Raw genomic sequence first — 263,540 nt, 5'->3', positions numbered from 1 at the left:
CTTCAGAGCGAAGTAGACGCCACAATGGAGTCCAACGCGTGCGCCATGGTATTGGTCCCAGCTAGATTGTCATTTATAGTATAAACTACGGCACTTCTCCACAACGTCGTTGTGTGTCAGAATTATTGCTGATTGTTCCGCATTGCTGAGAATAATGGATGTCCCAATTGCATACTACTTGTGACTTTTCTCTTACCATTTCTTAATATCTTGCAATGATTTTCATTCTTCTGGATGTTTTTGTATTCTTTCACTGTGTTCTTGTTGCTTTCCGCCTCTGAGCAATGTACGCATAGAGGGGGGAGGAGACATTTGTCAGACAGTCGCAACTGTTTTTGACCCTTTTATTTTAGACAATGTTTATCTAAATAAACGACCATACATCAATACAGAGAAATTGCCTTGAGGTAAAACGTTATCGCGTGCAAAGAATAGGCAGGAAGGTTAACAGCCACAGGCGCCACGACAAGGTGAATTCTAAAGAATGCTTCCGTAGCACAGTAAACTGCACAGAGAAGAGGGAAGAAGGATCAAGTTCTCAAAACAGATAGAGAGAATAAAGTACCTGAAAGAGAAACAGTTCACCCTGATCACACGCTTGGCAACTCTACACAGTGGGTAGCTAGGGTAGAAAAGGTAAGGGAAAAAAAGGGGATGACAAGAAAGGTTAATTCACCTTGGGTAACTGTTTCAGGATGACCGATCTATGTTTTGTAAGACATGAAGACTCCCGATGCCTTGAAGAGCAAAAAAAGATGAGGCCGGTGAGCCCACCACATGTATACATACTACTGAGTGTTGTCGGACAGGGAGACTCAAAAATATGCGAATCACACGTGATGTAAGAATCAATGTTATGCAAGACATTTAGCCGTTGGCTGGTTACTCAACCTCGCTTGCGGCTTTGCAAAGTGTTGCCAGACGTCCGAACATGCCCGCCTGATACCCCCTATTGTGCGAGTATGACGACCGCGGCAAGGCGATGGCACGATGACAGCAGCATGACGACATAATAGCAGTGAGGATAGAGTGACGACGACGACGACAACTACCGCACCAAGGCGACAAGGATCACATGGCAACGACGAATCAATATAGCGACACAACGTATTGGCATCGTTAAAACGAATTATGTATGAACCGCGTACTGTAGCGGGACTACTCTTTCGGACTTGCCTAAGAAAACTAGGCGCCATCAAGCGCCGCCGCCACGAAGCCTGTGCGTGGACTCACAGATGCATGCCGCGCTTGCGCATGCGAACATTGAGTTATTCCCTCGCTTCGCGCGCACTCAGTGCCAAACACTCAGTGACTCAAGTTGGCGAGGGGCTCATTGAAGAGCGACACATACCCAGTGCATTCATGGCGCAGCTCACTAGAGCGTTGGCGGTAGAGGCGTTCATTCAAAGCGGCACATACTCAGTGCATGTGTGGCACAGCGTGCTAATGCGTCGAGTTGCTGTCCTCGATGAACCGTTGTGACGTGGATTCATTTCCGCTCCGCATCGGACAAATTTAAGGGATCTTTTTAATCATACTATATTGGCACGTTCCCAGTTTTACATGCCTAGTTGCACAAGGTGCCGTCAAACGCACTCATTAAAGCGCGGCACACACCTACCGGCACATACACAGTGACTCAAGTTGGCAGCGAAGAGGTCCACTGAAGGCCAGCACGGACCGGGTGGCACACACCCAGTGCTCCAAGTCGGCGTCAGTGTCACTGAACAGCGGTAACCACCCAGTCCCGCGTCTACGCTGACCCATGTCTACCTGAAAGGTGTTCGTTGAACAGCGGCTTATATGTGCACATTGCCACTTCCTCAGTGACCTAAGTTGGTCCAATGGTTCCTTTCAAACTTTGTTACCTCAGCACAGCAGCCCAATGCGCTAACCCTTCCGCCACGGATTACCAAGTGACCCAGGTAGGCGAGGAAACGGTTACGTAGAAATATACAAATATTCAGAGATGTAGAGCTAGATAAGTAGCTCCGGGAAAGTGCTCGAATAATCAAAAGAGTGCTATTGCTTTAAGATTGCCGATATATAACCGAATTCAAGCGCTAATCATGTCAAGAGCGACCTGCCACTATGGAGGAGGGCAGCGGGGCTGTTGTTCACCTGGTCCTTGTAGGCGTCGTTGGACTAATGGGTAGATCATTTGACTATTTGGCTTCGGGACCCTTGTTGAATACTACCATTGGACGTATATAACTTTTTTTACGCACAGACGAGACCAGACAGACTACGGACCTCGGCGAAAATGTACGACGAGGATTGTCGTGATCCGCTTTGATGATAAACCGCCTAAGCGGAATAGGCGAATCGAGTGGCAGGAGGTTGCTGAAGAGAGAGACAGACAACTTTTACTGATGCCGGCAATCACGGGGGCGGACGCAGCCTCCCTCGGCCTAGCAGACAGCCGAGATCCCCTGGGTCTCAGCGGCGTCCTCGGCTACCTGGACGGCCCAGACCTGGTCTAGCTGAAGAGAAAACCTTATTTCAAGAGGAGCGCGTCATAGCGGAGGGAGAAATTATTCTCGTTAATGCTTGCTCATCTGGGACACTTAAGAGAAAAGAACGAAGCAAGTGAAACAGCGTCGACGACGACACACCGGGCCTCCGCCACCATAAAGGAAAAAAAACGAAACGCGGACGATAGCGAATCTATTACAACTCGTTTTACCTTCTGCTCTATCGACGTTTATTTTTCTAACCATAACGCTATTCAGGTTCATACACCATTCGCAAGACAAGGTCTTCTCACTTGCATTGTTCCTTGCCTACATTACTACATTTACTCGCCAGTGGACTGCATGACTGCTGTACGACTGTAGGTAAAACAAAATGAACATTATCAATAAAAATGGCTCTAATACAATACCAGCCACCACTCCTGCTCCTCCAGAGTAGACAAGCACTGAAACGCCTGCAACACGCTTTCCACACTATATAATTCACCAATGACTCCCTACACATTTCAGAATGTCCTTCCGCCACATAGGAAGCCGTAAAGTTTGAATACACGTGCCTGGTGCAACAGTGTACAGATGAGGAGGCTGATAAGTGTCGCAGGATTTACAGTCAGGCGAGTAGGCTAAGGATGACTGAACAAAGGCCGCATCAAGTGCACTCTCTCAGATGTTTTATTTGGGCAATCATGAATGTTCTAAATCGAAAGAAACAACAAAAACACGAGGTAGTCAAACATAAAACTACAAACTCACATCTGTTTTTAGAAGAACAAATGATCCCGCTCCGGGTGCCCGCACAGTTGGTCAAATCGGAGATTCACGTTAAGAATGAAAAAAAAAACAATTATCCGACTGCGCGTACAGCATAACAGCGTATGAAATCTCCATGTGGCATTTGTCCTGGTAGGTTTATGAGAAGGTGTAAAGATTAGCTCGTATTTACCAGCCCACAGCCATTGGTGGGCTTGGGTTTGTTTAGGCTATAGCGCCTCATCGCAACATAGCGAGCGCACGTGGCCACGCAGTAGACAGCAATATGTCTCCAAAATGCCCCTATTGTGACAAAACGGTGAATATAAAAACGATACATGAAATGAAAAAAAAACTGATTACTCTGGGAAGCTATTCTGACAAAGCTATACTGACTTGGTGACGCAAAGTTCTTAGGCGACGGCACTCGGCCAAAGATATTAAAGGCGGCTGCAATTCTTTCCAGAAAGCTGCACGCCACAAAACTTGCCCATGCCTTTGTTGCACTCATTTCATCGACATGATTCAGTGCATGCACTGAACAAAGAAGGGCAAGAATATTTTGTTGCTGGAGCAAGTTACTAATACCCGCACTTACAATGTCAGTGTAAGCGACTTAACAAATACATTCCGCCCTTGCATTTTCTCCGACTTCTCTCCACATGAGTACATAGCTATTAGTTACAATCCGTGAAGTTCAATAAAAACAACCATAGTGAATGTTGGTCCTTACCTGTGACGCGAAAACAGTGAAATCACGCGTGAAATGCCGAGGAGCAACGGAACATTAAGTTCTCGTTAAATATATGCTACTTCCATCGACATAACCCCTCCTTTATAGAAGTAGGTAGAGTACGTTCGCGTATAATCGTTTTATGACACGGGCATGCACAGCGTCGTGTGCTTCATATTCGAAGCTATTCCACACAAGGCTAACGAGAGAATACATGAGCAATGCGTCTTTTTCAAGCTTTGTATACTTAGGAGCTCACGCATCGGCGCAATTCATTTCGTGTAAAAAAAGAGCAAGAATGATCACATGTAACGTGAGGCGTTCAATAAGTAATCTGCAAATGCAGTTTTGGCACAGCGTTGCAGTTTTTGGCACACGCCGTATGTCTGGCGCATGATCATCACTTGGTAAAATTCATGTCCATTCATTCTTGTCAATGGCGGGTCCCGTAACTGGACATTGTAGAAACGCGCAGGCGCGTAGAACAGATGTCATGCAATAAGAAAATATCCAAATTTCACTGATAGAAAGCAAAAGTAAAATATTAGCGTAGCTATGACTAAAAAAAAATGAAGGCGCACACGTGTCAAAATCTTCAAGAATCACGTGTCGCAGGAGCTGCCGTTGTTGCGGCACATCTCAATCGCTGCGCGCTGCTTCCACAATTGGTTGTTTCCGACGAACATGCGGTCTCCCGCCTTGCAGCCGAAAACAACGTCGAAGTCCGGCAGCCTCGGCAGGAGCTGGTTGCAGTGCAACCGCTGGCGCATTCCGGGCTTGTAGTTGCACTGGCGGAAGCAGCTGACCAGGAAGAACAGCCGCTCTGCCGGGAAGTCCTCGAAGTACACGTGTTGGTCGTCGCTCTCCCATACGGTCGTTCCGGCTCTGCAGAAGATATGGTAGCTAATGGTAGCTAACGTGCCGGCAAAGCGCGTAAGCGACACTGCGTTGGCAGGCCGGTCCATCAAAATACATGCTAATTCCACTACTGAGAAACGTGACCTTAACGCTTTGACTTCAAGGATTTTATTGAGAATAGCGCTAGTAACCTGCTTCGGCGATTTTATGTGTATTAACCGTTTTATCGGCGAGGAGGAACGTAGCCTCGAACCGGCGCGCCGCACCGCTCTACTCCTCGTGCTTTTATATGCGGATCGTCGTTTCCTCCAGAGGCATCTGGGAGTGGTAGCAGTATCACTGCGAATAATTCCGATTCTAATGTGTTGCGTCCGTGAGTCCTGCGACGCCACGACCCAGACTCAATGGGCAACTGCAGCCTTATAACGTAAAACTATTCTAACCTGTTCTTATTCCAATTTCCTGATGTCAACTTTACGTAGCCCCTGACGCAAGCATCGGGCGGTAGCCCACAGCTTCTTTGAAAAACAGTCAAACGTGCTTCTCGTTTGTAGAATGTAACTTTTGCTTGCTTTCAAAGCGATTAGCATTGCCTACATTGAGAAGTTGTCCTTGTCTAATTAGCTGAGAAGAGGCGACGAGCACAGTCAAGTGGAGAAAGTTTCGATGAGGCTGAGCCAGCGCAATCAAAGTAGATAGCCAAATGAGGAGGGTGGTGCCGGCGCCTGCGATTGGTCCGTTTCCCCTTACTTAGCGTGCGGTGGCGGGTTGAAAACGTGGTGGCGTGCAACGGAAAGTTAAAAAAGCAGTTAAAAAACGGATCCTCAGCAAAGTAGAGTCGCCCGCGGGCGATGTCGCATACGTGCCGAAAAGTCTTGATAACCTTATATTTCCCGGAAAATTATTCAATATACGCAAATAAATGTATGCTCCCCGGCAGCTTCGAGTTGCCAGTGCCGCAGCGATCGGCGGGCAGCGATCGTCTATCTCTTTTGGAACAGGCCAGTCTCAGGCTATTCAGAAAAACTTTCAGTCTTGTTCGGCATAATAGTGCGTCATTAACACGTACACGTCATTTTGACGCGGTGAGTTTTTGTGGTTTTGCGATGTCCCATGACATACAGGTAAAGAAGCTGTAACCCGAAACCGTTTGATCAATAGCAATTCGTCAGACGACGCCCTTTTTTGCTAATAGTTGAAAAGGCGTCGAATTAGAAATTATTTTTCTTTCGTTCGGTATAATCATGCATAATCAGTGCGCACATATCAGTTTTTGCGGTTTTCGTGACATTGCGTGACAAACAGGCGCAGTGGTGGCTTGAAAATTTTTTGACCAATCGTGCAGGGCTGATGGCACAGGTGGAATAGAAAAGTTTGGAATAGCTTTGCGTTATAGCGCCCCTGCTGTCCTGTATTCGGTTGCCAAAGTAACCTTCGGAAGCAAATGTGAAGTGCGCATCTTCAAGAGCGGTGGCACCGTGGACTCCGTCGCTGTGGTTACAAACAAACGTTGGGTTTACTTTGCAACCACGCACAAAAAGGAACCGATGCCATAAGCCTCGTCGCATGAATGTACAAAACATTTTGTTTCCAGTGAGTGCGCAGCGATGAACACGGCACCCATGCTAAAACTGGGATATAAAATAAAGATGCGTACTTAAGTCTGTCAACTATATTGCGAAGGGACGAAGTCAACTATCTCTTCGTAAATGCACATTTTGTTGAAATGTGTACTATTATTGTGATGCTTGGCAGCCAACGTCCTGGTAGAAGTTCACGTGGACGAATTATGACAACAGTACGTCCCTATACGAAGTAACGTGATGCGTGTTCTTTTTTCTGCAACAAAAGCCATGCTTACTGTGGTGCCGGTCGCCCTTAGTTAGGAAGCGCAGGCCGCCCATGGGCTCTCCTGCGCTTCCGAATCTCGTCGGCAAGCTGCCTGGCCGACGCCGCTCATCACGAGCCTGTATTACTTTATAAAATAAAGTTGCTATTGCAGAAAGTGGTTCGTTTTTCAGCTCTCTCGAGTCGGTGAGGTGCCCTTGCGCAGGCACCGCTCAACACATAGGAGTCTGCATATTTCAACGCGTCGTGGGCCTCTGGTTGATGGCGGCCACTGCTATCGAGTCGCTTTATCCACGTTAAACGCCGTTCCGGTCAGGGTATATTGCAGTTCCTTCCTTATTTTGTAAAGCTTGATGATCAAGCGCCAGGCAAGCGAATGCTTAGAAAATCGTACCCTGTAAATTTAAGGAGCCCGAAAGCTAGCAAAACGCGTTTCCTCGGAGCTTCGCTAGTTACCTGGATTGGGATGTTACGCTGATGTGGGACACCGCATTGCAATCAGACAATCACCTGTGATTGTTTTAACCTCAGTGATACCTTAATATAGTCCGATAATGCTACGTTACATGCGTGTTACGTATCGACAATGCTCAGACTTGACCACCTCCTACATTGATCTGGGGCAGAGCTGTGGTAGCGTCTCTAGGCCTATCGCCGGTCGATATTGCGGCCATATCGAAGCTCACAGCGTATTAACGACACACTAATAAATTTCCCAGCTGCTTAAGCTGGTTGGTGCCTCTCAGGAAAGCGCAAAAACTTTCCGCTCGTCGTCACAGTGCCCCTCCAGCGCGATACCACATACGATACCGGACGATAGATGGCGCTATAATCACAAAATGGCGGCGCCCTCAATAAAACAGTTTTTGTGTGCACAAATGTGGCATTCGGCAATGATAATCAGGAAGGAAAACATTGTGTGATTCGAGAGCGAACACTAGATCTTGTTGTTGAACAAAGCCGGGCTCTACACTTCGAGCAATAACTCGGAGACTTCCATAAACTTGAATCGCTGCAACCTTCCATTGCTTTTTTGGCCCAGTTCAGCACGAGGAAAAGAGCGTCTGCCGATCTGTTAGTGTGAGACGAAAGGAAACAGTCGTTCCTGTTTGTAGAACAGAAGTAGGTTACACACATCGACTGGTAACTCAACTCGTCTTCCTTCTTGCAGTTTTTTTTGGGGGGCGGAAAGGGAAAACATAAAATCGCGCATGAAATTTGGAAGAGTGGCGTCTGCGCATAGCTGTCAGTTACGGCGGTTAAATCATCATGAGAATGAGGAATAGAAGAATTGACCATTAGTACGGCCGGTTCACCTTGAACCATACTTTGAGCATTCCTGCATTATTTCTAAAAACTAAAAGTTTATGGCAACAATTCGGTTCCGTCCCAGGAATTGGTCTCACTGATGACCTAGTTTCTAGAATTGTGCTGTTTTCGGAGCACTGCAAACAGCTTTAATATATATATATATATATATATATATATATATATATATATATATATATATATATATATATATATATATGTATATATATATATATATATATATATATTGTAGCGAAGAGATTGTAGAAGAGACGCTAGTGGGTTCAGCGCTACTGGCTCTAAACGCTAGTGGATCGAGCGCTCCTGCTCAGCAACGGCTCTCGTGCTTGGAAGCTGTGACTGCCCTGCCCGTCGACGTTGCGCTGCTCCCGAGCTCTGCCAAATAAACACCTTTAGAATTGGTGGAGGTGCTGGGTAACGTCAGACGATCATCCTGGAACTCCGGTCTCGTACCCTACCATCTACCATGCCCCAAGACGCCTCCCAGCAAACGCCTCCTCCTGCACCCACTGCGTGTCCCGGGGTGCCTCGTCATCGCGACCCTCCTATCTACACTGGAGCGGACGACACCGACGTGGACGAATGGCTCACGGCGTACGACAGGGTAGGCGACCATAACAAGTGGGATGAAGCAGCCAAATTGAGCCATGTTCTGTTCTACCTCGCTGGAGTGGCCAGCCTGTGGTATAACAACCATCAAGCAGAGTTCCAGACATGGGGTGCTATGCAGGATGCGCCGAGTTTGGCGAAACTCGGGATCTTCACGAGCTCTGGCGACACCCCAAGATGAAAGCACGAATGGTACCGAGACACAGTTTATCTTTCGACAAGCGTCCAGCTTCATTGGTTTATCTAGATTCACTCTGGCTGGCTATCGTTCCTTGGGCGTTGCCTTCTGGGCGGTCGACAAACTGGGGCTCACGTGATCATACCGTCGGTGCATGGTCGTGCCTTCTTTCACTTGTTTGTCGTTCCACCGAGTACATTACATGCACAAGCGAGTTATAAAACAAACGCATTTAGTACAATATTATTAGTTAGTTTATCGTGGTTTAGAAGCATTTTAAAGCTTACAACATGTACACTGAATGTGCATTAGACTAATTTGTAATTTAGTACGCTTCGCATTATACCGCGAGGGAACGCTGTGGTGGCGTCATCACATCCATTCACCGGGCGAGCATGGCGGCTAAACATCGAAGAGGCCCAGTGTAAACAAACTCGTACAACGAGCTTGCAGTGCGCGACTTAGTGATCAGGCTCGACGATGACCACTATTTCTTGGATAGTTCTGTTCCTCCGTCAGCAATCTTTCCGTGCACCCCGTAAGACTCCCAATAGCTTCGGCGATTTTACAGATCGCAACGCGCACCTACTGTTCACGACGCAGTGCTGAAGAAACAACTTGTCCGGTGTTGCTTCTGCGAGTGCGCCGAGCTCCTCCAATCTGCGTGACTGCGAGCGTCACGAATATTACATAGTGTGTGCAAAAGGAAGACAGCCTATATAGCTACGATGCGACAAGGAGGTGGTAGCGACGATAGATCTCGCTACCAACACAGTGAAGGAGACATCGACAAACTGCAGATAAGTATATTTCTACTGTTTCATATTTAGCATAATAAGAGTGCACGGATTAAGTCACTTTCGTAGTAACGAACTGAATGTCCAGCAGTTTAAAGAAGGCAGTGAGAACCAATGAGTGTTTGTGCTTTTACATGCAAGTGGGCCCGCGAAAATATGGAAAAGATGAAGGTAACCTTCACTAACTTGGTGAGAGAACAGAAATTCATGAGTAACATTAAGCCCGCAGAGTCTACGGAAGAGTATCTTTATGCAAGTGAAATATCAATAGCAGGTACTGATATAAAGCAGGAAACTTATGCAAAAATTTCATGGGTTGAACAACACACGGAAAGCATTACCGAATCGTGATCGCCAATTACCGATATCCTTGAAAAAAAGTTTAGAATCATTCCATTTTACCGGTTATGCAATATGGGACATAAACCTGGAGGTTAACAAAGGAACTTGAGAAGTCGAGGACTGTGGAGAAAGCGAAGTAACAAAAATTGTTAGGGATAGCATTAAGGCAGGAATACAGTGGCGTAGTAAACCGTGGGAACTGATATGCTAGCTGAGATTAAGAAAAAAAAATGGAATCGGCAGGCAGGCCATGCATGTCTTCAATCACTTGTTGCCAATTCATAACAGGTGATTACATAAGCATGACAGAATGGATGTCAAGGAGAGAGAACTACAGCCGAGGATGGCAAAAAATTGCGTAATGGGACAAAAATATGATGTTTGTAGGCATAGGATGCAATCAGCTCGTATAAGACGGGATTGTAGGGTGAGGCATTTGTTCTGCAGCGAACTAAAATAGGTTTGTGGTGCCGACAGCAGAGACTCGTGAAGGTGCGGGGCCACCTCAGCTGCTGGCACACTAATCAACATGACAATTGGCTCTGAAAAAAACCCCAGTGATGAAAAATAAAGCAACGTTGTCCCGACACATTGTTTTATTATGCATACTACATAAAGGTTTCCACAGTTAAGGGCACTTAGTACTAATAGTGCAACGAGCACTTTTCTTTGTAAATAATGGTTTGTATGCGGCTGATTCATTCCAATACACTTTTTTTGCAGCAAAACATTCTGCTGCTGGAGGCACTCAACTGCCTGGTGGCAGTAGGTGAGCGCCAGGCACGTGCTCTTGAGAGTGTGGCAGAGGTCCAAAGGGCTGCTCTGCAACAGTACTATTGGTGCCTTCACTGCTCTCCTGTTGAAACCACAAAAGGCACCTTATAAAGGAGCTGCAGTTTAATATTTTGTTTATTATTCAAGAACAAGAATAAAATTATTGCAGCAAACATTGTGCTGTGCATATTAGGAGACTTGTAACATGCACTTGGTGTCCCTTCAAAATAGGCAAAAACCTAAGACAACCTGTGCCACTCTTGGACCATGTAAATAAAAAATACACTAATGCAGCATACACATTGTGCTGTTTGTTCTTTCTATGTGCAAGAATACAGTGTGTGTTGATTAGCCACAAGATGAACGGTGTGTGTAATTCACAATGAAGACAGGAAACAGCAGGACCTTAATAATGCTATCACCTATAGACTGTGCATACGACTGCAACACTCCCCAATTCAAATGTGCCATTACATGCATGTTCGATACCACATATTCTTTAACATTGTCTTATAATTGCATGTACTATATTTCACACATCTTAAGCCCTTCCATAGCACACTTCTGATGTATCCATTTCATAGGCCAAATAATTGTACACTTTGTCCTTTTGTGTTGTATGAAAAGCAGCATCCTTTACAGTCGGATAAAACTTCAGAAGACAAGAGAGGCCCCGCCCAGATGACCAAAGCGCAGCAGCTGATGGCCTCCACATCTAAAGAAATAGTCCCTCTCCAACGAGCAGGTATTAGTCCGTCCGGCGGCACGATGTCAGTCTAGAGTGCGTGCCCATTGGTGCAAGCTTGTGTTCACCTGCCTTAAAGTGCAGATTCCGCAGCCTCCTAAAGTTGCATCCCGCTATAGAAACACGTAATGCCTTGCACCAGTTGCATAGACTTCTGCAACTTGATAGCACACAATGATCAGGAGCAGAAATCTATAAAGGCATCCCAGCAAAGCTGGCTGGCCACACTTCCATTATGAGGGGCTGTAAAAAGGTCTCGCCAAATATTCCCATGACGTTCTTGAAGAAGAGGTGGTGTTTGGCACTTTTTTAGAATCAAAAACAGATTACAGTGAATATTGTGTAGCACGTCAAAACAAACTGAGCTTGGTTATCTGCACAGCATGTAATGGGAGGTTGTGCTTCACATAGGATACAAACTGCTCTGTCCAGTACAATTTTGAGGCCGGTATGGCACCTATTATGTCAACAGCGTCAATATACAAATTACACTTTTCACAGGCCATTGATTTCACCATTATTTTTGTATGATGGTTCTTTCAATCAGTGCTTGTATTACATGAGCAGGTGGATTTGAAAGCAAAGCTTTGTTTGCAAACCTTCCGACTTCCATAATTGTGTGGCAAGGCACTGGCATGTCGAATAGCTCACACTTCCTCGGTCCTGCACTAAAGAAGCCGAATGCTATATTTGAAGTTGGATCGCACAATTCAACGGCACACAAAGAAGAGTAACACACACAGCAGAGCATTCTGCTGTGTATTTTTCTCCTTTGTGTCCCATCGAATTGTTGTGCAATTAAACTTCAAGCTTCCATACCAATACACCCAGTGTTCAACCTCACCAATGCTCTAGTTATTAGGCCACAATGGTGCACATCTTTGAAATTTCTTAACACAAATTAGCTCTCCAAAAAATCACAAGTGTTAAATTTTGCAGCGCAGGTGTATGTACGCACGTGCCATATTCTTTACCACTAAACTCACAGGAATCAAAGGGGCAAGCATTAACCAGCTTTGCTGCTGCCGTTACCATTATCATCATGACACCAATGGAAAGACAGTGCCACGTTTCAGCAAAGGGAGTGCCGAAGGGAAAGGTGAGACAGTGAGGGCTTACAATAAAAATAACGGTTACGAGACATGTTCAATGCCAATATATGCTGCATGTCGCTCATCCTACTTTGGCACTGCGGCGAGCATTTACTCGTTTGAGCATATCACGTTTTGTGTAATCATTGCTCTATAGCTGTACAAATGGTCTATTTGCTCGGCAATTTTGATTTTTATCATGGTGGGTTAAAGACCCACTTTTCATTGGCATCTGCACCACATTTCTCCCGATATGTAATTTTGCCTTGGTGGTTCATGACATCTTCAAGTACCGAGAGTACTGCAGAGCATTGGATGTGCGTTGCTCTACAGCTTAAGAATTAGAGCCCCGTTATGAGACGAAAATATACAATTTATCTATCCAGAATAACGCCGCCCCCCCCAAAAAAAGAAGATACACTGAACCTCTGGCACATGCATCGACAGTGAACAGAGCAAACAATCTGAAGTATTCTCTTCATGCAAGCCAACACACTAAGATTCTCAATGCATTTTCATTTCGCCACACGTGCATAGGCACAACCGGCTTGGTGCAACATCCACATCTCGCGCTGCAACAAATTGTGCAATGCCTCGCTGTTTCATAGTGCGGCCGATAGATTACGCATAACCAAAATTCAGCATTGTGCATACTAAGTAACTTCACCAATGAAGAACCCCAAGTTCTTTATGAGATTAGGATTCATAGGTTACTTCACACAATTTGTGATATCCATTTATCTATTTGTACTTAATTAACCTCTTTCCCAAGAAAATGAGCCGTTTGGAAGGCACCCTGACAGACAAGTAGTACAATCGGCAAAAAGTCATCAACCAGCGAAAAAGTTAGTATCATAAGCAGCCGCATGTGAGATGTCGCTAACATAAAATTTAAGTCGGCTACAGAGAAGTGACAAATTTGGCAATATGGCGTGTCTAAACATTGCTTCAATGTTAATCACAGTAACGCTGACACTGAAGGCGCCTTAATTCCTACGTACGTTCCGTCGACACACCCGACTACGTTCGTAATGTTCCCACGAAGTAGGAAGCATTCTTCTATATATGCCCGCTCAGCCGCAGTATTCTGGAAAGCTAGCCACCGCTTACGCACTGCCGCATCGATAAGCGCGTCAGACACATCTCTGACACAGTGGTTAACAGTAGTTTGATGGCGTCCAATGCAACGCTCGGCGCCGACGCTTCCCTGAAAACTCCCAGTCCCGTAGAAACGGAAGGCACAGATGACTTGCTCTACGACGGTGAGCGAATGAAGCCCGCCACGCTGTCTCCGCAGACGAGAGTCTTCGCCTTGCTCGTCACACAGCCAGCGCATTGATGTCTTCGACAGGCGAAAATGACGCTGAAACTCCCCGTCGGTCATGTAGGTGAACGGGTCCGGACGGTCATACTGCCGCTTGCTGCCGCTGGATGCAATGAAACAGGCTGCTGCTGCCGCCGCCATGTTCCCGAGTTGAACTCGGAGGGGGTTTCGCGATGTACGAGTTTAGCACGAGTTCGCCTGTCAATCAAAACCAGAGGTCACGCCCCCCGCGAGGCGTGTAACTCTTGTGCGCGCACCCACTACAGTTGGGCCACGCCCAACTTATCTTCCGGCAACAGCGACGCGGTGTCGAGCTGAGAGGCATCAACAATCTTGACCGCCGACATAAAACACGCACAACGCACTGTCATCGGTGATGTACTGAGCACCACTATCAAAAACAAAGCGTTGACTGACGCTGGCTTATGCATACATCTTCTCGGGCTGAGATGGCCCCACAACACGGTTTCATTGCCTGCATTGTGGCGCGTAGCGCACAGTAAATAATTATCGGCACGTCACTGTAGCTGCTTGCAAGGCGTCGATGCGCCGAGGGGGACGACGATGTTGAGGAGTGCGTATTGTAGCAGTCGTTTGAGATGGCTGCTCTGTCATCGGTGATGAAACGGAGCCACAGCGTCGTAAACAAGATCAGCGTCCGAGAATCACTCGCTCTCCTAGACCCAGTGCAATGGCATTTCTTCATCATAAGCACTGCGCACTCAACAGTTCCAACACCTTTCTCCGTTCGAAGTCTGATTTCATAACTGCACACAAGAGCCCTCACCTGCCAAAATGCGAGTGCTGCGGTGTCGTTACGATATCCATCTGCGATCGCTGCTGGCTCCAGCAGAGGTAATCCGCAAGCACCTTCGACTGCACAACACACTCATATACTGCGTACATGCGCTCAGAGGCACCTTCACTGGGCAAGCGATGACAAGCGATGAATTGTGTCGCTGGGAAGCACGCACTTTTCGCAAAGTATCGCAGAGGCTTCGCGCACAAAGATAAACTGGTACATTTTCACTGAACTGCGTCACTACGCACACTAAAATAACATACCGCCATTTTGCAACGACAGTCGTGTCGTTTTTAGTTGGTAAAGCGGGGGCCTTAATAGCCTAGTGAAGCGCCTGCGATGAACAGCCGTACCGCGGCGCTGCGTGTCTATTCCCCTAATAGAGAAAGAGTGGCCATGACCCTCCATGGAACATGACCGACTTTATTGAGAATAGCACTGCAGCGCCCCTAGGCGACTTATCACCGTATGAACGCCCTCGTGCGTGCCATAGAGTTTCCTGTACGTGCGACCCGCTTCAATGTACCGCTTCTAAGCTTTCGCCTCACTGTCGCCACTCGCGGCAAGAAGTGCAAAATTTAATAATTTGCTCGATCTCCGTTTGTCATCACAAATTTCTAGCATTGAAAACGAAAAACAGATACCTAAAGAAATGAAAATGTTCGTTATTTTATTTGTTGTATTTTAACGTATTCGTTTGAGTGGAAGTGTAGGTGCAAAAATGCACCGCATGTACCCTGTTCGCATTCGACGGAGGAAAGAAAGAGCACCAGAAAGAGGAGGCACGCCCTTGACGCGCCCGGGAAAGGCGTGGCAAGCGGCTCACGGCAAGTGTGCAGACAGACAGCGGGACAGTCACGGAATCGCTAGGTTGCGATAATCCGTTGATAACAATACGCGGCGCTGGCGCGTTTCGTTGTGCAGCCTTCTGCGCTTGAAACGTGGAAGCAGTGTGCCGCGCAGGGTGCGCTCATGTTGTCATACGCGGCTTTTTGTCCACATATTTTTTTGCCTGCAGCTTCGGCGCGTTTCACGCTATCTCCGTTCACTGACTGCCGTCGAGCAAACTCGGGTAAAACTCGGGTGAACGAGAAACTCGGCGCATCCTGCATAGCACCCATGGTCAGAATTTAAGACTTCCCTCGCCGATGTATTTGGTCGCCCTGCTGTTCGCAAGCTGCGTGCCGAGCAACGTTTGCGAGAACGAGCTCAACAGCCAGGCGAAACATTCACCAGTTATATCGAAGATGTCCTGGATCTATGCAGGAAAGTCGATTCGACCATTGCGGAGTCTGATCGAATCCGAAACATACTGAAGGGCATAGAAGACGACGCCTTTAACATGTTGCTGGCCAAAAGTCCACGCTCTGTGGCTGAAATTATCACACTGTGCCAGAGCTATGAGGAACTCCGCAGGCAGCGGTCACTGACCCGTCGATCTCTACCGCGTGACGAACACCTCGCTGGTTTGGCTGCCATGTCCACCCAGGCAGCGTTGCTCGCAGAAATGAAGGCGTTCGTCCGCGAGGAAGTTGCCCGGCAACTCTCGTTGATGGATTTTGCACAGCCGCAGTCGGTACACGCGCCTACGCAAAGTTTTGCGCCTCCGCTTCGCCGCGTCATAGCGCAAGAACAGCACGAGGTTTTGCCTGAGCACCACCAGCGTGTTCCTGCGGCTGCGCCTCACAGCTACGCCGAAGTCATGGCCAGGCCCCAACAGATCCCGACGGCTGTGCCACTCAGCTACGCGGAAGTCGTCACCCAGCCTCAACAACTCCCTCAACGGGGACCTCTCACGTACGCCGAAGTCCTCGCTATGCCCCGACAACAGCCTGCGCCAGGCGCCACGTCCAACGCGTCCTTCCACATGGATGGGACCTGCCGCAACGACTCGGTGGCGTACAGCGGACAATCGACCAATAAGTTTTGCGTGCGGCTATGCAGGCCACGTCGCACGCTACTGTAGTCGCGTGCAGTCACCTAGCGCTACACCTTATGGGCCAAGTTCTATGGCGGGTTCTCCGCGCCCTTATTACGACGACGAACCTCGGGCTGCGTCACCACCATTCCGCCGGTCCGCCAACATCCGCCGCTCAACTTCTCCACGCCGACGCTCCCCATCACCGATGCGGCCTCGTCCCGAAGCTCGCGATGAGGAAAACTAATTGTCGCAGTCCATGAGGCAAGGGCTGCGACGCCGTCGAAACGCGGAAGTCCTCAACGTAGCCCGACCAATGTGATAGACGTGTTAGTTGACGGTGTGCGCACATATGCCCTTGTGGATACCGGAGCCGCTGTATCGGTTATGGACGCAAAGCTTTGTCGCTTCCTTCGAAAGGTTACGACGCCCATTGCTGGATTCGCCCTCCGCACAGCAGGCTCACAGCGTATTCACCCGATTGCGGCGTGCACCGCTCATGTTCTCATCGAGGACGTTGTATACGCCGTCGAATTTATTGTGATTTCCTCGTGCTCCCACGAAGTTATCCTGGGGTGGGACTTTCTCGCCCGCCACGATGCCGTCATTCATTGCGCACGGGCCGAACTAGAACTGTCGCCGATCTCAGATATGACGTTTGCCGATAATGCTTCTTTTGCAAACAAACTACTCGTCAGGCACGACACCAATGTTCCTCCCAACTCGTCAGTGATTGTATCAATGCATTGCAGCAGCCTCTCTGACGCCATCGCACTACTTTCTCCATCAGGCCGCTTTTACACTCGAAAACGTCTGCTGCTGCCTTTTGCGACTGTGAACGTCAAACAGGGCTCCACAGCTATTTTTGTCTATAACCCCTTCTCATACCCTGTGATGCTGCTTCAAGGCGAATGTCTTGGCCACGTGGAAGTGATCGACGCAGTACAAATTACGGATGTTCCCGAAGACACGTCCTGCGCCAGTTACAACACGCTCGGTTCTCTCTCGACGTCCGACCCTTTGCTCACAGGTGTGTTCGATTCATCTATTGCCGATGGCCTCACCCCACCTCAGCGTTCGCAGCTTCTGCGCATCTTAGAAGAATTTCGTTCTTCTTTTGATGTCGAGCAACCTTCCTTGGGCCGGGCGTCTGCTGGCACGCACCATATTGACACTGGCTCCCAACCGCCATTGCGGCAACGACCATATCGCGTCTCTGCCACGGAACGTAGTGTGATTAATGAGCAAGTGGACGATATGCTTCGCCGCGAAGTGATCCGACCCTCGAATAGTCCATGGGCATCCCCTGTCGTCCTTGTTACGAAAAAAGACGGCTCGGTACGGTTCTGTGTAGACTATCGCCGCCTGAACAAGATCACTCGCAAAGATGTATACCCCCTGCCGCGAATTGATGACGCCATCGATAGCCTACAAGGAGCAGAATTCTTTTCATCTCTCGATTTACGCTCCGGCTATTGGCAAGTACCCATGGCTGACGTCGATAGGCCGAAGACAGCCTTTGTCACACCTGACGGCTTATACGAATTTAACGTCATGCCGTTTGGACTTTGTCATGCGCCAGCAACTTTTGAACGCATGATGGACACAGTCCTCCGCGGTTTGAATTGGCACACGTGCTTATGTTATCTCGACGACGTTGTTGTTTTTGCCTCTGACTTCACCACGCACCTTCAACGCCTACGGCATGTTTTGACTTGCTTAGCGAACGCTGGCCTTCAACTGAACCTAAAGAAGTGCCGATTTGCAGCGCGGCAGCTCATGATACTAGGTTATGTCGTCTCGAAGGATGGAATCCTCCCCGATCCAGCCAAACTTCGTGCAGTAGCTGAATTTCCTAAACCGACGTCCGTCAAAGAACTGCGCAGTTTTGTAGGTTTGTGTTCCTACTTCAGGCGCTTCATTCGCAATTTCGCCGCCGTCATATCACCCCTGACGAAGCTCCTTGGCAGCAACGGACCTCTCCATTCGTGGTCGTCCGAGTGCGACGAGGCGTTCACTAAGCTCCGTCGTTTGCTGACGTCTCCTCCCATTTTGCGCCACTACGATCCAACGGCACCTATTGAGGTACACACAGATGCCAGCGGTGTTGGCCGCGGCGCTGTCTTAGCACAGCGCAAAGAAGGGTTTCCTGAATATGTTGTGGCATATGCAAGCCGTATGCTTACTAAAGCCGAGACCAATTACACCATCACGGAAAAAGAATGTCTGGCGATCATCTGGCCGCTTACCAAGTTTTGGCCCTATTTGTATGGTTGCCAATTTGATGTCGCCACGGACCACCAAGCACTATGCTGGCTGTCGTCATTGAAGGATCCCTCAGGCCGTCTCGCCCGCTGGGCGCTTCGCTTACAGGATTACGATATCCGCGTACTGTACCGCGACGGACGCCAGCATGCTGATGCTGACGCCCTCTCACGTTCTCCCTTGCCAGACGACAATGCCTGCTGCGCAATATCCCAGCTTGACGTTTCTTCCGTCGACATTGGGACCATCGCTTCTGAGCAGCGCAAGGACCCCTGGATTGCATCCATCATGACTGCCTTGCTGATCCGTCATCGCAGCCAACCACTCGTGCACTGCGCCGTCAAGCTCGCCATTTCGCCATTCGCGACGACCTGCTTCATCGACGCAATTACACCTCTGACGGCCGCCAGTGGTTATTAGTTGTACCTCGAAGCCTGCGTTCTGAAATCTGCGCATCGTTCCACTCTGATCCACAGTGTGCGCATTCGGGACTTTTCAAAACCTACCTGCGCCTCGGACGACGCTACTACTGGCGAGGAATGTACAACTACATTCAAAAATTTGTTCGTTCATGCCCCGACTGCCAGCGCCGAAAATCTCCACCCCACCTCTCGCCAGCTGGCCTGCACTGCAGCCTCTACCCTGCCCTACCCAACCGTTCGGGCGCGTTGGCATCGATTTGTATGGACCACTTCCCGGCTGGTAACCGCTGGGCCATTGTGGCGGTAGATCACCTTACACGATACGCTGAAACCGCCGCTCTCCCAGCAGCTACAGCGCGCGATGTTGCATCATTCCTGCTTCGCCGATTCATCCTGAGGCATGGTCCACCCCCAGAATTGCTCAGCGATCGCGGACGCGTCTTCCTGTCGGAAGTAGTTGAAGCGATTCTCAAAGAGTGCCACGTTGTTCATCGTACGACTACGGCGTACCACCCTCAAACGAATGGCCTCACAGAACGCTTCAACCGTACGCTCGGCGACGTGCTTTCAATGTACGTTGCCTCCGACCACACGAACTGGGACGCCATTCTGCCATTCGTCACCTACGTGTATAATACCGCTACGCAGAGCAACACTGGATTTTCACCCTATTTCTTGCTGTATGGTCGACACCCTTCGCACACCATCGACACCTTTCTTCCGTAACGGCCGGATGCATCCGAGTACGTCCCTATTTCTGACACGGTCCGACATGCAAAAGAGTGCCGCGACCTCGCACGGGCCTTTACTTCCGATGATCAAGAGCGCCAGAGGAGCACTCGCGGTGACGCCACTGCCACGGTCACCTTCGATCCGGGAGCGCTCGTGTGGCTCTCAGTCCCTTTAACTGCCCCTGGCCTCTCATCAAAACTGGTCCCTAAGTATGAAGGCCCTTATCGTGTTCTCGAACGCGCATCTCCTGTAAACTATGTCATCGAACCAGTTGAGCCATCTGAAGACATGCGCCGCCGTGGACGAGACATTGTCCATGTCGACCGTTTAAAGCCTTACTACGACCCGCTCATCGTGACGACCTGTTAGGTCGCCGGACGGCTCCCTTCTCGCTCCCGGGTGGTGGTTGTAGCGAAGAGATTGTAGAAGAGGCGCTAGTGGGTTCAGCGCTACTGGCTCTAAACGCTAGTGGGTCGACCGCTCCTGCTCAGCAACGGCTCTCGTGCTTGGAAGCTGTGACTGCCCTGCCCGTCGACGTTGCGCTGCTCCCGAGCTCTGCCAAATAAACACCTTTAGAATATATATATTGTTACGAATAATGTTTATTTACAGGATGAAACGCGGTCCGAGATGGAAGCTACAGGCCAGGCCCAGCCGGCGCAGAGTACCCCGAGATCACGCGCGCCCCCTCTACTTCTTCTTTCTCTGCCTCAGTAGCGCAGTCATCATCATCATCATCACCAGCCTGGTTGCGCCCACTGCAGGACAAAGGCCTCTCCCATGCTTCTCCAACAACCTCGGTCATGTACTAATTGTGGCCATGCCGTCCCTGCAAACTTCTTAATCTCATCCGCCAACCTAACTTTCTGCCGCCCCCTGCTATGCTTCCCTTCCCTTGGGATCCAGTCCGTAACCCTTAATGACCATCGGTTATCTTCCCTCCTTATTACATGTCCTGCCCATGCCCATTTCTTTTTCTTGATTTCAACTAAGATGTCATTAACTCGCGTTTGTTCCCTCACCCAATCTGCTCTTTTCTTATCCCTTAACGTTACACCTATCATTCTTCTTTCCATAGCTCGTTGTGTCGTCCTCAATTTGAGTAGAACCCTTTTCGTAAGCCTCCAGGTTTCTGCCCCGTAGGTGAGTACTGGTAAGGCACAGCTATTATATACTTTTCTCTTGAGGGATAATGGCAACCTGCTGTTCATGATTTGGGAATGCCTGCCAAACGCACCCCAGCCCATTCTTATTCTTCTGATTATTTCCGTCTCATGATCCGGATCCGCCGTCACTACCTGCCCTAAGTAGATGTATTCCCTTACGACTTCCAGTGCCTCGCTGCCTATTGTAAATTGCTGTTCTCTACCGAGACTGTTAAGTAGCGCAGTACTGCGACATTTTCCCCGGGGGCAGACGAAGCTCGCTGAGCGAGTTAAAGGGACCTGTGATTGTACTGCTTTAGTCTGGCCACGTGAACAACTTGCGTCGCACGTGAATGCCGATTACTTGCCGTCACTTTGGCGACGACATAGTTCACATCACTCAAGCGGCTGAGTATAACGAATGGTCCGGTGTAAGTAGCGAGAAACTTGCGGTACAATCCCTTTTTGCGATCAGGTGTCCACAAACAAACATAATCACCGGGAGTAAAGCTGACGGGGATATGCCGCGCATCATAGCGAATCTTGCTGTTGCCTTGTGATGACAACGTGTGCTTCCTCAGCACGACACAGAGTTTGGGCGATGGAAGGATCTTCTTGGCACGATAAAGGTAGAATAGTGTCCAGAAAGCTCTGGGGAGCGCGTGCGTACAGCAAAAAGAACGGCGCATATCCAGTAACTTCGTGCTTGGCACTATTGTACGCGTACGTTACAAAAGGTAAGACGGCGTCCGAATTCTTGTGGTCAGCAGCCACATACATTGATAACATGTTGGTAAGGGTTCGATTCGTCCGCTCCGTGAGGCCATTGGTCTGCGGGTGGTAAGGAGTGGAATGCCGATATGCAGAACCACAAAGCCGTAAAAGTTCTTCAACGACGTCGGCGGTGAATTGCCGTCCACGGTCACTGATGACAACCCGGGGAGCGCCGTGACGAAGTATGACGTGATGCAACAAAAATGAAGAGACATCGGCTGTAGTGGCGGATGGTAGTGCCGCCGTTTCCGTGTAGCGAGTAAGATAATCTACGCATACTATATTCCAGCGGTAGCCAGCTGACGTCTTTGGGCGCGGGCCAAGCAAGTCGATGCCGACTTTTTCAAAGAGTTGCGTCGGTAGCCTAACTGGTTGTTAATAGCCTGCCGGAGCCATCGTCGTTTGCTTGTGGCGCTGGCAAACAGTACAGCTGGCGACATACTGTTTCGTTGTTTTCCAGAGCTTGGGCCAGAAGAATCTCTGCCTAAGTTGGTGTAGTGTGCGTGCAAAGCCAAGGTGCCCGGACGTGATATCGTCATGCATGGAACGAAGGACAGCAGGGCGCAGATTTTCGAGCACAACTAGAAGCAATGGGGACCATCCGCCGAGTAATTTTTTTGTACAGCAAACTATTACGAAAAGTAAATGGTGTTGTTCCTGCTGGCTCACGTGCAGCTGCCCGTAGGGATTTCAAGGTAGGGTTGCAACGTTGCTCGCTCTCGAAGGTACGCAGGTCTGGAAAGTCGGAAGAGATGGAAACTAGGTAGTCATCGAAGTCATCATCCTCAGCTTTAGTGTGAGGCGAAGGGAGACTGGATAGGCAATCAGCATCCGTGTGACAGCGCCCGCTCTTGTAGTTAACGGAAAAGCTGTACTCTTGAAGGCGCAAAGCCCAGCGGGCCAACCGACCAGACGGGTCACGCAGCCCAACCAGCCAACAGAGTGAATGATGGTCAGTCACTATCGTGAATGCGCGGCCATGTAGATACGGACGGAACTTCTGAATGGCGAATACGACTGCTAGGCACTCGAGTTCAGTAACGGTGTAGTTTGTCTCCGCTTTTGTAAATGTCCGACTAGCGTAGGCAATTACATGCTCACGGCCATCGCAGAGTTGAACAAGCACAGCGCCAACACCCGCACCGCTGGCGTCAGTGTGCAGCTCAGTTGACACCTCCGGATCAAAATGCCGCAGTACCGGTCCAGAAGTCAACAAAAATTTCAGCTGTTGAAACGCCGACTCGCATTCAGCACTCCACAAGTATGGGTGTCTTTGTGAAGGAGAGACGTGAGGGGAGAGGCAAGCTGTGCGAAATTCTTGATAAAGCGCCGGAAATATGAGCAAAGGCCCAAAAAGCTTCGCAGATCTCTCACCGGTTGTGGCTGTTGGAAGTCGCGAACCGCTGCTATCTTTTCAGGGTCTGGTCGTATGCCGTCTTTGTCGACCAGAAAGCCTAGTACGAGGGCTTGACGCTCACCGAAATGACATTTATTCGAGTTTAAAATAAGGCCAGCTTGCTGGATACACTCAAGAACGATCGACAGGCGCTGATTGTGCTCGTGAAATGTCCGGCCGTAGATAATGACGTCGTCTAAATAGCACATGCAAATTTCCCATTTGAGTCCGCGGAGCACGGTATCCATAAATCGCTCGAATGTCGCTGGAGCGTTGCATAAGCCAAAGGGCATAACGTTGAACTCAAAGAGACCGTCAGGTGTCACGAAGGCTGGCTTCTCCTTGTCTGAGGGGTGCATGGGGATTTGCCAATATCCTGACCGTAAATCAACAGAAGAGAAATGCGACGCGCAGTGGAGGCAGTCGACGGCGTCATCTATTCGTGGTAGGGGGTACACGTCTTTCTTTGTGACGGTGTTTAGGCGGCGATAGTCCACACAGAATCTCCATGAGTTGTCTTTTGTCTTCCCTAGGATCACAGGAGCAGCCCAAGGGCTACATGATTCCTGGATCACTCCTTTCTGTAACATTTCTTCGACCTGCTCGGCGATGACTTTTCTCTCTGAAGGTGAAACGCGGTCGGGCTTCTGACGAATTGGCGTTGCTTGCCCTGTATGGATGCGGTGTTGCATACGAGACGCCGGTGGTGTATGGGACGCTCGTTGGCCTTGAGCAAAATCAAACACTGTGGCGTAGCGAGCGAGCACAGCTTCCAGCAGACACTGCTCACCAGAAGACAGCGACTTGTTAATCATGCGCTTAAAGTCAGCAGAATTATCATGGTTGGAATTGGGGTTGAATTTCTTTTCAGCAGTTGACATTTCGACCGTTCCGACGCTGACAATGGCTTGTTCATCAAAACTTGCCAGTTTAAGTCCTAGCGGCAATGTTATGGATTGGGCTGAAACGTTCACTGTCCACGAACGAGTACAACCATCAATGGTGACAACGAGGGAGCGAGGGACTATCGCATTTTTCTTGAGCGCATTGTTATAGTCGGGCTCGGCTAAACCACAACAAGAACCTGTAAGAGGGCGAGAAGTATTCACAGGTACAAACATTGCAGTCTGAGGGGGCAAACACAGATCTTGTGACACTGAGAGAACGTCGGCGGCATCACTGGTGCTATCTGTCATTGAAGTTCGTGCGTCGCGGCAAAGAGAAATCGCGCCACTTCCTAAATCCAAAGTTGCCCCCAACTCACGCAAGAAATCAATTCTTAAAATAATGTCATGCGCTGTACGTGCAAGCACAGTAAATTCACTTCGAAATGTCTGGTCCCCTATCGTAACTGAAACAGAACAGACCCCAAGTGGGCGTAACATTCCCCACTAACTCCACGAAAGGTAGCGTTCCGATCCCAAGAAAACATAACTTTTTGTCCAAGACAATTTTTGAAGGACAGGCTCATAACAGAAACTGCCGCCCCGGTGTCAACTAAAGCAAAAGCACGCACATTGTCAACTAAAACGCACACTTTGTTTTTAAACAATTTTACACAAGGGGGTCTTGATGAAGATGAACATATTGCGGCCTCACCCCCGTCGGTCGTACCAGCTTGTTTCCCAGCGGCGGCGGTGATAACGAGCGACGACGAGGTGATGGAGAGCGTCGTTGTCGTGTCGGTGGTGGTGTCAGGCTGCGATCGGAAACGGGGGAGTCACTGCGATTCGCGCGTCCCTGCTGCAGCCGCTTGAAGGAACTGGGATACGGCCAGGGCTCGTCAGCGGGCACGCGGGGTGTGTAGGAATTAAACCGTGGAGCACGCTGCTGGCGGCGGTGGCAATACCTAGCAATGTGTCCAGGCACACCGCAGCTGTAGCAAACGCGGGAGTCGCGGCTTGTCGCGGGTGACACCGGTGACATGGGTGTTATGGGTGGAAACGTACTCTCAGGCTGGTTGTAGGAGGGACGAGCCCGCTGAACAAATCGTTGTGGTGCATCTTGTCGGCGTCCCAGACTTGTCGGTTGCGGTGGCAAGTTGCTGCTCTCCGTACGATCAGCATAGGTCCTGCGAGGTTCTCGGTAACTCTGAGGTGCCCAGGTGGCCGGTGGCACACGAGAGCGATGAACAAACGCACACTGATGGCACACATGAGCGTCGTCAACAACTTTAAGGCGTTCAAGCTCTTCTTTAACCATTTGCCGAATCACCGAGGAGATGTTGTCGTGGGTTGTGACGGACACACTTGCAATAGTAGTAACGTTGTCCAAGCGTCCAAATTTTGGCCCAATCCTTCTCATTTTCAGCGCTTCAAACGCCCGGCAGTGTTTCCTCAGATCAGACGGAGTACTAAGATCTTCCTTCGTTATAAGAAAAATTATAAACATCTTCAGCGATTCCTTTAAGCAGATGTCCTACTTTGTCTTCGTCTGTCATTGTAGCGCTGACGATTCCGCATAATTTCAGGACAGCGTCTATGTACGTTGTACACGTTTCACCAGGTAATTGAGCTCGTCGGGAAAGCGTCTGCTCAGCCTTCTTTTTCTTAGAGATCGGGTCCCCGAAGCACTTGGTGAATTCTTCTACAAAATTGTCCCAGCTGGTAAGAACGCTCTCGTGGTTTTCGTTCGCCTTCCCCGAAAAGGTGGGTGGCTCTCGCAGTGGTGTCCAGTAGCCAGCCTGACCTGCGTGATTACTGTCTGGTCCGCCACAGGTGGGGTCGTCATTGCCTTCTCTGGAATCGGCCATGTCCGCTGCTTGTGGTCGTAAACCGGCCAAGCGCCTACTCCGTCGGACAGTTGGTAGAGCTGGGTCGTCCAGAATCGTCCAAGATTTACCCCGCACCTCCACCAAAGAAGTTACGAATGATGTTTATTTACAGGGTGAAACGAGGTCCGAGACGGAAGCTACAGGCCAGGCCCAGCTGGCGCAGAGTACCCCGAGATCACGCGCGCCCCCTCTACTTCTTCTTTCTCTGCCTCAGTAGCGCAGTGCTGCGACAATATATATATATATATATATATATCAGCTCATTTAACATCCATATTTAAAGGCGTCTGGTCATAAAACGCGGTTGCTTAAGTTATTGGTGGTAATTAATTACATGATGCAGTCATCAGCAGCAGCACACCCGCTACTACCTACCAACTGCCTACCACCCGCAGACGAATGGCCTGCGGGTGGTAGGCAGTTGTCCTCCTGCGGCTTGTCTGGCTGTATAGCAGAATGGCTTGGGTTAGCTCTGCTGTAAAGGCCGTTCCCCTGCTGGTGATGAGGACTTCTGGGGCAGCAAGTCGCAGCAGGATGCTCTCGACGAAAAATTCTGCCACTTCGGCTTCTCTACCTGTCACCGGAGCTTTCGTTTCAGCGAAGCGGGTGAGGTAGTCCGTCGCCATGACGATGCACTTATTTCCCGATGCTGACGTCGAAAACGGTCCCAACAAGTCCATCCCGTTCTGCTGAAAAGGTCTCTCGGTAGTAATCTCGCTGGCCTTGTCAGCGGTGTCTTGAGTCGCTGACAGTCTCGGCATGTCTTGACGTAACGGGCGACGTCGGCGGTTAGGCGCGGCAAGTAATACCTCTCTTGTATCCTCGATAGTGTACGGGTGAAACCGAGGTGCCCAGCCGTCGGATCATCATGTAGGACGCAGCGCCGACGGAACAACAAGAAGGTAGTTGGCGCGGACTGGTGAGAAGTTCTTCACGCGTAGGCTGTTTCGAAACGTGAACGAAGACAATCCGCGCTTAAACGACGTAGGGACAAGGATATTCCCTTCGAAATTCGGTATTCCCTTCTAAATACTCGACGAGGCCTTTCAGCTCCGGGTCTGCTCGTTGTTGCTCAACGAAGTCTTCCGCGCTTACTGTTCCAAAGAAGGCGTCATCATCTTCGTCGTCTTGCAGCGGCGGGTCAAGGGGGCGCGTGATAGGCAATCAGCATCAGTGTTTTCGTCCGGACCTGTAGATTACAGTGAGGCCACATTCTTGCAGTCTAAAACTCCACCGCGCTAGCCATCCTGAAGGGTCCTTTAATTTAGCTAGCCAACACAACGCGGGATCGTCGCTGACGACTTTGAATAACCTGCCACATAGGTAATGGCGGAATTTCGCTGTAGCCCAAATGATGGCGAGGCATTCCTTTTCAGCCGTAGAATAATTGCTTTCCGCTTTCGACAGCGACCGGCTAGCGTAAGCTATCACCCGTTTAAGTTCGTCTTTCCTCTGGACTAGGACGGCATCGAGGCCTAAGGCTACTGGTGTCAGTGTGGATTTCGGTATCGGCGAATGATGATGTCGTCGCGCAGCATTTCGTCGACTTCTTGTCTTGAAGCTTCGCCTTCTCGCGTCCAAACTCGGTAAGGGCTTTGGCGGAGTGGTCGAGCGCACTCTTCGATTATTATGCGATGCTTTGCGGCTGGTGTTTGTCGAATCCTCGATGACGTCGAAAAGCAGTCTTTGTATCGTCGAAGCAGACTTCTGAGCTGTTGCCGCTTAATCACGGGGAGACTTGGATTTATGTCGAAGTCTGACTCGGTAACTACTGTCGTCGGGTAGATGCGACAGAATCCGAGAGGACAAACGCATTGCTGGTTTCCACAATTTCCTTGATGTACGCGATTGTCGTGCCCGTGTTGATATGCTTGAACTCCTGGCTGAAGTTGATTAGCATCACTTGCGCTTTGTCTCCGTGCAGTCGAGTGATCCGTCTTACGACGCAAATTTTACGGTCGAGCAGTAGACGTTGGTCGTCCTCGATGACACCTTCTACGTCAGCGGGTGTTTCGGTGCCGACGGAAATAATAATGCTGGTGCGCGGCGGCATGCTCACTGGATCTTCGACCACACTCAAGGCGTGGTGACTACGAGAGCTCTCCGGCGGTATCGCTTGATCTTCCGACAGCGTTACTGATTTCAACTTCAAGTCGATGATTGCGCCGTGCTGGTTCAGAAAGTATGCCGAGGATGACGTTTCGTGAACACTGTTGGAGGTTAATGAAGGTGGCAGGGTAAGTCAGGTCATGAACGGTAATTCTTGCCATGCAGATTCCAGTGGGCGCAATGAGGTGTGCTCCAGCAGTTAGAATTTGAGGGCCTTCCCATGCAGTCTTAACTTTCTTCAACTGGGCGGCGATGTGTCCGCTCATTATGGAGTAATCGGCCCCTGTCTCCACTAAGGCGGTGACTGCGTGGCCATCGAGAAGCATGTCGAGGACGGTGGTTCTTTGCCTTGGGTTACAGTTATGTCTTGGCGTCGGATCACGGTTGCGTCGCGTTGACCTGTGGCTGGTACGTGGCGTCGTCAGATTGTCTTTCGTCGGCGTATTCTTTGCTTCCAGACTTCGTCGGGACGGCGGCGTATGTCGTCGAGATAGTCGCTTCGCCGTCTTCGTCGGCGGCGGCAGATCTTCGTCAGTTCGACGAACAGCAGCCGCACCTCCATCGGTTCCTGCTTATAGTTTTCCTGATATGAGCTCGCAGAGCGGCTCCGGGCTGGGCCAGTGTATGGTCGGCGCTATTGTGACAGGCAGCGGCCTGGTGATGGCGAACGGGAGAGTCGTCGAGGACTCCACTGAGTAGCGGTGATGTATCGGCGATATCACGCGGCCGCTCTCCAAGCTGTGGAAGCGACGCGTTTATGGCGTGCCCTCTCAGTCCCAGGTCGCGGTGAGGACATCAGCCGTACACATGGCCCGCTTCTCCACAGTGATAGCAGAGCGGACGGAGGTCGGGGGCTCGCCAGATGTCCGTCTTCCTTGCGTAGCTGCGCTGGGCGACGGGTGAGCGTGCTGGCGGCGGCGGCGGTGGACGACGGAATTGCGGCGTTACAGGGCCCTGGCATGGTCGCGGAGGGTGACCTTGACGGCGGGCGACGGCGGCGTAGGTCATCGCTTCCGGCTGTGGTTGCGATGATTGTGGTTGCACCTCAGGAACTCCAAGCGATCGCCGGACCTCCTCTTTGACGATTTCGGCGATTGAATCCACTTGAGACTGCGACCTTGGGTAGAACTTCAGCAGCTTCTCCCGTACGACCATTCTGATGGTCTCACGTAGATCGTCGGTGGCACTCATTGAACTCCGGCGTAGTTTGCAGAGTTCGTGCGGCGGTTGAATTGCCGGTTTCGTATTTCAACTGTCTTGTCGATGCTGGTGGCCTCGCGAAGGAACTCGTCGACGGTTTTCGGTGGGCTTCGTGCCATCCTGGCGAAAAGCTCCTCCTTCACACCATGCAGGAGTAGGCGGACTTTCTTCTCTTCAGACATTTCCGGGTTGGCGTGGCTGAATAGGCGGCTCATTTGCCCCGTGAAGATCGCAGTGGTCTCATTAGGTAGCTGCACCCGGGTTTCTAATAGCGCTTGGGCTCGTTCTCGGCGTACGACGCTTCCGAATGTCTGCAGGAAGCCGCTTCGGAACAGGCCCCAGGTTGTTAAGGTGGCTTCTCGGTTCTCAAAGCACGTCCTGGCGGCGTCTTCCAATGCGAAAAAGACATGTCGCAGTTTGTCGTCGCTGTCCTAGCTGTTCAATGTAGCGACCCTCTCATACGTTTCAAGCCAGCTTTCCGAGTCCCCGAACGTTGAACCGCGGACGTCGGAGGCTCCCTGGGCTGCTGCAGCACGATGGGGGACGCTGGGGCTGCCATTTGGGTTGGCTTAGTAAGAATCTTCCTGCTCGTCTCCGGCAAAAGTCCGTGTTCCGGGGGCAGTCCTTGCAGCCTGCGGCTACCACGCTGGTTCTTGTTGACGTTGGTGTTGTCTTCCGCGTTCGGGCTTGGGTCACGGCTTTGTGGGGGAGTCCAGTACATGAACGCAAAGCACCTCCACCAGATGCCAAGTAGTAGTGACGGTGAGGAAAGCAGCAATACTGGGAATGACGAAACAAGCGCATTATTGGGCGAACTTGTGCCTTCAAAAAACACGCTGTACTCATAGAACGGCCACAGCGGCGGACACAGTCGGTGATCGTCGAAAATCTGATCAGCGGGTTAAGCGCGTCCCAGAAGCTCGACAGCTCGCCCGTCTACGGATCAAGAACCAGCAGCCTACATACAGCCGACACTACAACCTCCAACGACGCTACTTCGAGTACCAGCCGGGGGCCATGTTTGCGTTTGGACCCCTATACGGGGACGAGGACTCAGTGAGAAACTATTGCGTCACTTTTTCGGACCGTATAAGATCATCCGAAATTTTACCGCAATGAACTTTAGGACTACGCGTAACTGACCTTTGGACTGTTTCTTTTCGTTGTTTTGTTACTTTTGTTTAATAAGTGTCCTTTTGTGTTTCGCTCTCTTATATTTTTAGCATCGGGACGATGCTTTTTAAGAGGGGGTAATGACATGTGTGCTTTTTATCTTTATGGGGCGACCATGTTTCAATGTTTCAAGGGAACAAATGTTATCAATGGTTTCATCTGCTGTCTTTGACCGAACCTAGTGTAATCTCATTGCATGTATGCGCGACGCGAATAATGTAGAACTTTGTGGATGACACGCGGGTCTCAGTGACGACTGTGGAACGTTCGACGACTGATGTATAAAAGCCGATGCGCTTGACCCGCTGATCAAATTTTCGACGATCGCCGACTGTGTTCGCGGCTGCCGCCGTTCTTTGAGTATAGCGTGTTTTTGAGGGCACAAGTTCGCCCAATAAAATGGTAGTGTCGTCATTCTCAGTATTGCTGCTTTCCTCACCGTCACAACTACGTGACACTATTGTTATGTCGAGTGCAAGATAAAATCCTCTTTTTGCGTCTTCGAATTACCCCTGTCTTGCACTTGCTGATTCAAGTTGCGCCTGCAAATTTACTGGTTTTATCACCCCACCTACTTTTCTGCCATCCTCAACTGTGCTTCCCGTCCCTTCGCACAGATCCTGTAACTCTAATGGTCCACCGGTTATCTACCGTACGCATGACATGGCCTCCACACTTACATTTCTTTTCTCCTAATGTCAACTAGAATATCGGCTATCCCCGTTGTTGCATTCTCCATGGTAGCGTACCTTGCCGTTGCCGACCAGTTGTAGCGTCCCCTATTTAACGAAGCTCGACCGACGTTACTATTGGGTAGCGTGGCGTTGCCGGCGGGCTGCAGGCATCGGTTTGGCCATGGCGGCCAGGCAAGGATGAGACAATTTTTAGTGCAAATCTTGCACGGTTTATTCAATGGTCGGTGAAAGATGAGAAGATAATGAAGCAAAAAAGTACATTGCGGGGCCCTTTAAATAGGCCCGTTCAACTCGTAGGCGGGATCTTGCTCACGTCAACGTCACGTGATACACACTGAGTTCCACGGTGCTTGGCGGCGGCACCCACTCACTCGGCGACCTTTCACGAGCCCGCCACCACAGGTGGCAACCAGCAAGTCCGGGATCGTAGCCGCTTATCCTGTCTCCTAGGCGAGGTTTGTTCGCGGTTGTGGATAGGCGGCTGGTCAATTGTCCCATTTGACGTCTTCACGAGCGTGCCTCTGCTGGCAGCAGGCCGGGGCTCCTGTCTGGTTCGTGGAAAGGGTTTTCATGCACATGCAGAAAGGGGCCTGTGAACACTGCGGGGCGTCCGCCAGACCGGCATCCACTCCAGACAACCATGGCAGATCAGGAATCCATCCTTTGTTTCGATGAGGCATGGTGGTGGACCATACTTTTTGGCCGGGGTGTTACACGACGACCATAACACCATTTGCCGTTTGCTCTCAGATCCATACTGCGCTATTCCTGCCTTTTAATGTTACGCCTAACATTGTTCGTTCCATCGCTCCTTGCGCGGCTCTTAATTCGTTCTCAAGCATCTTTGTTCACCTCTCAGTTTCTGCCCCATATGTTAGCTCCGATAGAATGGAATAATTGTACACTTTTGTTTTCAACCATAGTGGTAAGCTCCCAGTCGGGATGTGGTAACGCCTGCCGTATGTTCACTCGAGCCTATATTTATTCTGTAAATTTGCTTCTAGTTATGAAAGAATCAGTTGGAAAAATGTTAAGAAGTTTTACAAAGCAAAACCGCAACACAATTAGAAACAACAGTATACAGCGTGACGATGTGATTCGGCTACGAAAATCAAAATAGAATATAGACGTACGTCGCATATACGGTGATCGCGTTTAATTTTGCGCGGGTAATCTCGGTAGGCTAAGAAACCTTCGCCTGAAAACACGCTGAAAATGTATCTGCATGGAACGCCCTTTCGCCCAAATGGCAAACTATCATGGCATTAGTGCGCGAAGGATACGCCTCAGTGGGGGAAAGAAACGGAATGTACAGAGTTCAATTTGCAATCGCCTTGCGACATATGTTTTCAGTCGTAGTTGCACAATATGGTACAACATTCGTCACATACATGTACAATAAAAAAATTGGAGGACGCTTAAGCTTCGACTTCAAGAGCGGAAAGCGACTGCGTGCCAGTTGACCCGCCAAGGGGTGTAAGACAATGCGCTACGGCGCAGCGATCACTTATGAGGCGCCCCGCATCTGACTTTGCACCCACCAATCACGCGGTGAGCGCCGAGCAACGCAGCGTTCGGCACGGCAACGAAACGTGCGCCTGAGCAAGGGAAATGAACCAAAGAATTCGGTGTCTCGGAGGGAGAAACGATCTACGCGAGCCAAACGCCGTGATCGGCACGGACAGCCGGGCCGCGACGCGCCATGAAGGCCGACGCGATTATGGGGCTGACGCCTCGATGGGATCGTCCTCTATCTCGATTGGGGGCACCACGCAGACGCATGACTCCTCGGAAGCAGCCAGGCACACATCGCAAGGGACGCTTTCCTACCAGACGCGCTACGGCGCGGCGATCACGTCAGAAGCGTCCCGCATCGGACGCTGCACTTCGGAAGCGCGCGGTGAGCGGAAAGAGGAGCCGCGTTGCCTAAACACGAGGGTTCGAGTGACGCACGCTGGTAGTTGAAAGGGGAGAGAGCGAGAAAACTTATTAAACTCAAGGGTAGTGGGGCATCCTCGCACCGGTCCTCGCACGGCCCGAAGGGCAGAAGCGGGCGAATGGCGCGCCACGTGTCGAGGCAGCGCCGCACATAGCGATGAGGGGGTCTTCTGTGTTTGCCGCAAGATGGCTCTGCGTGTGCGCAGAGCGCAGGAGAAATGCAGCGGAAACGTACTTCGCTACTTGTGTAACTGCGACTTCTGTAAGTTACATGCTCATAATTAGCGATATACACCGCAGTATAACTTTCTACGGCAACAACGTAATCACTAGAGGCGCTTTTGTAACGCTTTGAACCATCGAACTCGTGGCTGAGTGGTAGCGTCTCCGTCTCACATTCCGGAGACCCTGGTTCTATTCCCACCCAGCCCATCTTGCAAGTTGTTCTTTATTTATGAAGTGCCTCCCGAGATTTATCGCTCACGGCCAACGTCGACGACACCGGCTTTTCTGCGATACGCTGTCGCCTTAAAAGCTAGCTCGGTAGCTGTAAGCCAATGGCCATAGCGCTGCCTGCAAAATAAACGACATCTGCGAAATTACAGCTCATCCCAGCAGCACTGTCTATGCGATTGAGTGAATATATCAAGTAGGTATCTTTGAAGCCAAAAACTGCTGAATGCGAGCAGCAAAAAGTAATCAAATACCGTTTCATGCAAAATATAAACAATCCGCTTGCTCTGATATTTTATTTTACAACCAGGAAGCAGCGTTCAGTTTTTGCGCATGAGAAAAAAGCTGCTGTCGTGGCTACTGTCATGGCTACTGTCAGAGACATGACAGTAGCACATGTAGCCGTTACAGTAGTAGGCATGGCAGTAAACATGTGCTATTGATATTTTTTGTGACTGGTACAGAATGAAAACGGATGGTCGTGTCGTGCGAATCGGAGATAATGCACGGCCACCTCATATCGTGATGACGTGTACCGGGCATAAAAATAATCAAATGCACCGCTATGACGATTTGCTGCACAGTCGTAGTGGCGATATCCCTGCGAGAACGCTAGCGAAAGAAATTGTTGTGTAACTTGCAGTATCGATAGAATTTTATTGTCTTTACAGTATGAGGAATGGCTGGCCGACAACTTTCACTACCATGTCACTCCCAATTTGTGGCCTCCTAACTCTCGACATTTAAATCTCTTGTAATGCTGTCTTGAATGTCACTGAAATCGAGCCTTCCAAACTGCCAAATAACATGAAAAACTTACCCATGACCATGGTTGCGGAATCAATCGCCAACATCTCAAGGGCCCCCTGGTTCAAGCTTGCAGCCGAACGCCGAAGTGAAGCGGAGATTGTTGCGGAGGGTGGATCACTTAATTTTTTAGGTAAAAGTAACCAAAGCAGTTTTCAAGGTTTTGTGAAATTGTATCTATTTTTTATGGCCTGAGGCGTGGTTGCTGTACCTGAAGGCAGCATTGTGTTCTCAAGTATGACGCGTACCTGGTATAGTACTCTTCACATTCTGTATGCCCCCAAGGTGCGTCCTTTATTATTTGCCTATGTACGTCAGTGTTTCCCCTCGACCGAGGGACTCAATGCACTTCGATAACGTTCGACTTATGGCTGAAATGCCAGTTTGCTTGTCAACGTGATCACCGTTGCAGAACTTTAAGTAGAAATTGAGAACACCTAGGAATAAAAAAATTCCGGAACAAGCCATCTCACAATAACTGTCGACGAGATTCCTCCTCCGCGCTTGCCTAAAAACACTCGGTTCCATCTAGCACTGCCATTGCGAAGCCAGCGCTTGGCCTCCGAGATGCATGGGGCACCGATGTCTGCGAAAGCTGAGAAATGCGTCATACGGCAACCGGACTCCTCTCTCGCACGTCTATCTGGACAACTTTTGCCATCTAGTGGTGCTGCAGAGAAGTCCATGGGTGGGCTCTGAGACGAGGAGCATGGCGCGACTATACCCGAGAGCACTGAGAATGGTTCGCTCGCTTGCAACACACTCAGTAGCACATACTCTGCAACCCAAGTCGGCGAGGGGTTCGTTTATCTCCCCTACAAGGGAGATATTGGAAGCGCTTGAGATCAAGAATCGTGGTGATGCTTGTATCAATGAACCCTCCGTGTCTCTATCGGCAAAGGAACTGGCGTATCGTGAGAGCGGCGATTATAAGCTGTAATAAGCATGTGACACCCCCTCGGGCATAATCTTCGTTCGCCTGCTAGGCTCTGTGGCCTGCCAGGCTCGGTAGGCAACATTAGTCACCGCACCAATAAACACCGGCGAGCACAGCTGCCCGGCGGTCAGTCATCGTTCATCACCACGATGCTGCGGAGCGTCTGTCTAATGGAGAGGGCCGCGAACGCCGCCGCGAGCGGCGAAACACAGCCCACCGTTGCTGCCGCCATGCCGCTCTACGGAAGGCTCGAGCCGTTCGAGGGAGATGGGTCCACCCGGCCAGCTTACGAGGAGCAAGTCCACGTGTTCTTCCGGGCAAACGACACAGCCGAGGTCAAACAGCGGGACATTTTGCTGGCCAGCCGTGGGACCCGCGTCTTCAGTCTTCTGCTCCACCATCTCAAGCCAGCCACGCCACGTGTTAGGACGCTAGGTGGGCTGCTCGCAGTAATGCGCTCGTATTTCAACCCAGCACTATCCACGCTAATGGAGCGTTTCCGCTTCAACAACCGGAGCCGCAGGGAAGGAGAGACCCTCGGGGAGTTCGTTGCTGTGCTACGAGGGTTAGCGAGTGCCTGCGTTTTCGGGGACCAGCTGGAATCACTGCTCCTGGACCGTTTAGTCTGCTGCATCAACAACCCCGCCATGCAGGCGCGACTCCTGGAGCTTACCGACCCCTCGCTGGATGACGCCGTGAAGGTAGCGCTGGCAATGGAAGCTGCCGCCAAGGACGCCGGCGAGATTGACCGTGCGACAGGCAGTCAACAGTCAGTCAACAAGTTGGTGACAGTCAACTTGTTGGACAGTTGGTCGGCAGTCAACCAGTTGGCGACAAAGGGCAGTACCTGGGGTCGCTGGGGTGGTGCCCACTCCCCATCACAGTGCCAGTTCTCTCAAGCACAATTCTTCACGTGCGGGAAAACTGGGCACCTGGGGCGGGTATGCCGAAGGGGGAGGACGAGCAGCAAACAGATTACGATTTCCATGGAGCTGGACACAGGGGCCAGCGTGTCAGTAATGGCCGGGAAACTTTTTAAGCGTACTTTCCCCGGCGTGTCCGTCGAGGCTTCGGGCGTGATGCTGCGCAGCACTCCGGGCAGATCTCCTAGGTCCAGGGTCAGGCATAGGCTAGCGTTCGTTTTGGCGACAGAGAGGCAACCCTTCCTTTTTACTTACCCAAGGGGTCGTCGCCGACGCTACTGGGCCGAAAATGGATTCGTGCACTGGACCTTCGTCTGCCAGAGTACCAGGAAGCCAGCCTGCATGCGGTGAAAGACGTCAACAGCCTCCTAACCTAGTTCAAGTCCCTGTTCCAGCCGGGGGTGGGCACATTCGCGGGCACGACGGCTGGCATCTATGTGGCTGAGGGAGCCCGGCCTCGTTTTTTCAAGCCTCGCGCACTGCCGTTCGCCTTGAAGGACGGGGTCGCCTAGGACCTGCAACGGTTACAGCGTGAGGACATCCTGGTGCCGGTCAAGACGTCTGAATTTGCCGCTTCCATCGTACCAGTCCTCAAGCGAGACGGCAGTGTCAGGATCTGCGGGGATTTCAAGTTTACCATCAACCCCGTCGCTACCGCCGAGAAGTACCCGCTGCCCCGGATTGAGGATCTCTGGTAAGCATTGTCCGGTAGACGGAAGTTTACCAAGCTCGACCTCAGAGATGATTACCAGCAGCAGGTGCTCCAGGATGCCTCCCGGAAGTATGTCACAATATCGACAACTCTGGGGCTCCTTCAGTATACGCGCTTACCATATGGTGTGGCCTCAGCCCCAGCCATATTTCACAGGGAGATGGACAACCTCTTCAGGGTCATGCGGCACATGGCGGTATACTTGGATGACATCCTGGTTACTGGCAGCGACGACGGGTACCACCTGCAGAACCTGCACAACGTCCTGGCACGGATGCAGGATGTCGGCCTTAAGCTCAAGCTCGACAAGTGCATTTTCCTGGCCCCCAGTGTTGAGTACTTGGGACATGTCATTTCCCAGGCTGGCCTAGCCCCGGCTCCCCGCAAAGTTTATGCTGTGCTCAAGGCACCTAAGCCCAGAACAAGAAGGAGCTTCAGCGCTACCTCAGCCTCATTAACTTCTACAGGAGTCTCCTGCCTAACCTGTTGGAGCAACTAGAGTCGCTCCATCTGCTTCAAGATGGTCAGCAATGGGTCTGGAAGAAGGAGCAAGACCAGGCCTTCCATCGCAGCAAGGAGCTAATCACCAAGGCTCCAGTGCTGGTGCACTTCGATCCTGCCAAGCCCGTCGTCCTGACCGTAGATACGTCGCCTTACAACGCCGGAGCCGTTCTGGTGCACAGGGACAAAGATGGCCAGGAACGCCCTGTGTCGTTTGCTTGTCGCCGGCTTCATGCTGCAGAGCAACTCTACAGCCAGCTGGACAAGGAAGGCCTGGCCCTCATGTTCGGAGTCGAACGCTTCCACCAGTATCTGTGGGGCCGGAAGTTCGAGGCGGCCACAGACCACAAGCCGCTGTTGTGGCTGCTGGGGCCTGACAACGCAGTTCCCGTGCAGGCATCACCTCAAGTGGTTCGCTGGGCCTTGAGGCAGGAAGCTTACAGTTACCAGCTGGTTTACCGTCCGGGAAAGGACCTTGGACCTGCTGATGCCCTGAGCCGCCTGCCCCTGCCTGAGGTGTCTGATGCGTTCTAGAACCTGCTGAAGTGTTCATGCTGGAGCACGCGTACCCGGAGGTGCTCTCCAGATGTGCGGTATCGCAAGCGACCAACCAGGACCCAGTCCTGTCTCAGGTGGTCAAGGCGGTGTCCCGTGGGGAGAAATTGGTTCAGCTGGCGTATAACCACAAGGGCGCCGAGCAGAGCTTGCAGCAGGGCTGCCTCATGTGGGGTCCCAGCGTGGTGATCCCGCAAAATTCTCCGGTCCAGAGTCCTGCATTTACTCCACGGGGGTCATCCTGGCGTGGAAAAAACCAAGATTGTGGCCCGGTCCCATGTTCTGTCGCCTGGCCTGGACCAGGACATTGCTCACATGGTTCAGAGCTGCCAAATCTGCCAGGAGCATCAGTGAGCCTCACGTCATGTGGAAATCACCCCCTGGCTGTTCCCACAGTCCGCCTACATGTGGATTTTGAGGGGCCCTTCAAGGACCATTACTTCCTGGTTTGCGTTTTCGAAGTGAGTGGATGTTCTCCCTGTCACCACTCCATCAGCAGGTGCGCCCATTGCAGCTCTTCGCCGCCCAGGGGTTGCCGGTCTCCATCGCGTCCGACAATAGTCCTGCTTTCGCCAGCACAGAGTACCTGGTCTGGCTGACGAAGAATGGAATCCGCCGGATGATGGTTCCGCCCTACGACCCTGCTTCAAACGGTACACCCGAGCGCTTGGTGCAAACCATCAAGGACAAGCTCAAGGAGAGCCTGACTGGGGATTTCCAGACGCAGATTGCCCAAATACTCTTTCAGTACCGAACCACGCCACACAATGTCACTGGCCGTGCCCCCTGTGAGCTCCTGCTGCGTCTGATAGTCAAGACACCCTTGGAAGTCTTGCACCCGGACCTCCGACCCACAGTGCTCCTGAAGCAGCTGAAGCAGAAGCTGGCTGCTGACCGAGGGTGCCATCCCGGGTCTTTGCCGGAGTCGGGAGCTCCAGTTTTCGCCAGGAACTTCCGTCCTGGCCCACCCTGGTCCGCCGGACAGGTGGTGGCTTCTGCCAGCGCCTCATCGCTGCTCGTCCGCATGCCACACGGGGCCATGTGGCACAGACACGCCGACCATGTTAGGCCTCGCCTCGGGACCTGGCCAGCATTCTCGACTTTCACACAGAGTTCCAGCCCGTAGGAGGACTAGTGGCAACACAAGTCGCTTCCAGCGGAGCACCGGCCATCTAGGAAGCGGCAAGCGTTGTTAGTGGTGCGGCGCCCGTTGGTGCCAGTGTCAAGTCCGGCACCACTCACAAGGCGGACCGCTGCGGACCCTCCGGACGGAGCGAGGCTGGCTCAGGCAGCACCCGGTGTTGTCACACCCGGCCCGTCAACACCGCTGCCCAGGCGCAGTACTCGACGGCGGAGGCCACCAGACCGCTACTCGCCTTGGTAGCAGGCACCGTTGACCCGGCTAGGACGGAGGCAGAACCTCGTGCTTTGAACTTGGACGTTTGTTGTCGACAAACAAAGTGAGGGTAAGGGGGTGTAACAAGCATGTGACACCCCCTCGGGCATATTTTTCGTTGGCCTGCCAGGCTCGGTAGGCAACATTGGTCATCATTATCATCATCAGCAGCAGCCTGGTTACGCATACTGCAGGGCAAAGGCCTCTCCCATACTTCTCCAACTACCCCGGTCATGTACTAATTGTGGCCATGTTGTCCATGCAAACATCTTAATCTCATCCGCCCACGTAACTTTTTGCCGCCCTCTGCTATGCTTCCCTTCCCTTGGAATCCATTCCGTCACTCTTAATGACCATCGGTTATCTTCCCTCCTCATTACGTGTCCTGCCCATGCCCGCCCACCCCCCCCATTTCTTCTTGATTTCAACTAAGATGTCATTAACTTGCGTTTGTTCCTTCACCCAATCTGCTCTTTTCTTATCCCTTCACGTTACAACCATCATTCTTCTTTCCATAGCTCGTTGCGTCATCCTCAATTTCAGCAGAACTCTTTTCTTAAGCCTCCAGATTACTGCCCCGTAGGTGAGCGCTGGTAAGACACAGCTGTTATACACTGTTCTTTTGAGGGATAATGGCAACCTGCTGTTTATGATCTCAAAATGCCGGCCAAACGCACCCCAGCGCATTCTTATTCTTGTGCTTATCTGTCTCATGATCCGGATCCGCGGTCACTACCTGCCCTAAGTAGAAGTATTCCCTTACCACTTCCAGTGCCTCGCTACCTATCGTAAACTACTGTTCTCTTCTGAGACTGTTAAACATTACTTTAGTTTTCTGCAGATTAATTTTTAGACCCGCCCTTCGGCTCTGCCTCTCCAGGTCAGTGAGCATGCATTGCAGTTGGTCCCCTGAGTTACTAAGCAAGGCAATATCATCAGCCAATCGCAAGTTACTAAAGTATTCTCCATTAACTCTTATCCCCAATTCTTCCCAATCCAGGTATCTGAATACCTCCTGTAAACACGCTGTGAATAGCATTGGAGAGATCGCATCTTCCTGCCTGACGCCTTTCTTTATTGGGATTTTGTTGCTTTATTTATGGAGGACTACGGTGGCTGTGGAGTCGCTATAGATATCTTTCAGTATTTTTACATACGGCTTGTCTACACCCTGATTCCGCAATGCCTCCATGACTGCTGAGGTTTCGACTGAATCAAACGCTTCCTTGTAATCAATGAAAGCTATATATAAAGGTTGGTTATATTCCGCACATTTTTCTATCAACTGATTGATAGTGTGAATATGGTCTATTGTTGAGTAGCCTTTACGGAATCCTGCCTGTTCCTTTGGTTGGCGGAAGTCTAAGGTGTTCCTGATTCTATTTGCAATTACCTTAGTAAATACTTTGTAGGCAACGGACAGTAAGCTGATCGGTCTATAATTTTTCAAGCCTTCGGCGTCCCCTTTCTTATGGATTAGGATTATTTAGCGTTTTTCGAAGATTCCGGTACGCTCGAAGTCATGAGGCATTGCGTGTACAGGGTGGCCAGTTTTTCTAGAACAATATGCCCACCACCCTTCACCAAATCTGCTGTTACCTGACCCTCCCAGCTGTCTTCCCCTTTTGCATAGCTCCCAAGGCTTTCTTTACTTCTACCGACGTTACCTGTGGGATTTCGAATTGCTCTAGACTATTCTCTCTTCCATTATCGTCGTGGGTGCCACTGGTACTGTATAAATCTCTACAGAACTTCTCAGCCACTTGAACTAACTCATCCGTATTAGTAATGATATTGTCGGATTTGTCTCTTAACGCATACATCTGATTCTGGCCAATTCCTACATTGGTCACCGCACCAATAAACACCGGCGATCACAGCTGCTCGGCGGTCAGTCACCGTTCATCACCACCACGCTGCGGAGCGTCTGTCTAACGGAGGGTGCCTCGAGCCCTCCCTCGCTCACGAACCCGGGCGGATCGTGACAGAAGCTGTTCTGTATCGTGTTTTCGTTCCTAAATTCAGATGACGGCAGTGTTTTTTCTTGACTATTGACTCTTGGCAGCAGCTATATTTTCCTGCGTGAGAAAACAAAACGTTCAGTTGGCAGTGCGCCCACGTGGTTCTACCTTGTCGTCTTCGTTCGTCCGTCCTTTTATTTGGCGCCTTCGTTGTAAAAAAAAATAATGGATCTTCTTTCGTCATTGTATAACGGCAAATTCCAAATCCCAGTGGCAAATACCTCGTTCACGATGTTGGTATCAAAGGCTTCCTTGAAGAGTGGCACACACATGCTGGCGCTCACCCAATGGGTTAAATAGGTATCGTAGAGGTTCATTCAAGATGCGCCTAGACCGACTGGCACATACCCAGCGCTCCAAGTCGACGACAAAGAGTTCCTTCCAACAGCGGCACCTACCCAGTCGCGGATGTACTGCGAGCCATGCCGGCATGAAAGAGGTTCGTTGAAGAGCGGAAGTATGTAAACATTTCCACATGTCCCCAAGTTGGTTCGACGGTTGGTTTGAAACCCTGTTCCGTCAGCACAGCAGCCCAATGCTCTACTATGCGACCACGCAATACTCAGTGGTACAGGTAGGTGCTAAAACGGTTAGATACTAGGATGTGTAGATACAAGCATACAAACTTCTCCCTGCGTTAAGTACTCTCAGAATATAAACGCATTAAAATTTTGTATGTGAGCAGTTGCCGAGGATCCTAACAAATGCGCACAGTTTGCCCTAGTTGAGAAACACCGCCGTCTACATTCGAGATGTGCAGCCTCAAGAACAAGGTTAGAAAACGCGGAGTTTAGCGCCTTCCTCATTAATTCTTAGTTTACGCTCCTTCAGGTGACAGTGGCATCGGCCACTGTAGCACCGACGTCTAATTTATAGCAAACATCACCGAATTTTCCAGGTATGTCTCCGAAGCTTATCACGAACCTGTTTCGCTCGCCTTCTGGGTTCCTGTAGGTGCGATTCCTTAGCGGCCCCTTGGATGCCTTGTACGCGAGCAGGAGGGCTATGGCTTCAGTGGTCGCGCTGTCGAGTTCGGCATCCGGCAGCGTTGCGTTCTCGCTTCGCCGAATCGCCCCGCGCAGGTCTTCCTGGAATTGCGTGATGGCCAGCCTCAGCGGCGCCGGGAACGTGTTCTGCTCGCCTGCAATCTTCTTTAAGTTGCCGTCCTGCATAAATGTTAAAAGTCAGCTCCGTAAATTCGAGCCAAACAGGGAGTATTGCTTTTATGCAAACAGAGCACGTTTCAGATATGACACTGAACCTAGCAGCTACATATCTAAAGCTCCTGAGTAGAACGCAACAATAAATACAGGGAGTGAGGGTGGGGAGGGGGGCAACACGCGCAGAAATTGCGGCTATGAATAACCGCAGTCCCTTGCGGCCACGAGATGAAATCTCCTGCGTATATATTCTACAGGCAATGACATAGAATTTAGGCGCTGAAGTAAACTTCGCTAGCACAGTCACGGATTGCGCGTGCAGCGGTGTTAGTTGTAAGAGAATATTTTAGGCTATGGAGCACTGAACATATGGTTTTAGCATCGTGAGAAAATAGACTTCGACATGTACATCTTCATAATCGCGTATTAAAAAAATTAAGAATTTATCAGCAAAGTGACCCATAAGACGCGATACCCATGTGGCTGTACATAGTGTATCGGCTCTAATTTATTTCCTCCCTCTGTCTCGAAGGAACACACTCGTGTTACAAAAATACCACTTCGGGAACCTCGTAACAACACCGCATGAAACCGCGCCGAGCGTCGCCAGCGCAATCCATAGCCCAGCAGTGTCCCTAAAGCAAAATTATTGCTGTGAAATCCAGCCGAGCCGAATTGCCCCTGTGAGACACCATCACCCACCACGTTTAATATTTTTTGTCTTCTTTTTTCTGCCTACCACGTCAGTGATACAGCTGTTAGCATTGTTCGCAGGTGTTCAGTGACGTAACTATAAGAGGAGGGTACCGCAATCACTCAATCAATCAATGAAAAAATTTTATTCCATCCACAAATATGTTCTTTTGTGGAAGACGACGGCTCGAAAAAAAGTGCATCTATCCACTTGAGAAGCTTCGAGGCCCCGTTTACATGGCATACAGTGAGAGAGTGGAAATACAAAAATGTGTGTACACGTTGAACAATGATAATTCCCTCAGGCATTCATGACAATAAATTCATCGATGCTTTATACCATTGTAACACTCCAAAAAAATAACAATTCGGAAATCTGGAACAAAATTTTACATAATATGTAGCTTTCATACAAAAGAAATGGATCAATCTTTCGCAACAAAAAATGCCTTGATTGCACGGTTCCCAGTTGTTTCTAATTTTATTCCGTATTGATGAAGTTCGTTTAACAGCTTTGGAAGCGTGTGACGAAGCATTTGTTTTGTTAACATAAGGCGTGTAAAGGGTATTTTCCAGGTATCATCTCTGCGTGAATTATAAGACTTTGTGCGTGGTGTCAACCCTGAAAGTGTACGTAGAAAACCGTCTGAATTATATTTATATTTTCTGGCTAAATTTAGAGGGTACAATTTATGCACAGTTACAAGATTGTGTTTTAAAAATAGAGGTCTTGTGTGCGCAGTACTTTCAATGCATGCAATGTGACGAAGTGCTTTCTTTTGCAACATAAGCAACTGGTTCAGGTTCGTTAACGTGGCTGTGCCCCATACTAGACAGCAATAATTCAAATGTGAAAAAAGTAGTGCGTTATAAATATGAAGTTTGACAGCTGTTGGTAAGTGGAACTTCAATTTCGCCAGAATTCCTACTGCCTTTGCAATTTGCGTAGCAACGTGGTTAACATGGATGTCCCAAGACATATGCTTTTGGAAAACTACACCAAGTGACTCTACTGAGTCAACAATTTCTATACGTGAATTCCCTAAGATTAGATTCAAAGTGGGTGTTGCAGGGGACTGTCGAGGTGTGAAGATAATAGCTTTTGTTTTATCTATGTTAATTTCAAGCGAATTTAATATGCTCCACTTGTGTAAATCGCGGAGAGCTCCATTAATTTTACTTTCAAGAGTTTCATAATGATGACTGCAAAGAAAAATTGTTGTGTCATCTGCATAAATTATGTACTGTTCGCTGTGGTTACCTTGTGTAATGTCATAGATATAGAAATTAAATAGAAGCGGTCCAAGTATGCTCCCTTGGGGGACACCTGAGGTAACTGCATTGCATGTAGATAAATTTCCCTGAATGCAAACACATTGCATTCTATGTTGCAGGTAGGATGTTACAAGCGCGAGCGGTGTGCCTCTAATTCCGTATATTTCTAGTTTTTTAGTTAGTGTGAAGTGGTTTAGACTGTCGAACGCCTTTGAGAAATCTATATATATACCAGCTATCAGGCGTTTTTCATCGAGTGCTTTCAGAATGATTTCTTTTTGCATGACAAGGGCAAATTCTGTAGACCTGCCTTTTCTGAATCCGAATTGGGTGGGGCTAATCAAATTGTATTTGTTGGCAAACCCAATTATCCTAGCATACATTATTTTTTCTAAACCATTAGAGAACAAGGGTAGTATGGATATCAACCTGTAATTTGATAAGTTGTTTCTTTCTCCGCCCTTGAATATCGTAATAACTTTTGCTATTTGAACTTTCTTTGGAAAAACACCTGTCGAGAGAGCTAGATTATAAATATGCGTGAGCTGTGTCAATATGTTGTCAAGAACGTACTTTACTGGCCTGATTTGAATGTTGTCGATATCACATGTTAAGCTGTTCTTGAGAGATTTGTACACGTTATTTATTTCACTATCAGTTGTGGGATTCATATATATGCTGGTAGAATTTCTCGAGATCCCATTTACTGCCTCCGGAGAATGAAAGCTAGTGATTAGATTTGTGAAGTAGTGGTTAAATTCTTCTGCTAATTCAGCTCCTTCTTTAAGTTGATTGTTCAGCGTTATTTCACCAACCTCTGCATTTTCTGGCACCCGATTTAGCATCTCACTAATTTTCCTCCACATTAAATCCAATTTCAGTTTTTTTTCTCAATATCGAAGTAACTGTAGAGATATTTTCGCTTTGTATTCCGTAATAAGGCATTAGTTTTGTTTCTGTGTGTCCGAAATATGTCCCAATCATCAGTGTTACGCGTTCGGAGGAACCTGTTGAAAAGCTTATCTTTCTTTTTAATCATTTTAAGGCATTCCTTATTTATCCAAAGCTTCCGCGCTTTTTTACTTTTCTTGCGTACGATATATGGAAATGACTTCATGTACGCATCAAGAAATAGGCGCAAGAATTCGTCATATGCATCGTCAGATGTATGAGACATGTATACGGCATCCCATTTTATTTTGATAAGGTGATTGCGAAAGCTCTGCAATGTTTTTTCGCAAATATCTAGAATTTTCTTGGTTTGTGGAAGTGTCGTACGGTCTCTATTAAGCACTTTTGCCAACAAAAAAATAGGTAAGTGGTCGCTAATGTTTGATGCCAATACACGACCAATAACTTTGTGCGCTGGTAGGTTTGTTATAAATAGGCCAATTGATGCGTTCGTTGAGTTTGTCACTCGTGTAAAATCTCTAATTACATTAGTTGAACAGTATGAATATAGCATTGTCTGTAACTTGTTTTGAGCATTTGAGTAATTCAACATGTCGATGTTAAAATCCCCCCCCCAGTATTAGTACCAGGTCGTTTTCACTTGCATAATTCAATAAACCTTCCAAATACACAATGAATATATCCACAATTCCATCTGGAGGGCGGTACATTAAAGCTACAATGTATTTCTGTGATACAACAGCAACACACTCTGCATCACGTGTTATAAACGAAAATTCAGGAAGTAGGTCACAAGTAATGCACTTCTTGATATTCAGCAACACTCCTCCACCACGTTTATCTTGGCGGTTTAGACGAAAAGTCTGATAATTATCAATCTGTATGACATCGCAGTCCGAATTAAACCACGTTTCGGTCAGCATTATTATGTCGAATTTAAAGCAAAATTGGTCCAGGAAGACGTTTAGCAAGTCGTGTTTATGGTAGGCAGATCTGATGTTTCGGTGGAAGCATGTTAGTTCATTATCGTTTTCGGAAGCTGCAAGACTGTAACGTCTTCGGCTTGCAATGCCATGATGAATAGGAGTGATCTTCAATGCCTGACGCCATTCACCTAAACTATTTTTCCGATGTCAGTTTCAGAGCTTACGCGAATCACTGCGGACTGCTCATCATTTCGAGCAAAAATCTTACCATCCCTTGTCCATATGAATTTCCATTCGCATGCCGTTTTCTTACTGATTGCCATTCCAAGCAATTTCTTGAGACTAGGGCAGAGATGCTTATTAACAAATATTGGCTTATTGCTTGAGCGCCCAATGTCATTTGCCGAGAGCCTAGTTTTTCTTGCTTTAAGCAGAAAGGCGTCACGCTTTGAGCGGTTCTTAAATTGCACTATTATGTTTGAACAGGAATCATTCCTGGTTTTCACTCTGTGGTAAACATCAATGTCGCTCAGGGTTACTGGTTCATTCAGAGCTGTACCCACTTGATTCAGTATTTCATGCAGATTTTCATTCCTATCCTCCTCTATCCCCTTGATTTTCACATTGCGGTTCCTAGAGTATTGCTCGCTATTTGTGATTCTTGATTCATGATCTGCAAGCTTTTTCACAGTCGTATCACATTCTTCTTTGAGCGTTAGGTTCTCTTTATTCAAAGCTTCATTCTCTTTTTGCAGCATATCGTTTTTCACTTTGCTTTCTTCAAATTTTAGACTTAGGAACTCAAGACTACCTTTGACTTCCCTCAACTCCTTCCTCAGATCACGTTCCATTTTAGATTTGAATTCTTTCATTTCTTTCCTGATATCTTCTTCGAAACGAGTAGACATGGTTAGACAGGGTACCAAACGAACAGTGGACAATTATGGCAGCGGGAAGCAGAAAAAAAGGAAAAAAAGAAAAAGTAAAACAGCAAAAGAAAGTATATATGGGAGTGATATGCAACCTGCGGCGACAAGAAAGACGCTTCAGGCGTGCTCTTCGCTGCCCCCGCTGCTGCCATGTGGTCCGGCGCAAGATGATATCCGGTTTATATAGGCTTCTATGGCCCCTGGTGGCGGTACAGTGGCACAGATTCCAGAAGATACTGTTGCCACACACCCAACGTAGGCACGTGGATCCGAGGCAAGCAGCAGATGTGGCTTGTTTGATGGGCTTATCTGCGGCGACAAGAAAGACGTTTCAGGCGTGCTCTTCGCTGCCCCCGCTCTCCCTAGTCTGGACACAGTGTAAAAGGGCGGAAAGCTACCACCGGGCGCCTCTGAATGCCACCTGTGAGTGCCTGCGGTCTGTGTGGCAATATTGGAGTAGTGCTCGCGCTTGTCCGTGCTGAGACTGCATGCAGTGATGCGCCGGACGAAACAGGGCTCCATAAGGTACTAGAGAAGCTCTGACACCTCTGCTGCGAAGATCTCCACGTGGCGGTGAGGCTCCTAGAAGACTACACATACGAAGACGCCGTCATTCCGGTGGTGCCAAAGTTCAGAAGATCCGCCGAACAAGAGCACAGAGTCACGCGCACAGGTTCGTCATCAGTTCCGGACTACATACTCAAAGACAGGGCAGGCGTGGCTGCTTCGCTGTGCGGCAACCTCATCATAGTACACCCGCTACGGCCAAGGTGTGTCGTGGAACTTTTGTGCTGTACGTTGCCACCCAAACAGTGTCGATAGGACCATTGGAAATGTGGCGCTCCTTTTGTCTTTCGCTCAGTCACGCGCGTTCAAGACACTGGTAGGCTGACTAGTTGAGACGCAGCCTTCCTTACTCATTTCTCCTTCGAATCACTCATGTCCAGTGAAACCGAAATCTACGTAATTACTCTGCCATGTACCCTTCATTTAATCTAGCGACCTGAAAACAAAATTCGCTGTAACCGCTAAGCAGTATAAATATCCAGTTGTCATGGCCACCGGTGAATCAAAGACAATTGTGGATAGCCAATAACGGAATTGGCAATCATGGACATTAACGTGAACAAGCAGTGAAGTAGAAACTTGGACTACGCATGAATCAGATGTATGAGTTAAGAGACAAAGCCGGCAATAACATTACTAATATGAATGAGACAGTTCAAGTGGTAGATGAGTTCTATAGAGATTTAGACAGTACCAGTGGCACCCACGCCGATAATGGAAGAGAGAATAGTCTAGAAGAATTTTAAGTCCCACAAGTAACGCCGGAAGAAGTCAAGAAACCCTTCGGAGCTATGCAAAGGAGGAAGGCAGCTTGGGAGGATCAGGTTACAGCAGATTTGTTGAAGGATGGTGGGAAGATTGTTCTAGAAAAACTGGCAAACCTGTATACGCAATGCGAGCGTACCGGGATTTATACGAGCGTACCGGAATCTTGGAAGGACGCTCACATAATCCCAATCTATATGAAAGGGGACGCTAAAGACTTCAAAAATTACAGACCGATCAGCTAAACTGTCCGTTGCCTACAAAGTATATACTAAGCTAATGGCAAATAGAATCAAGAACACCTTAGACTTCTGTCAACCAAAGGACGAGGCAGGATTTCGTAAAGGCTACTCAACAATAGACCATAGTCACACTATCAATCAGGTGATAGACAAATGTGCGAGATATAACCAACCCTTATATATAGCCTTCATTGATTAAGAGGAAGTGTTTGATTCAGTCGAAACCCAGCAGTCATGCAGGCATTACGGAATCAGGGTGTAGACGAGCCGTAGGTAAAAATACTGAAAGATATCTATTACGGCTCCACAGCCACCGTAGTCCTCCATAAATAAAGCAACGAAATACCAGTAAAGAAAGGCGTCAGGCAGGGAGATACGATCTCTCCAATGCTATTCACAGCCTGTTTACAGGAGGTATTATGAGACCTGGATTGGGAAGAATTGGGGATAAAAGTTAATGGAGAATACCTTAGTAACTTGCGATTCGCAGATGATATTGCCTTGCTTAGTAACTCAGAGGACTAATTGCAATGCATGGTCACGGACCTGGAGAGGCAAAGCAAAAGGGTGGGTCTAAATATTAATCTGCAGGAAACTAAAGTAATGTTTAACAATCTCGGAAGAGAAAAGCAATTTACAATAGGTAGCGAGGCGCTGGAAGTGGTAAGGGACTACGTCTACTTAGGGCAGGTAGTGACGGCAGATCCGGATCATGAGACGGAAATAATCAGAAGAATAAGAATGGGCTGAGGTGCGTTTGGCAGGCATTCTCAGATCATGAACAGCAGGTTGCCATTATCCCTCAAGAGAAAAGTGTATAATAGCTGTGTCTTACCAGTACTCACCTACGGGGCAGAAACCTGGAGGATTACGAAAAGGGTTCTACTCAAATTGAGGACGACGCAACGAGCACTGGAAAGAAGAATGATGGGTGTAACAGTAAGGGATAAGAAAAGAGCAGATTGGGTGAGGGAACAAACACAAGTTAATGACATCTTAGTTGAAATCAAGAAAAAGAAATGGGCATGGGCAGGACATGTAATGAGGAGGGAAGATAACCGATGGTCATTAAGGGTTACGGACTGGATTCCAAGGGAAGGGAAGCGTAGCAGGGGGCAGCAGAAAGTTAAGTAGGCGGATGAGATTAAGAAGTTTGCAGGGACAACATGGTGAGAATTAGTACATGACCGAGGTAGTTGGAAAAGTATGGGAGAAGCCTTTGCCCTGCAGTGGGCGTAACCAGGCTGACGATGATGATGAGATTAACCTCCAGGCCGGCATTGCTACGGTGGCACAGATGAAAGTTTCCAATGAAACATTGCGCCTCGTATGCTCGATGCATTGACTGCACGAGCTATCCTGTCCGAACGTTCGTAGGGCTTAGCCAGGAAACATTCCGCACCGAACTCTAACGAAGGCCTTCTTTCGATACCAAATTTGACTCACTCGAGCACCGCTGCGGCAACTGAATGGCAAGAAAGTATATTGTTAGAGGCTCAAGCGATCTTTCCAGCACCACCATCATTCTTTCACAGCATATCCTTCCTCTGTATGCTATTTCTGCTATCCATCCTACCAAAACTTACGAAGCTTGCTCAAGGAACGAGCCACATTCACTAGATGCTGCCTGATTCTTGCCAGGGGTATCTGCCATTGATATTCTGCGCTATCGTGTCATCAAAAATGGTATCGCTCTCTTACCTGATAAATCCACATTCCAGCACCCACTGTCGACGCCTGTACGTGCCTGAGAGATATTTATCAATGAGGAAAATTCAAAAACCACCTACGCTACTCAAGCCTGTACTGTATCCTGCTAATGCATGCGATAAGCGAAGGCCTAGAAATCTCTGATGGCTGCGCGCGTACAGCGTAAACAGTTACAGCGTCATGCTCACATTTCTGTGACAACTACGTTACGAGCCACACGTGGCGTTCCGGAGCCACAGTGCTCTTTTCTTGTTTTTCTTGTATTTCCTTTTTTATTTTTTTTCCTCGCCAAGTCATGGTTTGTAACCTGAGCGGCGTTTATCAGTAGCCTAAGAGCACCGAGCAAGGTTGCGTCTGGCTTTCCCCGCGCTGTAAACTGGTACTGACTGGACAGTAAACCTCAGCTACGCTTCACTAAAAAACTCCATTCAGCATGCAGTTAGTACTCTGAACAAGCGCTCTGTGGTGCTATAAGCAGCCAATAATACACATAATATAACCGAACCGTACTGAGTCCGAGACACTTTTCTTTTAAAATCACTGGCAAATTACATAGTAAACGCAAGAGAATGCGTCAGCATTACGTTGCATTTCTTTGACGTCCCGTATGCACAATGTAAAGCCCGTCACCACATTGAGAAGTGAGGTTCAGGAGCTCACTGTACGCTTGTTCTGCCTTTTCGAGCAGCGAAGTGCAACTGACGGCGGTCCAAAGCAAGCAGGGCACCGTCACCACAGCTAGTTGGCCGAGTTGATTCAACATTGCATGCGAGTAAATGCACCTAAGAAACGAAAGGAAACAATACGCCACACGTCCCTTGTACTTTCTTTCGTTCTCGTCTCTTAGGCGAATTTGCACGCCTCTAGGTCACCGTCAGTTGCGCTGCATATATAGAGGGTTTCCCAAATATCATGCACCGAGGCATGATTAAAAATGTACAAACGCAACGTAGCTGGACTGAACCAAAGTAACGCTGTTTGCCGTCACTTACAGATGCCGAGATAATTTCTTACACTCCGCTTAATTACATAATTAGTTTTAATTGAGCAGCTTCTCAATTATTATAAGATGAAAAGCGTCAATGCGAAAATTGCAGAGCAACATAAAAAATTCCCGATACAGCTTCCTGTTGCTCAATACGTCCTGCACAAAAGCTTTTCCGAGGGTGAAAGAAGCGCGCGAATACACGCGACTGGCCGGCACACACATTTTGCTCTTGAGTACTAGCTGTTTCTTTTTAGCCATCGTAAGCGCAAAATAACGCTCAGCATCATCGACCTCCCACGTGACCTCAGGCCTTCATTTGAATGCTTTACCGCTATGTTCACGTGCATGGCAGGCACGGATTCACTGGTTTGTACATTTACATTGGTTTCCTATTGTGTGCTAGAAATAATTTATATCGTTTCGACATTTCGCTTCGATATTCCGCTTCGATATCTCTTCACCCCAAACTATTTATCTTGGGGTGAAGTGACGTGTCGGCAAGTGGAGATGCAAGCCCGGAAGCTAGATTTCGGTCGTGAGCCATGTGGAACACGCCGAAGCAGGAGCCGGATTCTGCTGCGACTGAGGGCGGCAACACTGGTGAGTTACTTAACGTCGCTGGCTGAATCATCATGTAAGATTCGTTTCGTTAACTTAAAGGCGGAGACAAGCTAACGAACTAGATCCTGCATTACATATCGGCAGTTAGATCCCTCCGTTGCTGTTTCAGAAATAAACGTTTAGTTGCGAACCAGCGTTTCTCGTCTTCTAATTCTTGTGCTCCTTCTTCACGCTGTTTGTACCCAATTAAGGACACTCCGCACGATAGTGGGAGTGAGAAACGCCGCACACTCGCAACAGACCGTCGTTATACACACACAGTCATGAAAAAGAATGAGTGAAATCGGAACGCGCCTCCCACATCCCATTTTGTAGCCGCGCCCGTGGGCGACAGAGTAGCTTCATATTTGTTTTTTCGTGTCCGCCGACAGTTTCTTTCTCCCCCAAATCCGAATAGCCCTTTGGTAAATTGAAGTGAAAGTACCGAATTTATTGCATTAGACAGTTCCATGAATGGTATGCGACTAATTGGTGACGTTCTCGCCTGTCTTCTTCGGTCTTATTCGTTACTCTTTTGTCCCAACAGAACCTGCACCCAAGCACGTCTCCCAGGCTTTTTCTTCCGCCAGCTGTCGCTCAAGGTGAGTTCAGAGCTGGTGTACGGCCAATTGCACATCCTATTGTCTGTGTTCTTATTTCATCGGCAACTGTGTTGTCCTAGCAGAGTTTTCACCGAGCACGTCTTAGTCTTCATTTCAGGAGCCCCGTCAAGTCTAACAATAAGGGGCCGGAGCCGAATTCACGTGTCTATTACACCACGAACAAGGAAGCCGATGCGGAAGTATTTGTTTGATATTAAGCCTACAGAGAGCTAAAGAGCATCAATTTTTCCCCAACACTGATTACTGGCCGAGTCATCCGAGCACCTCAGCAAAGACTTCCTAGAAATTATTCGTGTTCACGTGCACCTGCAACCAAAGCACGGACGATGCTGGCCCAAAGGGTTCCGTCAGTTCACCCCTAACCACTATTTCGCTAGCCCAAACACCTGGGAAAAACGCTGAGCCTTCGAATAATAAAAGCGTTAAAAACCTGTGTATCGGCAATATCACTCAAACCTGGGTTGATGCTAGAGATCCTGGATTTCGTCGATGGAACCAACAAAGAAATCGGTATCTGATGGACAGGGCAACAGTCCTCATCGTTGTCGAAATTTCTCTAAAACGAAACCTGGAATAATGTTCAAAGCATGATGTTGGTCATGTCGACAGCAGCATTGAAAGGTCTGGTGAAGTAGCATACATAGCACTCTTTTTTTCTGGTGTCAGAAACAGCGAAGCGGGGGCTGCAGCCTGTAGCTTTTATGACAGGTGAAGGTATGGCTGATTCTACATCCGTTTTGAGTTTACTGACGGAGCTAGTAAGCCAGCGGAAAGACTATGGTCTCTATGGAAAGGCACTGATTTGCAACCAAACTAGCAACAATTCTGCAGTTGGGACAGCCCTCAGGATCCTTCTTTTTACATGCATCGGGCAAAAATATACTTTATTTTTTACCCGCTGTACTTGTTGCAATCTGCTATGGACTTGCGGAAATATGATCCCCACAGTGTCGAGGATGTTATCTCATCTTAACACATACTAGAAATGTACGAGTCTACCCATCTGCCAAAATATAGATATCTGCCAAAATTAGACAGCAATTTGTACAAAACTCCTTTCGGCAACATGGTGCTGAAATTTGCCTCGTAAGTATTACGTAACAGTGTGTATTTGGCATTTCAGGCCTTAATTCATTTCTTTTAACGTTTTACCTCCCACTGCGACAAAAAAGCGGAAAATGAGGCACGCCTGTGAGCCACATTGTGTTCACAGAACACATTGAATTTCGAAAGGCTTTAGATTAATTCCTGGAAGTTCAGTTGCCCTCTCCGACCTACAACTATATTTAGTTGGCCTATGAGCGCGAAAGCGAATCTTGTTGCTGCGGCAATACCTCCAGTAGCCTTGTTGACGCGGCGGCTGAATCAGGATCCCCTTGAGGATATATGTTCGGGCTCATCGGTGGCAGCACGTTTGCAAAACGAACTCCAAATCACCGTCAGTTTTCTGTGGCACTCAGGCGCATTGTTGTATCGAAGCTTTGAAATCTTTCTGGAAACAACAACTGCGAGATGGAAAGGCGTGTTCGAACGGAACTTCAGACCCTTCCTCTGCCTAACCTGAGCAGAGCGACAGTAAGGGCACCTAACACCACTAGTGATGCCTTTAGAAGGGCCGTCAGAAAGAAGTGAAGAAGCAAGCGATATGCTTGAATCCAACATATTTTACTAACTGTATGGGTATTTGACATAAACATTCCTAAAGAAGGGGCAGTGCAGCTCTTGCCACGACCTCCTTACGGAAATTAGCCAGAACCTCTACAGACCTAGCAAACTATTTATTATGTTTATAACAGTTTAAATAGGGGGAAATGGCCTCTGCCATTTATATGTGTCGATTAAGCCATCGTATCTGTATGACGTGAGGCTGGAGGACAAATTTACAAACGCAATGTATATTATTGCACACCATTAAGGCGTTACCAAGTGAATTGTTCTGTATTATGGCAGAGGAGACCGGCGACCTACCATTTCGCAGTGCAGACTACAAGCAGGAATTTCTGCAGCTCTACGCCTATATTCAGCTTCTTTGGCACCTGCGGTTTAAAAAACAAGATTTTAGCTTGGAAAAAGGCCTCAGTCTGCTGCCAGGAGCAAATTGAAAAAGCCCTGTAGGTAGCTGTCAGGGCTTCTCGCAAAAATAAGCGTAATACTTCTGTCTTTTCTGCTTCACCAACTTGTGGTTTTGGGTTTCCTTTCCTTAATCAGCATCCTAGATTTGTCAAATTATTCCATTGGTGTATTCAAGGACAAGACTTCTTTTATTTCAAAGCAAGCTTTTTCATTCCCCATTTTTGTTCAAGGTCATCCTTCGTCCTCGTCGAAACATAAGGTCAACCGATTCTTTGCTCATCCTTATTACGAGTCACTGTTTAGTAGCGCAGTAGCGCATCTGTAGCAGTATTTCCTAGTGTTGGCGGCCATGTGCAATTCCTCTCCTGAAATAGCTGAAATAGCATCGGATGTGTTTTCCATTCTTCTTTGCACCGTCTGCAACGTAGCATGTGACTTTTCTCAATGGTTTTGGCCTTCAACGATTGAAGAGTAAAGTGGCTTTTCTTTCTTCTACACGCGAGTTTTCTTATTCCTATATTTGATTCCCGATTCCTAGTCTTGTTGAGGGTCGCTCTTCCTGTTCGATAGCCTTGGCTTTTGCACGAGGTAGTGATTGATTGCAGAGTTTGGTTTCACTGCTGTCCGACATAGCAGTGGTCGCTGTGCTGTTTCTTGGATGTGGCGGTCTGGTCAGTTGCAATCTGAAACAGTCACTCAAGGTAAGCACCTGCTGCTGCAATGCGCGCAACGACATGACTGCCAATTTACACACCTTGTGTTCCCTGTTCTTCCTTTCCTGGTGAAGCCGTGGGAAAATTGTGCTTGTGGCCTTCCTCGACCGTGATTTGGCGCGAACGGAGACCAACATACGTGCTTACAAGGTCCGAAGTGTATGAAGTTGATAGCCACGTGCGTGAAAAGGCCCGCAAAAGCGGAAATAAAATTTCACGTCACCATTAACGTCGAATATCACGTCGCCGTCGCCGTGATGCGTCGTATAAAGCCCAGGGGTGATAACATAGTAGCTGCGTGCCGTATGCTGTATGTGCGAGTGAAAGCTTGCGAGAGTGAGCCGACGATGGCGGCTCAGTATCGTGCGCGCAACAGAGGAAAGCGGGGAGGAAGCGCATCGTGTTCCATTGCGTACATAGCACTAGGAGGAGGGGAGGGAGAGGAGGAACAGGGAGCATTCTACTGCAGCGGCGGCCGAGGGGCCCCATCTTGAACAGTATCTGCGATCAGCACATATCTAGATGTTCCAACAGATCATAGCTTCACGGAATGAAGGAAGAGGTCAAGAATGTTGGCAACCAGGTACACGGTAATTGAAAGTGTATATAGACAACCAGGAGTCATCAGAAAGAAAGTGAGCAAACAGAGACAGCCAATTAGATGCAAATAAAGAAAACAAAGAACACCATGGAGATTTACACGAATGCGAAACAAGAAATTATAAGGCAAAATCCGTAGGATAACACGAAGGGAAGTGCTTTGCTATCTGAGGGTCGAGCTGGTTGCCTAATGAGAAAAATTTATTGGACCACGAATAACCTGTGGACATCCCGATTAGATCCGAACGTCCAAGTCCCGGTTAGGACGTCCAGTGGATAACATGAGCACATTAATTTTGGGATGTCCTATTTAAAACATTTACGGACATCGACCCGATTGAACTGGGATCTAAACAAATCCACACAACTTTAATTCTATGGATGTCCAAACGATGTTTTGAACTATATGTCCCATAGCGGACATATGTGGGACCAACACACACTTCAACACGCAGTACGTAATCACATCGCGGGATGTTAGTCTCTTCCATGGCTGCCTTCAGCGCACGCTCTTCCGAAAAGACATGACATCCAGCAACATGAGGCTGTTGCACTCAGGATCAAGCTTCTAATGCCGACGATAAATGAAGAAGCTGTAATGAACGACCGAAACTGCACAAGCATATCGGGAGGAAACGTCACAAAGCGGCAGGCAGAGCGCCGGAAAAGCTGCGCATTACCGCGCATTACCACCTATAGCAAGGCGTAACCGAATGAATCGTGTTTTACGCTCCTAAGCTCTCCGAACATATCGAGAAAGCCGAGTACTGCAGTCATAGTTGTTCTGTGCTGCAACCTCTGCAACGGCTGCGACCATTGCCGTAGGACAGAGCAGTGACTGTCTTTACCCAGTCTAATCGCCACTGTCTGTTTCATGCACGCTTTGCGCTGACTTGCGCGTAGTCGATCACGACTTAACGCCGTTGTTTTATTGAATCTCTTCGTCCATCTCTGTAGGCTAGGTATGCATAAAGGTTGGTGCGCTCACGCTCATTCTGCGCGTTTTCTCTGAAAGTGGTAGTCATGTCATGTGCTCATGAGTTTCAGCGTGAACGTTTGCCAATTCCAGGAGAACGTGTTCGTCGTGCGCTTTGGAACTCCATCTCCGCGGCGCCTGTACATATTAGGCCCACAAGAAATAAGTGATAGTTCATGAAGTCAGTGCTTTTCTATTAGCCCTGCAATTTTTTTTTCAATTAAGGTTTCGTCGTGTCCGCATGTAATCTAATGACGGGCATTGTACGTTCCCATGGTTTGCGGCGACGATAACATCGATTGGTGATTGACCCTCCGTGGCGCTGAGTCTGGTCGCATCGTACTACTTTTCTGCCAACTTCGGAGCTTACTCTGTCCTATATTGTTTCTGCACAGCGCTGAGGTCCGCCAAAAAGAAATTTCTGAACGCGAAACTTTAGAACCATCAACTCCCATGTAGCCTACAGGATGGGTCCGCCAGAGTTATCGTTGTGTCTTTCCTGAGCAGTGGCCAATAATAAGAAATATACTAATAATAATATTAACTATTCTCTACGCGCACTTTCCGGCGTAGCCTTGCTTGAGCTTCATTTGCTTTTTGTTTGCGCAACCGCGATTCTGAGAGCAATCGTACAACTGGGTAATGTTGGAATAACTGATATTTTCTATGCATTTCTATCGCGGTCGGGGCACTTGCTGCACATTATGGTCGGCCGCGCTGCTGAATTTTAACACGCCTGCCTTTCGGGCTGCTATATTGTTCTTGGCAAACAGTGTCAGGCACGTTTCTTGGAATAACAAAGCTTTTGGGTGACTTGTTAGACGTATGCTTACTTGCACGTGGTCGGATGCTAGTATGGTGGTGACATCAAGTGGAGTTTACTCCTCAGCCGTCTGTGACGAATGAAATATTTGCGCCGACTTAATTGCTCGTTCGCAAGTGGTCGTATTTTTAGCACGTAACAGACAAACCTTTTTTTTTCAGCTGACTGTTTCTTTCACGCGCTCGTAGTGATAACCGTGTCGCTTAAACTCCGGTACATGTGCTGTTGGCCTTTTGTTTGCGTTACCGCGATTACCCACGTAATCGTAAAACTGCGTACGTTCGAAATAACAGAACTTTTGTTGGCTTTTGTATCGCGATCTGAGAATTTGCTGCCCGTGATGGCCAGTCTCGTTGCTGAATATAACCACGCGTGTATTTAAGGCTTTAGGGCATTTTTTTAATTATGAGAGTTTTTCAGAGTTGACACTGTCGCGCGCTCGTAGTGATTAACCATGTCGCTTAAGCTTGGCGTGCCACTGGCATTTTGTTTGCGTAACAATCGCGATAGCAATCGTAAAAACTGCGTAAGGATGAATTGACTGAATTTCTTTTATTTATTTATTTCAATACTCTGAATGTCACGTGGGGCGTTACAAAGAGGAGGGGGACTCCATACAAAAAGTGGAAATTGTGGTTTTGAAGGATGACGGAACAACTTCTCGCTTTCCTTGGGAAGCAAGGATAAGCCCGGAGGTTTGTACGTGAAGTTGAGACGTAGAATACATATGTAAGCATCTGTATCACGATCGGAGCGCTTGCTGCAAGTACGTGATGGCTAATTGGCTGGCCGCACTGCTGAACTTTACCACGCTTGTCCTTACGGCTGTAAAGACAAGGGTAGCAAAATTCAGCAGTGCGGCCGGCCAATTAACCACCACGCAAAGTACACACACACACACACACACACACACACACACACACACACACACACACACACACACACACACATATATATATATATATATATATATATATATATATATATATATATATATATATATATATATATATTGTAAGGAAGATAACCAACGTGCGGACAGAGTCAGCAGCATCAAGCGCACGGCAGCGGCTCGGGCTCGGGAACTGCTCGGTGCATGCTAGAGCCGCCGATCGCTACGAACCCCAATAAATCTCCCTTATAAGTGGTGGAGCCGTGCTGGGTAACGTTCCATTCTACCATCCTGGAACTCCGTTCTCGGACGCTACCCTCCGCCATGCCGGACGCCGACCAGCAGACTCTTCCATCGCCACCCGTCCCTTGCGCTGGCACCGTTGGCCAGCGTGAGCCTCCCATCTTCAGCGGAACCGACGACAACGACGTTGAAGAGTGGCTGTCGTCCTACGAACGGGTGAGCTTTCACAACAAATAGAATGACTCGGACAAATTGGCTTACGTATCGTTCTACCTCGCGGGCATGGCCAGTCTCTGGTTCAGAAATCACGAGAGGGATATCCGAACGTGGTCGGCGTTCAAGACGTGGATTATCGAAGTAATTGACCGACCCGCCGTCAGGAAACTCCTAGCCGAGCAGCGTTTGCGTACACGCACACAGGACACGGGTGAGACATTCACCAGCTATATAGAAGACGTTCTAGATTTGGGTACAGGCGCGTGAACGTTGCCATGACGGAAGCGGAAAAGATCAAGCGCGTCATGAAGGGAATCGATGATGACGCGTTCCCGATGCTTCTGGCCAAGGACCCGCGCACTGTTGGGGACGTCTTCAGCTTGTGCCAGAGCTACGACGAATTACGTAAGCAGCGAGATCTGACAAACAGACATCCCACACCAAATGCGGCGTCACCCTGCAGCCTGACCACCGGCCCAGAACAAGCCTCCTTGATAACCAAAATCAAGGATTTTGTCCGCGAAGGAGCACACGAAAGCTATCTCTGGTGTCCATCACTCAGGAGTCTGCCACCACTTTGGCGTCTCATCTCCGTAAGGTGATCCATGAAGAGGTCGCGGAAGCGCTGCCGGCTGTTCACTAGCAGGATGTCGTGACTACACTGGCCACTTATGCTACGGTTGCTGCAATGACCCCTTGCACTGTGCCCGTGCGTCGCTTCCAGCAGCCTGTGCACCGCCCTCCCCCTCCCATCCTCTGGACCACCACTGACGTCGCTAAACCGTGGCGCACGCCGGACAATCGCCCTATATGCTTCGCATGTAGGTATCCTGGTCATGTCGCAAGGTTCTGCTGCCGGCGATCGCACTCGTTCGATGATGATCGCCAAGCGCCCTATGTGCCGCCTGATTCAAATGCGCCTTACGGACCCTTCGACCCATCACAAGCTCGCTCCCAGACTGATCGCCGTCCTCGCTTCGAACGCCTCCGATCACCCTCTCCACGTCGCCGATCGCTTTCCCCTATGCGTCGACGACCCATCGCTAACGAAGAGGGACACTAGACGACGCAGTTCCTCAGGCAAGAACTGCGCAAGTGTCGACATGCCGAAGTCCTCCTCTACCTGCCAATGTCATTGATGTGTTTATTGAAAATGTCGCTACAGTCGCCCTCGTCGATACCGGTGCCCCTATTTCAGTTATGGATGCCAGGTTTTGCCGTTCGCTTCGCAAACTGACGACGTCTCTGTCTGGATTGTCGCTTCGAACAGCGAGTGCTCAACCCATCTGCCCTACCGCTGCTTGTACTGCCCGCGTGACCATACAGGACGTTTTGTACACGATTGAATTCATAGTTCTTTCATCGTGCTCCCACGCCGTTATTCTAGGATGGGATTTTCTCTCACGCCACAATGCCATCATCAACTGCGCTCGGGCTGAGATTGAACTTTTCCGCCTTGGTGACGTGGCCTCCGTCGATGCTCATCCTGCCACTAAAATTGTCGTGAAAGAAGACACCTGTATTCCGCCGTGCTCTTCAGCATTCGTACCAGTCTTCTGTAGTACCATATCCGACGGGACGGTCTTCTTCATGCCCTTTCACCACTCTGTTACCCGAAAAGCGCTTCCTTTGACATTTGCAGCTCTTGATTTTGCCGCCGGTGTTAACACGATGCCCATTTACAATCATCTTTCATCGCCGCTATCACTGCTCCGCCACGAATGCGCTGGTTATGTCGAGTCAGTCGATTCAACACGGATTGTCTCCGTCCTCGACGAAGTGCCTTCTACTGCCGTCCATGAACTGAGTGCCCTCTCCATACCCGACTCAACATGGACTGGTGTGTTCAGCCCGTTCATCGCCGAAGATCTGACGCATTCACAGCGATCTCAACTTTTCGCAGTCCTTCAGCACTTCCGCCGTTCTTTCGACGTTCGCAAACATCTCTTGGCCGTGCATCGACGGTCGAGCATTACATCGACACTGGCTCTCACTCACCGCTGCGATAAAGACCATATCGCGTGTCCGCTACGGAACGTCGCGTCATTGCAGACCAGGTCGATGACATGCTCCGTCGAGGCGTCATTCAACCTTCCCAAAGCCCATGGGCCTCCCCCGTGGTCCTCGTCACAAAAAAGGACGGTTCCATCCGCTTCTGTGTTGCTTTTCGACGGTTCAACAAGATCACGCTGAAGGACGTCTACCCATTACCACGCATCGATGATGCTCTAGATTATTTGCAGGGAGCCGCGTTCTTTATATATATATATTATATATATATATATATATATATATATATATATATATATATATATATATATATATATATATATATATATATATATATTCGTGCCAAACAGTGACATGCACCTTTTTCGAAGTAACGAAACTTTTGGGCGACATTTTGGACTGTTGCCCATTTCCATGTGGTCGGATGCACGTTATTGTGATGGTAATGAAATTACGCATAAGGTTCAGCTTCCTGTAACGATCGAAACATTTACGCTACTTAGGCTATAGCTTGTTCGCACGTGGTCGTATTGCTTAGAATTAGTAATGGGGAACGCTTGTCGATCATTGCTGACTGCTAAGTTTGTGTCACGCGCCCGCCCTCAGTGATTAACCATGTCTCTTGAGTTCCGTCTGCCGTTTGAGTTTTCTTTGCGTAACCGCAATTGCGAGAGCCATTATAAAACGGCATACAATTGAAATAACTAAACATTTGTGGACATTTCTATCGCTATCGCAGCACTTGTTGCACGTGATGGTTGGCCGGGGGCGCTGCTGAATTTTTCCGCGCGTTTCTGCCAAACAATGCAAGATGAGGCATGTGTCGCCTGCAGCAAAAATCCAAAGACCCCTTAGCACATCTTAATGGAACGCGAAGGTATTCACCGAGTGAGACCCGTAGGCAACGCGACACTTTCCAGAAGCGCTTGGGTTGAATGTCCACGGAAGCATCAGCCGGTCAGCAGTCGAGATAAGCAAGAGCCGTTTATTGGTGGAAGAGAAGCGGGCAAGGGAACGAAACGAAAGAGTTTGTTAGAGGGAAAGGTGGCTGTGCAAGGTACATAGGAAAAACTTGAGGAAGATAGAAAAAGGTTAAGGAGATGTATACCAGAATGCTAGAATGAAAAGCATGCATAGCATACGCCTCGAGCAAACTAGGTGACTATTTGTCGCCACCGTGTTTCAAAAGGAACGACAAGAAAACATCACCATCCGAACAGGGTAGCTCAATACCACGTCTCTACGTTCAGGGTGGAGACTCCACCACTGAGGCCGCGATCTTGGGTCGATCAAGGAAGGCTGCACCAAGGCACGTGTTCGGATTGTCTTTATTGTCCAAAATAAGCATTCTAATTTCAATGACTGCTGCTTGCCTGTACTTAGGCGTGCTGAAAACTCGCATTCTTGTTCCCATGACGGTCTGAACAATAGCACAAATAACTTCAAACGAATATACCTCAACAAAACATTACAGCGTGATACTATTACGGTAATTGAACGAGCTATGGTAACAACTGAATTTAAAGACAGAATTCAAGCCAGCCACTACTTGGAGCACATATTTATGCCTGCATCTCTGGCTCCAGATAAGTACGCAGCCAAAATTGCATTGGTTTTCACCACAGCTGTCCATCGTCGTGTTACGCGAAATACAAGCAGCTGGCACAGAAAAACAAAGGTCATCTGTTATTGAATATTTTGTCATTCTCGGTTTGTTAAGGCTGTACAAAGTCTTCAAGTTTCAGTGACAAAGAAAATAGGTCGGCGAAATGTATTACCTATTATTTCAATTTCTTTATTGAACGGAGCTATCGCAATTGTTATGGGTGGAGAGACACAAAAGGCAAAATTCTATTTATTTAGCAATTTGTTAAATCGCGCGGAAGTCTCATCCACATGCGCGTATACACACTATTCATTCTGGTGTGTCACAGGTTTTAGAAAAAAAATATTTCAAACTTTTTCACAGAACGACAAACGGACGGACGGACAAACGGACGGACGTACGGACAGAAGTCCGTCCGTCCGTCTGTCGGTCTGTGAAGATGGGCATCAGGCAGACGCAAGGGTCAATGCATCCTAGAGAAATGATAAGAGTCCCTAAGGTGATTGAGCGCAGAGCCTAGGGTGGGCTGCGGGCGCAGATGACGAGCTGAAGATTTGACGTGTTTATTAATGGGCGTGCACGAGTTCCTCTTGCTAGGAGTACATGTTGCTGAGCTAGTCGGATCATACTGCTGAGCAGACCATAAATGTGATCTCCAGAGAAGCCAAAGCGGTCACATTTATGGTCTACTCAGCAGTCCTCTTGATATTTGACAATCATACTATCGCACTTAAAAGTCTCTTATGTCGGCGCGTCTCGTTCGCACTACAAGCTTATTAGAATGGAACATTAGGCAAGTTATTAACAATTCATAGTGTAACAAGATGATATTATTACGATATTATTGAGCGATGCTCAAGGGACGAGCCACCGCGAGCAGGACGACGAAGTGGGTCTGTGCCCTTGACGCGAGTGATTGTCGGCCAGGCGCTCTGGCTGCAGTCCAGTGTAAATAGCCTGTAAATAGCCTCTTTCGTCTGTGTCTTTCTACACGTAACATTCTGGTGGAGATCAGTGATCCCCGTCCTCACCACGGAACTCCGGAGTGGTCGGTACATCGAGCTTGTGATCATGCCTCCCGGTGACGAGCCCGCCTCGGCAACGACTTCGGCTGGTTCGACTGCTCCAATCGTCACGGTTGCCCAACATCGCGACCCTGGTGTGTTCTCTGGCCTGGAGGGACAGGGCGTTGACGAATGGAGCATGCCAGCGCCAATAACAGGTGAGACCCAACAATTATGCTCGCCAATGTCATCTTTTATCTTGGCGGCACCCCACGCGTTTGGTACCAGACGCATGACGACGAGATAAGCAGCTGGGACACTTTCTAAGAAAAGCTACGGGAACTGTGCGGCGACCCCATTGGCTGCAAGGTTGCCGCGAGAAAGGCTCTTGCGTCTCGTGTTCAGACATCTGCAGAGCCGTACGTTTCATACATCTTCGACGTCTTGGCTCTATGCCGCAAAGCTGCCGATGCTATGTCTGAATCATATAAAGTGTGACATGTCATGTCCTAAAAGGCATCGCCGACGACGCTTTCGATTTGCTTGTTTTCGGCAACGTCTCGACAATCGACTCCATCATTAAAGAATGCCGTCGCCTTGAACAAGCCAAGAGCCGCCGTATCACACACCACATCACGCGGCTACCCAACGCCGCTGCTACGTCGACATGTGAGGGTCGACCGTGTCAGGCCACCACCTGTAACGACGTCACCTGTATTGTTCGCCGCGAGCTCGAGGCCGCCTGTTCGCCAGCTTTCTCCGCGACGCCTCCCGATCCACCAACAACCACGATTGCCATGATGCGGGCCGTAGTCAGACAGGAATTTGAGAACATGGGTCTGAACTCCGTGTGTTCAACATCTCAACCCAGCGTTCCCCAGTTCTCTACCGGCCCTCCTCGTCCCCGAGAGTCCTTTTCCGCCACATCTCGCTGCAACCCGTCCGACTGGCGTATCCCTGATGACAGATCAACCTGCTTCCACTGCTGTCGCATCGGCCACGTCGCTCGTCACTGCCGCAACCGATGGCCACCGCCTCCTCGGACATACGCCGCCACTTATTCCCGCACCTTTGGGCCTTCTGTTCCCTATGCCACCCGCCATGAACCCACTGCCGCTGATGCCCCTGCTCCGAACCTTCGCTACAGCCGCTCGCCCTCACCTCGACGCCGTCAGTCTCGTTCGCCCCAACCCCGCCGCTTCTCTTCGCCGCCTATCGCCTCCCAGGCCCAGCCGGAAAATTAGGCACTGCAGCTTCTGGAGGTGAAGCTGCGTTGTCGACACTGCCCTCAAATCCTCTGCTCACGTTAAACACGAACCAAAACCTTCTTGAAGTTGACGTTGATGGCTATCCTGTCACGGCACTCATCGATACAAGGGCACGTCTTTCTATTATTAGTGCTGCCTTCCGACGACGACTGAACAAGCTCCTCACCCCAGCGTCGACACGCGTCGTCCGCGTTGCGGATGGCGGTACTGTGCCTATCATCGGCATGTGTACGGCACGAGTCAGCATCGCTGGCCGCCACACTCCTGTCCTCTTCACCGTGATTGCTCATTGCCCCCACGACCTCATTCTCGGCCTCGATTTTTCCTCCGCGCATTCTCCTCTTATTGACTGCTCTGCCAGTGCCCTTCGCCTTGAGTTGCCGATTCTCGCAGAACCTTCTGACACACCCCAGTGCCGCCTACGCCCCGCCGGCTTTATTCGCCTGCCGCCAAAGTCAATAGCCTATATTGAACTCTTGTCTTCCCCACCAGTCCCTGATGGCGAGTACCTCGTCACTCCTCTGCCCGACATTCCACGACGGTATGACGTTACCGTGCCTCACAGTATACTTACTATTACTGGGAACCGCACTTTCATGCCTATCTTTAACTTTCGATTGGCAAAGCAAATTCTACCGCAAGGTATTTGCCTTGCCAACGTTGATTGTCTCGGCGACCATCACGTGGCAACATTATCGACCGATGCTTCTTGCGAGCTTAGCAGGCCCATCGTGCCAGCCTCGGCCGCCGATCCCAAGGTACATAAAATGGCTGCGGCGGAGCTGTCTTCTGCACAGGCTGAAGACCTTTACCAAGTATTATTGTCCTACAGAGATATTCTCGACTTCGACGATCGCCCTTTAGGCCAGACGCTCGCGGTCAAGCATAGTATTCTTCCTGGCGATGCTACTCCTATTCACCGACGACCGTATAGAGTTTCTGCGTCGGAACGCCAAGTAATTCAAAGCGAAGTGAACAAAATGCTAGACAAAAACGTCATTGAGCCTTCTTCGAGTTCCTGGGCGTCACCTGTAGTGTTGGTTAAGGAGAAGGATGGCACGTGGCGCTTCTGTGTAGTCTACCGCCATCTGAACAACATTACTAAGAAGGACGTCTACCCGCTCCCACGTATAGACGACGCCCTTGACTGCCTCCACGGTTCCATCTATTTCTCTCTAATGATGTTCGTTCTGGATACTGGCAGATTGCTGTTGACGATATTGAAACAGAAAAAACCGCGTTCATCACACCTGATGGCCTATACTAATTTAAAGTAATGCCGTTTGGATTATGCAACGCCCCTGCCACCTTTTAGTGTATGATGGACTCCCTGCTCCGAGGTTTCAAATGGTCCACATGTCTCTGTTACCTCGACGACGTCATCGTCTTCTCGCCCACGTTAGACACTCACCTTGAGCGTCTAACAGCTATACTTGATGTATTCCGAAAGGCGAATCTACAACTTAACTCGTCAAAATGTCCTTTCGGCCGCCGCGAAATTACTGTTCTGGGCCAGCTCGTTGACGCTTCCGGAGTACAGCCTGATCCCGGCGAAACTCGCGCTGTCCGAGACTTTCCGGTTCCGAAGACAGCCGCAGACGTTCGAAGTTTTCTACGGCTATGCTCGTACTTTCGTCGTTTTATTCAAGATTTTGCGGCACTTGCTAGACCCCTCACTAATCTTTTGAAGAAAGGCGTACAATTCTCGTGGGGTACTGCAGAAGCCGCCGCCTTCTCTCATCTCGCTACTCCTCTCTCCTCACCAACCATTCTCGCCCACTTCGACCCTGATGCCCCTACAGAATTACGTACAGATGCCAGTGGTCATGGCGTAGTTGCCGTCTTAGCCCAGTGTCAGCGTGGCCAGGATCGCGTTATTGCTTATGTGAGCCGCCTCCTCAACCATCGGAGCGCAACTATTCCATTACGGACGAGAACGCCTTGCTGTAGTCTGGACGGTTGCGGAATTCCGTCCTTATCCTTTACGGTCGCCCTTTTTTCGTAGTCACTGACCATCATGCTCTTCGCTGGCTCTCATCGCTAAGAGATCCTACAGGCCGGCTTGGTCGATGGGCTTTGAGGCTACAAGAACTTTCATATTCCGTGGTCTACAAGTTTGGCCGCCTGCACCAAGACGCTGACAGTTTCTCGCGTTACCCTGTTGACGACCCTGACTCCTCCAATATTACCAGTGCTGCTTGCTTATCCTCTGTGTCGCAGCTGCTTGATTTCGCCGACGAGCAACGTCGTCACGCTTACATCAGAGCACTCATCGACCGTTTTGAACACTTTCCAAACGACGCCACACTACGCCTCTTCGTCCTCCGCGACGGTACTCTGTACCGTCGTAACCTTCATCCGGGCGGCTTTGAGTTCCTACTTGTCATACCTAAACACCTCCGCTCAACCGTTCTAGAAGAGCTTCACGACGCACCAACGGCAAAACACCTCGGCGTATCGCGAACCTATGACCGTGTACGTCGCCGTTTTTTCTGGCCGGGTCTTGCCCGTTCCGTACGACGTTACGTCACCGCTTTTGAACTTTGCCAACGACGCAAGAAGCCTTCCCAGCTCCCCGCTGATTACCTGCAGCCGCTCGACATCCCTGCCGAGCCCTTCCATCGTGTCGGCTTAGACCTTCTCGGCCCATTTCCGGAATCTACATCAGGAAACAAGTGGGTTTGCTGTCGCGGCTGACTACACAACCCACTACGCCGTAACCCGCGCTCTTCCAACCAGTTGCGCAACTGATGTTGCGGACTTCCTCCTGCATGATATCATTTTGATTCATGGTGCTCCGCGTCAATTGCTAACAGAACGTGGCCCTACGTTCTTAGCTAAAGTCATTGACCACATCATGCGTGCCTGTTCAAAACAGCATAAATTTACGACCTCCTACCACCCTCAAACGAATGGCCTCACTGAGCGTTTGAACCGCACCCTTACAGACATGCTATCCAAATACGTTTCAGAAGACCACCGTGAGTGGGACCAGGCTCTACCTTATATCACCTTTGCGTACAACTCTTCCCGTCTCGACACTGCTGGCTTTTCTCCTTTTTACGTCTTGTATGGCCGTGAACTGACGCTACCACTGGACACTGTGCTTCCGTCCATCACATCATCAACTAGCGCTTATGCCCGTGATGCTACCACCCATGCTGACAATGCTCGCCAACTTGCGCGCGCTCGTCTACAAGTCTCTCAAGGCAAACCAAAGCAGCGCTAGGACCTCCGTCACCGTGATGTAAATTTTGTGCCTGGCACCCTCGTGTTGCTTTGGTCACCATCGCGTAAAGTTGGCCTTTGTGAAAAACTGCTTTCCTGCTACACGGGCCCATATCGCGTGCTTCGCCAAGTGACCGATGTCACCTACGAAATCGTTCTCGCCACGCCCTCTATGTCCTCTGCTGTGACAACCAGCGACATTTTGTCCACCCGTCACCCGGCTCAAACCCTACAACTCTCCATGCCCCTTGGATATTTAACAGCACCGTGACGGCGCTTTTGCCGCCGGGGGGTAGTATTGCGATATCATCGAGCGATGCTCAAGGGACGAGCCGCCGCGAGAACGACGACGAAGTGGGTCTGTGCCCTTGGCGCGAGTGAATGTCGGCCTGGCGCTCTGGCTCCAGTCCAGTGTAAATAGCCTGCAAATAGCCTCTTTCGTATGTGTCTTTCTGCATGTAACAATATTAAAACAGCGATGAGTCTGTTCCGTGTTTCATTCTTTTTTCATCTTTTTGCTCATCCCTGTTGCGTGTCGCTGTGTCGCAGTATGAAACGCGACCTCACATCCAGCGTTTCGTTTCTTGCTCATGAATTCAGAAGATAAACTGTGTGTTTGTCGCAATTATGAACGAAATTCAGCCGCGACTTTATTACACAGCGAATGTGAGCTTTCTTCTAAAATCAGACATTCCTACACAGGAACGTAGCACCTCAATTCAGATTCTTTCGTAAGATTGATGGGCGCCCGATTTTATTAAACGTTTGAGCATTTCAAAAAAATTGTCATTGTATAGCGTGTCTTAGAACGTCGGGCTTTCGATGACAGCGGAGAAAGATCACGCGCCGTATACAAATACTGTGAATCACAGTGCACACACATGAGTTGTTACATTGAAGCCTCATCACAGGCCGGATCATAGCGTACGTGCAAGGTGCCTTGTAGTTGTGTCCCATTATTATTTTTACGTTCCATAAGCCGGACGTTTTTGTTACTACCGCTTCGCATCGTCATGCAAATCGCGCCCACGTTCACGTGGAAGACGCTTCGCAACGTAATCGCGACAAAGTTGCCGAGCGACGCTTACCACGAAGTAGGTGTAGTAAATCATCTCGACGAGGCCGCGCGCAGCCTGCCATCCAAAGCTAGCCATGAGCACGGGCAGCGGGTACCTCACGTCGAAGAGCGGCCACAGCTGGTTCGTGATTGGCACGTATATCTCTCGAGCCGCGAGCAGTCGGTAGGGGCGCACCTCGAACAACTGCGGCACGTACACGTAGCTGCTGTTGGGCCTCCGAATGGATCGCCGCAGTAGGGCCGATTTGTACGTCTCCAGTGTTTTGTACATATCCATGAACATTCCATTCACGGCCGGCATGGGCCGGTAAATCCTCTCCAGCACGTCCCATCCGAGCGACATGTTGTAGACGTTCAACGAGAGGGTCTCGATGAAGTCGGACATGTGCTCGGCCACGGCATCGTCGTATTGGGCCACAAAGGTCTGCAAGATACTGCGCAGCGCCGTGTACGCCTCGAACGCGACCGTCTTCTCCAACCGATGTACCTTGTCCTGCCTGGCTTTCCAGAAGGCTAGCGTTAGCGTGTTCTGCACGAGGCTCGAGCAGCGTCGGCGAACGAAGTCCCATTCTTGCCCAGCCACACCCAGCTCTGCCATGAGCGAGTGTGTGAGATAGGGCGACGTGTACGGGGCCAGGTACCAGACCAGGTAGGCTCCGGCGTACGACTTGAAGGCGGCTGCCTTGCTTGCGTCGGCCAGGTGCCGCTGCCGGAAGCTGATGAACACGGCACGCTGCATGCACACCATTTCGTCGCCGGGCCACTGCTGCGATTCGTCCGGTAGGTGGCGGTTTACGGCCACTCGCAGGGTGACGTCGCTGAAGTTCATAAACTCCGGTTGGTTGATCTCGAAGTTGTACTTCAGGGCCCGCTCTATTTCCCTGCAATTTGTTCGACGTTGTCAGCCTTTAAGTAGATCATGGAACAATTTTTCACTGCCTTTTATGAAAATTTAGTAAATATATATCTGGACTAGTGACACCCAAGGTGTGCGTTAATTTTATCCATTTGGCAAGGATAGGAAAAAATTGGTGCATGAACGGTGCAGCATTTCCATTTTCTGCCGACTACGGTTTATTGTGTGGATTACGTACCTGCATCGTTCAACGATCTATTATTCTCTTTCGATTTTGGCACAGTAGCGTGTAAGCACGGCACGCGAAAGCAAAATCAACAAAACGAGCGTGGCTCATCGGCAGCCGAGGTACTCACGCATGCGTGACAAGCAGGTGGCGTATCATGCTGTCGTACGACTGGCCCTTGCCTCCAATGTTCTCGGCGCACCGTCGCAGGAAGTTGAATATCCTCTTCCTTTTGTACATGGCGCGTACGTGGCGGAACCAAATGCTGGTCGTACCGTCCAGTAGGACGTAGACGGCGTTCTGCCGGTTCTTGCGCGGGTGCCGGCCCACAGCAAAGGTCCACAGCAGGGGCAAGCTGTACTCGAGCGAGGCGCCCACCATAATGTCCAGCATCTCCAGCTCGGTGGACGGCGCCTTCGTGGGCCACGGCAGTCGCAGTTTCTCGAGGATCTTCGTCATCGATCTCTCGTCGCTTTCCTGTGCAATCGCGACCCACCGCTCTCGTTACTAGCTGTATCTAAGGTGCATTTTTCATAAAGCGCATACTTTCAATCCCCCTTTAAATGAACAGCTTGCAATACGCCCGTTGAACGTGTGATATTTGTTATCACCGCCTAAACGCTGGTGTACCGTCTTGTCGAACAAAGTTATACCGGGATTCCATTATCCCGAAATAAGTCTGCTTTGGGACCACTTGCCTGCATCTATTGCCACCGTTCAGGACAATGCAAGCTTGAAAGTGCTCAGCCGTGCACTACATAATATGTCAACTTTCACTGCTCCACGTTTGTTATTTGTCACTATAATACGTTCAGTCCTTTCGTTAATACCTAGCTTCAGGCCCAGATAGTACTTCAGCGAAGGTATTTCAATAAACAAACAAATACATAACACTACATCATTGTTTCTTTTTAATGAGCAGCCAGTACCCAGAACGTCCGGTTTACGCACGTTCTGCTTCTTCCCATGGCCATAGACGCTGCATTCGAATGCTGCACCCACCCTTCCCCTGCAACTTTTTACTGCATGCGCGCAGAGGAGAGGAGGCGTATAAAGGAGTGAGCAATTTTCTAATTTCACGCTACAAACATAGTGTGCCAAGGCTGTTTCAAGGTATTTGCTGAAGCGCCCATGACTTGTCGTACGCTGCACTGTGACTGCAAGCAAACCGTTTGCGAAGCACGGTGGCGCGTGTCACGGCTGCGCATTTGGTACCCGGATGTACCCACGTACGTAAGCCTGCTGCTAGGCTGGAGCGTGTAGAGGAAACTCCGCTTGTTTTTTTTTTTAGCACGGCTAGACTGTACTAGAATAACACGGCCGGACTGGACTGCGAAGGCGCTTTCCCCATGACGGTTTTGCGATCCCTAGGAGGGCAACAGGTTTTCTTTGATTTCCTTTTTTTTTTCTTTTTTACTGCGCGGGCCGTAGTTCAAGCGCCTACCACGTGAAGGCAAGACGCGCAAACTCCAGCTAGAGTTTCTGTGTATGGCTCGCGTAGTGCTCTGTAACTATAACCACTGCTGCCCCAGCTGTTCCAGAAGACCCTGCACGGTCAGCGGATAATCCAGCATGAGGACTTCATGAATGGCACGTGCCGGGCTGAATTTTCATGGAGAAATTTGAAAGCACGCATTTTGGACTATAGTGACGTCATGCCGGCTTATACACTGCGCGCAAATATCGCGCGGTGAGTTAGTAGTGCGCGGAGACGGCTCCTCCACACTGGGGGTGACTTGAGTCGATATTGTGCCAAGCCTCGGGTTAACAGGCGATCTCAAGGCCATGGTGTGTTGCTGCCTAGCCCTGTGTAAATCCCAATCAAGCAAGACGCCTGGCATCGTTTTCTGTAGACAAATCGTTGTGCTCTAAATGGCAAAAGAACATTTCAAGGGTCGCTATCGAAGACCTTTCGTTCAGAGTGATTATATTTATGGGTAGTCTTGTCCCGCCGTGTCTTTACAGTCGACCCGAAGCAAAGATAATGGCGACCTACTAGCCCCGTCGTTAACAGTTCATTCTGACAAGTGTACTTGTTTGTCTTTCTCTGGTGACCGCTTTCCACCGGCTACCAAATGTTCAACGTTATCGCTAGGATAAGAATAACACGCCTTTAAGTGGCGAACTACGCCAATGAGTGGTCGAGCGTCTCGCGCAAAACGAGCTCACTGCAAGCACCCTCAAACAGGAAGTTCAAATTTTCCAATACCAATCTTCATCTAAAAGGACATTTCAGTTTGATTGCTTCAGGTATGCGTTTGGCTGACTGACATAAGTACAAGACCGCAGCTCACTGCTTGCCCACCCATTCTTTTCCTGAATACCAGCGCCAGGTGTCACCACTAGCCGGCGAAGTACAAAACCTTTGCTCTGCATGCTTCGTGTTTCGTTTGCCACGTGTCGGCCGTGGCAAACACATTAGTCATCATACAGCAGCTACTGTATTTGCTACCACATTTCAAGTACGATACACTAATTGATGTTATCGCAGCTCATCACTTTTCTTCCTATTTATTTTGCTTTACGCGTTTTGCGACGAACAGCTAACAATCCTAATAAGTGTTCTAATCTAGTTCTTCGGCAGATGCCTGCCTGATTGCTTCGAATTCTCATGCAGTAAGGCGAAAATTAAGTTTCCCTTCTACGCGGGTATGTATACCTAGATGATTTTTTGAATTTAGTAAATTGAAATATTCACGCGAAAAAAAGCATTGCTAGCTCTCAAGCAGCCTAGGAACACGTAGCAATGAGTTTCGCATATTTGCTGCGTTCATTCAGCCCATGAAGTTCAGGAGTGAAGCCACGCGCCAATTTAGTACGCGGTGCAGCATCCTGCCCGCCAGTTGGCCTGACAGGGCCTCACCTGTGACCGACATTTCACCAGCAGCTTGGACATTTTGTATCGCACCCCGCTATGCTTGAGGTGAGAGAAGCGGCCTTTGTCTTCCAAGAAGATCGCTTCACGCAGGAACTCCGCGTCTTGGTACGAATCGTACTTCTGCCTGCGTGGTTCATTCAGTGACGTCATGGAAAGGCACTGTACGCAACACCCTCCACCAGCTTGTCTGCTTAGCCGGCCGGAGAGAACGACCTCGATAAACCGAGAAAGCGTTACTGCACACAATATTGCGCCATATATCTCGTCACTGCTGCGTATTATGGCTGAAACTGTTTTTTTTTTTTGTGTGTGTGACACCTTGATTTTGGAAACCAGGCGGAGACGCACGACAATGTATACTTGCAAGGACAGGAACGAGGGAGCGCGCGCTTTCCTGCTGGCAGAACACGCTCCTAGTCTGATGCGTACAGTCGCGCGTGACATGAAATGCGAGAAATCACCGACTCGGTAACTGCTCAGTAATAGGGCGTCCTAAACGTGATAGATTAGAGACTCGACGAGACTATCGTATCTTCGCTCCCTGCTTTGCAGTTCCTTCTGGCAGTGCCACTCCCGCTCAGATACACTTGCTTGTTGCTTCCTTTCTTCGTGTGCTCTTCCTTTTCTTCAAGTACATATCTTTTCACTAGTGCGATGAAGTGCAACAAAGCGTTGTCTTTACAGCGCTCAGTGGTTGCCTCTCGAGGGGTTGCAGTGGTTGCACCCCGATTATTCGCACACGCGAAAGCCAACGGTCGTCTTTCTTGTCAATTATTTCAAATAAAATAAACACATTGAGCTTCCTCTTGTGATAAGTATACAAACTTTTACAAATTTCCGTTTCGATGCCGTCACGATATCACACAAGACGAGAAATAGGTAGCTAAACTGACGGTTGATGAAAATACGGGCGAGAAAACAAGATTGCACGTTCATCTCAGCGCGAGCGCAAGCTACTGCAAGGCACAGAGGAAAGCCAGTCAGCAGCGGTTGACATCGAAAAAACAGAATGCACTCCGGGGTGTATTAGTGTACCATGCGATTAGTTATCCAGTGTTTTACCTTGTTTGTTGTTAGGGGGGGAATACAGGATTCCCAGAAAACCGCGTATTTCTTTATTCGACGTTAGTCGCACCCTGCTTATTGCCATCTTACTCTTACATAGAGTCTTTACTTACCCTTTACTTTTCTTGTCGTTCTTCCTTCCATTATACTGCACTTCCTTCAAAATCGACCACAATTTATTTTTTACTAAAACCACACATCCGTTTCCGGATTTAGGCGTGCACATTTTAAATGAGCACACTTCGGTTTCATTTCGACCTTTTTTTTTCTTAATTACTCAATGCTACTGCTCCGTACTTGACTCTGGGCTTAACTTTGTGCGGCGTTTTCATTCGAAGCTTCAATTTCGCGCATTTTTCGTAGTCCTACGTGCACTAGAACGCCTCAGGTTGTCTCATTTATGGGACGAAAGTGGTTAGGTACCCAGATCTCACGGACCTGAATTTCTTTTGAACTCGCCAAAGAAGAACATGCGTTCAAAAAACGGAGAGAAGAACTGATAGTCTTGTGTTCGCCGCGCAGAAAACGCCCTTCGATGGCACATTACTTGTAATTCGTTTCATACGTAGCAGGGAACTATGCGAAAGCGAGATAGACTTTTCGCGCCGCTCGCGCCCGCGACTAAAAAAATAGTGCGTCACATGTGAAAGCAAAATGCATATACGCACGTGATGCCTCACGCTTTCGATATAAAATGAAGTCTCATATATTTAGGTCGAAAAATATGAAGTATTTATCACGTGAAAGGCATCGATGGTCTAAACCTATTTGCGACCACACCAGCGGAGTGGCACGTTTATGCAACCAGCAGCCACGGTGCGTCATTTGCACTCGCGACCAAAACGTTGCACGCCACAAACAAGAAACACAAAGGTGCGCAATATATAATTTGACATAAGTTTGCGATTGCAAGTTAAAGCTTTAGTATATGTCGCAATTTATTCTTTTGAAACCATCGCGGATCTGCAGCAACTGAACTGCGAAACACGGGGAGTGATACATCTATGACTGCACTACTTGCTGTACTTTCCGCAGCGTTGTCTGCTCTGTATGAAACGTTGTACAGAATGGCCCACGGTAGCCCTTTAATCTTCACACAGCGCGTGACTGTACAATCGCGACAGTCTATTTATGCTGCAAATTTCACACTGGTTGCCTTAACGCCATTCCCGTCGTGGGGCAAATAAATAGAACTGGTGATGCGGGTTTCTTCGCAGTAAATGCCATCACCGTTGTGGCTTTGGTTAACCAGCGATCATTGAATAAGCATGCGTACAGGGGTCCTTCGAAAAAGTGCTCCGTCTGCGTCCATCGCCCGCAGACGTGCTGGTAGAAGTCGTGGCACGGGCTCGCCGCGGTGTTCAGGGCACGTTTGAGACCCGCCTCTAGGGAGAGGCATCGCACACCCTCGCAGCGAACCACAGCATGGCGCACCGCCACGGGGACGCCGATCCACAGGGCAGCCGAGACGAGGCCCAGGGCGCCAACGAACGCCGCGTGCCGTTTCCTGCGTCGTGTACGCGAGGCGCCGGGAAAGCGCGCGTTGCTTTTATTGGCGTGTGGACGTCTTTCGACCAGAACTGCACGATGCCTGCGGGGGCACCCTACATTGAGCAGTGTTGCGTACAGGCAAATACCACATATTTTTTTTTTTAGTTTCGGTAGTGAGTACGAAATGTCTTGCTAAATGACTTCGACCCACTCTATTAGACTGGCAGCAAGCGTCATTTCTTGGTGTTTAGAGCAGGAACGCACAAGTTCGGCACGCGAGTCACTTTCTTATGGAAGCACGGTCACGTGGTCATAGGCGAAATACCGATTAAAGATCTACAGCTGCACTGGTGTAACAGACATGACAAAGCAAATGAAACATAAATCTATGGTCCGCATATGACGAGAGAAGCCGTAGATGGTTTGGGGTGAAGCCCACTTCTAGTTTTAGGCCATTTGTTGTCCCCTTACTGCTGAAAAAGCTTCCGCAAAAGAAAAAGTTTTCATTTTTATTTTCGTTGATTATGCTTGTTCACTGTGTTTTTTTTTTCCATTGGGATAAATAATTTGAAAATTTCTGCGTATTTATACCTGCCGTCATGGAAGGGTTAAGAGATATCGAAAGGAGAATAAAATGGTGCCTGATGATACCTGTAGAAGATCGATAAGATAAGCTTCTCATGATATGGAGAAAATTTAGGTCACGCAAATTTCTGTACAGTAACCTGGTAGCTGTCGCCACTCTGGTACGAGTGTGGATGACTAGGCCTTCCGGCCTGCCGGCCCGCCCGCCTGCCGATTACGACGATGAAATGATGATGACCAATCAACGACGATGGTGTGATGACAAAGTGACGACGACCGACAGTATCTGATATCTGGTCTGCACTATGCCCCGACAACGAAGAAATGACGGCGATGACAACGAAAGTATGTTTGTGTTGTAGATTACGTCAGCGCTTGCTTACATAATCTGCCGCACCCAGCCGCTTCGCTTTGCACTATATCATGTGCTGGTCTGCACTATACCCAGGATGGGAATCGTGAAAGACGGCAACCAGCAGCTGGCAGGCAGCAGCTAGTAACCAGCACCAACCACACAGCTAGTGACATACAAGCTGCGGCCCAAACTGTATAATCGGCTAAATATCAGCAGCTAGCATTCGCAAAATGGGGAGAAGAGCAAAAGAAAGCTTCGCCATAAAACACGATCAGAGACGAACGCGTCATAAACCAGCACCGTGAGGGGCGCAGGGTAACGCATCTATAACCACGTTTATGTGAATCCCGACAGCGTACCGAATTCCGTAACGCATCGCGGTGATGCAGTGCGACAACGTTAACATCTGGAGCACCTCGCTTTGCCCGAAACAAGCCGCAATCTGTTTCTGGCGATCGCGCTTCGTTGGTGAGTGGAGGAGAGCCACACGCAGGTAGTAGTCTCACTTTTCCGCGCTGTCTCGACACGATCACGTGCACAGCGTGAGTCGACTTACCCGTTGAAATGTACCCTCTCCTGGCGCATTAATGCGGTTCGCCTTCCTAAAGCATTAGCGACATTTACATGGATGCGATGCGCTAGAAATGTGATGCGATGCGTCATTCTCGCAGTCACGTAAACGCGGCCTATATCTCTGGGATTACTAAACACATTTGCACGTCATTAAGGACGCCAACAGCTTGCTCACTCCTATTTGCGGACTTCAATAAAACATTTGTACAAAAAAACACGAAATGATATTTGGTTCATAACTAAATACTACTACAATACATAACTGATAACTGTTCGCAGAGCTATCCACTACTGAGAACTCTCTCCTGCGTACCAAAGCACTGCTTTAGGCTACACATTAAGCTTCCCGAGAATAAACCAAGATATTAAACTATTAAAGAAGCGCAGCACATATGATACGGTGGGCATTAGAAGGATATCGTTGCAACCGATGCGACTCTGGGGAGCGGTCATGCACGCGTCCTGTCACCTGATCGCTCCGGGTGGCGGCTCCTCGTCTGTGCCATGGGTACTCTGGCTAATCAGCTCACGAGGAACTGCCGCAGGGGCTGGTTCCGATGTGGACAATGCTACGGTTGCCTCCTGGGTGTGTTCCGGCCCCATGAACGCACAGGGCAGAGTGCTGCTCTGGGAAGTTGCACCTGATGACCAGTTCCTCCTGCACGAAACACAGAAAGACTGAAGGGTCGATGCAAGCCGTGACGCAGGACGCGAAGCATTCACGGGACGTCGCGCGATGGCGCTAGCTTCTTCTTTTTCTTCACCTCGAGACCCATGAGTGTGACTCCCGCGTGAATCTTCCAATTTTGATCAACGCTATTATTAGCTCACTTTCCTAAATATAGACTAGGGAAACACGAGAAACAAAGAAATTCTGGGTTTTTACGTGCCAAAACCACAATCTGATTATAAGGCACGCCGTAGTGGGAAACTCAAGATTTAATCTGACCAGCTGTTATTTTTAACGAGCACTTTAATCTAAATACACGAGAACTTATGAATTTCGACTCCGTGAAAATTAGGCCGCTATGCTTGTGATTGAAGGCGTGACCTCCAACTCAGCAGCGGTAGATATGCAACTCAATTTGAAATGTACTCGGTTAAGTGACGTTGACGCCCATAGCTTTGTTCACTGAAGTGCTGAGGCAGAACGGAAACAAACACTACAGTACACTTTTAAAAAACTGATGCCGTAACTCGACTGGAATTGCCTAAGTATGCGTAGTTATTGTGCCACTTGCTTATATCCACGAAGCTCGGTGTCATTATCAACCTTATGAAATTTCATACGAGCAGTACAACTCCTTATCAACGCTTATCGGTCCCTATAAACCTTGTCAGACTTGATCCGACCCTTATCAACCCTTAGCGTTACTGCAATCAATCCGATCCTTATGAAGCCCTATCTGTTCATAACAACCTTATCGGACATAATCACACCCTTATGAATTCTTTTCTTTTTCAAGCTTGTCAGTGTTGACCCGATCATTATCAACCCTTTTCGGTCCTTGTCAACCTTATCAGAATTCCTCCAACCATTACAAGGCATTATCGTTCTTTAACACTTTATACATCGGCGTCGAATCATTATTAACCGTGATGAGACCCATACAAACCCTCATCACTTGTTATCAACTCATTGATTTCTTATCTGTCTAAGGCACGTGACGTGAAGCGATATCGATATCGTTGACATTTATCGTCACCTCAGATATCGGTGACATTTCGGTCAGTGGAGGAACGCCCCAACGGAAGTCGCATCCAGCGACCACCGAAACGCATCGGCGATGTGGCTTATGTGGCATAAAATTTTCACAAAATCGTAATCTTTCTGATGTCTACAATGCTCCTAGTTGCCTCTACATGTGGTCATAGAGATGGCTTTCCATCCACGATCACCAAGTCTTTCAACAATTCCCTCATAAAAACTGTTCTTCTTTGCCATTTGTTATGTGCCACATGTACAACACATTCCCATCGTCACGTTGTTGTGACGTTAAACAACACAGTAGCGAAAATTGTGAATCAAGAAAATAACACTATTGCACAAACCGGTGCTCAGGAAAACGAGTAACAGTCAAGTACAACGATAGCGGTGAGCACAGTCAGCGACTGCTGAAAAACTGATCTGCGGGTCAAGCGCGTCGGCTTTTCTACGCCAGTCATCGAAGGTTATAGCGTAATTGCTGGTTCTCGTATACCCGGTATACTTTCCACAAAGCACAACGCTATTTGCGTCACGTATGAAATCTAATCACACAAGGTTTTGCAGAACATACGCAACAGATAACTTTCGAGTAAGTTCTTAATCATGCAAACTCGTCTTGCCCTGAGCGATAACATTAACGTGTGCGCAGGTTAAATGCGGTCCCCGAAAGAACGACAAGCAAGTCCACATGTCTATACCCCCCTCTTGAAGAAGAATCGTCCCGATGCTACAAACACGAGAGTAAAACAGAAAATAAAGCACACGTAGTAAATAAGAATAACAAAGAAACAAAGTCCCAGAGTTCGTTATTGCAGGTAGAAGGACTCAAAGCGCACGATATGGACTACATCAGGTGGCGAGGGGAGCCGCTGTGATCGCGTAATGCCGTGTGGCACGGCCTCATAGTCCAGTGCCCCAATACATCGGATGATCTTGTAGGGTGCGAAATAGCGCCGTAAATGTTTCTCACTAAGTCCTCGTCGGTGTGTTGGGGTCCAAACCCAAACACGGTCGCCAGGCTCGTATTCCACGTATCGTTGTCGAAGATTGTAGTGCCGGCTGTGCGTCCTCTGCTGCCTCTTGATGCGCAGGCGGGTGAGCTGTTGAGCATCTTCGGCAGAGATAAGTGGCGACATAGAGATTGCCTTCCTCATTGTCGTGCGGTAGCATGGCGTCGAGCGTCATCCCCGGAATCCTTCCGTAAATCAGCTTGAGCGGCGTCTTGCACCGCCATGTGGTAAGCGAAAGTTACGTATATAAGGATCGCATCTCAAGTCTTGTGTTTGACATCGACATATATTGTCAACATGCCAGCGAGGGTCTTGTTCAGCCTGTCTGTAAGACCTGTGGGTGGTATTCAGTATCCCTCTTGTGCCTTGCTCGGCTGTGTTGCAGAACCGCTTCGATAAGCTCCGCTGTAAATGCCGTTCCTCGGTCGGTGATCAGCGCTTCGGGGGTACCATATCATAGCAGGATATTCTCAACGAAGAATTTTGCCATTTTGGCCAAACTGCCTTCAGGCAGGGATTTTGTTCCGTAGTAGCAGATAAGGTACTCGGTAGCCACAAAGATCCACTTATTCCCAGGCGTTGACGTAGGAAAGTGTACCAATAATTTAATTCCGATTCGTTGGAAGGGTGGACAAGGAGGTTCGATTGGCTGTAGCAAGCCTGCTGGTCTTGTTGCTGACGTCTTGCGTCGCTGACAGTCTCGGCATGTCCTAACGTAGTGGGAAACATTGTCGGTCTGGCGCGGCAATTAATAGTTATCTTGTATTCTCGATAGCGTACGGGAGAATCAAGTGGTCGGATCGTCATGAAGGGCGCGCAGAGCCTCTGCATGCAGTTCAGAGGGCACGGTAGTTGGCAGGGAATGGTGAGCGGTTCTTCTGAATGAGGACGCTATTTTGTAGAAAAAAAACTAATGAAATAATCGCCTAAGTGCCCAAAGGACAACGTTGTTGACACTTTCCAAGTACTCGACCAGGTTTTCAAACGAAGCTGGTATCGCCTCACAAGTGGAGTTCTAGTGGCCACGCAAAAAACCCAGTTGATCCCAGAGCAGAGCAGCTGCGGGAAGGAGCGGTTTTATGAGCTGACAGCTGCGCCGGGTGCCGGAGCGTGTCATTGCGAAGGATTCGGGCTGCATATGCGCGCGCTCACACCATGCGCGTAACCAATGAGAACCGTTTCGCTTCAGGTGGGGAGGAAACGGGCAGGAAAGGGTTTCGCGCGCGCTGCACCGGCTTGGGGCCCTATGACGTAAAACTATACTAATATGTTTTTATTCCAATCTCCTGACGTCAAATTTGCGTAACCGCCGTCGCAAGCACCGGGTGGTGACCCGCAGGGTTATCTGAACAGATCAATCAAACGCTCTCCTCGTTCAAAGGAGGTCACTTTTGTTTGCTTGAAAAACGAATAACATCGCCTACACTGATGCGGCTAGTCTTATCTAATTGGCTGACAAGAGGCGAGGACCACGCTCAAGTCGAGAGGGATTCGATGGGGCCGAGCCAGTGCGCTGAAAATCAATGACCCGATAAAGAAGGTGGTGCCGGCGTCTGCGATTGGTCCGCTTTCCCTTACTTAGCTTGCGATGTCTGGTCGAAAATCGCGGCGGCATGCAACGGAAGCTTAAGAATGACGCTATTACGGATGAAGAGTTGGCAGAACGAGGTCGTAAACGTGCCGAAAGTGCTAGAAAACGTTGCACGGTCACGCATAAAGTTTTATTACACGCAAATAAACCCGTGCTCTCCGTCAGGTGCAAGTAGCCATTAACTGAGTGATCGGCGGCAGCCATCTTTTATTCCTTTCGGAACGGAACAGTCTGAGGCTATTCAGAAGAAAATTCAGTTTTGGTCGGCATAATAATGCATCTTGAACGCGTACGTATTACCTTGATGCGCTGAGTTTTCGCGGTTTTGTGACGTCGTGTGATAGGCAGGTGAAGTGGATGCAGTCCGAAAACTTTTGACCAGTAGACGAGAGCTGATGGCGAAAAGCGTCGAATAAGAAATAAGTATTTTTCTTTTCGTCAGTGAAATTATGCATAATCAGTGTGTACATGTCATATCAGATGGGGAGCTATCGCGGATTTCGTGACGTCGCGTGACAGACAGGCGAAGTGGGGGTAGTCCAAAAAGGTTTTTCACCAATCGCGGAGAGCTGATGCAGAACTGGAATACAAAAATTTGGAATAGCTTTACGTTATAGCGCCCTTGGTTTCCGTTCAGTTCAGTCTCGGAAAATGGATGGGCGGCCACGCGTTGTGCATTACCCCGAGGAACGGGCAGCGTTCGACGAGTGGCAGCGAGAACTCGCCCTTGAAAGGGCTCGCCGTCGGCGCGCCCGTCCAGCCTAGAGCCGACCGAGCCGAGACAATTCGACAGCAACGAGAAGATCCCTAGCTGAGGCAGCAGGAGGCCGAAGCAATCCGCCACCGTTACCTATGGGTTACTAAACCATGACGAAGGTCAGATGCACGCAGGGCAAGCTTCGCATAACGCCACATTCCCGTGGGGGGAGGGTCGCTCATCCTTTTAGCTTCGGGTCTGCTCTTTGCGGTTCAGTGAAATATTCCATGCTTATTGTCCCCAGAAAGGCGTCGTCATCCTTGTCGTTTTGCGGCGGCGGGTCAGTGGGGGGTGCGGGATATGCAGTCTGCATCAGTGTGTTTCCGTCCGCACTTGCAGACAAAGGCGATGTGAAATTCCTGAAGCCTGAGAATGTATTGTGCCAGGGGTCCTGAAGGGTTCTTTAAGTTTGCCAACCAACACGAATGTTGGTCACTCATGGCTATGAAGGGCCTGCCATATAAGTAAGGGGGGAATTTGGTGGTTGCCCAAATTATGGCAAGACATACTTTTTCCATCGTAGAATAGTTGCCTTCCGCTTTCGACAGAGACCGGCTAGTTTAAGGAATGACTCTTTCAAACCCGTCTTTCCTTTAGACTAGAACGACACTGCGGCCAAGGCTACTTGCGTCCGTAGGAGTTTCGATGTCGTCGTCTTCGAAACCGGCAACTACTGGTGGTGACTCCAGGCGTGGTTTAAGCTCTTCGAATGCTTCGAGTTGCAGCGTTTGCCACTTGAACTCCACATCGGATTTTGTGAGATATGTCAATGGCTCTGCGATACGTGAAAAGCATTTGACGAAGCGCCTGTAATAGTCTGTTCCCGCGATCCCTCCTCTCGACTTCTATTTCCCAACAGCCAGTCTTGAGATACATCCATGAGAAACACCTAGCGTTGCAGAGCCCGTGCAATGCGTCGTTTATTCGTGGGAGCGAGTATACGTCATTCTTCGGATCTTGTTCAGTCGACGATATTACAAGCATAAACGCAGAGTTTTGTCCTTTTTCTTCACCAAATAGAGAGAGATAAGATAATGCAGAGAAATACAGGGAGGTTAACCAGAAGTAGTTCCGGTTGGCTACCCTGCGCAGGGGGAAGGATTAAGGGGGATAAAAAGAGAAACAGAGTGGAAGGGGGAGATAGAAAGAAAGAAAGACAAGCACGAACAAAGCGGGTACACTACAGAGCAGTAGTGGGAAGCTTTCTTAGAGTCTGTCGTGAAGCCTCGTAGACTGCAGTAACCTTAATAACGCGAGTTCTTCTTCTTCTTCTAACGCGAGGCTTCAACGCGGATGGTCTTTCGGAGCATTGGCCTGAAGCTTTTAGTTCTGGTAGTGGAAGATTGTCCATCTGGTCCAGTACTCTGCACATCACTTGTCTCTGAGCACTATATCGCGGGCAGACATAGATAATATGTGCGAACGTCTCGTCGATGTTGCATGTGTAGCACGTGGAGCTGTTGACCATTCTAATGAGAAAAGCATATGAGTTCGTAAAGGCAACGCCTAGCCACAGATGTTAGAGCATGGTCTGTTCACGTCGTGGTAACCCAGGCGGGAGGTGCATCCTTATGTCCGGAGACATCGAAAGCAACCAACACATGGTGAAGACATTTGAGTCCCACTGGGGCAAAGAACAATCACGGGACATCAATCGCAGCTCCGCCGCAGCATCTGTTCGCGAAAGCGGAATGAAGACTCTGACCACTTTCATGTGCAAATCGGGTGGCTTCGTCAGCGTGGTCATTCCCGCTGATGATACAGTGTCCTAGAAGCCACTGAAAGATTGTATTGTGTCCCTTCTAATGGCTTTGATGATAATATATGTGCCGAATTTCTGAGGCCAATTGTTCATTGGGTCCGGTGCGCAGTGGGCTTCGTATGCACTGAAGGGCGGCCTTGAAGTCACTAAAGAGTGTCCATTGTTGCGGTGGCTTGCACCCGTCGATGTGGTCCGACATGAAGTTCTTAATTTGATTTCCTCAGATCTTGCCGGGATGATGACTGCAGCAGCACAGCTGTTGAGTTTTACCGAACCATCTGTGTATACATGTTGCCGGAATCTGTGCACTTTGTGAATGTGCTCCAAAGTTGCTTGTTTTAAAGCTTGCAATGGCGCTCCAGCTTTCTTTCTGATTCCTGGAATTGTCAGTTGCACTTCACGCCGGTGCAGACACCACAATGGATCTGATAATCATGTAGCGGGTGTAAATTCTGATGGCAAGTAGGACTGATGTCTTACAATAGTTTTAGCAAAAGTTGAAAGTGGCCTTTTTGCTGACAAGCAAGCAAGATGGTGGGAGGGAATCCGAGTCAGGTGTCGGATGTGTGCTCTCAAGGACATCAGTATCAATGTAGACGGTCAAAGGAGCGTCTCTGGCTATAGCTACTGTCGCAATGGATTACATAGTTTTAGGGAGACCGAGACAAGTCCTGAGTGCTTGGGCTTGCATTGCACGCTCTGGCGCTTGCAGATATTCGTAGTGCAAGCATTTCCTAGTACAGGTAAGCTGGTACCGCAGGAAGCCTAAAAAGAGTGCTTTATATAGTTGGAACATTGACGGTACTGTTGCGCCCCAGGACTTCCCACCAAGAAATGCAAGAAGGTCCACAATGGCGGCCAAACGCTTTGTCAAGTAAAAGATGTGAGGGCTCCAAGACAAGTCTCTATTAATGATGACACCAAGAAATCGGTGCGTTCGTCTATATTGTATAATTTGGTCATTAATTCGCAAAGCATACGGGGCCATCGCTTTACGAGTAAAAGCAACGATTGCACATTTCTCAGCGAAAAGCTCCAGGCCTTGTCTTCTTAGGTATGTTGACACAGTCGTTGAGGCTTTCTGAAGTCGTGCACGGACTTGTACACGTGTCACACCTGAAGCCCATATGCAAATGTCGTCTGCATATATGGAGAGCTGAACGGTTTGCGATAACGAATCAGCGAGACCAACGAGACCAACGAGCACCAGGTTAAAAAAGGGTAGGACTGAGTACTCCGCCTTGCGGTACACCACGACTGGTATAGCAAGGCGGCGTTGGTCCGTATTCAGTCAAAATAAAGAAAGATCTGCCATTCAATTAGTTGCCTATCCAGGGAAAGGTGTGTCCACCAATCCCTACAGCTTCTAAGGCGGCCAGGATTGCATGATGGTCTCCATTGTCGTACGCACCTTTAACACCAAGAAATAGGGCTGCAGTGATTGTTTCAAATGTTTCTGGTGTTGTACGTGTGTTACAAGGTCAATAACGCTATCTACTGACGAGCGGCCGCGTTGAAAACCAGCCATTGACTGTGGATAGACGTTGTAACATTCTAAGTACCACCCTAAGCGTGAAAATATCATTCTCTCAATTACCTTGCCGATACAGCTGGCCAGTGTTATTGGACGGTAAGATGACAATTCCAACGGGGATTTGCCAGCCTTGAGGGGTGGAAGAAGCCGACTGGATTTGCACGTTGTAGGGAACAGGCCGCCACGCCATAATGCGTCTGAAGAACGGCTGACGCAGTAGAGCCATTGTGCTTGTTACTCCAGGGTCGCAAGAACCTGATCCACGCCGTCCACTTGTAGTGCGCCTCGAGCCAATGGCATCTGCATATAATTTATCAACACGCGAATGACTTTCATTCGAGATTTTATTATGGCGATTACTTGCTTGTCTTGACCTCGCACGTGATCTGGGCCCTCATTGGTGCGTCGGTAGCCCATCGTCGATCTTTGTTGGGCTGGAGGTCTTCTTCACCAAGACTACAGGAGATCTCATGGGCTCAGTTCACCAAGACTGCAGTTCCTTGTCTCACGGGCTCTTCGACAGCTGTATGATGTCGTCGTGCAGTCTTTCGTTGACTTGTTGTCTTATAGCTTTGCGTTCTCATATAGAAACTACGTAAGGGCTCTGGCGGAGTGGTCAAGCGCATTCTTCGCTTACTCTGTGATGCTTAGCGACTGGTATTTGTCGAATCTTTGATGACGACGAGTCTTTGTATCGTCGTCGTAGATATTTGAGCTGTTTCTGCTTACCCATGGGATAATCGGATTGATGTCGAAGGCTCTTTGGGGAACTATTCCGTCGAGGTAGATGCGGTGTAATCCAAGACAACAAACGCATTGCTGGTTTCCAGAATTTCCTCGATGTATGCGATCGTCGTGTCCATGCTGAGGCGTTTGTACTTCTGGCTGAAATTTGCCAGCATTACTTTCGCTTTTCCTCCATGCAGTCGAACTTTTCCTCTTGCGATGCAAAGTTCGCGGTCTGTTGGTCGCCCTCGACGACGTCTTCTACATCTGCCGCTGTTTTCGTGCGGACGGTAATGATGATACTGAAGCGAGGCGGAATGCCGACTGGATCTTCAAGCACACTCAAACCATGAGGACTCAGAGAGTTCTCCGGCGATTTCACGTGGTCTTCGGATAGCGTCATCGACTTGGACTTCAGGTCAAAGATTGCGCCTTGTTATCTAAGGAAGTCCATGCTGAGAATTACGTCTCGGAAGCACTGTTGGAGCATAACGAATCTCACAGGGTAGGTCCGGTCTTGGACGGTAATTCTTGCCGTGGAGACTCCAGTTGGCATTATTAGGTATCCTCGAAGTGTCTGGATTTGGGGGCCTTGCCATATAGTCTTGATTTTCCTTAATTTCGCGGCGAAGGATCCACTCATGACGGAGTTGTCGGCCCCTGTGTCCACTAAAGCGGTCACTGCGTGGCCGTCGACAAGCACGCCGAGGTTGATAGTTCCTTGTCTTGCGTTACGGTTAGGTCACTGCATCGAATCACGGCTGCTTCGCATTGTGACGTTGTTGTTACCTATCATCGTCAGGTATTCTGTAGACGGCGTATTCTTCGCATCGACACTTCGTCTCGATGGCGGATTGTGGTTGCGACGTCCTTGAGTAGGATGTTGAAGCGTCGGTGGCGGAGTATCTTCGGGATCTCGACGTACAGAGACCGCATTTCTATCGGTTGATGCTTTTAGCTTTCCCGATATGGTCTAACTGACGGGCTCCGGAGTGGACCAGTTTACTGTCGGCACAGGCAAAAAGTAGCGGTTTGGTGAAGGCGAACGGGACAGTCATCGAGGGCTACACTGAATGGCGCCGGCGATGTAGTTGGCCATATCACGAGGCCGTTTACCTTGCCATGGGCGCGGGGCATTCATGGCAAGCCCTCGTAGTCCCACGTAGCGCTACGGACGTGGGCGGTAGACATGGCCGGCTTCTCCGCCGCGAAAGCAGAACGGCCGGTGACCTGGAGTGCGCCACACGTCTGTCTTCCTCGGGGAATTGCATGGGCTGACAAGTGGACAAGCTGGCGGCGGCGGTGGTGGCTTGCCATGGAACTGCGCATTGCTGGGCCCTGGAGCAGGCGCGGAGGAGACTTGACGGCTGCACCATTGCTTCAGATTGAGGCTGCGGCTATCCTGGTGCTCCTAGCGACTGCTGACGTTCTTCCCGAACAATATCAGTAGTCGATTCATCCTGGGTCTGTGATGGTAACATCTTTCGCAATTCTTCGGGCACAACTGTTCTTATAGCCTGCCGCATGTCGTTGGAGCAGGGTGCTTGAGCCTTCGGCGCACTCTCATGAGCGTGTCGTGGTTGTATTGTCTGTTTGAAATTGAGTGCGTTTTCTCGATTTCGGCGGCCTCACCTAGAAGCTTTTCGACGGTGTTCAGAGGGTTGCGCATCATTCCGGCCAAATGGTCTTGCCTCACTCTACGCATGAGTAGGCTGACTTTCTTCTCCTCCGACATTCCCCTATCGGTGTGGCAGAAAAGGCGAGTCACCTTTTCCGTACAGATCACAACGTTCTCGTTAGGTAGCTGTACTCGAGCTTTCAGTAGAACATCAGCCTTTTCTTTTCGGGTAGCGCACGTGAAGGTTCTATGGAAGTTGCTGCGGAACAGGTCGCACGTTGTAACTGTAGACACCCTGTTCTCGAACCATGTCTTCGCGGCATCCTCCAAGGAAAAGTACATATTGCGTAACTTGTCTTCAGAGTTCCAGTTGTTGAACGTTAAAACCCTCTCTGATATCTTGAGCCAGGCTTCTGAGTCATTGGGTGCAGCTCCAGGGAAGATACATGGTTCCTTGGGTTGTTGCAGTACAGCGGCTGCAGGCGATGCTCGGTCACTCATGGTGGTAATTGAATTCTCCGCAATCTTCTTGGTCGCTTAAGGTGGAAGTTCGTGGTCCGTGGGCCGCTTTTGAAGCCTGCGGCTTTCTGGGTGGTCTGGGGCGACGCTGGTGTCTTCACGGCGTGGGTTTGACCAGTGCTTCCGGTACATGGATGCAAAAGCACCTGCACAACATCTCACATTGTAGCGACGGTGAGAAACACAGCAGCCAAAATTGTGAATCACGAAAGTAACTGTCTACTGGGTGAACCTGTGCCCAAGGAAAACAAACAGTCAAGCACAACGATAGCGGCGAGCGCAGTCAGCGATCGTCACTGATCGGACGGTCGAGCGCGTCGGCTTTTCTACACGAGTCGTCGAAGGTTTAGCGTAATCGCTGGTGCTCGTATACCTTCCAGAATGATCAACGTTATTGGCGTCGCACATAAAATCTAATCACACATAATTCACGGAGAACACACACAACAGATAGAAACAACGACAACTTTCGAGTGAGTTCTTAAACATACAGCAGTTTCTTGCGCTACGGTTCGCAGTTACGGTTAACACGTCACGGTTATCGCTGAGCAATAGCTGTGACGTGTTAGCGCGTGAATTGCGGTCCCAGGAAAAACAATTAACAATAGACGTGTCAATATGATTAAGATACATTCACATTCTGCAAGCGTGGTTGTTTAGCCCCGAGGCTAAAACACTCGGTCGTTGTTTCGAAACTCACCACTGCCAACGTTTTAAGATGGAATACTTATAACTCCCGTTGTCCACGACCTTCAAGAGACCTTGAGCCAAAATCGTGAGCCCTTATCCAGGCACTCAAGACGAGAATGGAGCGAGAACGAAACAAGAACATCCAGGCGTCGTTACGAGAACAAAGCGAGATCCAACCGGCAACCAGTCAAGACTTTAAAAAATGCCGTCTCTGTTCCCCGAGCCCTTTGTAGAGGACCGAATTACATATGCTAGTTACTGCCCAAACAAATCACAAAAATATTGCTTCCGATTTTTTCCTCATGCTTGTTCACAATATCACTCAAGATGTAACTTCTAGTACGCTGTCGTGTGTCACCGATCTAGGGTCGTGCGGATTTTAGAAGAGATGGGGTTGGGTGACGCAGAGCAGCACAGCAAACAGACTTTAATTACACTCAAAACTCAAAAACTCGAAACTCAATTGACTCAAGACTAACTCAAGGGATGGTAACACCTATGTAATTTAAACATGTTCTGAACCCCGTCTACGATAGTCCGTTGCTGCCTTGGTGTTGGCCAGTCAACTTGTCCGTCCCTGATGCCGGTGTCCCGAGCTCCGTCGGTGACGGGGCCCTCCGGCCTCACTGGTTAGGCTTAACTCCTGGTTCCACCGCTACTTCTTCGAGTGCCGACGAGGGACCCCGGGAACTATCGCACGCGCTGCTCTGCCTCTAAAGCGGGATCCTTTTTGGATTGCCTAGCACTGCCGTGAGAGGCTGCAGCAGGTCCAAGGAGCCTCGCTCGAACGTCGCCGAGGTCGACGGCCAAACCCTGGCCCGCCAGCATCACAGACTTGACCGAACCTCCATACCTCCTGTCGTCAGTTCGATGGTGACGCTCCAACCTTCTTGGCCCAGAGCCACGTCGATAATGCCAGCTCAGCGCCGCTTCTTTCCCGGTCACAGCACAGGTCATGCACCTCGAGGCCTCGTGCCGTTCGGACTGATACGTGCACATCGTCCTCTTCTTCCTTTCTGCGCTTTATGCCTCGTACATATGACATATACGCTGAAGCCTGATTTGTCATTTCCGATAGCGACGTTTAATATTAATAATATTTGGGGTTTTACGTGCCAAAACCACTTTCTGATTATGAGGCACGCCGTAGTGGAGGACTCCGGAAATTTTGACCACCTGGGGTTCTTTAACGTGCACCTAAATCTAAGCACACGGGTGTTTTCGCATTTCGCCCCCATCGAAATGCGGCCGCCGTGGCCGGGATTCGATCCCGCGACCTCGTGCTCAGCAGCCCAACACCATAGCCACTGAGCAACCACGGCGGGTAATAGCGACGTTTAAACGGCAGATACAGGGCAGCATTCGCTTGATTGCCATCTTGTCGTGTTGGGACAAGGTTGCCTGTGCTCTTTTCAACGCCAGCGGTCCCTGAGTTCCACGGCGTGGGTTTCGCATTGCTTCAAGAGATGGCGCCACACTGTCTGGCCAAGCTGGCAGTGTCCAGTGCGCCACGGATGGTTGTTTGGCTGGTACGAGACCTCCAACGAGGTTCAGTTCAAAAAAGGTTCATTTCGGCTCAGTAAGCTTTCAGGCCTGCGTCGCGTCGTGGCTCCATGAGCTTCTGCATCGTTATTCATTTCAATGGGGTCGCCATCACAAGTGCTTAAACCGAGCAATGCACCCCAATGGAAACGTTTTCGCAGGAAACGTTTTCCGAAAGCCGATCGCTTAGCGAGTTATATGCCAGAGCAGAAGACTGCTCGACAGTTCTGACAACTACAAGATTATGCGCTGCTTCACGACGGCGACAACACCGACATAGACCGCGGCCATGGCGGTGTTGATAACGTCATTTTGATCACTGTACACACACACACACGCACACACGCGCACACACACACACACACACACACACACACACACACACACATATATATATATATATATATATATATATATATATATATATATATATATATATATATGTGTGTGTGTGTGTGTGTGTGTGTGTGTGTGTGTGTGTGTGTGTGTGTGTGTGTGTGTGTGTGTGTGTGTGTGCGTGTGTGTGTGTGTGTGTGTGTGTGTGTAATCTTTCACCTAATAAAATTCAGTTGTGAGAGTGCGCGCGTCCTCTCCAGTAACCCCATCTTTACAAGATGAACTTCTCTCAACTAGCCAAATTTGCCGCTCTAATGCATCTATCTAATGCCGCACATTTGCAGCCGACCACTTGGACGCGACAAGAAAAAAAAGTAGCGACAGAGGCTGAGTGTGCTGCAATGTTGGAAGTGGTCGAAGGTGGCGACACCACAGGCAGCGACAGACGCCATATGGACGCGATTGTTTCCTGTCACTGTCTACGACAGGAAACAATTGCGTCCATGGGAGTCAGTGCACAGTACGGTGTGGTGTGGTGCGGTGTGGTGTGCTGGGGTGTGCCGTTGCGAATATGCGCTTTACCGATTTTAACATTGTGGCTAGTATCTCCAACCAGTCTGCTTTGCCTGGAGCCATTTCATGCTTACATCTACTCTCAATTACCGGAGAGCTATTTTTTTTTGTTTTCGAAATAATTTTTTATACATGAATTTCTTTATAGCAATTCGTCTTACGTTCCAGACAGACCAACGGGTTTCCTCGTTGACTAGGCATAAAAATGGTTACGCATTTAAAATTATGTACATCGGTGGGATCTACGGAATCAGGGTGTAGAGGAGCCGTGTGTAAAAATACTGAAAGATATCTGTTACGGCTCCACAGCCACCGTAGTCCTCCATAAGTAAGGCAACAAAATACCAGTAAAGAAAGGCGTCAGGCAGGGATATACGATCTCTCCAATCCTATTCACAGCGTGTTTACAGGAGGTATACAGAGACCAGGATTGAGAAGAATTGGGGATAAGAGTTAATAGAGAATACCTTACTAGCTTGCGATTCACCGATGATATTGCCTTGCTTAGTAACTCAAGGGACCAATTGCAATGCATGGTCCCTCACCTGGAGAGGCAAAGCAGAAGGGTGGGTCTAAAATGAATCTGCAGAAAACTAATGTTTAACAGTCTCAGAAGAGAAAAGCAGGTTACGATAGGTAGCGAGGCACTGGAAGTGGTAAGGGAATACATCTACTTAGGGCACGTAGTGACCGAGGATCCGGATCATGAGACAGATAATCAGAAAAATACGAATGGGCTAGGATGCGTTTGGCAGGCACTCTCAGATCATGAACAGCAGATTGCCATTATCGCTCAAATCAAAAGTGTATGACAGCTGTGTCTTGCCAGTGCTCACCTACGGGGCAGAAACCTGGAGGCTTACGAAAAGAATTCTGCTGAAATCGAGAGGACGACGCAACGAGCTATGGAAAGAAGAATGATGGGTGTAACGTGAACGGATAAGAAAAGAGCAGATTGGGTGAAGGAACAAATGCTAGTTAATGACACCTTAGTTGAAATTAAGAAAAAGAAATAGGGATGGCCAGGACATGTAATGAGGAGGGAAGATAACCAATGGTCATTAAGGGTTACGGACTGGATTCCAAGAGAAGGGAAGCGTAGCAGGGGGCTGCAGAAAGTTAGGTGGGCCTATGAGATTAATAAGTTTGCAGGGACAACATGGCCACAATTAGCACACGACCGGGGTAGTTGGAGAAGTATGGGGGAGGCCTTTGCCCTGCAGTGGGCGTAGCCAGGCTGATGATAATGATGATGACATCTGTAGAAAGTAGAATGCGAAAGATTTTGAAAGTAGCTGATTATTCCCCATCATTTTCATTACGAGACGTTTCTGTAAGGCCGCATGTTTGTGTAAGGTGAGGAACTGTGTGCGTGACGCGAGAATGTGTGCAACTGGCAAATTCTCGCTTTCGCAAGCAACTTGTTGCTATACGACGTGACGCTGCTTAGGTACACTGGTTAGCTCAACAATGATTCGCGGGTTTCATTCATGCTTTGAGATTTTATCGGGAAATGCTTTCTACGCGACGTGGCGCAAGCGACAAGCGTTTCAAAGCATTTGTTGGCATCGACACGAGAGCAGTACGCATGTGTCTGTGCATGTGTCTGTTTGCTAATTGGTAGAGCACCGAACTTTTGTACTGGGGAAGCATGGTTCGATCTCATCACCGCAGCTCTAATTGTAATTATCAAGCAATAGCTGTCTCTAGCTACGTCACCGACTTCGGTTGCTTGGTGTTTCTCGCTCTATAGACGGAGAAAGTAACAGGATTCATGGCGGAAGAGAGGAGAATGCTACAAAAGCAAGGGCAGATGCAGAGGTAGTGAGAAAAATAACATTGATTACTTACGTAGAAATTGAGGCCCTGGTCTTGGCTTCCTTGATAGGCTCATGCCTCCTGGCACAGCGCGTTCTTGTCGTACAGCGCCATAAGCGACCGCTATATTTTTTTCGAGCGTTCGTTGTGCAATGGCCTACCCCTCCACGCTGCCGGAGGGCTTGCTCGGTGCTATCTTTTAAAGTACTGTGCTTCTGAAAGTGGAAGTGGTGGTGCACGTCTACAAGTTGCGCTTATTTGATGGATGGGCTTATCAACGTTTACAAATTGGGGAACCTAGGTCGCTGGTAATATAATGTGTAAAGTGTGCTGTTGGCAATGTTCGTGTTTGTGTTTTTTGCATGACTGCGGCATCCTATCTCGAATACCTGTAGTACGGCGCGCAGACAAAGTGTTTCGTAAGGACCATGAAAGCCGTAACTACCAAACAATTTCAGAAAGTTCACGCGCTATACGCTCATAACATCTCAGGTGAGCTTAGAAGAAGCGCAAGCTCATTTCAGCAGTTACTGGCAATCAACGATAGCGAGAACGTCGCCATCACGAGATTTCACGCCAAAGCGGGAACCGTGGGTGTCACCATGTCCGATAGCGCCGTTTCTTACCTTACATAGACACTACGTACGTTATTCAGGCCGCATGACGTACAGTCGCGGACAGATTAATATGGACCACGGCGAGGCCGGAGCGGCTGCGGCGCCGGCGCTGTTATCGCGCTCACGACGAGAGCACCTAGAGTGACGTCAAACTTCTCCTCCACAACCTCGCTTTCGCGCAGGTGCTTGTCATGTTCGATAAAATTATAGTGCGGCGTTCCGCTGCTGCGCTGCTGACGGTCGGGACGAAGGCGCGCGTGAATCGCCAGCAGTTCCCCACTCTGTGCTGTCGCGCAGTAGCGAGTAGCCGCAGGCCATCAAACCGCCGCACTGTGAAGGAACCAAATGCGATGTCATTTTTTTTGTCGGCGATTTGCAGTCGCGGACACACTAAAATGAAGTATGGCTTCGGTTAAAGAATGCGGACCAGTGCCAACTAGTGAAAAAGGCGCCTGGGGTCGAGACATCTGCTCTTGCATGCGCGTCGCTTTTAACTCGCAGCCTCTCCAACGCTTTAGCAATAGCTTAGCGCTATCTAATCGTAGGGAGCAGCGCGAGATGACGCCGCTATGGCCGCAACGCCTCATGCGCTGCCGGAATGGGTTTTCGGAGGTGCGATTGTTCGCTACGTCCAGCTCACGCTGCAGCTGACGGCTGCCTCCACAAAGCCGCAGGCCCTATGCATTTCTTTTTTTTTCTGTCGCGTCACCACGATACCGCGTACGCAAAGGATCGCTGCGGCGCCTCATCTGCTAGACTCGGAATGATCCGTGCGCGATTGGTTGTTGGAATGACGGTGCGCGACCCATTCTTGATATTTGTCCATGGTATATCGCACTGCTGGGCTTGTTCACAGTATAGATCAAGCGCTTTCGGTAGGCTTTCTCGGATAAGAACTGCCATCGTCGAATATTAGACGAACAAATTTTAGTACCATGCCCCAGAAACAAAGGTAATTCCATTCAACACGGTCGCCACCTTAACAAGGCCCCTTCAGTGCAACTGTCGCGTGGAACATGCTGGAGTCAAAAGTGCCGGGCGGCAAGCTTACGACACCTGCCAAGCAGTCTGTTAATAGGGAGCCGCCGGCACGGTTTGCATCAAGCCGCACGGTTTGCGTGGCGTCAACTGCTCCGCGTTCCAGCAAAAAGAAAAGAATCGAAGGCTCTATGCTGGCAGTCACTATAGGAGAAAGCCCACAGAAGCCGCTTCATCTACTGCGAATAAATCCAGCAGTGCGAGATAGCATGGGCAAATATAAAGAGTGGGTCGCGCGCCGTCATTCTAACGACCTGTCGCGCACGGATAATTCCGAGTCTAGCAGACGAGACGCCGCAGCGATCCTTTGCCTACGCGTTATCGCGGTCACGCGACAGAAAAAATAAAATAAAAATGTGTACGGTCGGCTGCGGCTTTAAGGTGGTAGCCGTCAATTGCAGCGTGAGCTGGGCGCAGAAAACAATCGCACTTCCTGAAACCCTTTCCGGCAGCGCATGAGACATTGCGGCTATGGCGACTTCATCTCGCGCTGCTCCCTACGATTAAATAGCGCTAAGTCGATGCCAAAGCGTTGGAGAGGCTGCGCGCCAAAAGAGACGCGCATGCAAGAGCAGACGTCTCGACACCAGGCGCCTTTTTCACTAGTTGGCACTGGTCCGCATTCTTTAACCGAAGCCATACTTCATTTTAGTGTGTCCGCGACTGCAAATCGCCGACATAAAAAAAGAACATCGACTTTTGGTTCCTTCACAAGCCATGGTTTGGTGGCCTGCGGCCGTCCGCTACAGCGCCACAGCGCAAAGTGGTGAACTTCTGGGGATTCACGCGCCCCTTCGCCCCGACCGTCAGCAGCAGAGCAGACGGACGCTGCACTAGAAATTTATCAAGCGTGACAAGCACCAGCGCGAGAGCGAGGGTGCGGAGGAGAAGTTTGACGTCACTCGGGGTAATCTCGTCATGAGCGCGCGAAGCGCGATAGCAGCGCCGGCCCCGCAGCCGCACCGGCCGCCTTCGCCGTGGTCCATTTTAATCTGTCCGCGACTGTACGTTCGCATAGTAAATAAACCACAGAAACTCAATAAGGTACCGAGCATGCGCAGTGAGGAGAACGCCGCTTCTCTACGGACGTAATGCGCTTACGTTTTGTTGCAAACGCTATTATACAGCTCTCTATTTTGTAAAGGTATGAGGATATTCGAAACTTTCGAATTAGGAATCATATAGCGCCCTATTCGATTCAGTCTTCGAAGAATCGCATAGCGACTGTTCGCAAATGCGAGTATTTTTGAATACCTTTAGATTAATATTGGACTCTGCTTTACGGTGTTTATTTGTTTAAGGGCGCGAGATACCACTGACAAGAGCGTATACTGTCTAAAGCCACGCCCATGCATGCCAGTCATAAGGGGAGCTACCTGTTTGTTGATATAAGCTGGAATTTTTAATGCGCTGATGTCAAACATGAGTATGAAGTCGACCACCGAGATAATGCGCAAGTATTGTTGACGAGGTAAAATGAGTGCTAGGGAAAGACCACAATACAATTCACTTCCCTTGAAGGGGGTCAATGGGTCAAATAACTAACCCTTTCATCTGAAACGTTAGGATGCAAATATCTGTATATTGGTTTAGCGTCTACAAATAAAAGGCAGAGAAACGACGACTACACACATATAGACTGTGACACACAGAGCGCCACTTCCAACAAGTTGATCGGGACTACTTTTTACATTTGCGTGACGCACAAAATTGTGTGTGTGTCAGTGTGTCGCTTGCATGTCGTCGTCCTTTTCACGACTATTACCTGAGGACATGAAAATATCAAAGCTGGGGCTGTCGTCTCGGGCCACGACGTACCTTCTGTTTCATTCTGCCAATAGAAGTCAGCGGGAAACCGAGCCAAAAATCGCTACCGTTGTATACGGGCAAACTGATGACACGGTACGATTACAAAACAGCCGGCGCCGCGACTGCCGCGGATGCATCGATAGATGTATTCACTGATGGGTGGATGCTATATGAGCGTCCGCTTGGGAACGGGGTGGTGGGATGCGCCACCAAACTCTTGTTATTAAACTGCCTAATGTTCTGCCTATGTTAAGAAATCAAAAAAAGAGAGAACCCAGGAGAATTTCTCATAACCAAACGTTCGGACAACCCTATAGTGAACTTTGTTTTTGCTCGCCTCGATTGTGTGTCGTTTCCCTACTTTTCTTCCACCAATCTTCCAATCACTGTTAATAGTCTCTTTTGCGGACATATTTACTTTCGTCCCATTCTCGCTGGACCCAAGGCCTTGAAGGAGGCCAGTGGTGCCTAAATCGACCGCTGCGCAGATATCTTCACATCCTAATAAAATATCCTCCATCGTTTCCCTTGCTTTACGCAGCAAGCATATGCTTCTTCTTCCTTCTTATATCTCGCTTAATAGGTGCATGTTCTAAGGCGTCCTGATCTCGCTTCGAAAAGTAATGAGCTTCCCTTTGAGTTATAAATTGTTTCTTTCCTGATTTTGTTTTTTTCCTCCGAAGTAGTTCCTCATGGCAGGTTTCTTTTCCATTGCCGCCACCGATGAGATTATTTGAGCCGCTCTAACATTTCCGCTTGAGGTTCTTTGTTGCTGTGTTGACCACCCAACAGGCCGCATACATGCTGCTAAGCTTCCTAGTTCTATACTCCACTGTGAATCAATGTTTTTTTTTTCTGTACAAATATCTCAACACTCTCCCAGCACATTTACTTTCTTTCATATTCCTTAGTCGTTCTTCATAATCAATTTTACTGTGCGCTTCGCTCACTTCAAAATTTGTACAGCCCGTATCACCCTGCACAGCCTCACTTGTAGTCTTCCCGTGAGCGCCCAATGCGAGGCGTCCCATTGACCTGTGGTTGCCATCGAGTCCTGATTGTAGCCCTTATTTCAAGCAAACAACTGATTTTCCAAAAGTAAGTACTGGAACCATTACACCTTTCTACATACCCTTGATCACCCCGTACCTATCGTATCCCCATAGCGCTCTGCGCTTCGTTATGGCTACATCTCTCTTCTTTACTGTTATTGTTTTTCCTGTATATTCATATATATATATATATATATATATATATATATATATATATATATATATATATATATATATATATATATATATATATATATATAGCCTTCGTTTACCCGTATACTACGGTATTTATAGTCTATTATACAATGTATTTTCTGACCCTGTATTGATACTGTCTGTTCACTGTTTTCATTGAATACCATAACACAACATTTTCTAACGCTGAATTTCAAACCTAAATTCTAGCCTTCTTGTCCACGGATATTACCCAGACGTTGCATATAACTATGCTTGTTAGCTAGCAACAAAATGTCGTGCGCATAAATTGAACCTGGCAGCTGCTGCTCAACTATTGCACCCGTCTGCTTGTATAAGAGATTAAACCTGATATTACTTCTTTCTAGCACTCTCTCCATCCTCACCATGTGCATCATAAACAGCAGTCGGGATAAAGGGCACCCCGATCTCAGTCCCTTGTTGATATTGTCACGTGGTAGTGATGGTGAAGAAAGCAGCCAAACTGGGAAAGACGAAACTAGCGTTTTATTGGGCGAACTTGTGCCCTCAAAAATAGGCTACACTCAAAGAACGGCGACAGCGGCGAACACAGTCGGCGATTGTCGAAAACCTGATCAGCAGATCAAGCGCTTCGGCTTTTATACATCAGTTCATCACATCAGATCATCACATCATACATCAGATCGTGCGCGGCGCCACTGTGAATGCGAAATGCCGTCTGGCACGACCTCATGGTCCAGTGAGCCAATACGTCGAATGACCTTGTAGGGACCGAAAAAGCGTCGTAATAGTTTCTCACTCAGTCCTCGTCGGCATATCGGGGTCCAAACCCAAACACGGTCGCCGACATGGTACTCGACGAAGCGTCGTCGGAGGTTGTAGTGCCGGCTGTCGGTACGCTGCTGGTTCTTAATCCGTAGGCGGGCGAGCTGTCGGGCTTCCTCGGAGCGCTGGAGATAGATAGCGACGTCAAGATTCTCTTCGTCGATCACGTGCGGCAGCTTGGCGCCGAGAGTCGCCGTCGGGTTCCTGCCGTAAACCAGCTTGAACGGCGTGATCTGTGTTGTTTCTTGCACCGCCGTGTTGTAAGCGAAGGTTACGTACGGCAGGGCGGCATCCCTGGTCTTTTGTTCGACGTTGACGTACATTGCAAGCATGTCGGCGAGGGTCTTATTCAGGCGCTCCGTAAGACCATTCGTCTGTGGGTGGTAGGCAGTTGTCCTCCTGTGCCTTGTCTGACTGTACTGCAGAATGGCTTGGGTGAGCTCCGCTGTAAAGGCCGTTGCTCTGTCGGTGATGAGGGCTTCTGGGGCGCCATGTCGCAGCAGGATGTTCTCGACAAATAATTTCGACACTTCGGCTACACTACCCTTCAGTGGTGCTTTCGATTCAGCGAAGCGGGTGAGGTAGTTCGTCGCCACGACGATCCACTTATTTCCGGTTGTTGACGTCGGAAAAGGTCCCAACAAGTCCATCCCGATCTGCTGGAATGGTCGGCAAGGAGGCTCGATTGGCTGTAGTAATCCCGCTGGCCTTGTCGGTGGTGTCTTGCGTCGCTGACAGTCGCGGCATGTTCTTACATAACGGGTGACTTCGGCGGTCGTTAATACCAGTAATACGCTTCCTGTATCTTCGATAGTGTCCGGGAGAATCCGAGGTGTCCAGCGGTCGGATCATCATGTAGGGCGTGCAATACTTCTGAACGCAGCCCTGAGGGAACAACAAGAAGGTAGTTGGCGCGGACTGGTGAGAAGTTCTTCTTTACGAGTAGGTTCTTTTGAAGCGAGAACGAAGGCAATCCTCGCCTAAATGCCTTAGGGGACAACGTCGGTGTGCCCTCCCAAATATTCGACGAGGTTTTTCACCTCCGGGTCTCCTCATTGCTGTTCAGCGAAGTCTTCCGCGCTTAATATTCTAAGGAAGGCGTCGTCATCCTCGTCATCTTGCGGCGGCGAAACAATGGGGGCGCGCGATAGGCAAGCGACATCAGAGTGTTTGCGTCCGGACTTGTAGGTTACAGTGATATCACTTCCTTGCTGTCTTGGGCACCACCGCGCCAACCGTCCTGAAGCGTCCTTCAAGTTCGCTAGCCAAAACAAGGCGTGATGGTCGCCGACTACCTTGAATGGCCTGTTATATAGGTAAGGGCGAAATTTCGCCGTAGCCCAAACGATGGCGACGCATTCCTTTTCGGCTGTAGAATAATTGCTTTCCGCTTTTGACAACGACCGGCTAGCGTAAGCTATGACGCGTTCAAGTCTGTCTTTTCTCTGGACTAGGACGGCACCGACGCCTAGGCTATTGGCGTCAGTGTGTATTTCGGTATCGGCGTCCTCGTCGAAGTGCGCAAATACTGGGGGCGACTGCATGTGTCTTTTGAGTTCTTCAAATGCGTCGGCCTGCGGCGTTTCCCACTTGAACTCGACATCACATATAGTTAGACGTGTCAGCGGCTCAGCAATGCGTGAAAAGTCCTTCACAAAGCACCTGTAGTAGGCACACATGCCAAGGAGTCGACGAACTGCCTTCTTGTCGATGGGCTGTGGGAACTTTGAGATGGCAGCAGTCTTCTACGGGTCAGGGCGGACTCCAGACTTGCTGATGACGTGGTCTAAGAACAGAAGCTCATGGTAAGCGAAGCGGCACTTTTCTGGCTTCAGAGTGAGCCCTGATGACTTGATGGCCTCTAGTACTCTCGCAAGCCGCCTAGGGTGATCGTCGAAATTTCAGGCGATGACGGCGACATCATCCATGTAAACAAGACAGGTCTCTCACTTCAATCCTGCTAACACCTTGTCCATGACGCGCTGGAACGTTGCAGGCGCTGAGCATAGTCCGAATGGCAAGACCGTAGAGGTCGTATCATATCATCATATCATATCATATCATATCATATCATATCATGATTCGTAGAGGCCGTCTGGTGTGATGAAGGCGGTCTCTTCGCGATCTCACTCGTCGACTTCTACTTGCCAGTAGCCAGACTTGAGATCCACGAACGAGATGTATTTTGCGTTGCAGAGCCGATCTAATGCGTCGTCTATCCGTGGACTTTGTCGGGACGGCAGTGTAAGGTCGCTCTGATTGTTCGTGTCCTTAAGTGTCACGAATCGGCCACGTGCTTTGTGTATAGAGAGGGGGTTGACTTCCCCCCCTGTCAGCCGGGAAACCGTTTCTGTGTTATGTGGGGTCACGGACCGCGCAGTGTAGGGTGACGCGTCGCGGCAGGCGCAAGGAGGGCGAGTGCCGATTCCGGGAAGTCGGTATTGTGCGCACGGTGTTGGCAGTCCACCGACGGTCAGACGAGTCCACACAGACCAGCCTTGAAAGGGACCGCTGTGCACGGTATTGTGGGTCTGGCGCCCGAGCACCTGACTAAGTGGAGGCGCCGCCGCGGTTAAGAAGGGCTTAGCAACCTTGACCCCGTGCCGCATATACGGAGCAGGGATCTATTCTTCTACGCGTCCGGAACGCAATCGCCCGCCTTGTTGTTGGGTGCGACTGCCGATGTGGTGTCGAAGGCCAGGTTACAGTGCACGCTGTAGGAATGCGGTGCACACGTAAAGAGTGCATTCGGACGACGGCATCTTGGAAACACGCACTCCGAGAACCTTGTCTTGTAGACAACAAGTTTGAAGGACAAGGAGGGCCATCAGTCTCCCACGCGGACAAACTTTGAGTACGGCCGCACTACGTGGTATCGATGCCCCTGCTTCCGAGACAGTTGCGGCCCAGAGACGCCCTTGGGATTCGAGGCGGCCTAGCGATAACTTGTTCGGGCCTGGCGTGTTTTGCTGAGCCCGTCACTAACTACGAAGAAATGAGAGGGTATCGGAGTTTTAGGGAAGAAGGAAAATAGCTTTGTTTTCCAATATGTTTATTTTGAAGAGTAAGCCCATCCCTGTGGGTTGTGGCTTAACAAACGGTTGACTCTGATTGGCAACTGAACCTGTGGGACGGGCCAACGGCCCTACCGCCTTTTTTTTCTTTGTGTAATTGGGCTATAAAAATCGGGACGACATGCTGTCCCTCAGACTTGGCTGAAATCAGGATTGCTGATAGATCAGTGAGCCTCCGTACTATGTACGTTAAAACGAGTCTGGGCTCTAACAGTCATTGAGACAGTCGAAGAGTGAGACTGTTTCTCAATTGTTCAAGTTTATAATGCATTTGTTTTACCTGCCATGTATATAGAAAAGTTTACCTATAAATATTTCTTGTATATCTGATCTCATCGCTTCCTGCCTGCGTTTGATCAACAACTGCCGATCATCGTCCGAGCAGTTTCAAGTTCCAGCGGTGAAGCGAGGACAGAGAACGAACGAAACTTTACTGGCAGCGTGTCGTTATGTCGTCGAGGTAGTTTCTTCGGCGTCTTCGTCGGTGGTGGAGGATCTTCGTCAGTTCGACGAACAGCAACCGCACCTCCATCGGTTGCTGCTTTTAGTTTTCCGGATATGGGCTCGCAGACCGGCCCCGGGCTGGGCCAGTGTATGGTCGGCGCAGAGGCGACAAGTAGCGGCCTGGTGACGGCGAACGGGACGGTCGTCGAGGGCTCCACTGAGTGGTGGCGAGGTAGTCGGCGACATCGCGAGGCCGTTCGCCAATCTGTGGTCGCGGCGCGTTAACGGCGAAGCCTCGCAGTCCCATCTCCCGGTATGGGCATCGGCTGTATACATGGCCGGCTTCTCCGCAGTGATAGCAGAACGGGCGGTGGTCGGGGGCTCGCCAAATGTCTGTCTTCCTCGCGTAGGTGCGCTGGGTGACGGGTGGGCATGCTGGCGGCGGCGGCGGCGGCGGACGACGGAATTACGGCGTTGCAGGGCCCTGGCGTGGTCTCGGAGGGGGACCTTGACGGCTGCGACGGCGGCTTGTCATCGCTTCTGGCTGGGGCTGCGGTAATTGTGGCTGCACCTCAGGAGCTCCAAGCGATCGCTGCACCTCTTCTTTCACGGTGTCGGCGATCGAGGCCACTTAAGGCTGCGACTAAGGCAAGACCTTGCGTAGTTCTTCGCACACAATGGCCCTGATGGTCTCGCGCAGATCGCCCGTGGCCAGTGATTGAATTACTGCGTACTTGGTACAGTTCATGCGGCGGTTGAAATGCCAGTTCCGCATTTCGAGTGTCTTCTCGATGCTGGTGGCCTCGCGAAGGAACTCTCCCACGGTCTTCGGTGGGCTTTATATGATTGCGCCGAAAAGTTCTTCCTTCACACCACGCATAAGAAGGCGGACTCTCTTCTGCTCGGGCATATCCGCGTCGGTGTGGCGGAACAGACGGCTCATTTCTTCCGTAAAGATGGCCACGTTCTCATTAGGTAGCTGCACTCGGACGTCCAGCATGGCTTCGGCCCTTTCCTTGCGCACGACGCTCGTAGAGGTGCGCAGGACACCAGTTCTCAAACCACGCCCTGGCGCCGTCATCTAAGGCAAGGTATACATGCCGCAGCTTGTCGTTGGAGTCCCAGTTGTTGAAAGTCGCGATTCGTTCGTAGGTCTCCAGCCAGGATTCCGGGTCTTCAGTAGCTGCTCTATGGAAGGTCGGTGGGTCCCGAGGCTGCTGCAGCATAACGGGGGACGCTGGGGAAGTCATTGGGGTTGTCTTGGCCACGATCTTCTTTGTCGTCTCAGGTAGAAGTCCGTGCTCTGGGGCCGTTCTTGCAGCCTGCGGCTAGCACGCTGGTCTTGGGCGATGCTAGTTTTGTCCTCGAGCTTCGCGCTGGGATCACGGCTTTGCGGGAGCGTTCGGTACATGAACGCACAAGCATCTCCACGTGTAGATGTCACGTGGTAGTGATGGTGAAGGAAGCAGCCAAACTGGGAAAGATGAAACTAGCGTTTTATTGGGCGAACTTGTGCCCTCGAAAACAGGCTACAGTCAAAGAACGGCGACAGCGGCGAACACAGTCGGTGATCGTCGAAAATATGATCAGTGGGTCAAGCGCGTCGGCTTTTATACATGAGTCGTCGAATGTCTCAGAGTAATCGCTGGGACCCGCGTGCCTTCCACAAAGTTCTACATTAGTCGCGTCGCGCACACATGTGATCAGATTACACAAGGTTCGGTCACAGACAGCGGATGGAAGCATCGTTAGCATTCTAGAAACTTTCGATACATGTAGGCGCGTCCGGCGCTATGCGATAACATTGTTAGGCGGTGAAACGTGTCGCCCTATAAAGACAAACAAGTACACGTGTCAATATTCACTTTCTCCTCGCTCTTTATTTCTTCCCATACAACGCCAACGGTATTTTCTGCCTAAATCTCTCTCAAAATCTGTAGACAATCGTCGCCTGAGCGTTCCCCTTTTAGAATATCCTACAACGTCTTGCGTTCTACGTTGTTATACGCTCCTGTAATGTCTAAAAAGTCCTCCTATGATAATCTCCTTTCTACTCTGGTTATTTCAAGGCACAAGAAATTTATCATCCCAGACGCCTACCTATACCGAAGCCATTCTGAAGTTCTCCCAAATGCCATTACTCTCTGCCCGTGCTTGCAGCTTTAATTTGATTACATGTCCTCCCTGCCTTTCTATGCATCCTTTTGTCTTGATTACATGCATTTCTAACTTGTGTATTACTGATCTAATGGTCAACGGTCTATATAAATTAATCCTATCTTTCTCCCCCTTACCTGTATAAATTAAGTTAATTCTACGTTCTCGCCAACTGTCCGGTATTCGACTATCTTTTAAAGTTTTTTTTTCGACTCTTTTCAACAAAGCTTCCTTCCTATTAATCTTAGCTCATTAATCAGCCTAACAAAAACCTCGTGTTGCGTTTTGCCAGTGCGCTTAGTAATTTTCTATTCGACTTTCTTCGAACTGAAATTTGTCAGCACCAGCTCCTTTTCCATCTGATCCTTTTTCATGCTACATTATTCCTCAAATTATACTTCGTCATTGCCTTGGAAAAATGCAGCTGTTATTTTTCGGATGTAGTTTAGTGCCGCGTTTCCAGTTCGTTTCCATCTTTGCAAAGGATATATTTTGTATTGTGCCAGACTTCCAGTTTATGTGGTTCCAAAATATTCCTGATGCGGCCTTCTTTTTCTGAGATATTTGTGGCAACCAAAGTTCACTTTCGCCTTTTATCTTTCCTTGCACCAGTATTTGAACCATAAGTTTTTTTTCTCCCGGTCTGTTTCCAATTTTCTGGCTACTTCATCATGCGGCAACTGCTCGTTCTTTACCTACCTGTGCTCTCGGGAGGCTTTTTGTCGTTCCGCGATCGATTCTCGTATCTCCGTGTTCCACCAGCTTTTCGATTTCTTCTTCCCTTTCCGACGAGCGCGTTGCTTGTCTTTCCGTATGTCTGTCGCTATTAAATTTAGAAACTCACTCTTCTCCCACTCTTTGCTTGGCCATTTGCCAGATTCTTCCTCGAATCTTGTGACTATATTTATTTGTTCAGCGTTCAAATTTGCACCGGGCATTTTACGCTCCTTGTTCTCTTTCCCAACTACATATCCCTTTTTGAAAATGGTGCGTTTATGGTCATTCCCTACTCTGCTATACCCTTCCTCGTCAATAACCATTTCTCTCAGCTTATTCTGAATTCCTTCTCTCATCAGACAGTAATCAAGGGTCGGTTGCCGATTCTCCACCTCCCTTCCGCGCACGCGTCCGCGGCGATGCGTGGAGGCGAGCGCCACCTGGTGGTGTTGCAAGGAACTTAGCGGCGCACGCGGGGTGCGCCTACCGCTGTGAATGGTTGAGCTTTTGACCAGGGACACGATAAATGCACTGGGGCTGCGGGGAGGGGGGGGGGGGAGTTAGTGGTATACCACTTCACTGTAAGAAATACTCACTGTTTATTGGCGCCTCTTCAGTGCTCTTACTAGCTCCCTTTTCCCCAGAACCTGGTCTTGGTGAAGTATCCTACAGCCTTCCGTTCCACGGAAACTACATCATCGCCCGACGCGACGGTACCAAGCCTGACCGTTTCAGGCCAGACAAACACACATTTCTGACCTACTAACCCTACTCCCAGAAAGGGGTTGGTGACCCAGGCTTAATGTAATCTCGGCAAAAAATTTTCTGGCATTTTCCCGGCGGTCTTATGGATACTAGTTCTCGATATCGGACATAAAGTCCTAGCTCTCGCAAGGTAAACGGTGGCAGCCATTGGCTTCGATTGTCGTCGCTTCCAGCGAATAGGGGGACGGAGTTGTAGGTACTGTTTCGCTTTCAAACAATCCCGGCGCAGAATCCTAATGAACGCCAAGTGTTGTTGGAAATCATAGTGCGGCGAATGAACGCAAAGGAAGGCGAAGATAGCGGCACACCCGTTCGGTTTGCGTGGATGAGACCGCGACGTCAGCCATGTTTGTGCGCTGTCACGCTACTCACCGATAAAGCCTGCAGAAGGACTGGGAACAAAGCATGGCACCAAGCGAACATGACTTCCAACAGTCATTATTGGAGAGCAATTGTAATTATGTTCACTTGCGACTGCGTCTTCAAGGGCACCACGAAACACAGGGACAAGTGAAAAAGAAGGCATGCTCTTACTACCAATTGAATTTATGACATCAAAACAGCAAGTTATATACCCCACCACCATCCCTCCTGCAACCCCCGCGTGCGCTCACACCGCCTATAACCAGATATTAGCTGCTAGGACAGATGTTTACCAACTTGCCAATTTTGCAATGCTACTAACATTAGCGACACCACGTTGTACATAATCGCACAAGAAACATTCAATCCATTTAGAGAACGTGGGAACCGATATTGTGCTTCGGAGTTTAAAGAGCAGTATACTATAGAACTATGATATATGATGTTAGAGTTGAAAGCGAAGAACAAACAGAAAATTTGCAACGTGGGCAAGGTTTTATTGCATGAAGTATGTGCAATCGCCATGCACATCAAATGCAAGTTACAGAACGTGCGAAGCCATACGACGCAGAAACGTCACCGCAATGCATATAATGTAAAGTCCAGGTAATAAATAAGGGAGGCGCATTTTCACTGTGCGCAAACAATGGCATGCACATCTTATTCAACCGCTAATACTCATTCATTCTAATGCACAGCAGCACACGCAAAATACATCAGACGGGTTTTGCGCGAAACACCCTTTGCTTTAAAAGCCACAACTTTACGAAGCTGCCCAAAAGCCCAAAGTAGTCCTCTGCAGCCCAAATTGTTCGTGATTCTCGGAAGGAGCAAAGCAGGTTACCAGAGAGTCCACACTGTACCTTGCGTCACTACGATTGCGTATACCATCTGCCATTCTTGTGCATTAACTTTCACCCGACACTGATACCGTTGTTTCAGCGCTGGAGGACAGCAATTAACAAGAATAAAAATTGCATGAAGAAGGCTGCACGTGTTGAAGGTATTGCTGCGAAGCATAAGTTTCCCTAGATCTAGTGACTTCAGGCCTTATTTAGCGACCAACGAGAAATTTATGCAAATTGGAAAAAAAATGCACTCGGACGAGAAGGAAATACAAAACTCAGAGACACGAGAAACCACGGCTGCGAAATCGCAATGACCGGTACGTGGAACTACTGACGTGACGGCGTGTTTCGAGTTCAGCCAGCGCTAATTAGCTTTGTATTAGCCTTCTAAGCATAACATATATGACCATATTGCATCGCAATGACCGCATCTTGCCAAGTGAACGACAATGTGTGGATGTCCTGGGCTCGTAAACTTCGCACAACTACTGCGCTATTGCCGTTTGCACCTCTAGAATTGTGCTGTCGATTTAGCCGCCCTTTGAGCAAAATATTAATACGTAACCGGCAAAAACAACCTCCGCTGCAGTACCAAACAAAGCAGCGCTGGCAAACATCGGCATAAGCGAGCATATATCCAAGCACGGCAAGGCTGTCGTGGCGCTGCGCGTCTCCACGAAAATTTACCCGAAACCGCCCCCAGGCAGAGCGACTACGGGCAGAGTCCCATTCTAGGAACTAAGGGGCCACGAGATTCTGTGAGTTTTCGCATGAAGCAACACATAAAAGTGGCCTCGTAGCAGCGTGCTGCGCTACAAATGACAAACAAGAGCGTAAGTGTGGTGGTTGTACGCCAGCACGCCGCGGCATGCAATAAAACATTTATTGCACATATTTTACATTACTGTCGTGAAATGGCCCACTGTTTTCACACTGCTATATTCTATAAAGTGATCCGCCGCCAACCTGTCTTACACTTCGAATAACATTCCATGTTAAAGATAGCTGTTTTTTTGTCCTAACTTCTTTTGCATATAAAGTAAAGTAAAAACATGTGATGTCTTCTGTGAATATTACTTCAACCGGCAGGCTGTGTTGTTATCAAAACTTGCACTGCGACATCATTTAAAATTTAGTGAAGCAATTTCATTATTGAAATATTTTAACAGGCGGTTAGAAATAAATTTAAACAATTAATTTTCAGTTATTTCCATTAAAGAATGAAATCATCGCAGGAACCATACTGACAAACTGAAGAGCTGTATCCGACAGCAATGCACGGAAATAAAGGGAATTTCTGTAACCGAGTTATAACTGACTTCGGAGGTTACCAGCACTGCTTGAAGGTGACTTCCAGGGTTGAACGACGCCTCGCCGCTTTTTTGGCTCGCGTACTACTAGTAGCTCAAGCAGCGGGGCAAAGTTCACCCTTGCCATCGTAGCGTGCGAGGAAACCTAGCAGTTCTTTGTGAAGGTATATTCCGTTGGTGGTCGACACGAGGAAGTGAACGTGCGTGTAGAAGGGGTCGTCGATGTAGTAGCTCTTCTTCACATGTCGCTGCAGCGACGCCAGCAGTTCGCGCACGTCTTCCGGGGGAACAAACTCGTCGCCAGCGCTCCAGAAGATGCCCAGGTCGGTCTGAACGTTAGACAGCTCGTACTCCGGAACACTCCGCTGGAAGCGAACGAAAAATTATCACAAGACAGAAAAACGTTAAACATATATTTAAGGCGAAAACCTTACACGGCTCATGGGTTCAATAATGCGATGTACGGTGTTATGGCACAGAAATTCATAGGGACTCGAGTCCTCGCCCCTTGGTGTCAATTAAGGCAAATTTAAATAATAACAACAATCTTTGGTGGGAGTCGAACCCAGGACCTTTGGTTAGAATTGAGCCCAGTCCTTTGGTGACTAATAGGGCGAAGTGGGACATCAATTTTCTTATGACATAAAATGAAGCCAAGGCGAAGAAGCGTCCGCATGACTTGTGGTGTTAATCATGGCACAGCTAATTAAAATAGAGTTAGTTCTGGCACTCGAACCCACGAAATTTGGTGGAGAGTCGAACCTTCGAAATTTGGTAGGAGAATCCCCTTGGAGATAACGGCGAACCGGCCTCTCAAAGTTGGATTCCGATCAAGGACGTTAGAGAAAACAAGTAACCTCCTTGATTCCGATTTACGTCGTGAAGGTCGAGAGCCTAACCCACTACATTTGGTGTCAATTAAGGCGAAGTGAATTCAGGCACAGTTAATTAAGACAGAGTTAAATAAGGCACTCGACCCCACGACCTTTGGTGGGAGCCGAACACACTTGTAGATGTCGGTGAACCGGCGCCAAGTTCGATTCCAATTGACACCGTGAAGGTCGAGAGTCTAACCCGCGACGTTTGGTGCGAGTCGAACGGACAATCTTTGGTGTTAATTAAGGCGAAGGTAACTGAGGGGCTTGAACCCACGACACAGCAAGGAGACATGCACGAGAAGGCAATATCTCCAAGTTGGATTCCAATTGACGTCGTCAAGGTCGAGAGTCGAACCCACTACATGTGGTGTTATTTAGGGCGAACTGAAATAAGGCTCCGGACAAGCCGCCATTGGAACATGAACCTGGCAACGTTTAACGCTACAACGTCATCTAGTGAGGCTAGCCTAGCACTGCTATTGGAGGAACTAGAGGGCAGTAAATGGGCTATAATAGGGCTCAGTGAAGTTAGAAGGCCAAAAGAAGCATATACAGTGCTAAAAAGCGGGCACGTCCTATGCTACCGGGGCTTAGCGGAGAGACGAGAACTAGGAGTCGGATTCCTGGTTAATAAGAATATAGCTGGTAACATACAGGAATTCAATAACATTAACGAGAGGGTGGCAGGTCTTCTTGTGAAACTCAATAACAGGTAGAAAATGAAGGTTGTACAGGTCTACGCCCCTACATCCAGTCACAATGACCAGGAAGTCGAAAGCCTCTATGAAGACGTGGAATCGGCGATGGGTAAAGTCAAAGCAAAATACGCTATACTGATGGGCGACTTCAACGCCAAGGTAGGCAAGAAGCAGGCTGGAGACAAGGCAGTGGGGGAATATGGCATAGGCACTAGGAATAGCAGGGGAGAGTTATTAGTAGAGTTTGCGGAACAGAATAATATGCGGATAATTAATACCTTATTCCGCAAGCGGGATAGCCGAAACTCAACGTGGAGGAGCCCGAACGGCGAGACTAGAAATGAAATAGACTTCATACTCTGCGCTAACCCTGGCATCATACTAGATGTGGACGTGCTCAGCAAGGTGCGCTGCAGTGATCATAGGATGGTAAGAACTCGAATTAGCCCCGACCTGAGGAAGGAACGGAAGAAACTGGTACATAAGAAGCCGATCAATGAGTTAGCGGTAAGAGGGAACATAGAGGAATTCCAGATCAAGCTACAGAACAGGTATTCGGCTTTAACTTAGGAAGAGGACCTTAGTGTCGAAGCAATGAACGACAATCTTGTGGGCATCATTAAGCAGTGCGCAATAGAAGTCGGTGGTAACTCCATTAGACAGGATACCAGTAAGCTATCGCAAGAGACGAAAGATCTGATCAACAAACGCCAATGTATGAAAGCCTCTAACCCTACAGCTAGAATTGAACTGGCATAACTTTCGAAGTTAATCAACGAGTGTAAGACAGCTGACATAAGGAACTATAATAGGGATAGAATTGAACATGCTCTCAGGAACGGAGGAAGCCTAAAAGCAGTGAAGAAGAAACTAGGAATTGGCGAGAATCAGATGTATGCGTTAGGAGACAAAGCCGGCAATATCATTACTGATATGGATGAGATAGTTGAAGTGGCTGAGGAGTTCTATAGAGATTTATACAGTACCATTGGCACCCACGACGATAATGGAAGAGAGAATAATCTAGAGAAATTCGAAATCCCACAGGTAACGTCGGAAGAATTAAAGAAAGCCTTGCGAGCTATGCAAAGGGGGAAGGCAGCTGGGAAGGATCAGGTAACAGCAGATTCGTTTAAGGATGGTGCGCAAATTGTTCTGGAGAAACTGGCCACCCTGTATACGCAATGCCTCATGATCTCGAGCGTACCGGAATCTTCGAAAAACGCTAACATAATCCTAATCCATAAGAAAGCGGACTCCAACGACTTCAAAAATTATAGACCGATCAGCTTATTGTCAGTTGCCTACAAACTCTTTACTAAGGTAATCGCAAACAGAATCAGGAACACCTTAGACTTCCGTCAACCAAAGGACCAGGCAGCATTCCGTAAAGGCTAATCAACAATATACCATATTCACACTATTCACGCATTCTCAGATCATGAACAGCAGGTTGCCATTATCCCTCAAAAGAAAAGTTTATAACAGCTGTGTCTTAGCAGTACTCACGTACGGGGCAGAAACCTGGAGGCTTACGAAAAAGGTTCTACTTAAATTGAGGACGACGCAACGAGCTATGGAAAGAAGAATGATAGGTGTAACGTTAAGGGATAAGAAAAGAGCTGATTGGGTGAGGGAACAAACGCGAGTTAATGATATCTTAGTTGAAATCAAGAAAAAGGAATGGGCATAGGCAGGACACGTAATGAGGAGGGAAGATAACCGATGGTCATTAAGAGTTACGGAATGGATTCCAAGGGAAGGGAAGCGTAGCAGAGGGCAAAGTTAGGTGGGCGGATGAGATTAAGAAGTTTGCAGGGACAACATGGCACAATTAGTACAAGACAGGGGTAGTTGGAGAGGTATGGGAGAGGCCTTTGCCCTGCAGTTGGCGTAACCAGGCTGATGATGATGATGATGATGAAGATGATGATAATTAAACAAGGCACTCGAACTTTCGACCTTTGGTAGGAGTCGCACCCCCTCCCCTTGGTGTTAATGAAGGCGAACTTACTTAAGGCACATTTGATTAAGGTACAGTTAATTAAGGCACTCGAAAGCCACGACCTTTGGTGGGAGAAAGCAATAGGAAGTAATACATTCGAATGAAAATTTCAAGTAATGTACTGAATGTCTCGTGATCACGCAGTCTTTTGCCTTCATCATCTCTAGCGTATGCTGAAGTGACAGTCAACTTTTCCCTCCTCGTTCTACTGTACGATGTACCATGAAGCCTACATAGTGCTAGGTACTACGAAATTTGAAACGCGCGGCACGACAACGTCAGATTTAAATATTTATGCATAACTGTATCTCAAAGCACGTAAGGCATTGTGCGCAGAACTTCGGTCACTTATACATGTAGCCTCTGTTCACAGGTAGCGGCCGTCCTGTCTTATGTTCGCAGGTGTGCTTTTTGCTCCTAAAAACAGTTTCTATGCTCCGATCGCCGTTTTCGTGTTTGTTTTGCAATAATAATCGCGCAGTGCCTGCACTTGCGAGACCTTCTGCCGTGACTTGTGCGCGTTCCGGCACCTCACCGAACGTTCGTTGCGCTGTTTGTATGAGTGGTCATTGCAATACACATACTGTGAAGCCGGTAGACAATGCCACTAATGTGGCGCAGGGAATCCCACACCGAAGGATTCACACTATTTCAACCGTCTCGTCAGGCAAGGCCATGCTAGTTAGCGCGTTGTGGATTACGTGATCCAAGTTCCACCAACATCAAGCAAGGTAGAGTTGCGTGCCTGTTTGGCACCTTTCGCGCCACCAGTCGTCGAGAGCTGTCACTTCGAACATGGAAAACACCACTTAGCAGCGGCACTGCCTACGCTGGAATGGTTTCAGCATTTATGTCAGTGCTGAGAGCACAAACATGTGTTGAACAGCCCTTTTCCTTGTATTCACTTATGTCATAGTGAGTGTTGCCTTAGAGCTCACTGTACTTTAGAGACAGGTTTGTCTTTGTTGTTGTGCAGCGTCAAACTGAAGATATCTGTTCGTTGTGTTTCCATCAGGGGCAAGCATATAAATGTTCAAATGTGTATGCAAAAAAAACTGCAACAATAACATAACAAACTGTCACGTTTTTTGAGTTAACACTGATATCATCATAGCAACCACGCTTTAATGCGAATGGCATTCTTGGCCTACTTCAGTAGTTTTGGGTGAGTGAGTGAGTGAGTGAGTGAGTGAGTGAGTGAGTGAGTGAGTGAGTGAGTGAGTGAGTGAGTGAGTGAGTGAGTGAGTGAGTGAGTGAGTGAGTGAGTGAGTGAGTCTGTATGTCTGTCCTCTTATGCCAGCCCAGCGACCCAAGTTGTCTACCTGCTTGAGCCACTAGGTACGTGCTCCTGGTCGTGATGTGTCGTGGTCGTTCCATTTAGGTGATTCAAGCTTCGTGATATCATACCCTCGTCATGCCTTCTTCATCACGCCTTCTGTCCCGACAGAGCGGTCCAAGTTGTCTAACAGCTTCGGCCACTAGGTACAAGTTCGTGGTCGTGATGCCTTCATGATCGTTGCATCGCCGTCATTGTAGCTTTGTGCCACGGCGGCCGCATTTCGATGGGGGCGAAATGCGAAAACGCCCGTGTGCTTAGATTTAGGTGCACGTTAAAGAACCCCAGGTGGTCAAAATTTCCGGAGTCCTCCACTACGGCGTGCCTCATAATCAGAAGGTGGTTTTGGCACGTAAAACCCCAAATATTATTATTGTAGCTTTGTCACCTACACTCGTCATATGCAGTCGTTGTTACGCATTGTGATCATACAGTCGTCATGCATTCGTTGTCATACCGAGATAGTGGTGCCGTCGTGGTCGTTCAATCGATGTCTTTCTGGCTGCGTGATCTGACTGTCATGACGCAGCCGTTGTCACTTCTACTCCGACCCAGTGGTCCAAATTGTCCAATAGTTTGGGTGACTACGTGTGTGTTCGGGGTCATGATGCTGTAGTCGTCATTCTAGCTTTGTCATGCCGTCGTCATAACGACATCGTCATCACACAGTCGTCATCACGTTGTCGTTTTATCATTGTCATCACGTAAGTAACGCCATCCAACTGCCGTCATCCAGACATCGTCATACCACTTTCTCCGTTTCATCGACGTGAATTTTTCTTCGCCATCCCTAAACCGTGATTATACTACCATTGCCATGCCTCAAAATCATAGAGTCGCTGTTATGCTTCCGTTGTCAGACCATCGTCGTAATGCGTCGTGGTCGGCCATCATTTTCACTCCAGCTTCGTCCTCTGACTCTCGTCGTGCCATCGTCTTCATACAACCATCGTCATACAAGTTTCGTGATACAGTCATCTACACGCTATTGTCCTTATACACTCATTAACATTCCATTGTCCTCATGCCATTGTCATGCTATCGTCGTCACTGCAGCGCCCACGTACAGTCGTCGTCATGCATTCGTTGTCATACCGTCGTCGGGGTGCCGTCGCGGTCGTTTCATCGTGATCATTGTAACTTCGACGTGCAATTCTCGTCACACAAATGTCGTTATGTCATCGAAGTCACGTTGCCGTTTCACCATTGTCGTCACTTCAGAATCATAATTTCACACTCGTCATGCCGTCGTCATCACACCACCTGCGTCGATCCATCGACGTAATTCCTTCGTCTTCATTCTGTCGCAATAACGCTGCCGTCATTCAATCGTGATTATGCCGTCATTCTCATGTCATCGTCGTCATTTCGTCGTCGTCACGCAGAGGTTAATTCGCTGTCATACGTCGCCGTCATGCCGTCTTGATCGTGAGAATGTCGTCATTCCCCCTTCTTCATCCGGTTGTCGTCATACCATCGTAGTCATACAGTCATCATCTCGTTGCCCTTATGTTATCGTAGTCACGTTGTCGCTATACCATCACCATAATTTAAATAACGACATCACATTGTCGTCATGCCATTCTGGTTATACGTCTTTGTCGTTCAATCGATATCATTCATTTTTCGCATTTACATTGTTAATGCATCGGCATTAACAATGTATCATTAATGTTAACAACAGTTCTTATGCCTCCATGCTCATGTGCCACCTTGGAAAGCGAGTGTCATAGCAAAGTGGAAGGATATCGGAGTACGTGGCGTGAAGCCACAGCAACGAAAGTCTCATAATTACCACTACCTGTGTTAAATAAACATGACTTCAGGAATACTATCTGTCGCCCCATTCCTTGATTGCTATTCGCATTACCATCGACAGTCATCGTAAGATAAGTTCTGCCTTATTTTTTTTATTTATTTTACGTCTGTTTACGGTGTTTCCATTTCTTTTCAAAATAAAATAAAGTAAGCCGAATACAACAGATAGGTATAACCGACAAAAACATAAGCCCGAAGTGTAGTCACGTTTGTCTCTGATCAGGTGAAGAAACCATTGCTGCAGAAACACTTATCTGTAAAGAACATGTGATGCATTACAATTTCGTAAAGCACTGCCTTCAAGGAAACGAATTTCACGTTTGTAATCAACAAATGTTATCTCAGTCTCATCATATTCGTGGCAACGAAGATTAAAGCACTGACATTTTTTACAGTGAAGCTGTCTGTCTACCCTCCAGCAAAATCGTGGCGGCGAACATAAACTGCCTCGCAGCAAAGCCAACTTTCTCTTGAATGCTCTGTTGCTCTCAATCTAATGTAGCTATCTCGGAAAAAAATCTAACTGAAATTGGGCGTAGGATGACTATCATTACGCCGTAATTTACTTGTCATAATTAGTCAGTTTACAGTGAAGTTGTAAACGTCACAGGATTCCCGTCTTCTTTCGATACATGGGCATCTACGGAGGGAGTATGGTTACAGAAAACGGCTGTAACTCTTGTCTTATCGAAACTATCCCGAAACAAATTATATGAAAATTAGCCGGTAAGACGACTCTAACGTTATGCCGAGCTTCATTTAGTTTTCGCAGATTACGAAGTTCACAGTGAAGTTGTAAATATTGTACAATTCCGGTATGCTTACGGTTTCTACGGGAGGGAAACGGACAGCTCCTTGTTTGTCCTCTAAAATAACGCTTTACTCATTCCAAGTTTCAATCAGCTAATTAATTAGGAAATGTGCGCAATCGCAACAAGCGTATTTTGTTTCGTGCACTCCTTTGGACTGCACTCCGAGGCGGTCAACGCATATTGACGCCTGTACTTGTTTATCTTTCTCAGGTGACCGCTCTCCTCCGTTTAACAAATGTTACTGCTCAGCGCAGGATGCGCCTGCATCTATCAGCAGTATCTCGAACATCATCGATGGTTCTGTCCGTTCTCTCTTGTCAGCGAACCTTGTGTAATCTTGTTGTATGAGCAACGCGAATTGCGTAGTGCTTTCTGGAATGGGTGTAAACAACTTTATTGAAAATCCGGCAAAGTTTAACGACCCAGGCTCAGGTCTCCTACGAGGGGACTTCGGGGTCTTGCCTCGTCGTCGCCGCCTCTCGGGCCTGCTGAGCTGCCCACTCTTGTGTCTTGAGGTTGCAGCTGCGCAGAGCGGCGGCCCACTTCGACACCAGAGCTTCCGGAAGAACTGCCATTTTAGTTGGTTGCTATAACAGGACACTCCCACAAAATGTGCGAGAGCGTAGCTCTAATTGCCTGACATTATTTGCAAAGAGCAGTCGGGTATTGCGCGGGAAAAATGTGTCGCAATAGCATCGGACTGGGGACTTTCTGGAAGACACGCGGGCACCAGCGATTATTCTGGAACCTTCGATGACTGATGTATCAAAGCCAACGCACTTGCCCCGCAGACGAGATTTCGACGATCGCGACTATGTTCGCCGCTATCGTTGTGCTTTGAGTGTAACTTGCGTTTGCAGGCACAGGTTCGCCCAACAAAAAGGGAATTTCGCCATTCATAGTTTTTCGACTGTTTTCTTCATCATCATCACAATGTGACGTCAGGCGGGGGCGCTTTTGCATCCATGTACAGGACGCCTCCGTCAACCCCACACACCAAAAACAACACCAGCGTCGCCCCCGGCCATTGAGCAAGCCGCAGGCTGCAAACCCTGCATGCGCCCGGAGCATGGACTTCTACCTGAGCTGACCGAAAGGATCGTGGCCAATTAAACAACCAGAATGACAGCCACACTGTCGCCCATCGTGCTGCAACAGCGCAGGGAGCCATCGACCTTCCGCGGATTATCGTTTGAAGACCCAGAAAACTGGCTGGAAACGTATGAAAGGGTCGCTACATTTAATAACTGAAACAGCAAAGACAAGGTGCGCCATGTCTTCTTCTCAATGGAAACCGCGCCAGGACGTGGTCCGAGAATCGAGAAACCACTTTAACAAGCTTAAGAACGTGGGATGTATTTCGCCACGACTCCCTACAGACATTCACGAGCGTCGGGTGCAAAGAGCGAGCGCAAGTTCTTCTGGAAACCCGAGGGCAACTGCCCAATGAGACCATCGCCATCTTCAAGAAGAGATGACCCGTCTCTTCCGACACGCGGACCAGGAAATGTCCGAGAAAAAAAATGCGCTTCGCGATACGGGGCGTAAAGCAAAAACTTTTTGCCGGACTTCTCAACAACACCCCGAAGACCGTAGCTGAGTTTTTCACAAACGCAACGACCATTGAGAAGACGCTGAAAACGCGCACCCGCCAATACAACCGTCAGGTGTTTTCACCGAAAAGTGAAATTCAAGCACTAGGCTCCGACGTGCTCCAAGAGACCATCAGAACCGTCGTACGCAAAGGACTGAGCAGGATATTCTCTTCGACGCCACATCAAGTAGCAATCATAGTTGACATTGTCCGAGAGGAGGTTCAGCAGTCGCTTGGACTGCCCGAATCACCGCGGCCTCAGCCGGAAGTGCCTACCTACGCCCTCGTAGCCCACCGTCACGCTCTCCCTCCGCGCCCTCGCTAGGGACCAGTAACGCCGCAGTTGCGTCGTCCACCTCCGCAGCCGCCAGCTCGCCCTCCCGTCGCCCAGCGCAGCTACCTAAGGAAGGCAGGTGTATGGCGCGCTCCAGACTACCGCCCGCTCTGCTATAACTGTGGAGAAGCGGGTCACGTCTACCGTCGCTGCCCACAACGCGACTTGGGACTGCGAGGCTTCGCCGTCAACGCGACGCGACCGCAGCTTGCCGAACGGTGTTCGGCCACCACAACGTCGCCCGCGTCGAGTCTCGGTTTCACGGCCATCTGCGTCTAAAGGGCACTTCGTCGCAGCTGCGTCGACAACACCTGAGTCTTTAGAGCGGAGTCATAAAAGAGCCTTGGGTGGTGCATCACAGCCACCACAAGGCCATCATCACTTACGTCACAAAATAAAGGTAAAATAAAGAGAAAACAGACAACAAATGATTATGCATTTCTTTGTATTTCGTATACATGACACATACATAACTATATGTGTAGTGACATACCAACTAATCTCTATACCAACATAATTTATACCACCATGGCAGCTTCGCTTGTCAACCACCTTCACAGGATCGAATGGCTCCTCAATTTTTAGAACGCAGCACCCAGACACCCCTTCCTGTGGCGAGCGTTGGCATCGGCGGCGGCCTAGCCAAGCGAACGAGCACAGTGAAGGATGAAAGAGCAAACGCAGAGCGGGATATGAAAGACGCAGCCGGGAAGGGCGGAGACCAGTAAGAGCTAAAATCCCTGAAACCTCGTAAAGTAGCGACACTCCCCTCCTCCGCCTTCACTCCTCGTTTCAGCTCTCTTTCGCGCTCCCTCCTCGACCGTGGCGCCGCCTACACCGCTCGAGCGTAGAGACGACCTTTCGCAGAGTGAATACACGCTATTACGAACGGCCTGCAGAGGTGCCGACATGCAAAGTTTTCTCAGCCAGCTGCAGCTGCGAGCGTGGCGAGCTTCCCCGAAGCTACCATGGAAGCTTTCACTAGCTGCCGCAGTGACTCGTGTCGTAAGGACGACGATGTGCCGCGTCAACATCCCCTCGGCGCCGCTATACAAAACGCGGTCGGCGGACCAAGCATTGTTAGTGGAGTCGCCGTGTCAGTTGTTTGAAGCAGGGGATCCCCTGGAAGATTTTTGCGCGGCCGTCTCACGGGGCTTAGAAGTCATGGGCGGACGCGGTGGCCATTGTCTGCGGTGTCAACACTGGGATGAAGAGGCGCCTGCCCGGGCCAAGCCCCGTCTCTCCAAGAACCCACTCACCTTGGCGTGGTCAGTAAAACATGTGTGGAAGTGTGTGTGACCCTCCTCCTAAAAAGCGGGTTGACTTCGATGACGTTGGACGCTACGAATCGGCGGTGAACAGCCGTTTTTCTCTCCCCTAGGGATCTAGGGAGGACAGAGTGTTTATAAGCAGCTGTTGTGCGGCTGCTGAGTGTCCTTTCTCTCGCAGTAATGCTAGACTGATGAACTGCACCGTCCTTATGTAGATACTGAAAATAAACCCATATTCCTCGTTCTCGATGAGAAACAGTCCTTCCCTTCAACCACGTCCTCAGCGTAGATGAGTTGGACGACGGCATGGGCCAGCTACCATCTATTTCATGCCCGACTCCAAACATTACAACTGGTAGCAGCGGTGGGATGGACTTTGCGACGTGGTGCCGTATCTGCGGCGAGTGCTGGGTTCCTGCTTCGACTCTCTAGGCTTCATTTTGCGGTTGTTCTATTTAGAACAGTAGGGAAGCTAGATTTTTTATTGTTAGCTAGGTCGTGTTTTCCTGGGTAGGTTTAGCGAGCAGGAGCAAGGCCGTAAAACAGCAATGATGGAGTTAAGGACACTGCTGAGAGACGAATTGTTGATTGTTGGTGAGGAACTGGGCCTGGAGGTACGCAGGAAATGCTAAAATCGGAATTATTGCAGCTAATTTCCGAACAGGCCAGTGAGGAAGAAATTCAAATGGGGTTGGAACTTCTGAAGAAAAGAGAGAAAGGAGACAGAGAGAGAGAGCAACGCGACAAAGATCGCGAGTTAAGAAAAATGCAACTTGAACTTGAAAGCAAACGTTTGGAGTTGTCTCAAGGAGGTGACGGGGCTCTGGGACGACCACGTGAGGCAGAATCATACCGCATGGACAGGCTGTTAAAGCCATTTGAGGTCGGGAATGACATAGGCTTGTTCCTAGTAAATCTTAAACGACTTGCGAGAAGATGAAGTTCGGTCCGAGTACTTGGCCACAGCGGTTGCTGCCTATGTTACCGTGTGAGGCTGCGGAAGTAATCGCCAGACTCAGTGCGCAGGATGCATATGATTATGCGAAAGTTAAGGCTAGCCTTTTGAAAAAGTATCGCCATTAAACCGAAGCTTTTTGGCAGAGGTTTAGAAGCACAGGCAAGAAGGATAGCGAGGGATATCCGGAGTTTATATATGGCTTAAAGGCAAACCTAGTAGAGTGGCTGAAAAGCGCAGAAGCGTACGACAGCAGAGACATGATCATTGAATGCATGTGTCTAGAGAAGTTTTACAAAAGCGTCCCCCAAGCTGTGAACCTGTGGGTTCAAGACAGAGGGAATGTAAACACTCTGGAAAGGGCGGCTAAATTAGCCGAAGAGTACGCAACGTGTAGAAAGCTGAACGCCGAGAACGGAAATTGGCACGGTCGAAATAGACCGCGAAAATAATTTCCGTTCAAAAAGGTACGCAGACTAAACGACCCAAACCTGTGGACGTGGAGGAAACGCCCTCAGAAAAGAGCGAGGAAAAATCAAACAGGGAAACAGTAGCAAAAAAGCAGAAAATAAAATTCGAATCTTTCAGACCAATCCGTTGCTATAAGTCCCACAAACTGGGACATATCGCTGTAAACTGTGGGAAGCCTAGCGTAGTTTTTTCCTACGCAGATGAAAAACACGAGAATATGGAACTTTTAAGCCCATATCTTCACGACCTATAAGTTAATGGCAAACGATGCCGGGTGCTGCGACTCAGTGCCGCCACTATGGACATTGTCCAGCCGTCTTACGTGACGGTAGATGACTTCACGGGAGAAGTAGCATGGATCAAACAGGTTGTAGAGGAGCGCAGTGTGTGTCTGCCCATGGCCAAAGTGAAAATCAGTGGATCGTTCGGGGAGCCAGTGACCGAGGCTGCAGTTTCCAAATTTTTGTCGGTGCAGTAGCCCTACATTTTTTCGAATCGTTCGGATCAGTTACTATGTGATAAAGGGCTTAAACTGGGAGAGTGCGTAGTACAGGCGTTGACGCAAAGACTAGCTCGTAAAATCGCGTAACTTTCGACTGAAAATGCACAAGCTGCACCAGCGGAAGTAGCAAAAGAGGTAACTTCAGTAACAGAATCCGAGCTAGGCTCGAGGGACGAAAAAACGGTTGAGGAAAGCCTGCCAGTTGACCAGCTGAATGAGAGCGTACCACTAGGGTGTCAAAGTTCACGCCTGCAGGAAGAGCCAGCTGACGCAATCGCAAGCGAGACAGAGTCGTTACTATCACCGGCCTCAAAGAACTTTGATCAGCTCTTACGTGTGGACAGAGAGTCACTGGCAGCCGAGCAAAAGAACGATGACCGCTTAGCTAAACTACATTACACAGCTAAAGAAGGCATTGCTAGGCGCAACGTGACGATACAAGAGAGAGGAGAATTGTTGCATCAGCACTACAGGGATCGAAAGGGTAGGATTCTAGGTCAGTTAGTCGTACCTACTAAGTACAGGGAGGACCTTCTGAGTCTCTGTCATGGAAATGGGTGGTCTGGGCACCTAGGCATAAACAAATCAAAGGAAAGATTGCTTATGGAATACTACTGGCCTGGCCGTTTCAAAGACGTAGAAAACTTTGTAAGATCATGCAACGCCTGCCAGCGCTTGGGTAAATTAGGAGAAACATGCGAAGCTCCACTAAAGGTAGTGCCCTTAATAACAGAACCTTTCAGACGACTTGTGATAGACACGGTAGGGCGTCTACCAAAAACAAAATCGGGTTACAGGTACTTGTTTACCATGCGTCCGGCTACAAAGTTTCCAAAAGCAATCCCTCTGAAACAGCTCAGCTCCACCGAAGTAGTAGACGCGTTTTTGACAGTATTTTCACGAGTTGGGTTTCCAGCCGAAATTCAGGCGGATAAAGGGTCAGTATTCACCAGCGCACTGACTTCCACATTCTTGCAAACGCGCGGGGTAAAGTTGATACGCAGTTCCGTCTATCACCCTCAATCAAATAGTGTAAAGAGGTGGCATTCAGTGCTTAAGCGAGGTTTGCGGGCGCTCCGTTACGAACACAAGGAGGACTAAGAAAATTGTCTTCCAGCCACTTTGTTTGCTTTGCGAACGGTTCCTCATGAGGCTACAGGGTTCTCGCCAGCAGCACTAGTGCATAGGAGGGCACTCCGTTTTCCACTGAGAATGTTAAGCGAGATGTGGGAGGAAAGAGGAGAGAGTCCAGCAGTGGTAGAATACATGGTAAATCTGCTGGAACGGCTAAACGCAACCCAAGAACTAGTCGAAAAGGACATGGGAGTAGCTCAAAAGAACGCCAAATTCTATTACTACAAGAATGCGAGGCTTCTTACGTTTAACGCCGGAGACCAGGTAATCCTCCAACCTTCAAGAAAGAACAAGCTTGAAGTTCACTGGGATGGGCCCGTTAAAGTGTTGCACAAACTTTCAGATACTAACTATGCTCTGAAAATGCCCGGTGGCAGGAAGGAGGTGAGGATATACCACTGCAATTTGATGAAGCCGTACGTAGAACGGAGCGGAGTCGTTTACTGTACCATCAAGGAGCAGGATGACACTAGTACCCCGTTTGAGGAGTATAAGGCGACCTCCAACTCTGAAATCAGCCTGGAAGAAGTAGTAAAACATTCGGTAAGCTCGCACTCTCGTAGACCCGAGCAGCTAGATGAGCTAAGAGGGCTGTTAGGGAAATATCTCGACAGATTCAGCGATCGGTCAGGTAAAACCGAGCTAATAACGCATGAAATAGCCCTGACCTCAACCGAACCCGTAAGATCGAAGCCTTACAGGGTGACTCCATGACAGAAAGAAATTATGGAGGCAGAGATACAGCGCATGCTAGAGTTGGGAGTTATTGAGCCCGCTGAGAACGACTATACGCCACCGCTAACGCTTGTAGAAACCCCTAAGAACCCTCGTCCGTGTGTTGATTACAGGAAGTTAAATGCCATCACTAGGGATCAGCCGCACCCGATACCCAACATTGAGGAACGAATTCAAAGAGTTAACGCTGCTAAATATATTTCAACTATAGATCTCGTGCGGGGATACTGGCAAGTTCCCCTTTCAGAAAGTGCCAGCTGCATTTATCTCACCTGGTGGCACTTTTCACCCTCTCGCCCTCAGCTTCGGGCTGAAGAACGCGCCGTTTCGCTTCTCTAAGTTAATGGATATTGTCCTCAAAGATTTGCAGGAGTTCGTCTTGCCATATCTGGATGTAGCAATTTTTTCGGACAGCTGGGAACAGCACGTATCGCACCTCAAACAGGTGTTCTCACGGTTGAGAGAAGCCGGCTTAACGATGAAAGCAGAAAAGTGTAGGTTTGGCTGCTCGCAAGTTACTTATCTGGGCCATGTTGTCGGTCAGGGCACGAGACGGCCGGCCGAGCTGAAAACAGCTACGATTGGAGAATTTTTACAGCCGCGCACGAAGACAGACATTCGTTCCCTTTTCGGACTTGTGGGGTACTATCAACGGCACATTCCGAATTACTTGCAAATAGCAAGTCCTTTAACGGACGCTCTCCGAAAGGGATCACCGAATAGCGTGCACTGGGATAAGGACAAAGAGAACGCTTTCCGAAGTTTGAAAACGCTATTGGTTTCTCGTCCAGTGCTTCGCGCGCCAGACTACACAATTCATAGTTCAGCGCGACGCAAGCGACAGAGATATGGGCGTGGTACTTAGTCAGGTCGGTGACGATAATGAGGAACATCCTATCCTCTATGCCAGCCGTAAACTAACTGTAAGAGAGGAAGCCTACAGCGCTTCAGAGAAGGAATACGCTTGTTTGGTTTGGGCAGCCCAGAAATTGTGTTACTTGTACGGAGCGAGGTTCATATTCGAGACCAACCACTGTCCTGTGACGTGACTCAATCAAATGTCACACAAAAATGGCCGCTTGCTCCGATGGAGCCTCCCTCTCCAAGAGTACAACTTCTCCGTTAGATAAAAGAAGGGAAAGTTGCATATCAATGCGGATGGTTTGAGCAGGCTGATTTGAATTCTGCGTTTAAGGGTCCCGCCTAAATTTTAGGGTTGTTATTGCTAATTTTGTTAAGCCAAGAAGATGCCCTCTCATTTATCAGGATTCCCTCCATGATTGTTCAATTTGTCAGCAGGAAATTGCTTCAAAAATTGGAGTAGCGAAATGCAGCATTTTTTGTTTCTGCACTTATGTTTTCTTTGAAGCCTAGCGGCTCTAAAGTGAGATCCAAGATACGTCATCTCGGCGCAGAGCCGTGTTGTAGGGTTCGTTTTGCAGTTGCCGGTCCTTGTTGGATGTTTTGGGGCGGTGACATCATTGCACAAGTGGTCGCTGCAAGCCAAGGCATCACCCCCTTGCCACTAGCCGTTCTCTTCCTGCCCAGCGGTTGTCAGCGCTAGACAATCGAGATTTTCCGGGCCATGGAGGAGCTGTTAGAAACGGCCTGCAGAGGTGCCGACATGCAAAGTTTTCTCAGCCAGCTGCAGCAACGAGCGTAGCAAGCTTCCCGGAAGCGACCATGAAGGCGGTGACTCGTTTCGTAGGGACGAAGACGTGCCGCGTCAACACCCCCTCGGCGCCGCTATGACTAAACGCGATCGGCGGACCAAGCATTGTTCGTGGATTCGCCGTGGCCACTGTTTGAAGCAGGGGAGCCCCTGGAAGATATTTTGCGCGGCCGTCTCCCGGGGCTTAGAAGTCGTGGGCGGACGCGGTGACCATTGTCTGCGGGGTCAACACTGGGATGAAGAGGCGCCTGCCCGGGCCAAGCCCAGTGTCTCCAAGAACCTACTCACCTCGGCGTGGTCAGTAAAACCTGTGTGGAAGTGCGTGTAACCTTCCCCTAAAAGTCGGGTCAACTACGCTGACGTTGAACGCTACGAATTGGCGGTGAACTGCCGTTTTTTCCTCACCTAGAGATCTAGTGAGGACAGAGTGTTTATAAGCAGCTGTCATGCGGCTGCTGATTGTGCTTTCTCTCGCAGTTATGCTAAACTGATGAACTGCATCATCCTTATGAATATACTGTAAATAAACCCATATTGCTCGTTCTCGATGAGAAGCAGTCCTTCGCTTCAACAACATCCTCAGCGTGAATAAGTTGGACGACGGCATGGGCCAGCTACCATCTATTTCATGCCCGATTCCAAGCATTACAACGCATAATAAGGCGGTGCGCTTTAGGCGTTCGTGTTGGCCTCCTAGCTCCGAGTAACTTCGTGTAGAGCGTAGAATTTCTATACAGAGGGTTAGGCAAATTTAGTGACGGCAGCTCTTTTTTGTTTTGATAATTATTCTTTAAATCTGTATCTGAACGAGCGCTAACGATGTGTCATGACGACTCCGAATGTATCGCGTCCGCCAGAATTAGGTACGCAACATTTGTCAAGTGAGTGTGGCAAGATGCTGTTGCGAATGTTTGTAAATAACATATTTACGATCGAATTCCAACATCCTAACATCCAGCAAGCCCTCAGTAGCCTAAATAATGCGCGCTGTCCTTACCATGTGAATTCGCGGCGCCTATCAGCCATGACGTACAAAGGCCGACAGAGGGCACGAAGTATCGCTGCTGTGGAGGTTCAAAAGAGCACGTTTTCTTTGCGAGTGCTCCACCGCCGCATCTTAAGCTACATACACATTAAAGCTGACGCGAATTAACACGTACGTCTCAAAGACGTGATGCTGTCGTACGGCGACGAACGCGGTTTCGGGAGAGCACGCACACTTTTCCTTTGTATCGCTAATCCACCGAGCGACCGCCAATGACAAACACGAAGAAAATAGGCAAACAAAGCTAGTTGCTCTAAAGAAGGCTAGTTAGTAACCAGAAAATGCGGAGAGTTGCTTTCCTAAGATGACTTTTCAGTCTCAAATTTTGTCAAAAGGAAGCGCTCAAACCTAAAGGCTTCGTAATCACGTTTTCGCGCGCAGCCTCGTGCGCCCGCGAATTCAAGCCTGTTGGCGTACAATAGGATTAAGCGCACCAAATACGACCGTACAATCTATATAAACAAAGTACAAGTATCATGGGACTATACTATGAGAGACTCTCAACTATACCTCGTATATTCCTCTGGAGAATGCTGGTCTGAAGTCCTCTATCCCAATTCGATCAATCCATGTCTTTCTTCCTAACCAGTAGCGCTTACCGGACGGTATCGAGAAGAGCTTCTTGTTTTTCTGAAACTATTTTGGCATACGAAGGCCCAGCAGGTTATGCTGATAGAAAATGCTCTGAAGCGACGTCACACTTGCCACAAAAGTTCAAGGCGTTTGCAAACAAAAAAACACAGAAGAGCAACGGCGCCAACATGTGCTCCTCGCCACTCCGTAGACGCCTCTCAAGTGAAAATGGCGCTGAGACGCGACTGTAAACAAGCAAAGCCGGAGCGAAGGCCCACGTGATGCCATTAGGCCAATGCCGACGCGGCGTCAGCCTCGACCAGAGCACCCGAGGAGGGAGCGGCATTCTTCAAAGCGTGGCGCTACTATACGAAGTGTAAGGGGTTTTAGTAATAGCGGCCCCTTCAGTAACGCGCGCGGGAAGCTGGCGCCATGCGGACCCGCCCAGCCGCTCGATGCGTACTCATAAGTTGTCTCAGCCGGACCGCTCGTTTCGTACTGTCGTCTGCTCGCGTCAGCTCTCAGTCGCGCTTGTATTATTTGCTTGGTTTGTCTCGCTCATGATTGTTTCGATTATCATATTTTGCGATTGTTTAGCAATCTGATTGTATGCGCAACGCCAATTGTGTAGTGCTCTCTGGCCACGCGGTACCAGTGATCACAGTGGAATCTTCGACGAGTCATGTATAAAAGCCGACGTGCTTAATCCGCAGATTATATTTTCGACGATCGCCGACTCCGCTACATTTTTCACTCTCATTCTTTGCCTCAATATATAGCGATCTGAAAACACGTATACAGCTGCGCTCAAATTTCGAATTAGGCAGTATCGTAATCGTCGGTGAATTTTTTTAACACTTGTTAACATGTTCGTACACGCTCGAAGAATCGCTTCCGTGCATGAGAATTGATCGCAATATATGGTCAACTTTTGTGCAACTATGCTTCCTACAAGACAATATTCAAGGACACTGCAGCAAGCCATTCATGCAATGCCGCCTTGTGTCGTGATGGGGGCTGCATGATTACCATTACTAACCTGCATTACGTAGTTATGCGCAACACTAAACTTCATAAAAGGACCCAACTACTTCACTCATTTTTCCCAGTACTATAGTGATTAATCGTCCTTTATGCAAGGGTATATGGTGCACCTGATTTATTTTCTTCGAAATCGCCAGCGTAATTCAGATTACACCGGTAACCTTAAGGTCGTCGAAGCCAAACAACTTTTTGAATGGTAAATTCTTGCAAAGGAGACCAGATGAGAACGCCGACTCCAGATCGCTCAACTGGGGCTACGTAATAGTTCAGGTGTCCGCCCTTGACATACATTTACGGTGTCGTCAGTAGGAAGTGACACCCATTCCCTTCCACCATGTATGACAAATAAAAAAAAGCACTGCAAGAGGGACAAGCACACAATGAAGCAGTAAAGACCATTGTTTGTTTCTTTTACTTCTATGCTTGTCAGTGTATTACTTCGAAAAATTCATTAAATCCAGAGATTTAATGCGACTACACCACTATTTGATTATTAATCACGCCGCAGTAGAAGACTATGGATTCATTTCACCCGCCTAGAATTCCTTGACGTGCACCCACGTGCACGGTACCCGGGCGTTTTTCTTCCATCCTGCCCCCCATCGAAACGCGGCTGCCACGGCCGGGATCGAACCGCCGGCTTCGTGCTCAGGATCGAAAGGCCATTGTCCTTGCGCTAACGTAACATGTTATTCATAAATTATCAAAAACAAATATCTTAAGTGCCACGTGAGCCTGACATGTCACACAAATGGCACCAACTCCAGAAACATGAAAAAGCACTAGGGACACATTTTTACACAATTACTTGCTAATCTTTAAAGAACGCTTGCTGAACGCGCTGCAGTTCCCTATAACTGATGTTAGACCGCGGGCCTAATGGGTCGGTATTTAAAACTCCTACTTGTAACCGCGTGGGGCATAAATATTTTTCATTCAGTGAGGTGCCACAACAGACCAAGGATGACAGACCAGTCAATATGCAATTACGAAACTTGGTTATATTTCGATAAATCCAAATCAATTATAAATGATTCCGATAAAGGAGAGGTCTGCAGCAAGAGTAACCAAAATCGCAGTACTTACTTTTCCATAGTAATCTTTGTTGTAGAACGCTCCATAGTCAAACTTTTGGAACTTCTTAGATATCACAAGCTGTAATTGAAAGACAACGGGGTGTGGGAAAGCAGTCGTTTTAATAAGCAAAGCATTTCACGTTTTCATTGACATGCACGGTAATGCTTCGTGCACAATAAACCTTTCCGCTGACCCGAAGTTTGTATTAATAAAGGTGGCGAGGCTGGCTTCAACAAGACAACAGAAACGGAAAAGGTGCCAGGACAAACACTGGCCTTACCTCCAGCATTTGCTACAGCTCTTGTGACGGTAATGAGGCTCCATTTGAATCCTAACGGCTGAGGGCGTAATTCTACACCCTCAGCTGTGATCCCGATTCATTAGTATAATTGGCGATTTTTTTTAATTGCACATAGGTAAACAGTTGTTCCAATGTTTGCAGCCATACGGAATTCGTTGCCTTATTTAAATGCATCACCAAGACAAGCTCAAGTCACATTAACATCAGTAAAACAAAGTTCAACAACTATCTCCGAACAGGATTATCTGTGTTGCCAATGAAATTACATTGTCAGTGTTATTTACATTCAGTAAAAATAATATATGCCCCAAAGCGCTATTTTGGGGCACGCCTGGTTCTGAGAGCGCGAGAAATGGCGCGAGCAAATGGGAACCCTGAACTAAAGGTTGTGAAAATTACGAGCAAGATACCCAGACAGAACACAAATAAAACTTCATCGCTCTCTCTATTACTTATTATATATACCTTACGGGACCCAGGGGGGAGGGGGGCACTGAGTAAGGGGTAGCAATGAAAAGAACTAGCACTAGCAACATGTTGCTTCGTAACCTTAATTTTTACTTAACACAATTTTCGTAGCGGGCCACATTAAGAGGAAGCTTTAGCTCGGGCCCAACTCCGACGCGGCCTATTCAAATACATGTAAAACGCAAAAACGTTTTTATGAGATAACCCCTGGACCGATTTTGATGAAATTTGTCGCATTTCAAAGAGAAAGTTAAATTCTAGTGACTGTTGGAAGCGGAATTTCGATTTAGGGCTTGAATTTTCTTAAAACGATTTTCAGATATTTGACCGTTTGAAAAATATAGAAGCACGAAGTTTATAAATTCATAGCTCTGCATCAAGAACCGATATCGCGGTTCTGTAAACGGCATCCATTAGGTCATTCAAAGCGGACAAATTCAATATGTCATTTTACATCTTACGTGAATTTGTTACGTTGGTTACAACGGTTTTGCAAAAGTTGTATTTCTCTATGATTAAATTTTTTTTATATTCATGTGTAACATATCAATTTTGTCCGCTTTAGATGTACTATTAGCTGCGATTCACAGAATTGTATTATCATTTTTAGTGGTTAAGTTACAGAGTTGTAAACTTGATAGTTTCGTTTTTTGAAAATTTTCGATTTTTGCCAAATTTTTATAAAAAATTGACGATATAACTCAAAAATTCGAAACCAACAGTCACTAGATTTTAAGTTTGTCATTTAGATGCAACAAACCTCGTCAAATTTGGTGCAGTGGTTGCCGAGAAAAACGAATTCTCCTTTTACATGTATTTAGATAAGAGCACTTGAGCTAAAGCTTCCTCTTAAAGCAATAAAAATATAAAATCCGTTTTGTGAATAAACTTAAGCCGGAAGAGCACTGCTGACTGAAAAAAAAATCGCAGTTCCGCCCGAAAGGCGAAGAAGCAGGATTTCGAAAGCAAATTAGTCGATAGATGTACGAAGTAAAGATAGTAGTCTTACCGGCCATATAAACTGGTAAACGTTCGCTTATTAACTAAATTAAAAATGATAGAATTTGTAAGCGTGACTCAACGAGGACGTAGAAAGAAAACAGACACATGGAGACAGCGCTGCCTTTGTGTGTCTGCTTCTTTGTACGTCCTTGTTCAGTCGCGCTTACACATTCTATGATGGATTCAAACGAACTAGCCCGCGATCGTGCTATCAGCACGGTGTCACGCGCACGCACGTAAACATGAACACATCTCGCTCGATGAGTGCAGAAATTTGCTGTCAAAATTCTCAAGTGAGGAATCGCGGCAGCAGCAAGCGAATTGACCTTCATGCACCTGCCTATTCAACGCGAACGAAACATCAAAAGCAGTGTGCATACAAAGCTACCGGCACTACGCGCACTCTGCAAACATCGCAGATCGCTTTGAAGATGAGGCCCGCGCAGGCGCTCACTTTGGCCACGTCGCAGATCGCTTTCAGTGAATGAAGGAATAACTTTATTTGACAGGATTAAAACCCTGCATGACCTGGGGGGGGGGGGGGCGAGAGACACATCTACTTGCGGTAGAGCTCCATCACTTCCACGGCGCCGCGCAGAACGACGTCCTGCAGGCTATAGGCTCGGAGCTGCCTAGGGCAGCCCCCCACAGCTCCACGCTCTTAAGGTGGGGGTAGGGGCATTCTAAAAGTATGTCGTTATAGTTAGCATAAGGGGCTGCCCAACGACAATAGCCGGGATCGAGAAATCGGTCGGGGTATAGTTTATTCAGGAAGGACGGAGTAGTGATGGTGTGCGTCTGCAGCTGTATCCATAGGGTTTCCAACTCCTTCGAGGGGGCACGAATCAGAAGGGTGAAGTGCGTCGAGATGACTTGTAGTGTTGGCAGATGTCGTGGTACATAATGAGCCTGTCACGCAAGGTGCCGGCCTCACCCTGCTCTTGTGTTGTCTGCGTCCGGTTCGTGAAACCTCGGGCACAGGCATGGACGGCTTCATTGCCTGGACGGCTTCGTGCGCGGGAACCCAAACAATTGTGACTTATCACTGAACTGCGGATTTGCGCGCCATGATTCCAGCCAGTCTGCCTATAAAGCCAGCTCCATAGTTGTACACGACTGACTTAGAATCGCTGATGATAGTGGTCGCTGAGGGAATAGTGAGAGACGGCACTATCGCCTTCTGCCTGCTCCGAGACGGGAATGCATATAGAGGCCGCAGCCACGAGCTGGCCTGTGGAGTTACTGCCATAAGAGCAAGTTTGTGATGGTGCGAGAGGTATTCCACGACGTATACGTATAGTGTGCCCGATAATTTATCGTGTATAGTGTGCCCGATAATTTATCGTAGCGGCGGTGCAGCGCTCGCACCCGAGCCACTCTCCGCATATGGTTATACTGTGGGTGCATGTTCTGGGAAAGCGGTGGTACATAGGATTTTGCTCGGAGCTCACTCCGCAGAGGAACCTTGCTTGTAAGCTGTAAGGGCGGCTTAATGTCAAGCCAGCCAAGCATGCATCTTCCTGCAGTAGATTTTGCGAGTCGGTAGCACTGTGCATTGAGGTGGGCTTCAATTAACTCTGAGACTGTGTTATGTGCTCCGGTGGCAAGAAATCGTTCCGGGGATGTTGTTATGGGTAGGCTGAGGGCGAATTTATGAACCTTGCGATTAAATGTATTGATCTCCTCCTCCTCCTTCCGTTTAGTGAGAGTGAGGTAGGGCACCGTATATGTAATGTGAGGGATGTAATGTGAGGCTTGAACGAGTTCGAGAAGTTCTCATTCTCGCGACCCCGTCTTGTGTGATACTCTGCCAATTAGCCGAATTGTCTGATCAATGGATTGTCTGAGCCTATGAATTGTAGTTGTGTTTTGCCTATTTTTCTGTATGGTGAGTCCTAAGATCCGAATGTTATCAACGATAGGAATGGAACTGATAGAGGAATGGGATAGGAATGGGAGAGAATAGGAATGATATGAATAGGAGTCATATGTTTTTCGGCTAATTTTTGTGCGAGGACAAGCAGGAGCTCTTGGTTGGAGTGCACATCAGGTTGAGCTACTGTGCGCATTCGTTGACCTGGTCCGTCTGCAGGAGTTCCTGCAGCTCTGCGTCACAACCGCCTCCCCCGGTCCATATGGTGACGTCGACCGCATATAGGGTGATATAGGGAGATCCTTGAGATGGCCTGAAGTTCGCGCGCGATGTTTAGCATCGCGACGTTAAAGAGAAAGGGGGATACCCGACCCTTCGCGTGTTCCAAAGCTGCCAAGGTTGAATTCCGAAAAGTGCTCCGTGCCCGTGTGAATGGTGGCCTTTCTATCTTTGAGAAAGTTGAAGATGTACTTCAAAGTACCCTCTCCAATGCCTAGTCTATTAGGTTCCCTCAATATGGCTACATGGCTAACGTTATTAAACGACCCACGAAGGTCAGGTCCGAGCACACCTTTGGTGTCGAGACCTGAGCTTTCATTAATTATATCCTTCTGAAGTTCGAGCATGACATCATGGGCAGATAAATGCTTACGAAAGCCAATCATTTTCTTTGGAAAGATCCCTGCCTCTTCCACGTATGTCGTTAGTTGGTTGAGAATGACGTGTTCTAGGAATTTGTCAAGGCATGATGTAGGGGAGAAGGGGCGTAAGTTATCGGGGTCAATGAGTTTGCCTGGTTTTGGTATAAAGATAACCCTGGGGCTCCAAGCATTCGTTGAATTATTTTGTGAGCGCTGAAACCGCTTGGCCTGTTTACGTTACGGACCATTTTATTAGATGCCTCATCCAGCCCTAATGTCGACGTTGCTTTGAGGTTGGCCATAGCGTGTGCACCCGCAGCCTCCGTAATTGGGGCGTCCAGGTCCAGGTTGCTAGATCCTGGGTAATTTACGTGGGGAGATTTTGTCTTTAAGGGGAGGCGCTTATCGCGTAGCTCCTGGAAAAAGCTTGCAAGATTATCTTTTCGTTCGTGCAATAATTTATTGATCTGGTGATCATACGCAGTTTTGGATTCAGTCGGATCAAGAAGGTGCCTAAATTGGATGTCACGTCCGCTTATTGCTCCGTTGCCCAGTTAGGCTTTCACACTTTTGTCCTCATTGCTGTTTAGCCAGTCGCTCAGCATAGTCCTGGATTCAGCTCCAGGTCCAGCTTCGCTATCTGGCGTCTCAGCTTCATATTATGGTGCTGTCATCTCTACCTTCGTGAGAACGAGGTCTTAGCCGTCCACATGTGGAGGAGTCTCGCGTCAATTTCCTGCATGTGTGCCTCCTCGGGTAAGGTAGTGGTATGTCTGAGTGCATCATCCTTTAACTGTTCCACAAATTGTTCTATGTCAAAAATGTCGCCTCACATCTGCCCTCCCCTGTATTCTACGAATTTAGCCCAGTCTGTAATACTGAGTTAAGTGTTAAGAAATGGTTTGTGTTGGAAGCTAAAGGAAGGTTGAATAATATAATTATCGCTACCTAGATTCTCGCCTAATCGGAGTCAATCTACATTTTTGGCGCGACGGGAGAGCGTAAGGTCAGGCGTCGTATCTATGGCGACACTGTTACCGAGTCTCCTCGGTGTATCTATGTTATTATGTACCGTAAGGTACGAGTCTCGAATGAGTTCCCATAGTTCCCTACCCATGGGAGAGCTCGTTGTGTGCCCCTAGGCTTGATGCGGTGCATTAATAGCATCCACAATAATTAAAGGGTGGCGGCCAGCTTCTTTGTGGGCGGAAAGAAATAGAGTGTCGGAGTTTATCCTTCGGTTTGATGTAAATAATGAGAATCAATACGGTAGGAATTTCGTGAGATTCTGGAATAATGTTAATAAAGTCGTGTTCTATGTCAACCTCAGCAAATTTGGCGTAATGTTACTGTGAGGTGTCGTTGTGTAAAGAATGCCGTGTAAGACCCTGCAGCGGAGCGTTACAACTGGTGAGTATCATATCCTCGTAGTTTTACTGCACAGTGCACTTCTTCTAATGTTATTACCGTCGGTGGTGTCGGGCAATTGGCTACATATAGTGGAAATTTCTTTTTGCACTCCCTGCAGTTCCTCTGCCAGATAACTAAATCTTTATTTTTATTTGTTTTGGACATTATTCTGTGTTGAAATGAGGGGGATGATCGTAGCAATCATGTTTTTGAGTTCCTCAATTTTGCTTTCCATATTGGTCGTGCGAGCCTCGAAGTGTGTAATGCAGGCATCTCAGGCACGGCAGCAGCAGACACGGCGACATGCTGAGCAATCCTTTTTGCTTTGCGCTGCAGGTTTTTCTCGGAGCTCTGCTGGTGCCGCATGATTTTCATCAAATGACACGTGGCGACCATTTTCAAGAATTTCATGCTGTATCAGTGACACTGCTCTACGACGGTGCCATCTCAGGACCGAATCATCCAAGGCTATCAGCGACTATACCTCTGACGACATCGGTGACGTCATGTCACATGGCACTTCCAACGACTATAAGAGTACCGCCGGAGCCGTTCTTCGCCAGTGGGCACGGCAGCAGCAGACACGGCGACATGCTGAGCAATCCTTTTTGCTTTGCGCTGCAGGTTTTTCTCGGAGCTCTGCTGGTGCCGCATGATTTTCATCAAATGACACGTGGCGACCATTTTCAAGAATTTCATGCTGTATCAGTGACACTGCTCTACGACGGTGCCATCTCAGGACCGAATCATCCAAGGCTATCAGCGACTATACCTCTGACGACATCGGTGACGTCATGTCACATGGCACTTCCAACGACTATAAGAGTACCGCCGGAGCCGTTCTTCGCCAGTGGGCACGGCAGCAGCAGACACGGCGACATGCTGAGCAATCCTTTTTGCTTTGCGCTGCAGGTTAGTGATTTTAAATGCGAACATTGTTACCGAAGTGACGACCGTTTTTTAGTGCTGCTGCCCTGCCCACTGGGTGTTCAGAGCTTTTTGTCTTCTGTTTTTTCATTATCGAAAGATCTGTTGTCTTGCGGCGATATTGAATCAAATCCCGGTCCGACAGAAAAAGAGATGCTAGTGGAAATACTATCTGGCCAGACCAAGATGAATTCAACTATGGAATGCCTGCAGGTATCCCAGAATGAGATACAGGACAAACTTTCCTCTTTAACTAAGCGGATTGATGGTATTGAGAGGCAGTTATCCAGCCTGAAGGTCTTAGCCACGAAGGTACAAGATATGGAAGCCGCAATATCAGAACTTCAGGGGCAGCTTACTTCAGTTAGTAACCAGATGGACGACTTGGAAAACAGAGGCAGAAGAAATAACCTGATCATTTATGGTATAGAGGAAGATAGCATGGAGTCTGGTCAGGAACTGGAAATGAAATTAACCCATGATGTTTTTCAGAAAAAAATTGGTTTAACGGTGAGTGGCGTCGAACGATGCCATAGACTGGGGAAAAAGCAAGCAGGCCGAGTGCGACCAGTTATTCTGAAACTTCTCGACTTTCGTGAAAAAATGTCAATATTACGATCATGCCATAAGCTTAAAGGCTCAGGTATATCGATAGCCGAGGACTATTCAAAGCGAGTTCGGGAGACACGTAAACAACTGTGGAAAAGTTGCGAGAAAGAGAAAGCAGACGGAGCCAAGGTAAAACTAATTTTCGACAAACTAAGCATTGATAACGTCTTATTTGGTTGGGACGAATCAAAGGGTTCTCGCTACAGGCTTAAAAAGAATTCGAACTGACTTTTGACTAAGACATCTCGAACCCTGAAAGTATTAAATGTCAATTGTAGGAGTATACTCAACAAGATCACTCAGTTGGAGGCTCTTCTGGTCTTGCACAACCCAGATGTAGTGGTCTTGACTGAGACTTGGCTTAATGACACCATCTTTGACAGTGAGTTCGTTCCCACTGGCTACAGTTCGTATCGAAAAGACCGTGATGGTAGAGGTGGGGGTGTTTGCATACTTTTTAAATCATCCTTGCGAATTTTTTTAATGCCTGGAATACCCAATGTAGAGTGTATTTTTTGTACAGCTTACCATGCAAATGTTAAATATGTTATTGCAGCAATATACCGATCCCCTAATTCTACCACTGCCGTATTTGACGAGCTTAGGGAATTTTTGTATGCGAATGTAAAACCCGGTAATCGTATTATATTAGCAGGAGATTTTAATTTGCCTAATGTCGACTGGCAAACATTCTCACTTAAAAAGCATGACCCTCTAGGGGAAGCTATGCTGGACATTGCTTTTTCTTTTGACTTATTGCAAATTGTGGAACAAAACACACGAATTCAAGGCAGTTCTCAGTCAATGCTTGACCTTTTTTTTGTCAGCGGATCCATTAGTGCCAAAACGAATTGTGAGATAGTACCTGGCATATCGGATCACGAGGCTGTACTACTCATCGTTAAAGACACCGTGTTAGATAAAAAATCTGAATGTTCATCTTACCGAAATTTCTCTCGAGCCGATGATGTATCAATTATCGATGTACTTTCGCTAAATTTTGACGACTTTTCAAGTAGTATGGAAGACGTAGTGTCGTTGTGGTGCAGGTTTAAAAAAATAGTTAAAGAGTGCATTGATCGCTTTGTGCCGTTGTCGACTAAAAAGAAAAATCGCAATAATCCCTGGATCTCCCGCGAGACATTGAGGCTCCAAAGGAAACTGAAACGTGTAAAGAAACAATTTAAAATCGAAAACAAGCAGTCTGTAAAACAAAAGATCGACGACATTTCTTCTCAGCTCAAAAGTCAAGTGTACGCCGATAAACAACGCTACTATGGTGAATCGCTACCAAGTTTCATAACCACGGCTCCAGAGAAATTTTGGCGTTCTATTTCTCCGACCTCCCAGGAATGTGATTTATTTCATGTTGATGGTAAGGCAGTTCACGAAAGCAAAGAAATAGCAAATGCGTTTAACAAACACTTTAAGTCCGTCTATACAAATGATAATGATGTAATACCACCTTTCGAAATGTGTGTGCCGCCTATACCCGATGTTCAAATAAGCGAACCAGGTATACTCAACATGCTTTTACAATTGAACACTAAAAAATCTTCTGGCCCGGACAACATTCCAAACACATTTTTAAAACGGTATGCAGAATGGACATCAAAGTACTTGCACATTCTGTTCACAAGGTCATTGTGCGAGGGACAAGTACCGAGTGACTGGAGGACAGCCAGAGTGAAGCCAATACATAAAACAGGAAAAAAGCACTGCATTCAAAACTACCGTCCAATTTCTTTAACATCTACAGTATGTAAACTTTTGGAACACATAATCCATAATCATATCTCAGAATTCTTGGAAAACAATAATGTACTAACAAAGCATCAACACGGATTCAGAAAAGGCTACTCTACAATTACTCAACTAGTTTTAACAGTGCACGACTTTGCGAAAGCAATTAACAATGGGAAACAAATAGATGCTATTTTCATGGACTTTTCGAAGGCTTTCGACAGGGTCTCTCACAAAAAACTACTTTACAAATTGAGCAAGATACTGAAAAACTCCAGACTAATTAATTGGCTTACAGCATACCTCGATAGCAGAGAACAATTTGTTGTTTTTAATAATCATGCTTCTGAACGACTTCCGGTAGGCTCTGGTGTTCCGCAGGGCTCGGTCCTTGGACCTCTCTTGTTCCTTTTGTTCATTAATGATATGCTGCATGGTATTCCTGTTATGGCTAAGCTTTATGCAGATGACTGTGTATTGTACTCGGAGATAGACAATGTTACTGACCAGGAGTTGCTGAATGATGCTTTTCGACAAATTGTCGACTGGTGCGCTGCCTGGCAAATGTCAATTAATTTCGAGAAAACAGTTTTTATGTCCATCTCACATAAGAAACATAAACTAACGTTTCCATATGGTATTACTAACATAAATATTTCCGAAGTAACACATTATAAGTATCTAGGACTCTGGATCACAAATGACCTCACTTGGGCTAAGCACCTTGAATATGTAGTATCTAATGCTAACCGCAAGCTTTATTTTTTAAGAAGGGCTTTGAAACTTTCTACTCCCACTGTACGCCTACTCGCATATAAAGCTGTAGTTTTACCGATGCTAGACTATGCATGTGTAATTTGGGACCCTTTTACTAAAACTGGCACTAACAAGATAGAAATGGTGCAAAGAAAAGCAGCTCGTTTCATTTATAACAACTTCGGACGCACTTCAGTGACATACCTCTTAACAAAAGCAAACCTGCCACCATTAATGCAAAGAAATCGTGTATCACGACTAAAATTTCTTTTTCAACTTATTAACGGTCATTATAAGACAGATCTCACGGGAATAATTACTTTTTCATCTGGTTATGCTACTAGACAGCGACATAGCCGAACAATAACCCCATTTAGTACACGTAATAATTGTTTTAAGTATTCCTTCTTTCCTCGAGCAATCGTTGAATGGAATCATCTAACCAATGACCAAGTTTTAAAATCATCCCTTTCGGCGTTTGTTTCAAGTATTGAGTAACAATTTGTTTTCTTGCTGTGCCACTGCTATGTTTAAGCTCCGTTAACCTGACTTGTATTGTTTTCATTGCCTATACTATAGTATTCTTACATATGTATTGTTTCCCACCCTGCTAAAATCCCCAATGGGGATTGCAGTATTGATAAATAAATAAATAAATAAATAAATAAGAAATTTCTGATCACTTTTGGTTTCAAGGGCTGTGATTCTGTCGTTCAGATCCGTCTAGGCGTGGGCGTCTAAGAGTATTTCGGACTCATAGGGGCTCCTGCGCTTGGCGGGCGGAGGTTCTCCCGTATTTCGAGTGGGAGGCGCCACCACCGCGCTCGTCTGCATGTTGTTCGAGATGTCTATGTCCTCTGGTGTATTGCACGTACTACATGTAGGCAAGTTAAGCGATTTGATTTGATCTTCGAGCTGGACTGCGTTGACTCTTCATCATCATCATCATCATCAGCCTGGTTACGCCCACTGCAGGGCAAAGGCCTCTCCCATACTTCTCCAACAACCCTGGTCATGTACTAATTGTGGCCATGCCGTCCCTGCAAACTTCTCAATCTCATCCACCCACCTAACTTTCTGCCGCCCCCTGCTACGCTTCCCTTCCCTTGGGATTCAGTCCGTAACCCTTAATGACCATCGGTTATCTTCCCTCCTCATTACATGTCCTGCCCATGCCCATTTCTTTTTCTTGATTTCAACTAAGATGTCATTAACTCGCGTTTGTTCCCTCACCCAATCTGCTCTTTTCTTATCCCTTAACGTTACACCTATCATTCTTCTTTCCATAGCTCGTTGTGTCGTCCTCAATTTGAGTAGAACCCTTTTCGTAAGCCTCCAGGTTTCTGCCCCGTAGGTGAGTACTGGTAAGACACAGCTATTATATAGTGTTCTCTTGAGGGATAACGGCAACCTGCTGTTCATGATTTGGGACTGCCTGCCAAACGCACTCCAGCCCATTCTTATTCTTCTGATTATTTCCGTCTCATGATCCGGATCCGCCGTCACTACCTGCCCTAAGTAGATGTATTCCCTTACGACTTCCAGGGCCTCGCTGCCTATTGTAAATTGCTGTTCTCTCCCGAGACTGTTAAGCATTACTTTAGTTTTCTGCATATTAATTTTTTAGACCCACTCTTCTGCTTTGCCTCTCCAGGTCAGTGAGCATGCATTGCAATTGGTCCCCTGAGTTACTAAGCAAGGCAATATCATCAGCGAATCGCAAGTTACTAAGGTATTCTCCATTAACTTTTATCCCCAATTGTTCCCAATCCAGGTCTCTGAATACCTCCTGTAAACACGCTGTGAATAGCATTGGAGATATCGTATCTCCCTGCCTGACGCCTTTCTTTATTGGGATTTTGTTGCTTGCTTTATGTTGACTCTTAACAGTGCGTTTTTCTTGAGCTAGGGAGAACGACTGATTGGTGTTTGTCAGGTTGGGAGGGGAGTTGGGAAGTGAGGAGCAGCGAGAAGCTACCCCAGCCCAGCTCACCTGGCAATGCTGTGCTCCTGATGGTGAGGTCGATGGTTTCGATAGTGCCGGCCAATGTTTTCTTTTTTTTTCCTTTCAGGAGTGGCGGCCGCTCCTTGCCTGATCGTCTGCTTTCAGATGTCTTTTTCTTTGAAAGAGGAGGGGCCGTAGCGCTTGGGCCGTAGCTTGGGCTTGTAGCGCTGTGGACACTGCGCAGAGCCCGTGACGTGGTCTCCCGCACATACCACACATTTAGGGTTGCAGATATGGTTCGCGTCGGCACTAACATCGACGCACTTCTCACAAGTTGGAATGCACACAACCGGGCCCACATCCGGCTGGTCTCCGATTTGCTTGCACTTGACACAGGTTTCCACCTTCTGTCGAAAAGGGGTGCAGCGGAGCCATCAGTGGGCTTAGTTGACGTAGAACGAAACCTTCTTCCCGAGGAAAATAACTAGTATTGTTTCGCTCTCCCCTATTTAGTGGACGTGGAGCACTGGTGGTTACGGGTTAGCTTGCCGAAGTAGAGGCAAGATTTCGGCTTCCTGAATGTCGACGGGTAAGGCGAAAATGCTTTTAGAGGAGTCTTACGGAGAGGTAGGGTGCACCACCATTTCATGGGTCTTTCCAGCGATGGTGCGGCTTTTGACGCGAAGGTAGGCGCCAATGCCATCCATACTGCTAGAGGTGGTCAATAAAGCGTTATTTAGGGTATTTACCCGGGCGCTGTCGATGTCTTCTGCAAGCCGGGCAGCCTGTTTCATCAGACTCTAGATGTACATCGGGTGGTATTTTGAGCAGTCTACGCCCCCGCGTACCGTACGACGGCGGTGTGGGAATCCTCCGGCGGCAGTAGCTGCCTGGGCCACGCCATCCTCCCAGGTCGTCTTCGCTGCGACGATAGTGCGATTGCGGAGGAGGGCTTGTCGGCGCGGAATATGTGTTGTTCGCGCCAGCGTACTATCTCCTCCCGCCGTGAGCTCTTCTCCTTCAATTCCAGCTGGCATCGCCGCCTTGGCGTCGCGCACTGTCACCGACGGGGCTTATGCTGGGCGACGGAGAAAGTTGTGAATAAAACAATTTAGATACTTACGAATGGTCGGATGTCTTGCTCAGCGGGTTTCGATCAGCGTTTGGAATGTCCTTGCCAAAAATGGAAGGTCTTGCACCACATCAACTAGGATAAGATGAAACTTTTGCAGAGCTCAAAAGAGACGCATCCGCTCCATGTGAACGTCGAGCAGCGTTCCAGATCGCTTTCAAGACACCCGAGCGCCGAGAACGCGTCGGTAAGGCGTCCGCCAAAGGCATCTAATACGGCGTCCGCGATTCGCGTGGCCAACGCCGTAGTCGACGCCGCGGTTCTCTACACTCTGTATGGAGCGGCGGGCGAGGAGGACATCGAGGCACCCTAGCCGACACCACACAGGCAAGAGAAGGCCTGAGCGCTCGGCCAGTGACGTCACGGAGAAGAGGCCAGCGGGGTGCTCGGAGATACGGGTTGAATGAAGGGATCGCGCCCTTATGGACAACGTTAACCAGAGCGCAGTTATTGTTTTTTAGGCATAATTGAGCAGATGGCCCGCAGAGAACAGAGGGTGTTCCAAGATTATTTTATTTATGCAAAACTATTTACGCGCTGCATTATTGAAAAGCCCGTCCGTAAGAAATGAAATGGTTCAACCTCAGGATTGAGAACGAATTTCGTATAAATGATGACAGGGAGCATGACTTATATTGAAAATTCACAGTGCTGCCCACTTCCTCAGAGTAGCTTTTTTGCCTTGATTTATCGTAGGCATCAAAGAATTTGCCATTCATGCGACTACAAAAGTTCTTCAACAAAATGTTAGCACTACACCATACACATATCTCGACAACTTCACTAATGTGCCCTTGGCATTCGGGACATATGTATTCATTCCAGCCTGGATTCGGCTCTAAACGAATAATTTCGCTTTCGAAACGTTATTACATATAGTACCACAGTCCACACATAACCAAGCACTAGTTTTGTAAGCATTAGTTCGATCGTATAACTGGCGTTGGCAGGAGATGCGAATTAGTGCATGAAATTGAATCGCCTTAGTACACTCATTGGCTCAGGGTTGTGGAGCTTGTGCGATGTCTTACTCATCCTCGTAGATAGCCAAATCAGACAGGAATGTCAGAAACACTGAAATCATTGGTGCTCCCAGAGTACCATCGCGAGAAGCCATACTTAATTTTGTAAATTACACTAAGCCTAAGGAGAGTATTTGTAACATTATTGTTTTAAAAAGTTTGAACACCAAGTATCTTACCTGGTCGTAGTGAATAATATTCTTCATAGATGTGCCGGCCGGCATGTGGCACAGGTACACTGGAATCCTGGACTGTTAAAAAAACAATCACCATGAAAAATTTATTTGAACTTAGAAGAGCTTTGATGTTAATCCGTAAGGTAAGAGACAGCGTTCACGATTCAGGGGCTCATTAGCTTGCTTCTGGCGTGGTACGAAGCACTCTCAGATGTATTCGAATGTAATCAGGACTACACTTGACATCGATCAATCCAGAGGAAACCTTGGCTTTAGAAAGTTATATTCATCAATGAATCCCATCCTTATCGTTCATTAGGTAGTTGAGAACTGTGCGGAATATAACATCTCTGCATGAACTACACATCGTACGAAAACGCGTTCACTTATATACAGACGCCCGCAGTCATGCGGGCATTGCGTTGTCAAGGAGTACAGCAAGCATACAATAATACCATATCAAAGTGATCGAGTTGGTTAAGATTCACCGTACATTTTGTTACAGCCGAAGAGCAGCACGTACAAAAGGGGTGCTGCCATGTTTTTCTTTTTTTTTTCTGTTGTCCGTGATGCTTTTGCTTCGTATCGTCTTACAATGATGTCTTTGAAAATGACAGGTACCACGATTAGCACGATTCTTTAGATAAAAGCGGGAAAATATACATAAAGGAGTGTATTTCACAAACAGGCACAGTATTTTAATGCTTTGTTAGAAAGGCAGTAATTAGGTGCGAGGATCAACGGGGAACATCCCAGCAACACTGGAATATTATTTTATTTGGCAATGCCGGAGATAGTACTTTGTATTTATGTGAGCTGCTTTAAGGCATTGTAAAAAATTCATAAAAATTTATTGCAACAAATGATTAAGGACTTCAGCCGAGAAACTTTAAGAGTAGGTTTGAGGAATAATACGTTGAAGGCATACATTAGGCAATACAGCACGAATTTCATATTGGTGGTCAGCCTCTAGGCGCTGCGCAAACGTACGTTTAACGAGACCAATTTGTAAACAGCGACCCCAAACACAGGAAGCAAATTTGCAGAATAACATAGGCTGCAGCGAATGTACCAAGGTCACACAAGTGATGACCGGCAGCTTACAGCTATCCCCGAAAAGTGTGTAAACATTGTATTCGACTGGTACTAATGTATGTGGCAGACTTGGAGAATAACTAAGAATTGGAGAAAAGATAATCATATAGACAGCTGGAGAAGCTAATACTCTCGAGATTAAAAAGAAGGAATATAGCTTAGCAGCCCGCGTAATCCTCAGGGCTGATAGATAACCTGTGCTCTGTCAGAGTGACAGAATGTATGCTAAGGTGGAAAAAAAACACGGTAGAGAGCGGCAGCGGATGCGGTGGTGTGAAGTCGTTTGGAAATTTGCAGGCCTAGGATGGAGTCAGGCGGCAGCAGTGAATGTTACCACGCGATGTTGACGCGTGTACATTCCGAGTTTCCTTGCTGAAATAAATTCTTTATGACCTTGCTACGTGTCGTGCGTAATGTGTCTCTACGGTTTGCGGCAAAGCCTTCTGCGTTGGTGGTTCAGAAATCATCCTGTCATGTTCACTGATATTTCGGATCACCATATGTTAGGCCTCGCACTGCAGCACAGTATTTGAAAAAGAACAGTCGATGTCAGTGCTGACATCACAGTGTGCAGTGGAGGTCTTATATATCCTGCCTACTTTTTGAATTTAGAATTCAACCAAATTTGCAAAAGCCCGTCTGTCGAGAAAGGAAAAACAGGCAGTCGGAAATTCCTGGTAGCGGCACAGCAGTAGCACACGTCAAGCTCCAAGCGATGCTTGGAAAGGTCGTACAAGATGTCAGAAAAAAGACAATGTAATGACCGTTAAGGCTGACGTACTTTGTAGTCCATGTTTATTTAAGTGTAATCGTACAAGCGATGAGACTAGACTGGGTGAGAGCGAAAATTTAGGGTCGAAGATGCTTCCTAGTTCGTTATTTGGCACACTCGACATGAACTAAAGTAACGTGACTAACCGGACAGCGTTCCACGTACCTCGTTAACGTACCTACTCCCGAAATTGGCGAAGTTGTCGGCCAAGAGGGAGCAGATTCCGCGCGTGGCGTAGCCGCAGAACTGACGCACGAATCCCGCTATCGGCATTCCCTGCGGCAGCAGCTCGTAGCCGCCCGCGGCGTGGACCAGTCGCTGTCAAGGTCAGAAGGGAACCGCGATATTTGGAGCCACTGGAAACTTTCATTGACTGCCCCGTGAAAAAGAAAATGCGCACCTTTCACTAAGATAATTCGCCTTGTAACTCGCTATAGTGACGTTCTACGACTTAAGGAAAACAATACATATTATTTAAAATTTCATGAGCGCTCGGAGGCTTCTTTTGGATTACTTATCGTTTTTGCTAACAGCTATTCGAGGGCCTCATTTCTGCAGATCAGTAAACGAGATACGAAAGCCATCACTATATCGAGCTAAAAGAAATTCAAGAACCAGAAGGCCAACTAGAAGGCGAATGTTCCTCCTCACGTGCGCCGTCGTCTACGACCCTGCACGAGATTCAGGGTGACTGTTTTAGGGCGAGAGCGCTCTTAGCGCGTGGCTGTTAGACGATTAAAAATCTCATTTTCAAATAATAAGGCGCAGGAGATGTTCTTCGTTATTTCTTCGTGTTCGTGATTCATTTCAGCGTTTCATTGCTCCATTCAATCCAATTCATATGTTTGCGGAAGCGCCTATAAACAGCTCTAAACCTTAGCAATATTGCAATTATCATTACGCAAAAAGCGTAAAAGAAGAAAACGAACCAGGAAACCACAACAAACTACGGTAAAAGATAGCGTAAACATGTAAAATGTATGTAAGCGCCACTACTATCGGCCGTAGCGCCCGAGGACGAGCGAGACGAAGACGGGCGCTCGCACAGAACGCGGTCTAGGCAGCGGCCAAGAACAAGCGCTTCCAGTGAGTACGTGCCCTATTGATTATTATTATCATTATCAACAAGCAGCACGCCGTGTAACTCCACCGCTTATGCTTCCCTAATAAATGTACAGAATTCAGTCAAAGGGCAAAAGTGAGTGTTTGAAATGTCGATATTATAACGCAAAGCATTGTATACATCTAAACGCGTGTTATAGCATTATTTATTTATTCAATTATCTCTTTTTATTTTTTATGCATACTGCAGCCCAAACGCACTATCGCAGGAGCGGGGCTTGTACTTTGGATATAACATCAAAACATTTTTCTGCGCACATCAACTTCAACACCTTAAAAATCATGATTGTTTCAAAATCAAAGTTAAAATACGTAATAGTAAACACAGCATGAATCAAGCTAACTTAAACGAAAATTCCCCTAAATGCAACGACCTAGGTTCACTAAGTAGTAAGTTCCATTTTTGAATTGTACGGGGAAGGAAGCCGTACTCAAATATGTTAGTAGGCGGTTAAATTGGTTCAAGGTTAAGTTTGTGGCTATTCCTAGTAGGTTCCAATTTATAAGAAACGGATAGTTATTTATTAATCAGCAGCGTGGGGGTGTTAATCAGATTAGGCGGCAATTTAAGGCACTCACGATATGGCACCCCTTGAGCGCTGTTTATAGGCCTAGTGCAACAAGGTGAGATGAGGGTGGGAAGTTCCGGTCAAGTCGGTGGTACATGAAGAGGATTGCTTTCTTTTGAACTGATTCGAGGGTGTTAATGTCAGACGACGTACACATTCTTCGATATTGTTAGCGAAAAGGTCCAAAAATTTTGAGCCTAAAATAGACCCTTGCGGAACACCCGAAATTAATGCAAAGGAAAAGAGTGCTTAGTGCCAACGTGGACCTAATTTAACGGAGACAGAGGTAGACATTTATAAGCATGCACAGGCTAGAATTAACACCCTAAGTCAAAATTTTATGGATTATAAGACCATGTACAACGTCACCAAATGCCTCTGAGTAGTCAAAGTACATTTTGTCTGACTCCGTTTCACAGCAGCGGGTCGCCCACCATGAAGAATAGAAACAAGGTCTGTTTCCATAGGCCTGTCATGAACCAACTCACGTTCGAAAGTGCTAATCTTGTGCTTAAGGAAAAACGACAGATGCTTAAACATAGCTTTTTTCAAAAACTTTAAGAAAAAGAGACAACGGGGACATGGAACGAATATTTCTGATGTCACTGATACGCCACTCGTATCAACGGACAGAACTATTGTTTTCTTTTAACTGGAAGAAAAGACACATCTACACAAAGCAAGAATAAAATTTTGGTAAGGAATGGTACAAAAAGCAGAACCTTTAATAACAAAACTTACCATTCGATCATAGGCAAGAAAATGCTTAGGCTCAAACTTATGTACTGCTCTCACGATATCATGTTCTGGAAAGCGTGATATGGTAAAGTCGTCGATGACACTGTAATGACTGTCACTAGGACTTGGAGCCTGAGCTGCCCTGTTTTAGAAAGCCGGAGAAAACAGCTATTGTAATGCATCGGCGATATTGTAGCAGCTTCTGAGAATGCCGCGTGAAGAATTATTTGTAGCATTGCTCTCCTTCAGCTTAGTGCTGTACTCTTTTAGCTATAGATTCAGAAACGTTTGAGATCACACTTAACGCCATATTCGACAAACTTAGTATATGCATCATTGTCTTGATGCGCTGCGCGTTTCGCATGATTGCGCAAGACACAAATTTTTCGTATCATCAAGATGATTCAGCAACAGTAAATTCAGTTCTCATTCCTTAACAAAATTTACTGGGATGATCTTTGAACGATTGGTTGCTACACTACGTATGCTTTTCGGTGTACAATAACGTTAGATTGGCCTTGACATCAGCTGCGAGAGTGGTCATACTGGTGGTTTTATAGTAAATTAGACCATCCGCACTTCCTTAGCCTCCGAGGAAACCTCAACGCACCCGTGTTTCTTCGTGCCGCTTCTCACCGAACTTATCTCATCCGGGCACGAGTAAAATCTACTACCTCATGCTTGACAAAGCAACAACACAGTCACTCATTCACCTATGATAAAACTGCGCCGTTGTATACAGACTTCACTCCGCCTTGAACGTGATATGAAGCAGTGCTACTAATTGTGGATTTATGACAGAATCGTTTCAACACAAACCGAAATATCATGAAAAACAAATTAACGGACATTGTACGTACCAGCGGTGCTTCAGCATAGGGCGAGAAGACAGCTAATGGCGGTACCTTAAGGTGTGCCAGCTTGAAAAACGGTGCCAACCCAGCGAAGGCTTTAATCTGAAAAGCGAAATCAAGTCCTCGGGTCGGCAAAAAATCTGAACTGAGCTTGCAGGGTAGCAAACCAGAGGTGCGTCTTGTTAAACTTCCTGCCTTTCCTGCATTCTATTTCTCTATCTTTCTCTCTCCCAAAACTCAACTACTCCATGTCCCGTTCTTCTAAGATGGTAACACTCGTTTTCATTACTTTTCAGCTATGACAGAAAATTCTCATATCGCTGCGATATGGCCCCGATATGAAGACAGTACCAAAGATACATCATCTTTATTAATGAATGCACCTTCAGCCCCGGGAGGTCGCTCCGCGCATTATGAATGCATGCATGCAGTGTGCGCGAACTGCTATTTCAACACAAGTGCACTCGTCCGAATCTCATAGAATGCTGTACGCCAGTGTCGAGAAGATTTCGAAGCAAAGTAACGAAATGCAAAAATAAAAACATGTCGAAACACAGGGTCGACACTGTAGTCCAGCACAAGTTTCCAGCTCTTGGTAAACGGTCAATTTATTTCTGAAAAAGGGTCTGTAGATAAAACAGGGGACAGAGATGACAACATAATAGGAAGTTCACCCGCTACGCAAGGAGATGACTTGCGGTATTTTGCATATCATTAAGGACAAACATATCAGCGGTTCATTATGCTCTCACATAGTTCCATATGTGGCATCAACTGAATGTGCTGGGTTATGCGTGCGATGATTTCCACTCGCTTGACCAGTGTAAGTATCATGCCTTTCTGAAATAAAATTCATTTGATAGCGCCCGTCCTGTCGTCTTTCTTGTCCGAGTCAATCCAGTGCTATGACTGCAATTAACCAGCCCAAAAATCTACACTCCTGAATTCCATATGCGGAGTGACGGTATTTCTCTCAAGTCAAATCAGTTGCCCGAAGATGTCGGTATGTCTGATTTTGAAAAGCAATGTAAAGTTTATCATTTGCCCCGCTTGCTTCAGTCTTTGTCAGGGTTTAGCCGTACATGCATGTCTGTAAACAAGAGAGCTAATTGGTGGCGTCGTTTTTTCCCTTGAATGGTTGGAAACCATTTTTGAGCAGGCTCGTAAATCTTATTTGGTATGAAAAAATCCAAGCACTCCTGTGTATTGAATTGCACACGACTGCAGCAGCCTATCATAAAGGTTACGCACCCTAATATTGGAAAGCTTGTGGCCATGACAACCTCAAACCTGACGTATATAGAGCTCCTGCTCTTGAAGTGATAATAGAAATGACGCTAAGAAGTTCACGAAGGATTTCAATTCAGCAACGAATGTATTCCTTCTGCGTGACTGCTATAAGGAACTGTGCGTCTTTGTTCTCTTTTAAGCAGTGTTTCATCACTGTGTTGCTCATATAGTACGACATCTGTATGCTCATAGATTGTGCATGTTAGCCGTTTTGGGCAGCTCACCCTGTCGTTGTACCAAGGCTTCTCCGATAACATGGTGAAAAAAATGAGGGTGCCTTGAGAAACGCCGATGTAGAGCAGGTCCTTGTGTTTAGTTTCCTTGAGAACGTAGTCGACTTGAGCTGGGACGTCAAATATGGCGTGCTCGTGAAATCTGTAGATGCAGTGTTATTAGTTCCGACGTAATTACAGTGATAAAAACGAGGTTTTCGAATATTTACTGTTGCTTTTTTAATCTACAAAAAGCACGATTTCTAACGTAGTGTCACGTTCTAGTGACGGTGGAAAACAAAGTAGCAAAACTCTTAGTCGCGAAACTCGCTCTTTCTTGGCCGAACCTGTGCCCCAAGAAAGTAAGTGACACTCAAAACACACCAATAGCGGCGAGCACAGTTGGCAGTCGTCGATATCTGATCTACGGGTCAAACACGTTTGTTTTTATGCTTGACTAATGGACGGTTCCAGCGTCATCACTGGTGCACGCTCAAGTTCTAGAATGTACAACACTATACGCGCCACGCCTACAATTTGATTACAGAAGATGCGACCAGAACACAGACAACAGATAGAACCGGCTACAAGAATCAAGAATTTTCTAACACATGCAGAGTTGTCCTACGCCGAGCGATGACGTTAGAAATTTCTTAGCCGGTGAAAAGCGGTCACTGTAAACATGTCAACAAGTACGCTTGTCACTATTACAATTCATCCTTTAAGAATACCATGGCTGAGAAATGAAAAAAGTACATCAATATTCTACGCAAACATAAAAATAATAAAATGCCACTAAAATAGGCTGCCTGTTTCTATATCTTATCGACAGCAACGTTGCGGGGCCGATATGCAATCCATCGAAAGCTGAAGCTAGACATATACATAACCGAAAAGCCACCAAAAATCCAGCGGTAGGCAGTCAAACTCGAACAGAAATTCTTTATGTCAAGCCGCGAGCCTCCTAAGTTTCAGTAGAAACGAAAAACAAGTTTCGCTCATCGTTCACTGAAGAAGCAAAATGAAAACATTTGATTTTTGGCAGAAGTGTTCAAAACATGCCCCATTTGCCCAAACTCTGAAATCCAGGCATTGTACCCAATTAATTCTGATTCGAATTTTTACTGGTCCGCAATTATGAATGACCTACCCTCACCAGAGCAATATATCCAACCAAACTAATGCAGCTCCAGTGCTAAACTCTGCATGGGCCGGTTTCTCAATCCCGGGTCTGGCCCCAGCCTGAAAGTAGCATGCGTTGGCCCGCCCGAGCCCGGCCCGGTGATTTTAAACCTGGCCTGTGTCCAGCCAGGTTCTGTTCGACTCATCAGAACTTGAGCCTATACGAAGCTCAGTCGAACTGTCGGTTATTGTGAACATATTGCCGTATGATCAACGCACAACAAGCTCCATCAAAGTAGGTTTTTGCCTTGCGTCCCCTCTTGCTGGCTACTTTGACTGTGCGAGAAGTAAACAATTAATTTCATTTTATTGCTAGCCGAAATCGCACAGATTATGATTCGAATATTCGGTATGAAAACACACATATGCAATGGATAGTTAGGAAAATAGGGAGGGATCATGCTGGCAAAAGCCACCGGGAGTGGCACAACACCTGCTTACATTTAGAGAGGGAGATACAGAAAAGTACATTCTTGGTCACCACCTTCTTGCTTTAAAATGTGATATGAACAGCCACGCCATATTTTCAGATAGACCCGGCGATATGCTATAGCGAAGGCATTGTTGAAGACGAGTCCCGTACACACCGCCTTTCATGTCACTTTTCAGTATCGCATAATCATTGGTATGTACAGCGATGGAACCAATATATTTGGCGCGAACGTAAATTCAAGTACTCTGATCTACTGACTTTCAGGGATTCCGTAATACACAGCCACTAGAAGCTCTTTTCATTAAACCGAAGTGGATTATCCGTAAGGCTAACGCTCATGTGCAATATATTCACATGGAGTATGTCATTTGCATTGCTTTATTTGGCTTCATTATAACGGTGTCAGTTTTTCAGACGACAATTTAGACATCCTTGCTTTGCAATATGTGCAGATTCTGGCTCTGTATACTTTTGTTTCGGTACAGTGCATTTACAAGGTAGGCAACGCAGTGTTTTTTTTATATCAGATTGGAATATGATCCGTTTGTTTGTTCACGTAGGTTCGCAGGGAACCCACCTAGTGCTTGAAAAACATATACAAGGCAGCAAACACGAAGGTTGGGCCCCTTAACGTGTGAAAATATAATTGAAAAGAAAAATTCACTCGCACAATAACATTTTATGCGTTCTGTTCTCTTTTTCACATCCCTCTCATCCAATGTTCTAGAAGTGTGCAGCATCCGCATAAGTTTCAAGCATTTATCTAAGGGTAATGAACATTTGAAAGTCTAAATTTAATTAGTTGGGCTAATTCTGCGATAAAGTACGGCAGCCTATTTAACTCGCTTGAACAAATAATGCAGAAAAATAATGGAAACCAGTAGCGAGTCGCACTATACCTTAAACAAAAATTGTGAACGTTCCAGAATTTGTTTGCGACCTCTTTATTTAAGTACTCTAAGAGCTTGTTGCAAATTTCTTTTTATTTTTCCATGAACACGTACACACACAGGTAGGACAAAGTGGCCCATCAGTTATCGCTATCGACAATCTACATATTTTTGTGCAGCAACAAAAGATTACAGAGGACTCTGCCTCTAGGCACGTCTTCTGCTTTTGAAAAATGCAACCAGCTGCGCCGAAACACCTCTCATTAATTCCTCTCGTGGTTGCTATACGAAGGATACCCTGCATACCTGAAGACAGTCCAGTGAATTTTTGCAGCGAGTCTTGCGCCAGTCAAATAGTTTCCACTCTCTTCAGCGCAATTGTCATGCCAATATAGTTCCAACTCTTCGTCATTTTGATTCGACTCTGTGATGCCTAATAACTCTTCAAGTTTGCCTTTCGCCGCCACTACCAATCGCCCCAATGCGCGTGCCCTTGCTGACAGGTGGGCCCGCTGTTAAACTCCCAGCGCTACGTCCATCGAACGTCGTGTCGTCCGTTCAGCGCCTGAGCGCGATCACCTGTACGAATTCGAGATTCTAATAACCTAGGAACAATGTTGACCAGAGTTTTTTTACTGTCGCGAAGACTAAATACTTCCAGCAGGACCCATCTTAAGATTACTATCGAAGACAATGCTCTTACCATTCGCGCAGTCTGCGACCACGTAGCGACACACCGTACTGACTAAGACAACGTTATTTAGATCTGTAGTGGTCGTCCTGAGATTTTAAGTGCTTCGCCGATATGCGACATACACTGTCTCCATGTTGTCCCACTTTGTTATGACCATCACTCGACAAGGTTATCTCACGACGGTTGGACGAAGACTACGCCAACGGCGCATGCAGTGACGGCGATGGAATTACGAAGAAAGAATGACGTCAATAGAACGAGAAGGCAATATGAGGACGACGGCATGACGATGATTCTGAAGTGATAAAGATAAATAACCACGATGCAACTACAAGGTCATTACTACGTTGGCAACGTCACGATTGATTGACGATAGCCCAATTATATAGAGATGAAGGAGAAATTATGTTCATGGAAGGACAAAGATGGTATGACGACGACGGCATGGCAACAAGTGGATGACATTTCTAAAATGATGGCAACGGGGCGACAACTGCGTGACGACGGTGGCCTGGTGACAATGTAAGGATGACAGCTGTACGACGATGATGGTGTGACGACGAATGTATGACGAAAATGGCGGGACTATGACAGTATAACGAGAATCAGATGACCAATACGGAATGCCGATGATGGGAACAACCATGAAGGTATCACGACCAAAGCATGACAACAAATGCATGATGATGACCATCTGTCGATTACGCAATGATGACCATGGCATGACAACCGCGACATGTCACGATTGAATGACGACTACATGATTGCGATGGAATGACGTCGATGGAACTCTGAAGGCGGTAGGACGATGAGGCTGTGACGACAATTTTAAGACGTTTCTGAAATGATGACGTTAGTACAACAGAGTTAGAGAACAACGTGACTAGAACGGGACTATCATGACTGAATGACGACGATTGAACTACCATTACTTCGACGACATACGTAGTGGCTCAAGTTAGCAGATAATTTAATTGGGTCACTTAACGTAAGATTAGATAGATAGATAGATAGATAGATAGATAGATAGATAGATAGATAGATAGATAGATAGATAGATAGATAGACAGACAGACAGACAGACAGACAGACAGACAGACAGACAGACAGACAGACAGACAGACAGACAGACAGACAGACAGACAGACAGACAGACAGACAGACAGACAGACAGACAGACAGACAGACAGACAGATAGATAGATAGATAGATAGATAGATAGATAGATAGATAGATAGATAGATAGATAGATAGATAGATAGATAGATAGATAGATAGATAGATAGATAGATAGATAGATAGATAGATAGATAGATAGATAGATAGATAGATCTTAAATTTGGCAAGGAATGCTGATTGCATTAAAAATCGGGGCGTACAGTAGGCGCGGTTGATCACTGGTACCGTTTTATCCGTGGCCGAAGGACCTCGCCAATGTACACTAATCTATGCCGCGTATAGATGCTCCATCGTGACTTGCCTGCCTCGAATTTCCATTAAACCGACTGACACCACTGACCTAGAATTTGCATAGGTCTGCAGTTTCTATTGTTTACAGCTTTGCGGAGTTGCAAATAACATATCCAGGCCTAATGAAGTCCCCACTAGACCACGGCATGACCCGACGCAGAAGCTCTTAGGCCTGACCCGAGCGTGGCTCGAGCGTGGCCAGAGCGTGGCCCGAGCCTGGCCCGCGGACCCACGCACTGCTCTAAGCTCCAGTGCGGCAGAGCCTGTGCAGTACACAGAACCTCATCAAAAATGCCTTTCTAGCTGCAGCAAATGCCGCATCATATATTTATAGCGAGTTCCCTTTATGGAAAGGTGGCACCTGTCACTATTCCAATACACATAGGCAGCCACGACCTGCCAATCGATCGATCTATTTGTTCATTTGTGGACTGATGAATTTTAATCTTCCAAAGTGGTAATGGCGCTTTGAAAGACGCCGTTGTGGCGATCTTCAGATTTAATCTTCACCAACTGGCGCGTTTTAATGAGCACCTTGAGTGAAGTACACGAGCGCATTACCATTCCGTCATAGCGGCATGCGGCCGTGGACGAGAAGCCACCGGCGGCGGCGGAGGCTCAGCTCGGAGACTATGATGGAGACCGTAGAAGGTACGGAGATCGATCCGGAAGAATTGAACGTGCCGGGGCAATGGTACGTTAGAAAGAAGAAAGGAAAAGCGGCCGCCCTAGTGAACAACGAGGCACGCCATATGGAACGGCAGCGAGCTGCCGAGAAGCTCGCAGGTAGGAAGATGGCGGCTAAGTCGGTTGAAAGACAATTTGCCCGACTTCTGGACGGCGCCAAGAAAGTAGTCTTGAGGCCGCACGGCGGTCTCGCACGTCTAATGAAATATGGAACTGCGTATTTGGCAGACGTAATTCTTAGGGCGGCTGGCGTCAGTCCAGACGCCGCCGGAGAGGACGTCATCTTGAAGAATGTGAAACAACATTCCATTCTCGTCGCTACCTTCACCGCGGAAAGGACGCGAAAATACGCCGACTTGAAGCTCCTCGTGTTCGAAGGGGAAAAAATTGAAATGACTACGTACGTCGCTATGCCGGAGGACTGCGGGAAAGGTGTCGTGCACCAAGTCCCTTTATCCTTCTCGGACGCAAATATCTTGAAAAGGCTGCAAATCTACGGGAATCCTCCGGTCCTGGGAGTACGACGACTCAGAAGAATGTCGAGGACAATTTTAATACTGTTCGAAGACAAAGAGGTGCCGCGGTGGGTGAGACTTACGCCCGTGGCGCAACGCTGCGTAATCTACCACAACAAGTGCGAAGTTTGTAACGCCTGCGGGCGGCTCCGACACCGCGAGGACGTCGGCCCGGACCCCGCGAATGTGAAGTGTCGTAGCTGTGGCATGGAGCAACCACCACAAGACCATTTATGTGAACCGAAGTGCCAAGTGTGCGGGAAAGGACACCCGCTCGGTGACAGAAAATGTAGAGAACTCTACCGTGTTCCTTACGAGGTGCAGATGAGGCAGTGGGAACGAAAGATCAGCATGCTACAGCAGCAACTTCAGAAGCAGCAGCAGCAAGCCGGAGCGACTGCCGAGATGAATTCCGGGGGTCGTTCCAAGGTCAGGCGCGGAAACGAGGACTTTCGCGTCAGAACCGACTCCTTTCCGAGGCTGGAGGAAAGGAGTCGTAGCCGTTCCGAGCGTGGCCTTTCGCAGTCCCGCACCAGGGGGCGCTCCGGACCCAGACAAAGGGGGAGATCGAGCTCCAGGGTCCCGGCGCACCCATGGACTAAGAAGCGGAAGCAGAGCAGGGAACAAAACAATGTAAGCTTTGGCAGTGGGGTTTCTAAGGCAAAAGATAAGAAAGATGAGGAGATCGATAAATTACGGAAAGAGGTTGGGGAGCTTAAAGAGGTCATTAATAAGCTCACTCAAGAGTGGCATAGACCAAAATTACAGGCGTGTACGGGGTCCCCCTCCACCCACAACGCGCAACTAAAATTGGTATCGAAACCAACCCGCGCGGTCCCTACGGCTGCGACTCCCATGCAGCCTGCGGCACCGGACGAGGAAAATATGATTATCGAATCGGCTAGACCACCTCCAATGAAACGCAAAGGAGAAGACGTTGATCCGTTGGTGGCACTAGAGAAAAGATTAGAAGCCAAAATGGAAGCAAATTTTGATTCTTTCATGGCCCAAATTATGGGAGCAATACAGCAGACTCAAAGCCAGATCCAAGCCCTTACGGGTGAAATACAAAAGCAAAGGGCAGAATTAGTAGTCATCGGAGAATGGCAACTAAAAGCGAAGGAACAACTCGACCAGCTTCAACATGGCCAGAGGCGCGCATAGTGAGTCTTTAATCTGGCAGTGGAACTGTCGCGGCTTCCAACGCAAGCGAGCGTTAGTACAACAGTACTTGACGCTGTTATATGAGAAACCGCTAGCTATAGCCCTGCAGGAGACGGGCAAAGCAGCACAACTCTCGGGATACCAAGCTTTTTCAAGTGACATGGGTGAGAAATCTCGCGGCACTAGTTGATTAAGAGGAATATTCAGATAGTCGTGCACGAAATCAGCTCGAGAGACATTGAGGCAGTGCTTCTGGAAATTATTACGGGACGAAAAGAGGAACCGAGCGTGTTCCTGTTAAACTTGTACAGTACTCCACAGCAGAGAAAGGTGCGATTCAGGGCCATCTTTCACAAAGCTATTCAGGCAGCCAGGACTAATCCCCTGCTAATAGTCGGTGACTTTAATGCAGCGCATTCGGAATGGGGTTACGCTAAACAAGATCCAAAAGGTAGGCAGGTATGGGAGGACACGAATGAGTTAAGACTAACCCTACACACGGACCCTAGCAGTCCGACCAGGGTGGATAACAGCGTGTGCGCAGACACCTCCCCTGACCTGACCTTCTCCAAAAATATGACAGATCTGAATTGGAAAAACTTGGAGCTCAATTTCGGAAGTGATCATTTCATCCTGGCCTCGAACCTTAAAGAAGGGGTGAGGACGCGTCGTGCGCGTCAACCGAGGATCAAGGAATGGGGATTATTTAGGGAGAAGCGAGAGAAAGCTGCCATAGGGAAAACCACAAACATAGAGAAATGGACGGAGGTCATCGCGCGTAACGTTGAAGAGGCAACCAAGATGCTTGAAGGGGACGATGCCCCGGAAATAGTCGATAGCAAACTGCTTCACATGTGGGAGGCAAAACGTGGTATGGAGCGCAGACTAAAGAAGCGAAAATGGAACCGTAATCTTAGAAGGCGGATTGGTAGACATAACAAAGAAATTTAAAATTACACGATCAAATTATGCGAACAGAATCGGTACAGCAGATGCGACGAGATGGAGAGGGGCATGAGCCTTTCCAAAACGTAGGGTCTGCTGAGACAACTATTAGAACCGACCAATTCGAAAACCCTATCGGGAATTAGATTATCAAAAGCCAGGCACGCGTATGAGGGTACAGACGCAGAGTTTATGGACAAACTAATCACCATGTACATTGGCGATACGCATAGCACCCCCCTCCCGGAGTACGACGTAGCTCCCAATGAGGAGCTCGACGCACCCATCACGGAGGCGGAGGTCAGGTCATTAATATTGGGACTAAAAACCAAATCAGCCCCGGGCCCTGACGGGATAACTAAAAAAATTCTAAGAAATCTGGACGATGCCTCTATCAGCGCTCTGACGGAGTACATGCAATAAATTTGGACTAAAAGCCACCTGCCACGCCAGTGGAAGATGGAAAACGTGATCCTAATTCCAAAGCCGGGCAAACCCCCTAAACTAGAAAATCTAAGACCCATTTCCCTAACCTCATACGTGGGGAAATTGATGGAGCGCGTAATCCAGACCAGACTGACGCACTTTATGGAGCAGAACGACCTGTGGCCGCACGAGATCATCGGTTTCCGACCGGGCTTGTGCACTCAGGACGTGATGCTCCGACTAAAACATGACATAATCGACTCACGTTCTAGAGACGCCAAGGTAATCCTCGGCCTGGACTTGACAAAGGCTTTTGATAATGTTAAACACGAAGCGATATTCCACGGTCTCCAAGAAATCGGTGTAGGCGCGCGAACATTCGACTATATCAAGGCCTTTTTGTCCGACAGAACTGCTTGCATGAAGTTCCAAGATATTGAATCCCCAACACTGAAATTAGGAAGCAGGGCCACGCAGCAGGGCTCGGTTCTTTCCCCGTTCCTCTTCAACGAGGCGACGAGGGGCCACCCCAAGCTCTGAGAAGTATACAGGGGCTAAATTTCAGTATGTATGCGGATGACATCACCCTCTGGACCAACCAGGGGAGCGATGTGAGCATCGAGGAGCGTCTGCAGGCGGCGGCGGACACAGTCGTGGACTATGCTGCCAGTAGGGTTCTCTCATGCTCTCCGCAAAAATCGGAGTTATTCGTCTACAACCCAAAGTCGCTCCGGTGCAAACGTAGCTGGGAATTTGACATTAAAGCAGAGGGGAAACCAGACCCAAAGTTAAACCAAATCAGAACCTTAATCAGAATCAGAATCTTGTCACACAGAAAAACGGATATAATGATGGGACAATCCAAAATCTAGAGGGATTTGCCACGCATGCACTTGGCATATTTAAAAGGGTCCCTCTGAAAGGACGAGGCCTGAAGGAAAGAAGCTTGCTTAAACTAACCCAAGCATACGTAATAAACCGCGTGTGCTATGCCACGCCTTTCTTAAACCTCAGATCAGAGGAGAGGAGGAAACTCGACTCGCTCATTCGACGGTGCATAAAGAGGGCCTTAGGCACCAATTACCACCTCCACAGAGAAGCTCCTCTCTATGGGAGTGCACAATACCTGGGACGAAATAGCGGAGGCTGTCAGAATTTCGCAGCTCGAAAGATTAAGCCGAGCGACCACGGGCAGAGCTATCCTCGAAATGGAAGGCCTGCAAAGACATAGGGGACTACGAGGCAAGACAAACATCCCGCTGGACTGCCAAGAAAATATAATCATTCCCCCCTCCCTCGTAACATGCATCTCATATTCAACACGGAGAGGAGGGAAAAGAGAGCAGAAGCACTAATCAAACGCTTTGATTCAATGGACAGCAAGTCGGTTGCGTTCGTGGACGCGGCAAGTCGACCACCGGTAGCCTCGGTGGTCGACGACCGAAGTGCCCCCGTATCGGCCGCCACCATTAGAAGCCGCAACTCGGAAACGGCTGAAGAAGTTGCGATAGCGCTCGCTTCCGTAGGAACGGAAGCAAATTTCATAATTAGCGATAGCAAAACGGCCATCTGGAATTTTCGAAAGGGTAGGATCTCGCCGGAAGCGGCAAGGGTTCTGGCCAGTAGATGGCTGAACAGAAAAATTAGCCTACTTTGGACCCCTGCACACACGTCCGTTCCTGGCGACGAGGCGGCCCACGAGTTAGCCCGAGCTCTCTACTTCCGGGTGGCTGTGGAACCGCCCGACTGCCGGAACATGGACGAGCGTCTGCAAAATTTTACGGAGATTGTCGAAAATTATTGTCTACGCAGGAGACTGGTGCCACCACCGGATAAACATCTAAACAATAGAGAGGCAGTCGCATGGCAGCGCCTGCAAACTGGGAACTTTGTAAACCCTGTCTGGGCATACCATGTTATGCATGAAAGAGAAAACGATGATAGCAAACACTGTGGGGCGAGAGGGACCCTCGATCACATAATCTGGGAATGTGCTAGCTCACCAGGGGCTAAAGCAAACATAAATTGTAGAGAGGCCTGAGAAGCCCTGCTGCGGAGGGAGGACCCTACTCCACAGCAGCACGCCATCCGCCTGGCGGAAGAAGTCGCGAAGAGTCAAGACCTCTTTGCTTGCTTCTAATCGCGGAGGTTCTGGCCCCCGTCCCCAAGGCCTGTGTGCCGGGAACGGGGAGTAGGGGCCTCCTTATCCGGCGGTACAATAATGTTGCTATCATCATCATCATCATCGGCCGTGGTGGCAGGAAACGAGTCTTCGTGCTTGCGCTTAATCAGCACCACCATGCCCGTAACGTTGAAATTTCAGCAGCGCCTAGCCATCACATAAACTTTAACTACTTCTGGTTAAGGTTAGGTAAATGTCTCATAATAAACAACGTTATGAAGATCCAACACGCATGTTGGAATCTTTGTGAAGTGAAGCTATTGTGAATGTTTAATTATATCATGTATAACTAGACCCCATGCATGAAATTATCTTTATTTTCATTTCCCGTAACGCGTAAAATCCAATTTCTTATTTATGCACGGCACGTGTCAGCACATTATCATCATCCAGTGTTCGTGCTTTTAAGCATTTACACGTTCACAAGCTCTCCTGTATGCAAACACTAGTCCATGCCGATGCACACTGTGTGACACCGACGCAGCGACGTCACATAAAGGAAGGCGCTCTTCAACGTTTATCGATGAAAGAATGTCCCGCAGAGGTGTATGTAGAGAGATGGACGACATATGCGTTATAGACCCCTCGTGATACAGCACAGGTACAGTCGAATGCCTATATAAAGAAATGCTTAAGGCCTCTCAAATCATGCGTTGTACAGGTTACTTCGCTGTAAAAGTCGATTAGCGCCCCGCTCGCAATTGAACCAGGACAGAATTATTCCTTTGTTATACAAGTCATTTTGCTGTAGAGACGCTCATTGCAGAGACGGCCGACTGCCTGCATAAAGTAAATTTGGGGCTTCTGTAATCCATTTGTCACCATGGCAGATGCACACTCCGAGGATTCGCCGAAAACGGGAGTATACATACTGGCTACTATGCAACGGCCCCGAAAGTGGGCGTAGGCCAAGTTTAAAAAATTTCGAAGTTCTAAGAAAGTGTTGAATATCGGGCGCTATTTCATTCAGAGGTTCATTGTTTCATGGACACAACATAGTTCGCTCAGTGGCGCTACTTTGGAGGTCAACATCATCATCATCAGCCTGGTTACGCCCGCTGCAGGGCAAAGGCCTCTCCCAAACTTCTCCAACTAACCCGGTCATGTACTAATTGTGGCCATGTTGTCCCTGCAAACTTCTTAATCTCATCCACCGACCTAACTTTCTGCCGTCCCCTGCGACGCTTCCCTTCCCTTGGAATAAAGTCCGTAACCCTTAATGACCATCGGTTATCTTCCCTCCTCATTACATGTCCTGCGCATGCCCATTTCATTTTCTTGATTTCAACTAAGATGTCATTAACTTGCCTTTGTTCCCTCACCCAATCTGTTCTTTTCTTATCCCTTAACGTTACACCTATCATTCTTATTTGCGTAGCTCGTTGCGTCGTCCTCAGTTTAAGCAGAACCCTTTTCGTAAGCCTCCAGGTTTCTGCCCCGTACGTGAGTACTAGTAAGGCACAGCTGTTATACACTTTTCTCTTGAGGGATAATGGCAACCTCATGATTCATGATCTGAGAATGCCTGCCAAACGCAACCCAGCCCATTCTTATTCTTCTAATTATTTCGGTCTCATGATCCGAATCTGCGGCCACTACCTGTGCTATGTAGACGTATCCCTTACCGCTTCCAGTGCCTCGTTACCTATCGTAAACTGCTGTTCTCTTCCCAGACTGATAAACAGTACTTTAGTTTTCTGCAGACTAATTTTTAGACCCACCCTTCTGCTTTGCCCGCCAGGTCAGTGAGCATGGATTGCAATTGGTCCCCTAAGTTACTAATCAAGGCAATATCATCAGCGAATCGCAAGTCAACATGCAGGTCAACATGCAGTGCTTATGCAGACCGCTTTGCTGGAGCTTGTATCTGGTGCGCGTATAGCTTGAATATCCATAGGTCCACAACTACGCGCACTTATTGGGTGTTGGGTTATGTATAGAGTCTGTACTTGCGATTTCTGTGTGAGCTTGCTCCCGTACGCATCCGACTTCTTTTACTTAGTACTGTTGCGCAGAGCGACGAAGGGACAGGACTTGAGGGAGAAAACAACGCACGACACCTGAGCGCAAGGTGTCGTGTGTTGTTTTCTCGCTCAAGTCCTGCCCTTCGTCGCTCCACGCAACAGTGTTAAAGGGAAGCTGTAACGGTTTTCAATTTCAATGAATTGCTGGGATTGGGAAGAACAGACCTAATAATTTACGGTTCCAAAATTTTTTTCTTCGTTTTGTTAAAATAATGGGCGGAAATCGCTTTCTAAATCATCCCCGCGGACACGCCCCCATCGCTTCCCGGAGCGCCGGGTGAGGTGGTTGCCAGAGGAGAGAACCGGCGAGAGTGACGTCATTCGCGGGGACCGAGCTGCCGGACCGGCGTGCTGGCATGCCTCTTTCCGTCCTTCGCTTTACTGAACGACGCTACGAGAGCTTTGCCGCCGCCGCCGCTCACATTTGTTTTCTTTTGCGATTTTCGTAAACTGTTCTTTCCTTCTGTGCTGCGTGAGTGCCCACAGCCAAGGGCGCCCAACATGCCCTCGTTCTGTGCAGCATTCGGCTGCGCGAACACAGGCAGGCGAGACGATGTGGTGTTTCACAGGTTCCCGAAGGACAAGAAGCTTGCAGCGCAGTGGATCCATGCGGTGAGGAGAGATAAGTTCGTGCCGACGAAATCAACTGTGCTGTGCTCGGACAATTTCCGCGATAGCCGGATAGCCTTACGACAAATGCGGAAACGCGTTATTGCTAGCGTTGCTACACTCCGTTTCATACATCAGGTGCAACGCTGTGGAAGCTTGAGATACTTCTTGCAGTGGCTGCGTTCGCACTTAAAAAAAGTTCGGTGTTTCTTGACCCGATGTTTTAGAAAATTTTCCATATATAAGCTCAGTTCTGAATGAAAAGAAAGAATTTACCCATAGAAACAATCAATGTACTTATACGGCTGCTAACACGCTCTTTTAAATCAATTTTCTCTTCGGCATTGTTTAATTGCAGCCCGTCGCGGCAGCTTCACGTGCATGCTCGCGCGAGCAAACGCCACTGGCACGCTGCGAAGCATAGACGGAAACGCGCGCAGTAATAAATTTTGGTGACCGGACTTCGTGCGTAGCTTCCACAGCGTTGCACCTGAGGTATGAAATGGAGTATAGGCTTGCCTGTGACATTAATAATAATAATATTTGGGGTTTTACGTGCGAAAACCACTTTCTGATTATGAGGCACGCCGTAGTGGAGGACTCCGGTAATTTTGACCACCTGGGGTTCTTTAACGTGCACCTAAATCTAAGCACACGGGTGTTTTCGCATTTCGCCCCCATCGAAATGCGGCCGCCGTGGCCGGGATTCGATCCCGCGACCTCGTGCTCAGCAGCCCAACACCATAGCCACTGAGCAACCACGGCGGGTGCCTAGTGACATTCGACGTACGGTTGCAGTTATCGTGTTTACCACACGGCGGTGCTAAAACTTCCCAATATCTTTATGTCAACACTAGCATGGAGCACACATACCGATTCTTGATCGAGCCACAATCGCAAAGTCGTCGAACCATAGTATGAATATTGCACATATAATACCTCTGGCCATCTCTGGATGTGTATGATAAGCAACTTCCATTACTGTACCTCGCAGCACTGCATGTGCGCGCTTTGAAACGCGGCACTGATGTTCGCGATCGTGTATCAACACTCAAAAAACCACGGGACTTTAGACAAGCAGCGGCAAGGTGCTTGACATCGCGGAATTGTACCCGTGTTTACAATCTAATAAGAAGTTAGTGCTTCGGCATCCTTCCAGCAGAAAGTTCCCAGTGACACTTAAGCGCATTTTTTCTCCCGTCATTGGAACGTGCAGCTACATGAAAAAAAAACATACGTACCAGCTAAGATTTCCAACGCGCGAGAAGGTGCACACATCCCTCTCGCTGTTGGCATACGCAACATCGTCGTTGCCGCCGTTGCCGCCATCGTTTTCCGTATCGGCTGTCGGTTCGAACACGTACGGCGAAAATACAAGCTGTCCGAGACAACGAGAACGTTCCACAATGCTTACAACTCGCCTACGAAGCCAGAACAGAACAGCGTGCTACACTGAAACGGCGGCGCCGACCGGCGACTGCCGCGAATGACGTCACAGCGGCCCCGACCAATCACGGGCAACAGCGGCGTTCGCGCGATGCCCTGAGGCGCTGGTGCGCGTTTTCATAAAAAAACAGCCGCTTGCGTTTGTTTCCGCACTTTTTGAACCAGATATTCGTCTCCAGGGGACTCAAAACTGTAGAATGCCGCAGGGAACTCATTTTTTTCGAAAAGTGTTTCAGCTTCCCTTTAAGTACGTCCAACTAACTAGTCCACTGCGGAATTTTCCTGACTTTTTTCTATAAGCATATTTCATGCCATCACCACTAGTTATGGAAACTGACTCTGGCAAATTGTCAACTGCACAAAGCGTTCATGCACTTGTTATACCTTCGACATCAAGTATTTAACGTCACCATTCGTGTATGTGCTACCGTGTGTTCTATTGGTTCGAATAGTAATATGATGCGAGATCGTGCGGACTCGGACATTTCGGTGAAAACGTGATGTATATGTAAATGCTCCGTTATTTGTATGTGATCACCCTGGTGTTATAGCGCCGTCATCGCAATTTACAATGTTCTTACCTTCGTTAATTGGAACAAACATTCCCTAAACAGAAACACACGTATATAGTGCGAGATACTAAGCAACCGACCCACTGACTGACGTAAGTGAAATGGTGCTGGCCTAGCATACGAAGCATCGCGTTAACGAGAGGTGATATTGAACTTGAAAGTACCTGAACTTTGAGCTTGAGAACTTTTGGGAAAGTTTCATGCACACAGCAAACTAAAGCGCACGGAAATGCCATACAATCCGTGCTTTCGCTTCGCAACGCCCCACCGCCACTGCTGTTTTATCTTTAATGGAGCTCGAGATGCTGTAATATTATCACAGGCGCTTATTCTGGGGACGTACTTAAACGTTGCAGAATGTCAAAAATTGTTCCCCTAGTGAGATTTCTATCCTCATCACTGTTCATGTAACTGCAAAATATGAAGCTGTACTCAAGCTACAGCCGCTCTTCAGCACGATGGTAGAACGTGCTATATCTGTTATTCACTGAAACTACGCTAAATGTAGCCGCCCTTTTAACCTAAATATTTTTTTCAAGCTCGTATACAATGAGATGAGGGACCACCTCGGCATATTACGACCTCTTCAGAAAATGAAATTTCTGAACACGTCCCCCGGGCATTAGACGAAATTGTATGCCATCGATAGGGATATTTCCTAGCAGTCTTCAACCCAGCGAGATATAATAACGGACTATCTGTAATGTGTCACCTGTTTCTAGTGTCCTTGTGTCTATCCCCGTTATTTGTCCCCTTGTATGTTTCTGCGCTCCACTACTAGGTTTCAACCCAGTGTCACCTTGGGAGATTTTACGGTTTTCACCGAATCTTAAATATTTTTGTTTCTAAAGAATTAACTCCGCTCTTGTCTTTCTGCCGTGATAGAAATACGACTGCTCTAAGGCGATCTTGCATCTGTTATCGAATCTTCATGAGTTCTTACAAGATGCTCAATCTTTCTTGCCCCAATCGTTCCCGCACTTTGATCCCAATTTCTACTGCCCCAGGTACCTTGCCGTACCGCACTCAGTTCATAGATACCATGTCCCCTCCGCTCACAACATCCCGTAAAGCTGTTTATTACGCGAGACATACTCGTACAGTATTAGTTCGTTCTCCACACGAAGCCCGAAATGAATCAAAATGTTTGTTGGTTAGTGCGCTGAAAGAACTATGCAGGGGCTCGGCTACTATTTAAGTATTTATACTTTAATTTGTAATGCCTATGTCACTGCAAATTTATATTGAAATATCGACGTAGTATGCTCCCTGGTGGGCGCTTTGCGATTTCTGTGATGCAATAAAACTTAGTGATAACTTGATGCGTAAGCCCAAGTGATAACTTGGGCTTACGTGATGCCCTCGAACTTCAACGCAAAAATGTAGCTGCATTTGCCTTTTAAATTGCACGCACTTTCACCATTGTTGACATCCGCTTAAGACACGGGTAGCGTAATTCGTGCACACTCTTGAGCAAGAGTGCAGGGACCAGGGATGGCAGCAATAAAAGTGATTTTCTCTTCTGCCTGCAAATGTGACATCAAAATGAGGACTGCAGTCCAAACTTCACATTGTGCACTCGTTAACTGCACCCACTAATTGGATTCGTAGCCACTGCAGTCGCCAAGTTCAGGTTATGCATAGTAATTACAAAGAAACTGTTTTTTTTCGGCGCGACTCCTTGCTGTGTATACTTTTCCTCACGGCTACACATAGAGAAGGCTGTTAGAAAACGATAACATTGTGCTTACGAGAAATTCCAAAACTTCTTTGATTTCACGTCCAAATTCTTGTGTTTTTTTCCGTAGGTGTTACCACGGACGTTTCCCAACCAAACGTCGTATCCGTTGTCGGCCAACACGTATCCTGAAATATTGCAATAAGAACGGAACAAACGTAAGCATGAACATAAAAAGTAATGATTACATCATTTTCTACAATAAAAAGCTGCATTATTAACCCAAATTTACGCTGTACTGCGGAACTGTCGTTTCTCCGTTTCTGAAAATTCGTGATGAGATGATTTCCTTCACATTTCTTCGGCGATAACTGCAGTTTATCTCCTAGTCTTTTTAATCATGCTTTCCAGTGCGAAAAACATGCGGGCATGTGAACAATAAATTAATAGAGAAAGCTACATACAGATTCTAGGACAAACACGTAGTCGAGTAGGCGAAGATGATGCATATAGTGTACCTCCCACTGCAATTGCTCAACAAACGCAGCTCCAGACTATAATTCTGGCGTCCGTTTGATGTTAAATTCCGATTGCCTGCAAAATACGCGCTTTCCTATTGTCCACAGACGGGAATCCTCCAAACATTCACACATATTTCGAAGCTATCCCCAATCTGGCACCCCATTATGCAAAAGATAGAGTGGGAAAAAGATTACAGGGTACAGCGACTCGACTCACCCAGCGACTGCTTGGGGAAGTCGAGCACAATGGAGGCAGAGTCTGCCAGGAGGCCCGTCATGACGAACACGGGTTTACGCCCGCAGCACGCACCGCCTGTCACGTTGGCGCCGCAGTGTCCATCCCTGCCGTGACGTACCCGGTGCAGTTGCAGCAGGTAGCCGTCCTCCGTCGCCACTTCGTGCGCCTCGAAAGGGTAGCCCTTGCTGCGCACCAACGTCTCCTGCGCTCGTGACAGGCCGCAACACCGTGTATTTTTTAATGTGGTTCTGAACGTTTGAACGCGGCGAATATTGATATGCGTCGAGGAATGGCCTACTGCTTGTCTGGCTGGGGGGGGGGGGGGGGGGGGGTGAGATTATGCGACGCAGGTGCGACAAGCAACACAGAATTAGGCGGCCAATAAACCTAAGAGGCAAAGCGGCACTTAAAAATTGGGCAGAACCCATCTCACGACGAATGTCCACAGTAATGCGTTCGCATTGAATCAGCATAGCCACACAATGTAATGCCACCGCCAAAACGAGTTATACATGAGGTGTGTGCTGCAGCGGGACTCCTCTCTCGCGCTTCTATCTGGACACGCTGCGCCATCTAGTGGCGCTACCCGGAAGTCCGCGCGCGGCTTTCAAGACGAGAAGCGTGGCGTGCCGGTGCCTGCAAACGTTGAGAAATGTTCCCTGGCTTGCCGCTCACTTAATGGCAGATGAACAGTCATGCAAGTTGGTGAATTGTTCGTTGAGGAACAGCACATACCCAGCGAATTCATGGCGCAGCTCGTTAAACCATTGACGTCAAAGGCGTCTATTGAAAAGTGGAACATACGAAGTGCATTTGTGGCGCAGCCTGCTATAGTACATCGGGTTGCTCTCCTTGAGGATTCGATTCCGCTCAGCATCGCATAATTTTAAGGGATCATTCTCGTCATTGTAGAGGCGGCGCATTCCTAGTGGTACATACTTAGTTACCCAAGTTGGCATAAGAGACTTTCATTGAAGAACAGCACACACCTACTGGCCCATACCTGCAGTGACTCCAGTTGGCATCTAATCGGTTTATTGAAGACCAGCACAGACTGAGTGGCACATACTCATTGCTACAGGTCGGCGTGAAAGAGTTTCGTTAAAGAGTTTCGTGCACGTGTTAATGTGCACGATGTGCACATTAGCACGTGCTCCGTCACCCAAGTTATTCCAATGGTTGTTTTCAAACTTTGTTACCTCACCACATCATCGCGATGCCCCAACCATTCGAGCACGAACTACCCATTGACCAGACAGGCGGGAAAACGGTTAGATATAAACATGTATAGATAGAAACACACTTACAAGGAAAGATAGATAGCCCCCCGAAAATTGCGTGAATACCATAAGAATGCTAACGGATAAAAAAAATGGCTTCTTCTTCAAACATACACAGAGACAAAAGGCATTCTATGGAGCTGGGCCCCATACACAATCATCTATCCAGACACGTGCACTACTGCGCCAACTTTTTCACTGTCCGTAAAGCAACCGACAAACAAATGTATCCACATCTGTGCGCGTCACGACGTTCCAATTTCACGTTTTTCCCTTCGTCTGCGTCGTACCCCGCACGTTGCAATTTCTCCCATTGTTTCCACAGCCTCTTTCTCGAGCATTCTGCAATAAAAAAAAAAAAGTAAGCATAAGACAGCACTGAAGAGGTTGCGTTGTGTTCTGCTTTCCTTCGGCCTTCACTTTCTATGTCCTGCTTCACTTCTCTCGAGAGCGTACTGAATGTCAGGCACGAGCAACCTTGCGTTGCGATGCAAATGAGCGGATTTGCATTTATTTGTTACATGCGATGCCACCGCAACCAGGCGTATGCGATTCGCTGAAGCATGACGCCGTGCCTTTGTCACAGTAGCGTTCTCGCTCATCCGCGAATGCCACGGGCAGTGCGATACGTGTCAACATGCTACCATTATGGAGGCACTCCTTCCCGCGAAAGTCATTCCGAGCGTACACCGTCGCTCGCCCTTTCTCTCGTCCTCTTCGACGAAGACATTTGAAAGTTTTAACGCGTTGCATTAAGCAATGCTTCCAACAGTTGCAGCTCATACACCGCTCTCCGACGTAAATGTGCGTTATTCTGCCCTGTTATTTATTTCTGGTTGAAATGTTTTCAATAATATGAAAACTTTACATTGCTTCCATCTGAACGACAAAAAATTACATGAAAATTACGAAAAAATTATCACTATAGGTCTTGGAGATGAAGGTCTTTCCAACGAAATGCCAAGGCCTCAAGCTGTTGTAAGCAGCACTTGGTTCTTCAGATTTTCTTGTTTCCCGATCATAATGGTGCGAAATATAGGCACCATGTTTGTGCCACCCAAGGCAAGTTGTGCGGCTTGGGCAGCGTGTTCCGCAGATACAGCGCAGAGCGCAGATACCGCGGAGTGATGCGACGCGTGGGCATTTGCGAAACGTCAAGGTGAGCCATATTTATCTCTCGCACAATTCGGTAAATTATGCTATTGCTTCAAGTGGTGCTGCTTTGTCAATATTACGTTATTACCATTTATGAAACACGCGTTTTTTTGCACGCGAAGCTGTGTATGGCCAGGCCATTTCCATCGTCCGCAAACAACCCGCGAACTAGCTCGTTGGCGCGCCTCGGCGCAACCGTGTGAACGCGCTCGTGCCACTACTCACGTCTTCTTCCACAGCTGACCCCGTTGCCGCTCATCATTCCAGCGTAGAACAGGCACGTACCCAGGATATCTTTTTCGGGGGGGGGGGGGACCCAACCGAAGGTAACGTTTCTATGCAAATGAGGGGGGGGGGGTACCTTTACTAGTACAAATGTGAATAACGCCCACCATTCACCATAAAAACATGTAAACCCACAAAAGAGAAATGAAACAAGGTGTATTTTATAGGTACGATAGGTGCGACGTGCGATACACCTCTCATTTACTTGGCAAGCAAAGAACCACGTCGAATGGACCCGCGCAGGAAAGAAGCGCAGGAAGAGCACTACCAAGAACAAGTAAAGAAGCAAAAGTGTAAAATAAAGATTACTTTAGTAGAACAGAACTTAAAAGAACAGCAGTTGGCAACAAAGGCACACGGACCGCGCAGAGTTCTACTACTCCACCAGCCAATCACAGAAGCATACAAAATCGTCGTCATGCGGCCTTTTCAAAATGGCGTCGTACTTGAAACCTCCGAAGCGTCTGCTGTTCTTGAGTCTTTTCATCGGCGGAAGCAATGAGGTGTGCAACAGACAGGGACAAAATGTACGGAGTCTGAGTATTTCACTTTTGAAAAGACTGCGGGGCAGTCCATTTCACTGCTGAACCCGTTTTACTCATGAAACTTCACTGCGAACTGAAGTGAAACTTCACAACAAATAGTTGTAGTGAAGCAAGCAGTGTTATTTCATTTCAATTAAGGATTAGGCATTCGCCATTCCACTATGATAGGCGAGGGAAAAGGTATAAAATTTCGCGCTAATGATTTTATTTTTGTATTTACCGCCTTATTTGGGTAACACAAAAAGTTTGAAGTAAGAATTATTTGCAGCCTCGGGGGGCGGAGGAGCAGTGACTGGCGGTTATGAGGGCGTGGGTGCTAAGTTGCAGACTTAAGTTGTGTCCGACTATAGAAGCGTTTTTTTTTTAATTAGCTCTGGAAGAATGATACAGAAATACATATTTGCGGAACAATCAATGTTATTTTACATCCCTCGTTTACTGTTCTAGCAAGTGCCACAACCGACTCGTATTGTTATTTGGGAATTTACGTAACGATACGTGGCCGCCAGTCGCATACAACCGCGTATGGCGCAGAAAGCTACGATTCTACACGTATGCGCCCACCGCGGAAGGCTGGAAAGGCACCTACATAAGCACAGCAGGGATGTGGCTACGTTAGGTGGCTCGAATGATAACTGTAGAAGCGTAATTCAGAACACACGGAATTGTCCTCCACTTCCGGCGGCGTTTTCTCTACTTCCTTTTTAAATAAAAACATGTTGATCCATAAATATTTTCATACACAAGGGTTAAATTTATTAATTTTCCCTTTTCCTACCTGTTTGGCTGCTCCCTTGGCCCACTCCCTTAGTGGATCGCTTAATTTCTCAAATGCTTCCGACTCTTGTTTCCAATTCGCAATTTTGCGCGAAAAGAGCTGTACAATTAGGGAAAAACCAGACGAGTTAACGGGTGACAGTAATATCGCCCATGAGTTGAAGGTTTATTGCAGGGCTTGATGATGGACGCTCTCTCGCATTATTTTATTTTCCATCTTAACCAGTCCATATCGTTGCCACATGGTTCCAAGGACCTGTCAGCGTCGCGGCGAGCCGTCATTCGAAGAAATAATGAAACAAAAAGAAAAGTTAAACGCAATTGGCATTTTCTCTGGCGGCAACTCGTTCCAAGTGCATACAAACTGCAGCTGACCACGAACTGAATCCCTTTCGCGGTCCCTGGGTTAGTCTAAACGAAGAAGGTTGAAGTAACGAAGCAACAACGATGCGCGTGACCGTTGAATAGACGGTGACAACTGAATGCACCTCGAGTTAATCGCGCGAGCACCGAATTGATGGGGAAACTGGCCTTCACACCCCAGGAGACGCCGATAACTACCGCCATCCAAAAGGAGTGAAAAAGGCAGCAAAGTGTTGACCGCGAAATAGCTGCCAAGTCTCAACATTGATTTGGCGGCACTTTAGGAATGTGTGTGAGAAGAGGTGGCGTGGGCGGGGAGTGGGGGGGAGGGGGGGGGGGGTGTGCGTCTTAATTTCGGGCAGGGGAGGGGGGGGAGGCGGGGCCCCCCTTGGGTACGTGCCTCGCGTAGAATTTAATTTCTGTTCTGTTATCGTAATGGGAAGCCCGCGCTAATTTTTTGTATTATTTACGGTGATATAAATCATTGATTAAGGAGCTATGAGTCATTCATTGTCTTACGCGACGGACGCATTCTATACAAGAGGTGATGCGAGAATTGCTCACACCTATCGTCACGATGCCCACCGATCGGGGACAATAAATATGTTCGCACATTTGTTCAAATTTCTATGTCATCGCTTTGCCGCGTGCTAAACAGCTTCTCTGGTCATCCCGCTTCACAGAGTGCAATGGCTCAATTTTTTTTTAGTTTTGATTTTCTTTTCTTCCTATTCTTGTATGGTATCAGCTATTTTGTGTAAGGCATCACAATTTCTACGAGAATCATTTGTCGAGAAATGTCTAACAGCGTTATCGACTTCGGTTTCTGTTCGAGATAACCTCGCTGCATTTATTCTGACGCAGCTAGTGGTGGAATTCATTCCGCAATGACGGGATTTATCAAACCCAAGCTCTGTACACATATACATGTGTACCACTTTGTCAAATTCTCGTTAAGCCCACCTTCTCAAGCTGCATTTGCGAACGATGCAATTCATTTCGCCCTTCGTCGTCGTTGGCTTCGAGGAAACGGTGGCGCCGTCATTGCCGTCATGCATGCCGCGGCAAAAAAAGAAAAGTAAGTTGAAAATTAAATGTATGGTTAGCTGAGGCTTGTCTAGAGTATGATAAAGCCCGATTGATGATAATTTATTGAAAACTGCTCGGTTGCCGAGTTATATCACCATTTAGTGGACGCAAGTTTGCATAAATAAAAGGTCTTGCTTTTCGAAATTTGTCGACCTTAAAGCCTGTCGAATGACGTGCCTCAGACTGCGTGTGACATGTAGCTGTGGCGGCGGGATGTCGCGTTCTGCTGCTGATGGAGAGTTCAGTTACGAGCTGCACGGACCTCATTCAGATAGAAATGGACTGCAAGGACGCCCGCACGTGCGCTTTAAATAACACAAAGCGGCCAAAGATTAGTTGAGAGTCATTCGTTGCACCGTCTCTGCGAACCCTCCAGTAGCTTCGCACTGCAGCGAACTGTTTGACCAGCGATCATGTCGACAAATGCTGCAGGTCAATGTGAGTACATGCTAGCAAGCGGGGAGCACAGAAACTGGTGAATTATTGTTTTTGTTAATTACGCCCGCAAGCAATGCCTCCCCTAGGAAAGACAGTGCAGTGGGACATCATTTATTGTATTTCAGCAGTCGCTGTTTCTTTTTCTTTGGGGGGGGGGGGGGGGGGGGACTGGCACGTGAGCCTATGTACGTGCGCATATTTCGCGCGTTTATTCCTTTGCATTTTCTTTTATAAATCCTCTTCCTCCTAAATTAATTCTAACAGTCTCCAAACGAAGCCGCGACCTCATGCTCGTCATCAGAACGTCGTTTCCTCTTTTAGCAAGGTCCGGGCACTGGGACCCTCCGTTTCTTTCTTTAATTATAATGACTTTTTTGTCATACTACCATTTATGGGACTTTTGGCAGACAGCTGCGCTTTCTAGAGAAATTTCTAGAGAATCGAAGGACCTCCATTTTTCAAACCGACCCTAATAAAATTTCCAACTGGTGTGATGCATCTTTTATGGCTCTTAATGTAAAGAAATGCAATGCGGTCATAATCACTCGGAAGACTACCCTGTCGGACCCTTCGCGTTACTGATTCCATAGCTAGGCTATCTCTTTCATTGTTAAATACAAGCATCTAAGTGATAACATTGCTAATGACCTGCCCTGAAATTACCACACCGGGTACGTGTCCGATAATGCGAACCGCACAATAGGTTGCCTTCGTGAAAACTTCTCTATTTTCCCTGCTCCAGGACCAACGCAGTCTCGTCGCCCGGGCCAAGGAGGCACCCAAGGCAGAGAGCGGGTTCCTGGTGTAAGGAATCCTCCCACCTAGGGGGTCGGCACGTTGAGCTACTGGGGCTAACGTCCCTTGAAAGCCCATGCCGCTGCCTTCCCATACATTGCACCCCAGGCTCCTTGTCGTCATTTTAACTACTTCAATATTACTCGACGCAGTAGTGCTATGCTACTCGAGTCACTCTAACTCGTATTTTTTGGGTGTTTTGTGTTACTCGCGCACTGACCGCCTGACCGGCTCTTCTAATGCTACAAAAACATGCCGCCGACGACACCTCTGAATGCTCCCAAACCTCTCGCTTCCCCCACGCCCTCCCATGCACCCCTTCCTTCTTTTTCTTGTTCTTTCTCTCCTTCCTTTTTTCCTCTTGGTGTCCCCCCCCCCGTTTTTTTCTCTCTCCTTTTCTTTCTTTTCTCCAAGCCTTCCCACTCTCCCGCTCTTGTCCCCTCGTCTTGGGAACGACGCTCACAGACGTCAGGCGACAGCGCTCATTACCTCTGAAGTCTCTCCCTTTATAACCAGCCGCCACCGACAACAAACGCACGTGGCGTAATTGCACTAACCCCTTAAAACTAACCTGCCGAGGATGACGAGGCCGCCTTTGACAAAGATAGGTCCTCCTATCGAAACGTTGGCCAGCCTTTCTGAGGCACCTTATCCCTGTTTACGAACTTTATACCACAGTGTGCTATTCCATCTGTCAGCCCCGTTCTTGAAGTTAGGTTGAGTTAGATGCGGCGATCGCCTAAACAGGCATCAGCCCTGGTGGCTATGCCACGCTCCACCATCCCCAATGCCATGTCCCACCGACCTGTCCACATCCCAAACCTGAGTGCCGCCACCACGGTTTAGGGACAATAATATCTGCTTACGGCAGCAGGCCTGGACTGAGGCTATCTACTCATTAAGCGCTTCGAAACAACAAAATTATATCTCTTTTTCTTCGTTTGTGTGTCCCCCTGTCACAAAGTGCGTGCCTGCGTCCATGTCGACATGGCCGCCATTGCCGACGCAGCCGCAGCGCCGCTTAGATGGTGGCAGGGAGGCAAGCTCCCTATTGTTCCTGAGCTCGCCGGACCGGTGGTCACGGGCGTCGCAAAAGTGTGACAAGGGACGGTCCAGCCACGGCGAGCGGGCAGAGTAGTTTGGAAGACCGAGCAGCGGGTTCGTGCTCCGAGAGGCAGCTGGAGAGGTGATCGGCAGCCTGAAACGCCCAGGCCGGAGTTTTTGCCGGTAGATCGATAGACGGTACAAGTATGTCAAGAACTTCGGCAGCGAGGTACCAGCAGCCCGACGCTTCTTCAGATGGGGATCTCGGCGACCACGCCACAGATAGGCCTCGTGTTACAACCTGCTCTAAAAACTTTCCGCCGGATTCTTCTTTTTTTTTAATCGCGTTCCATCTTTCATTTATGTATTCATCGCGTGTTCATTTTTGTATGTTCTGTTAATGTAGTGTTTGCCACGTTTATTGTCGCGTGTATTTTTCATTTGTGTTGCGCAATTGCATTTTTTTATTGCGCGAGTGTTAGTAATTCCCCTGTGGTGGGCTTTGTGTCGCGCGTCGCGTCAGAGTTCGTGCTGTGTGTGACCCGCCGGCTTTCCGCGAGGCTTTGCAACATCTACTTTCAGTTTGCGTATTCTTGTTTTCATCATGTCTCTGGCCTACTTTTATTTTATTAAATTGGGCGTGTGCTTTTTACTTCGCCTCCCGTCTCATACATCTGATCCACGGCGTGGATCTTATCAACAGTCAGCAGTCGAACCATCCCTAAATGCACGCCGGGTGGATTTGTTGTCACGCCATCGCCTCCGGCTCGGAGTGTGCGAATGCATTACCCCCAATTTTTGACAAACCCTCATACTGAATCATTTCCTGACGCTATTGAAGTTATTCATATTCAGTCTGTTAGCTTTATCAAAGCTAAATATTTCAACCTTGTCGGTGTCGTCTTGTAAGTCGACAAAAAAACCTGTAAGTTTTTTTTGCTCGTCTTGTAAGTCGTTTACGTGTTTCCCGCAAGATTTAATTGAGTAAGGAGTACCTAAGGCAAATACTTTTTACGACTCCTAACTGTAATTTACTCGTACCAATCACCACATGAAAGTTGGTGTCCCAAGCTGCCGGAATAACCAGTCTATCTTGCTCATTCCAAAGCCTATTCAAAACAGGGACCACCTTTCCACCGTCATTGTCTTCATGGCGGACCAAAGAAAGATTCGAAGTCCACCATCAACATTAGTATCACATACCGGTTTTCCCCTGTATCTGAATTTTGCATTCTTGTAGTATTTTCCCACCCCATTCTGAAAAGCCTGGCGGCCCCGGAAGTAAATAAATTTTAAAAATTCGCAGTTCAGCCCGAAAGGAGCACCGATTGTGATAGCAAATTAGTACATAGCTGTACGAAGTAAGGATAGTAGTTTTAACGGCACTATAAGCTTGTAAACATTCACTTACTAACTAAATAAAGAATGATAGAATATGTAAGCGTGACTCAAAGCGGACGTAGAAAGAAACAGACACACCGAGGCAACGCCGTCTTTGTGTGTCGGCTTCCTTGTACGTCCTTTTTTCAGTTGCGCTTACACCATTATGTGATGGATTCAAACTAACTAGCTCACAACGTGTTTTAACTAAATTAACCAGCACGGTGTCAAGCGCACACAGGTAAACATCAGCACACATCGCTCGACGACAGCGGAAACTCTCTGTGAAAACGCTGGAGTTAGAAATCTCGGCAGCAGCCGCGAGCCAATTGACTTTCGTTCATCTGTCGCTTCAACACGTACGAAACGTCGCAAGCACAGCGCATAAGAAGCTACCGGTACTACACGCACCCTGCGAACATCACAGATCGCTTTGAAGATGAGCCCCGCGCGCAGATTAGTCACGTCGCAAACCGCTTTCAAGACACACGAGCGCCGGCAACGCGTCCTATACGGCGTCCGCGATTCGCGTGGCCAACGCCGTCGTGGACGCCGCGGTTGTGTCCAATCTGTACGGAGCGGTGGGCGAGAGGGACGTCGAGGCACCGTAGCAGCCGCCGGAGGACAACGCTCCTCCTCCCTCGCCTCAGCCCCTCGCCTTGCGCGCCACAGGAGGGCACGCATCCGGGCCGCGTTCCTCACTGGCGCGTGCGAGATTGAACCGCGTTCGCCGGCTCACCCTCCCACGCTTTCACTCATACGGAACCTCATGGCGACGGCAGAAATGCGCCTGGAGTGTTCATATAACGGCTATAGCAATAAAATTATCTACTCAGCCGCCACGTCAGGTGTGCGTCGTATATGTTAATAAACAAGCAAGCACGGCGTAAAAAGTTCTCTGTGCTCAAAAAAATACTTTAATCGCTTTAACCACACGTTTCAAAAGGCAAATGTTTACACAATACGAAAATGGGACCGAGAAGTTCACATGCTTCGAGGCATATACGCCGACGGTCCCACAGACTGAAATGAAAAAAAAATTAAATTATGCGGTTTTACGTGCCAAAACCCTTTCTGATTATGAGGCACGCCGTAGTGGAGGACTCCGGAAATTTGACCACCTGGGGTTCTTTGACGTGCAGCTAAATGCAAGTACACGGGTGTTTTCGCATTTCGACTCCATCGAAATGCGGCCGGGATTCGATCCCGAGACTTCGTGCTCAGCAACCCAACACCAGAGCCACTGAGAAACCACGGCGGGTCCTGGAGTGAAGTATATGTGTACATTCGCGCACAAGGTATCGCAGGGAACGCCAGCGCAAGGCCGGACTTCGCAAAGCGCCAGTACAGCTTCCAAGGCCGTGCACTGGAGCGAACCTGCGCAGCTACAGTGGAGGCGTGGCTTCCTGCAATCTTGCGCAATGTTTTCGCGCCGACGGAAATGTTCACTGGAGTCAAAAGCGCAGTGCAGTAAGCTCGACGTGGTGAAACCGTCTCCCTTACGTGTGCGGTATGCATACACGCTAGGGCTGGCTTGCCGCTACGCGAACATGCTACTGAAAGCTAATTTTGGTTCACCGCACCGAAACGCAGGCTTGATTCAAGCAACGTACAGAACACGAAGCCACGCATTTAGGCATCGCTGCGTCTGTGCAGGTCTGCTTCGATGTGCGGCCGTACGGTGCGCAGTGGCGCTCCGCGGAGCGTGGCCGCGGGCGCGCGTGCCAGCGGTATTTTCGTGGGCGAGTGTAGCGAGCAGGCGTCACGCTAAAGTGCACCATGCAGTCATCCGGCAGCGCGCAAATATTTTCTGCACCAGAAGCGGTCGCACAGAGGTCAAAGCTATCGAAAGGAAACGAAGCAACGATCTGCAACCGTTGGAGGCCGCGAAGGATGTTCTCGAATGCGATGTGTCACTTTCAAGTAAGTGCGCTCAGTTTCAGCACTCATGTTTGCTAACCAATAAACGATAACTTTATTCCGCGTGCACACGTGTCATTGCATTTTATTGTCTTAACGACCACTAATTAGCGCGGTTTTACACTTAAGGTTTCAATAGGTAAGCTATACACATGCATTAAAAATTTGCGAAGTTTAACGTCCTAAAACCCGTGAGAATAGCGGGTTATAGGGGACGCTGTAGGTGATGCGGATAAGGTTGTACTTTCTGCGGTTCTTTAATGCGCACCCGAAACCGGGCGCAAGGGCGTTTTTTGCATGCCGGCGACATCTAGATGCGGCTGCCGTGGCAGGAATTGAAGCGGAGATCTTGTGGTCAACAGCGCAGCGCCATGACTACACATCCAATGCGGCGGCAACAGATGCATTAGCAAAAATATACGCAAGCGATGCAGGTATAATGCAGTTAAATTAGGAAGATGAGTAGTGCGGGATGCAAACAAGATATCCACGTATATACAGCAATAAAATAAACAAATAATTCATTACAGATTAATACTTAAAGCATGAAAGAATCATCTTGAGCAGCTGATAGTAGCAATGTCATTGGGACGACGTTACAGCCTGTGGCTGCTGTGTAAAAAAAAAAAAAAGATACTGCTTTGTTGCCGCCCGGGGTAGCGTTGAGGCCAGGAATCCTTCCAAGCACAGGGTTGAGTACGTCCGGGAGCAGGTTTATTTACGTTATTAACACTGTCTCCAAATACGGAAGCTCACTCCATGCGGGAGCATTTTAAATGTCTGAGCTCACATTAGGCCACGTCACTACTACCCCCTCCCCCTCCCCCCCTCCCCCCCCCGCGCCAGAGGTGCCCGTTTTAAAACAGTCGTCTTCCCTAGACGACTAGACTATGGAATCTGGTGGCTGTATCTCGGCCAAGCGTAATCGTCCAACCGCTCGCAAGATCCCTCCCGTGACGTCACACCGTTCCGCCGGACTCCGCCTCCAATGTTGCACAATCGCCCCCGCATTACGAGGCAACCACGTGGCAATTCGGGTCGGCGCGGTTACCACGGTAGTCTTCGACGTTGGCCCCTTTCATCAAATAGTGGGCTCTCAGTGACGGTCAGCTTGCAACGACCGTTCACGGTTGTTACCGCGTCTACAGAATCAGCTGGTCGTTGCCGCATTGAGGGAAGATTCTTTGTTGACGGTCAGAGTCGCGTCGACGTGTGGATGGGGGCTGACGAAGGGGCGGGGTGCCTCGTCGGAAACACGCAAGGAATGACCTTTGCCGTGTTGAGACGCAACAGCTTCGAGTGTTCGTGCATTTACAAGCGTGCATGTCTATTCCAAAAAGAGACACTAGTTGTGCTCATCAATCTACGCATCTACTTATTCAGCGCGTCGTGCTCGTCCTTACTTATTCGTAATTAATACCTGCAATTTAGTTCTGGTCGCGGGCTTTGGGCGCTAGGAGATTCTTCTATGTGTCCAAGAGCGTGCATTGCTAGAAAAACTCCAGAATGTAAAGTAGTGACGCTCTGATAGTAGGACAGACGCCTGCGCATTTGCGCTGTGCGCACTGTTTCTTTTTTTTTTACATATGCGTGACTAGCATAACAAAAATTGAGCTCATAAAATGCGCGTGTTGGAATATGTATGAACCGAAAGTTTCGTGAACCGCTTACTAAGATCCTATAAAACTGTTTATCCCATCCACCTCGTTTTCCAGCACAGTGATTACGTGTCCACCCTGCATGGCATGGAGACCCCCACCACGCGACCCACGTGACCGCGGATTACAGTTGTCTACACGATCGGCCTGCTTTATTCGGCGATAAAGTGGCCAAGATGATGCGCCAAATCCCGGAGAAGATGGCACAGAAAGCACCGCTTTAATGAAGGAATTATGCGCTTGAAGGTGTGTGTCTGTTGCAGTCAATTTATTCCGTAAGAGGCCACCTAGTGGACATGTCCATCACGTTTGCTGCTGAAGTGCTGACTGGCTGGGCTGGGGTATGCGTCAGAAGGAGGCAGGCACTCCAGCCAATCAGCACTTCAGCAGCAGACTAAATGGGCATGTCCACTAGGTGAACTGCCAGACTCGGCACATCAGTAGGCGTAGTACAGATGGGCATATGTATAAATGCGAGGTGGTATCAAAAATGTTTGAGACCACCTCTGTTTTCGAGGAAGTACTTTATCTATGTAGATTCTAACACCGTCACAAGTGGAATAGTTTCCTTGCGTAGCAGCGCAGCTCTCTAAGTGCGTGTCGTCACCTTGCGAACGTGTTCTGGAAATCCTAATTGTACGCGTCGAGCAGCTTGCGCCATTTGCGCTTGATTTCAACAATCGTGTCCAAACGGCCACATTTGAGCTATGTTACACAGCGAAGCTGTATATGGCTAGGGTTACATCTATTATCCGTGTTCGTGCGTCAACAATAAGTTAGCGTGGGTCGATCCTGGAGATCGGGCCGACCCGCGGTGGAGGTGAAGCAGGCTCCAAGCACTCCGCCGCTAATAATAATAATAATAATAATAATAATAATAATAATAATAATAATAATAATAATAATAATAATAATAATAAATTCAAGAAACAAATAAATATATCCATGTATATTTCGTATTTGCGCGTCAACAATAAAAAGGCGTGCCTGGGCCGATGCCATAGATAGTGCAATACCGGGCTGACCCCGAGGATGAGGTAAAGCGGGCTTCAATCAGACCACCTCTAACAATAATAAAAGATAGTAATAAATGTAATAAATAAATCAACATCCATTGTTTCAAGTCGATGGGCAGACTGTAATGGTTTGTGAACAACAACATATGGACTCATGAGCCGGAGGCGTTGCCAACTACGCAAAGGACCAAATGTATCTACAGTCACACACCCTTGACTCGCAAGAAGACAATGCCACCGACTGTGGGGATGTCTGTGTCGTACAAATTAAAGACGGAATAGTGATACACACGGATGATATATATATATATATATATATATATATATATATATGTACACATGTGTGTGTGTGTTATGACGTCTCTGTTGGAGTGACGTTAATTTGGCCCGAGTACTCGGCGTCTAACTAGCAAAGGCACACACCCGAGGATGATGATCAGACACGGAACTGAAGATAAGGATCGTTCAACGTAGGACGATGATGATAATATACAGACGAAGAAAGAAGACGAGCGTAATAAACGCCCAATATATATATATATATATATATATATATATATATATATATATATATATATATATATATATATATATAAACGAGAAGAGAGGGGGTTAACGGAGGGTCCCGATTTTTATTAGTCATATCATGAGAAGCCAACAAACGTTGGCTTCTCATGATATATATATATATATATATATATATATATATATATCTGTCTGCACACCCAAGTGCGACATTCAGAAGTTCATGACCACGCACCTTGCATGGGTTGCCGTGATGACACTAAGCTTGTGATCATCGTTGGAGATCTCAATGTGGACAGTTCAAAACCATAAAAGAAATGGTTCACTCAGTTTCTGCTAGAACCGTTTCGTTTGAAATACAACACCAATTCAACTCACTCAACTATTGAACAATGGTCGTGTATAAATTTAACTTTGGCCAAGCTTCTAAGTTTGTAACCGAACCAAAGGGTGTATATCACAGTAGTGCCGTCACTACCATAAATACACGCACCGTCGTCTAGCCCTGTGTGAATTGCTACAGCTTCGCTGGTAATCCACCTTCATAGAGTGCAATGAATCCTCAATGTTTTTTTTTTTAATTTGGTATGATAGTTACATCAGTCGCATCCAACTCTGCGGAACGTCTTTCACGTCAGCAATAATCACTGGCGACGAAACTCCGGTGTACGAGTATGATGCTAAGACAGAGGTTAGTCTGAGGTTAGTCTTCGCTGTGGAAAAGCCCAACGTCACTACGGCTGAAAGTTCAACGCTAGACAAAGTGCATGCTCATAGTCTTTCCCGACATTTACACCATTCGCCATCAGAGATTTGGCCCGTATGACAAGAGGATCAAAAGTGAGTTTTATACTGATGTTTTATTGGCTCTGAGGGAGGTTGCTCTGCGAAAACAGCCTAATTTGTGGCGCACAAAAACCTGGGTGCTGCATAACGACAAGCCACCCAGCCACAAAGCACTCTATACCTGCGAGTTTCTCGCCTGAAACAAAATTGTTTCTCTTTCACAAGCGCCATCCTATGGCGTTGTACTCCTAAGTTTGCGAGAGCGTAACACTGCGAGTTCTATTAATTCCACTAGACTGAGAATTAGATCCACTCGCTACTACGGCGACCTACCAAGCATGAGGTTATGTTGTTACACAGTGCCATTACACGGTCCATGACATTTTATCGTCAATTAGTGGTTAATATGTCGTTAGAGCGTGCCAAAACCGAAAGGACTCATGCAAAAAAACAGTGGATGCAAAATCGCACGTTAACGCTTTCGCCTCAAGAAAAAGTAGCCCAAGATCACAGGTGTGTCAATAGCTTCCTGGAGTGATACATCTACGGTGTATTTGCACAGGAAACTGGTCTTCCACTCATCAATAACCTTGCAGTAACGCAGAGCGCGAACATCGCCTGCAATTAGCGTCTCTCCGTATTTTTTTTTGCATTGTTCGGCAGCCGTAACGTGCCCCAAAGTTACAAACGTTGACAAACAAACAGTTCAAAAAAGTTATGCACGATAACGTTCTCGCGAACAGCAGACATTTGCAAGAGAACGTTAACGCTCACAGAAGCATTCGAACCCAAAGGCTAGTTTTGAAGATACCGCATTGTCCAAAATTCATTTTTCCTGCAAGACGTTTGGTCACAGTGACGTTTGGTCACAGCCGTAAACAATTTCAGACGTAAAGGTTTTCGCCCGCGTGCATTGGCTGCGAGGTAAAGCTAGTGGGGGAAAAAAACTTCCTAGTTACGCAATCTCTCCCGCTCGTTAGTACAATCATGGCTATTGCAAGCTCTTGCAGGAGATTATGTGTACAGTGAGGCGAACACCTCTGGTGAAAACGTTGCCAAATGATAACTGATAGTTTGTCAGGCACAAAATCTGCATTTCAACTGAACTGTGAGGTCGACAAATTGAGGGCTCCTACATGTGATCTGCTTAGCTCAAATTTCTCGCCGTGATACAAGTGAGCTTATCTGCGTGGAGAACTCAGCACCCAGGTGTTCTGGCTTTTTGAAACTTTCGCAACACGACCACCGTGACTGGGAGCAGAGGCCAAGTGATCGAATTTCTTAGCAGGCGAACTTCGCAGTCGCAGTAACAGCACGAAGGCAAAAAAAACCTATTTTGTTGCAGCCGCTTTACGGCCTAACCCGCCCCATCCTAACCAGCAAAATGTGTTTCAGTTCCCGAACCAACGAGCAAGATCACATGTAGGAGTTACCTGAAAATTATGAAAGCAACAGAGGTACAGCATTTGTGGGAAACTTGCGTAAGCAACAGCACCTCCTCCTCACCCCCCCCCCCTATTTCATGCCACTTTGACAAAAAGGAATTCATAACCGGCGGTATGGTTCACATGAGGCTTCTTCACCACACATGGTGTTTCTTGTTATACAAATTAGGTTGTTTCTTTTCGTGCCTTCACTTTCTCGTCCAAAGATGACTTGCGCTACCACTAACATTTGTGGAATACCACTACGTCCTGTAGTGGTATTGAAGTTTGTGTCAATGTTATAGTAGTATCAATTGGAAGTTATCGCGTGTGTTCGTCGTAATGGCCAATTCTGTCCCTCATGCCGTTTTCTGCGCTACGAGTAGAAATTATTGCGCAAACGATTTATACACAACAAAATATATATAAAAACAAAATAAAAACAATATATATACACAAACATATAAAGAAGTGAACTTACGATGGTTGTGCACACGTCGGGGTCTTTAGCGTTGTTGCTCATGAGCCTCGCGGTGAAATTGAGAGCCAGGCCGATGCTGCTCACAATCAACCCTGGAACGACCTGTGCCACGGCCACCATTCCCGAGCCGGAGCCGCGGGTGCAGTTGCGCGAATGTTGAGCGTGCACCGCCGTGGTGCGTTCGCGTCTCGGCCGCCGACACTGATCCGCGACATCGCAAGAGCGCCGATGCAGGCTGTGTGTCCTTGCGCTTGCGGAGAAGCTTCGCTGACTCCATCGCGCGCACGGCTGTTTCTACAGCAGATATGCGACGACGTCGTCGCTTCTCGCGCTGCTACACACGTTCTTCTTGTGGCGCGGAAGGCACTAATGATACAACGGCGCATTAGGGAAATGTTGCCGGTCTATTTGCATACGAAAACTCTCACTCGGGAACGGCACTCAATACAACTTTGTCCTTGCTATTTTAAATCAAGTATAGAGCGAAATAATATATATGCGTATACGAGATATCGCTTGGCGTTTCGTTCTTTTTTAAGGGTGCGTTGTTCCCTATGACGAATGGGATTTAACGTTATGAAGGCGGTGCAGCGTTACTTTGGTTCCTATAAAGCGCCCCTGAAGCTAAGCGCATCTTCAATTCTGCCCTTAGCAGAATGCTGCCACGGCAGCGAGTCGAGCCCACGACTTCGTTCACAGCAACAGAACGCAAAACAACTGAGTAACCGCGGCTGGTTATTTGCCAGGATAGCCGTGCGTGTTTTGAAATTAATGTATTTATTACTTCGGTATTGATTAAGAGACTAAATAACGTGCAGTCTCCCATTTGTTTTATTGCTCCTTTGCCAGATTGCTTGCACAATAATTACAGCTTCGAAAGATATCCGTTGTACTTCCGCCCATATACGAGGTTTGTCCAAAACAATGCAGTGAGTCGGCAAAAAATGCGTGAGAAAGTCTCGGATCACGATGATGTCGAATTTCTCAAGTTTGAGATTTCACCGTACGACGCAGCTTTAAAATTTGCCAGTCAACAGAATGCGTGGTATTAGCTTGCGACTTTGAAGCACCTGCCACCGTCGTAAGGGCAAAACTTAGCTTTAGCTCTATTAATGGCAAGACGCTCTTTCTGCGCCGTAGAATAATTGGCTTCCGCTTTCGACAGCGACCCCTTAGCGTAGCAATGAGCTTTCGAAGTCCGTCTTTCCTCTGAACCTACACAGCCCCAAAGTTTAAGCTACATGCATCGGTGTGTGTTTCGGAGTCGGTTCTTTCGTCGAAGTGTGCAAGTGTCGTGCGTCATTTCAGTTCTTCAAATCCTCTGACTCGCGGTGCTCCCCGCTTGAACTCGTCGTCACGTTTCATTCTATGTGTCAGTATCTCAACGATATATGAAAAGTTCTGGACAAAGCACCTGTAATATGCACACAGGCCAAGGAATCTGCACCCTGCCTTCTAATTGATGCTCTGCTGGAGCTTTGCAATGGCAGCGGTCTTCTGCGGGTCAGGACGGACTTTAGGCTTACCTTTGATGTGGCTAGAAACAGGAGCCCTTCGTAAGCGAAGCGGCAGTTTTCCGGGTTCAGGGTGAGTCCGCTTGACTTGACGGCCTCTAGTAATATTCCAAAGCACCTCAGGTGATTGTAAAATTTTGTAGAAAAGACGATTACATTATACAAGTAGACGAGACATGCCTGCCACTTCAAGCCTGCCAACGCCATATCCATCCCGCGCAATGTTACAGGTGACGAGCAATTTCCGAACGGCATCACCTTGAACTCACATAGGCCATCCGTGGGATAAAAAAAGATACATCGGCCAAAACTACTTTACAGTTCAGAGTCGGTTCAGTGCGTAGTCTGTCCCTAATATTGACGAGGGGTGTTGATTATACGTCTTTTGTTATGCCTTTGTTGAGGCGACGATATTTGACGCAAAAACGCAGAGTTCTATCCTTTTTCTTCACCAACACCGAAGGAGACGCCCGTGGGCTATTCGACCTCTGGATGATTTCGTCGTCCTGCGTTTCGTCGACTTGTTCTTTTATGCCCTTTCGCAGTCTTGTCTGATCTTAGACGACAACGAAAAGCAGCCTTTATATTGTTGGGCAATTTTGAGCTGTCGTTGTATATACCCGGGAAGAGTCGGCGGATATCGAAAGCGGGTTCAGGAACTTGGACTGTCGACTTAGGTAGGTAGAATCCGAGACCACAAAGACATTGCTTGCTACAGTAACTTCCTCCGCGTATGCGATCTTCGTGCCGTTGTTCGTGTTTGTATTCCTGGGCCGAGTTTGTACCATTACCTTCGCTTTTCCCCCCTGTAATTGTATCATTCCCCTTGGACGCCGATACTGTGGTCGAGCAGCAGGGGTTCGTCCTTACTGGTGACGGCTTCCAATCATGATGATGGCGCGAGACGGGACGCTGATTTGATGGTCAAGTGCATTCGATGCACGGTGACTGAGAGCCCTGTTCAGAGGTATCGTTTGGTCTGCAGACAACGCTATGGAATTGCACTTTAGGTATACGACTGCGCCATGTTCGCTCAGAAAGTGAATGCCTGACATTGCATTGTTGCAGTAAAACGAAGGCTACAGATTAAGCCTGGCCATTCAGATTCCAGTCAGCATTATTAGGTGACCTCCTGCTATACGGGTTTAAGGGCCTGTCCCATGCAGTCTTAATTTTCTTCAACGTGGCGGCGAGAAATCCACTGCCGGCGGAGTAGTCGGCTCCTTTTTCTGCTACAGTGGCGATTTGTGGGCCTCAAGAAGTACGTCAAGGTCTTGCATTCCAGTAAGGTCTCAGCGTCGGGTCGCGGCTGCGTCGCATCCCGCCGGTCCTGTTACGTCGCGTCATGAGGCAGTCTTAAAGCGGCGTTTATTTTGCTTCGAGGTTTCGTCTGACTTGGCGGTATGTCATTGCTACGCCGTATCTAGCGCGCTTTGGTCGGTGGCGGAGGATCTTCGGCATTTCGACGAAGATCCTTTTAGACGGCGAACGTGATGGTTGTCGAGGTTTCCGCCGTGCTGCTGCGAGGCAGTCGTGTTCACGCGGCGTGTTCACGGCGAACCCGCGTAGTCCCATCGCGTGGCACGGGCACTGTCCGTAGACGTGTCCCGTTTCTCTGGGCGGCGATGGCAAAGCGGGTTGTAGTGGGCGGCGCGCCATACGTCTGCCTTCTTGAGGACGCTGCGCGAGCCAACGGCTGGCTGTGCTGGCGGCGGCAGCAGCTGCTAGCGACGAAATTGCGGCATTGGGCACCGACGTGTGCGCGGAGGAAGCACGTGACGGCGGACGACGGCGGCGTAGGTTTCTGGCTGAGGTTGCGGTGGCTCAGGCTGCAGTCGTTGATGATGGATCGCTTGGCGGGCGATGTCAGGAATCGATGGAGCATTGACGATGAAAACGTGTTTCGTAGTTTGTCACGCACAACAGTTCTTATCGTGTGCCGCAGGTCATTGCAGCAGTATTCTTCAACTTGCGCGCACTTTGGCATCGAGCGGCGACTGTAATGTCTAATCCGCATTTCCAGTGCCTTCGAGGATTTGTGGTCGCCTCTGTCAGAAATGCTGCTGCGGTCTTGGTCGCGTTGTGCATCAGTCGGGCGAAGAGCGCGCCCAGCTGTTCCGTCAGACGGACAGCCCAGTGACGAATCTTGCGACGGAGTATGAACGATGGCTTATGGGGGGCAAACACGGACACGGAAACTCGCTGCAGCTGCTTGCCAGTCGTAACGTACCGTAACAGTATATGCTACGACTGAATACTAGGTTCAGTATCGCACTTCGTCTTAATATTTGTCAAATAGCGTTTCCGTCTGATAAAATTCTGCGCTGGCCTTTTTTGCACTGCTGGCACGCTCGTTTTCGATATTTCCAAATTTAAACTTGAAATTCGATTATGAATACTTCGAAATAAGTGCGATTTTTAACTTCTATAAAAAGTCGGGTTGCGTTAAAATTTAATTGCTCCCAAATTTGCTATATTGACTACTCTCAAAACTCGTATAACGAAGGAAATCAGTATTTTTTTTTTTGTCATCTGAACCACATGCAGGCCATTAACGCCAAAGCATACCCGCCGCACTTAAGAACCTATCTGAAAGAATGCTGCGCTCACAGCTTTTCGTAAAAGACCGCTACAGTCTAAGGGGAAAGAAGCAACCGTCATATAAAACGTTATAAGGATCAGGATTCCTAATGTGCCCGCAACCGATAGAGGAACCAGGCTGATTTCTTCAGTTATTGTAGAGATAGCAATTATACGCACACAACACTCAGGTGTTCGCAAAGCAGTCTGCAAGTGGGTTACAACTAACATAATAATATGCCGGAATTCGGTCCATTTCAGCACGTGCTTCAAGATTTGCTGACGTTCAATGAGCTGCAGCGACGCGTTAACTACAACAAAGAACAACAGGGTCATCATTTTCAAGTTTCACGGAATTTTTAATGATCGGCTCGGGCAGGTAGCAAAATTCTCGTCCTTGAGCTGGATTATTCGCAGAGGCGGAGATTACCAACCCAAGAAATCTAAACACGCCTTCAACTAATTAAGAAAAAGTCATTAATTATTTCCTTAGTCACTTAACGTCACATATCGCAATTTACGAAATGTAGCCGGTGAGCTTGCAAAATGTATCCACTTGAAATGAATTTACAGGATGACACCATGCAGTTTTCAGGTTGTGTTTCCCAAAGTGTAGAACGAAATACGTGAGGACTTTGGTGTTGCGCTGATAAGCACGAGGTTGCGAGATCCAATCCCGGCCACGGTGGCCACATTTCGATGCAGCCGAAATGTTAAACCGCCCGACTATTTAATTTAGGTGCGCGTTGAAGAACCCCAGGTGGTCGAAATTAATCCTGAGTCGCCTCCTACGGCGTGCCTCATAATCGGTCGTCGGTTTGGCACATAAAACCACATAATTTGATTAACTTTAGTTTTTAGATCCTTGTGCAATCCAGTTACTTCTGTGTTTCAATGCATAGAGGACCGCTTTGTTAAAAAAGTACGCGGAACAACGGTGCATTTTTACGGCAAGTTTGATGGCGCGCATTTCCAAAATGGAAATGCGCGCGACGCGTGATGCGGTCCCTAGGCTAAGCTATCGGGGGCGAGGAGCGTAAGTCACTTGCGGAGGCTAGTCGAGCCAGAAGGAGATGGCCTACGTCGGCAGTGAAGGTCGACTCCTGACAGCAAGGCAACGCAACATTTCGATGTCTTTTATCGCCTCCAATAGTGAACCAATCTGATGAACAACTGCAGTAAGGAGGTGCCCTACAGCTTCCAATATTTCAGGTCGGAGCAGTGAACACCAAAATTAGTTTTGGAGAAAGGCTCAGGAACATTGATGAAAAGGAACAGGCAGCTAAAGCGCGAAAATCTGCTTGGTCCTTCTACAAAGGCTTGTAAACCCCCCCCCCAAAAAAAAAAGAAAGGAAAAGTCATTTTCAAATGCAGTAACGGCTCCTTCAGAGACGTGCTGTCCGCGGTGTGCCCATGGGCTTAAAGGCAATAGGTGGTGATTAGTCGCTAATGAACACATGCACATGAATTACTCTAATCTTATTTTTTTTCTAATTTTAGCGGGGTCGCTGCAATTGGGAAATTCAAGCGAGTTCCGCGTGCAAGCAATATAAACTCATGTATCTGGCCAAATGCAAGTAAACTGTGGCAGAAAAAACTGCGCCCGCCTTTCACATTGCGCGATACGAAACTCAGAGGCTGACGCGAGAGCGTGGCAGTACCCCTCGAGGTGACGTTACTGCTTACGTCACCGAGCGGCGGTCAGCCAACGCGCTGCGCCTTCATCGGGTGCGTAGAGTGCCGTTGCTGCCAGGTGGCGCTTGTTTTTCGGCCGCGGATGCATGCCCTGACAGTGCGGATCAAGAGCACGAATGATACGTGAAGAATGAGAAGAAGGGAAACCAATGGAGCCGATGTTTGTTGACCACAATCGTACGAAATCAATAAACAATGAACCCAAGGAAAGCAGAGGGCAAATACTTGTTTTCAGTGAAATATGGAAATGAGCAAGTGAGATGTTATAAGCAACGCGCGTCACAGTGATGCCTCTGCATCGGCGTATAATTCAGAAATAACATATACTGGTGCCTGGCTGCCACAAAGTTTCAAAGTGCGTTTGAGATACCTTGGTGCATTGCCTAGTATGATAGATCTGTGCGTGATATAGTCAGTCCCTTTGAAGGCGAAGAAAAAGAAAAGTCAAGTAAATGAGAAAGAAATATTACGCAGTCGCAACCCACATGTTGGAATTTATGTGCTGCGAAGATTTCGTGAAAAGATTAATTGAATGCTACAAAACTTAGCGTGAGGTGCGCAAAATATTTCTTTGACGTCGTCCTATGCAATGCGTCATGTCATGAAATGTTTTTGTTTATGCGCCGCGCAGGTCACAACTTTAATGTCATGCAATATTTATGCTCTACACCGTCGCAAGCTGTGCCGGAAGGCAAACAGCAGTTCGTGGGAGGAAAAGACCTTAATGAAGAGAAAGCGTGTATCTATAGTTTGTTCCTCTTCACTGGAACAAAGCCAAGTGCAAGACACCGGGAAAGAGAGAGGTAGAAGGAAGGTGACTATGATGCAGTACAAAGATCTACTATATACGCGTATTTAATTCGCGTACGTGCATTTTAGACGCACTGCGTGCAACCGTAATCGTGCCCACACAAAACGTACGAAGTTAAATCATAAAGTCTTTTCCTCTATTTTTTATTAGCCAAAATAGGATACATATAGGTAATTACAAATATAAACGTACTTTTCTATGTACCTTGCACTATCTTTCCACATAGTCCCCACACCGGTTGAGACCATCTGTCCCATCGCTACACTAAATTTCAAATACGCATGTGGCACAATTCGTCCGGCTCACTGTGGAACCACCATCGGACTGCTGTCTTGGTTTCACCGTTACACGTGAATCGCTGTCCTGCCAGGAACTTCTTCAGCGGACCGAAAACGTAGAAATCGCTAGGAGCCAGGTCCGTACTGCATGGTCGACGGTCCACACTCTCCCAGTGAAATAACCGGAGCTTGTCGGCGATTCTGATTAGCACATATGCCCTCGCATTGTCGTAGAGGATAACCGCGTTGTCCACATCGAGAATCCATCGGTGTTTTCGCCTGATGGCAGCCAGCCGACGCGACAGTGTGTAACAATAACTGTCGGCATCGATGGCTGTACCTTGCGGCATAAAATCCAGAAGGAGCGGTCCTCGGCGAGGACCGCTAACACCACTTTCTTAACAGATGGCACTGAACAGATTTTTTTGACACAGGCGAACCCGGACGTCTCCACACCGTGCTCTGCTGCTTCGATTCCTACGTGAAATGCAGTATCCACGTTTCATCGCCAGTAACATGCGGTCCAGGAAACTTTCACCCTCCTCAGCATACCATTGTAAATGTTTCAGTGAACCCTTCATTCGCTTGCCTTTTATCATGTCATCCAACTGCTTAGGCACCCACCAACATGAAATTTTCCTGTACCTTAAGGACCCGTGAAGGATGTCGTAAACGCTTCCATACGAAATGCCAAGCTCCTGGGAAATGTCACTGAGGTTCACACGCCTATCGACTTTCAACATTGCATCCACAATTGAAATGTTGTTCAGCGACGTACGCGGCCTCCCTGAATGCTCATTACCATGCAAGTCTTCACGGCCTTTTTGCGAACTCACAACACCACCACCTCACACTCCTCAAAGCGAGGCACCTTTCTCCATACGTCGGCTGCATTTCCCTGTGGATTTCGATGGGGATTCGTCCTTTGCTCCATAGAAAACGAATCACACTTCGTTGCTCGTACGCCGTGGAGGTGTTAAGCAATACCGCCATCTTCAACAACAGATAGCAGAGCCGTTCCGCGGAGCGACCGGCAGTTAAGACCGGGCCGCTCCACGAAAGGTCCACCGCTGGCAATGAATATGTTGCCTTCGCATTTACAGCAGTAATTTGGCTAAAAAAATAGGGCAAGGACTTTCTGATTCGCCCTCGTATAAGGCAATGTTTCACCATTGCATGAATCAGACATGCACCGAAGGCATTCTAAACGGATTCACCACCTTTTAGCCTTCATGGTTACCGAAACCAACTGGTTGCTCTCTACTACAAGAGTGCATCACACATCTGAGCTGTGCAGTTAAAATTATTAGGCAGCTATTAGAATTATTTTGATTAAAGCTGTACAAATACAGTTTATTTAGGCATAAAAACATTGCACAGCGCCCTCAAATTGTCAAACGCAGCTCGTGACTCTTTGTTGGCATTGGATAAGTGACGAAGGGGACACATTAGAAATGAAGGATGGCTCAGTGGAGGGCTCTGGAATATTCTCTACCACCTAGGGTTCTTTAGCGTGCACTCACATCGCGCAGTATGCAGGCGTCTTGCGTTTCGCCTCCATCGAAACACAGCCGCCGCGTCTGAAACTCAACCCATCCTCGACCTCAGACGCCGAGTCAGTCCGCAACGATTGCGTTCACCGTTGCACAGCGCCCAGAAATCATGAAACCGAGCTGAAGACTAAGTGCCTTTGGATAATGCTTGGCAATTGCGCTATCTCAAAAGGATGCGGGAAGTACTGGCGGCCATTTCAGACAGCATGCCAGCAAGCCGACATCGGCTCTTGAGGGGATAGACCAACCAGGAAAATTAGAAGGAAATGCACACAGATTGTTAAAGGTATGAATTTTTGCGATGCCATAAACGCACGGGTTATGTTAACTTAAGTTAAGACCTCTATCAATAGAATTTCTCGCTATAAAAATATTTACGAACGGCTGATAAAACACGCTCACCAGAGCAGGATTGGCCACCCTGGTGCAGTACTTGGCCACAACCTCCTATATGAATACAACAATAAAACCCCGGCCCTCAGTCCCCAGCAGCCGCAAAGCAACTGACCACGGCGGCGGTCATATCTGTGACGCCTCAGAGGGTGCTAAAAATCCCTGGTTCCGGACAGGCCGTCATTGGAATCTGAACCTGGCAACGTTTAACGTTAAAACGTTATCTAGTGAGGCGAGTCTAGCAGTGTTATTAGAGGAATTAGAGGGTAGTAAATGGGATATAATAGGGCTCAGTGAGGTTAGGAGGACAAAAGAAGCATATACAGAGCTAAAAAGCGGGCACGTCCTCTGCTACCGGGGCTTAGCGGAGAGACGAGAACTAGGAGTCGGATTCCTGATTAATAAGGATATAGCTGGTAACATACAACGAGAGGGTGGCAGGTCTTGTTGTGAAACTTAATAAGAGGTACAAATTGAAGGTCCTACAGGTCTACGCCCCTACATCCAGTCATGATGACCAGGAAGTCGAAAGCTTCTATGAAGACGTGGAATCGGCGATGGGTAAAGTCGAAGCAAAATACGCTATACTGATGGGCGACTTCAATGCCAAGGTAGGCAAGAAGCAGGCTGGAGACAAGGCAGTGGGGGAATATGGCATAGGCACTAGGAATAGCAGGGGAGAGTTATTATTAGAGTTTGCGGAACAGAATAATATGCGCATAATGGAATACCTTCTTCCGCAAGCGGGATAGCCGAAAGTCAACGTGGAGGAGCCCGAATGGCGAGACTAGAAATCAAATAGACTTCATACTCTGCGCTAACCCTGGCATCATACAAGATGTGGACGTGCTCAGCAAGGTGGGATGCAGTGACCATAGGATGGTAAGAACTCGAATTAGCCTAGACTTGAGGAGGGAACGAAAGAAACTGGTACATAAGAAGCCAATCAATGCGTTAGCGGTAAGAGGGAAACTAGAGGAATTCCGGATCAAGCTACAGAACAGGTATTCAGCTTTAACTCAAGAAGAGGACCTTAGTGTTGAAGCAATGAACGACAATCTTATCGGCATCATTAAGCAGTGTGCAACAGAAGTCGGTGGTAACTCTGTTATACAGGAGACCAGTAAGCTATCGCAGGAGACGAAAGATCTGATCAAGAAACGCCAATGTATGAAAGCCTCTAACCCTACAGCTAGAATAGAACTGGTAGAACTTCCGAAGTTAATCAACAAGCGTAAGACAGCTGTCATAAGGAGCTATAATATGGATAGAATTGAATATGCTCTCAGGAACGGAGGAAGCCTAGAAGCAGTGATGAAGAAACTAGGAATAGGCAAGAATCAGATGTATGTGTTAAGAGACAAAGCCGGCAATATCATTATTAATATGTATGAGATAGTTCAAGTGGCTGAGGAGTTCTATAACGATTTATACAGTACCAGTAGCACCCACGACGATAATGTGCGAGAGAATAGTCTAGAGAAATTTGAAATCCCACAAATAATGCCGGAAGAAGTAAAGAACGCCTTGGGAGCTATGCAAAGGGGGAAGGCAGCTGGGGAGGATCATGTAACAGCATACTATTTGTTGAAGGATGGTGGGAACATTGTTCTAGAAAGACTGGCCCCCCTATATACACAATGCCTCATGACCTTCAGCGTACCGGAATCTTGGAAGAACGCTAACATAATCCTAATCCATAAGAAAGGGGACGCCAAAGACTTGAAAAATTATAGACCGATCAGCTTGCTGCCCGTTGCCTACAAAGTATTTACTAAGATAAGCGCAAATAGAATCAGGAACACCTTAGACTTCTGTCAACCAAAGGACCAGACAGCATTCCATAAAGGCTAATCAACAATAGACCATATTCACATTATCAATCAGGTGATAGAGAAATGTGCGGAATATAACCATCCCTTATATATAGCCTTCATTGATTACGAAAAAGCGTTTGATTCAGTCGAAAGCTCAGCAGTCATGGAGGCATTACGGAATCAGGGTGTAGACGAGCCATATGTATAAATACCGAAAGATATATATAGCGGTTCCACAGCCACCGTAGTCCTCCATAAAGAAAGCAACAACATCCTATTAAAGAAAGGCGTCAGACATGGAGATACGATCTCTCCAATGCTATTCACAGCGTGCTTACAAGAGGTATTCAGAGACCTGGAGTGGGAAAAATTGGGGATAACACTTGATGGAGAATACCTTAGTAACTTGCGATTCGCTGATGATATTGCCTTGCTTAGTAACTCAGGGGACCAATTGCAATGCATGCTCACTGACCTGGAGAGGCAAACCAGAAGGGTGGGTCTATTAAATTGATCTGCAGAAAACTAAAGTAATGTTTAACAGTCTCGGAATAGAACAGCAGTTTACGATAGGTAGCGAGGTACTGGAAGTGGTAAGGGAATATATCTGCTTAGGGCAGGTAGTGAGCACAGATCCGCATCATGAGACTGAAATAATCAGATGAATAAGAATGGGCTGCGCTGCGTTTGGCAGGCATTCTAAAATCATGAACAGCAGGTTGCCACTATCCCTCAAGAGAAAAGTGTATAACAGCTGTGTCTGACCAGTACTCACATATGGGGGCACAAACCTGGAGGCTTACGAAAAGGGTTCTACTTAAATTGAGGACGACGCAACGAGCTATGGAAAGAAGATTGAAAGGTGTAACGTTAAGGGATAAGGAAAGAGCTGATTGGGTGAGGGAACAAACGCGAGGTAATGAAATCTTAGTTTAAATCAAGAAAAAGAAATGGGGGCATGGCAGGACGCGTAATGAGGAGGGAAGATAACCGATGGTCATTAAGAGTTACGGAATGGATTCCAAGGGAAGGGAAGCGTAGCAAAGGGCGGCAGAAAGTTAGGTGGGCGGATGACATTAAGAAGTTCGCACCACAAGTAGTACATGACCGGAGTATTTGGAGAAGTATGGGAGAGGCCTTTGCCCTGCAGTGGGCGTAACCAGGCGGCGGCGGAGGCGGCCGCGGCGGCGGCGCTGCTGCTGCTGCTGCTGCCGCCATAGAGTTAGTAGAACAACTTTAGAGGAAAAGCTGGGCCAGAAAAGTGGGAACCTCTAGGGCGCCGCCCTGTTGCTACTGGTCAATGTGGCCAGCGCAATTACTATTGAAAGAGCTGAAAGCAAGTACAGGTCACCTTATGCTTTGTCATCTAAAAACGCATACCTGATGGCTTTATGAAGGTGGTGAGTTAATATCATGTTTACAGAAAGCGATCGCTAAGTCCGTGACTTATGTATATCACGATTTACGCATTCATGCAAAAAAGAATGACGCGAATTTCGGTTTCGAATCTGTTTTTTGGATGCGTAGTAGTTTCGTACAGTTTAGGTTTGACATGCGATCGAGCGTCGACATCGGACGCTATGGCACACTCGTGCCTTATGTGCCACCGAAGCCCCGAAGTGCTCTGCCATATCCCTTCACATGTAAGCAAACGAATGTATCTCTTTGTTGAGAATATCACGCGAGTAGGCAGCTCTTGTGGTGCATCACAGTCGTTTGAGAAGCGTCACAGGAGAGCATTTTTCTACATGCGGAGCGGTGTTTTTATTTGCAGGTTTCCCTTCAGTAGGAAATTGCTGGACAGGCGGACCAGCGCACCGGAATTCTACTGGCGAAGCCGCAAGCAACTCAAAGAATCTGTTTAATTGTTGCACTTTGCACAATCATGCTTCTACAAAGGCCACAGCAGAAAAACAGCCTGATGCCGAGTATTTCTGTGCCACAAAGTAATCAAGAGGCGAGTGCCTAATGCGGACGAAATTGAGTGCATCGATACTTAGAACGACAGAAAGCTGAGCTAGTTGGTAAGGATTCATTATGCAAAACAGAGGTGAGGCGTGCAGGCAGGACACAAGAGTAGAGAAGTGGGCAGCGCTCGTGTTGTTTGCTCGTAAATACTCTACTCTTGTGTCCTGTCTGCACGCCTCACCTCCGTTTTGCATAACGAGTGCATCAACCCACATAATAATAGCGTAGGTGTTTTATTAACTGTGCAATATTTTCAACACTTCCTTGCATGCAATTTCATGTGGAATATTTTTTCCGGTCGCAAATTTGTGCCGCGAATCTATTTGCATGATCGACTCCGGGCCTGTGGGACCGTTCACTTGCACTTGATGCTGAGTCTTTTACATGTATCCATAAACTGCAGATATGCACATCAGATCCCTGCGAGCATTTTCAAAATTAATTATTTTAGACAACAGGCACCATATGCAATACTGACATAATCTCAAATACCACTAAGCAGCTGGGACACACTTTTGTTGAGTATACTCGCAGGTAAAATAAATAGATCATGTGGACAGCTCCAGCTCATTTTCCTTAAATCAGTGTGTACAAGGGGTATGCAAAGATAATGTTTTTTCTCGTGCACCGATTATTTTGCTGTATAAGCAAGAGAACCCACCACGTTAGTGTAACGTATCTTGTACATCACACTAATATGTGCTTTCATTTACCAAGTGAAATGAGTTACTTTTATGGCTCATTCAGTCACATCACACTTTAAGCTGCATTCATCAATCTTCAGTTGGATTTTGCAAATGTTTAATGAAACATGTTTCCCTTTTATGCATCTATGCAATGGCAAGCCCTTCCGCGTGTTCCAAAGGTAAAGTTTAAGCTCTAAAATATAGAAAACATTTCTAGTCAGGAACAAGCAAAAATGGTGAATGCATAGTATCAGAAGCCCAAGTAGAGAAATTACGAGAAGTGTCAAATGATTTTAAGGAAAGAGTCGTATTTGAAAATGCAAGACTCTTTAGTGGAGGTCAAGCAAGTCAATATAGGTAGAATACTCTGCAAAATTATGCGAGTGAGGGGATGTCAAACAATGGGTCAGGAAATGCGTTGTTCTTCTGCAAAACAAAAGCTGATTGCCATTACATAAGTCACTTTAGCATCATGAGACTGCTGGTTGATAAATTCAGAAATAAACCAAAAAACAAGACACTCAAAAATAAAAAACAATTTAATGATGCTCTCTCCACACTGGGATAAATAAAAACAAACACATCACATCTAATGTGGACATATCAGACGCCTTGTGAAACACTAAAGAAAAAATTCAGTTTCGAGCTATGGCACTTGTCGCATAGATGTGGGTGGCCTTGAACTAATAGTGATAGTTACCACTGCATTTAGAAATTGAAAGCATTTATGCAGACAAGGAGGATTCTTTATATTTTTGGTTACCACTTCAAATGCCTCCACCAAGTGTTACAATGCTGCACGCAGCCATACTAAGGATCTCGCAGCAACACCTGCAGGTAAAAAGCAGAAGTAGTCAGAGTGCTGGTGTGTACTGGACACTATGTTTGAAAACTTTTAGGCAAGAAGAGTGCAAGAAGCAGACATAACAACTGCATTTATTTCCATAATTCCCCATTTGAATGGCCTTTTCTTTTCGCTTAGACAATGACTACGCCTAGCCACAGCAGCTCCCTCATACAGACTCCGCAAGCCAATAGGCCGTGGAGGCAAATGCAGGTAAGAGGCAAGAAGCAACAGCACTCGTATCGACATTCATCTAATTTCTTTCTTTTAGGCGGCCAGCACACCTCGAACAGCCACTTCGACTGCGGGTGTGTCACCCTAGTCGCCAAGGAAACATTTGAGGGAAAGCGACAGGCAATGTGAACAGCCACTTCTCCATGTAAACGATACTCTTTCTCTCGGATGACTCCTACGCCTCGCCACGCCAGCACACTTGCGCACAAAGATGCCGCGGAGGCACGTGCAGGTCAGAGGCAAGAAGCAGCGGCACTGGTGTCGACATTCACCCAATTTCTTTTTCTTACACTGAGGCAGCCAGCACACCTCGAACAGCCACCTTGACTGCGTGTGTGTCAGTAGATTCCTGTTGCACATATGCTCACAATAAACTTCAGTAAACTTGAAGGCAAATGGGACATTGATGCATTGTTTTTTTTTTTGAACATTTATTGTACACATACAATATATGTTATACTTTGCAGTGCTACAGAGGGTATTTTGAAGCTTCCTCCTATATTTTGCACCTTTAATTACGTATGTGTTGTGTGGCCCTCAATGCAGTTCATGTTGTAGCAGCTGCTTTGTCTGTGTATCGCACATTGGCTTAAGCTCGTGATATCCACATGCTTCTCTCACATATACAAAATAACGTTCTATGCAGTGCTCAGTGTTACAACAAAAAATGAGAGTAAACAATCCGATCGTGGAATTGTGTTTACTACAGCAATTTCTATGACAGTAATTGACAAGTTGACAACTTGAACTGTTCAAGCCGTCCATAGCCTCCTCTATTTTTTAAAAGTAAAAGAGGCTATGATCCGTCATGGCAAGGAATTGTATGTAACACCGTCCTCTAGACCCATTCCGTTAAGGTACCGTAACAAAGCGTATCACGTATAAAGTTCATACAACCAACTCTGGTGTTACTACACACGCCAGGCGACGCGAGCTACATTTGCCATGACGCATTCGCGACTGCACCGGATGCCCTCCATATTATTCTCGTTAATCGTGCTCACTGCACCAAAGCAAACGATAGATCATGGGCGCAGGTGCCTTTAAAGTATCTCGACCTTGCGAAGCACTGCTGCGCGTGCCAGGGGAGCTGTCCGTGCGAACACTCCCTGGCACACATTTACGTCGGCGGCCCCAACCTATGTACCGTTCTGCTTCGAGCTTTGATCCCCCTACTGTCCCTTGGGTGCCCTGGAGTTCCTGCGCCGCCTGCTTTATTATAATCTCGGGTGCTCTCCTTAGACTTCCGTTTGTCGGTTACATGTGCCCTACAGCTGGATCAGTACTTATAATAATAAAAAAACCCGATCTATCGTCGCGACGATAGATCGCGAAAGCGGCTTTTGCAACATACCGCGTCCGTGCGAAGAGAATTACGGAACGCCAACGAGGCATCTGACCACAGCTTCAAGCTCGTAACCTCGTCGAGTGACACTCCTGCCACAGGCGTGACCGCTGAAAACCGCATACCGCCGGAAACTTCAACAGGATGATCCCTCGGTTGCATAACTGCCACCTGTACGGCCAACATGGACCACACCCACACCGTCCCGCAACATAGAATAAAGAACCTACTTATAAAGCCCAAACACACGGCTGCACGCATACATCACGACACCTCAAGCGAGACGCCATGCTGCTACGCTGCTACGGTTGCCGGATTAAAACTGACTACTGTCACCAAGTCTAGCAAGCGTCTCAGGAGCTGGCAACCTCAGCGCGTAGCAACATGGCGGCGCTCTTGCGGTTCCCGATTTCAATGCATGGGCCCTATGGGTAGCTTGTCCTCTAGAGTCAGTATAGTAACTCTATGGCTGACGCTGCTGCTGCTGCTGCTGCTGCCGCCGCCGCCGCCGCCGCCACCGCCGCTGCTGCTGCTGAAGAAGAAGAAGAAGAAGATGGTGATGATGACGATGAAGATGATGATGCAACACACGCGATTCATACGAAGAGACCTGGCCTTGGGATGGCAAATAAGGAACTGCCAAAGATGTCGAAAATACTGTCTTGCTTCTCTGTAACTATTTATAGTCAAGTTTCCCTTTAGTTGGCAGTGAACTTTCATGAGTAAAACGCGCTGGGCAGTGAAATGAGCTGTACCGCGGATTTTTGAAGAATGAAATGCTCAGACTCCCTAGCTTCCGCGATGAAAATGCTCTTCAAGAACAGCAGACGCTCCGGAAGTATCAAGTACGACGCCATTTTGAAAACATCGCATGACGACGATTTTGTTTGCTTCTGTGATTGGCTGGTGGAATAACACAGCCCAGCGTGGTCGTGTGCCGTTGTTGCCATGATATCATCGGCGACCGGGTGGTGGCGCACGCTTCTGTGGCGCAGTCACGCAGCTGGTCGCCGCCGTGAAGCACGTTCCGTGCGGCACTCCGGTTTCCTCCTCACGCTTTCGCATTACTCTACTGTTACGCTGTCCTTCTGACCCTGTCGTCATACGCTCATTTTCCGCTTTCCTTTTTGCGCTCTGTACGCTGCCTCCGTGTTTAATAATCCGCATAAATGTAACTCACGGTTACATGCATGTGAGGCCGAATGTTAGAAAACCTAAAAACATGCGAAGTTTAGTTAAAAATAAAATAAATAGGGTTGTTCGAATAGTGAAACTTCCCAATCGAATCGAATACGAATATTCGAGAGAAAAAAATATTGAAATATCCATCGAATATTTTTTTTCGTGTCTAACGAAGTTAAAAGTAAAGTTCGTGTGGAGTTTGCTTCGTAAATAAAACTCTGGAGGACGCTTCAGCTTCGTCTTTAAGAGTGGAACGCGATAGCGTTCAAAGATCCCTGACTGCTTCTCGCGGTTCTCTGCAACTGTAGCTTATATAGCCGTAATGTTTACTGGGAAACGAAGGCGGCGAACGCTATGCACGAATGCGAGGTTTCTGGTAGAAGTGCCGCCTCTTGCGTGGGCCGAGATGGATCGATGGATGGATGTTATGAGCGTACCCTTTGTAACGGGGCTGTGGGTAGCGCCACCAAGGTCTTGCTATTATACCGTATAAAGCCCCTAGCTAGGTTAAAAAAGAAAAAAAGGGGGATAAACACGATGAATTCCCATAACCACATTTTCTGATACCCTATTGTGAACCTTGTTTTTGTATGTATTCGTTTTTGTCGTTTCCCTACTTTTCATCCACCAATCTACCAATTGGGATCGCCTCTTACTAAACTCTATTTCGCAGATGTTTAGTTTCACCTTGCTCTCGCTGAACCCAAGGGCAAGGAGGCCAGGGAAGCCTAAATCGGTCGCTGGGCAGTTATCTTCACATTCTTATAAAACATGCTCCATCGTTTCCCTTGCTTTGCGACAGCAAGCACAAGCGTCTTCTTCCTTCTTATATCTCGCTTTATAGTGCGTGTTGTAAGGCATCCTTATCTCGCTTCGAAAAGTAATGAGCTTTCCTTTGAGTTGTCATAAATTGTTTCTTTGCTGATTAAGTTTTTTCCTCTTAAGTAGTTACTCATGGCAGGTTTCTTTTCCGTTACCGCCACCCACGAGATCATTTCAGCCTCTCTGAGTTTCCGCTTGACGTTTTTTTTTTTTTTTGTTGCTGTGTTGTTCAACCTACAGACCGCATACTTCCTGGTAAGCTTCCTAGTTCTTTTCCTCCACTGTTAATCAATATTTTTTCCTGTACAAATACCTCAACACTCTCCCAGTCCATTTACTTTCTTCCATATTGTTCAGTCATTCATGATAATCGATTTCACTGTGAGCTTCCCTCACTTCAAAACCTGTCCAGCCCATATCATCCTGCCCAGCTTCGTTTGTAGTCTTCCCGTGAGCGCCCAATGCGAGGCGTCCCACAGATCGTTGGCTGCCATCGAGTCCCGATTGTACCCCTGATTTCAAGCAAACAACGGCATTACCAAAAGTAAGTCCTCGAACCATTACACCTTTCCACATACCCCGGAGCACCTCGTACCTATTGTATTCCCATAGCGTCTTGTGTTTCATTATGGCTGCATTTTTCTTCCCCTTTACAGTTATTGTTTTTTCCTGTGTTTCCATATATGTACAGCCTTCGTTTATCCAGATACCAAGGTATTTATATTCTGTTACCCGAGGTATTTCATGGCCCTGTGTTGCCATGCCTGTTCACTGTTTTCCGAAAAAATCCAGCCGGAAAAATACCAGCCGAATATTTTCAAGGCAATGACGAGGTTGTATTTGAAGAAAAAAAAGAGCATGAAAGAGAACCAGATAGAAAAGGAGCTGGTGCTGACAAATTTCAACTGAAAGAAAGCCGAAGAGAAAATTCCTAAGCGAATAGCCACAGGGCTAGACGGGGTTACCGTTAGGCTGATGGATGAACTAGGACCAAAAAGTAAGGAAGCTCTGGTGAAAACGGAGTAAAAATTAACTTTACAAGAAATACGAATACCGGACAGTTGGCGACAAAGTAGAATGAATTTAATTTATAAAGGTAAGGAGAAGAACGAGAATTCACTCGTATAGACCTTTGACCATTACGTCGGTAATATACAGGCTAGCAATGCAGGCAATCAAATTAAAGCTTCAAGCATGGGCAGAGAATAATGACATTTTGGGAATGCTTCAGAATGGCTTCAGATTAGGTAGGCGTTTGATGATAACTTATTTGTTCTTACTCAGTGTATTGAAATATTAAGTCCCTCCCCATTCTTTGACTATGGCACCTCCTGGATTTACGTTTTCCGCACACAATTTCAATCGCATCAATAAACTGAAACAGAGTAAGCAGACCGTTATATGTGGCCTTTTATAGACATTACAGGAGACTATGGCAACGTAGACCGCAAAATATTGTCGGCTATTCTGGAAGAGGAAGGCTTAGGTGACGATTGTCTACAGTTTTGAGATAAATCTACCTAGAAAATACTGTTTGCGTTGAATGGCAAGGATGAGGAGCCAGGAGAAAGTTTATATCAACAAGCAACTTAGGGAATGGATGCCCTTTATCCCCACTGCTGTTTATGATGTACATGCTGAGGATGCAGAGGGCGCTGGAAGGAAGTAATATCGGATTTAATCTCTCATACAAACAGGTGGGTACAGTAGTAGAGCAGCAGCTTTCAGGTTTATTTTATGCGGACGACATTGCGTTGTTAGCTAATAAGCAAAGTGATTGGTAACGTCTGGCTAATATCTGTCGACAGAAAGGCGGGAATTTAGGTTTGAAGTTTAGTGTTAGAATATCAAGTGTTAATGACATTCAATGAAAACAGTGAACAGACAGTGGCAACACAGGGCCATGAAATACCTCGGGTAACAGAATTTAAATACCTTGGTATATGGATAAACGAAGGCAATAGATATATGGAAACACAGGGGAAAACAATAAGAGTGAAGGGGAAGAGAAGTGCAGCCATAATGAAGCACAGAGCGCTATGGGGATACAATAGGTACTAGGTGCTCCGGGGTATGTGGAAAGGTGTAATGGTTCCAGGACTGAATTTTGGAAATGCGGTTGCTTGCTTGAAATCAGGGGTACAATCAGGACTCGATGGCAACCAAAGGTCAGTGGGAAGTATCGCATTGGGCGCTCATGGGAAGACTACAAATGAAGCTGTGCAGGGTGATATGGGCTGTATAAGTTTTGAAGTGACGGAAGCTCGCAGTAAAATTGAGTATGAAGAACGACTGAGGAATATGGAAGAAAGTAAATGTACTTGGAGAGTGTTGAAGTATCTGTACTGGAAAATCATTGATTCACAGTAGAGGAAAGGAACTAGGAAGCTTACCAGCAAATATGCGGCCTGTAGGGTGGGCAACCCAGCAACAAAGAACATCAAGCGGAAAGTCAGAGAGGCTGAAATAATCTCATGGGTGGCGGCAATGGAAAAAAAAACCTGCCATGAGTAACTACCTAATAGGAAAAACGAAATCAGGAAAGAAAGAATTTATGATAAATCAAACGGAGAGAGAGAGAGAGAAATAAACTTTATTGCTAGACCAGGCTTCTTGAGCCCAAAGGTGGGTGGCCTCCTCAGCCTGGGTAGCCATGGCTCGCTGCCGCCGCCCGAGCCCTGTTCACCAACCGTAGCTGGTTGTCAGGGTCTTGCGTCACCAGCAGAGCCTCCCACTGGTTTTCCGATTCTTCCTCTATATCGGCTTCTTCCTGCATGTTATCGCCTGGTGGTGATGATGACGGTGGTACTTCGCGGTTATTTCTGCACTCCAACACCATATGACGCAAGGTGTTGGGTGTGTCCGGCGGGCAGGACTTGCAGTATCGCCCGTAGGCGCCCGGATACATGGCGTGCAGCAGTGTTCCATGCGAGTAGGTTCCAGACTGGAGCCTTCTCCAGGTTAGCGCTTGCTCCCAACTCATCGTCTTATGCGCGGGAGGGTAGCGACGCCTCTGCTTCTTTTAGTGCGCTAGGATATCCGAGTACTTCTTGGATATCCGTTCATCATCCTCGTCGCAGTCGTTGGTCCGTGTTCTCTGCGTGTCGGAGATGGCTCGGCGTGCATGATCTCGAGCCGCGGCGTGCGCCGCCTGGTTCCCCGCGAGAGACTCGTGTCCCGGCGTCCAGAGGAAGGAAGCTCATTACTTTTCGAAGCGAGATCGGGATGCCTTAGAGCGCGCACCTATAAAGCGAGATATAAGAAGGAAGAAGACGCATGTGCTTGCTGCGGTGAAGCTAGGGAAACTATGGCGCATGTTTTATTAGAACGTGAAGGCGTCAACCCAGCGGTCGATTTAGGCACCACTGGCCTCCTTGAAGCCCTTGGATTCAGCGAGGGCAGGGGAAAAGTAAACATGTCCGCAATAGAGATTAGTAAGGGGCGATTGGAAAATTGGTGGAAGAAAAGTAGGGAAACGACAAAAAACTGAGACGTACAAAAGCAAAGTTCGCAATTGGGGGTCAGAAAATGTGCTTGCGAGAGTTCATAGTGGTTTCTTTTTCTTTCTTTTTCTCTTTTACATTGGGTAGGACATTAGGCAGTATAATAGCAAGGGCTTGGTGGCGCAGCCCACCGCCCCGTTTCAAAGGGGACGCTCATAACATCCATCCATCCATCGATCCACTACGCGAATAGGCTGCCTCAAAGCGAATGATTCCTATTGAATCGCTGAAAGTTCCGTTCATTCAGGAACTGGTCCGTCTGCGCAGCAACTGCGGTTCTCGTGCAGCAGAATGGTTTTTGCGTCGGCTTGTCGACTATCTTGGCACTGAAAGGTGCTGTTATTCCTTACGTTCGACTAGGAACGAGTGTTCGACAATATCTAACAGTTAATCCTCGAATTTAAACGAGCCGAATAGGAATATTGAATATTAAAAATAAAAATCGAATAGGGAATTCGTATATCAGGTGTCTCATTGCGCAGCATTCAACCGAAACTTTTCGAGAATGCTTTGCTTAATGTACATTAAACAGGTGCGTTTTAGAGCTGTCTTTCGTTTTCTTTCTTTTTTGTCGTTTCAGTGGATGTTGGCCCCTTCGCCCCTTTTTTTCTGCTTTGTGGACGTCGCCCGGAAACCCTATTGCTTCCATGCTATCAGCTCGATTGTTCAAAGTACCTGCTGCGCCATTACAGAAGGTATATGGGACGCGTCCTACCCGGACCTTCTGAGAGGGTGAAGCACATCACAAGAAGGAGTTGTCGAATAGCATGCAGTGACACATTCAACGGTGCGCGATCAAGCGGCGGGTGCGCACTCCACGTGACCGGAAAGCCTAGCAGCATTCGCGCTTCGCGCATTTCTCGGAACATCGTGTATGATGTATAAAAATACTGACCACCTGCCTTGGGTAAAAACATGGTGGCGGCCTTCAAAGCAAACAGCATCTCCATGCGCCTGACCAATCGAGTCAACATCGCTTTAATTTGCGATTTCAGTGCTTGCTTAGCTTCTGAAATTCTTTTACTCATTCCGAAAGATACTGTCAACGTCAGTTCTTCAGTCCTTCGTCCTCAATAATCGGTAGCACTGCTTATCGCGTTGCGTCCTCTTTCTCAAGGAAAAAGGTGCAATCAAATAAAAGTTTATTACTTCAAATCGGAAATATTTCGGATCTACAGCAAGGGGTCCCATGGTCTCCGTCGTCGCTCCAGACTCTTGGCAAAAATAACAAACTATGTGTGGAACGAAACAGACAGAACTACGATATAAAGTTGCGAAAATCATCGAGGCACTGAAGCTGAAGATCTGCAAGAAATCTATAACTTATCACTCTTCTATGTTTAGTTTAACCCGCGTTTTTTAGATGCAGACTAGACAGGACGCCAAAGCATAAAGCGTAATTGTGCTTTACAGCCTTTGCGAGGGGCTCGGAACATATTGAAATCGAATACACTTATTCGAGTCAAGGTATTCAATTCGGAAACGTAAAGTTCCATTTCTTCTTTATAGTGATTTGTGGTTCTTGCGCTTCCAAGAATGAAGCGCCTTACCACTCGTTTCTGTAATACCAGCAATGACCATCCACCGTGGTTGCTCAGTGGCTATGGTGTTGGGCTGCTGTACTAGAGGTCGCGGGATCGAATCCTGGCCACGGCGGCAGCATTTAGGTGGGGGTGGGAACGTGATTTAGGCGCACGTTAAATAACCCCAGGTGGCCGAAATTTCCGGAGTCCCCCACTACGGCGTGGCTCATAATGAGAAAGTAGTTTTGGCACGTAAAACCCCCAAAAAAAATTTTTACCCGCAATGACCTTGAAATTTGTACGGCTGAGTGCAAAGGCTACTGCTATTGCTGGAGCATCGCAGCAAGTAAAACAGCTTCACACACGTATAAGATCCCTCCGGGTAAGCGTTGTGAGAGTGTAAGGAACAACATTGATCCGTCGCTGGTTGCTTATTATGACTTTTTTAGGCTTGTATCGCAGCTCAGAAAGAGCAAAAAGGAAGGTGGAAGGAGTAATGAAATGGAACGGAGAACAGAGTGAGCGCTAACTCCCAACTGATGGTTTCTCTCATGTCACAGAAGGCTACTTATACGCTCAGAAAACCGTGTGACATCAAGAGATTACACAGCTGCCGCCACAGGCTGTCTGAATATGTTTTCACGTTGTTACTTTCGGTTTAGTTGTTTGGTTTTGTGTAATCGCTTGATGTCACATGGTTCGCTGAGTGTATAAGTAGCCTTCTGCGACACGAAATAAACCATCAGTTGGAAGTTAGCGCTCACTCTATTCTCCGTTCCCTTTCATTACCCCTTCCACCTTCCTTTTTGCTCTTTCTGAGCTGCGCTACAAGCCTAAAAAAGTCATGATATACCAACTCGCCCTAACTGCCACGGTTTTGCTTATAATAAATCCGCCAATTTTAAGGGACTAGGCAGAAGCACCGGTGTATTCAGGATTATAAGCAAAATGAGTGATGTTTTATTATTAATAGACAAGATAAAGTACAAGGGAATATTATACAGGAGGAGGTCCCGAGGTCAACCACTGTAATGGGACCTCGTGTGCAGCGTACAAGTAAAAATGTAAAAAGTTCGAACAAATAATGTAAAAAATTATAAGAATAGCAAGCATAGTATTGGTTTATGTTTAGCAGTACTAATACAAATAAGCTACAGACATGCTAGTAAAAAAGTATAATAATCTTACTACATTCGACTAATTACAGAAGTAAGTATAACGCCATTATGAAAGTAACTGGGTAATGAGACATAACCAAACGAACTTTTGTTTGTGCAGCGTAACCAAATGTACATTTGGAAGGGAGAAAAGGATACCCTTGTATTGTCTTCCCTCTCCATGTCATACTGATTTTTACGTCTAAAGGCACATAAATTTAATATTCCAAGCTCTTACTTCGAATGTTCCTATTGAACTAGATTTTTTTTTAAGTTGCGAATATTCAAAATTGCGAGTACGAATGGAATAGTCTCATATTCGATACGTATTCGATCCGAGAGTTCACTATTCCATATTGTCGAATATTCGTTTCTTTCGTGTACGTAATGCATAAAATCATTATTCGAGTCTCCAGGGAGACAAAAAAGATAGAAAGCGGGGATATTTCGGGTTGACTCGGCTGCATGGGAGCTTTGTTTGGTGCGCGAATGCATCCGTTTATTAGCAAACACGGGAAAAATCACTTCTGTTCAACAATTTGCAGTTATTCAATACGAATTCTTCACTTTAGACAGCCTGTATACAAACTTATGGTCTTGATCAAGAGCAAAACAATTTATTATTTGGCCACTTGCACCACTATTCAATCTATTGAAAACAATGTGCGGTGTTGGAATATCCCACTTCTGCCCTTGAACGTACTCAAAATTCTACGTGCAGGTGTTGATGCACTGTTGCTTCTTTATTTTCATTACTGAATTTGTCCTGTGCAACGCATAAACGAAAGAAGTTTTTTTCTCATTTACAAGCTCCTCGATTGACCGGACATCCTGTCGTGAACGTCATTACACGCATAATCCGTGTAAATAATCCATGCGTGTAATGTCATAAAGCCCAGTTCATTCCTTTTTTTTCACAGGGGAAATTACACGCAAACTTTATATTTCGTTGTGTTTAGAAATAAAATATTCAATATTCGATATCAGCAGATTACCCTTCTCGAATATTCGTACTCGACTGAGTTTGAATATTTCAGAATATAACCAATTCGAATTTAAATATTTGAGTATTTGAACACGCCAGCAGTTATGTCAGTTGTAGACTATTAACATGAATCATATTTTTTGACGTAAATCTGCGGAAAACCGTAAGGTGGAGAGAGGTAAATAATAAAGGGAAAATGAGATGTCCACCCAATCGTAGCAGTTGCTCCAAAGGAAACCCATACGGGTTCCTCGAAAGAAAAGCCTCACAGTTGAATAATTCGTCCTGGTTGGGGACTCGAACCAGAGACCTCCGCCTTTCCGGGACAACCGCTCTACCAACTGAACTAACCAGGTGTCTAGCAGATGACAGGGCGAAGTCGAACTTGTTAACAAGTCCGGGAAAAGGCAAGAGTTTGACGTAATGGTTCTGCGGAAGCCCTCAAGGTGGGTTTCGCGTATGGGTTTCCTTTGTAAAAATTGCTACGACTGGATGAACGTCTCATTTTCCCGTTATTATTTACTCTCTGCACCTTGCGGTTTTCCGCAGATTTACGTCAAAAAATATGATTCATGTTAATAGTCTAAATTGACATAACTGCGCGCTAAACATGGCTGGCCTCTTATGATTGAACTAAACGTGGTTATATAGTTATCAAGCTACGAAAGAAGTTAATTGGTCCATGCATTACGTGATATTTGGGCGAGATTCACTTCTCATTACTCTTTTCCTGATCCATTCTCCCGCCTCACGGAGGAGCCATGCTGCGCGATCCGTCGTTCATGCGCTTTTCAGACATGAGTAGTATTTGACAGGGTTCGCACGGGTGTCGCTGACCCAGTGCAGGGGGCGACTCTGTACGCCTTCGCGTGCACAATTATCCTAAAGCACTGACGGTCAGCTTCATCATCACCATCATCAGCCTGGTTACGCCCACTTCAGGGCAAAGGCCTCTCCCATACTTCTCCAACAACCCCGGTCATGTACTAAATGTGGCCATGTCGTCCCTGCAAACTTCTAAATCTCATCCGCCCACTTTCTGCCGCCCCCTGCTACGCTTCCCTTCCCTTGGAATCCAGTCCGTAACCCTTAATGACCATCGGTTATCTTCCCTCCTCATTACATGTCCGGCCCATGCCTATTTCTTTTTCTTGATTTCAACTAAGATGTCATTAACTCACGTTTGTTCCCTCACCCAATCTGCTTTTTTCTTATTCCTTAACGTTACACCCATCATTCTTCTTTCCATGCGGGGCCAATCTTCTGCAATATACGTGACCGGCAAAAAGACGAGGAAGAGGCCTTGGGGGGAACACACTTTACGTAACTATATAAAGGCCCAATGTTCTGAAGTCGGCACGACTTAAGGCACGTATTTAAGACGGCGGCAGCGCAAAAAAAAGAAAAACACGGGCGGAGACAGGACAATGACGACAAGTTTACGTTAGGTAAGCCACATCTCTTTAACTGATCGATGCAATATTCATGTTCCTAGTCAGATGACAAATAGGAACAGAGAATATAACCACCCTATCTACTTTGATTTTGTTAACAAGGAAACAGTGCTCAATGACGTAGTAATATCAGAAGTCATCAGGAGAGGAATACGTCATAGAGATGAAAAAGCAAATATTCACAACTGATATTCTATGAAATATATAAGAGAACGCAGTAAAGGTAGAGTTGTGTAGGTTCTTTAGTAGGGGGCGGAATCGATAATGAGTGGTCTCGCACAGTAATACGTGACCGTGTATCGTCACCATTCATTCATTAGCAATTGATTCGTCATTGGCTGTGATGCCACTGCAACGGCGTTATCGCCCGGATCGATCACTCGGCACCACATATCGCAAGAAAATTGCGAAAATGAAACGGGTCGCTAAAGAACACGGTTCGAGCATGAGTGCTAGTGAAGAGCGAACGCACCTAAGGAATCGGGAGCAATGCGACGGGCTTTGAAAGCATAGAAGGCTGACGCAGGACGAATGCAAAGCAGAGCATTTCGCTATTGAGCCGAGTAAAAAATGTGAAGAGGCTGATGGTAGAGAAAGTTGGTTTACGGTTTACATTTAGATACTCCTTGTAGATGGGCACATACCAGGATTTAGCGGCCTTCCTCCTTCGCCTGAAAAAAAAAAGACTTTATTGTTTGACAATCCGGGGCACTCGACGAGAGCCATCCTCTGGCTGGACCTGAAGAAGACTTTCGATAACGTTCGCCGCGATGCCATATTACGACAAATAGACAAGCTGAAATTCGGACTGCGAACGTACAACTACGTCCGAGACTTCCTCACGGGAAGAACCGCTCGCATGCGAGTGGGACAACTAGAGTCAGATCAAATCAACATCGGGAGCTCGGGCACCCCGCAGGGCTCGGAGATCTCGCCGATGCTCTTCAACCTCGTCCGGCTGGGGTTACCCGACCGATTGCTTCAAATCGAAGGGCTGCATCACACGCTATACGCGGATGATATTACGATCTGGACGACAATGGACAGCGACGGAGCGATCGAGCAACGTTTACAGTAGACCATCCAATGCGTGGAAAACTACCTCGTGGGCACGCGACTCGCCTACTCGGCCGAAAAATCCAAACTGCTGCTGTATAGGCCGGTCAGAAAGGGGCGCCCACCTAATGGCTACAGCCCCCAGAAAAGGAAGAGATCCAATTAACGGCATCAAACGACCTACCCATCCTGATGGCAGACAAGATCCGGATACTAGGAATGATGATAGAGCCCAAAGGCGGCAAGGGCGAAGCACTTCGCAAGATAACGGCAAAGGCCACGAGCACGATGCAGCTCATTCGACGCATCACCAACAAATACGCGGGTATGCGCGAAGGCAGCGTCATACGACTCATACAAGCCTTCGTGATTTCTCAAATAAAGTAGAAGGCAGCGTTTCACAACTGGACGGTAGCGGAAAGAGACAAGCTCAACGCCCTCATACGCAAGGCGTACAAATGTGCGTTGGGCCTTGCGCCCGGAGTCAGTACCGCCAAGCTCTTAGAACTGGGCTTACACAATACGCTCGAGGAACTCGTGGAGGCGCAACAAGTGTCCCAACTCGAGTGCCTATCCAAGACCCGCCCGGGCAGAAACCTGCTCGAAAAGCTCGTCATCACATACCACACGCAGCACGGCATTAAAACAGAAATTCCAAGAACCATACGCGAGCAACTATACGTACCCCAAATGCCTCGCAACATGCACCCTCAACAACACAGATTGAGACGTAAAGTCAGGGCACAACACATGGCCCAAAGTTACTCCAACAAGGAGGCGGTCTTCACCGACGCAGCCCATTATCGAGACAGAAATAGTTTCGTGGCGGCAGTTACTAGCCACCGAGGCAACCACTTCGCGAGCGTCCCCGTGAACACGGCACATGCCGAAGTGGCAGAGGAAGCGGCCATAGCACTGGCCCTCACGCAAACCAAAGCGAGATACGTGATCTCTGATTCGCAAACGGCAATTCGCAATATTGCAAATGGGCGCATCTCGCAAGAGGCGTGTCACATACTCCAGCGACATCCCATACACTAGTGAGAGGCCGACTTCGATAACCGAAGGCACTTGCTATAGATCCCGGCACACACCGGATTGAGCACCCCTAACGGAGCGGCTCACCGCGTTGCTCGAGGCCTCACTCACCGAGCATCATCGGAGGAAGAGCCCCCGCGGAGTACTGCAAACGTCTGGGCGTGGGAGGATCATATGACCCGGTTCCACGACATCACGACACGTTACCAGTTACCAAGACGCGTATGCCCATTCCTGTGGCAGAGCTGCCAGCGACGCGGCATCGCGACCTGTGACGTCACGCTCCTATTCCTATATATACCAGCGTCCCACCGGCAATAAACGTTGTTCTTCACCGACAACCGGCTCGCTTATATGGTGGCAGTGGTCCCTAGTCGGCATGTCGACGCCAGCGTCCCTTCTTCCACCGCCGAAGCCCTTGGACACATCAGGCAACGCTTGGCGTGGATGGCAAACTTGGAAGATTGAGTTTACCTTGTTTTCTACTGCCACTCATCTGAACAAGCAGAGCAAAGATGTGCAGGCAGCCACGTTGCTAGTAACGATTGGTGAGGAGGCTAGGAAGGCGTACAGCACGATCAAGTTTGAAGCAGGGGAAGACAAAAACGACGTCGACATCTTGTTACAGAAATTTTAAGATTCCTACAATCCTTAAACGAATCTAAGCTTTCTCCGTTTCGGATCAAGAAACCAAAAGGAAGGTGAGAGCTTCAGTGAATGGTTGACAGAACTGCGTATACTAGCTAAAAAAGCGCGGCAGGCGGAACCATTTTGCACAAGTATGCAAGACGCCGCCGCCATCACGAGACGCGGTGCAGAGACGCAGAAATTTGCGTGAGCTGCGTCTAGAAGCAGACGCGGACTGTTTCTTAGAAACTTTAACGGTTCATGCCATAACAACAGACAACTGGAATGCGACGGTTCATATTGAAGGCACACCAATGAGGTGCAAATTAGACACGGGCGGAAACTGTTGCGTTATATCGAAACGAGGCATTGAGACGCTACCAGATAAGCCAACAGAATCCTGCCGGGTCACACTTACGGCACAAAACTGCATCGCATGAAAAAGTACGGCTGTTACTTTCAATGAACAACAAATCTCACGAAGAAACATTTTTTTCATTGTAGAGCAGAACGTGCCGGTAACACTAGTGGCTCAGCGGCGGAACGTTTGGGGTTGATCAGACGCTTGCACAGCATTAAATACGAACACATTTACCCCCCAGCACGGCCTTTTGCAGAAGTCTTCAAAGGAGTCCGCCAGCTAAGGGACTTGGAGTACAAAATGAAGTTCAAGCCCAGTGCCTCAGGTATCGTCGTGCCAGCTAGAAGAGTCACTGCGGCCCTCCAAGACAAAGTGAAGGCCGAACTACAGCGCATGGAAGACCAAGGAGTAATAACAAAGGTAACCGAACCTACGAAATTGTCCAGTCCCATGATCACAGCAGTGAAAAAGGACAAAGTACGCATTTGCCTGGATCCAAAAGAGCTAAACAAGTCCCTGTTACGCGAGCACTATCCTATGCCAACAATAGAGGACATAGTTCCGCGACTTTCCGAGGTAGCTTTTTTTCAACTTTAGATGCGGCATTTGGATTTCGGCAGATTAAACTACACGAGTCAAGCTCAAAACTCTGCAGTATGAGCACGCCGTATGGTCGTTATCGGTTTCTTCGAATGACATTTGACATCGCCTCGGCCACAGATATTTTCCAAGCAGCAATGCAGCGCCTATTGGAAGGGCTACCGTGAATAGCGGTATTCATGGACGACATACTGTTCTCGGGAAGAACTAAAGAAGAGCACGCTCACCAGTTGAAACTCTTGTTGACACGCTGTAAAGAACACGATCTTAGATTGAATCTCAAGAAATGCGCATTCTTGCAGCCCCATGTGCGTTACCTGGGCCACATATTCAGTGGAGAGGGCCTGCGCGTAGACCCGCAACAAGCGCAAGACATACTACAAATGCCGGTGCCCAAGAACACTAAGGAGCTACAAGTGTTTCTTTGTATGGTTAATTTCGTACAGCGATTCATTCCAAGGATGTCTGAAATTACTGTCCCGCTGCGAACCTTACTATGCAAAGACATTGCATAGGTATGGATCGAACAGCAGGAAAAAAAGTTTCGAAAAGTTGCGGCAGTCCTTGGCGCAAGCACCTGTGCTATCTTACTTCGACCCGAAAAAAAATGTTACCCTCTCAGTCGACGCGAGCCAATTCGGTGTTGGTGCGGTGCTTCTTCAAGAAGGCCGCCCTGTCGCTTTTTCGTCTTTGTCACTCACGGACACACAACAACGCCATGCGCAAATTGAAAAATAAACGCTCGCAAGTTTGCACGGTTGTACGAAATTCCACGATTACATTTACGGTCAGCCAGAAGTAACGGTTGAAACCGATCATCGACCTTTGGCGTCGATTTTCAAGAAACAGCTGCACCAGTGCCCCCTTCGTTTGCAACGCTTGAGGCTCACCTTGCAGCGCTATCCCGTCAATGTTATCTACAAACCGAGCAAGGAGCTATTTCTGTTATGAATTCAGCAGGAAGAACAACATTACTCGGTGCGGTCAAAAGCCGTTTGGTTATAAAACCATTACCCAAGAACATGCTCTCTGGGAGACACGACAAGAGGCGGTCTGCCAGAGCCAAGGCCCTTCAGGAAAGGTACCAAAACAACAAGCACACCGCTTATGTCGATGCAGCAAAGCAAAATCACCAAACTTACGTAGTGAGCGTCGTGACCGGAGAGGGAAGTATCCTCAACGCCGCGACCATAAAAACAGCGTCCACCGTGGAAGCGGAAGAGACTGCCATTGCTTTGGCCATCATGAATCCCTCCGTGCAAACTATCATAAGCGACTCCAAAAGGGCAATAGTCAACTTTTCGAGAGGCAGCATAGGCGTATGTGCAGCGCGAGTCCTACGGGACTTTAATAATGAAAACACTGTTGAACTCGTATGGGTCCCTGCCCATTCGGGGAATCAAGGGAATGAGGAGGCGCACTGGGTAGCCCGAGGTCTAATCAACCGGGAGATGTGCCCCTCAGACTCGGATCCCATGGATGAGGCACCGACGACATACCAGGAAATAACAAACTATTACAAGCAAAAAAGGCGAATTTACCCGCCTCCAAACGCAAGCCTCACGCGAGCGCAAGCCTCGATCCTGCATCGAATCCAAACTAAATCGTTCCCCAACCCACATTGGCTATCCATAATTACCAACGGGCAATGGAACCCAATATGTCAAAATTGCAGAAATCAAACATTGGCTACCCAAAATCACATTCTTTGGGGGTGCGAGGGCTTACCCCCTCCCAGGTCGCTCCTGCCAGCTCCCTCACAACAGACGTTGGAAGAGCTGCTCAGAACGCCGGAAGAAAAAGTACAAAAAGCCCTCGTTGCCTGGGCCGAAAGGGTCGCTCCTCGTGAGGGGCCATTCTAGGACTCGGGCCTGCCAGGTCATAACTGAGCAGAGTGTCAATAAAGTTGTTACCACCACCACCTTGCGGATGCTTTGTCACGATTTCCGAGCAAAGTGTGCATGGCTGAAGAGACCGAACAGTTTCAAGTAAATGTGCTCGATTTTGTTTCTGCTTCTAAAACGAGCATCGAAGACCTCCTTGCAGCAACCAATAGCGATCCAACCCTGCTCAAGCTGGCTCGCTTACAATTCCCTCACACTAGGTTAGACAGGACGCAAGCAGTACACTTCAGACAATTGCAAACGGATTCCTACAGAAACCCCAACCTCATACACGCCATATATCCAGACATGTACACTACAAACAGATGCACATCGTGTGGCGAGGTTGCCACACTTAATCACATGATATGGGAGTATCAGGAATTAACAAACAAGTCCGGCAGTGCCGACCCCTCCGTCTCTTCCACCGCGAGCCCCAGCTCGCGCTGGAGTGAGTGAGTGAGAAAACTTTTATTGTCCGTAATGGGTGACACCGGAGCTCCGGTACCGCTCGTAGGCGTCCAGGGAGCCCGGTGTTAGTAGACGAAGCGGTTTGCCGCTTCGGTTGCCAGACGGACAATGTTGGCCTGTGCCGCCGGGTCTTCGCTATAGACCGTTTTTTCGTAGGCGCCGCCATATTGCCAACGCAGTGGCGCCGCCTATGAGCAGCGCCATACTGGCTTGGGTGAAAGCGGTCTTTTGCATGGCAGGTACACGCTTGGCGGCAGTTTCTGGCGTTTGTTTTCGCGCTCGTGCGGTCTGTTTAGTATGACGTGCGTCTTCGACGTAGTAACCGGTTCTGTGAGACGTGCTGAAGTGGTTTAAGGAATCATGGCCGGAATTTCTGCTGGCGTTGAGGTGGACAGAACACGCAACGCGATGTGTGCGCGCATATTCGAGTCTGCAATCAGCCTCGGAGATGAACTGTGTATTTCTGAATGTTCCAGTCACTAATGTGACCTTAGTGCAGTATTATCCTCTATTTCTAAGCTGCGGAAACATACGCGACGATCATAACAGCGTGATCGTGGGTACCGTTCTGCTACGATAGGAGCTGTGATGTTATACTTTGGCAAGCGTTCAAACTGTTCGCTGCAGGTTACATTGCGTGACTACTTGGTTCGATGGGTGAGGTTTCCGCACCTGAATAAAATAGTTTTGGCAAGTGATAGCAGCATACCTTACAGTCTGAATTACGCTTGTCCAGCAAAGGGTCGACTGTTTACGAACTGCGCGAGCGTCCTAAGCAGTGGTAAGTGCTGGATTACATATATCTTTGTTCTATATACCGCATGGTCCAAGCATACCGCATCAGCGGTTATATATTTATAAACGTTGTGCGGCGTGACTATGCGAGGCCCTATTGTGGCGTTAGCCCGTTTTCTCTTGCTTTTTCGAGAAAGAGGATTATAACCGAATTTCTTTTTCGGTTGTGTTTGTTCCGTTCACTACGACGCACTCACACGCATTACGGAAATTTTGTCCTCAGAAATAGGCATCGCATTCTTTTTATGCGATCCTTCATATATTATGGCTGTCTGCAGGCAAAAAAGGCAATGCCGAAGCGCACAGCTTACATATGTACCGTGCTCGTTCACAAACCGCAGTGATCGCTGCGTTGAGCAGCGCCATCGGCCTCATGCAGGAAGGCTAGCGTAGACCTATGGTAATTTGAAGCCTACTAGACTTGAAATGCGCGAGAACGATGCCGGTGCATCACAAATATTTGATTGCGCCTGCCGCTTAGATGTTTCGTGGTTGCCTTAGGTTGGCCGTGCACGAGCACGCGCTCTTATGTTTATGCTTTGCCCCCTACGCCAAGCGATCAGATATTGAGCAGATTTACCATTTCATGCTGCTAATACAGAGACACCGGGTTTCTTTGTTGAGTTAAAACCGATATAAGTAAAATAGTTCACAACACATACACACACCGCGACTGATAATGTGCGTACACCGCGGCTTATAAAACGCGTCACATTTCTGCGCTCCCAAAAGATATTTCCGCCTACTGTAGTTACCGATGCACCGAAAGGCTTCCCTGACGACCTTATATGAACGGACACGGCGTAAATTTCACAAAATACCATCTAAAACATCTCAAAATCGCTCCGCAGCACGCGACAGCAATACTTTCAAGCAGCGCCGCGCCGGATCGCCCAAGCCAGAGAGGAGGAAAGGCTCTCCGCGCGCCCTATCCTCCTCGCCCGATGAAACGGTCTATAAAGCGCGGTCTCCCCCCCCCCCCCCCCCCAATGCTTCTTAGTCCTTAAATAAATTAAATCCCGGGGAGTAGCTGCACTACCATAGGATATGTCTTAGAGTTCCTATTTTATTGCAGAATCTGCAGAATTGGTCCTCCGGATTTCCCGTTTGCGTGAGGTATTTCCATCTGGGAGACATGTGGTTCTTGGCTTGCAAGCGGCGCCAGGTGACTGCCTCTGCGGACGTGAGGGACCTATCCGGGAGTGGATATTTCCGACGTCCTAATCTGTAGTGCTCTGTGACCTCGTGGTAGGTTGCGAGCGTCTCGACCTTAAAGTTAGGTTGAGGCTGCCGTCCCCCCCCGGATAATGAGCGCTCGGGCGAGGGCGTTGGCGGCTTCGTTTCCTGGTGTGTTGGAGTGAGCGGGGGCCCAGGTTATGGTGATCCCTCTATGTTACCTTTCGATATTATGCTGTACGCGTAGTCTGATATTTTACCTTTGCAGAAATTTCTTACTGCCGATTTGCTGTCGCTAACGATCACCCTCGCGTCCGTACTAACGCACGCTAGGGCGATCGCCGCTTCCTCCGCTGCCGTGGCGTCTACTCCGCTTGTATATATCGCGCCCTGTTCTGCTCCGGTCCCCTCGACTACCACTGAGACGGAACTTCCATCTCCGCCGAGGGCGGCGTCTGTGAAGGCAACCGTCTCGGGTGGCATTCTGGTTAGCTTTGTTGCCAAGTGTTTGGCTCTGTGCTGGCGTTTTTCCTGATCGTTTGGTGCGTGCATGTTCTTAGGTATCGGTGGACCGTGAGGGCTTTCCTAATTTTCGACTCAATGTGGACCGTCTGGTATTTGGTTCCTCTGTTGGCTTGTAGTCCTACCCAGTTTGGAATCTGCTGTCCTGTCTGGGTTAGACTCAGGCGTTCGAGTTGTGCCGTTCTCGTAGCTTCCACTAACTCCTGCCATGCTTTTATGCACCCCCATTCCCTCTAGTGCTTCAGTTGAGGTCGCGCTCGCGCTGGAAGACCGCACTGCTCAGCGCAGCTCTAGGCCATCCAGTGAGCCGAGGAAGCCGCTTCGAGACAAGGTCTTGGAACCGCGTCCGCGGCGGGTGCCCAGAACCACTAAAATGACGCCGGACTCAAATCTTATTGATTTGAAAGTAAAGTTTACATTCTCTCGCTTGGGAACTCCTCCACACATTACTACTGTACTTTAAATTCTATTTACCTTTAGTTTTTCACTATGCTCCCCAACACGCAATTCTTAAGGTTTCCGGTGATGTAGGTCCCGGGTTTCTTGTACGTATGAGCTTTAGAGCTCTGGGCGGTCTCGGGGAACCAGCCCACAAAATTTAGAAATTCTCATAATTATTTTCATGTTGGCGCTTTTCTTCTTTGCTCGATATATGTTTCCCACAACGGTCATATATTTATGAAGATTATTTACAAGTATTTGCACATTATTTCCTATTTTGCCCGTTAAGGGCTACATTGGGGAAAGATTTCACAAATGGTTGTCGCATATATGCGCGCACAGAGAAAAAATAAACTTTTGAGAAAATAGAGCGCTTTCAAAGAGCTCGCGCTCATTACATTTAACCTATATCACAACGGCGTCGCTGCTGTAGGGGGTGAGCTCCTCCAGCGATGTCCAATTGCTCATGTTTCGCGCCAGCCGACCTCTTCATATGCCCGCAAATCTTCAAGTAATTTTCCTGGAACATCTTTTGTTATTCTGTAGGCTGCAGTTGTCTGCTCTGCATGGCCTGCTCAACTCCATTCCTTTACCCTCGTCTCAACCAGTTCGCTCTGTACGTCATACGCCCTGCTTCTGTCTCATCATTACGCCTATAATCTTTTTTTTTTTTCGTTTTACAGTCTGATTTCGGGGCCGTCGTGACTGTCGTCGTCGACGTTGTTCTTGGTTCAAAACACGGCTCATGCTTATGGGCCACACTGGAGGCGATGAAAAGCAGATTGAAAAAAAAATGAATAAAAAAAACTCAAAAAGGAAATATTGCGCAACGTACGGACAGCAGAATTTTGATACAGCATACATTAATGAAATACATGTACACCATGCTTGGCACTCTTAGGAGCGTAACTTCCCAGCTGTTTCAGTAAACTTTTGCCAAGCTGCTATATTGGAATTATGGTTAGTACCCAACTGACAATAGATTTTAATTCGGTAAACTTAAGCCTTGATCGCCAGTTGGAAGTACGCAAGGATGAAGAAAATTAGAATATAAAAGCTTCATTCTAGTCTTCTTAAGCAGATTTAAAATTTTCTCGCTAACCCCTAACCCCTAACCCCTAACCCCTAACCCCTCGCTAAGTTCGTTTAGGCTAACAACGCAAATTCAGAATTAAGCGAAGTGCAATATGCCGTAACACGGGTCTCGGTACTGGTCCGTCTCCTTTTTTTTTCTCATTCTAAAATTAATAATTTGCCGTCTCGAGTTTCTTCTTGTATTAATTTGACACGGACTGTAACTCTTCTGATAAACAAAATGCCTTAACACAACATCCTTCAATCACGCATTAACGCTGTCTCAGAATGGTGAGGCGTTTAGAATCAAAGTAACAAATCTAAATGCCCTAACACAACATCCTTCAATCACGCATTAACGCTGTCTCAGAATGGTGAGGCGTTTAGAATCAAAGTAACAAATCTAAATTTATGCGTCTGTCTAAATCAGCTGCTAATTTACATGCCTGTAACTTCAATACCATATTACTAGACACTGTGCAGTCTTATAAACACCTTGGCGCTGACATAGGTAATAATTCAACATAAAATATCCCCATAACGTACATTGCTAACAACGCTGATTGTTCGGATACCTTCGCCATAGCTTTGCCAAGTCACCTTCTGTCGTTAAATTGATGTTGCACAAAACACTCGTTCATAAAAAAGTAGAATATACTAAATACTATACTTATACTTATACTAAATCAGCGTGTCACGCTGATTTAGTATAATCTCGCGAACTGTCCCGAAATATATCGGTCCGTTCCATAATCTCTAAATATAACCGAACCGTGGGCGTCAAATACATGAAAAGGTGTCTTGAACTGCATTGTCTTGCTTGTAGACGTAACATCTTCCAACTAATCGTATTTCACAAAGTTTTTCATCATCCTTACCTGCACAATCATCTAGTCCTTTCTGCCCAATACACTTCACACCACTTGGATTATATATATATATATATATACACACACTTACCGTGCGCATCCATACTCCATCTCAGAAGTTGTCGACGGCACTATGGAAGCTGCAAGGTTCTTAGCCAATGAGAAGGCCGAATTCTATGTGTTCATCCGCGCCGCGTCGTCTGATCACCGCCAGAATAATTGGTGGTACACGACGTGCACGCGCAAAGGTCACAACATGTCACGTGTCGCGTACGTGTCGCGTACGTATTGCGTTCCATTGCAAGCAAAAATACAACTGTTTAATCGCGAGAACAATCAGACAGTTACACCCGGAACTACGCAAGGACATTACCTATGTACGCCTCGTGCCATCGGTTTTGCTGCAAACGACTAGTGAGACGGAGCATAAAGATTGTGTGTGTTTTCCTGAACTTATAGTAACCATTTATATTACTGTAACAATTTAATGACCGCACATTTCATGTCAAGTGCAGCTCTCATTATCATGCTTTTACTTTGTCCGGTGTCTTTAGTTTCAGCTAACATGTTAAAAATCGGAACAATTTTGTAACCTCCTGTTCACCCTTCGTTTTTGTACTGTATAACTCTCGCCTCCCCTCTGTCTTTTGATCCTAATTGGCATGTCTTGACCTGACCATAAATAAATAAATATACGGCTTGCGAGCAAGCAGTTAAGCCCAGAAACGAAGACTCGTGTTTAAGAAACTGCTCTCGCGGAAAAGCCTTCCTTCGTTGACAGGCACACGCAAGCCAGGAATGACAATTAGCCTCGTGGCACGCCGGTCGCCACCGGCGCTTGCGTAAGAGGATCTTTGAGACCGCGGGCCTAATTTGGGCTCCCAGTGTAGCAAGTTCAAAAGCGCATCAGCGCCGGCGTACGCGGTTCGCCAGAGCGGCTCTTCGGTGCCGTTTCGTAAGCGCTCTCCCTCAGCCGGATGTACTTGCGCGACCCCCAACCCCTCTTTCTCTGAACGTGTGTGTCACTTAGAGAAACAAGTTATATGAACAACCGCTTCGCTTTTTTCTTTTTCTAATTGTTTATAGCGAGCGCCTACAACCGCATGCCCGTAGGCGCGCGGAGACCTTTACTCTCCCACGTTGGTGTCTGCACGGGCAAAAAAAAAACAAAATAAGAAGAAAAACACAAATGCTGAATGACGTGCGTAAGGCCTGTCGGCAGACAAGCATCGGCCACCGAGCGACAGCCACGTCCAGGCATCGGCACCAGGCGCCTTGCGGGCCGACCGCTCTTGGAACGCAGCGAATACGTAAGTGACGATACCGCATCCTTCTTTCTCCAATGATTAAGCAGGAAAGATGCTCCAAGTTTGTAAAGGCACAAAAGAAGCCGGAAACAACCAGAAAATGTATCAAATAAGTAAACAGGAAGCGCGCCGGCTAGCAATACATTACTGCCTTCGACACAATTAACAGGTAGCTGAGTAAGAAGCAAAACGCTGTATAATCATCTAAAACACTCGACGCGTGTTTTGTTATATTTTTTTTCATCTACCATTATTTTTGCCTTTAATCATTGGCTCGCCCGAAGCCGTGCCCCTGCTGTCGCCAGGATAGGCTACTCGGCTGATAAGAAATTAGCAGAATAGGAGGAAATTTTCTTATGAAATTGCAGCTTTGGATCTCACACTATATTGCATCAACCATTATTTATCTAGTCAGGTAACAGGCGCACTGAGAATTACTTGTGATAACGCTATCAACACCACCTAGGTAACAATTCGTTTGCAAATAATTACGCATACTCAAATGGCGGTGGCATAAGAGCCGACCTGGGCGGGCTCATAGCCATTGTGGAACCAAATGTTCTAACGTTTCTATTCAGTTTACATCCTTTCCGGCCTTCCTCATTGGTTTGTATACGACACTCCGTAGTTGTTATCGCTGGAATCGGGCACTCGGTGTGGCGCACGATAAGAGAAATAAATAAAATGGTCTATTATAAAATACCACCCCTGACACTCAGCAAACCACGCTTTATAGTCGAAATGTCCGCCCTGCTACGTGACCTGTCTGCACTAGGCGCTCATGGCTGCGTGAATGGTTAAATACACGGATAAACCATTAAAACTAAGTGCTTCCGTTTGGCTATATGGATCATGTTCCGCCAAAATGAATCGCCTTTGCCTTTCACGCAGTATTAGGCAAATACGTGGCGTTAAAACGCTGCGACGGCAGCTTTTATCTGCCGTCAGGATGTCTTGACCTGACCAATGCCAACTAATGTTACTACGCGCTGATCACACCGCTTTCCGTAATTTTCTGTCCTGTTCCCTAAGTCAGCTCGTGGGATCAAGTCGCTGATTTTCTAATAAAGATTTACTCATTCATACACGCACGAACGCCGATGGGCTCCGTTGCACTTTGCAGTTCTACAGTGCTGTCGCGGACATCCCAGCAAAGGCCACCACCACGTAATTAAGTTCCAATAACACACACAGAACACAAAATGCATCAGGCCAGGGCCTCTTGCCTTCCACTGTGGACAATAGGGATGCGATCCAAAGCCAGAGGGAGCAACCTTTGTTAGCGGTAGACCAGAGAAAAACGAGCGGAAAATTTTAGACGCTGATGAGGCTCCAAGACACGTCTACACCGGTATCCCGAAATACACTTAATATTTCGTGTAAGAAATTGCAATGTTTACAGATCAGTGCGCTTGCTGCACTTGTGATAGCCGATGAGAGTCAAGAGAGATCCATGTGTCTTTCCTTCCTGCATCACTGATTATTTTGTCTGTTATTTATGTTCCGGAATGCCTGGTCAGTATGCCTTGTCGATTATTGAGTTATAAAATCAAACTTTATAACAGCACTCACATCGTAAAGTTTTTCCGTCCTTTTTTCATTCTCTTTTCACACTGCCGACGAAGTAAGGTGCAAACTTCTCTCAGACAAGGTTTCTGAGGTGGCCAATCGGTTTACACTAATTATGGCTAAATAGCGCAGACGACGTCACAGTCTATAGAGGACACAGAGGACACTACGCTCTCTATAAGTGACTCGAGCCGCCGGAACGAAAAGACGGTGAAGAACAGACAATAAACAGGTCATACTTGATGCCAAAGACTAATCAACAGGAGTTAAGGCTAGAAACAAATCAAAAGCACGGTTAAAGTAAACGACTATGACCGGAACCAACAAAACAGATTTGTAAACCGGATTTTGACAAATGAAAATCAGAAATGAAAACAACATACATATTAAAAACATGCCGTCAAGGTGAGTCTGATCTAGACAGAGTCGAGGTTACTTAATCTCTTTGTCAAAAAAATTCAACAACGATTCCGATACTGCCCATAGCTATAATGCGAAATATGATAGCGCAGCTCTCTACGTGTTTTCATTTCGCGATGCATTTCCTGACGCGAGCAATCTGTCTGGTGCGGCACGTTGCTAACGGGGCGAAGATGGGCGCGACTGCCTCGCTAAGAGGCAGCGCGTGGGCACGGTGTAAGATACGCACATGCGTTTTAGGTGAGGACACTCGTGAGGCACGATCTGCCAGATAAGCTGGCAACGGCGCGCGCCCGTCGCCCCGGCGACGGCAGCGGATATCTATCGGTGCGACGACGCAAGACAGAAAAGGTTTGATCCACCGTTGCGATAACAACTGGCGCGTCGCGGGAAATCTCAATTCAACGATAGATTCAGCTCTTTCTGCGGTGTCACCTCACAGATGTGTGTAGCCGCTGTTGTCGGGAGCGCGTGACAGGCGGCTTTCTTTCGCCGCGTCACTCAATCGTTTCGGATTTCCCGCGAAGTGACGGTTGCTATGCCAACGGGACACAAAACCTTTCTTCAAGTTGCGTCTTGAAGTTGCGTGAAGTTGCCAGATAGGCAGCCAGCGCCATCTGTGGAACGACGGACGACGCGCGAGGTTGTTACTCTATCTGGTCGATCGCGCTTCGCAAGCAAGCCTACAGGGTGTCCCAGCCAACTTTAGCCAGAGTTTAAAAATATGCGAACATCACGTAGCTGGAGAGGACAAAGGGAATGTTGTCTGCCGTCGCTTGGAGATACTCAAATTATTATTATTATTTTCATTCTGCCTATTTAGACAATTAGTCTTTATTAATTACTCAACTTCTCGAATATTATAATTACATTAAAAGTGTAAATGAGAAAATTGAAGAGCGACATGACAAACTGCCGACACAGCTTTCTGTTTCTCAATACGTGCTATATAAAAGTGTCCGAGCGTGAAAGAAGCCTGCAAATTCACACAAAATTGCCGCGCGACCGGCCGCTCGAGGCACTTTGTTCAGGTATATTGCGCACTTTGCACACTTTTGTAAGCGCTCTAGATCACGACTTTTTTCCCCTCTCCTACTGTACTTGTTGTCCTGTGCTTGATTTCTGCCAAGCTCTGCCATCCCCGCCAAAGTTGAAACGGCACTGTAGCCTCTACCGCACCACGAAAATCACTCGGGTAACTTTTGATTGGCTGGTCACAAATAATATTTCTATTTCAAGATCAATCTATCAACCAGTCATTCAATGAAATCAATTTTATTTTCTTTGAATCGTGCGTTCAAGACACTCAAGCTTCTCTCGGCCGACGACGGTTAGGAAGCATATTTGCGTAACCGCATTTCCCACTTTCCGACTTACGCATTTTCATTCCGAAAAAAAAACAGTATCGGAAACGCAATAGTCGTGCGACTAATATAAAATCAAACATCCGTCGGCGCTGCGCAGACCATGCCCTGCTCTTATAGTGTCAGAGGAAACACAACTGTGAGCAGCCGGCTATAGTCAGCCTTCACTTGAACCAACCAGTAGGTCGGCCGGCTGAAAAACCAGGGCCGTTACAAAGTATAACCCTTCTATTCCAATGCTAATCTTTTTTTTTCTTTTTTTTTTCACTCTTCGTCAGTGTTCCTATACTGGAGGAGTGGCAATGAAGGGAAAGCTAAGGAGGGGAAATATGGGCAAGTAAGAGCGCTTTTCGAAAATTTCCTGCATTCTCATCCGCCTTAGTCTAAGATGGGAAAGAGAAAACATCTGATTTACAATAGCAATAGCAAAATGAGACAAATTATGACGCTGCGAGTTAAATTAGTCTTATTTTTCTTCTCTTCCGCGTTTGACTCAAATGTGCACGTGGCAGCTAAGCTGATGTAGCATCTGTTTCAAGAAACCAAAGCCACTGTCGAAATCTGTCGGACTACTTGGCGCCGTAACACAGTGAAGAAACTCCACACTCCGTTGCCATAAAAAGTGATCCGCGAGTGGCAAAGTTCCGCCCATGTGACCAGCGGCATGGTTCAGCCGGCCGTGGTTCAAAAGGAAGGAGTAAGTAGAGCGAAAGGAATCCGACCACTACTTAATACCAACCCAGCTTCATCTATCCGTCCAATTTTAGTTTTCATTTATTTTCTCCATAATGCAATTGTATTACACTCTTCGAAGAATACTCTTCATTCGTAAATTCAGTTACTATTATAGCCACCCCAGTCATCATGCAGTGATATATAGGGTGAGCAACACCGACGAATATAGCGAATTTTTCTCTTTATATGAGCGCTGACATGGAAATTCTGAGTTGTCATTACTTTTTCTGAGGTAAATAAAAAGCAAAGTCCTCTAAGCTCCGCATGAAGTACTGGCAAGTATCACAGCACCTAAGTAATTCGCTACCCCACTTGTTTCTATGAGCTACGCTTAGTTTCGGTACCCAGTGCGTAGGTGTGGGGGTCATGACGTCACTGGCTTGCTCCTTTCCTGCGATAACTGCGGCTGTCACGTGCGACTGCAGGAAGTAAAGCGAACGGCACTTTTGAAGAATGACTTTATTTCGGCTTACAAACCGACATGGGAAACCAAAAGGCCTCAGTAAGGCCTGCCCTGAAGAAAAAATGAATAAATTAAAACTTGGCCAATAGACATATTTATTTCCACGCTTGGGCGGCCACGGGGCACAACGTCAGTATGAATTTAAATGTAAGCGCGCAGGCCCACTTTATACACACACATCTCGCAACAATGACTCCTGCTGCAACTTGAAAATTGCAGCTGAGCCCAGTGCAGTATACGAAAACGACACAGAGCTAATAAACTGACCATATGTTATATTGAAAGGAAATACGTGAAAGTAAGGCGTGAACATATCAAGAAAGAAGAAAGACATACACAATCCAGGTTAGAAAATAAGGCACTTCAACGCAAAGTCATGAACAAACTTCTTAAAACGATGTGGAGTGCTTCTTATGCGCGAGTTAAAGAATTTAACATCACCGGTATTTAAAATGTTAGCTTTTGGATACCACAATTCGTCCATGGTCTGTCAGGTTGATAATATGTACATCGAAAGTTTCAGGCATTGTGCACGGCATATAATTATGTTCACACTGTTTTATTTCGTTCACACTTTTTTAATTAGCAATGTCACCGTGCCTCGCCTTAGTGCTACACGGTGCCAGCAAATTTTGCTTTGCTTCCCGACGTCAAATTGACATCGATGACTCAGGTCTGCATTTACACGCCCAAATATAGTATCGCGTTAAAATATCTTAAATGTGTTTTCAAGCCTTCATCTTTGCCAGATATAATCATTTCGCGTGCGATATACCTGTGGTCAGCTACATGAAACTTAGATGTGCGAAAACCTGTCCTCGCCTGTCTGATCGTCACCTGTCTGCAGTTTCGCCGCATACACTTGGCACGTAGCAGCAGGGCAAGTTAGCTGACACTGATTTTGCTTGAAGTGCGAAAAAAAAAGGCACACGAGATAAGCAAATGAGATAGAAGCGCAGAGAAGGGCTATCTAACAACTGATAACTTCATCAAGACAATAAAATAAACCCAAACGGCCAACCTACCGACGCATGCACTTAATTCACACCATGTTGACGCACACGTATGCCTAGCATTGAAAAAAAGAGACAATGGAAGTAATTTCATTACCAGTGCGTCATGCATCGTGTCCACTTGTGTGCACACGACACACTTGTGGATTAACATTGAGCGCACAAGTAGCTGTTTGAATAAAAGGTCGCGAGAACTTAACTGAAAGACGTGCATCCTGATCACCCAATTCAAGTCGTGTGCCAACAAAGCTTTCTTTGATCGCGCGTGCGTGGTAGCATGCCCTAATATAGGCTTGCGGGGCACCCCAGCACCACGTGTACGACTCGCGGGGCCAAATAATTACTCTAAAAAAATGACGCTTTTTCCCGAAAGTAAAAAAAAAAAACAATGTCATGCGCGAGTTGTCGCGAAAAGGAAACGTTTTGTGTTCCGGGCTCGTTACCAGAAGTCGCTATCTGGCGTTAATGATTACGGCGAACCTGTTCATGCCCATCGAATACTCAAATAATTCCTTACAAATAACGGTATGAAAGGGAGAAATTAGCAGCCGCCCGAATTGTAGCACGAAGTTCCGAAGGAAATGCATGCCGATTTCTCAGAAAGAAGGCCTCGCAGTTCTAAAGGTATTCAGGTACCTCAGACTCCACTTCCCTCATAATTTCTCTTGCAACAAGCATACCCTCTCACGCACACTAAAAAACACGCAACAAATGAATAACAAGAGCTTGGCTTTTTCCGACAAACCCTTCGTGCGGTTCCTATAAAACCAAAGCAGCAAACATACAAAATGATAATCCACCCAATCTTCCACTATGAGTCTAATGCTCGGAATCCTATTCAAAAATTATATGAAATATATTAAGTTTACGCAGAAGAAAGCTGGAGGAAAGCCGGAAAGATGACCAAGTTAAAGGAAATTTGAAAATGCGTCATGCCTGCCCATATTATAATAATCCATAACAAGAGATTGCTAAAAGAAATGAAGGATTATAGGCCCATTGTCTCGCTTTCAATAGTGTATAAAATATTCACCAAAATAATTTCCTTTAGAATCAGAGCAACAGTTGAGTTACGTCAATCCAGAAAACGAGCTGGCTATATGAAGCGTTATGGCGACTCGGCGAGAAGGGTCGTTGATTCAGTCCTCTGACGAGCATGACATGGATCAGTGCCGCTGAATCCCGCCACGCACAAGGACTCTGCGGACGAGCTGCTGCGAGCGGGGCGATTCGTTGCCGCCCAGCCTGATCACGCTCGTCAGCGGTCTGAACAAGCGAACAACCGCCCTGTCGTGCTAATCCAGCTTTACAGAATGGATGTCGAGAACTCCCAAATGCATAACATACGCGTCATGGCGCAAAATGTTTCCTCCGCTGCAGCTACTGAATGCGCAGTGGCGCTGCTGCTACGAACAAAGCTGCCGCGCACAGCTGCCCCTTAGAGGCCCAGCCACTGGCTTCGGCGAGGGCTCTAATCACTCGCGCGGTGGCTTCTGATTCAAAAGTTCTGGAAGAGCGACGGAACGAAAAATGTTAGGCGTAACGCTGAGAGACGGGAAGATAGCTGTCTCGATTAGAGAGCAAACGAGAGCAGCCGACATTCTAGTTGACGTTAGATGAAATGCAGTTGGACAAGGGTGTGCAAACGTCAGGTAGATAACCGGTGGTGTATTAGAGTTATAGAATGGGTGCCAAGAGATGCAAGCGTAGTCAGGGACAGCAGGAAGACAGGTCGCGTAATAAAATTAGTAAATTTGTAGGCATAACACTGTGTCAGCTGGCACAGGACGCATATATAATTGGAGATCGTTGCGACAGGCTTTCGTCCCGCAGTAGACATAAATGTCAATTTGCCGTGACCGCACGGAGTAATACACTGTCAAAAGCGTGAGTGAAAACGGTAAATATACCCGCTTTGGTGGCGTAGTGGCTATGGCGCCGCGCTGCTAAGCGCGAGGGCGCGGGATCGAATCCAGACCGCGACGGCCGCATTTCCATGGGGGTGAAACGAAAAAAAAACGGCTGCGTACCTTGGTATATGTGACGGGTGTATACGTATGATTCTGCTGGGAAAGGCATAAAATGGCCGGGGAATATCAAATAAACTTCCAGTTGGCAGTCAGCGCTTCTCTGTGGTATTTGTTTCTTCGCGTCCTTCTTTTATTTGCGCTTTTCAACCTTAGCTCTAAACGGATATAACTATCGCTAACATTCCAGGAACTTAAGTATACGTGCAGGCGCCTCCTGCGCCGAGCAATAATGTTCAACATTTGTTAGCCGGTGAAACACAGTCGCAGGAGGAAGATAAAGAAGTGTGTCAATATGAGGATGACGATGTTACGGCCCCCACATGGGAGCTTCGTGTTTTCTTCATGCTGATTCCTTCCAAACAAAGGAGTTCATCAGACTGTCGACTGGACAAAGCTATCCGTCTAGTCTACCGCAAATATGACAGGGATTTTGCACGTCCCGTTAACCTATCTTGTTTAACCTAATTTATCACTTATTGTCTTCACAGTGATACCTTCAACTTCTTTTTCCTACCTTAATTTGCTCCGACATGCTCTTGCATTCCCGAAATCTTACTCATTTCGCACTGGAATGGCCGACAACGCTCTCTGCAACGCCTGTCTTTGCGAGGAGACGCCAGAACGCATTCTGCGCGACTGTCCTGAATATAACGTTCAGAGACAGTCCCTGGCGTCCGTTCTACCGCACCTTGACTATAGACCATTGTCAGTTGAAACGATTTTCACATGTCGCCGACAGAAGATATCGCAGCTGAAGGCAACGAAGGGACTACTTCGTTTTATGCGAAGCATATTACTAGAGCTCAACCCAGCTCCTCAGGCGCGGCGGTGTCGCCTTCAAGGCTGACCACGTGACACCGTGACGTCACGACAGAGGAGAAACGGGGCTCCAACTCGCGCCGTCGCTCGCGGCGTCGCGGCGGTATATAAGCAGCTGCGCTTGTTTCTAGGTGGCTTTGGCTCAACTCTTGCAAGATGGGCTGGGTGGGAATCGAACCAGGGTCTCCGGAGTGTGAGACGGAGACGCTACCACTGAGCCACGAGTACGATGCTTCAAAGCGGTACAAAAGCGCCTCTAGTGAATGCGGTGTTGCTTTAGAAACGAGCTGTTTCTAAGGCTCAGGCGTGCGTCGCTTGCTCAGGCGCACATTTCGTTGCCGCGCCGATCGCTGCGTTGCTCGACGCTCACCGCGTCCAATGCGGGGCGCGTAGTCGCTGCGCCGTAGCCCATTGTCTTACACCCCTTGGCGGGTCGACGGGAACGCTGTCGCGTTCCACTCTTGAAGGCGAAGCAGAGTAACGCATGAGTTGTTTCTTCGTCTAGCCGAACCAAATATAGCCAAGCAACAGCAGTTCACCAGGCTAAACAGTGGTTCAACAACTAAAATAAAGGCTAGTATGCTTCGCATCCTGGGCTTAACCTTAGCTAAGCCACAGCCATTTTTTGAAAGAGACGGACTTTGACAAGCGGCTGTGAAAGTGATGTCACGTACCACGCAAGAGTGACGGACTGTAACTAAGGATGTGTGTGCTGTGCTACGTGCTCTGTCTCTCTTTCCTCCCCATCTTTCTACCCCCCTAACCGCTCCCATGCGTAGGGTAGCAAACCGGTACACCTAAAATGGTTAACCTCCGTTTTTCCTTCTCCACTTTTTCCTTTTCCTTGCCCCTCACATAAATACTTAATCACTAAACATATACGTTTCCGTAGCCGTCGCAGCTTAAACCTTTGCCTAGAACCGACATGCCTAACAGCGTACCTGCCCTCACAATTTTTTTCGTACAGTTCAAGATCCTTTTACGATTTCACGAATGTTGCACCAAGTTTTCAGAAACATAAATTCTGTGCGAAAAAGTTCACTCATCGGTCTTGTGACTTGCCGTTTGAAGTCTTCTCAAGGTGAAGTTTCCAGAGGGGTACGTTATTCGAGTATGTTTATACAGAAAATTTCCTGAAGAAGCCGAAATTAACGACAGCAAATGCGCTGAAGAAGTCATTGCTACCTGTTTTGTTGCTTGTCAGTCTCCAGTGTTCCAAGTTTGCTGCATCTAAAGGTTCGGAAAGTCTAAAGGGTCGTCAGTAAAGTATATGTCAGTTGTCGAAGCTAATGTTACCCGAAACTGTTCAACAACAAAAAAAGTACAAAATGTGGTGCATGATACAATTATAAGACCTACGGTGCTCGGTCGACAGACCTGTGACGATAGGGCGCATAACTATAATTATATCTTGCACTGCGTTTTGTTAATTTTTTTTCGTTGAACAGCTTGGGTGACGTTACCAGAGACGTTGCGTATGCATCCCACAAAAGCAGTACGTAAGTTTTTAAAGGAGTGTGCAAGTAAAGTTTAAAGTAAGCTTTAAAAAAGAAGGAAACTTCATGCACCCCTCCTCTCCCCCTTTTGTGTGTGCGCGCGCATGTGTGTGTGTGTGTGTGTGTGTGTGTGTGTGTGTGTGTGTGTGTGTGTGTGTGTGTGTGTGTGTGTGTGTTTGTGTGTGTGTGTGTGTGTGTGTGTGTGTGTGTGTGTGTGTGTGTGTGTGTGTGTGTGTGTGTGTGTGTGTGTGTGTGTGTGTGTGTGTGTGTGTGTGTGTGTGTGTGTGTGTGTGTGTGTGTGTGTGTGTGTGTGTGTGATTTTCCGAATTTAAAGTTGACCAAGTTGGCAGCAAAATAAAAGCTTTCTTTCTTAATTTCACTGCAGAACGTAGGGGTGTTCTACATGAGGTGCTCGTTCATTGCCCTTAAGTGATTTTTGCTACTCCATTTCATGCGTGATCTCCCTTCTCCTGAAATGGCCCCTGCGAGTATGCAGGATAAATAATTAAGTCAATCAATAAATAAATAAACCTTTACCTGCAGCTTTCCTATCCATCGCCAGAATGGTTGGCAAGGCCACCTTGGCAGGCGTCACAGTCCTTACTATCGTGATGATGGTGGCAACCGTGGCCCGGGCCTGCGACCCTTCGGAGTGCTACTCTCGGTGCATTGGCGACGGCGGACGCTCGGGAAGGTGTATCGGGCGCGTCTGCCAGTGCAGGCAACACGGCAAACGCAGCGTCGAGAGTCACCTGGACATGTGGCCAAAGTACAGGATTGCGTCATGAAGTGTGCGGACACTTTTGTGGTGTTGCCAGCGTTCAATAAATACGTGTTTCAAACATTGTACATGCTCTTGTGAAGTGCTCGCAGCCTTTTCCGAAACGTTTGAATCAAAAGCCGCTGCGCGAGTGACTGGAACCCTCGCCGAAGCCAGTGGTTGGGCCTCTAAGAGCCAGCTACGCGGAATCTTTGTCCGTAGCAGCAGCGCCACTGCGCATTCAGTAGCCGCTGGAGGAAGCATTTCGCGGCATGACGCGGATGTTATGCATCTGGGACTACTCGTCATCCGTTCCGTAAAGCTGGATTCACACGACAGGGCGGTTGTTCGCTGATCCAGACCGCTGACGAGCATGATCAGGCTGGGCTGCAACGAATCGCGCCGCTCGCAGTTCGTCCGCAGAGTCCTTGTGCGTGGCGGGATTCAGTGGCACTGATCCATGTCATGCTTGTCAGAGGACTAAATCAACGACCCTTCTAGCCAAGTCACCCTGTAAACCCAAATTAACGGTTTGAAAAAAAAAAAGTCATTCAGTGACACTGACTGTCCCGGTTTTCATCTTAAGCAAGAAATGATTTTGCTCCCGTGGTCGGCGACCTTCAAGTGACCTTGAGCCAAACGCCAGAGCCGTTATCCGGGCACTAAAATGAGTACATTCGGGCTAGTTGACAAGAAAATTTGTTCACCCCTGGGCAGACGTACAACTGTGGTATGAACATAAAGTACAATATAACGTATAGCACACATCTTACACGCCATATAGCACATGTCATACACGTCATACTTTATATAAACAAAACAGGTTAGCAAATGAAATAGTAAATGGTGCCTGCTTGACACTGGCTTTGCCACACACGCAAAGAAACACCATTACAACGTCCATGCAAAAACATTATTCTCAGCCTAGAATTCATGAATGACACCCGGGGCACATACAAGTACAAAGTCTCTACTCAGACAAACAGAATTTGGGCATCATTTTGGCTGTAGGAAGACTATGCCTCGGGAGACGGTTAGGCACCGCGTAGACTAGCGGCGAAGAATCTCGGTACTCGGCTTCACCGAGTTTGAACAACTGTTCTTCAAGATTACCCCATACTAGAGTCCGTAGTTTGCGCATTCTGGGGTACATTTCTCTATTTGACTGCCCAGATCGTTCTGAAGTTTTGCGGAAGCACCACAAAACGTAGCTAGCGCTGTAGTAGACGAGACTTGCAAACCCATCTCGGCGCTGTGGTGGTCGCACGACGGATGTTCCAAATATTCTTGCAACTAGCTTCCAGAAAGCGCGTGCTAGAACTCACTCCTTTACTGCATGCACGTTGGTCTGTTTGTGCGCAATGTATACATTTATCATTCGCTATCATATGCCAGCGTTCAGGCCTGTCTCGTGTAGTTAGAATGCCCCTCTGATATTGCCAATGAAAATCTTTCATTTAAGAGGGCAAATCAGGTGAAAGCACGGCTGTCCATGTTTGTGCTGTCTCTTGATGTACAGCTGTCTCACACATTTCACAAAGTCTTCAAACTAGTGTCACACGCCACTTTGTATTTCCTAGTTGTACAAGCTGGCTTTGCATGCACGCAGCCTCCGCATACTGCGGTGCTGGCGTTACCGCTGTTGGAAACAAGGAGGAGGAATAAACTTTATTAGTTGAAATGAGCCGACGGTAAAATCGTCCGAGGTGGGCGGCGTCCCTAGTCCAGGATGCCGTGGGCCTGAGCTGATAGCTTGGCCCTGCTCACCAGGCGATGATGGTCTTCAGGGATCGAGCTTGTCAGCTGTGCCTCCCACTGATCGACGGTTGGTCCGGTGATGGGCGGTGTCGATGGGTTTTGTTGACATTCCCACACCATGTGGTAGAGGGTATTGGGCGTAGAGCAGAAGGCGCATTTATGAGTTCATTTATGTAGGATACATGGCGTGTAGCAGGGTGCCGTGCGGGAATGTGCCGGTCTGTAGTCTTCGGAAGATCACCGCCTCTTCTCTTGTCAGCTGGGGATGCGGGGGTGGATAGATCCTTCTACCCAGGCTGAAGTGGCTCAGGATATCGGCGTATCTTTTGGGGACACTATTTTGTTGGTCTACCGGTGCTCGTGAACCTGGTGGGATACCCCGGAGAATGTGATCTCGGGCAGCGGCATTAGCCGCCACTTTACCCGCCAGGGACTCATGTCCCGGGGCCCAGACAATGTACACTTCTGGAAAATTGTCTCGTTTTTCGAGGATGCTCAGGGTTTGTTTGGAAATGCGACCCTTTTGGTTATTTCTACATGCTGTTTGTGAGTCGGTGATGATTGTGATTAGATCTTCCTCTCGCTGGCCCGTAGTTCGATGGTAATTGCCCAGCCAATAAAGGAACAGTGGCCTACCTGGGTACTCATCATCATCAAGTAGACCACACGTACTCTTAGTGCACAACAGCGTATCAAATGTAACTATGCACGGCAAGCTCCATCCTCCGCTAGATTTCGGCAGACGCAAAAGCTGCTGCGCTACATATTGCGTCTTGTTTAGCCGGAACCATGAAAAAGTAAGTGAGTTTACTACGCGTACTGTTGGTGACGGCGGAAGAGCTACCCTTGCAGCATACCACAGTTTACTGCACAATACGCCCCTAATAAAGAAAGCCTTTTCTGCCAGCGGTAGTGGTGACGAGGTCACTGCTTCGGACTGTTCTTGCATGAAGCTGACAGTGTCTCGCCACGCGTGAGGTGAAACACCACTTGTACAAAATTTGATGTTTAGTATACGCATATGCTCGGTCTGTTTAATGTGTCTATCCTGCGAGAACAAAACGAGGTTATCCAGTCACCCACTAAAAAAAACGCGGTCTCTGGCCCTTACCTATAGTACAGGACCGCATTACATTCGGTAGTTACTGCCCGAACAAGTTACAAAAATATTGCATCCGAGTTCCTCCTAATGTTTCTTCACAACGTCCCTCTAGCTGTAACTTCTAGAACGCTGAAGTTTTAGTTGTCATTTCCAGTAACGACGTTCAAAAGGCAGATACAGGGCACCATACATATCATTGTCTTTTGGCGCTGAGCGCTCTTTGAACGCCAGCGGTCCATGAGTTCCGCGGCGCGGGTTTCGCGTCACCTCGAGAGATGGCGTCTCGTTGCGTGGCGCCTCCTCCAGGTCCTTCTACCCACCGCGCTGGCTTAGCGGTTATGGTGTTGCGCTGATAATCACAAGGTCGCGAGATCAAATTCCGGCCGCGGCGACCACATTTCGATGGAGGCTAAATACAAAAACGTCCGTGTCCCGTGCATTGGGGGCACGTTAAAGATCTCTTGGCGGTCAAAATTAATCCGGAGTCCCCCAATACTGCGTGCCTCGTAATCAAATCATGGTTTTGGCACGTAAAACCCCAGAATTCAATTCCGTCTTCTTCTAGCTGGGCAGTGCGCTCGGTCTCCCTGGCGTCTTTCGCTGCCTGTCATGCGGCCTTCAGCCGGTTTTATTGCGATAGCAACTACATGGACACTCCAGGCGCATTTCTTCCGTCGCCGTCGGCGTCACCTTAAGGTTCAGTATGAGTGAAAGCGTGTGAGGGTGAGCCAGCGAACGCTGTTCAATGTCGCGTGCGCTAGCGGGGAACGCGGCCCGGATGCGTGCCTTCCGTGTTGCGCGAGGCAGGCGGTCAGGCGACGGAGAATGGGCGTTCTTCTCCGCCGGCTGCTACGGTGCCTCGATGCCCTCCTCGCCCGCCGCTCCGTACAGAGTGGAGACAACCGCGGCGTCCACTACGTAGCAGACGCCGAGATCATACGGGCAACCAGTTAAGACCGCATTACATGCGCTAGTTACTTCCCCCTAAAAAAGTTACAAAAATATTGCTTCCGAGTTCTTCCAAATGTTTGTTCACAATATCACTCAAGCTGAAACTTATAGTACGCTGAGGTTTTATTCATCATTTCCAATAGCAACGTTCAAAATGCAGATACAGTGCGATATGCACTTGATTGTCATCTTCTGACGCTGAGACGGAGTTGCCTGTGCTCTTTTCCACGTCAGTGGTCCGTGAGGTCCCCCCGGCGCGTCCGGCACGCCAGCAGCGTCCAAGCCGGTAGCGTCCGGTGCACCGCGGATGGCTGTTTGACCGCGAACAGATTTGCAATGAGGTTCTGTCTACGACAAGAAACTATTGCGTCCATATGGACTAGTGCACAGTATGGCGTGGTGCCGTGTGGTGGGGTATGCCGTTGCGAACATGCACTACACCCATTTTAAGATACAAGCTAGTATCATCTCCAACCAATTTGCTTTGCCGGTAGCCAGTTCGTGCTTACGTCTACTCTCCTTTACGGGAGAGCCAGCATTTTATCCTTCTAGCAGGGAAGCGTACATGTGGACCAGTGCACAGCATCGTGTGGTGCAGTGTGGTGTGGTGAGGTGTGCCGCTGCGAACATGCACTACATTCATTTTAAGATTGTGACTAGTATCATCAACTCATCTACTTTGCCGGTTGCCATAATCATTCTGGCATCCTACTCTCGACCACGGAAGAGCAAGCAATTCTTTTTTTCTTTTTGTGGGGCGAGGGGGGACACTGCTAGCCCGGCGTCTCCTGTGTGTTCATTTGCTGATAACGGCGTTCTCGAATATGGCACATCGAATTGCTTTCGCGCTTCTAGAACGCCCCGATCACGCGTGGCAGGCTGCACATGTTCGGCTCGCGATGCCGCCGAGTCTGACGGCACAGGAACTGCCCGCAGGCGCCCTCGCGGCAATGGGGGGCAGTCTATGCCCAGTCACAATATTATTGCATATTCACAGTGCTTCTTATCACACGGCATTGCCAAATGTATGCCAAAGCAACACAGTGCAGTCCTTGCGCATCTAAGCAAAGTGTGGCAAGTGGGAGTGGCGTGGTACAAGGCAGACATGATCGCAGAACGAGGAGTTGTGGAACGTAAGAGCAGGACAACAGAAAATAGGGAAGAAGGTCGTCTATGGGCAAGACAATCTGTCAGTTGAGTACTAAAGCGGCGGTATTGATTTTATTAACATATAACAAAGCGCACGCGGCGCTATCTCGAACGCTCTCGTCACAACGCAAGCGTTGACGTATACGTGCCCGAGAGAAGTCGTCGGTTTATTAGCTCGGCCATAAAACTGATTTTATTCGTAATCCAGATGCACACACTGGAATGGACGAGTGCATTTATACGTTCGCAATGCTAAGCTTGGACTGTGGTCCTCAATTTCAGATAACAATCGTATATATAGGTGCACAAAATGCCGCAGTTTCGCCCGAAAGGCGAACCATCGATTATGATAGCAAATTGGTAAGCAGCTATAAGTAAGGATAGCAGTTTTATTGGCCACATAAGCTTGCAAACATCCACTTACTAAATAAATTAAAAAGCACGGTGTAGCGCGCGCACAACCAAACATGAACATATCTCACTCGATGACCGCAGAAACTGGCTGTCAAAACGCTGAAGTGAGGAAGTACGGCAGCAACAAGCGAGGGAATTGACATTCGTGCTGCCTCTCGCTTCAGCTAAGCGGTGAAAACAGCGCACACGAAGCTATCAGCACTCCCTGCATTCTGACCCCATCGCAGATCGCTTTCAAGATAGGACTCACGCGGCCGCGCCATACGCAGCAGTCACCGGAGTGGAACGCCTCCCCGCCTCCCTTCCCTTCAACCGGTGCCTTGCGCGCGACGGAAGACGGTGCGCTTCCTCCCGCTTTCCCCCCTTGCGCGCAAATATTCAGCCGCAATCTTCGGCTCCCCCGAAGCTTTCACTTGCACGTACTATAATGTCCCTATATAACAAGGTAGCGACATCTGCCGCCCTCGCCACCTAGGAAGTTCCTGTAGCAGACGGCGCCCACGCTAAACCGCGGCGCCGCGGCATTCGTGAGGTGAAAAAATATCTGCACACGCGCGGAAATAATAAAGCCCCTCAATCTCCCAAAGTAGCGCCATTCGCTTCCCTCCTCCTCCGCTCGGCGCGGCCTCGACGGTGGCGCCGCCGGTGGTGGGCCTGCCGTAGCAGACGACGGCTAACACGCTACGGGAGGAAATCCGCAAAAAAGTTCGTTCGAGCCCTGCGGAGCAGTTTTTTCAATCGAGATCTTTCTTCGTCAGTCGCTAACTGGCCTTTAGAATTTCGTGTTGGAATGGCGGAAGAAATTGTGAAAAGGACCATTATTCAAGGCGTATTTAAGGCGTAAAGCGCGCGACGTTGAGAGTTCGTGTTGCTGAAACACGACGCAAGCACGCGGTGTACTCAAACACGCGCGTAATTACCAAAGTTTCAGGTGCTGACAGCGTGAAAGTGTGTGTGCGTGGTTTCGTAGGTTCATTTACGTACCTTCAGGATACTTTTGTTCGGCCGGCGCGTGAGAGATTCCGGCTGTGTGCGGTCAGCAATGCCGGGCAACAGGGCCGTTTTTTTCATTGCGGGGTGCTTTGGTAACCGTTACGATATGTTGTTTTTTTCAAGTACTGCTCCACGAGGGCGCATGTAATGGCTAACGGTGGCCTCTAAAGAGGACGCGACGTTAAATAATGCAGGCGTCGCAGGGAGGGTTCGCATGCAAAATTGGCTGTCCGCGATCTTATACCCCCTTGGCATGCACAGGCTTCGACGAGCCCCATCCAGCCCAGGTTCTAGCTTTGGTGTTCCCGTTGCCGCTTTGGTGTCCTGGAGGCGCCGTCAATAATACGGAATAATGACAAGTTGTTACAACTAGTAAATAAAATTTATTGAAGAAATACAATCGCGCCGAGGCGCCAACTTCTAAAGCAGCGCTAGCACGCGAGTATTATGAAACGCCAACGAGGAATTTATCGGCCCACGTACGACTCTACGATCAAAGTGCACGTTAAACATCCCCAGGCGAGCTATATAAAGTTATCCGGAGCCATCCACTACGACCTCCATTCTAGCCTTAGTCGCTTTGGAACGTTAAAAACGTTAATCACCACAAACCAAATCAATACATGCGGGCGTACATTCGAGGCTAAAAGACTGCATCGTAAGTCATAGTGAGCATTGCAAAAGCGTCGAGAATGTGCTAACTTCTGGTGGAGCTCAAAACACACCCTGAATAAAGTCTCTTTTATGTCACAGGCCAGCTGCAGATGCGTGCATTTTACCGCAAACGAAACTACATGAAACAAAGAATTCGAAAAAAAAATTCGAAAAAAAAGTCAAACAACGCGCTAAAATCCACGCAGACCATGAACACACACTTTTTCGAAGCGGAAGGCGTGAACTAGGCTCAAAGTAAGAGGTTGTGAGTAGCCGTGGCCCTTACTTCACTCAGCCGTGCGTTCTTTGCCACTTCCTTGAAGTCAGCCCGCCCGATCCTGCGAATCCACACTTCTTTATGCGTTGCCCCCGCCGGACGGCAAAGCAAAAAGCTTTCTGCCCTCGCTGTGTCTGTTGCGGCAACCGAAGGCGCAGCAGCATGGCATCGCAATTAAGTTCTCGGCCCTACACATTCTATTACGCTAACGCACTCCGTCAGTCCGCCTGCCGTACTTTCGTCGCGCAGGCCCAACAATGGAGGTCGACGCGCGCTGGAAAGAAAAAATGTACAAAAGCGCGGCGACTGCTCCGCGCTGGAAAGAAAAAATATATAAAAGCGCGGCACTTGCTTCCACGTGACACAGATTGGCCAATGGGGGAGCGGAGGAGGCTGGGGCGGCAGGAGGCGTGGAGGAGGACGCGCTAGGGTGAGCGGGGTGGCGGAAAGATCTAAGAATGGCGCTACTTTTGAAAAATTGAGGGGCTTTAGGAAATAAAACCTACTGGCGCCTGACTGTGGTGAAAAATGAAAGAAGGGCCGTACTGCTAAATCTAGTCCTGTAATTTCATATGATCGCTGAAAAAAAAGCGCTCAAGAGCGCGGAATGAGGGCTTGGTCGCCTCGATTCCGCATGTTTACCTTTCGTTCGTTTGCCCTCAGTCACCGCGCGAGCCTTGGTGATTGCTTGCGCTTAATCCCGTTTGCTCTGTGAATTCCTTTGCTTGTAAGTGTGCTGCGTACACATAGCGATTACTTTGAACAAATTATTCGTGTAAAAAAGAAGGCTGACAGTCGCTTGGACCGAAAAACTTTCGACATAACGTCGCTGAAACGTGCGACCTTCACGGCAACTAAACAGCATCCTGTGTCTGTGTGGAAACGAGTGCGCCAACAGACTTCTTGTCGCTGAGTGTGTCTGTCGTGTAGCGATTACACGACGACTGTTGTGTTTTGTGGCTCAGTGCTACGAGCCAGTCCAACTGTCATGGCATTCTAAAGCGGCGGTATGAATTGTGTCAGCGAGTCTCCTAGACCGTGTTCGGACTGCAGAGCGATCTCGCGGCGCACCAGCATCGGGCGTAGTGTGTGCGCGTGTGTGAATGCGGATGACTCTTCTCGTGAACCGTGCGACGTCGCCACGTAAACTTGAATCATGACGCGCATTGTTGTGTTTATGCCTTTTCGCCTCCGTGCACCGCTAAAGCCCCGTAAAAATTAGAGGGCCCTTATACGAAACGCACGCGGATTGGCCTAGCTATTATTGCACTGTGTTTTGCTGGCGATCCGTGTATCGCTTCTGGCGTTTTTCTTGTGTTAATTTGCAGTTGAGCTTCTTTCATCAGTAAAATGTCGCCACAGATTACTGAAACATCTTCGAGTGTAAGGGAAACTTGGAAGGAATGAGCTCGCAGCTGTATGTAATGTACTTTTATATATTGTATTATACTTTATTATTTGATTGCCAATAGCAGTGGCTATGCAGCATTTGTTTTTTAAAAGCAGAGTAATGCAGGCGCTTAGGAATATATTTATTCAGATATGCAATTCACAACATACAATTAGGATATGCAGAGTTGGAAATGACTTTTTGGACATATTGTAAAGCACAGTTAACAACGCGCGCACAAACACAGGAAAGTGTAAAAGTAGAATTCGCTGCTGAAATTTGTTATTTTTTATCGAACGTAACGCAATGCGGATATTTCTCAGCGAGTTAATGCGCTTCTGCCCCACTGTTTACTTGCATGCTAGGTCATACTGCGCTTGCTAAGTCAACGGGCTCATAATGCACTAAAATCAATAATCTCCACAAACTCCGGCTATCGACATTCATGCGCTCAAATGAAATACTATCGCAGCTCTGCACACACACGTGTATACTTTCTCTCGCACCTTCGTATCGCTCTACGTTAATTTCCTCGCTTAGTCGTGCAGTTACCGATGGATCAGCCATCCCCCCCCCCCCCCAATTCTGCGCAAACATACTTTTCTTCTGGGTAGGTTCTGGTTGCCGCGCGGGATGCAAAATAACTTTTTCCCGTCCTTCGTCCGGTTTCGGCACCCAACGGCGCAGCAACGAGGCATTTCGGCTCTCCCGGAACGAAATTATCGCAGTAATGTGCATAGCACAACAGGCGAAACGCGCGCACTTCGCCCGGCGCGCAGGAACTTTCATGGCGGCACAGGGGCGGAGCAAGGTCACATGTCACCGATCAGCCTATCGCTAGCGTCGTCGGCTGGATCAAAGGCTTTCTCTACTTTGAAATCATTGAGGGACTTTAGCACGCACAACATACACCCTTAAAAAAATTTTCACGCTTTGGGTCGTATCTTGTGCCACAACAATAATCTTAATGTCTTGCCCGCATTTACTTTTCTTAACCCTAAGGGCCCGGTACTTCCACGCGACGAACGGCTTGCGCGTTATCAGCGTCACACAGCATTTTTAACAGGGAAGTAGCAAGCGCCGAGTTTTCAAGAAAGGAACCGCTAGCGAGGCAGATGATAATTATTGCTGGGAGACAAGATAAGCCTCAAAGGGCGTCAACATTTTTAAAGAGTGTATGGCGCGCAGCAATGTTATCGTCCTTAGACTTCATAAAGAACTTCAAGGCTACGGCGACGACAGAAATGCATCTGGAGTGTCCATATTATTGCTATCGCCACAAAAATATTCGTCTTTATTTGCGGAAGGCCTGGTCCGTATTGTTGCGTTTCGCCTGCGACACGTGGTTTTGCCGGCGCGACTGCGGCGGGGCGGCAGACATTTTGGCCCGATCGTCGTCGCCGCAACACTCATCGGCAGGTGTTTCCAGGCGCGACTGCGGCGATGCGACCGCAAAGGATCACCCTCTCATTCCAGTCATTGTGCCCGAAACAGGCGATGCCAAAGCAGGGATCATCCTCTCATTCCAGTCATTGTGCCCGAAACAGGCGATGCCAAAGCAGGGATCATCCTCTCATTCCAGTCATTGTGCCCGAAACAGGCGATGCCAAAGCAGGGATCACCCTCGCATTCCAGTCATTGTGCCCGAAACAGGCGATGCCAAAGCAGGGATCGTCCCCTCATTACAGCCATTGTGCCCGACCGGCAGCGCTACAACAGGGTGCTACGAGATCGTGCTCGACATGGTGCTACGGCATCGCTACAACAGGGTGCTACGAGATCGTGCTCGTCATGGTGCTACGGCAGCGCTACGACAGTGTGCGTCACCATTAGCCCATTGTACATTCACGTGCTCGTCTTTTGAGGGGTTCCTTCTTGCCCTCAACTGCGAGAGTATAAAAACAGCTGCCCCGGACGCCAAAAGGAGGGCTCCGATTTCTTCTGTTGAGTGAAGTGCTCTCCCGTCTCTCTACTTCGGTCAAACCTGACCGCCAACTCTTTGCGATGTTAAAATAAACAAGTTGTTTCGTTGTTACCAGTCGACTCATGCTTTGCCGGGACCTTCGGATGCTTCCAGTTGTACCCCAGGCCGCCAGGCCAACGCTACCCTTGGGGCTTGCGACCCAGGTACAACCACGGGCGTCAGCGCCGAGTTCCCAACAGATCGTACCAGCAGTCCGATCCAAACAGTATACTTGTTTTGCTCAGGGGAGTACGTGGCTACGTGTCTGGAGGCACTCAGAGTCGCTAAAAAGAAACATAAAATCCTATTAGACAGATAAAGTTCCCTTACAAACTAAGCTTTACTTTCATCTTATTCTAAGTAATATGTAGAATTACTAGAGGAAAGAAATGAAGTCTACAGCTCCATCCTTCTAATTTCGCTTAGAAATCCCAACGCCGGTAAGTTAGTGTCACGTCACGGATCTCAAAGTATGTTTTAGCGTTTCGGTCGAAATTAACTGTGTATAAGTCCTTACAACTTGCCAATTTGTGTCTTGGCTCTTTTACAATACAATGTAGTCCTCCTCTGCCGATAGAAAAATAACTAAGCCCGCTAGCACGCCCGCCCACGGCAATGCTAGTGGGGGAGCTTTAGGGCAGCTTCGCCATCTGTCTTTATAGTTTTCGCGCCTTTTCTGGCTGACGACGCCTCTTGTCAAGGTAAGAGTGTCTTTTGTTACGGCTGCAAATTCGTCAGTTACTAATAACTTTTATTTTTATTTTTGATTAGTCTTTGTCCCTCTAAAGCCAACTTTCCCACAGTGGCGCTCACGCGGGACCCTCCGTAATAGGAATCGACCTTCGACGTGCGAACGTTTTCCGACCATAAGCTAAAAAAGCAGGTGGCTTCCCCACACTGGCGCTGAAAGTGAGCCCACAGCGATAGATATTCTTTGATTAACCCATGAAGTGAGGGAAGGCAACAATAAGCGCTGTTCCTTCCCGCATGCCAAGGATCGATCTAGAATTATTTCTGGGCTCCCGAGTTGAAATGCAGTGTGGGGAACTCGCGGTCCCCAAGCCCTCAGTCATAATTCGTCCTACGTTGAGCGGAAAATGCTTCACATTAAGATAGTTTGCCACAATGCACGGTATATCTGCTTAGCTTTATTTTATTTTTTTAATCTTTAAGCCTCTTGTGACACCTTTTAAGCACCCTATATGCAGGAATGTTATGCACAGATATGTAAGTTTATGAACCAACAGACACAATCACAGCACACAGCAGTGGTTTATAAAGCACTGGTGTCTTACGAATTAAAACATCTTCATAATGGAAAAGCACTTATTTTAATATTATTCGCTTAAATAACATTCTCATTATCAAATAATTTTTTGTAAATACATTTTGTCTATGGTGCCTCTTGTTTTCTGGTTTCACTATCACATCAAATTGGTTGGTCACCTTGCTGTTGTAACATTGCCACAAATTGTAAGTCATAATGATTTGTCTCTGGTATGATATCAAGTGCTTCGTAGCGTACTCTAGTAAGAGTGATTTAATTAAGCTAGCCTAGAAACGCCGCGCAATTATGTGCTATGATGTACCATAAGTGAATCTGTGGATAAAGTGCTTCATAAAATTGGAGGACGCTTAAGCTTCGCCTTCAAGAGTGGAACGCGATACAGTTATCGCACCCCGTTCGCACCGCCCGCTCCTTCGCTCGGCATGCTCTTGAGTCGGCCCCAATGCGCTCAAACGAGACGAAAGGGAGAAGCAGGCGAGTGGCGCGCCACCTGACGGGGCAGCGCCGCACCTTGCGAGGAGGGGGCCTCTGTCTTTGCCGCAATATGGCTCTGCGTGTGCGCCAAGCGCAGAAACGTAGCGGAAACCTACTTCGCTACTCGTTTAACTGCGACTTCTGTAATTTACATGGTCATAATTACCGATATACACCGCAGTATAACGTTCTACGGCACGTTCCTAAGGCAACACTGCATCCACTAGAAGCGTTTTCGTCCCGCTTTGGCCCATCAAACTCATGGCTCAGTGGTAGCGTCTCCGTCTCACACTCCAGAGACCCTGGTTCGATTCCCGCCCAGCCCATCTTGAAAGTTGTTTTTATTTATGAATTGCCTTCCGGGACTTATCGCTCATGGCCAACGCCGCCGACGACACCGGCTTTTCTGCGACACGAGCTCCTTAACGCTCTCGCGTTAAAATACTTGCTGTTTGAGATGGTAAGAAAGGTACAGGAAGCTTCAGTGAAATTCGCTTTCCTGAATACACATGGAGAGGGTATGTATTCTTGTGTTGTACTCTACGTAAGGCATGATCATGTATAGGCTGGGCAGCACGCTAGTATACTAACGAAAGTATACCTGTGTGATAAATAAAAAACTACCAAATAGCTACCACGACGTGGCACCGCGTGGTTGGCACATGTTGCATTGGTAACAGACATGCTGCAATTCTAATCCATGCATGGTTCGGCCTCCTGCGCATTGATGTGCGCCACAGCGGCCGAAACAGACACCGCTCTCCGGGCGTAATCTTCTGCATGCATCGCGCTTCCGACAGTGAATGGGCAGGCCTATGGAAGGATGCGCAATGCCCAGTTTTTGAGAGAAAGTGCATGCTTGCTTCGTGAAAGGGTGCAAGAATGTTGTTTGCCCTCGTATCATTACAGCAAAGCTGTTAGCCTTTCCTTTATCCGCATTTTTCGTGACCGCGTCCGTGGACAATGTTGTCGACCGATCCCGGAGGCAGTGCAATATCGGGCAGACCCGCGGCGAAGGTGAAGCACGCTTCAAGCACTCGCAAAAGTGAAAGGAATAGTGCATACATTATTATTTGGAATCACGCAAACAGCATACAGAACAGCATTCGTTTCAATAAACAACAAGCACAAACTAAGCATCGAAGCCGCATAATTGATTATAAGGCGCTTCTTATAACAATGCAAAGCACGTAGTGCTCCAGCAGCGCATACGTTCTTGGTAAAGATTACTGTTGCGCAAGATGCCGCGGCGACAGCAGCGTGCGACGTGGGAAGTGATGTCACTAGCCTTTCGTATATAAAAGAACCAGTGCCCGATATGATTGCTTATATAGTCGCTATGGTCTTGGGCTACTAGTGGTGACGGTATTGCGTCGCAGCCACAGCAGCCGCATTTCGATGGGGCGAAATGCGAAAACACTCGTATACTTAGATTTAGGTGAACGTTAAAGAACCCCAGGTAGTCCAAATTTTCGGAGTCCCCCACTACGGTGTGCCTCATAATCCGATCGGGATTTAGGCACGTAAAACCCCATAATTTCGAAAAAGAAGTACTAATTTCATCGTTGCAGAACCACTATTTGTAGGGAACGCTCAGTTAGGACTGCCGAGGAGCAGCGTGAATACGAGGAGCGGCAAAGGAAAAGAAAACGGCAATACGACCAGCGGGGACCATACTGTGAAAATTACCATTACTGCCATTATTCAAAATTAACATTGCCACCATTACTCTAAAGCAATAAAGCATTGCATAGCCACCTCAGCTCCAAGACCCTACAGCCTCGCATTTATTAAGGGTGATCTAACTTTAGACACAGCACAGAAGAAGCGACAAAGTTGGAACAGCAGGGAGTGATAAGCAACGCGTTATCTTTAGCTCCTCCCTCAGCACAGTTGTAGCGGTGGTTTTCAGCAGCTTCGCTGGACATCGTTTCGCAGGGCCGCGATGGCGAGAAGAAAATAAACTTTATTAAAAAGAATGGTCCGGCAGTTTTCGTTGTGGGGATGGCGAATTATATATATTTTTAATCCCCGTGTGTACAGCGCAAGCCTGAGGTAACATAAACAGACTGATACATAAAAGCATAGCTGTATATGGCTAGGGTTCCTGTATTTTTCATGTCCCTACGTCATCAATAAAGAAAGGTGAGCGTGGGCCAAACCCGGAGATAGTGCAATACCGGGCCGGCCAACGGCGGATGTGAAGCAGGATTTAAGCCCTCCACCCACAACAACAACAACAACAATAATAGTAATAATAGTAATAATTTAAAATAAATAAATATCCATTGTTGCAAATGTATATGTCCAACCATACACCCTTGACTCGCAGAAGGACAATGCCAACGACTGTGTGGAAGTCGGCGCCGTACAAATGAAAGACGGAATTGCGATATCCGCTGCGTGTATATCTCCAGGCACACCCAAGTGAGATATCGAAAAGTTAATTCATGACTACACACTTTGCATGAGTTAACCACGATGACAATGCCCCGGTGATCATCGTTGGAGACTTCAATGAGGGCATTTAAAAACCAAACAAGACATGGTTCTCTTAGTTTGTGCTGGAAGAATTTGGTTTGAAGTGCCACCCTAACCCAAGTCACTCAACTGCTCAACAACGGTTGTGTAGAGATCTTACTTTGATCAAGATTCTCTATAAGGTTGTAACCGAACCAATCAGTGTATATCACAGTAATCACAAAGCTATATCGTCACTAGCATTACCAAATGTTGAAAATAAATAGATGTACCCCTGTCTAACCCTGCGCGATGTGCTACAGCTTCACTGGTTATCCATCTTCACAGAGTGAAACAGCTCCTCAGTTTGGTAATGACAGTGCAAACAATCACCATGAGCTTCAGGAACTTGATGCTGATTTCCTGTATGCCAGCATCAATGCTTTACAATAGAGTGTAACAAATGTTAGGCTAACATGAGTCTGCACGAAGGAGTAATGTTTACCGGTCACTCACCAGGGTATGCATATCAGTGTCATCATCATCGTCAGCAGCAGCAGCAGCAGCCGCAGCATCCTATTTTTATGTCCACTGGGGGGATAACGAAGGCTTCTCTCTGCAATCTCCAATTAATCTTGTCTTGCACTAGCTGATTCCAACTTGTGCCTGCAAATTTTCTAATTTCATCATCCCACCTAATTTTCTGCTGTCCTCGACTGTGCTTCCCTTCCCTTGGCACCCATTTTGTAACTCTAATGGTCCTAATACAGAATACATACCGCAGTATGAACAAAGGACAGGTCGAGACAGGACAAGCACTGTCTATACCTGTCCTTGTTCTTACTGCGCTATGCATAGGCGGAAAGCTTTCATTATTCCGGGAGAGAGGGGGAGGGGAGGTATGGTTCTGGGGCGCGACCTGCCTTCCGGACTCCACCTACACAAAATACGTATATATATATATATATATATATATATATATATATATATATATATATATATATATATATATATATATTATGGGAACTCCGGCATCGGAGCCAGCAGTCGAAGACGTGGAGGACAAAGTCACTCGTGAGCGCAAGCGGTGGTTCGAGGCTCGGCTGGGCGCTCTTAGTTCGAGGCCGGCCAAGACTGGGGCCTGCTGGCGTGAACTGAGGGACCGCGCCGCTCCTACATTGGCGCCCGTACTGATACTGCTTCGCCTTTCCGGCGAGACTGCAGCGAAGTCGCTCGTTGGTCGGCATTTTGTTGCGATAGCAATTATATGGACACTCCAAGCCCATTTCTGCCGTCGGTGTCCCCGTCACCGTCAGGGCCTGGTTAAGAAAAATGGGGGCCCTGGGCTAATGCGCATGCAGGCCCCCTTTCCCTACACTGACCCCCCCCCCCTATCGCCTGCTACGCTACTGTAAATATGCCACGTTTCATTTCAATACCACCAAATTCAAAACAACAAAGTGCGACCAACGGGATTATTATTATTGCTATTATAAAAAAGAAAACAACAAAACTTGCTTGAAACGCGTGCTGTTGTAAAAACCAACACATATGTTCCCTTTGTGATTAATGTGCATTCTGTTTTCAGCAAAAGCTAGGCTTTAAGGAAAAGTTTAGTGCACTCAGGACGAACAAGAACGTAGAAAAGACAACAAAGCTCACATGTAGATCCTTCTGAAGCTAGGCTTTGCTTGCATCACTAAGTTTAATCCCATGAGGAGATGCATGGTTGTATCCAAAACATTCTTTATTAAAATTCAAGCATCAGACTGCAGTAATCGTTATACACGTTACTCTATAAATATGCAGTAGATATACACAATACTTAAGGCAATACGAACCCCATAAAATACACTAGAATACAGATGAAAATTACCAACTGTAATTACAAAACATTATTTGAAAATATTTTCGTTAAAGATAAGACAAGCAAGGATGACACTAAATAAGCGTGGCACTATCAAAAGCAACAAACGTACAGTCCTTTATACATAAGCACGCTAAATATCACAAGAAGAACAAACAAGAGACGAACAAAGATTTGCATATCTTGAATTACACTGCTCAGCGTTTTATTGGCAACGTGGAGGCTGGGAGGCGACACAACGAACTTATTGGAACTATTCATGTATAGCACGAACAGTCTTCTCTTAAAATGGCTTCTTTCGCGGCTTCGCTTTGGCGAAATCAAATATAGTCTGTTCGAAAGATAGATCGCGGAGGAGGTCACTTAAGTTGGACGTAATAGCAAGCGAGTTCACCTTGTCGTCAAGGGGGCTCAAACGAAGGCGATTCTTTATCAGCAACAACTTGGAAAACGATCGTTCATTCTCACAGTTTGCCACGGGTATGCTTACGTAGATTCGCAAAGCAATAGAAAGATTCAGAAACACATCAATAAGCTTTCTTTCGTGCAACAAGTTCATTATTCCCAGGGGACTCGTGTCCTGGCACATAGAGTTGTGCAGAAAGCTCGCAAACTGAACGATTTCAGCGGAAAATGCTGGCTCCAAATCATTTTTGTAGGTTTTCACCAACTTCTGAGCCTGCTGTGCCAGAGAGGCCTCACTCCCAACTTCTGTCAGCAATTTTAAGAATCCGAACCTTTCGCAGAGTTCAGTGTAGGCAGCCTTTCGCACTCGCAAAGCAGAGCCTATAATGTCAAGTACAACATTGTAGGTATCTACAGTAAACTTTTTTCTACCTTAGAGCGCACTATCGCTTTTTCCGTCCGGGTGCTTACTCAAAACGATGCGTTTGCTCTCATCCCGATAACATTGATTGGCACTTAGCGTGCGTGGTCTCTCTTCGAAGGTATCAAAGTGAGGTCGCAAATAATTAACAAAGCCTTCTAGAGAGCTCAGCAGGTGTACAGCGGTTGAAATGTCTAGGCCATGGTTTCTGAAGTGCTAAGCTCGTTTTGTCAAAGCGCTCCAAGATATCACTCCTGAAAATCGCCATGAATGCAATCTCTAGTTTTGTCATTTTCTTGAAGAGAAAGTGCGCTTCGTTCCTAGTGTCACCGTTTTCTTCCTAGTTCTTTGATATAGCTTCAAGGCAACACAAGACTGCATTGAAATTTTTCAGAATGGCCTTACATGATTCAGCGTGTCTTGACCACCTGGTCTCAGAGAGACTTTTCAAAACAAGCTGCTGGCCAGTTCCGCCCATGCTTTGACTGCCTCAAGGCAACTGTCAACGCTACACGCGTCAACTAAGTTCAGTGAATGACCAGCACACGGGACGTACACTGCCAATTCGTTCAGGTGTTAGATTGGAGCTTGCAGTCCTTTGTATTTTCCGGACATATTACTCGCATTATCATAAGCTTGGCCCCTACAATCATCAATTGAGATGCCACAGGGACATCACGGTATCGAAAAGATACAAGCCGGTATGCGATTCAATTGGAACAAATCCAAGAAAGCGTTCGTACACTTTCCCATTTATATAGTATCGTAATACAACTGACAGCTGATCAACGTAAGGTGTGGGGTTGAATCAACAATTAAAGAGAAGTATTTTGCGCGTTTCACTTCAAAGAGACGTTCCTTGACAGCCTTTGCCATGTGCTCGATAAGTTCATCACAAATGGTTTTTAACAGATACGATGGGTGACCTTTGTTCCCGTAGCGTTTGATGTGCTCCTCTAGAAAGGGATCACTCGGGAATGGCCTCAAGCACTCGCATATAATTGTCATTTCTTGGTTAACCTAAAAATCTCCTCACTGCCCTTAAACGCTAGGTTGCGCTCAGCTAGAAGCTTAACAACGACTAGTACGCGCTTCAACACCTCTGTCCAGTAAGCGGTCTCACTGACAAGATGCTTAATCAGCTCCTTGTCAATTGTGCTGCTCGAGTTAGAGCGGGCGAGCCATGCTGCCACGTAGTTCCGGTGCTCAACGCTATTTTCCTGTGCGCAAACCTTTTCTTCTGCTCTTTTCCAATCAGAAAAGCCGTGCGTGGTGAAAGCACTGGGGTTGCTTGAAATCGAAAATAGTTTGCACATCAGACAGTAAACGAAACCTTTGGACTCCGAGTACATTAACCAGTGTCGCTCGTACGCCTCCCCATTTACAGCCTTTCGCACGAAAAGATGAAGTGACATTTAGCGTTTCTGAGTTTTGTATTGCCTTTCGGAAGGCGGAAAATTTTCTGCCCGATTTTGAAAATACCATGGCCTTTTCTCAAGGCGTACACTCCGAAAGCTGTCAGTAATAACGTCCGGCCACTTAGCAGGGTCAATTCGGAGACTCTCGCAACGTACCTCTTGCTACGGGGGTGTCTGTACTTCTCTGTTGCCGCAACGAGAAGCCGTCTCATTCGTCCTCTCGAGGAACACTTTATGGGTGGGAACATGATTATTTGAAGCCAAACTAACAGAAAACAAGTGAGTCGGTTCTTAGAGTGTTTTCTGGCGCTCGTCAGTAGAAGGAGGCTCATCGGGGAGGTTTGGCACCTGTTGATCAGCAGTAGTAGAAATCGGGCGTGGCGGACCGGACAGCTGGAGCTCTGTGGCAGGCGCCCGGCCGAGTAGCATAGACGTTGCTGACTCAGGAACAGGACAGGGCTTGGTTAGCGTCGGTTGCTCAGAAATATGGACGACCGAGGTTGGCACTGTTTTCACAGGATCCAGACAACCAAGATGAGCCAAACCTTGCTTCTTGCCAGGGAACCGTAGTGATGGAGTTGGCAGGTCCTCCACAGAAGCACAGTCGGTACTATTGGGAGTTTGATACGGACTCTGGCTAGAGCGATCATACTGCTCCGCGGAAGCTGCATTCAGTAGGTACTTTATCATCTTTGGTAGCTTCTTTTCATGCTCTTCTCTTTCTAACGTCGCCTTTTGTTTAGACGCACCACTTTGATGCTTCCGAACAAGCATTTTCGCATGAATGGATACTAATTGTTCACCGGGGACTTCGTCAGTCCGACGCGACCACAGGTGTCCAACGGTGGCCGTCCCGATGACTGGCGCACGCTGCCTGGATGGTTCGTGGCTAGCCGAGAGTGGTGCGTTCCCCGGGAGCTCCTCAGCAGGTCGGCTTATGCAAGCTTAACCGTTGGATCGGGGCTGAATGGCAGCCCGCAATCAACTTCCTTTTATAGACGCGCGCCGCGTCTGTCTGTTACTAGCGCCAAAGCAGGCGTTCACATACGCATAGAGTTCCTTGTACAAATTCTCTCCTCCGTCATCATCATCTGCTATCGGACTCATCCTCCCCCGCCCAAATTACCATTACGGTAAAGAAAAGTCGAATGGTAGGCACTGTTGGGTACTGCAGCACATCCTTTCTATGAGAACAACAGCGGCAGAACTATTTGAGAGGTGGAGGGTGGCGTGATGGTGACGAGGGGCAAGGAAGATTTAGGTCCTCATCCCACATTACATGTTTTAGGTGTTTCCTCCTTGCCCCTCCTCTCCAGACAGCACTGGACAGACAGACTGACAGGAAACCACGAAAACTCTTCCAACAAACGCACCTCACTTTGTAAGAAAGAGGGCCCCGCCGGGGTAACAGGGGATTCCTGTTTTTGCAGCTTGACAAGCTCTCCCCAAATGATCCGGCTAGACGCATGCTGTTACATTAGGCTGGGGACCCCGTCTGCTCGTTCTGGTTTTCTCGCTTGATACATGTCGCTCGAACTTCCGTTGCCCATCGTTCCACATACTAAGCAGGTTAGAATAAATGGGCCCCCTTCTCCTACTGTCCGACATGAGGGCCTGGGCTGCAGCCCCCTCAGCCCGCCCCCTTAATCCAGCGCTGTATGTCCTCATCATTCATGCTTTTTTGGAGGTCTTTTTGCTGCTTCACCAAAATCTACGCAGTTGTGCCAAAATTTGTCAAGGACGAGATTAAACTTGGAACTAACACCTTTTCGTGGCAGTCACTCTACCATCCAAGCTTTGAACCTCTGTGCTGCATTTGGGTGAACGACAATTTTTGCTTACCCGAGACTCCCTCAGCCTTATGGATATCCACAGAACTGATCTACTATAATCAGTGTACCTGCGCTTCGAGTGGTCTATTCATTTGGCCTTGCTAAGCGATCTGCCATTCTGGTTACTCCAATTGGTAGAGCAACCGCCCCAGAAAGGTTTTGATCCCAGGGTGCCTTCATAGCTCTGTGCTGCTGTAAGACAGATGACAATCTTTTCCCTTTTGTTAAACTTCTTCCACAGTGTGGATTTCTGCAAAACTAATTTGCTGTGCAGATGTAGGTGTCATTTGATTTTAGCCAGCAGTCACACACAGTGAATGAGGCTGCAGGCATAGTGGAGGTGACAAGCTTTTATTCTGTAAATCACACATGTCCAAAAGGTATCACAAGCCTAGGGAGAAAGCGGCCAACCTATTTCCCTACCATGAAATGAGCGTGATTAACGTGAGCAGGTTCATGAGAAAGGGCCATACAAATAGGGATTGGGAACCTATTTCACACATTGTGAAACGAGGACCAACAATGATGACCAACAAACTGCTCTGAGTGATATGAGCCAAGGTGACAGCCTTTGTGTAGTTGCTACCACACCAGAGTTGTGCTGCAAAATGCCACAAGATCAAGATAAGCTTACACGTTGCTTACACAGTAAAGTGCAATACAGCATGGCAGATGAGCAGCACTCCATGGCATCTCATGCTAGCTACTGGTATGATATTTGCCTTCATTAGTTTTGAATCATTATTGGTCCTTGTATACAGGCATCAAAAGGCAGTTCACAGTGCAACACATGGCTCTCAAGTGTCTATCCAAGCTCATCATATTGCAAACAAGGTTTTATACAAGACTCTCATTTTTACCTTTTGCAACCTTTCGTAAAGCAATCTTTCGTGCATGTTACTTGTTATAACATCATAAGAGAGAGCAGGGAATGGCATGGCTGTTCCGACTTGAAGTGAGCATCTGCTACAAGTGAGCATTTGGCATACATACTGCACGTACTGTTTATACTGTTCACAATAATTTTGAATGCACAAGCATGTAGAAGTCACAAAAGCATAGTTTTACAGTGATGAGTCATTCTATTCTGTTCACAGGGCAGTGGCACCACTAACCATCCACTTATCTTTGTTTTGCCCGAAGAGCAAGAAATTATCTGCATGACACCACGTTCTGCTTTGATTTGCTTGCATCATGCCCTCGCATATGCCAACACTGTCACACTGGACAACTCAATCACCTGTGATTAGGTTACCATAACATTGTTTCCACATCATGTGTAGTGACTCACAGAAGTGATGAAAGTTCTTGAAGAAAATTTTCTGACATAATCAGCACGCAGACGAGAATTGAAAAGTGCACTTTAGAAGTAAAAGATAGATTCTGATTGCATGAGGTGGATCCAAGCATTGTACAATGCTTGCTCAGGACAATGGTGAGAATGCTCATTTTCTCTAATTTCTTTTGCTGCTACCATGGTGCATCAAATCGTTTCCAGGGTATATGCATTATGCAATTTTTTTCAAATTTGTTCAGCATATAGGTAAACAAGCACACAAAACAATAAAGAATGCAATAAAAGACAAGCAGCAAAAGTTCTCTATAGCCTTTGCACGGCACACAATCTTGAAACTGTGCTATCAGTTTCAAAATTGTGTGCTTGTGCACAGGCTATAGAGAACTTATGCTGCTTGTCTTTTATTGCATGAAAGAGATCTATGTGCTACCTTATGACAGCTGCACAGATCAGCATGCGTGATAGGCACTAACATGACACATGAAAGACATGATGACGCAGCCAAGGTTTATTCCAGGGAGCAGCGCCAAAAGACATATACCATCAGACCCCACTCATAACAACACCGACTGAATATAGCAATGGGCAGTTGTTGCAACTTTTAGCTTTTTCGTGTCCTGTGTAATAAAATAAACCGCCTATAACTGCTTTGAAACAGCATTAATATGTAAGGACAAAATTGATGCGCTTGTTATGGTGTGGTATGAAAGGGAATAAAGAGCTCACAAAAATCTTGAGACAGGAGTGAAATACTCTGTGCACATTTAATAGCGCACATTTTGAGGCCGTGTGGGAAGCACCGTAGGTTGCCATGCTACGTGGGACCCCGAAGTTTCACATCATTCTGTCTTCTTTCATGCTGGGATGTGCACAGCAGATGTGGCATAGTCAGGTACAGCCATCGGCATAAAGTTTCACGAAAGGCCTTTTTAAAAGGACACAATTGTTCTAGGTATGAGAGAGAAGGGCAAAGCTGGTAGACTAAGGATTTTGCACTGTGAATAAACAGATTACTCTATTCTGCTTCAGTATCTTAAGAATGTTAAGTACCTTCAAGTTAATTGAACACCTGCACTAGGCGTGACACTTTGTAAGCTCACTATTGTGAAGTTCCCCTGCCATGGCAGCGTGCAGTCTACACCTGAAAAATTCTGACCTACTTTCAATAGCATATTTGAACTTATAATCCCGTGACAACCTGGCATATTCCACCAAATTGTCTTAAAACAGTCTGCTTTTTGACTATGCATTTTCCTTGTTCCAGCCCACTAAAGGCCAACTGCATAGAAATTTCACTTTGGCTAAATTAGTTATAAATGATTATCATTCAGAAGTAATCTTCGAAAAGTTGTAGCAATGAAAATAGTCAGAATTTCAAATTAACAGCCTTAAGGTATCACCTAGGTAGATACGATGCACATCCTACAACATGGCTTCCGAGAGGTTAAGTGCTTTATACAGACATCACCGTGATCGCAGAGGTTGATTGATTAATGGGCTTTAACGGCGCAAAGGACAGTTCTGGCCAAAGAGTGCCTATCTCAGAGGTCATTCTCAGGCTAGTTGTGAATGTTCCAGATACTGCATCATTTCTGCTGAGTAGTAATGACAGCATTATACTTTTGGTGTAAAAAAAACGATATTTTCATGAGGTTTTCATGGTGCATCTACTTGTATATTTCTAACCTAGAAAACTGTTCTATGAATGCCCTATAGAAAACTAAGCCTTTTATGCAGTAAGAAATTTCACTGCGGCTGGCCTTTAAGCAACAACTTGCAGTCGCTGTCAGTGGCATCAGTGGTGTGGTAATGGCATCACAAGTGCTAGCGTATTCTATTGAATGCATAAAGTGGTATAAAGATCCTTGAAAGGAGAACCTCAGGAATACCATTGATAGCGTTGGCTTTTTTCCTATGCAGTCAAACCTTGCTGTAATGAAATCAAGTATAACGAAACAATGCATACAACAAAGTAATGTTACCCTTTAAATCCGCATAGAGATTTATAGCGCAGTGCGAGGCTTTACGGCAAATTTTTCGCCAGTCTAGACTTAGAGACAGTCTTTGACCTTTTGGCATCTGGACTTAACTTGTTTGCTTATTCATAGCTTTTTATTACTTTTCAACTGTTGCTTATTTTCGAGTCTACTACATGTCTATTCAAATGCCTCGCATGAAGTAGAAAGCTTACTTTAAAGTTTCTCTGCATTGCCCCAACAGGTTTTAGCAACAACTTGCTATTATGGCTCGTTGCTATGGCTTGCTGCTATGATTACCTTGTTGTTAACGTGACCTTGCACATCACTTGAAACCAAGGTGGGAAACAGCTTTTGCTATTAACGGTGAGGTGGGCTTGATGGCCCTTCACAATTTTTTTTTTTAGTTTCTCAAACTGGCTTGAAACAATGTGTGTAGGGCGGATAGTTTTACTTCCTTCTAGTTTTTTGTAGTACAGTCCCATTCTTTACAAGGTGAACGCATACATTTGTCTAAGTTAATATAGCCTCTTGGTGCCATTACCTGCGTGCCTCCTTGGAATGACTTTTGATATTCTGTATGCAATGTCAAACACAGGCACTGCCTTTGCAGTGCCCATTATTATTAGATCAGGGTAAATATCATTTCACTAGAAATCTTTAACCCTACTGTTAGTGCTTTACAATTGTTACAAGTTGAGAAGAAACATTTAGACACCCCACGTGCAGACACCCAAAGAATCTACACAGGTTGTCAAATGCAGCATGCTTTATGGCGTAGAAATATCTAGGATATATAGAAACATTAATTGAAAGAATGCATAACAGCTACCTCCGTAATATTGTAGAAGTGGAAGGCAGCAGCAAGGCAATGCACACCTGGCTGCCCAGACGAATGTCCCCTGACAATAAGCCTGTCATGGCTCACGAGAGCTTGCGCTCGGCAACAGGTGTGACGGTAAACAGGGTGAGGCATGTAATTGCTACTGGTAACTACAGCAGTTGCTTGAGCTTTTCAGAAAAACTTAGGCAGGTGATTCACTGCATGGTACATTATAACACGAGCAAACAGACAAATTGTGGCTGTCAAGCAGACAGCCTTTTTAGAGCAAGCACAAATTAGCAGTATGGCTCATCTAAGAACAGCCCAAAACAAGCACGAGATTTCACCTAAAGGTTGAGCTCATGGGATGATGTGATCAGAGTTAAAATTATATACTACTGCGTGAGGTATACCTCCCTACATGAGTTGGAAACAAAGGTCGCCGATATACCTAAAGTGACCAAGAACTGGCCACTCTTATTGCCTGCAATGCTATGTTGCATTAAGCAATGAAAGCAATGAAAGCCTTTAGGTTGTTCCCCTCATTTAAAACAAAAGTACCATGTTTCAGTGAATGTATAACTAGAAGCCACTTAACGATCGGACCGTGAGGAAGAAGTTGGAAAGGTAAGAAAATGAATCAAGTTCGCATTTTCAGGTATGGCCAGAAAAATAATAAGTGTCAACAAGTCCAACAGACTGATACAAAAAACTGTGCACCTTTAGAGGTAATGCGGCAAAAGGTTATACAAGATCTTCACATCAGGAGGAAAGCTTGAGTTCACGTGAAAACACGAGCTGCAGCATGACTTAGTTGACCCTCATTTTGAAGCAGCGGAAGCTACATGGTTGCGAACATCTTGCGGATGAGCATGGCACTTACTACAGCAGTCAAAACATACGGCAAATAAAAAAAAAACAGTGGAAGACATCAAGTTCTCGTTGACAGCTTCATGTTGGTAAGTATGCTGGTGATGGATCATGTACCGCAGTTCACCACCTGTTTCAGCGACCGCAAAACCTCGTTACGAGCAGCACTTGACGGAAATGTTGCCAATCCTACTACGGACCCATGTTGGCACATTGGCACACGGTATCATACACAATTTACCTGGATGCATGCTGGCAGTGGTGTCACCACTACAGGAATGATGCTCAATAGGTTGACACTAGTTCACTTGGCTGAGAATGAACTTGAATGTACTTTTGGGCACCATCATAGGTGCCGACTACGGGTGGGGGTGGGGGGGGGAGGGTGCTTTGGGGCCTGAGCCCCTTCCAGACTTGAAATTTTATTTGTGCTAATAGCTTACTGCATCATTCTTGGCGCAAATGTGCACAGCTTTTAATTCATACTTTTGCTTTATTTCTGCAAATCCTGACAATAGGAAGACAAGCGCATTAGAAGCACTAGCAATGGCTGCCTCACCCGTATTTTCTAACTTCAACATTGTTTTCAATTTCCACTATAAAAACCATGCAAAAACACCATGCACATATACAATATATTTAAATATACACAAAGGACAGTTTATTATATTTTTGAAAGAGATGAAGGTAGCCCATTAAAAAATATTTCTAAAGATATGAATAGCCTATGCCTAGGAAATGAATATGTTGCTGTATGTTCACCTTGCTTAAAATTGCTTTGCATGCTTTTTTGGCCATGAAAAAAACTAGACTTTAGTGACCCCTTCGACAGAGCCTTTTATCAATGGTGTGTGAAATGCATGTGAATGATGTGTGTCTCAGTAATGCTTTCTCTTTACAGTAATCAATGCTAATGACTCATGAAAAAGAAACCATTTCTAATAATTTACCACATTTATTAGGGATGGAAACATCATCACTTGCACGCAGAGGTCATAAATATATACAGGGTGTCCCATTAACTATCAGGCACCAAAATAAAAAGAAGAACAATGTGTTGCGCAAAGAAAACCTAGTGCATATTGTTTCCAGTAGAGCGGAGTAGCTGCCAGTAATTTTTTCGTTACTGAGATTTAATGAGGTAATTGGAATTAATTATCTCACTCGAGACATACTATCCTAATTATTGAAGTGTCAATGAGGCGTTTGTAGGTGCAGCCAAGGGACATTTAACTGCAGTATTTTCAGTGACGTACTAATTACATACTAATTTTTTCCAACTGATACACAAACCCCATGAAATATGGAGAATGCCACGTGACTGTGCTCCCACCCGAATTTTAAGCAGCGCCCTCGAACAGGCTCCCTCAGAGTTATCCGGAATGAAATAAAAGAAATAAAGAAATACAATGTGATCGAGCTAGTGCCTTATCTGCTGCGCCCCGGCCGATATAACACATTGCGTTTGGTGTTAGAAACAAGCTGTGATAGCTGTTGTCTTAGCCTAGATAAAGTGCATTGATGCATTTTTAAAATTTTTTTTTTTTGCCACAAAACCTACCACTATAAAAGCGAATTGACAACGTCAGCGCAAAGGTTTAAAGGCCTGTTTTGGTTCATCCCAGTCACCATGTCTTTCTCTAATGAGCAGAAGGTAAACATGATCCTTGCCTTGGGAGCTGCAAATGGCAACAAGAGGAAGGTCGCAAATATATATCAGTCATGGAAGTGTGGCGGTATACCAAACACATCGACTATCATGAGAAATTATGAAAACCTGAGACAAACCGGCAGCTTCAAGAAACAGTGGCAGAGGACTCCATCTTTTAGTACTAGGCTACGCACAGATGTACTAGCATTTATGTCCTCAAACCCTCATGCTAGCGTGCGGGACGTCGCCGCCCAGGTACCATTTCCAAGTCATCAGTTTGGAGGATTCTAAATGACGGGCTTTCACCCTTACCACCTTAACCAGCACCAATGCTTGGAGGATAGGGACCTGTAGAATCGTCTAGATTTCTCTAATTGGGTCCTCACAAAAGTTGATGAGTCACCGGACTTTTGAGCAACATTATGTGCACATATGAAGCCAATTTTCGCAGAAACGCCTAGATAAATTTGCATAATGCACACTACTGGAGGCACCAATACGGTCGCTCAATGTGTGGTTCGGAATAATGTCGGTGCTATAATCGGTCCCATCTTCTGTGATCACACACTGACAGGAGAGCGTTACGTGGACAAAATCCTTGAAAGAGTGGTCGATGAGTTTCTCAGCGAAGTCCTGCTGTCATGTCTTCCACTTCTGTGGTATCAGCAAGATGGAGCACCAGCACACAGCCGCAGCCGAGCACGAAACTGGCTGGATGCGACTTTGTATGCGCAATAGATTGGAAGGCACGGGCCGGTAAATTGGCCGGCTAGGTCACTTGACCTCTCCCCTACATTTCTTTCTTTGAGGTTAGGTGAAAGACTGTGCTTACATGATCGAGATGGACGTCAGGTTAGTTCAAGGCAAGGATAATGGATGTCTGCCATAGAATTGGTCATCAAGAAAGCCGCTAAAGATGTGATAAGGCGTACTCAGTACTGCGTAGCTGAAAAAGGAGACCTACCTGAACACATTCTCTTTGCAGCAGCTGGTGTTCAATAGAATTACGAATTCGTAGATAATAAAGGCACAACTGAAATCTAACTTCTTTTTGTGTGTGTGCAGACATCCTGATTGCCAATTCGGCTCATTTAGAAGTGGTACATTTAATTTCTTGAACGCATTGGTTTTGCCCTTTTTTTACATGTTGGTCGCTTCCCAGTCGCATCATTTCGCTTTTATTTTTTGACATGAACCTGTTTTTGCAGCACATATACAATTTCATGAAAAATAAAATGGTCACTTTAATTTGGCTTTGGTCCGAAACAAGTTTCTGGCACAAAATATGGCTTTGCATGCACTCTTTCGATGCGGCGCGAGCAAAGTGAGGATTCTGAAACGTTCTGTGCCTATCACATTGCTTTTCGCATTTTGTGCGGGGTCAGAGTGGCTCTTCAGCCGCGTTAGCAAGTGGCTTTTGTTATCAATGTGATCAGTTGGCCTTGAGAGACGGATAGTAAGTGTTACGTAGAAATAAGAGGAAGGAATAGCTGGGAAGCTGCAAAAACTGCTGTTGGTGCCTCTTCAGGTTTACGACAGGCAATGCAGTTGCTTTTAATAAGCTTATATGGAGGCACTGCTTTATGATCAAGGGTGGGAGTGCACTCACATGGTATTTCTCATATTTTGTGAGGTTTCTCTGCCAGTTGGAAAAATTTGTATGCTATTATTACATTGTTGAAAACACTGCAGTTAGATGTGATTTGTTGGTGCCTACATATGCCTCATTGAGACTTTGATAATTAGGACAGTTCTTCTCAAGTTAGATAATCACCTGCAATTACCGAATTAGATCTCACTAATGAAAGAATTACTGGCGGCTACTCCACTGTACTGGAAACAATATGCACTAGGTTTCCATCGAGTAACGCAACTGCTTTTTTTTTTTAATCTTAGTGCATGACAGTTGGGGAACACTGTACAATTCACTCTGTGACTGAAATGAGGCCAAGCCAATTCACTCGAAATCAGAATCAACAGCAGACATGCGCAGGTGGACTTATACTCGGACTCACAGAAAAAGAAAGAGAGAGAGGCTGCAGTTTTGCTGGAAAGGTGAAGCAGTATTAGTGATAGCGAAGTATACAACAACTACACGGAGGAAGATTACACCATCAAGAGGACTCAGACTGTGAAATTGAACTTTCTCCTACTATGAGGTCTTGTATATACTCATATAAGGCCGTCACCTCAGCGATCAATTCTTCAAGGTCACGCAAAGTTTCTTCAAATGCAATATATATATATGTGGTTCGATTCAAAATGCTGGTAGGGCCCTCCCCCCTCCCTCCCCCTCCCCCCCCCGGAAAAATAAATACTCTCCGCCTATGGGCACCAATGTCCTGGGCTCCTTTACAGCAACTAATCATAAGCCCTGGAAAATAATTTAATTCCCTTGGGAAATTTCACTGCTTGACGTAGCCAACGATTGCTTAGTCCATTCGCACTAGCAAATCTGGGCTAGATCTTCATTGTGACAGGCATTTTGTCTGATCTTTTATTAAACAATTAACGCCATGAAATGCCTTGAACATACTGAACGGTACAAAACTTAGAAATGCTCCAAAATCACAACTGACGTCATGAAAAGCTGTTCAC

At 47.6% G+C, this 263,540-nt stretch overlaps 2 protein-coding genes and 1 long non-coding RNA gene across 5 annotated transcripts; 1 reads left to right on the top strand and 2 right to left on the bottom strand.

Moving 5' to 3' along the window:
* Positions 1 to 3,128: 3,128 nt before the first annotated feature.
* Positions 3,129 to 78,377, bottom strand: LOC142573127 (uncharacterized). The gene is made up of 7 exons (XM_075682652.1): positions 78,118 to 78,377; positions 75,921 to 76,151; positions 73,565 to 73,703; positions 70,832 to 71,178; positions 69,630 to 70,500; positions 42,424 to 42,665; positions 3,129 to 4,842 (listed from the first exon to the last, which is right to left on the bottom strand). Exons 1-7 carry the CDS (start codon positions 78,249 to 78,251, stop codon positions 4,560 to 4,562), a joined length of 2,247 nt encoding a protein of 748 aa, XP_075538767.1. The 5' UTR covers positions 78,252 to 78,377; the 3' UTR covers positions 3,129 to 4,559.
* A 30,210-nt stretch (positions 78,378 to 108,587) lies between these two features.
* LOC142573125 (lipase 3-like) lies at positions 108,588 to 233,400 on the bottom strand. Of its 3 annotated transcripts, none has more exons than XM_075682651.1 (9): positions 233,287 to 233,400; positions 167,295 to 167,517; positions 166,630 to 166,744; positions 149,652 to 149,802; positions 148,144 to 148,239; positions 145,020 to 145,172; positions 142,991 to 143,062; positions 128,992 to 129,060; positions 108,588 to 109,393 (listed from the first exon to the last, which is right to left on the bottom strand). In XM_075682651.1, exons 2-9 carry the CDS (start codon positions 167,353 to 167,355, stop codon positions 109,124 to 109,126), a joined length of 987 nt encoding a protein of 328 aa, XP_075538766.1. In that variant the 5' UTR covers positions 167,356 to 167,517; positions 233,287 to 233,400; the 3' UTR covers positions 108,588 to 109,123. The 3 variants fall into 3 exon arrangements, with proteins under 3 accessions (XP_075538766.1, XP_075538764.1, XP_075538765.1); XM_075682649.1 differs by lacking the exon at positions 233,287 to 233,400 and adding an exon at positions 184,277 to 184,542; XM_075682650.1 differs by lacking the exons at positions 145,020 to 145,172; positions 233,287 to 233,400 and adding an exon at positions 184,277 to 184,542.
* On the top strand, positions 222,626 to 233,598 carry LOC142573126 (uncharacterized). Its single transcript, XR_012826232.1, has 2 exons — positions 222,626 to 222,843; positions 233,293 to 233,598. It is a non-coding gene; the product is annotated as an uncharacterized LOC142573126 (long non-coding RNA).
* Positions 233,599 to 263,540: the final 29,942 nt, after the last annotated feature.

This window comes from Dermacentor variabilis, chromosome 2 (genome assembly GCF_050947875.1).
Source record: "Dermacentor variabilis isolate Ectoservices chromosome 2, ASM5094787v1, whole genome shotgun sequence".
In the NCBI taxonomy this organism is placed as follows: domain Eukaryota; kingdom Metazoa; phylum Arthropoda; class Arachnida; order Ixodida; family Ixodidae; genus Dermacentor; species Dermacentor variabilis.
Note: the sequence above shows the minus strand (reverse complement) of the source record. Positions and strands in the feature narration are given on the sequence as shown.

Bases quoted from the DNA above. Each gene is read 5' to 3' on its own strand.
- LOC142573127 (XM_075682652.1), bottom strand. From the start codon at position 78,251: ATGGGGCCGGAACACACCCAGGAGGCAACCGTAGCATTGTCCACATCG. The intron at 42,666-69,629 runs GTAAGCGTCGCT...ACATTTATGCAG, and splicing joins TTTACTACACCTACTTCGTG to GACGGCAACTTAAAGAAGAT. The intron at 4,843-42,423 runs GTTCGTGATAAG...TATCTTCTGCAG, and splicing joins CCAGAAGGCGAGCGAAACAG to AGCCGGAACGACCGTATGGG.
- LOC142573125 (XM_075682649.1), bottom strand. From the start codon at position 184,396: ATGGTGGCCGTGGCACAGGTCGTTCCAGGGTTGATTGTGAGCAGCATC. The intron at 166,745-167,294 runs GTGAGTCGAGTC...GCAATATTTCAG, and splicing joins CTTCCCCAAGCAGTCGCTGG to GATACGTGTTGGCCGACAAC. The intron at 145,173-148,143 runs GTACGTACAATG...TGACCTTGACAG, and splicing joins CCTATGCTGAAGCACCGCTG to CGACTGGTCCACGCCGCGGG.